At 36.6% G+C, this 270813-nt stretch overlaps 1 pseudogene; it reads left to right on the forward strand.

The window, feature by feature from the left end:
- The first annotated feature begins 99649 nt into the window (after nt 1-99649).
- On the forward strand, nt 99650-227291 carry LOC122240518 (annotated as a pseudogene).
- The last annotated feature ends 43522 nt before the right edge of the window (nt 227292-270813 follow it).

Genomic DNA, 270813 nt, shown 5'->3' on the forward strand with positions numbered 1-270813 from the left:
GGATCCCCCTTAGGATCTCTTGTAGGGCTGGTTTCGTGGTGACAAATTGCTTCAGTTTTTGTTTGTTTGGGAAGACCTTTATCTCTCCTTCTATTCTAAATGACAGACTTGCTGGATAAAGGATTCTCGGCTGCATATTTTTTCTGTTTAGCACACTGTAGATATCGTGCCAAGCCTTTCTGGCCTGCCAAGTTTCAAAGGAGAGATCAGTCACGAGTCTTATAGGTCTCCCTTTATATGTGAGGGCACGTTTATCCCTTGCTGCTTTCAGAATTTTCTCTTTATCCTTGTATTTTGCCAGTTTCACTATGATATGTCGTGCAGAAGATCGATTCAAGTTACGTCTGAAGGGAGTTCTCTGTGCCTCTTGGATTTCAATGCCTTTTTCCTTCCCCAGTTCAGGGAAGTTCTCAGCTATAATTTCTTCAAGTACCCCTTCAGCACCCTTCCCTCTCTCTTCCTCCTCTGGGATACCAATTATGCGTATATTATTTTTTTTTAGTGTATCACTTAGTTCTCTAATTTTCCCCTCATACTCCTGGATTTTTTTATCTCTCTTTCTTTCAGCTTCCTCTTTCTCCATAACTTTATCTTCTAGTTCACCTATTCTCTCCTCTGCCTCTTCAAGCCGAGCCATCGTGGATTCCATTTTGTTTTGCAATTCGTTTAAAGCGTTTTTCAACTCCTCGTGACTGTTCCTTAGTCCCTCGATCTTTGTGGCAAGAGATTCTCTGCTGTCCTGTATACTGTTTTCAAGCCCAGCGATTAATTTTATGACTATTATTCTAAATTCACTTTCTGTTATATTATTTAAATCCTTTTTGATCAGTTCATTAGCTGTTGTTATTTCCTGGAGATTCTTCTGAGGGGAATTCTTCCGTTTGGTCATTTTGGAGAGTCCCTGGCGTGGTGAGGACCTGCAGGGCACTTCCCCTGTGCTGTGGTGTATAACTGGAGTTAGTGGGCGGGGCCGCAGTCCGACCCGATGTCTGCCCCCAGCCCACCGCTGGGGCCACAGTCAGACTGGTGTGTGCCTTCTCTTCCCCTCTCCTAGGGGCGGGATTCACTGTGGGGTGGCGTGGCCCGTCTGGGCTACTTGCACACTGCCAGGCTTGTGTTGCTGGGGATCTGGCGTATTAGCTGGGGTGGGTAGGCAAGGTGCACGGGGGCTGGAGGGGCAGGCTTAGCTCGCTTCTCCTTAGGTGATCCACTTCAGGAGGGGCCCTGTGGCAGCGGGAGGGAGTCAGATCCGCTGCCGGAGGTTTGGCTCCGCAGAAGCACAGAGTTGGGTGTTTGCGCGGAGCGAGCAAGTTCCCTGGCAGGAACTGGTTCCCTTTGGGATTTTGGCTGGGGGATGGGCGGGGGAGATGGCGCTGGCGCCTTTGTTCCCCGCCAAGCTGAGCTCTGCCGTCCGGGGGCTCAGCAGCTCTCCCTCCCTTTGTCCTCCAGCCTTCCCGCTTTCCGCGCAGAGCTGTTAACTTATGACCTCCCAGACGCTAAGTCGCGCTTGCTGTCGGAACACAGTGTGTCCGGCCCCTCCGCTTTTGCCAGCCCGACTCGGGGGCTCTGCTTGGCCGGCGAGCCGCCCCTCCGCCCCGGCTCCCTCCCGCCAGTCCGTGGAGCGCGCACCGCCTCGCCGCCCTTCCTACCCTCTTCCGTGGGCCTCTGGTCTGCGCTTGACTCCGGAGACTCCCTTCTGCTAATCCTCTGGCGGTTTTCTGGGTTCTTTAGGCAGGTGTAGGTGGAATCTAAGTGATCGGCAGGACGCGCTGTGAGCCCCGCGTCCTCCTACGCCGCCATCTTCCGGAACCTCTCCTATAGATAGGAATATTTTAATGTGCAAATGGAAACAGAGAGGGAGGGAAGCTAATAGAGCCCGTAGGGGACAGAATTCCTTTGCATGTTTACAGACAAAAATCATTTTGCCTTGCCATCAGTTACCTACAGTTTACAGAGTTATAAAATAGCCCCCATAAAATCGGAAGTAGATAGCCTAGATGAGTATGTTCTATGTAACACATAGCTTTCCATTGAAGCACATTTTTTTTTCTATAAGCTAAAGTCTTAGAGTAGACTACAGTTCCTGTCTTTCCTATCTATGGTAGAGTAAAAATGGCCATTATTTTCAACTCTTTCCATCCAGAGATGGAGTCTATTTCTTGACTTCTTTAATCTGACCTGTCCTTGTCCTTTTTTTGAATTAAATGTGGCAGGAGTGACATGACTCAAGTTCTATAAATCCCTAAGAGGCCTAACAGGTTTTACTCTTGCTGTTCTGGAAAGCTGCCTCTATGTGAGTAAGCCTGAGCTAGCCTTCTAGAGAGGCCCCATGGACTAAACAAAACTGCCAACCCACAGAATCTTGAACTAATAAGTCACTTTTAAGCCACCAAGTTTTGGAGTGTTTTGTTACAAAGCAAATGTTAACTGATAAACCATTTCAATAAATAGCACCTCAATTTTTCCACCTCTTTATGTCTTAAACCTTACACCTACTCTTACTATTCTTTTTATTTTTTTTTAAGTTTTTATTTAAATTCCAGTCAGTTAACTTACAGTGTGATGTTAGTTTCAGGTATACAATTTAGTCATTCAACACTTACATACAACACCTGGTCCTCATCATAAGTGCCCTCCTTAATCCCTATTACCTATTTAGCCCATTCCCCACACCTGCCCTGCAATAACCATCAGTTTGTTCTCTATAGTTAAGAGTCTGTTTCTTGGTTTTGTTCTCTCTTTTCCCCTATGATCATTTGTTTTGTTTTTCTAAATTTCACTTGAGTGAAATCATATGGTATTTGTTTTTTTCTGACTGATTTATTTCACTTAGCATAATAATCTCTAGCGCCATCGATGATTTTGCAAATGGCAAGATTTCATTTTTTATGGCTGGGTAATATCCCATTGTGTGTGTGTGTGTGTGTGTGTGTGTGTGTGTGTGTGTGTAAATATCACATCTTCTTTATTCATCAGTCTATGGACACTTGGGCTCTTTCCATAATTTGGCTATTGTTGATAATGCTGCCATAAACATAGGGGTAACATGTATCTCTTTGAAATAGTATTTTTGTATTATTTGGGTAAATACCTAGTAGTGCAATTGCTGGATCATAGGGTAGTTCTACTTTTAACTTTTTGAAGAAACTCTGTACTGTTTTCCAGACTGGAAAGTGTCATGCAAAAGAATGAAACTTACTATTCTCCTTTTATCTGACATCTGACCTATTAGCAAATGCTCTCAACTCTTGCTTCAAAACATATCCACAGCCTAATCAGTTCTCACTACATTGGCTTGTTCTAAGAGTTAAAAATTAACATGAAGGCCCTTATGAATTAGAAAAAAAATCTGGTCCATTTACTTTAATTATACATGTTTTCATTATATTTATAATACAACATTGTACCAGATTCTTTTGTTTAAATGTCTATTTTCCCCAAAGACTATGAACATTTTGCAGACAGCAACCACATCTTCATCATTCAACCACACTGCATTTTTTTTTATTAGCAATATTATGCTGGGTGCATAGTAGGCTTTCAAGGAATCTCTACTAAATGAATGAATGGATTAATACAAATGATGAAAGATAATCAATAGCCATGAAAAGTTTTATTAAGACTTTATGCATTTTGGGGAGCACCTAGGTGGCTCAGTCGGTTAAGTGTCTGACTTTGGCTCAGAGCATGATCTCCTCGTTCGTTCAAGCCCTGCACTGAGCTCTAAGAGCTCAGACCCTGGAGCCTGCTGCGGATTCTGTATCTCCCTCTCTCTCTACCCCTCCCCTACTTACTTTTTTCTCTTTCAAAAATAAGTAACATTAAAAAAAAAAAGACTTTATTCATTTTTCTCAAAATTGATTTTTCTAAACTAATAGTGTTAGCCTATCCTTTAGAAAGACTTTGCATAGCATTAGGAATAGTCTCATTCACTTTTGTAGCTTTTGGCAGTTTTTTGAGTGTTTACTTTTTATACAGACTCTACATTCCTTGAAGGATTCACCTTTGTATCTCCTATGTCACTGAGCATAGTAACTCCCATAGAGTAGGTGGTAAAATGTATTTCTTTACTATCACTGAATTTAACTCTGAGCTCAGTGAGGACAGCCTCATAAGAGGACAAAGTATTTTCCAATACTTGAATGCCATATTGAAAATAGGAAAGACATTTCAGCCAAATACATGTACCTACACATGTGCAACAAAAACAAGCAAATAAAATCCAAAACTAACAAAAATTTTGTTTTATTTTTTTTAAGTTTATTTATTTAACAGCTGGGAGCCTGCTTGGGGTTCTTTCTCTCCCTTTCTCTCTGCTCCCCCTTCTCAAAATGATTAAATTAACTTAAAAAAATAAAGACTTGGTATTCATAGGTCTTGCAAAATGATCATCACAATAAATCTAGTTAATGTCCATCACCACAGATTTGCAATTTTTTTCCTTATAAGAACTTTTAAGGTCTACTCTTTTATTAACTTTCAAATATACAGTACAATATTACTAACTGTGGTCTCCATGTTGTATATTATATCCCCAGAACTTATCTATTTATTTATTTTATAACTGGAAATTTGTACCTTTTGAATCTCTTCACGCATTTTGCCCACCCCACCCCGCCTCTGGCAACCACCAGTCTGTTCTCTGTGTCTATGTTTGGTTTTAATTTATTTTATTTTATGTATAATTTTATTTTACAGGTTCCACATGTAATTGAGATAATATAGTATTTGTCTTTCTCAGTCTGACTTATTTCACTTAGTGTAATACCCTTAAGGTCTATCCATATTGTTGCAAATGGAAAGACTTTTTTTCTTTTTTATGTCCAAATAATATTCCACTGTGTGTGTGTGTGTGTGTGTGTGTGTGTGTGTGTATCACATTTTCTTTATCTATTTATTTATCCATCAATGGACACTTAAGATGCTTCCATGTATTGTGTATTATAAATTATATTGCAACTAACATGGAGATACAGATATCTTTTTCAGTTAGTATTTTTATTTCCTTTGGATAAATACTTAGAAGTGAAATTGATGGATTGTATGGTAGTTCTATTTTTAATTTTTTGAGGAACCTCCATACTGTTATTCACAGTAGCTACACCAATTTACATTCCCACCACGATGCACAAAGATTTCCCTTTCCGTACATCTTTGCCAACCCTGGTTATTTCTTGTCTTTTTGATAATAGCCATTCTGACGGGTGTGAGGTGATAGTACATTATGATTTTGATGTGCATTTCCCTGATTAGTAATGTTGAGCACATTTTCATATACCTGTTGGCTGTCTGTATGTCTTCTTTGGAAAATTGTCTATTCAGTTCCTCTAACAATGTTTATTTATTTTTTAATTAATTAATTTAAAAGAATGTTTTATCTTATTTTTGAGAAAGTGCAAGTGGGGGAAGGGCAGGTGGGAGGTGGGACAAAGGGTCTGAAGTGTACTCTGTGCTGACAGAAGAGAGCTCATTGTGGGGCTCAAAGACATGAACCCTGAGATCATGTCCTGAGCCAAAGTTGGACGCTTAACTGATTGAGCCACCCAGGTGCCCGCTTCTGCCCATTTTAAATCAGTTTTGTTGTCGCTATTGCTATTGAGCTGTATGAGTTTTTTACATATTTTGGATATTAACCCCCTATCAGATACATGATTTGCAAATAATTTCTCCCATTCAGTAGTTTGCCTTTTCTTTTGTTGGTGCAGAAACTTTTTGGTTTGCTGTGCAGAAACTTTTTGGTTTGATGTAGTCCCACTTGTTTATTTTTACTTTTGTTGTCTTTGCTTTTCATATCCAATCCAAGCAATAGCTCCCAAGATTGATGTCATGGGTTTACTGCCTATGTTTTCCTCAGGAAGTCTTATGGTTTCAAGTCTTTTCAAGTTTTTTAATCTATTCTGAGTTAATTATTATGTATGTTGTAAGATAGTGTTCTAATTTCATTCCTTTGTATGTGGTTGTCCAGTTTTCCCAACACAATTTATTGAAGAGATTGTCCTTTTCTCACTGTATATTCTTGGTTCCTTTGTCATCAATTAGTTGACCATATATGTGTGGGTTTATTTCTTGGCTCTCTACTCTGTTCCATTGATCTATGTATCTGTTTTTATGCCAATACCACCCTGTATCACTGGGAGCCTGCAGAGGCTTTCCAAGGGCTATGCTAACACAGAATTTAAAGATAATCAATATTCTGATTCTCAACTTACAAAAGGATTCTTTGCTGAAATTAATGAAAAAGCCCATGAGTTCTTTTATGATAGAGTGCAAGTTTTCTCCTTTCTCCTCCCCATTCACAAACTTTTTTCTCCTACCTTGCAAAAGACATGCCTCTCACATGTCCTGAATTAACAGATTGATTGTCCCATGGTATAAAATCCAACTAAGGAACAAGGGACTATTAGACTTTTTGGGGTTGATGTTGAGAAAGTATATAACTCTGGTGATTAGATAATATGTAGATCCTTTGCAAGATGTGGCAGTTTCTAATTCTTTGCTTTATCTAGCCCACATCCCCCCTCCCATTAAACAAATAAGCAAAGAATAAATGGAAATCCCACTCTAATTGTTAACTGATCAATGTGTATGATTTTTGTCATCTAACCCATATAAAGTTCAAAGCTTTGACATTGCTCTTACAAAAAAATTCTTCCATTCCCAACCACTTTTCAAAATTATAACTTTTTAAGATGTACAATGTAATAATTTGTGCTTGTTACCAAAATATCAATATTAATTTGGAAAGCAATGGTGGTTTTGCTATTTCTTTAAACTATAGTACATGCAGTATTCAAGAAATGAGATTGAGGGGCGCCTGGGTGGCTCAGTCGGTTAAGCGTCTGACTTCAGCTCAGTCATGATCTCACAGTTTGTGAGTTCAAGCCCCATGTCGGGCTCTGTGCTGACAGCTCAGAGCCTGGAACCTGCTTCGGATTCTGTGTCTCCCTCTCTCTCTGCCCCTCCCCCAGTTGTGCTCTGTCTCTGTCTATCAAAAATAAATAAAATGGAAAAAAAAGAATAAAAAAAGAAATGAGATTGAGAAAAATCAGTTTTCCTTGTAGCAATCAGGGAACTCAAGACTCATCATGTGGAAATATTTTGTTTTAGGAAATTAATGGGAAGGGAAGAAGGACGATTGATAGGGTAATCGAATTTAGCCAATTTTCTTGGTAAACCAATTATATACAGAATGCTACATAGAAAACTGATAGCTAATTAAAAAGTATCTAAATGACAATTTAAAAATTTTTTTAATGAAAAATTACTCCTTATGAGATGGTTATAATAAAATGTGTGATCTTTTGGAAATCTAAAGGACATGGCCTTGATAGATTATCTTTTGTATAAGAGGAAAGGAAATGTTGGCCCTAAGTAGTCCATATAAGATGAATGGAAAACTATTAGCTTTCATCACTGAAACATTCTATTTTACTATATCTTGTTGGTATCAAAGGCATTTGCAACCCTTGGTTATTTGTGTCAATGATGGTGTGGGAAGTGATTTTCAGTGGAATGGTCATGGTTGCCAAACTTGAGATTTTAGAAAAATTGTAAGTGTATGATATTTATTTCAACATTCTCAAAATTCCTTTTGACTGCCTCTCCACAGGTAAAACAAGGCAATTACCTCTCACCCCTCAAGCTCCCCTTTCCTCCATGCAATTAATACTGAGGTAAGGGATCTGATTATTTAAAATTCATCAGGCTATCTTAACTTATCCTCCAAAGAAAGGTGTTTAAGCTTGGGGGCAATGGATACTACTAGTGAGTTTACAAAACTTCATGATCTTTCTCTATCAATTTTGTGAAAGCAGGTCAATAGCTTTCATTAAATACCATGATACAAAATATTTTAAGGATCACTGATCTAAATCGTTGCATTTGTGTATTTCTTCTTTATAATCGGCTTTATTGAGCTATAATTTACATGTAAAAATTCACCCATTCTATGGGTATAGTTCAATGAGAGTTAATAAGTGTGATGACCACCAAAATAAGGTAGGGAACATATACGTTACCCCAAAAAGTTTCTTCATGCCCTTTTACAGTCAGTGTCCTCTCCCAACATCTGTCCCTGGCAACCAATGATCTGCTTTCTGGCACTATGCTTTTGCCTTTTCTAGATGGTGGTATAAACAGAAACATATTGACTGCAATCTTTTGTATCTGGTTTCTTTCACTCCATGTTTTGGCAATTTGATTTATCTATGTTGTTGCATGTATCAATTGGAGTTTGTTTCTTACTTTTGCTAAGTGAGTAGTATTCTATTTCATGGATATTTACCTGCTTTGGATTCAGGTTGTTTCCAGTTTATAGCTATTATGAGTAAAGCTTCTGTGAACATTTGTATGCAGGTCTTTGCAAGTATATGTGTTTCCACAATTATGAAGCGAGATTGTAAGTGTATGCTTAGCTTTACAAGAAACTTTCAAATGGCTTTTCTGTGTCTTTTTTTTTTTTTTTTTCATTTTAAATGAGGAGTTTCCTAGACTAAGAGAATCTTTTTTAAGAAAATGTGATAGAAAAATCTGAGGTAAGGGGATCTTTACCTCATCACTTCCAGTGAACAAACTTCCTCTGTAAGGTCAGGATCTAAGTGAACAGGCATGTGTGGACAAAAGGGAAAGAAACTGGTGCCCTACCAAGACAGGCTGCCAATACAATTTTGAAGGATTGCCAACAAGCATCTCTGGAGATAAAATTAGTGGGATTCCACATATAGAAGACTAGCCAGAAAGCAATAGAAGGGAGTTATATAAAAGTTGCTTATATAAGTTATATAAGAACATTGGGAAGAAATGTGAATTTATAATTCAAGAGAATATAATTTTATTGTAAAATGTAATTTTTCTGTTAATAGTCAAATAGAAATATTCATGCCTTAATCTGAAATTTGGCAAAAGAAACTGAAGAAAACAGCATTGGAAATTTTAACAAACAACTCACCTATTAGATAAAAGATATTTTTAATGAGATAATTATACACTTAGTTGGTCTCTTAAATACTGCTAGTGCATACTAGGTTTTGAGGGAGACTTTTGTCATAAAGTGTGTTCTCTGAGAAGCTGCTGTTTTTATTTTTACGAATGTTTGAAATGAACCTTTTAACTGCTTCAACATGAACCATCTTCAATCACTTTATTCAATGTTTTAAAAAGTGGTTAAGAAAAAAGCATACAGGGGTACCTGGGTAGCTCAGTTAGTTGAGTGTCCAACTTCAGCTCAGGTCATGAGCTCGCAGTTTGTGAGTTCAAGTCCCGCATTGGGCTTGCTATAGTCAGCGCAGAGCCCACATCAGATCCTCTGTCCCCCTCTCTCTGCCCCGCCCCCACTTGTGCTCTCTCAAAAATAAATAAAACATTAAAAAAAAAAAAGAAAGAAGCATATATAAAGGGATCTTTTTCTGGATCCTTGAAATAGCAAAGTGTAGGAAACTCTCTTCGATCTGTACAGTAATTATTTCTCTGTATAAATTTTCTACTTCCTGGCTTATCTTTACCACTAAGGAGTACTAATGAGAGGCTAGCAATCTCTAGAAAAATATGTTCATGATCTAGTTAGGCACATTCATGGGGTTTTCCCCAGGTGGATTTGCCCCTAATTTTATTTTATTTTTAAATTTTTTTTAACGTTTATTTATTTTTGAGACAGAGAGCGGCAAAGCATGAACGGGGGAGGGTCAGAGAGAGGGAGACACAGAATCTGAAACAGGCTCCAGGCTCTGAGCTGTCAGCACAGAGACCGACGCGGGGCTCGAACTCACGGACCGCGAGATCATGACCCGAGCCAAAGTCAGCCGCTCAACAGACTGAGCCACCCAGGCGCCCCTTATTTTATTTTTTGAAACTCCAAGTATCTTTATTTTATGCCTCACGAATCTGATGGAAGCAGTCAGATGGCAGTTGTCAGGAGGAAAATGTTTTTGCCTAAGCCAGCCGCTGCTATAGTCCACCTCAGTGCAAGACCTATTCCTAGAGACTCTGGAGGCCTATTTAAAGTTACTTTCACTTTTCTTTGAGTCTGTCCTGACACCCTCAAGTTGAGTTAATATATGGATCATGGCCTCCGTATAAGAATGAGTTGTGCCTGTAAGAGTCTTCACCTCCTTCAACCATTTAATATTTACACTTCAATTCTCATCTTAAGTCCATGCAACTATTATATATACATAAGTAAATCTTATAGGAAGATGTATATATACATTTACATACATATGCATGTAAAACCTTTCCAAAATACTGTGCTCCTGAGGGTTGCAAGCTACCTCAGGAGTAGGGGTAGTTGTAATGTGAATGTAAATAAAGTTATGTTAGCATCAGCTGGTCTCCTATGTTCCTCAGTTCCACAGGAATAAATATCTAAAGTTGGTAGCTATGTGGAGCTTAGAAATATATGAGTATGGCTGTTGGAAAAAAATCTACAACAGATATATTTCAAGACCACTCTTCTAGGCCTCATGCTGTTCCCCTGCACAAATTTGCTACTGCACAAAAGCTAAAACTTTTGACTCCTTTAAGTTTAAACCCAAGGTCAGGAAACCTAGCTGGTTCTTGATCCCCTCTCTTGTCTTGAGTGAAAAGGATGTCATCAAGATACTGTTCAGTGATATGGTTCCTCTGATTTCTGGATAAAATGTCTAGTCAAGTGTTACTCAAGTTCTTACATACACACTATGTTTTCCTTCTTTCTCATCCCTCCCTTACTTTCTGTAGATTATAATTGAAAAACAAGACTTCCCTTCCTTTAACTACCATATTGTCTTTTTTTAATGTTAATTTATTTTTGAGAGAGAGAGGGAGAGCATGAGCTGGGGAGGGGCACAGACAGACACACAGAATCCGAAGCAGGCTCTAGGCTCTGAGCTATCAGCACAGCGCCCAGCATGGAGCTCCAACTCAGGAACCCTGATATTATGACCTGGGCCAAAGTCAGAGGCTTAACCAATTGAGCCACCCACGTGCCCCTAATATTGTCTTATAATGAATACACTTTTCCAAACTACACCTGTCTCCCTGAAGATTCTGATCTCTCCTTTTTTCTTTCTTCCATTCTCCTTGAGCATTGCTGGTCTAATGTAAGATTAGCCAGCAAAACCATCATTCTGGAAAAAGTTCTTCCCTGCAGTTGTGGAAGAAATAATTAAATGAATGTAAGCACAGTTAATGTATGTACTTAAGTCTTCTAAACAGGTCACCTGAAATGATGTCACATTTCATTTCATCATAATAGGAGATAGCAAAATGGAGGCTCTGTTGATGTTTGTTAAGAGATTTCCTTTGTTAGCTGTATAACTAAGATTTTCTTTAAATAAAGGAGGTCACAGAGGGACAGTGGGTTATAAACTATGTGCATTTCTTGGACCACATAATGATTTACCGATTGAATTATATGTAGAGATTTTTATTGGAACTGTGGTTTAACACTCCTTTTAAAGTCTTTTATCACTGGGATATATCAGTGAAACAAATGTGCTAAAACACTTTCAGAGTTTAATCATTTACCTAGGTAATGGGGTAGGGGTAAATGGGAGCAGTGGGGAGGGCTGGGGTATTAATGAATGGTACGTCATGTAGAAAGGAGGATTGACTGATAATATCCTTACTATTTTGATTAGCAGGCTGACATATATAGTTGTGCAAGTTTTACACCGCATCATGCTAGGGGATGCCATTCACATTTATAGTCATTATGGATATCTGTATTTATAATGTCAATTTTCTAACAGATGTTAGTACATTGTCTTGCAAAGATGTTTGGGTTAGTAGAAAGATTGCCTGAATATTATTAGAGAATCCTGCTACCACTACACTTACCTTAGGTAACTTGGGCAAAATACAATATTCCTGAAACTCAGATTCCTCATTTGTAAAATGGCTAAAAAACACATGTAAATGTAAGAATTGTTGTGAGTATATGAGAATATATAGAGAAAGTGACCAGCCCAGAAGCTATAAATGGAAAGTATTATTTGATATAAATAATGCTAATGATTTGTTTTAAGCTAGTGAACTGATACATTTTATGCTGACCTTACAAAGAATTTTAGAAAATATCTGAGTTTGTGATTTGCATATGACTACTAATTGAAATCTAATGAAATACACGAATAGTAGTTTTTAAAATAAATTTTCCGATGTGAATTTTTCTTTCCATTGTGAGATAATGACTTTCAAAAGGTAATTATTAGATAGATCCATGTCTGAGTTTCAGATATGTTCTTCTATACTCAGCTAATTAAAAATGCTATAATGTTGTAATAGTTATATGGTGTGTTTGTGGTATTAGGAAGGATACTTTCATATCACTATTGAACATCTTCAGTATATAGAGCATTTATATAATCTATAGAAATTAATTTTCTCTAAACTGAACAAGTTTTATTACTGATACCAATTGCCTATAAAAAAATTATTTGATTGGCTGGGCAGAAAAGGAAACAGTGTCTTCAGTTATCCCAGCCCCACCCAGTCCCATTGCCTTTGCATATCAGATGACACTACCCCCACCCCCACCCCCATCCCAGGCCACATTTGATTGGGCCAAAGTGAAATGTGACAATGCTGAGACAACCAGATTCACTCTCTTGGTAAATTAAACTCAAAGCCCCAGAGACTGAGTTAGGTAGCAATGGACATTCCATCTATAAGTTAAAGAATTAGGGGCAGGAAACTAAACACACTTGAAAAAGAACTGCATTGTAGAAGATGGTCTAGCTGAGAAGTAGAGAAGTTGTATGAAGGGTGGAAAACTGCGTTAAGAGTTTTTCATTTTTATCAAAATGTAAATATGTCTGCTTTTGGCTACTCTGAGATACCCTTGAATCTGTCTTCTAAATTCCTCTTTAATTTGAGCTGGTCTGAGTGGATTTCTATTACTTTCAACTGAAAGATCCTTAAGACTCTTGTCTTGTTGCAAGAAGGATTTCAGATGGTGTGATAGGGTTATGCCTTTTGTGAGCCACTATGCTTCCAATGAAACACACACACACACACACACATCTTTTCAGATCAATTGCAAGAGGTTCATTGGGGGTGAGAACCACTCTCCTCCTTTTATTGCTTCTTAAAGACACTGATTTCTTTTTTTGGTTGAAGACTCAGTTAAAATTTTTCTGGTGGTTTCCAGATCTTTATACTGTGAACATTGGAAGACTGTTAACAATTTTTAGCCATTTTAAATATTTGGTTGTGATTTCCACTGAATAAGGGACTGGAGAATAAGGTGCTGGTGCCATTTGTCTTAAATTACTAGAATAGGTCTTTTATGGCAATCTTTATAAGGTTCATGATAAAGCTTCATAACTTTGCTGAGTAAGAATACTAAAGTAAAGGATACCTATTTTATTTCCTAGGACCTGAAAATTTAGAACTAATGATTCTCTTCTCTGGCTTACATTACACTTTGTGGAATTCAGTATAATTTTTTCTTTTTTTAAATTTTTCTTAATGTTTATTTATTTGTGAGAGAGAGAGACAGAGACAGAGTGTGAGCAGGGGAGGGGCAGAGATGAGAGAGGGAGACACAGAATCTGAAACAGGCTCCAGGCTCCAAGCTGTCAGCACATAGCCTGACGCGGGGCTCGAACTCACGGACTATGAGATCATGACCTGAGCCGAAGTCGGACGCTTAACTGACTAAGCCACCCAGGTACCCACAAGTTTTTCTTTAATAATTAATGAAGCAATTGGTCAGTAATTTAACACATATCATTCCATCCCCATATGGAACTTACATTACTATTCTCATGGAAAATTTTCTAAGGTTAAAAATTTGATTTTAGGAACAATAAAATGAGGGGGCCTCTTTTTATAACAAACTTTTAGACAATGGAGGAAGACTATAGCCTGGAAATAGAACAGATCTTACCAATTCTTGAAACTCAAATAGAAAACTACAGGCTGTCATTATAAATAGTGTAAGATGGTGCTTTTATTGTATACTGCCTTTGCTCAAAACCATACACTATAAAGGCCATATGCTGGGTGATCTTTTGATTATCCCATCTGTTAGTATTCATTTGTCCCCTGCCAAAGGAATTACAGATTGTGCATGGGGCAGTCATTCAATCTATCACTAAATGCAGTCACTTCTGGGCAAGAGAGCAGCTCTTGAACATCTACACATAAATTTGCTGAAGCAAGAAGCTGGGATTCTCCAACTGAGATAGCCAAATAGTTGGTTCTTGTGGTTTAACATATACTAATGTGCTAAACTTCGTCTCTACAAAATAGACTCATTTTGTTGGGGTCATTTTCCAATTATTTTCTGGTCAGCCTTATGGTAATGGGATTTTACAGATTTCCAGGACATCAAGTCAAATTTTGTAAGTTCTATTTTAAGACTTAGGGGGCACCTGGGTGGCTTGGTCGGTTAAGAGTCCGACTTCGGCTCAGGTCATGATCTCATAGTCCGTGAGTTCGAGCCCCGCGTCGGGCTCTGTGCTGACAGCTTGGAGCCTGGAGCCTGTTTCAGATTCTGTGTCTCCCTCTCTCTCTGCCCCTCCCCTGTTCATGCTCTGTCTCTCTCTGTCTCAAAAATAAATAAACGTTAAAAAAATAAAAAAAAAAAAAGACTTAGAATTTTCTTGCCTTCACAAAAAGGAAAACGGAAATTTGAAGACAAAGAAAGCCAAGTTTTCCTGTTACAAAGATTACTGAAAGATGAATAAATGTATAAAATGTTTTTGGGAGGTAAAAATATAACGGATTCAACATCGTGAAGACAGAGACAAGCATGGTACAATTAATGGGGAGGGATTCTGTGTATTTCATTAAAACAATAGAATACAATTTGGTATGTGAGAAAAGTGATTTTAAACCTGTAGTCACATAATGTCATTGGATTACTTAAAAGTATTACAGTAATCTGGATTTGTTAATTCGCCCTGCAGGCTATTCCTAAATTAGTCACTTGAGAATTGAACATTGGAATTATGGAGGGATTTCAATTAAAGGCAGTGTCATGTTTTCTAAATGCAGAGTAACTCACACTTCTATAACATGGGACTTTGACACCCAAAAGTCCTGGCTGAATCTTCAGTAAAGATCAGGAAAAAGGTTAGCTATAGTGAACATAATACTTATGTATGTACAAATGGTGCTTCCTTAACTGGTTGGTCTCAGTTTGTCTACTCAAGTAGTTAAATCAACACCCTAAATTCTTGCTGTCTTGTTCAAACCTGTAATTTGTGCAGAAAAACATTGTATAGAGTATAAACTAAAGCAGAAATTTATATCATATATAGTTTCAGCTAGCAGAAGTAAATTATCCAGGCATTACTCCAGTTCAGTAGTCCAAACCAACAGGCAGAAAAAGCAGTAATTGTCAAGGTGAAAAAAAAAAAAAGATAAGTTTTTGATTTATTCAAGGTCATTGAGTTAAGTCGGTAGTTAAGGTTGTTCTTTTATCTCTGCCTCTGCTTCTCCAAGAGTTCTATTCTGATCAATCATCACCATAAAGCCACCCTACTGTGGACCTCACCCTATAGTTGAGCAATCTTTTTCCTCTCCATAATTATAGGACATTGTAATTTGCTACTAGATGTATTAACAGGACAATTTAGTTTTTCTAGATGTACAGGTGAATTTAATTAAATACAATAGAAGTGCCTCCTTAATGATAATCTCTAGAGTGGAAAATATTTTGAATTACAATAAAAATTTTAGATTTATAAAAGTTGGTAAGGATAAGGGGAAGATAATATAATCTGATTTTTAAAAATGAGACAAATAAGGAAAATAAAAAAAGCGAGCACGCAAGCAAAAAAGCAACCACAAAGCCATGCAAAAGAGTGAAAACAAATCGATCTTGCTGGCTAAATATTAATAGGTATCATAAACCCAGTGACAATTTTTTTGATAATGTATCAGCTCAAGCCCAATAAAAGTAGTTGATCATGTCAGGCTTCTGCTTTTTTTTTTTTTTTTTTTTCCTTTTTATCCTTTTATTTAATGTCATTCATTCATTGTGATGGTGTTACCTGTACTTGAAAAAATTTATGGCTAAATAAACTAACTGCTGTTAACAATGATTTTGTCATGTGAAGCCCGAGGACTGTAAATAAATATCAAAAGAGGCAATTGTTCTTTAGATGACGTCTGTTTATAAGAGGTAAGAATTATGCAATGCAATTCAAATAGAAAATGTTTTATTATCATCATTCCATGTTACCTGAGTTACATATGTGAGTAGTATAAAGTTAGATATTTGGGGAGAAACAGTTCACACTGAGTCTTTGAGTATGATGCATTCTGAATTTGGAATAAAACTAAAACATAATTGTTAACCTGTTTCCAAAGAACTTGATCCATGTTTGTAGTTAAAAAGTCAACACATATATAATGTTAATATATATAATAGTATGCTAAATAATATATATATTATATATACTTGTAATCAAAGAATTATATACAAAAATTTATGATCACTTTTAGCTTGAATATTTATAACATTGCTAAAATTTTTAATGACATATTTGCTTATTTTTTGATTGTTAGTCTTGTGAGAAAGTTGACCTATATAATATTTTTTAACTTGAATATATATCATTCAATATAACATTTCCAGAAACTTTTGTTAAAGAAATAATATATATTTTTAATTTTCAATATGGTGTGAAAAACAGGGGCTAGTAGGCAATTAAGTTTGTAGTAGAAATGGAGAAATGGAGAAACTAATTTATTTTTAGAGGATCATAAGAACAAGCATAAGTAGCCACTGTATTTAAAACTATTCATTTCATTGGTGATTATGACATTTTGTTTTTCCCTTAATTCATTCATAAACTCACATATTCATATGCTTCTTTGTTGAGTATATATTTTATGTTCTAACTTTTCTAAGTCATTTAAAATTTTTCTAATTATAGTAATGTCTTTATTATCAATTAATAGAATATTTCAAATGAATTAATTTTCCAGGCAGTTAAAGAGGCAGCAAATTATAAGCATTTTAACCATTTAAGTCATCATTATTTCTAAAATATATTGCACAGTTCCTTCCTAAAATGATAATCTGATAACATTTAACTTTTATCATGTGGATCAATATAATCATGAACATGTAATGAAATATTTTTGTTGTCCTTTTACTTTTGGATTTTCATTTAACTTTTCAGTTTCATGTCATAACCACATAGATATTCCATTAAGGGCAGGGGTTAGTAATAGTAAGTGAGTGGCAAATGTTTATGAGTGATATATTATGGGCTGAATTTTATCCCCCTTCCAAATTTTTATGTTGAAAATGTATATGTCTTATTTATAGTAACTCAAAATGTAATATATTTGGAAATAGTGTCTTTAAAGAGGTAGCTTAGAATGAGGTAAATTAAAGAGGTAAGTTAAAATGAGGTCATTAGCATGGGCCCTAGTCTAATGTGACCAGTGTTCTTATAAGAGAAATTTGGACATAGATACATACAGAAGGAAGATGGTGTGGAGGTGCAGAGAGAAGGTGGTCATCTATAAGCCGAGGGGAATGGCCTTAGATGAAACCAATAGTGCTTATGCCCTGAGCTCAGACTTTTAGCCAATGAGAAAATAGATTTCTGGTTTTTTAACCACCCAGTCTGCAGTACTTTATTATGGCATCCCTAGGAAACTAATACATGATAATGCCATGGTGCCCTATGGGAGAATGAAATGTGGCAGCACAAGACTATGTTTTTGTTATTCTTACATTTGTTTTTTTTTTTTAGTCTTCTGCCTTCTCAGTAGTTCTCAAGGTATCAGCTGCAATCTATTTCTAAAAAATGCTTGAATAGTAACGTGTTCACTTGATGCAGTAATTAAAGCTTTCAAAACCATTGTGGTTGTTTTAATTTCTGAATTTTAAGTTGTCTTTTGAGCTTTCTGTTGTGGAAAGATCATGGTAACTGGAGTTGGAGGACCAAGGGTTCTATTTTAAGCCTTTTTGCTGTATTAGTCTTATGACTTTGTCAAATATTACTTTTCCCTCTGTCAAAGGAGAGTGGTGATAATACTTTATCAGGTACCTGTGAGATTAAAATGAAATACTATACGTGGAAATCGTACTTTATAAATGGATCCGTGTTCCCACAAACACTAGTTACCATAACCAGGTACTGGACAAGTATCTATTGGCAAGTAGGGATTTGTTGTACCAGCTAATTTATCATTTGTCAGTAATAAGTTATTTAAAACACTGGTGACCTCATGTTAAGTGAAGACTATATGTAGTCATTTTTTTGTTTTTTTGGATGACATAATTTGGCAAATGGAAGTTCTACATTCATATTATGAAAAATATGGCTGGTAGTTTCTTACAGAGTTTATTTAAAGACTAAGGAGATCAGATTTTGTCTTTCCTCTAATAATTTCAACTTATATTTTCCAGAGGTCAATATCATCACAAGTCCTTAAGTTCAAGTGGAATTTTTGTCGTTGACAGTGCTTAGTTTAGATTTTATTTATTTTCTTGGCATATTAGTATTAGCTGTGCCTCAAATATGAGTCTGTTGCCCAGAATATCTTTTTTCCTTCTTAGTTATACTTTATGCAGCAATTTAAAAATTAAGGAAATTATCTTTTAATTATATGACCAGTTGTACCCAGAGCTAGGTGCCCTTGTTTTCAAATGCACTGATGTATATTACACCTAATGTTAGTCAGTTACACAATGGCAGCAGCCCAGTGGTGATTAGTACAACTACTTTATCTGTTGGATTTGTCTGGGTACTTCATTATTCAATGCCTCCTTGTAAGGTCCAATCTGGTGCTTTCAAAAGAGGTACAATCTTTACTATTAAATTAGTTTCTGCTCTAGTCACTCTGCTACTCATCACCTCTCTTTTTCCATTTGAGTTTCATATACATGCCCCACCTAATTTTAGAACTTCATATGTTTAAAGAAGACTTAATGAACACAGACTTAATGAGGGGAGACACTAGCCCTTTTAAAAGGCCAAAACTTTTGAAATGATATTAATCTATACGGAAACCAAAGCCCTCTGCTTGTAAAATTTGAGAGGATAATTTCATAGCAAAAGCATCCTTTATGTTGGTTTTACTTTGGTGATACTCACATTTGGGGTTCTGATGCCTGTTTTAGAATCTGAAATATGAGGAATAGGAAGTATCTTGGTTTTTGCGGTTTTTTTTAAAATAATAAAATGTATATAACATAAAATTCACCATTTTAACCATATCCCTCCTACCAGTAAGTGCTGTTTTTATCCTCAAATGTCCTGTACTATTAAGGAAACCACCTTTATCTAAATGACAAATAAAATCTATATTCTAATCCAGTTAAGTCCCAGGCCAGTGCTTCCATAATGGCCAATTTTCCTTGCCTTGTGCTCAGATGAGACCTGCAGGATCATACGGAGGCTCTCAGCTGCAATCACTATATTCAGAATTCAGCCAATAAATTGCTTCATGCTCCAAACAGATGTTTCCCTTTTAGGTTAATGCACAGCTTCTGGACCACTTTTCCTTCCCTAGAGGAATATCAGCACGGCCATAAACTAGAAAGCTGCTTTTAAGTGTCCAAGAACCTATCCAGGAGTGGTGACAAAAGTAACAGGATGTGAATGTGGAGAAGCAGTGATAAATTTCTTCATGAGATGCCCCCCTCATTTTCATTTTCCACTCCCATCCCCCACTTTCTATGTCTGAGATCCCTTGAGGTATTATAGAATTGCCTATTTTAATTTTTATCCTAAAAAAGTTTTATCAGCTGGTTTATGTAACATGTTTTCAGTACAATTAAGGTTTGAGACAAGGGCAAGGACACTCTCCAAACTGCTATGTGTAGCAAACATGCACTGAAAGCATCCCCTCCTAAACTGTGCTGGAATTAGAGACATTTCGGGTTATTAAAATGAGAGAAATAACCCCAATCTTAAAAATTTAGTAAGACTTTTCATGACAGAGAAAGAGGCACTTTTTAAGAGGTTATCATTCTCTGAAAAAGAAAAAGAAAAAATGACTTGCTCCTTCATTGAAAGAGTGAAATTCCAAAAAAATTTTATTCCTTCATTTGTGGTATTTCACTTTCCGTGAAGGATTAGACTATTCCTTCTTTGTGTAGAGAGTAAGTTACAACGTAAACAAATGTGAGTTCCTTTTAATGGATGGTGGCATTATTTTTTTATGGAAGGTGCGAGTATAGTTTATAGGCACAATTTTTCCCTCCCAGAGTGATATTGCCATAGATATGCCTCAAAAATTAATGTCTCTACCTCTCTATTCAGTAGAGTGGAATGAAAGCTTCATATGCTGGTGTGAATGGGGGAGGGTAGCAGGAGAACTGTGGGAAGTGTGAAGGCATTTTACAATTTGTCAAAGTATGACTTTGAGTACATTATTAAAAACTTTTAAAAAGCATGATTTACATCTCTGTTAGAAAACTTCCCCCGGATTGAAAAATCAAAGAAGCTTTATAAGAAGAGAATTTTAATAATTGCTTTGGTAAAAATGTAATATTTTGGACTTTTCCTTTTGCTTAGTGATCAAAGTACTTTACACTTGTTTTTCAGCCAATCGAAGAAAAGTTTCCAGGCTTTTTATTCAATTTGTGTTAAATTTTCTTACTGCCACCTAAATTCAAGACTCTGGATTTATTTTCAGATACTTAATACACCTGATGACTGAAAACCCGGTTTAAGTTGTTAGTGGACAAAAATGAATAGAATTCAGGAGTTGAGTAATTTAGAATTTATTTCTTTTCTTTTTAAATTATTTTTTCTTTAACCACACACACAAAAAGATTTATACAGAGATCTATATAGAATCTGGCACAATCAGTGTTGTAGATCTGAATTGGCAGGGTAGAGTGAGGTTTCTAAAACTGAAATATTTTTGCTTAAGCAGCAGTCTTAAAAGGATACTTACTGGGGCGCCTGGGTGGCTCAGTCGGTTGGGCGTCCGACTTCGGCTCAGGTCACGATCTCACGGTCCGTGAGTTCGAGCCCCGCGTCGGGCTCTGGGCTGATGGCTCAGAGCCTGGAGCCTGCTTCCGATTCTGTGTCTCCCTCTCTCTCTGCCCCTCCCCCGTTCATGCTGTGTCTCTCTCTGTCTCAAAAATAAATAAAACGTTAAAAAAAAATTAAAAAAATAATAATAAAAAAAAAGGATACTTGTATGATTAAAGTCATACAATTCTAGGTGTATTAGACTTGCCTTAATCTTACTTTTTCTAAAATGCTACTACCTCTTTTTAAATCTACTAATGGATATAAACTAGAGAGAAAATTTACTCAAATTTGAAGTCATAGTCTAGAGATGTCAGACAAAACAGATGGATTACTGGAGCCAGCTGGATGGTTGAGAAATCTTTCCATTAATCATTCAGCCCATCAACCAATTAATTATTTAGTCTATTAATATACACATTGAGCAAATATTTGTATTGCCTCCTATATGCCAGGTATGATGCTGAGTGTGTAAAGTGAGCAAGTATTATTGTTGCTTTCAACTAGTGTGTGTATGGCCCCATAGTAAATAAGCCATTTACATTCTCTCCTTGAAGTTTCATAACTATATTATAAAGAAAGGATTATCGTGCATTTTGCAAATGAGGATCCTGAGGTTTGCCCAAAGAGCCCAGCTAATAGACAGCCAAGCCATGATTACATGACACTCTCTCTGACTCTTAACCTGTGTTAAAATTTCTGAACCAGATTAGACTTTAAAAATCACCTTCTTGGGGTGCCTGGGTGGCTCATTCAGTTGAATGTGTGACGTGGGCTCAGGTCATGATCTCATGGTGATCCGTGGGTTTGAGCCCGGCGTCAGGCTCTGTGGTGACAGCTCAGAACCTGGAGCCTGCTTCAGATTCTGTGTCTGCCTCTCTCTCTCTGCCCTTCCCCTGCTCGTGCTCTGTCTCTGTCTTTCTCTCTCAAAAGTAAACATTAAAAAAACTTTTTTCTTTAATCACCTTTTTTAACTTCCAAACTCAGTTTGTTTATATCTGTTTTGACTCATTTTCTAAATGAGTGAATTACTAAGCCTTTGTTAGGTGTCATTGGAAAGGCAGCATAATGTAAAGGTTAACACCATGGGCTCTGTACTTGGCTTTTGGATCCAATTCCTGCTCCTCTATCAAGGAGCTGGGCAAAGTTTGAACTGTTTGTCTCATTCCTGTTTGGTAAAATGCGAGCGTTAATAATGCCTACTTCTGTCAAATGGGGATAATAATTGAACACGGAGTCAATAAGTTCAATAATAGTTGAGAATGCACACATTGGAGTTAGACTGCGAGGGTTTTTATTCTAAACTCTATCACCAGTTAGCTGGGCAACTTTGCACAAGTCACTCTAAAATTTTCTTTTTATGTTTATTTATTTTTGAGAGAGAGAGATAGAGTGCAAGTGTGGGCAGGAGCAAAGAGAGAGGGAGACACAGAATCTGAAGCAGGTTCCAGGCTCTGAGCTGTCAGCACAGAGCCCCACACGGGGCTCGAACTCACAAACCGCAAGATCATGACCTGAGCCAAATTCGGCCACATAACCAACTGAGCCACCCAGGCGCCCCTTGCACAAGTCACTTTAATCTCTGAGTATTAATGGGCTGATGTATTGCTAGGAATATATAGTGCTATGTGTGTTAGTTGTTATATATTCACATAAAATTTTAAAGAAATTTGTTCTTCAACTTTCTTTTAATCTTGACATATAATATCCATTTTCCAGGTCAGGACATAGAGATTAAGCTCTTTTTTAGTCTCCTAGTTTCCTATATCAGTGCTGTTATTTCTATTATAATACTACCATTTTGATTGATTTGTAACCCCCTCTTACATAAACAGTTACAATAGCCTGGTTTCCCTGACTCGAGTTTTTCTTCCCCTCAATTCATTCAGCATACTACTGTCAAATTATTCTTCTCAAACACTACTTTCATCATTTATAAACTAAACAGAACTACTCAGATGAGTCATGCTTTTCCATATCACATACTTGCCTTTTATTTTACCTCTCTGAATTTCTTTCTCCCTAATTCTGTTTGGCTGTATCATATTTCTGTTTTGGAGATTACATTTGTCTAATGCCACCTTCTTGAACAAGCAGTCTGATACTGCCAGCAATTTCTTCTCTCATTTCTCACATCATTGTATCTCTATCTCGCTAATGGTAGAGATAAAACTCTCATTGTTGCATTATTCTCATGCAATAGCTGGGAGTCAGGAGAGTTTTAAATGGGCTAGAGTTAACAAGAACTGTAACAATAAGAACCGGCTTTGTTTAGCAAAACATCTTGAAAAGTGATTTTTTTTTTGCCTTTGTATGTGTTCAGATTTTATTTGTTTCAAGTTTTTATTTAAATTCTATTTAGTCAATATATAGTGTAACATTAGTTTCAGGAGTAGAATTTAGTGATTCGTCACTTACATACAACACCCAGTGCTCATCAGAAGTGCCCTGCTTAAGGCCCATCACCTCTTTAACCCATGCCCCATCTACCTCCCTTCCAGCAACCCTCAGTTTGTTCTGTATAGTTAAAAGGCTGTTTTATGCTTTGCCTCTCTCTCTTTTTTTAAGAAAGGTCTCAGAACATGTCAGGGATTAGATCAAGAGGTAACTAAATTAGAATTTATACGTATGTATAGGGATTTGTGGGAATTTAGAGCAAATGTGCTGGGAGGTGAGGGTGGGGAAGGGAAGTTATAAGAGAGAAAAGTGCTTAGCAATATAATGAATTTCTGGAGCCCTAGTGGAAGACATGAGGATGGATTTGAGGGAGGAGAGAAGATAGTTACTGAAAGACTTTAAAACAAAATCAATATACAAAAATCCATTGCATTTCTATACACTAACAATGACATATCGAAAAGAGAATTGAGAAAACAATCCCACTTACATTTGTATCAAAAAGAATAAAATACCTAGGAGTAAATTTAACCCAGGATGTAAAAGACTTGTATACTGAAAACTATAAGACATTAATGAAAGTAGCTGAAGTCACATATAAATCATGAATTGGAAGACTATTGTTAAAATGTCTTTGCTACCCAAAGCAATCTACAGATTCAGTGCAATCCCTGTCAAATTCTATTTTTCACAGAAATAGAGCAATCTAAAATTTGTGTGGAGACACAAAAGACCCTTAATAGCCAAAGCAATCTTGAGAAAGAAGAACAAAACTGGAGGCATCATACCTCCTGATTTCAAACTATATTGCAAAGCTATATTAATCAAAAACAGTTTGGTATTGGCATAAATAGTCATACAGATCAATGGAACAGATATAAAAACCAGAAATAAACCCATGCATATGCGGTCAGTTAATTAATGACAAAAGAGCCAACCCTATACTATGGGGAAAGGGCAGTATCTTCAATAAATGGTGTTGGGAAAACTGGACAGCCACATGCAAAAGAATGAAATTGGACCATTTTCTTACACCGTACTCAAAATTGATTAGTGACTTAGATGTAAGACCTGACATGATAAAACTCTTAAAAGGAAATATAGTGGTAAGTTCCTTGACTTTGGTTTTGGCGATGTGTTGTTTTTGAATTTGGCAACAAAAGTGAAAATTAACAAGTGATATTATAACAAAGTAAAAAGGTTCTGGACAACAAAGGAATTTTCATCAACAAAATGAAAAGGCCATGTACTGAATGGAGAAAATGTTTGCAAATCATTATATATGAAATAAGGTTAATATCCAAAATATATGAAGAACTCATACTACTCCATAGCAAACAAAACAAAACCAATCCAATTTAAAAATTGGTAGACACTTTTGAATAGACACATTTCTGGACGGATACTTTCCCAAAGAAGACATACAGATGGCTAACAGGTACATGAAAAAGTGCTCAACATCACTAATCATTGGGGAACTCAAAACCACAATGATATATCACTTCACACCTGTCGAATGGCTATTATCAAAACTCAAGAAATAACAAGGATTGGTGAAGATGTGGAGAGAAGGGAACGCTTGTTCACTGTTGGTGGGAATATAACTGGAGCAGCCACTATGAAAAATGTATGGAGTTTCCTCAAAAAATAAGAAATAGAAGTACCATCTGATCTAGCAATTCCACTTCTGGGTATATTATCTGAAGGAAACAAAAACATTAACTTGAAAAGATAGCTGCATCCCCATGATCACTGCAGTATTATTTACAATAACCAACATATGGAAACAACTAAAATGTCCATCATGGATGAATAGTTAAAAGATGGTGTGTGTGTGTGTGTGTGTGTGTAATACATACACATAATGGAATATTATTCAGTTATAAAAAAGAATGAAATCTTGTCATCTGTGACATTATGGATGGAACTTGAAGGCATAATGCCAAGTGAGGTAAATCAGAAAAAGAAAAATGCTGCATGGTATCACTTATATGTGGAATCTAAAAAAACCACAGAAAATAAAAGCAAAAACCAAGTTCATAGGTACAGAGAACAGATTGGTGGTTTCCAGAGGTGGGGGGGGGGGGTAGGCAAGGCAAAATGGGTTAAAGGTGTCAAAAGGGACAAACTTCTAGTTGTAAAATAAGTCATGGGGATATAATGTACAGTCTGGTGACTATAATTAATAATATTGTATTGCATGTTTGAAAGTTGCTAGGAGTGTGGATCTTAAAAGTCATCAACAGAAAAAAAAATTTTGGTAACTATGTATGGTGATTGGTGTTATCTAGATTGATTGTGATCATTTCAAAATGTATACAAATATTATGTTATACATTTGAAACTAGTAAATGTTATGTATCAGTTATACCTTGATTTAAAAAAAAAGTAAAAGCAAAAATGAAAAAACAAAACAAAAAACACAACTTTTAAGACCAGGCTATGTGATTTTCAATTACACTGGTGTGCTATAGTGTAATTCTCACTAGTATACCTTAAATATTTGGGAAATAACCTATTCCTCAATGTAACAATTAAGGTCCTGGAAAGAAAGAGATGGGTACTCAAACTTGGTAAAAGGAGTTCAAAAACATATATATTAAGAGGCGTGGACAAGGTTTAGGAAAACCAAGAAGTGTTAGTGCAGTTGCCTATGACTAAAGCCATAAAGAGAAGAAATAAATGCCAGAGAGAACCCAGAGAGAGTAGCTCTAGTCGGCCAGTCACTTGATAGGAGTTGTGGAAGAGAAATGGAGTCAACATACAGCGAACCACCAGGAAGAGAACTGGAGAAATAAACTGCTTTACCTCACTTCACCCTCATGCTTTGATCTTGTTGGCTAAACAAGGTCTTCCCTCAGCTGATGTTCCATCAACTAAACCCAACCCGAAGTCAGTGGGCATAGCAGACCATGGAGCAAAACATACATTGCAGCCTCCCAGGTTGAGGGGCAAAATAGTAAGCTAGAGTGTTTTGGAGGTGCAAACAGAAAATATCCAGCACATACAAGTTGTGTGAGCTTAAAGAAAAGGAAGCACGTTCCGTGTTGGGTTCAATACATGGTAGACAAAAGAGAACAGTGTCAGAGTCAAGACAGGATATTGAGAATTTGGCTAATGCTAGAATTAGAAGTAACTAGGCACAACGTCAATCACCCATCAAGAGAGGCTCACCAAATATTCTCAATTTTGATGAGGATTTTATTCAATTTTATTGAATCTAAAAGGCAGAGTGACTCAGCTAAAATATGTTCTACATGCTTATTTGCACACATATCCTGCCTTCTCTACTTGACTATAAATCTCCCTGAAGATAAGGAACACTTATTGTCCATCTTTGTTTCATCCCACAGCCCCTGAGACAGTTTTTATATAGTATGTGTTCCATAATTATATGGTAAATTGATTAACAAATAAATGCAATTCTCATGCTCAGAAAGCTCCCATGGCGTGCTGAAATTCTTTCAATGCCCCTAATAATACTGTCCCACCTACCTTTTCAGATACTCGATTGTTTACTTTTTACTTGAACATGCCTTGATTTTTTTATACCTCTCTGTCTTTGCTCGTTTGGTTTCCACCTGCTGACTCCAAACAACATACATGCCTTTAGGCTCTGCACAATTTTAATTTCAGAGGTAAATCCACCACTGACCTCAGTAGCTGTTTCTGAATGCTCCTAATATTTGATACCTTTCCACTGGTCTTGTGGAATTAGAAATATTTCAAACTCTTATCTTTGATTTGTCAGTTGAAGTAATTGAAACTCAGATGGGCTAAAGTGATTCACTTACTTAAGGTCTCTAGCTGACTTACCTTAACTCTCTTTTCCCTTTGTCACACTGCTTCTTAGTGCTCTGTGTTTGTGCCTTGTTTTCCTGAGTCATATTCCTTAAGTACTTAGACAGTTTCTTATACATCTTTGCCCAAGACACAAAAGGCCTATCTCAGGCATGTGGTATTTACACCAGTATTTTCTGACTGGCTAATCAGTTAATTAAAAGTTTTTAGAACAGACACCAATGAATAGTGTAAGTTACCTGGGAAGTCTCTAAAAATGTTTTTTTATGTGACAGTAGGGATCCCACTCACCTATCCCCAACCTGTTGGGATTGGTTTTAAATTGCTGATTGATCAGATGTATTATTCACTAATCCAGGTCCTCAGATTAAAAAAAAAACAAGATAAAGGATTAACAAATATTGAGGTATGTTTGTGTGGCAAGTGGATAGAAGGTAGTGATTTTTTTTCTAGGTAACTGAATCAGGAAGACAGAGTGTAGCAAAATTCTCTTGGCAGATTTGGATAGTGTATTTCTCCCAGTTTGATAATTTCCAATCATGTATAACTAGATCCCTAAGTAGTTCAAATCTTTAAGATTTCTCCCAAACTAATGAACTGCATGTGTTTACCCAAGATAAGGCTGTATGGCCTAACTTAAATATCAAATTTCTGCTAAGTCAGTGTGGTATTAATTATGCACACATGTATCTTTGATTGACAAAATGGAGAGATACATGATTACAGAAAGCATCCAGTCTGTAGCAGTGGTTAAAAAAATAAGGTGTGTGTGGTGTGTGTATTTGACTGATGGAAAGTTTGGGAAACACTTGTGATGAAGTTTGTAGGATATTTAAACCAAAGAAGACCTTAGAATAATTTGATCCAGTTCTTTGTTTTATCAAACTGAAAAGGAGACTGATTTCTTGCCTTAATTTATACAGAGGTAATGCTAGATTTAGTGTCTAAGTCTAATTTTAGGTATATCCTTTGTATTACCTATTCCACTCTAGAAGTTATTTAAAATTTTTTTTTAAATGTTTGTTTATTTTTGAGAGAAAGAGAGAGAGAGAAGCGGAGAGAGAGAGGGAGACACACAATCTGAAGCAAGCTCCAGGCTTTGAGCTGTCAGCGCAGAGCCTGACACAGGGCTCAAACTCATGAACTGTGAGATCATGACCTGGGTTGAAGTTGGAGGCTCAACCAACTGAGCCACTCAGGTGCCCCTAGAAGTTATTTTTTTTAATGTTTATTCATTTACTTCAAGAGAGAGAGTATGTGTGTGCATGTGTGTGCATGAGCGGGTGTGAGACAGAGAGAGAGAGAGAGGGAGAGAAAGAATCCCAAGCAGGCTCCACACTTAGTGCAGAGCCATCCATACTCAGGGCTTGATCTCACGACCATGAGATCACAACCTGAGCCGATATCAAGAGTCGGATGCTTAACCAACTGAGTCACCCAGGCACCCCCACTCTAGAAGTAATTTTAATGTTAAGTGTTGGCATCTAAAATTTCAAGTCTCTGAAGGGCCATGTTGTACGAGTAAGCTAGGCAGTAAGACTTGGATCTATTCCAGCTTGATCTGGTGTCACATTAACACTCCATGGTTGGTAAGACCAGTATTTCTAGGTTCTTGCTACTTGGCACACAGTGTAGGTAAACTTTTATAGTGATGTACAGATGGAAGCAAATATCATTGAGCTGGCCATAGTCCCGCAAACCCAGTTTAATTAACTATGCTTATCTGTTTAGAGAGACAATACCCACCTCCCCTGAGTTGTTGCTGGTTTTTAAAACTATGATAGTCCTTCTTATTCCCCAGTGTATTTCTATCTGAAACTATAATTATAATCATGACCAGCACAGCTTACATTTTTTTTGTTTGGATTTCCAGTACATTTTAATAATATATAGGACTGTAATTTATATCAAATAGTTTACAAAATTCTGTTCTGTCAATAGATATTTGAGCACCTAAGTTTAATATTAAATTCTTGATATCTTCCATAATTTTATATACAAGAAAAACACTGAATAAACCACAGCTAATATTTGCTAGTGAACATGGTTGGAAAATTGCTAGAAAAGGTTGGAAAAAAAAGAGTCCTTTATCATGTTATGTAATTCATAGTCAAAAAAAACAACATGTTCTTCCCGAGATGAAAACCTCCTGTTAGTTTTCATCACATATACCTGATTTCAGCTCAAATGTAATACACATTGAGTAAGACCAGAGCCTATTTTTTTTTCTTCATTTAGATTTATGCTTCTATTTCTACAGTTCATATTCGAAGAAGAAGAAAAAAAAAACAACAGGAAATAAAAGTAGTCTGAGTCCTAAACAGTCTGAAAGGAAATGGCAAAGCCACACAATTCCATATTTCATGGTTTAGACAAAAGAAAACATTTGGTTTTTTAATAATATCTTCTTAAGAATATTTACACAGTCGATTTAACATTATATCAGTTTATGCCCTTTGTATGTTTTAGATAACATTGTTGAATTTCCTTTGACTTAACACGAGGTGAACTTACCAGTGTGGTGAGCCTGTGCAGGCAGGCACTCCCTCCTCTATCCCAACAAAAGCCATTTATTAAGCAGCTGTTATTAGTTTACAAAAGGTTTTTCAACACTGTATGCTTTGACTTCACCTCTCGGTTAGTTTTGAGGGAAACCACATTCTTTAGATTCTCCTCTCTTAACTCTCATTATGCCAACAAAGTACATTTAGAGCATGTTGTTTTGGAAACTTAGACAAAACTATAATATAAACATAATTTGTAATATTTCTGGCTACCTACAAAGCTTATTTTGATATCAGACACAGAAAATCTATAAATCTGAAAATAAAGGCACTTTGTGCAAAGTCATGTTCTTTAGGCTGCTTTCTATAAATCTCAGCAAAAGGAAAACCCCAAACAACTTTCGTGACCTGAATCTAAGTCTGCCAGTTTTCCCATTCCAAGGGGGTAAATGACCACCTTTTCAACAATCAGATATTCTTTGGGTCAGATAAACTATTGCAGAGAAGCAAGAGATCACCTGTCCCACTTGTGGACCAGTGCCAGAAGGTGTCTGTCCTTAGGGCCTAAATGGTCACAAATCAAATCCATTTGTATCTTGCCTTTTTGGCACCCAGCACTCTCAGCACAGAATGAAAGTGTATTTTGTGAGTCAAGACAAGTTGGGGAAAACAAATGAGTGTGTACCTAATACCTGATATCCTATTATTTTCAGTCACAGATCATATGGACTTAAGTTAGTTTTATTCAAAATATTTCAAAGCTAGTTAAATTTCTTTTAATGTTTATTTTTGAGAGAGAGAGGGAACGAGTCAGGGAAGGGCAGAGAGAGAGGGGGACAGATGATCCCAAGCGGGCTCTGCGCTGACAGCAGCAGGCCCAACGGGGGGCTAGAACTCACCAACCGTGACATCATGACCGAGCAGAAGTCAGACGCTCAACTGACTGAGCCACTGGGGCGCCCCTATTTTTAATGTTAGTTACACTTAGATTGGAAAGTTATTCTCAAGTTTCCTCTCACAGTAAAAATACATCTTGCAGAACGTCTGTGGTGCATGTGTAATTTTGAAGAATGTATATACAACATATAGTCATGAATTTATGAATGATTATATATTAAGCGATTATTTGGAAAGCAATTATTTCAAATAAGGATTGTGTTTCCTCATAGGAGAGAATACTTAGGTTGTCATAGCAGACTTCCAAACCGCATTGAACTCAGACTAGGACTGCATAGTGATTGAGTATGGTAAATTACCTGCACTTACTCTAGGAGAAAACAGATTCTGGGTTACAAACAACTGAGGTATAAGGACTATGCTGGCGGAAGAAATGGGACCTCCTGTTTCTGTATTCCTTTCACCAGACTCCTCAAAGGTACTGAACTTATTGGGGCTCCAGGCTTAGTAGGGAAGGGACAGACGTCTGCATCATCAGATGTCTGTGATCATGGTCGGGTGAAAAGTTTGGTGTTTTTTGGGGGTGCCTGGGTGGCTCAGTTTGTTGAGCGTCTGGCTTTGGCTCAGGTCATGATCTCACGGCTCACGAGTTCGAGTCCCGTGTTGGGCTCTGTGCTGACAGCTCAGAGCCTGGAGCCTGCTTCAGTTTCTGTGTCTCCCTCTGTCTTTGACCTCCCCTGTTCTCTCTCTCTCTCTCTCAAAAATAAACATTAAAAAATAAAGTTTGGTCTTTTTTAAGAGAAAATTATTTCCAGGCCAAAGTAACTGCCAAACTGTGATGAAGTGGGGTTTCCTTGCCAAAATGCTTACTAGTCAATCGATAACATTATAGATGTGTGTGCTCATACCCAGGAAACAGTATGGAAAAATTTAAACTATTATCACGAAATCTCTTTTTATTTAAGTCTTTTATTTTCATGCTTGTAGTATAGTACACAGAACATAAGGCATGAAGTAGTTACAGGAAAACCCAACCAAATACCGAATTAACACCACCAGGAGGGCAATTAATGGGTAATGGGTAATACAAAGAGTATCATGTAGTTTCTGACTCAGTCTCTTGGGGGTTTCCTCTCTACCCAAACTGGTCCCCAATCAGGAGGTTTCTCCTCTCACTGAAGGGAATAGAATACATATCTTTGGAACAGGGATGGTCAGCAGAATGAATGCATGGAGAACACAAAGAACATGTGAATGTTGTTTTCAGGAAACATAAGATACCTACATTAGAGAGCAGGGCTCTACCACTGAGCTAACTAAAGAGAAGTCACCTGAAGATAATGAATAATGATGTAAAAAAGCACAGACATTTTGTAAAGCATTTAAGGATGCTGGTAAATAAAGCATCCTTTGTAGTTCATATATAGAAATTTATATATAAAGTTAACTTTAAGTGAGTATATAACCAGGTAGGGGTTTCTCTCATAGTAATAAGGGTCCTGAAAGAAGAATATGTTGTTCCAGTAGATACCAACAAGGGAAAATAATTACATAGGACACACAGAAAAAATAACCAGGCAAGGACAGCAGAAAAAAGATCTCTAAAATTTACCCAGAGAACATTCCCTTAATCACTCTGGCTAAAGGCTTTCACTGGTTCCTTACATGGGGATGACTGGAAAAGGTATGCCAGAGCCCCCCTGGGGATTGCAGTGTGTTATTTGTGTTGAAGTTAATAAATTTCAGGCCTTTTCCTACGTTCTCACTAACCCTTTCTTCATAAATCCTAGAAATATGGACGCCTAATGAAATTGATATCTGAACTAGTCTGTCTCTTTGCGTCTATTATGGTTAGGATTTTGAGACACAGAGTAGGAAAAATCTGGTGTGTGGAGCTCAAATAGAATTTTGCTCTAGCGAAATTTGGTTTTGACAGTCTATATTACACAGTGCATTTGTTTGCTACCTTCAAGGCTATGTTATTGACTCTTGCTGATTTTCCTATTATTGTAATAACCAGATCCACTTGCGGACTTAAAATTAACATAGCTTTTATTGTAAATCTCAAGTTGTGATTATTTCCACCCCTTTTCTACCCAGCTTTCCATAACTGCTCTTACTCACATAATTTAGCAATATCCTCAACTTACCTTATTTATCTGGCCATTGTAGGAGGGAAGCCTGTTTAGGTCTGAGTCATACAAACTTGCTGACTACACAGCTGGACGGCTCCAGATATCGTTGACTATATGAAACTAAAGAGGTATGAACTGGTAGAGACCTTAGGAAAAAGTCAGACTGACAAAGACAAATACCATATGATTTCAATGATATGTGGAATCTAAAAAACAAAACCAATGAATAAACAAACAAAAAGCAGAATCAGACCTGTAAGGACAGAGAACAAGCTGATGGTTGCCAGAGGGAAGGGGTGGGGCATGGACAAAATGGATGAAGGGGAGTGGGAGATACGGACTTCTGGTTATGGAATGAATAAGTCACAAGAATAAAAGGCATAGCATAGGGAATATAGTCAATGATATTTAATAGTGTGGTTTGGTGGCAGATGCTTAGCTACACTTGTAGTGAAAATAGCACAACATATAGAGAAGTTAGATAGTTGTGTCGTATACCTGAAACGAATGGAACATTGGTGTGTCAACTGTACCTAAATTGAAAAAAATGTTTAAAAAGCTAGTCTCGTTTCCCATCAAATTAAGGGATCCTTCTGTAGGATTTGAACTTTTTCTCTATGATACTGATGCTCCAGTGTGAGACTGCTGGCTTTATTAGGAAAGGATCTTCATAGGTCCATCTAAGGTATTTTCTGTACATTCTCACAGTGGTCCTTATTTAGAGCCTTGGGAACTCAGAATAAACTTTTTCACAAGATAGGCCTTCAAATATTTGCAGATAACCATCTGGTTTATTCTTGTCTTCTGAGACTAAACACCAAGAACTCACAAATTTTGGGTCTATAGATATTCTTCAGTCTATTTCACCTGTTTGAAATAAAGTTCATTTTGTCAATGTGGTTCATCAGTACTGTTCTCCACAAGTAGTCAGACTTTGGATGTTACAGTAAGGCGATCCTTCCCACCTCCAACAATACCTAGATTCAGACTCTATCAGTTAGTATAACCTAACAGCATTTTGTGTTCTTGTGGTCAAATGAACATCAATTGTGGTCAACTGAACTGTTCAATATTCTTTTGGAGCAAATATTTTCAAACCTGAACTGCCATATCCTGGAATACATAATTAAAAAGTTAAATGCATCATTTTACATTACACATGATAAATTGCATCTCTTGGGTTAATCACAGCATTCCATTAATTGGAGATCCTACCGAATCCAGATGCAATGTGTTTGCTATCCCTTCCAGTGAGTTGTCATTTACAAGCTTGATGAACCTGCCTCCATGCTTTTCTTCAAGGCACTGGTCAATAGCACATGGGTTTGACTTCTCTAGGTGATTAATGTATTAGTGTGCACCCATTGGCTTAGTTACTGCAAGAAATATATGTGTTATTGATATTTCTTCATTTCTTTTTTTTTTTTAACGTTTATTTATTTTTGAGACAGAGAGAGACAGAGCATGAACGGGGGAGGGTCAGAGAGAGAGAGGGAGACACAGAATCTGAAACAGGCTCCAGGTTCTGAGCTGTCAGCACAGAGCCCGACGCAGGGCTTGAACTCATGAACCGCGAGATCATGATCTGAGCCGAAGTCGGACGCTTAATCGACTGAGCCACCCAGGTGCCCCAATATTTCTTCATTTCAAAATGGATAAGAGAGTTTCTATCAAACACCTTCTTTAATTCAAATTACAGTATATCCATATTTCCCTATCCTCTAATAATCTTGTTTAAAAAGTTAATGAGGTTATTTTATCATGACTTTTCCTTTGGATACATGCTGGCATCACAATTTTTTTTTTTTTTTAAGATCTAAAATTGCAAACATCTACATCAAACTTACTATAGTTTGTGGAATTCATCCCTTCTGCTCTAAGAAGACCAGAAAAAGAATTTGTGGCATTCCTTCCGTTCTTCAACTTTCAAAGATCCCAGACATTGGTTCTATAATCACACCTATACATTCTTTCAGTTTGCTGGGAAGGAATTCATGTGGGCCCAGAGAATGGAATGGAATGGAATGGAATGGAATGGAATGGAATGGAATGGAATTTATTGATTGATTGATTGATTGATTTAATAAGTTTTATTTATTTATTTATTTTGGGGGAGAGAGAGAGAAAATGGGTTGGGGAGGGGCAGAGGGAGAGAATCCCAAGCAGGCTCTGTGTTGTAAGTGCAGAACCCCATTGCGGGGCTTGAGCCCAGGAACCATGAGATCATACCTGAGCTGAAATCAAGAGTTGGAGGCTTCAACCGTGACTGAGCCACCCAGGCACCCTGGAATTTATTTAAATTAGGTATTCTTTGGCTGTCATTTCCCGGCTTTAAGTTCATTGTAAAACATACCTGCTCACCACTTTCTGGATTAAAGTGTACTTGATACAGAAAGTAGTAACAAAATAGAAGATGTGTGGAAACTTTTCTCTCATTTATTAACCTATCTTCTTTACATAGTTCATCTGTTTCTTTCTTGATCATTATCTTGCTATACATATAAAATTACCCATATTTTTATGCTTTTTTTCATGATTTAAGTTTTTCTGGGTCTTTATAACTTTTCAGAAACAGTTTGGTAGGCCTGACATACTTTTGTATTCATCATTGCTTATAGGTCTTCCTCTATAGCTTATATTTTTATACATCTCACCAGATAATTGTCTTTCTCATTTTAAATATTGAAAATTAGGTCGATAGATTGTGCTGCATTCATGTTTAATTTTTTGGCAATTAAAACACACATTTTTTTTTTATCATTTATTTTTTGTTCTCAGCTTTTGAGCCTATCATACATGTAAGCCTGTGCATGATATTTCATTTGGATCTTTTCCTTGTTACTTCTCCTAGTAGTGTTCTCAATTCTAAGGTAACACAGGCACGGATGCCTAAGGATTCTATCATTTTCTCAGATGTAACTCTTTTTTTTGTTTTGTTTTGTTTTTGTTAGAGGTTAGCTCACTTTGCTTCTCAAACATCAGCACCAGTTGGGTGGTACTGCCTAAACAGAAGTCTGGGTCCCAGCTCTGTGGTGCCCCTTTCCTTGGGTGTCTAGGGAAACACCACCAGTCAAACAGCAGCCCCTCAAGTGGTCTGCATCCCAGCTTTTCAGACCCCCTCGTCCAGGCTTCTAAATTGTAATCATCTCTTCCTTTTGTTTCCTCATTTGGGGAGTGGTAGCTGTCTCCTGCAGTTTCTGCTTCCATAATACCTTGCCTTAGTTTATATTAAATTCTCTCTGTTAAAATAACTGGAGGACGTCTATTTCTTGACTTATATCCCTGAGAAATACGGGCACCATTGACACAATCTCCAATTCACTCCCCATTTCTTTCTCCCTTGTTCTAAGTCACAACATTCAAAGGACAGTAGAAATGAACACACCTTTTATCTCCCATAGGCATTCAGCTTTGTATATAAAATATTCTGCCTTACTCTTAGATGCATTCTCACGTATATAAATGACAGTGAAAAGCATCACTGAAGTCAATATGTTTTACAATGTTTATTAAAGTCCACTGATGCAATTTCTGCTTTCTTCCCCCCTCAAGCTCAGTCTTGCTTTCACCAAACTGGCTTTTGTTCTGTGGCCTCTTTGAATTCGTTTTCTTCTGACTTTTTTTTCCTGCATTATTTCTGTATTTATGTCAAAAGAAATTTATTTTTAAGATACTTCAAGAAAAAGGTGTATTTTTGTAACTTGGCTCCGAATTGCCAAGCAGGTATAGCAGTGTGCACTTTTACTGAATATGATTGAACGTAAATTCAGGAGAAACCAAGTATACTACCATCGACAGGTTACTCACATGGCATGCACACCTGCTAAGTCTCTGAACAGTCTACTTCATGATGTTTTTCTGACTACTCACCCTTATGAAACTACCTCTACATGTGTCATAATCTATGTTTGTTCACAGAATGAGAGTAAAAATGATAATCCTAGGCTAAGACAGTGGTTCTCAAATATTTTTGCTTCAAGAATACTTTATACGTCTAAAATTTTTTGACAACCTCAAAAACTTTTGTTTATGCAAATTATATCTATCAATATTTACTGAGTTAGAAATTTGTATTAAGAATTTTTAAAAGGGGTCCCTGGGTGGCTCAGTTGATCGGGTGTCTGACTCTTGATTTTGGCTCAGGTCATGATCTCACAGTTCTTGGGATCAAGCCTCCCCATCAGGCTCTGAGCTGACAGCATGGAGCCTGCTTGGAATTCTCTCTCTCTCTCTCTCTGCCCCTCCCCTGCTTAGAAATCAATCTCTCTCTCTCTCTCTCTCAAAATAAAGAAATAAACATTTAAAAAAAGAATCTAAAATATTGTAGTTTATTTTAAAATAATAAAATAACATCAGTGAAGCAATTTTATGAGAAATAATTATATGCTATTTATGATTTTTGCAAATCTCATTAATGCCTGGCTCAACAGGAGACAGCTGATTCTCTCATATCTGTTTTGCATTCAATCTTTTATAATATGCTGTTTTGCTTGAAGTCTGGCAAATGCAGCCTCACATAGATATCTAATTTGAAAAGGGAAGAATATTTTTTCCAGTTCTTTCTTTCTTTCTTTCTTTCTTTCTTTCTTTCTTTCTTTGTTACCCCCCCTCCTTTTTTAAATATAAATTTTAGTTAGTTAACATACAGTGCAATATTGGTTTCAGGAGTAGAATTCAGTGATTTATCACTTATATACAACACCCAGTGCTCATCACAACAAGTGCATTCGTTAGTACCATCACCCATCTAACCCATCTCCCAACCACCTCCCTCTGTCAACATATCATTAGAATCTCTTATGGTTTGTTTCCCTCTCTTCTCTTTTATCCGCCCACTTCCCATATGTTCATCTGTTTTGTTTCTTAAATTCTACACATGAGTGAAACCATATGAGTTTGTCTTTCTCTTATGGACTTATTTAGCTTAGCATAATACATTCTAGCTCTATCCACATCATTGCAAATGGAAATATTTCAGTCTTTTTGATGGCTGAGTAGTATTCCATTGTATATATGTACCTCATCTTCTTTATTCATTCATCAGTCTATGGACATTTGGGCTCTCTCCACAGTTTGGCTATTGATGATAATGCTGCTATAAACATTGGGGTGCATGTACCCCTTTGAATCTGTATTATTGTATCCTTTGGCTAAATGCCTAATAGTGCAATTGTTGGATCATAGAGTAGTTCTATTTTTAGTTTCTTGAGGACCCTCCATACTGTTCTCCAGAGTGGCTGCACCAGTTTCCATTCCCAATGACAGTGCAAGAGGGTTCCTGGAAAGGGAAGAGTATTTTAATAACATTTTTAGATAATTGTGAGTATTCTTCTTTTTTTTTCTTCAACGTTTTTTTTTTTTTTATTTATTTATTTTTGGGACAGAGAGAGACAGAGCATGAACGGGGGAGGGGCAGAGAGAGAGGGAGACACAGAATTGGAAACAGGCTCCAGGCTCCGAGCCATCAGCCCAGAGCCTGACGCAGGGCTCGAACTCACGGACCGCGAGATCGTGACCTGGCTGAAGTCGGACGCCCAACCGACTGCACCACCCAGGCGCCCCGAGTATTCTTCTTTGACATTACACCAAAACTTGACAAGTGGTAGTTTCTTAAAGTTCAGTTGCAATATGGGATCTGAAAGCATATTAACAAACTTTATGTACTCTATACATTGTAATCAATTGGTCTCTCTTGAACTTTTACCCGTGATTGATTTTGTAAAATGATATAGTAGTCATTTGGAAACTCTTGATTCACTGAGTCAATGCAGTGCTTCTAAATGTTGACACATTTCATTATACGATAAAAAATTACTTTAATTAAAATAACAATGAGCTCATTTGAAAACTTAAGTATTGAGAAGCACCAAACTCATGATGGCAAACAGAAGTTTTTGAAAATCTAATTATTCTGCTCAAAAATTTACTTTTTTATTATTTACTTTTTATTAAATCAGAAAAGTCTGTTTTCCTGGAAATGATTGGCTCACTTTCTTTGATTTTGAAGAAATTATCAGCCAAATGGCTAAATTGCATAATGGTAGCTTGTCTGCCAATCATTCTTTCAAGTAAAAGTAGTGCTCCATGGAAAAAAGGTGGCTAGATCTGTTTGCAACTCAGAAAAATTGCACATGCGCTATTGACTTGGAAACAATCATTGCGCTCCATTATGTGGCAGAAGTGGTTTATGTATACTGCCTATTACATCACATAAAATACAAAATGTGTCAAGATTTAAGGAAATTAACATGGCTTTTATTGTTTCATAAAGGAAATTCTTAACTGAAACCATTTTTTTTTTTAAATTGCAAGTATGTAGAGATGGTGTTTAGTGCAGAGGTACCCGCTGTTTTACCTGCCTTTGCTTTTGTGTCGTCAGTGCAAATGTCAACAAAGCGAGAGAGGCAAGTAACACTTTGTTGTAATTATAAATGTAGTTCTGACCCCATGGATTCCCGAAAAGACCCCCCAGGGGTCTGCAGAAGATACTCTAAGGACCACCATACCAAACAATATGTTGATTCCATTCACCACTCAGAAACTCTCAAAGATAAAATAGTAATTCATGCCATTGGTTTAAAACACACACACTTTTTTTTTCTATTCCCAATAGTTAGTTTAGCCAATTTGAAATTATCCATTTTTAGTAATAGTGACATTTATTTAATACTACATTTCATGGCTAAAATGGCAATAAACAACCAAAAATAGCATAGGAGAATGTAGCACACATATTTGTTATGGTCTCATCAAAAGAAAGCCTTAGTTCTAGAAAAATCATTTTCTATATCACATATTGTATATGCATACTTTGCACTGGAAATTAGAGAGCTTTTTTCCCCTCCTTTACATACATTTATGTTTGCCTCTTTACCACTTTTATGACATTTTATTACTAAAGATTTTTTGAATCTCATTAAAATCATGAATGCATATCAGTAAATGGTAGTCCTTTTGAGTCTAAACAAAAATGTACAAATTGCACTTCATTATACTTATGGTAGGTGGGAGACTCAAGTACAGTCAGAATCTATGTTTTTCTCAAAGAAATTCTCTTCACAAAAGGTAGTAAAGACTGAGCTTCTGTTTTGAACTTGCAAATTGTCCTTTCTTGACCCAGATATAAACTATCTTAAATTTCATGCTTCTAAAGGAAAGTGTGCCAACTTACTCTCTCCCTTTCTTTACTCTTACTCCTACATATATAAATCTAATGTGTGCATGCTTTCCAGAAGTTTCTATACATTTCTCAGAATAGTAGTGACCAACCATGGACTAGACTACTGAAAAGACGGGGAATGTTAGTATAGTAGTTGTAATTCCTACAGTGCTGAGCGATAGCACCACATCGGAGAAGGGAATCTTCCCAGAATCAGTTTTATTTTAGATGAGAACAATCTTAGTAAATCTGATAAGTTAACAAAAATAAAACTCTCGTTACGTCAGATAAAGTGGAAGGAAAACAGGCTCTTTCAACTTCCTCTTATTTTAAGGAAAAGTCACAGGGGAATCATTTGGCTTTACAACTTTGACATACTTAGATGGATTTTCAGTACTTCTCATATTTTCATCTGAAAATTTTAAATCATTGTGAAGGAGTTACAGTGACCATTCACAGCATATGTGGAGAAAAACCTGCTTAGAAGTATGTAAAACACTAACAATTGATATCATGTTTATATTTTAGAATATCTTTAGTTATTTGAGAATCTCATTAGAAACCACGTGTTGGGATATAAAGCTCTTTTGGCAGATTTCACCATGTAGAGCTGGTTACCCTTTGTTTCTTTGGCTGACCCCAGCAATATGCAGCATTGTCTAAAGCTGCCAGTGCACAACCAAGCTGTGGGCTGATGGAAAACGTCAGCCAAGAGATTCACCTAGAATCCAGCTAACAGGGCTGGGCGTCCCCTTTCACCCAAAGGCATCAGGAGACCATTAGTTCTTCTTTTTTTTTAATGTATGTTTATTTTTGAGAAAGAGGTGGGGGTGTGAAAGAGCACAAGCAGGGAAGGGACAGAGAGAGAGGGGGACAGGGAGAGAGGGGTACAGAAGATCTATACTGACAACAGGGAGCCTGATGGAGGACTAGAACTCACAAGGCCTGAGATCAAGACCTGAGCCGAAGTCCGACCCTTAACCGACTGAGCCACCCAGGCGCCCCAGGAGGCCATTAGTTGTAGGGGCAAAACTGCCAAGTCTGACAGACCATGTAGAGAATGACTGTAGCCGACAAACCATAGGCAGCCTTTATCTTTCCAAGTGATGGGAGACTCTATTCACTTTTGTCTTTTTGGAGATAATAAAAAAATAGTGTTTGAAATCGTCAAAAGCATGATAAGATACACAAGTAATACGGTGTTAACTTTTGAATAGAAGAGGTTAGATAAACAGCTTCACAAAGAAGAGTCTCTTCTCAAGAGCTACCTTCCTAAAAATTTCATCGGACGCTAGTCTCTTGCTTTTACTACCTTTACATAAATCATGTTTGCATCCTGTCTTTCCTCACATAGGAAGGCATTCCTTCCCTTTCAGAGAGGAAAATAAAGAAAAATGTTTCCTTGCAAAATTCTTTTGCTCACTTTGTTTGTGTTGAGATGGCAACCAGCCCAGCTGTCAGCAGAGGCTGCTTGGTGCTTCAGAAATGTGTATCAGCAGAATACATTCCATCCTGTGTGCCGGAGTAAGAAGCCAGCTGAGTGATCACTGGTTTGGTGAGGACAGAGGAGTCTCCCTCAGCGATTCCTTTTCTTTTCTTTTTTTTTTTTTTTTAACGTTTTTTATTTATTTTTGAGACAGAGAGAGACAGAGAGAGACAGAGCATGAACGGGGGAGGGGCAGAGAGAGAGGGAGACACAGAATCGGAAGCAGGCTCCAGGCTCTGAGCCATCAGCCCAGAGCCCGACGCGCGGCTCGAACTCACGGATCGCGAGATCGTGACCTGAGCTGAAGTCGGCCGCTTAACTGACCAAGCCACCCAGGCGCCCCCAGCGATTCCTTTTCTATCTCTGCCCATCTACCCTTTCCTTCCTGCCTTCCTTCCTTGATCTTTTCTTTCACCTTTCTAGGGTTTGTGCCACTGAACTTGGAACTAACCAGTGATTACTATATGAACTGTGATGTTCCAGTGCAACTCCTAATCTGCAAGGAAGATTTAGAACCTGCTCATTCTTGTCCCAGGAGCAGTAGTTTTCAAACACTGGTGTGGTGTGTGGACCATCTGAGATATTGTAGATCCTGGGTGAGGCAGGGGATCTTTATGTGTATAAATATAAGGTAATTTCAACTAAAGTGATCCTGAGACTAATTCTGAGAAAAATGTTAAAAAACTACTTCCACTCTCTTTTTGGGGCATCATCTAACCTTGGGATAGAGTAAAGAGAAGTTGGAAAAGCCATCTGAAGAATTTGATTCAGCATCCATCTTTCTTGGCAACCATATCTCTAGACCAGGAGTTCCCAATCCTGGCTCTACCATAGAATCACTTGGGGAGGTTTAAAAAATAATGCAAATAAATACTCAGACTGACCTCCCAAGATTCTAATTTACAAGGCATTGGTTTTTAAAAAACAAAAACAAAAACAAAACTCCTCAAAGGACTTTAATATCAGATCTAGAGTAAAGATTCTTGAAGTGTGGTCCCCAGAATCAGCATCACTTGAGAATATGTTGGGAAAATTCTTAGACTCCCCACAGACCTACTGGATCAGGAATTCCAGGGATTGGAACCAGTAATCAGTTGTTAAAGGAGACCTCCAGGTGATTCTAATGCATGCTAAAGTTTGGGAACCACTGCTCTAGACTAAACTTCAAATGTGAACATGTAAATACTGTTCCAGTGATTGATAAATCAGCTATGTTGTCCTTCTCCTCCAGAGTAGTATTTTTTTTGCACACACCACTCAGTGAAGAATCCAAAGTCATTCCTAACACGAAGGTTTATTTGCTTAAAAAACATTTAATAAATTACAGTGAGACAAAAGAACTGAAAACCCCTGAGAGATGTAGAGTCTAGTTAATTAACCCTGCTGCTCATTGGCATATCACTTAGAAGATCAATGTTTTTCTAAAATAAACGTAAGAAAGTCAAAGATGAATCAACTGCTGAAAGGCAGAAGATGAACCCAGATTTACATTATTTCTCCTTTCCTCCCCCAATATGACATGGAAAGGTTTGGAAATATGGAATTCAATAGAGTAAGCAGCCTCTTAAACATAGTGGATTCCTTTTGACTTCAAGCTTTAAAGTTTAATAGATGAGGTAGTGGCATTTTGGGGGCATCTATGTAATTAGGTATTTTTTATGTAAGATTCTCAGAGCTTTACAAGTATCAAATTATTTATTCTGTGCCACAACATTGGAGGTAGGTATGACTTTAATACAAAGAAGGAAAGCAAAGTGGGAAAGATGGAATAATTTGCCCAAGATGACACAGCTATAACGTGCCCGAGCTTGTTCTTTTCACTACACCATGTAGGGGGAAAAATCACAGCTGCTGGTTTGTTTTTTAATGTCTTGAAACTTTATTTTGTTCAAAACCACTTTTTCTTCATGACCTCAATTTTTCTTCCTCATCTCCTAGTGTCTCTTTTTTGCATTTGTTTGTAATTCTTTTGTTGTTTCTTGGGGGAAACATTTTGTATCACTTCTATTTATGCCTTGCAATGTGATTTTTCTCTTTTTAATCAGTTGGGAAAAAATAACTGAAAAAAAATCTGCTCTTTCAATCACAGGATGTTTTGAGTCCTTTGCTTTAACTAAGTTAAGATATTCGAATAAGTAAAGAGAGGTGAACATAATTCACTTTCAAATTTTCCAAGGCAACATTAGCAGCTTCCTCTGCTGCTTCTGAGAAAGATGAAGTTGGCTATTTGAAGGAAATCCCCACCAAATTTAATCCCTTTCCCAGGATTTGTTTTTCATATTATTTATCACATTGATAGGTTTCTACATATTATGGGTTTGGCAAAGACTTCTGTGGAAGGGCCAGAAAACTAATCTCTTGATACTTGTGTGTCAAAAAAAGCCCAGAAATTCAAGCTGTCAGGTGTCAGAAGTCTGCACCTTATAAATTCTTCACCTGGCTTTGTAAACCTAGTGGCTTTGAATAAACATTCAATTTTCTCACTTATGATTAACAGTGTGGTGGTTTCTTGCACCATAGCCTACATTTTTCAGAAAAAGGAAGATTGAGAGCAAAAGGAGAGTGAGAGAAGAGTGGTGTTTTTTAATCCTAAACTGAGTACATAATAATTATGTAAAATATTGAAAGACTAAAATGAACTGGATAAATCTATAAGTGATAGGACTTATTTATGCTTCTTTCATGCAGGATTGAGGATGGAGAAATTTATTTGGAGTTCTGATTACAGTTAGCAAGAGTTGATTGATCTAAGGACCTATATTTTCAACCTCTTTCACTCTTTATCACTCTTTATCCCTTTAGGTTTTAATTTCTTTTTACCTCCGGAAACACTTAAGTTTCTACAGGGCACTGTAGTGCTTGGGACTAAGTCAGTGGACAGACTAAGTTTGTCCACCTTTTGGACAGATCCTCAGGAATTCACTACCCTCTGTCCTGGGTTCAATCCCATGGTGTTTGTGACAAGTCATGTCTACATCTTGGTAAAATTGAAAGAGCACACAATTCTGGAAGGTATATTGGCTTGTGTGTAAATCTTGACAGAGAACAACTTTCTGTATGACTTCAGAAAATAACTTAGTTCTTCAAACATTTTTCATTTGTGAAAATAAAATACAAATATCTATTTTATAAGGTTGTTATGACTAGTTTATGATTAATAACAACAGTGGCAGCAAAAACAAGAACAGAGCATCATAATAGCCAAATCCCGTTCTGAAATGGTGATCATGGTATTAGCTCAATGAATATGAAGAGGAAGTTTTCCTCTTTAACTTCCTGAACTGCCAGCAAAAGAATAGTTTAGATATTTTGAAGCCACTAAAAAGCATAAAGTTGAACAAAAATCAAAATGACTGCGCTAATGCTGCAGTGAAGCTTGATTTTTAAGTAATCTTTTTCCTCTTTCACAAACCTCTTCTCCTCCCTTCTGAGCCTTTTGTGTTGGAACCAGCACCACCCTGAAGACATGACTGAAGGAGGCTGGTAGCCAGACCCAATCCTGGTGGAAACAAGCTAGATCCTGTAGTTCCCTAGAAAACACCTCAGCCCTTTCACCCAGGGAGTTTTGAAGGTTTTTTTGAAGGCCCTAGCCTGCTGCAGCCTTCTTTGCCCTGCAAAGCAATAAAGCTATTGTTCCTCTTTATCCCCAACTCTGTCTTCGTGTTATATTTTGGCTCCGAGCCATAGAGTTCGGTTTTTGACAACATTTTGCCCATGCCAGAGAAAGTTTTCTAAATGATCCACTATTAAAGAACATTCTCTGAACATCTGAGCTGGGTAAGGTTAACATTTTCCTCCGAATATGTGTTTTTGCAACCTCTATTAATTTCTAACGGAGTTATGCAAATTTCTCAAAGGACCGATCTGGCCTTAAATCATGAAAATGTGGGGATCTGTACCCTTTTAAGTATGTTTTGGTTTGACATTGGCTGTGCTTTGGGCTAGATCCTTGCTTCTCAAGGCAATGTGTGACTACATGCCTAACCTCAGTGAATGCAAATTGCCAAAGGCCTGCACATTGCTAGGAATTCTAATTGAGTATTATAATATGTAAAATTTTCTTGGTACTATCAACATTTCATCAGTAGTTGAAAAATCTGGTTTTTATCAATTCAGAAACACAGCTTATCTGTAGACAGCCAGAAAGTGAGCAGAATATCTCCAGAAAAACAAAACAAAACAAAAAAACATTATACTTTCAGATTAATTCTCTCTTGGAAAACAAAAATAACAGGAGTTAGTAATTTATGGCCGAGGAATGCAAACACAAGAGAATCAGACTTTTGGGGGGAGAAGTAAAAGAATATTTAATTTATTTGCTCTTTACCTTATTGTAAAATGGCACTTGATAAAGTTGTGTCTGGGACAGGCTTCTACAAGACATGCTTTACATTCAAAGTGATTTTAAAAAAAAGGGTAAAAATGGGTTTTGTGTGTGTGTGTGTGTGTGTGTGTGTGTGTGTGTGTGTGTGTGTTCTTTTCAGTAGTTTTTCTCCTATTGTTTTGAAGCATTGAATGCTAGATATTACCACACATCTGCAAGTGCAGAGTATAGAAGATTAGCTTACTTAGATCAGCCAAAAAGTCGGCAATGCACCCTGATGACCCACATCTGTTCTCTTCTTTGAGCCAATTCCACATAATGTGAATGAGTCAGAGAAAAACATGCTGGTTCAGTCAACAGCAGCTCTTTTTCTTCATTTTAGCAATGACTGGGACTTAGAGCTGGAAATGGCTTAAAAATATGTATCTAGTCCTTTCCCTGCCTGAAGGCAAGCATATGGTAGAGAGTATTTTCATCATGAACCATCTCCTACAAAAGAAATTTTACAACTTCCTTGAACACTTTCAAGTGTCTAGCATACACACGTTGTAATGTATCCATTCTCTCTCTTTTTTTAAAATAATTTATTGTCAAATTGGTTTCCATACAATACCCAGTGCTCATCCCAACAGGTGCCTTCCTCAATGCCCATCACCCACTTTCCCCTCTCCCCCACCCCCCATCAACCCTCAGTTTGTTCTCAGTATTTAAGACTCTCTTACGGTTTGCCTCCTTCTCTCTAACTTCCCGCCCCCCCTTCTCCTCCCCCATGATATTCTGTTAAATTTCTCAGGATCCACATATGAGTGAAAACATATGGTATCTGTCTTTCTATGCCTGACTTATTTCACTTAGCATAACACTCTCCAATTCCATCCACGTTGCTACAAATGGCCATATTTCATTCTTTCTCATTGCCAAGTAGTATTCCATTGTATATATAAACCACATCTTCTATATCCATTCATCAGTCGATAGACATTTAGGATCTTTCCATAATTTGGCTATTGTTGAAAGTGCTGCTATAAACATTGGGGTACAAGTGCCCCTATGCATCAGCACTCCTGCATCCCTTAGGTAAATTCCTAGCAGTATCCATTCTCTTTTTTGCCACTTTATAGTGCAACTGCTGAAACCTGCACTTCTTTAACTGCACCCCACTCCCAGTGGGAAGGGATGGTGACTCTTCCTTCCAAGTGCTTTAACACAGTCACTGGCTAGGGGATCTCAGAGAGCGTGTCATTAAAAAAAAAAAATCATGGCAGTGTATTTGTGTTATAAAGGCTATGGGTCATATTAACAGTTATTTATCTCTTTATAAAAACATTTAGTGTCCTCCTTATGTGCCCTTGTACTGTTTTATGTCCTCCTCATGTGCTCTTATATTCCTAGGAGTGTGTGCAAAAAAGAAGTACACGGTGGAAAGTAACAGATACTGCTTTGCATTTTTCTTGCTCCTTGGAACTAATGGAGCACTTCGCTAGAGTCTGCCCTCCTTGATGTGACATAATCCCACAGTGTAGGAGTTTTGTAGCCTAGGGAGGGAATGCCTCCAACACCTTTCCTAAGGGCAGAAGTACAACCCTAAAGTCATTTGCTTGCTTTCCTGAACAAGACTCTCTTTTATTCGAAGGCTTTAAATTATTTAGTGAAAGAAAAAAAAAAAAAAGATGAGCAACTATGGCTATAATACGAGCATATAGAGGGAGACGAGTTTCTCATGCTGCAACATAGTTTCTGAATTTTACAATAAACTCACATTAACAAACCCACTCAACATGACAAATGTGAAAATAATGTACTTGTTGGGGGTGAGAAGGTATGGTCTCAGTCACTTTTTCTTGTGTTTTTTGTTTGTTGCATTCAACGTGTTCCTTACCCACCTTGAGTCAATTATGGGAAGGACTAATGGAAAGTAAAGAATGCATTGAAAATGAGGCCAGTATACCAAGAAAAGTGTTTGCTCAGATCAGATTCCATTCTCATGAGCAAATATGCTGAAGCCTTCATTTCTTTGGCATTGAGTCTAAAATCACATTATGTCATGAAAATAAAGTAACTTATATATGTTTAAAGATAGCCAGCTTCTGTTTTATTTGTTGTAACTTCTAGATACAATTCTTGGTAAAGTTCTATAAGTGAATTAGGCTTTTGAAGTTTTCAAGGGACAGATTTAATTCAGTCTGGAGCTAAACATGAATTTATTGGCTCATATGACCAAAAATTCCAGGAGGTAGGTGTGATTTTAGGTGTGGCAGATTTGACATTTGTTTTACAACAGCGTCCTCCAGGATCTCTCCCTTTTCTCTCTTGACTTTGCCTTCTTCTGCATGGGCTCTACTCTAAGGAAGAATCTTTCCAGAAGTTAGAAAAAGGGAAACATCCCTCCAGTGTCACAGTGCCAAAGGAAGGAGACCTTTTGTTTGTTGACCTTCCTCTAAGTAGTCCTGTGATTGTGGCTTTATTGTCCTGCTTTGAGTCACATAACCATCCCTGAATATTTCAGTGGTTATGGAATATATCTGAATGAGCCCAGCTCCCCTTGTCCCAATCAGCTCAAGATGGTGATGATAGTTGGTAGCCTGTGTGGAATGAGGAATCTGCCAGGTGAGAAGATTCCTGGACTAAGAGACCTCCAAGACTTTTATCCTTTCATCTGTGAGAAGGGTTAACTTAACCACAGAGCTCAGGAACCACTTCTACTAGAATGTAAGACTAAAAAACCTCCCCAACAAACCATTACATTGATCTTATGTGTGGTTCCAGTCCCCAAATTCTTGTTGCATTCTACTTAGGCCATCTCTCTTTCTCGGTGCCTATGCCAAAGCTATCGAACTTCTCTTTATCTGTAGCTACACTGCAGGACCTATGTATTTTCCATGTACTGTATGTAGGAGTCTTCCACATGCAAGCACCTAGCTCTGGAGTACTATATGAGATCAGCATCAAACAGGTAGTTAATTACCCATAGGTCAAAATACCCATAGAGTAAAAAAAAAAAAAAAAAAAACTCTAACCAGAAGAAAGAAAACTGGGAGGAAAAGGAAAGATCTCTATGTCAGTACATGTTAATAATACTATTTGAAACTATTATCAAAGCCAATGTATTTTATTATTTTTTTAAAGTGTAGTTGACAGGTAATATTATATTAGTTTCAGATGCATGACATAGTGATTCGACAATCATATATGTTGCACAATGCTCATCATGATAAATGTAGTTACCATCTTTCACCATCCAAAGTTATTACAATAGTATTGATTATATTCCTTATGCTGTACTTTTCACCCCTGTGACTTAGTTATTGTATAACTGGAAGTTTATACCTCTTAATCCCCTTCACCTATGATTCCTCCAACCACCAGTGTATGAGTCTGTTTTTGTTTTTGTTTTTGTTTTTGTTTGTCTATTTTGTTTTTTAGATTCCACACAGAAGTGAAATGATATGGTATTTTTTTCTGTCTGACTTATTTCACTTAGCATGATACTCTCTGGGTCCATCCATGTTGTCAATGTCAAGATTTCATTCTTTATTATGGTTGAGTAGTATTCCATTGTAAATATACACTACATCTTTATCCATTCATCTATTCATGGACACTTGGGTTGCTTCCACATCTTGGCTATTGTAAATAATGCTGCAGTAGACATAGGAGTGCATATATCTTTTCAAATTAGTGTTTTCATTTTCCTTGGGTAAATACTCAGAAGTGGAATTACTGAATTATATGGTATTTCTATTTTTACTTTTAAAAATGTTTATTTATTTAGTTTTGAGAGAGAAGTAGAGGGAGAGAGTGCATTCATGAGCAGGGGGAGGGCAGAGACAGAGGGAGAGAGAGAAACCGGACCAGGCTCTATGCTGTCAGCCCAGAGCCCGATGTGGGGCTCGGTCTCACAGTGAGATCATGACATGAGCTGAAATCAAGAGTCAGACACTTAACCAGCTGAGCCACCCAGGTGCCCCTCTATTTTTAATTTTTTGTGGAGCCTCCACACTCTTTTCCATAATAGCTGCACCAATTTACATTCCCATTAACAGTGCACAAGATTTCCCTTTTCTCCACCTCCTTGCCAATACTTTTAATTTCTTGTCTTTTTTAAAAAATATTATTCAAATATAACTGACATACAATATGTTTGTTTCAGGTATACAGCGTAGTGATTTGACAATTCTGTACATTACACAGTGCCCATCATGATTGACTGTAGTTACTATCTGTCATCATATAATGTTATTACAGTATTATTGACTATATTCCCTCTGATGTATTTTCATCCCCATGACTTATTTATTTTACAACTGGAAATTTGTACTTTGTAATCTCCTTCATCTATTTCACCCAACTCCCTTTTGCTTCCCTTCTGGCAACCACCAGTTTATTCTCTGTGTTTATGAGTCTATATCTGTTTTTTGTTTATTAGTTTTTCAGATTCCACATATAAGTGAAATCATATGGTATTTGTCTTTTTCTGTTGGACTTACATCACTTAGCTTAATACCTTCTAGGCCTATCCATAAAGCTGCAAATGGCAAGATCTCATTCTTTTATATACATGAGGGTTCCCTTTTCTTCATATCCTTGCCAATGCTTATTTTTTGTCTTTTTGATGTTAGTTATTCTAACTGATGTGAGGTGACATCTCATTGTGGTTTTGATTTGCATTTCCCTGGTGATTAGTGATGGTGGTGAGCATCTTTTAATATGTCTATTGGCCGTCTGTATGTCGTCTTTGGAAAAATGTCTATTTAGGTCCTCTGCCCACTTTTTAATCATTTTTTTTTTTTTTTTTTTTTGCTTTTCTGGTGTGAGTTGTATGAAGTCTTTATATATGTTGCATGTTAACCCCTTGTCTGATATATCATTTGCAAATATCTTCTCCCATTCAGTAGGTTGACTTTTCATTTTGTTGATGGTTTCCTTTACTGTGCAAAAGCTTTTTAGTTTGATATAGTCCCAATTGTTTATTTTTGGTTTTGTTTTGCTTACTTGAGGAGATAGATCCAGAAAAATATTGCTAAGGCCAATGTCCAAGAGATTACTGGTTATGTCTTTTAGGAGTTTTATGGTTTCGGATCTTACATTTAGATGTTTAATCCATTTTGAGTTTATTTTGGTGTATGGTGTAAATAATCTGGTTTTATTCTCTTGCATGTAGTTCTCCAGTTTTCCCAATACCATTTGTTGCATATTTTTCCTATTGTATATTTCTGCTTTCTTTGTCATAGATTAATTGACCATATAAGTGTGGATTTATTTCTGGTCTCTATTCAGTTCCATTGATTTATGTTTCTGTTTTTGTGACAGTAACATATTGCTGTTCTGATTACTATAGTTTTGTAGTATAGTTTGAAATCTGGGATTGTGATATGTCTAGCTTTGTTCTTGTCTCTCAATATTACTTTGACTATGTGGAGTCTTTTGTGGTTCCATACAAATTTTAGGGTTATTTGTTCTAGTTCTGTGAAAAATACTACTAGTATTTTGATAAGTATTGCATTAAATCTGTAAATTGCTTTGGGTAGTATAGACATTTTAACAATACTAATTCTTCCAGTTCATGAGCATGTACATCTTTTTATTTCAACTTGTGATAATTTTTTAAAATTTTATGTTAAATGGCAAAAGTGGAAGTTTTCTCTATATAAAGATATTTGTGACTAGAGAATCTTTTTGTTATAATGGATATAGTTCTTTGTAAAAATATTCATTTAGCTGGAGGTTAATCTTTATAGGTTTGAATCTACTTTTGCCCATTTGACCTATGTTTATTGTTTCTATTGTGTGTTAGGCAGCGTTTTCTAGAGAAACACAATGAATATATATAGAAAGAATTTTAAGGAACTGACTTACACAATTATGGAAATTGACAAGTCCATAAATTGCAGAGTGGACTAGCAGGCTAGAGACCCAGAGAAGAACTGATATTGCAACTTAAGTCCAAAGGCTGTCTGTTGCAGAATTCCTTCTTGTCCCTGGGAGAGGTCAGTCATTTGTTCTATTTAGGTCATCAGCTGATTGGATGAGGCCCACCTACTTTGCAGAGGACAATCCACTTTACTCAAAGTTCATCAATCTAAATGTTAATCTTATCCAAAAACAGCCTTATAGAAACATTGAGAATAATGTGCAATCAAAAATCTGGGAACTGTGGACCAAATTGACACATAAAACTAGTTATCACATAATGTAAAGTATTGTGCTATAGCAAATCAGGTTTTATGAATTTTTGGTTATGTTAATGATCCAATGATTTGCATATTGTTTGGAATTTTGTGTTAGATTTTGTGACTATGAAATCTTCCTCTTCATACTTCCCTACATGAGAAGTACATGGCATGTATTTGCTGTACAGCTGAATGAATTCAAATTAGTATTGTTATAAGAATTTGTTGAAAATATTAGTAGATGGTCTTTTGATATTTTTAAGAGAAAACCTGAGGTCTTCTAAAACAAACACTTAGAGTATGTTTTAAGAGCAAAGATTGTATAGTTTAGTAATTTTTTCCCTAAAGTCAAAAATATTAAAGACATTGAAAATGAGCAGGAAAAAATGTTTCATGTTTCTAAGGATTAGAAGACTGTAAGAAAGGGAAAAGGTAAGCTTTGTGGTTCCCATGATGGTTTGATAATGGGCAGCTAAGCCAATTCATTCATCAAGTACAGGACATAATGCCCCTTTACACACTCATTCACATCACTCCCACTTCCTGCATATTTTCAGCAGGAAAATTTGCTATCTGAATCAATAGTTGCTGTTCTCACTATATTTCCTTCCAGAATTCCGGAACCAAAACAATTTGGCCCTTCACAAATTGGAATCAGTCCCAGGTTTGTTTGTATGTATGTATATATTTATGTGTATGTATAGCTATACATGTATAAATGTGTTTATTGTTTTCTTTAAAAGTGTCTATTCAATTTGTGAACCCTCACTAAAGAGAAGTGGAATGTGTAAAGCATTCAGACACATATAAGCCTGGTTGAGGTTTAGTGTTGTGAGAGGTAACGCACATTTGTTCTTACCCACTGCAAGTACCAAAATTTTGACTGTGGTAATTTGCTTGTCCAGATATCTATTTACAGCAATGCTTGGAGAGGCCTTGTAATCTTTACTTTAGGGAGATAATGAAAATCTTAGCTTAAAATGACTGCACACATGCATTGGAATGGAAATGACATTTATTTTACTGAGGTGTGAACCTAAGCATGATGATACACAACACGGAAATGGTTCAGATAGATTCTCATTCTGTCCTAATTTTAGAACAGGGTGAAATATCCTTGACTTGTGTGGCTAAGAGAAATATTTTGGTTGTCATCCACATGCAGTTTGCACCCCCACATACTCCTTGTTTTTACATTGCCCTTTCTAACTTCAAACTCATGCTGTTCTGGATTAAGATGATGGAGTCAACTTGTGCCTCTCAGCCTGCCTTCTGCCTCTCACAGACTACCGCGAGAATCACTGTCAATTTCCTTACTAAGAAGGTTCATTTCTCTATTACTCTTGACAGTTTCTGTTCTTAATTGCATGTGAACCTTGGGCTGCCTCTTCTTTGACAGGCTCCATACAACATTGTCTCTCATTTCTGTGATTTATGGATGGCACTACCTTCTGATTAGCTGTGATACTGTATTCTGACTCCAATTCTCTGACACCCCAATTGAATTCTAATTCAATTCTAACACTAACTTCCTAGAGTTGGTACTGACCCCACAAGTTGAAGTTCTTCACAAGACTGCCTCCACTTCAGAGGCCAGTCACAAGTTTGGGGGTCTCCAAGCCACCCTCACTTCTGCCTGGTTGGCCAAAAACTTTAGGGCTTCCCAGAACCTCCTCAGGTTTGATAATTTGTTAGAACAACTCACAGAACTCACTGAATGTGCTATATTTACAATTGCGGTTTCATTAGAAAGGTTACAGGTCAGAAACAGCCAGATGAAGAGAGGCATAGGGCAAAGCCAGGTGGTGGGGTAGAATGCAGATCTTCCATGCTCTCTTCGCGTGGAAACTGGATACACCCCTCTCCTAGCACATAAATGTGTTCACCAATCAGGAGTCTCCACTGAGTCCCCATGCCTAAAGTTTTTATTGGTGTTTCATTACATAAGCATAAATAATTGGGTGAATCATTGTTCATGTGATTGGACTCAATTTCCACCTTTTCTCCTCTTCCCACAAGTTGAGTTGGCCCAAAGTTCTAACCCTTTAATCACACAGTTGGTCTTTCTGGTAATCAGTCTCCATCTTGAAGGTATGCAGAGCCTACAGGAGTTACCTCATTAGCATAACAAAAGCACTCCTTATCACTCAGGAAATTCCAAGGATTCTTAGAGCTCTGTGTCAGATAAGAGGGACAAAGACCAGATCTAGATATACATATAGATACAGATTTTATCATACAACAAATAGATTCTTCCCATTTCTGGTCTCTATTTGTGACATGATTAGGAAAAGTTAAATTGGCTCACTTTTGGTGGGAAAATCCTGCCTGGCTTCCAGGCTAAAAATGGTTCTCCCATTAGGTAGAAACATAGATGACATGACATTTCTACTGAAATAGCTAAATATTCTTCCCTAATAAATAGGTCAGGGACTTAACGTTTAACCCTTTCACAACCTACTGTCACATGTGATATAAAAGTACTTTTTGAAATTAAGTATTTATGTGGAGCCTTGGCTGGCTCAGTCAGTAGAGCATATGATTCTAGATATCATCATCATGAGTTCAAGCCCCATGTTGGGTGTGGAGCCTACTTAAAATAAAAGATAAAAATAAATAAATAAAATTAAGTGTTTATGTTTCCCTTTGTGATTTTCATATTTCCAAAAACTAACTAAAGGTAAAACCTTAACCAATATTTATTGAACCTCTGTGATGTACCAGACACTGTGGATGCACATTAAAATGAAAAAGACCAAGTTCCTTTTCTCTCTAGAAGCTCTAAAATATAAGTGCAAGAGCTGAATAATCATATATGTCAGTAATAACATATTCTCTTCTAGGCAGAGCTACTCTTGTTAAGAGTCATACTAAAACCCTTCATTGAAACTTGGGAGTTGGAACAGAGCACACATACACACAAATCACCAATGCAAGCTACATTATAAAGGATTTTGCAAGGTAAAACATGACTGGCTAAAATAACTATATCGATGAAGTGTTCTGAGAGTAGCGGAATGAAAAATCATAGGAAGCCAAAGTCCCTGTGAAAGCTACATCTGGTAAGGCAATAGAGTAGGAGAATGGAAAGCCTGTGTGATGAAGAGTGAGAGAAACCAAAGTAGGGAGCAGAATCTATTATTTGAGACACTATCGCTTGTTCCCTGTTTTAGCTGGAGCATAAGGTAGCTGTAGATGAGCAATAATTTATGGAGCTGTTTTCTGTTTGGCAAAGAGGGGAATAGAAAGTTTTTAAGATGATGTCTTGTAGGATGAACTGGGACAGATGAGCCCTTCTGGCTGGAGAACAATTTCAAAAGCATTTGGAACTGTTTTGGCAGATGACAAAGATTCCAACCAGGAGTAACAGCAGGAATGGGGAAAATGGTACAGGAACATATAGTTAACTTTGAAAAGGGCATAGATACAGGACTTGGCAAGTGGAAATGGAGAATAATTTTGGTGAAAATACCAGAAGCTTGAGGAAAATGTAAAATCACAATTGGCTGAAATCAGACAATACCATCTTCAGGCAAAATGGAGTCTATTAAAATGTGAGAAGCTCTTTTTTTGTAACAATATTTTCAGGTTTACACATTACTTGGAGAAAATTGCAGGGATTGGTTCGTTGTTCACCTGTGCGTGTAGGTTTGTGAGAATATATAATGGCTTGAGAATATATTGTAACAGTAATCTCCTGCATTAATTAATGTATTAATATAATTAATATCAAAGTACTCAGATATCAGTGTTATACACGGAAACAAAGATGTGACAGTTGTGGTGTAAAAGAAGGATGTCTTTTATACCCAGTACTCTGTGGAGTGCTTAGAGCATTAAAACCACATCTGGACAATACTTGCCTTATAAAACCAATTAGGTATGTAAACACTGACTGTAATGGCATTTTAACAGCTGAAAAGCATATTTTAAAATAAAACAGGAAGGCCATTCTTGTTTTAAGGTCAACATTTTCAAGATGAACATTTATTTCAACATTACATTGAAACTACCCAAGCTGAAATCTTTTGCACATTGCTCTAGAGCTGGCTACTGTGTCACACTCCTATACAGAGGCTGTCTACAGGAAGCCATTGGCTCAAACACTCTGGTCAAACACGTTTTTCAAGGCATTAGCTAATTTTTTTCAAAAGCAAAAATGTTCTGTGGGTAGACCCATTCATTGATGCACTAAACAAACCACAGTCTGTGTATTCTTTCCCTTGAAATCTGAATAAATTGAACAGTCTGGTTTATTTATGGTTAATGATTAGAGGCTTTAGATTGATTACCAGGTTTTCATACCATTAATTCCCTTCACAAAGAGCTCTGCTGGTTGATTTACCACATCCACCCATCAGTGCCACCAGTCGTCAGCCAGCCAACTAGCACGGGACTTAGGTGAGGAACACACAACTGGCTCCTTAGACATTTCTGATTATTTTCATCCTCAGGGGCATTTTCAAAGATGACAGAAACTAACGTTCCTTCTACCATTTCTTTCTAGAAGAGTTTGAGATTGTCACTTGCATATAGTCTGTGTTTGATGGCTAAAAAACACTTTCCTGATTTTTAGACTTTGGATTTTTTTTAACTGCTTATTTAGAGTTGACTGTTTATACAAACTGGTTTGATATTTCTGAGTGACTTGACAATGAGATAAGCACAAAGTCAATTTCTGTCTGAGTTCTTTCTTATTGGCTTCTGCATACACACGTCATGGCCATGCTCCTCTAGAACCCCCTTCTTCATCTGTGAATCCAAAACTTCCTTTGTAAATCTCCACTAGTCTCCCTGGAAATCTTCAGTGTGTGGAATAAGAGACTGAAGTTTTGTATTTTTGTGATTTTATTTTATTTTATTTTTACTATTTATTTATTTTTGAAAGAGAGAGAGAGAGAGAGAGAGAGAGAGAGAGTAAGCAGTGGGGGTGGGCAGAGAGAGGAGACAGAATCCCAAGCAGTCTCCACACTGTCAGCACAGAGCCTGATGCAGGGCTTGAACCCACGAACCATGAGATCCTGACCTGGGCTGAAACCAACAGTTGGACACTTAACCAACTGAGCCATCCAGGCACCCCTGTGATGGTTTGATAAGAAAGCAGAGAAGATACATTTTAGGAAATATAAAATTTGATTCATATACATATGAATATGGTATGATATGATATAAAATGATATGATAGATATATGAGTATCTATATAGGTAGTTATAGGTATATATAAAATGCAAAATTGTTGAGTACCATTCTTTGATGTATTAGGAACAATGCTGGCAGTGGTTTGGAGTCAGGAGACCCTGAGGCCTGGCTCTGCATCTATGTGATTTTTAAGTGTCTATACCTAATATTTGGTTCTTGATTCTTTTTAAATAGATAAATTTATATCTTTGACCTAATGCTTAAGTGTTATCATTCTAAATTACATAGATTTGAAAGCAAGGTAAAGATCAAGAGTTAAACATTTTTTCTGTGGTGATCTGTTTAAAGTTATCATATATAAAGTGTCTCCTCAAACAGATGGGACCTCCCAAATGTGGGGCCACCTGATCAGGTGAAAGCCAGGTGGCATGCGTGGTGAAAGAATTCACCCAAGGCAGAACAAAGGAGTTAGAAGGTTACTGAATACAGCACAGGAACAACAGGCAGGACAGCAAAGCAGAGACTGTCTTCCATGAGGCCATGGGTGAGGGCTGTATTTAAAGCAGGAAGGAAGGTGAGGAGGAATGGGGACTCATGGAATTTTCCCTTTTTTGGTAATTGTGCCTGGTTGAAAGTAGCCCATTGTTTAGTTAGATGTATGGATATTTTGAGGTGGGTTGCCAAATGGGCCTGTTTGTATTCAGCTGGTCCCTGTGGGCCCTTTCCACATTCCATTTCTCAAGCCTGTTACCGAAAAACAGACTCTACAATACACACTTAATAGAAGTAACCCTGGCAAACACAGTTTCTAGCATGTAGTTTCTTTTCTTTTCCTTGAAGCCCATTAGAAGTTGCATGGCTGAAGAGAAAGTTTGGAAACCATAGAAGTGTCACCTCTCCCCTCCACCGCCGACAGGGTTAATTTGGTTTTTTGAAGTGAAAAATAATATTGTTCACTTAAGCACAAATCTTTTTCTCATTCTAGCTCATCCTTTATTCCAGTTTGTAATCACTGTCACCTTGAGGACTGATATACCCTGAAAATTCAACAAAATGAGTAGTAATCAATAGTTAAATAAGCAAAGAAGGAATAAAGAAGATGGAACAAGAGCGAAGGGATGAATCTTATTGTCGTTGAGGCTGAGGACTGAGTTGGGTTCTGAGAGACTCCCTGTCTCCGACTGCAGTGTTAAAAGGACCTGAACAAAGTCTGCTTACATCTCTTGCTGTGAACCAGCAGAATTTTTGAATAGGTTTCTCCACATATAAAAATCCATTGTAAAAATATGGAAAATAATGGAGTGGAAATACAGACACTGAACTTTGGGCCTGAATGTCTCTTACAGATGTGTTTGGACCCTGAATATGGAATTCTCATGGAATTTTGAGATTCATCACATTGCAGTGTGACTCCCCCCCCCATCTTCTTCCTCCCCCTCCCCCAATGTTGGTGATTGAAGATCCTCTCTTATGTGGCATGAGTAATTGCTTTTTGTATTCAAACCTTGAGCCAGAGGCGGTATATAAAGTAGATAAATTGGAATGGTGTCTTAAACATTCTTATTGTTCAGGTGGTGGTGGTTTGAAAAGTGATGCAGACTTCGGTAGTAACTCCCTCTTTGAGGACACTATTAACTTATTTTACTATACATATTTCTTTCTATATGTAATTTCTAAATTTTCTTGTCCCTTTTAACTAGCATTTGAAGACTGAGGAGAAATCTCTACTTGAAGTTCTAAGAACTGATGCAACTTTGATACTTTGAGAATTTATTTTCGAAATGTTGACCTAAGTAACGCTGTAGCTGTTTTAGTTCTTCGTTTATATTTTAAAAATAATTTTCTTATTACCGAATCAATATGTTTCTAAAGAAATCAGAAACTACCAGTAAGCCAGAGGGAGATACAATCACCATAATTTTACCATCCATGATAAACACTGTAAATAGGTTAGTTTATCTCTCCAGGTGGTTTTACGTATACTTATTTATGTATATATACACTTATTTTCACAAAAATGGGATCATACTGTACATTCAGCATTGTAAACTACTTAAACACATCAGAAGTATCCTTTTTTTGTTTAAGTTTATTTTATTTATTTTTAAAGAGACAAAGATAGTGTGAGTGGGGGAGGGGCAGAGAGAGATGGAGAGAGAGAATCCCAACCAGGCTCCACACTGCCAGCACAGAGCCTGAAGTGGGGCTTGAACTCATGAAGCTGAGATCGAGAGTCAGACACTTAACCGTCTGAGCCACCCAGGGGCCTTTCAAAAGTTATCTTTTTGTCAGTACAAGTTTTCTATTATCTTAAATGGTTGCATTGTATGATGTACCATCGTTTATTTAACTAGTCTTCTAGATGTAGCATATATAGGCTGTTTTCAGTTTTTCATTAATACAAAAATATTTTTGATGAGCAGTTAAATCTTTATTCACATCTTATTAAAGTCCTTCATAACATGGATTTAAATCCATATAGCTCATTTTGTAAACCATTTTGTGTGTGATTCGTCTGCGTTTATCTAGAATTTGTAACTACCTCTCTTGTATTTACACACTTATGTTTCTTTCTTTGTATAAATATGATTAAAATTGTCAGCTAATGTAAGGAAGTTGCCCCCCCCCACCTCCATCTCTGCTCCATCCATCTGTTGAGAAAAACAGACAACACCAGGAATTTAGCCTAAACAAAAGAAAAAACTGGAGATGTTCTAGAGTCTATACACATTTAGCTTGATGCTGTATACCATGGGTTGACGAACTATGGCCCGTGGTACTATAAATAAAGTTTTTTATGAGCAAAATTTTATCAGAACACAGCCACACTCATTTGTTTCCATATTTATCTGGCTGTTTTCTTAATATAGTGGCAAGATTGAGTGGTTACATTCATGTTCTACTTAGATATAGGCCATGAAGAAAAAAGCTTCTGCTCAAAAAGCTTACATATTTACTCTCTGGCATTCTACAGAGAAAAGCTTTCTGGCCCCTACCCTAAACCATGGATTCCCAAAATCATTTCAGTATGTCATTGACCCAGTCCATCAATAGCACCATACACGTTTTTTCATTGGTGCTCTGAAGTTTTGTTTTATGGTGTTTTGTTTAATCAGCCCATTGTTTAATACAAAATTGGAATTGAAGTAACTTTATTAGAGGAAAGTTACCAGTCCCATGCTTAAACAGTAGCTTTACCTAATTGTTACCCTTCAAGCATTATTAGAGCTTAGGAGCCTTCCTTAGTCATCTGAAATACTAATAAACTGAGGAGTGGAGGTCTAAGTAGGCACACTGTCTTTTTTGTGCCATCTATCAAAATTTCTTGTGGCAAAGGGAATATATGAGAGCCTTAAGGAATTCAGGTAACCCTGAACTAGAAAGCTGCAGTATAAATAGAGCTGCTGCTGTGTTTTTCTGCATGTAACATTCCATTCATTGTGAAACTTGAGGCAAGGAGCTCTGTCCAGAATACTTTAGAATCAAAGTTTAGAGTGATTGCATTCAATTAACATGTAACTGTGAATCATACAGAAATATTTAGTCATACTTTATTCTATTTACTATGATTATTTTTTATTATGATACTATGATCAATAAGTGATGGACAAAATGAAGAGATTTATTTGTACTTGGGATACTAGTGAAGATGGGATGGTGCTGACAATTGTGGTGGAGACAGACCATGACTGACCACATACCTGGACTTTTTAAGGTAGGTCTGTGGATTATTTAGGGCTTAGCTTATCTCTATATTTGGGCGGAAGGTAAGTGTTACATAATCACCAAAGCAATTTATGAACTGTAGAAATGATCCCTGAAAGTATCCTCTTAACATCAAAGGAATTTAAAAGGGTGTGATAGATTTAATGGAGAGCATTAGGAATAAAACAATAGCCTTTACTCAAATGTTACCAACTTAGACCTCTCCTGACCATCTACATATTATCTTCCCCTTATTCTCTATCTCCCTTCTCTGCTTAATTTTTTCTTCATGGCCTATATCTAAGTAGAACATGGCAAACATTTTATTTACTTTTTCTCTTTATTATTTATATTCCATTCTTCAGCTCCCACTAGACTATGCTCCACTGAGGACAGGTACTTTGGTCTCAGTTTTTGTACACTTTGTTCACTGCCGTTTCTCCAGTGCCTGCATGTAGTGGGTACTCAATAAATATTTGTTAAATGAGTGAAAAAAAAAAAGAGTGGAGGGATGAAAGAGAAGATGCCTGGTTGAGGTTAATTTCAACACCTACCATGTCCTTGGAATATAAGTATTTAGTATGAATTGCTACCCTTGCTCACAGGATCCAGTTATTGTGGCATTACACTTTTTTTTTTGGCACTAATGTAATGAAAATGGTACTGATAATAGTGACAAATCCTTCCTTATTTCAGAAAATTTTTGTGCTGGTATAAAAAAAAAACTAGTTTGTATAACTCTCTTCAAAAAAATATGGCAAACTTTTTGCAAAAAGAAAAGTATGTATCTATAAAATCTCAGAGAGGACATTTCTAATGTAAGCAGACATTAAAATGTTTGCTTAAACAAGGTCTATCAAAATGACCTACAAAGCAAAACTTAACTTTGCAAGTAGTTTGATGTAATGTGCTTCTCTCTTTCTGGTGAGGTAGAGACTTAAGCAAGCTAATACATATAGCCTGAAAGTGAACATCACCTGGGTGATGAAATTTTTTTTTTCCTGAAATTTTCTTTGTCTTTTTGGTCAGAGAGAGAGGGAGAGAGAGAATATGCCAAGCAGACTCCAGCCTAGCAGTGCAGAGCCAGATGAGGGGCCTACCTCATGAACCATAAGATCATAACCTGAGCTGAAACCAAGAGTCAGATGCTTAACTGACTGAGACACCCAGGGCATCCTTGGTTATCCTTTTTTATGTCAAGAAATTTTACTCTACCCCAAGGTCAATGTGTTAGTTTCCTATTTGCTGCCATAAAATCACCACAAACTTAGTGGCTTAAAACAATAGGAATTATTACCTTAAAGATCTATAGGTCAGAAGTCTGACACAGGTCTCACTGGTCTAAAATCAAGATGTTGGTAGGGTTCCATTGCTTTCTGGAGACTAGAAGTGAAAAGCGTTTCTATGTCTTTTCCAGCTACAGGAGGCTTTCCCCATTCCTTGACTTGTGGCCCCATTCTTCTGTCTTCAAAGACAACAATGGTAGGTTGAGTCCTTTTCACATCCCATCACTCTGATCTGCTGCCCTCTTCCACTTTTAAGGACTTCTGTTACTATAGTGAACTCACCTAGATATTCCAGAACAATAATCTCCTTATTTAAGGTCAGCTGGTTAGCAATTTGTTTACCTTTGCCAGGTAACCTATTAATAGGTTCCAGGGTTCTTCTGAAGGCCACTATTCTGCTTGTAAATGTATTTTAAAAATATTATCTTCTAACATGTCTTTCTTGCAATACCCATTTTTCATCCATCGGCATGTATTTACTGAGTATCTACCATATATATGGGGCAAAATATCAGGTTATGTGGACAGCTGGGAATAAATAACACATTACACACTCCAATTCTAGTGGGGAGAAACAGGCAAAATGGCATTTGGTTTATTGCATAATAAACACTTGATAGGTGTTTCATCCACTCTTGTTGGTCATGGAAGATTTGGTGGAGGAGAAGGATGTGTCTAATCTAATATTTGAAAGGCAAAGGGTTTTAATGAATTTAATGAGTGAAGAAAGGAAAGGGGGTTTGAAACAGAAGGAACAGCACATGTACATGCTTAGAGGTGGGAGAGAGTAGGAGATGTTGGCTGCATTATAGGTGGTTTGCTATGGCTGGAAGGAAAACTGAGGTAGGATAGTGTTGGAGATGCTTGATTTGCACCTGGATAGTTAGGTAGGGGCCAGATGTTAGAGACTCTTGAAAAGGTGGTTGGAGAAATTTAAAGTACAATACATAAAGACACCTGAGAATTTTAAAAGGAGTGTTAGCAAGAACATTTTCTGCAAAAAGGGACTCATTAAGATATGAGAAATTCAAAGATTCTGCCTTAGCAGTCAAAAGCATCTTATTGTGTTATGAGTGTTTAGGGGTGCAGTCTGAATGATAGGAACAGAGTGATGCCAGACTATTTGAGAGCTGAAAGCAAGTCACTTACACTTAAGCCAAATATAGTTATTGTGCTTAATGACCTGCTAGAGCTCCAAGTTCTAGTAGTAATAAAGGAGTCATAAGTGGCCTTTTCCCATTGCTTATTTACACAGAACTAACACTTTAGAGATTCATAAAGTCCATTTTAGAAAAGAAGAAATTGTTTTCTGGCTATATTTTCCTTCAAGTTTATCAAGTCAAATTCTTTTCTAAGGGGAACTTGAATATAATAAGCAAAACCTCAGATTGATAGGATGCTTTAACAAAAAAAAAGCTATTAGTTGGGGGGCACCTGGGTGGCTCAGTTGGTTAAGTGTCCTACCTCAGCTCAAGTCATGATCTCACAGTCTGTGAGTTTGAGCCCCGCATCAGGCTCTCTGCTGGCAGTTCAGAGCCTACTTTGGATCCTCTGTCTCTCTCTCTGTCTCTCTACCCCTACCCCACTGGCACACAAGCAGTCTCTTTCTCTCTCTCTCTCTCTCTCAAAAAAAAGCTATTAGCTGGAAAAACAAATAATTTATGGGTCTACTTCCATCCTACTAAATTTAATAAATTCTTGAATAACTTTCTACTTTTTCTTTAAGTTGCTCTAGTGACTTTTCATACAATGAACTGATCTGCTGTTTGGTCATGGAAGAGATTATTTTGCAGAGTATCCGAGAACTTTGTTTCTCTAGCTTCATAAATTCATTTTAGTCAACAGGATTTATTGAGCATTTAAATTTTTATTGTTTCTGCTGATTATTTTTCATTTGCATAATAAAACATGAACTATGAGCCTGGCTCTCACAGCTCAATTAAGGAATCAGGTATAAACTAGAGGAACAGATAGGGGTCAGAAGGGCATCGGGAATCATCAATACCTTCATTTAAGACGCGGACAGCCAGAGAGGAACTACCACAAGCAAGCATTCATTACCAGTCATCTACCATCCATGCTTTGTGATTTACCTATTATATTCATTTATCTCCACTCTTCCTGCCTCTTATTAGGTAATAAGATAATTTCAAGTTTTGCTTTTTTAATCTTTTTTAATCTGCCAAGTTGCTTTCCAATTGTACTTGTGTAGTTAGGAAAAACTTTTTAAATGTTTATTTATTTTTGACAGAGAGACAGAGAGAGACAGAGCATGAGCGGGGGAGGGGCAGAGAGAGAGGGAGACAGAATCTGAAGCAGGCTCCAGGCTCTGAGCTGTCAGCACAGAACCCTACGCGGGGCTCGAGCTCACAGACCGTGAGATCATGACCTGAGCCGAAGTCAGACGCTCAACTGACTGAGCCACCCAGGTGCCCCTTTAAAAAAATTTTTTTTAATGTTTATTTATTTTTGACAGAGAGAGAGAGAGACAGAGAGGAAAAACCTTTTAAATGATTTTTAAATCAAATCGTGTTCAAAAGTTAGTCTTATTGTTTTCTTTATACGTGAAAAACTCCAATTCTGTATATATTTCAAGTTTCAAAATAAAGAGTTCTGTGTTATTACATCTTATGTAACTTATATAGAATACATAAGACTAGCTCAAAGCAGTTTTTCTTATATAAAGTGAATATTTAAATTACTGTGTCGTTTTCAGACAGCTTAATTCCACTAATCACAGTCATAGACTAATTTAATCCATTTGCTCAGTTACAGAAGAATGTATGCACATGTAAAATGATGTCACAATTTGCTTTAAATTGCATCATTTATTATTCTACACAATTACATTATTTAGAAGCCTGTGAGCCCAAAACTACCATTTAAAAATATAGTTTTTAAAAGTTTCAGTGTTTAACAATGTTTTAAGGTACATTTTTTCTTTATTATATTGAACAAAGCCTTTCTAAAGTAGGATAGTCAGGAGACCTTTATGTTTACTGAATTTCTTTTCCTTGATATCTCAATACATGAAATTTATAGACCTTTCAAAACAGAAAATAATTGGAAGTATAGTTAAAATTCATGGCTTTTACTTAGCAGGATAATTAATGTTACATCCTCTGTCATGGAATTTATGTGATAACATTGATAACACTAAGCTATACTTCTGCAATAAGAATTTTTGTTATGTTATCAAATGACAGTTTGCTTATTGAAGAAAGAGGAAAACCAAGAAAACTGACCCCCTAGTATTTGTTCCTTTCTGGGATATTGTGGTGGTCAGCTGAACCTTGAGGAAAAAAAAAAAAAAAAGAATTCTTTGCGACCGCTCTGTCCCATTTACTTCGAGTATAGAGTGTGGGAAGAGGGAGTCTGTCTAGATGTTATCTGTGTATGCAGAAAATACAAAAATGTAAAACATTTTAATCACTATATCTAATTGTAATAGAAAATAAATCACTGAAAGCAACGTGAGAAGTATTTCAAAGCCAATCTAAAGAATGGTAACAAGAAAACAGGAAACTGGCTGGAACAGGATTTAGTAATAATTCAAGATGTGATTTAGGACCCGTAGGTGCCAGCACTTTCCCTGCATGCGATTTCAGACCATTTAGTGAGGGTTTCTGGGCTCTAGTATTATCTACAGAATGTTAACAGTATAGGCTAATTTCTCTGACTCAGTGGAGGCTCTGCACCTCCTCACAGCTGATTCATAAGCAGTATGTTTTAGTGGAGACAAGTTGATTCTACTTGTCATACTTACTCACCTGGCTAGGAAGCACTACAATCAGATCACATACTTCTTTGACCATATAGGAAAAATGGAATTTTTACAGTTCTAAGAGCCTCTTCATATTTTCATGCTCTGAGAGATTTTCTTTATATCCTTAAAACTTTAATTATTAATTGAATAATTCTTCATCCAGAGTGTTTCTTTCCCAAGTCATTATTCAAATAAATGTGATATTTAAATTTGCTTATAATTATAATTAGCCATGCTTACTCTGATAGCAGCCATGATTGTAACTACTATAATGTAGAAAGTCTGGATGGCTAAGAACCAACTATCCAGAAAGATGGGAATTAGCCATGAAAAGAGCATGATTTCAAGGTAAGACCCAATGTCCTTTTTCATGATGGCTTTGCAAATCAGTTCTTACTTTATTTGGTCATGTAAAAAGAAATGAAATTTAAAAATTCTATGACAACACACAGTAAGAGTCCTTGAATAAGACCTTAGCCACATATCCACTGCGAACTGGTCCATCACATTTGCCTGGTAAAATTTATAAAGAATTGTCTGTAAGGTATGTAGATTATGAGAAGCCTGGTTGGCTCAGTCAGTTAAGTGACTGACTCTTGACTGGCTCAGGTCATGATCTCACACTTTCGTGAGATGGAGCCCAGCCTTGGGCTTTGTGCAGACAGGGCAGACCCTGCTTGGGATTCTCCCTCCCTCTCTCTCTGCCCCTCATGTGCTTGTGCCTGCATGTGTGCACTCCTTCCCTCTCTCTCAAAAAAGAATGAACATTAACAAAAAAGTATGTAGATTATAACATTAGTATCCACTGGTTTTAGTTATAAAAGCATATCAGGATACTAAGATAACTTGAATCTTATGTTTTCAACCTGTTTAATGTACCTGGCAATTAATTTAAAATCTTTTTTTAAGAACATTTTATTATTTTTTAATGTTTATATATATATATATATATATATATATATATATATTTTTTTTTTTTTTTTTTTTTTTTTTTTTTTTTTTGAGAGAGAGAGAGAGAGAACAAGCAGGTGGGGCAGAGAGAGATGGAGACAGAATCTGAAGCAGGCTCCAGGCTCCAAGCTGTCAGCACAGAGCAGGGCTTGAACTCCTGAACTGTGAGATCATGATCTGAGCTGAAGTCGGACCAGTTAACTGACTGAGTCACCCAGGCGCCCCTAATTTCAAATCTTTGTTGGGTACTTACTACAATTCTTACCATATAGCCTTGAACTGTATAAAGCATAATCTCCTTCCTTAGTAAGTTTAGAACACTTTTGGAGAGAGAAAAAATTAAATAACATTGCAAAACATTGTGAAAATAGCAAAGCATTTTGTTTAGTAGGTATCTTCTGTCTTTCCTTATTTATTAAGAATGTTCTTCAGTTTCAGGCCTTCATCCCTGAGAATGGCACAGGAGTTCCCTGGGCATATTTTTAAGTGTATGATTCTTGATGGTTGTTATTCCTTATGACAATTGATATCGTTTTGCCTTCCTTTGGAATATGAAATTTATTACCATAAAAGTCATATCAAATATTTGAGCTCAATTCTGTTTTGTATTCAACTCATGGAATAGCAAGATTTAGAAAGTATATGTCAGATCTCCCTAAGAAGATTTGAAATCAAATTCATAGGCATCAGTATAATAGAACAACTAATATTATCCACATTTTAACAACAGCTTAATTTAAAAAATCATATATTATAATACTGTTTGGGGAAGCTTAATAGGCTGTCTTTCCTTAGGTTATTCATAACCAAATTGTAAATGAAAAATTTGAGACCTCTTTGATCTTCTATTTACTAACTAGAGTAGATTCTTCTAGAATCTAAGTATTTTATAGATAATTATATATAACTTTTCTCATAGTGGTGTGGATTTTAAAATTGTGTCCTTGGAACAACCTCAGGGAATAATGACAAGGAAATTCACTTTCACCAATAAGTCGTTATACACTCTACATTGTAAAATCATCAATGGCATCATTTAGTGACTCTCTTTGTAGCAGATTGGCCTTTTCACTTGAGTCAGAGGACTGTCAGATCGGTTTTGCAGTGGTCCTTTGAAACCAGCAAACTGGTAACCAGAACTAGTATGTTTTTCCAGGTCTGTTGGCAACTGTCAGAAGTCCTCTCAAATGTCTCTAATGGCTGCAAGTCTAAAACATTAAAACGTTTCACTTATTCTTACATAAATATCTGAGGATATTTTTCCTCCCCAGAATATAGAGGAAGTTACAATTTGGTTTAATTTTCAAATAGAATTTCAGGTGATTTATCCATCTTCTAATTAAAAAAAAAAAGAACAGTCTTCCCTTATTTCCAGATTTCTGTGTCAAGGTATATCATATTAGGTTGACCTCATGTGAAGGCATAATTATGTAAGCTTTTCTTTTAGTGTGAAAAAATTCTGTTTAGGAGACCTGCCATAATATTTGTGTTGACATTATTACTTTTAGCAAGTAGAGATTAACAAAGAAATCATACAATTTCTAGGAACAGAGTTTGAGTCTGACAATTATGAGCACTTTTTTTTTTTTAACTACTGTGAGTTCCAATTGCAGGGACATTCCCTAGATGGTAATGTCCCTTGCTTTCACGGTAACACTATTGAGTTCTCTGTGATAATGTGATGGTGATATAAACTCACAAAAAAAGGAATTCCTTTAAGGTACCTCTTTTTTATGGTGACTAAATAAAGATGGCACAATTAAAATGTTAACTGGAGTTCTGAGAAAGATTGTTGTAGAATATACAGGCTTTTGTGCTTTCCTCTTCTTAATTACATTTGACTCCCCCATATAACAAATCCAGAGGAAATACAGAGAAGACAGGGATCTGTAAGAAAAAAAAAATCTCAAAATCTAATCATGTTCTTACTTCCCAGAAGCACCAACAAATGGCAACAAGACTTAAAGGGGTTGCATATTTGTTGTAAATTAGAGGTTACTTTTGCATGTAGTTCAGGGGAAAAAAAATGTGTGAGAGAAAATGAGACTGTCTTCCTAGTTCCTATTAAAGTCAGAGCACTGAATCTAAACAAACCAAAGTAAAAATTTAAAAATTTTTACCCAGGAGGTACCTGGGTGACTCAGTTGGTTAAGTGTCAGACTTGGTTTCAGCTCAGGTCATGATCTCACAGTTCCCTGTTCTGGCAGTGCAGAGCCTGCTTGGGATTCTCTCACCTTCTCTCGCTGCCCCTCCCCCACTTGCTCTGTCACTCTCAAAATAAAATGAAAATAAACTTAAAAAAAAAAAAATATTGTTCAGAACCTATTTGGCTTCGGTCTTCAAAATCTTTCCCCTCTTCCTCCCTCTCTTCTTTCCTTCCTTCCCCCATCCTTCTTTTCTTCCTTCCTCTCCTTTCATGAAACATTCTTCAGGGGCCCATCAAATGCCAGAGAGCAGTATACAAGGACATGAGGACCCAGTCCCTGTCCTCAAGGAGCTTATGTTGGAACTGAACTACAAATACATAAGATGACAATACACAGTGTTGAAAGCTCACATGGGATTGGAGAGACAGAAAGGTGTGGAGAGGATTGGGCAGGAGAGAGTGAGACTGTAGTCTAGACAGTAGGAATAAATTTACACTTAACTTTTAAGCAGATGAGTTTTCAGAAAGCCCTCGTCTACACTAGTTTTCTCATTTTTGAAAAGTAACTGTTTACTCCAAAGAATTTTAGGTATGCCGGAAATCACACGTAATTCTGTGTTTTCAAGATCAAACTAAACTGCCTGCTTGGTTGCAATTATTTTATGCACTTGTGTTAAAAATGTCAGGAGGCACTCATTCCCAGCTGGCATTTCACAAGACTGCAAAAGCTCCTTTTCCAGGGACAAACTATCTTGGTCAGGAAAACTTACAGCTATTGGTTCTGTTCCCTGGGTGAATTGATTAGCACCCTGTTGCTTTTATATAACTTGAAAGATGGATCCAATTTCAGCCGCGTAAAACTATAATTACATTGTCACGACTTGCATGTTATATTATCTCAAATAGTGAAGGCCTGGGGAAGAAAAAACCTAGTTCCATTCAGTGTTCTACAGAAAATGCCAGCTTAATATCAGTGTGACTGCAGAATATATAAGATTCTGGAACAGACTGGTTAAGATTAAGCAGCAATTTCTGTACTTTGATTAGACACAATGAAGGGTGACAAATTTAATAAAAATGTTAACTCTATGGACATGGGCATAATGATGTGAAAAAAATTAAAAACAAAAGCCCAATATGTCCAGGGTCCTTAGGATTTAAAAAGTTGCTGAAACTTGTTGCATAATTATCTAATTTCCTGACTCTATCCCACCAGGTTACTCCAGTGGTGGTAGTTTTGGAGATTGGACAATAGGCAGGGAGATTGAGGAAATAAGGGAATGTAAGTTCTGTCACTGAATCATCCTGTGTTACTTTCTTGTTAGTTATTTAAATTGCCTAAGTCTTCCTCTGATATCTATCTTCTTTCGTTATCTTCTATTTCCTTTCTAGAAACTAACATGTTGTTTATTGTTTATTGTAAATGCCTAAAACCCATAAATCATTCCATGGCTATTTAGACATCTGGGTAGTCTGAACAGACACTAAGCTGTGCTCCTACAACACTGAATTTCCCCTTCTGTCTCATTTATGTGATTCCGTTATAATTATTCTTTCTGCTAAGGCTAGGTGACATGTGTCTTTCCTTGCTCACTCATGCATCCCAGAGTCTAAAAGAACACTTGGCAATAATGAATTTCTGTTTAGTGAACAAATAATGAGTGAGTGATTAAATATGTTACCAATACACACACACAAAGTCCTAAGAATAAATACAACTTTTAAATGCCTGTTAATTCATTATAATGTTGTCGGAGAAATTGTTTAATATCATTTTTTTTTTTAAATCTAGTGGCTTATACATAGAATCTCATAGTTTCTCTTTTATGAAATTTACATTGAATAGATTATACTTTTTCCCTCCAAGGAACATTGTGATTAAAGAGTATAGCAGATTTGATTTTTTAAAATATCCTATCCCTGTGTTTTGCTTAACAGCATGACATTAACATTTCTCCAATGAGAGGTGAGTTCTGTGTTCCCACCACTGAATATGGATTGGCTAGCCTCAGTGACTCACTTCTAAGGGATAGCAGCACTAGAAGTAACTGAATGACTTCTGCAAGACTAGATCATTAAAGGTGAAACCACTTCCACCTGGCTCTCTCTTCTCTATAAGATACTTGATCTTGGAACTTGGCCACCATGCTGTGAGAAAGCCCAGACTATGTGGCCAGGCCATGAGAAAGTGTTCTGGTCAACACTTTCAGCAAAGGTCTCAGCTCACAGCCAAATATCCACTACCAGACATGTGACCAAAGGTGTCCACAGATGATTTTAGCCCCTTGGAGCCTTCCAACTGAGATCTCAGATGTCACAGGGCAGAGAAAAGCCATCTTGCCCTAGCCTGTTTGAATTCCATGACCATATTAAATTATTGTTTTTTGCCACCACGTTTTGGGGTAATTTCTTTTCTTTTTAAGTTTTTTATTTATTTATTTATTTATTTATTTATTTATTTATTTGAGAGAGAGCAGGAGCAGGGGAGGAGTATAGAGAGAGAATCCCAAGCAGACTCCATGCTCAGCGCAGAGCCTGACCCTGACGTGAGGCTTGATCCCAAGACTGTGAGATCATGACCTGAGCCAAAATCAAGAGTCAGAAGCCTAACTGACTGAGCCACCCAGGTGCCCCTGAAGTAATTTCTTGATGCAGACATAGTAATGGAATGAAGACTTAGCTTTTATTTATTTTTTTCCTTGTTGAGATGATTTATTGAGATATAATTCACATATTCTAAAACTCACCATCTTAAAATGTACATTTCAGTGATTTTAGTATATTCAAAAAGTTGTACAGCCATCACCAATAATATCTAATTCCTGAACATTTCCATCACTGTAGAAGAAACTCCATACTTGTTAGCAGCAGTTTTTCCCTTTTCTCCTTCCACACTAGCCTGTGGCAACCATTCATCTACTTTTTATCTCTATGGCTTTGCCTATTCTGGAAATTTCACATAAATGGAGTCATACAATATGTGGCCTTTTGTGTCTGGTTTCTTTCACTTTGCACAATGTTTTCAAAGTTCATCCATGTCATATCATGTATCAGCACTTCATTCCTTTGAATAATATTCTGTTATATGAATATACCACATTTGTTTATCCGTTCATCAGTTAATGGACATTTGGGTTGTTTCTATTTTTTGGCTGTTGGGAATAATGCTGCCATGAATATACATGTACAGGAAGTTTTTCTTTGAAAATATGTTTTCAGTTCTCTTGGGTATATAATAGGAATGGTAACTTTCTGTTTAAATTTTTGAGGAGCTGTCAAGTTTTTTCCACAATGGTTGTACTAATTTATGTTCCCATCAGCAATGTATACATTTCTCCACATCTTCACCAATACTTGTTATTTTCTAATACTATTATTATTATTATTATTATTATTATTATTTGTTGTTGTTGTTGTTATTCAAGTGTGTGTGACAGGGTATCTCATTGTGATTTGGGTTTGCATTTCTCTAATTACTTAATGATCTTCAGCATCTTTTCTGGTACTTCTTAGTTATTTGTCCATCTTCATAGGAGAAATGTCTTTTTATTTTTATTTTATTTTATTTTATTTTATTTTATTTTATTTTATTTTATTTTATTTTATTATTTATTTATTTATTTAATGTTTTATTTATTTTTAAGACAGAGAGACAGAGCATGAGTGGGAAGGGGTAGAGAGGGAGATACAGAATCTGAAGCAGGCTCCAGGCTCTGAGCTGTGAGCACAGAGCCCAATGAGGGGCTCGAACTCACAAACTGTGAGATTATGACCTGAGCTGAAGTTGGACGCTTAACCAACTGAGCCACCCAGGTGCCCCTTATTTTATTTTATTTTATTTTATTTTATTTTATTTTATTTTAGAGAGAGATAGAGAGCACATGCAAGTGGGGGAGAGGGGCAGAAAGGGAGGGAGACAGAATCTAAAGCAGGCTCCATGTTCAGCTCAGAGCCTGACACGGGGCTTGATCCCAGGACCTTGGAATCATGACCTGAGCCAAAATCAAGAATCAGATGCTCAACTGACTAAGCCATGCAGATGCCCTGAGAAATGTCTTTTTAAATCCTTTGCCCATTTTTAAATTGGGTTGTCTTTTTATTGTTGAGTTGTGTAAGTATTTATATATTCTGGATATTAAATCCTTATTCAGATTTGCAATAATTTCTTATTGGATTATCTTTTCACCTTTTGATAGTGAAGTCCTTTAATAGTGGTAGTCCTTTTATGCACAAAACTTATTAATTTTTGTAAAGTCTGATGTATCTGTTTTTTCTTTGTTCTTTGGGTGTCATATCTAAGAAACCATTCTCTAATCCAGTATCATAAAGCATTTCTGCAATGCTTTTTTCTAAAAGTTTTATTTCTTACATTTACATCTTTAATCCATTTTGTGTCAATTTTTGTATATAGTGTGAGTTTAGGGTGTCAAAATTCATTCTTTTGCCTGTGGCTATCCAGTGGTCTCAACAACATATGTTGAAAATACTATACTTTCTCCCATTAAATTATCTTGGCATCCTTATTGAAAATCTATTGACTATAGATGTTAAGGGTTTATTTCTGGACTCTCCATTCTATTTTATTGATCTATAGTCTATCTTTATGCCAGTACCACACTGTATTGATTACTGTAGCTTTATAGTAAGTTTTGATATTGTAAAGTGTGAATTCTCCAGTTTTGTTCTTTCTTAAGATTGTTTTGACTATATTGAGACCCTTGCATTTCCTTATAAATTTTAGGATCAGCTTGGCAATTTTTGCAAAAACAGAATTTTTATAAGAATTGCCTTGAATCTGTTGGTCAATTTAGAAAGTATTTACATCATAACAACATCATCTTCCAATCTATATGCATGGAGTATATTTCTATTTATTCAGGTCTTCTGAAATTTTTTTCAACAATATTTTATAGCTCTTACTCTTACTGTACAAATCTTGCACTTTATTGGTTAATTTATTCCTAGGTATTTTGTTATTTTTGAGGCTTGCAATTGAGATGGATTTATTAATTTCATTTTTGGATAATTTCTATCATATATAGAAATGCAACAAATGTTTATATACTGATCTATAACCTACAAACTTGGTGAACCTGATGATTAACTCCAACATTTTCTTTTGTAAATTCCTTAGAATTTTCTGTATATAAGACGATGTCATCTGCAAATAGAACTTTTACTTCTTTCATTTTAATCTGGAGGTATTTTATTTTATTTTCTTGTCTAATTGCCCAACCTAGAACTTCCAGCACGATGTTGAATAAAAATGATGAAAACAGACACCTCATCTTGTGTTGGATTTTAGGGAGGGAAGGCCTTCAGTTTTTCATCATTAAATGTAATATTAGATGTGGATTTTTCACATATGGCCTTGGTCAAATTGAGGTTCCTTTCTATTCCTAGTTTATTGAGGGCTTATATCATGAAAGAGTGTGGGATTTTGTCTAATACTTTTTCTGTGTCTATTGAGATGATGTGGGTTTTTTTTTCTTTCATTCTATTAATATGGTATATTACAGTAACTGATTTTCCTATGTTGAACCAACCTTGTATTCCTGGAATAAATCCCACTGAGTCATGTGTTTTGTTGAGGCTTTTGTATTTACATTCATAACTTATATCGGTCTCTAGTTTTCTTATAATGTCTTTGTGTGGTTTTGTATTGGGATGATAATGGCCTCACAGCATGACTTGGGAACTGTTTCCTCCTATTTGGGGGAATGTTTGAGAAAGGTTAGAAAGTAACATTTGACTCTAGCTGCCTTAAAGGGTTATTAGAAAAAACAAAAACAAAGTGATATATAAGCTGTGTGTATTAGTCTCTTATGGCTACCATAACAAATGGCTACCAACTGGGTGGCTTAAAACAACAAAAATGCATTGTCTCACATTTCTGGAGATGAGAAGCCTTAAATCGAGCTCTTGGTGGGGCTGCACTCCCTCTGGAGGACTCTAGGGGAGAATCCATTACTTGCCTGTTCTAGTGTCTGAGGCCTGTTGGCATTCCTGATTTGGAGCTGTATCACTCTACTGTTTACCTCTGTGGTCACATTGTGTTCTCTTCTGTTTGTCTCAAATCTCCTTCTGCCTTTCTCTTATAAGGACATTTGTCATTGGATTTTGCAATCACCTGAATATTCCAGGATGATATCCTCAAGAACCTTAATTTAATTAAATCTACAAAGGCTCTTTTTACATAACATTAACAGGTTCCAAGAATTAGGACATGGACATATATTTTGGGAGGACCATTCAGTTCACTACACTATGTGAGAGTATTTTGTGAACTGTAAAATGGTATCTATCTATATTATACATATATATTGTTATAACATATAATGTGAAGGTTCAAATATGTGAACTTTCTGTTAAAGGAAGATTTCAAAGTAATTAGTATGGATAGTATTGTAAATGTTTCTAAAATGATTCTATTTCTTTTTTAATTTTTTGTGCCCCTTTCTACTTCCCCTCTCATGTGTTTAGTCCCTCATGATATAGTTGGGAAATCAATCTAATGTTTCACTCCTTATTTTCTTCTTATTCAAATCTAATTTTTAATATTTATTTATTTATTTTTGTAATTCAAGAGCAATACAGTCTAGGTATTAAAAAAAAAAAGTGAAGCATTACAGAAGTGTATACAGTAAAAAGCAAAAGTACATCCTTTCACCAGAATGCACATTCCCTTACCCCACTCTGCCCATGATGCCAACTTAGATCTAATGTGTTTAGATTAGATCTTAGATCTAGTGTGTTTCTGGAGGAAACCAGTCTGGTGGATATTCTTCCAGACCTTCACAACTTTGATGACTCTCTATGCCCTTCATTTAAAGGATTATACAGTGTTCCAGAGCATGGATAAACCTATGTTTAAACATTTTATTACAGTAGGCACTTAAATCATATACAATTTAATAAGATTAATCATCCTCAATATAGATTTGGTCAATGTTTTTATTTTTTCTTCTGTGATTGACAGAAGATTGTATGCTTTGTCCAATGTTCTACAGAGTTGCTACGTTTTTCTTATTGATGTCTAGGGATTCTTTGAATTAGGGATATAACTTTCTCTATAAAGAAATACAGTCTAAGTTTAAATTCTAATTCTGTTACTATTTCTGCATGCTGCTTTCCAATTAAATTTGAAAATAAAATAAAAATGTATAAGGGCTTTCAACTTACTATAATTATGACCCCTTTAATTAACTACATGCGACTATGTATGTGTATCATTTGTCACCATGATAGATGAAATAACTGAAGAGTCAAGTATTTAAAAATATCTGGATACCTTGATAATTTACATCATCTAGAAAAATATAGAGGTAGTTCCATGAAGTAATTAATAGCACAGTCTTTGGTAGCAGATGAACTTGAGTATTCTCCTGAGCCCTGTAGTCTTGAGCAAGTTATTGTATCTCTTTAAAATTTTTTACTTTATTGCCTATAAAATGGGTGTAATTACCTATTTCAAGAGGTGGTTATGAAGATTATATGAGGTGACCGTGAATAGAATTTTGCACAGTACACAGCACACAGAATGCATGTAATAAATGGTAGCTACCATAATATTATTATTGGTAAATGATTTTACACATAGTAAAATCTGCATACTTGGCCATAATTTTCAGTTTTCAAAGAGCACAGTTCATAGTTGTCTTTCTCTTCATCTAATTTCAGTAGAAGAGATTGACATGTCTGGAAATTAAAACTTCAAGTTCAGATCAGCTCTATCCCGTGACTGTGGCTTCCTTAAGTTGTATTTGCACCTGAACTGATGAGCCCCTGAAAGAAATACTCTTGTTACTAAGAGTACCAAATTACTAAATTGGTACCAAATCCCACCCTGGTCTTCTGGTTCTGGTGGTCAGACCAAAGCTGTGATCTAGTACCCAACTGGCTAGGTAACAATCCCCTGAGCACTACCACAGATAGTCTAGAAGATTTCACTTCCGTACATCAAAGGAAGGGCTTGGGAATCTGTTTTTTTAAAAAGCTCCCTGATTCTGATAGGTAGTTGCTTTTGATAACCACTGTGGTAGAGCAGGCTAAAACTCTCTCCTCCTAGTCTATACTCTTTTCACCTTCCTATTGCAGTACCTGACTGCTAAACTTTATAACGATTAGTGGAGGTGACCCCAGGAGAGAAAAATACTGCCATGGGAGAGAAAAAATAATGCCTGAAGGGAGACCAAGAGAGCACTTGTCCCTATGTGTTGCAGGATTTTTTTTTTTCACTTCAATACCCGGGTTTAATTGTCTCACCACTTCAAAGAATGAGACACAAAATGAGCACCAGGCAAAAGTTTATTAGAATATAAGATTAGAAAGGAAGAGTAGTAGGAAGGCTCTCTTTACAGAGAGGAGACATTCAAAAGTGAATGCCAGAGAACTATAGGCAGGGGTCCTTGTTTTATAAGGTTCTGGTCACGCCCACACCTTCCTCACTTCCCCCTTGTTCTTTCTCAGGTTCTACCCTCATGGGCTGGATAACTCTGGGTGCTGGGTTGTCCATTTCTGATTGTTTCATTTCCATGGTATGAGGGATGGTCTATGGCCATATTTAGGTCTTTCTTCAAATTCCTGAGGGAAACCTGAGGGGGAGTAAGTGGCCTCTGTCACATTCTTAAGAGGAACCTTAAGCCTGAGGGGGTTTGCTGTGGTCAGACACTCCCAGCATTGTTCCAAAATATGTGTTTTTCTCCGCCCAGGGACCTCAGTCCTAATCCTTCCCTCTCTGCCTATTTTATCCTATCTGCCTAATTTCCTATTATACATGTACTTTTTATTCTCTTCTCATTAGGATTTGATCCCCTAACAAACTGTGTCCATTAAGTCCTTTCTCATCTCCAAAAATGAAATAACTGTTTTTTTTCTTTGGCAGTGGTATGTGTTCAGAATACGAAAGGGAGAAGTGCTTCAAACTCCTTATGGGTTTTGATGAGAAAATTAGGGACTACCTGGTTTAGCAATCTATATAGCCTGGGATCCAATTTCAGCAAAATGAAACAAAAATTAAAGTAGATGAATAAAGTCTTCCTCATTCATCCCTCCCCGTGCACAGAGAAAACAGCCCCCACTCTGCATAGTCCCTTCTCTCTGGGCCTGTGAAATCTTAGAAGCTTATCTAAGGCTGACTGATTCTTAGGCTGCTGCCAGGGATTTAGCATTTGGAACCATGATAGGAACCACACCTATGACCACTGTGGGACAAATTGTTGGCAGGAGAATGACACTGGAATTTGTGGCTGATTAATCAGATAAAGCATTTGAGATAATATAGAGCTTCCTCTGGAGCCACACTGATGTAAGGACTTTACATATATTAACTCTTTTAATGCTCAGGATAGCATAGAAAGTAGATAACTGCTTGTCAGGAAATCTGTGAAAGCCATTGTCATTGTCTTTAAGAGAAGAGAGGTATATGAAAAGAATACACAAGTTCATTAAGATCAAATATTTTTAAAACATAATGCATATAATGAAACACATTTGAATGTTTTCTCATTAGCTTTACAAAATGTACTTAAGTACCTGAGGAGGTTTATCAGTCAGATAAATGAAGCACTTAAAAAAAGAAGTAGAATGCAATTAATTGATAGATACAGATGTGAGGGAGGAAAAATAATTTTCCTTCTACCCTCCTAGGTTCTTGGCAGAGACCCTTTAATAAAAGACAGATTAACAGGAGAAACACAAGGAAAAATGTTATAGTATGTATGTCTCCTGTTTACATGGGAGATACCCCAGAAAAGTAATTAATTACTTGAAATGACCCAAGCCCCAACCTTAGATATCATCTTCAGTTGAAGACCAAAGATGTTGGAGGTGGGTGGGTGGAGGAGGCCAGTTACGGGAGGTTAATCAGAAAAACACAATAAACAACCATAAGGTTGTTATGCAGATTTAAGCCTTAATGCCTTCTGCATTGGTAAGAGTTTTTGGAGAATCATTCTTCTTTTGAGGTATGAAGAGGAAGATGCCATTACAAATGGAGATTTCCCTTTTAAATGTAAATGTCTCTTATCAACACTGTGTATGTAATGTTGTTTCCAAAAAACAACCAGCTTAAAATAATCCAAATGCCAAAGAGGCATACTTTAGGGTGCCGGATTCTGCTCCTCTTCACAGACTTGAAGATGTTTAGTTAATTATGTTTTAATGGAGACCAAACATTGTTTAAAGGCCCCTTAAAATTGTTAAAATTTGCTAAATTGCGAATTGAATGTTCTGTGTAAAAATGTAGTCACAGCTTTAATTAATTAAGCAACTGCATTTAAAACCAAAGGAAAACCTCTGAATAAATTTGACATCTTATAAGCTACATTCTTGGGCATCCAAAAACTCACATTTAACAAAAACAAAAGTGAGAAAGACATAAAACTGTGATGAAGGATTAAAGCTCCTAACCTCTTTCCCTTAAGGAAATGTTGTAGGAAGAATATGTGTTATGCAATCAGTGAGGAAAAGCGAATAGATGTCACTTACTCATGTGGTGTGTTACAACAGCCCCCCTGCCTTCCACTGAGGCCCTTCCAGACCCAGCTTGAAATGACAGAGTCCCTACTGTTGCTTCTCCAGAACCTAGAGACCTTTTTACCTGGCTGTGTTTTTTGTTATTGGTCTATGGTGGGACTCAAGTCCATCCATTTTTCTCCCCAGCCTAAAAATGCTCCTTAGTATTTGGTACTCCAAATCTTACACCAAATGTGCTTAAAACTCACAAATGTGTAATCAAATGTTGTGGTGAAGGTGGCTTATGCAGTTTTTGAAATTTTAGTGCAAAGTTATAAAACGCTTAAGTAACAGAAGTAGGTGTGGTCACAAAGATCTCATTTCCCTTATTTAAAAAAATGCATGCACATAAGACTAATTTTTAAAACATAAACTGAATATTATCATTTTTTTACTCATTTGGCCCTCATGGAAGAAATGATGCTTGTGACTACTAACATGGAGGCTACGGTGTTTGCAAAACATCTTTCACATTTTATATAGGCCAGGTTATGTATTAAATTGCAATTTTTTGTAGGAAACATGGTTAAATATAGGCAATTTAAAATGGTTCAATCTACTAATTAAGTAACCTCATGCTTACCAGTGTCTCTAAACAGAAATGTAGTCAAAACTGTTATAATTAGGTTTTAAACGGGATTGGTAGCTCTAGGTTACCTTTAGAGAACATTCTGAGATGCCCAAGGTTTATTGTTACACTTGGCAGATTAAAATGGCAAGATGACATCTTTTGGAAGCATAAATGGCCCAGGAAATTAAATTTAAAGAATTACTCTTCCATTTATTCATTGTAAACTTGTAAGTCTGTCTCTGTATTAATTAGGGCTACATTTAACTGTGAGTGTCAGAAAATCCAAATTAACAGTGGCTTAAACAAAATAGAACTTTATCTCATTCACATAAAACGAGGTACAGGGATAACAGTGTGGGGCTTGTAGAATGGCTCCACCATCATCAGGAACTATGGCTTCTTTTACATCGTTGTTCTGCCACCCTCTATAGATGGCTACCAACTCATGGGCGCAGGAGGCTCCTTGAACTCCAGTCATCAGACTTTTATTACAGACAGCAGAATGGAAAGGAGGGAAGAAAGGCGTGCCCACTCACTTTACAGAAGATGGCCATCATATTTGTTTACATCCCACTGGCCAGCATTAAGTCATATGCTACACTGTGCTTTAAGCTGGGAAATGTAATCTCATTCTGGGCAGTCATATAGTCATAGAGGTAAAATGAAAAGTTTCATTAAGGGTGAACATACTATATTGGGGGTATAACAGGCTTTTACTCTGGGTTCATAGATACATTTCATGGAAATTGTCAGTCTCCTACAGTTGGTCAAATTTTGTAGAGAAAAAGATATACAGCTTTTGTCAGATTCCTAAAGTTCTCTGTCATGCAAAAATGTTTAAGAATCAGTGTCTCATATATAAATTTAAATCTCTATTCAGTTTTAAATAAATAAGATACAAGTAATGTCTATTTCTCATTATACCTAATGAATTTTGTTACTGTCAATAATATACCTAAGCTCCTATTAGGTACATAAGTATCCTATGAAAGATATAAAACAGAATTTAAAAAAAAATTAAGCTGGGAAGTGAACAAATATATTTAAACCCCAGAAGAATATGTAAAGATAAGTGAATCGCTTGTTTCTTGCTTATCAACTATTATAAGAGAGTATGTCTGCTTTTTGTCTCTTACAATTTATAATCTAAGTTGGATTTTAACTCAATGTATTTAGCAATCAAAGAAAAGCAAATTAAAAGGGCAAAGCGGTATTTATTTAAGTCAAGAAAATAAATTAAAACAATAACAACTCTAATATTTCATGGCAGAATATAATTGATGTCATTTTGGAAGACAGTTTGAGAATATGAATAACATAGACAAATACTTTAAGATCCTTTGTCTCATGGAATTAAAACAACAACAACAACAAAAAACTAAAAATATATAGATATTTATTGCATTTTTGGCAGCATTTTTAAAAGTTTATTTATATATTTTGAGAGACAGAGAGACAGAGAGAGAGAGGGAGAGAGAGAGAGAATAAGTTGGGGAGGGGCAGAGAGAAGGAGAGCCTGAATCCCAAGCAGATTCTGCACCATCAATGCAGAGCCCAACGCAGGGCTCAAACTCGCAAACTTGGTGTCATGACCTGAGCTGAGATCAAAAGTCAGATGCTTACTGACTACGCCATGCCTTGCAGCATTTTTTAATTAGCAGTTTCAGATGGGGAAGTATGCAAATATCCAACTATAGGAGAATAGTTATGCAAATCATAATCTATCAGCAAAGGAAACACATGAAACTCTTCAAAGTGATAATTATGACACTTTTGTAAATAGCATTGAAAATTATCATGTTATACTAAATTAAAAAGACACAATAGAGAATTGTATACAGATACCTAAGAGTTGACCTTTGAATAACATGAGAGTTAGGGGCGCTGACACCCCGTGCAGTCAAAAATCCATGTATAACTTTTGACTTTCCAAAAACTTAACTACTAAGAGCCTACTGTTGACTGGAAGCCCTACAGATAACATAAACTGTTGATTAATATATATTTTGTATATTATATGTATTATATACTGTATTCTTACAGTAAAGTAAGCTAGAGAAAAGAAAATTTTATAAAAAACCACAAGGAAGAGAAAATACATTTATAATACTGTTCTGTAAAAAATCTGCCTGGAAATAGAGCTGCAGAGTTCAAGCCCATGTTGTGCCAGGGTCAACTGTATAAACAGTAGCTGTGCCATAATATACAAAAGCAAAGATTGCATTGATTTTTTTTTCTTCCTACATTTTAATTTACTGCAGTGGAGTATCTTTAAACCTGATTGGATTGGATACATATATACTTCCAAATCACTAATGGAGGATCACTAAAGCATGAGATATACTTTCAAGGAATCTTACATAGTTTCATGTAATATCTGTTCAACTGCTAAAAAATACATAAAAGGGAGTGTTGGGGCATTCAGAAGACTAGTTGAGCCAGGTTGAAATAATGCCATTAGGCAAATGAACTTCAGCATTCTGATCTGTTGCAGAAGTTTTAATCCTGTGATATTTTAGGCTGGTGCTCTGGAATTCATCCATGCATAGAATTATCTGTACTCTGACCCTCTCTATCCTTCCCATAATGATATTACTCAAATCAAAAAGTCCATAATGAGTACGTTTAGTCTTATTATTTTTTTTAAGGCTTTCAATTTAAATTTCTTAAACAAGAGAAAAAAAACACGAGAAAAAAATTTTTTTTCCCGGGTGTATAGTAACAGTAGCCCTTCCTATGTTTGCCTATCATTCCTACACTCACTTTTCCCCCCATTTTTTTAATCATGGTAAAATACATATAAACAGACAATTTGTCATCTTAACCATTTTTAAGTGTACAGACCAGTGGTACCAAGTACCTTCATTTGTATGTACACTTCAAAAAATTGTACTAGAAAGATTTTCTATGACCTTAATGCTTTGATAATTTACTCAGCAACTAGTTTAAACTACAGAAGGGTGTCAAAGAGTTTGGAACTATAAGTTCCCAAATATTACAATGGTATTTATCTCCTCTTATGTTGAAAATTCGCAAACTTTTTGGAGAGGTTTCTCTGATTCCTTATTGAAACTACTAGGCCAGTCCTCGAAAGGCAGTCATTCTGCTTTTACTGATTCTAGAAGAGCAAAGGTGGAAGTGTATCTTTTTCAGTCATGTCATTTAATAACATGCCTACAATGTGCCAAACATTGTGTTAAGAGCTTTTGTACACATAACAAGGGTCCTCTGATGTAGGTGGCATCGTTTACATCTTACAGATGAGGAAACCGAATCTCTGAGATTTGAAGAGCCTTGGTAAGGCATGGCAGAACTAGATTACAATCCAAATCTTTGGTCTCCACGTCCACTGCTAGTCAGCCCAGTACAGCTGTCATCCCACATGCTTGCAGCATCTCTAACAAACCCACACAGGCCGACTCCCAAAATGGCACACAAAGGAGAATGTTCCAGATACAACTATTTATCTTTTCTTCACCACTTTTAACTTGTTGGCATTTGTCACTTAAAAGACATCAACTGTAAGGTTCAAGGTGGTTATATCTTAATTATTATATTTTAGAGATAATTCCTTTCCAGATCACACTGTTGACTATAGTAGGTTTTTTTCCTTGTTTGATTGTGTGTCTGCTCAACCGAAGAGTAAGCATATAGTAAATAGGTATAAGTGTAGCACAGAGAGAATAGGTATCTATATCCATATTTATATATCCATACTGATACAGTCTAGATACATACAGTGAGAGTATGTAGAGTATATAGAGGTATATAGTGCTGATACAAGGGCCTGGGTGTCCACAATTAGACTGCAGTTCCTCAGGTTCTAAAAAGACCAGTCTCATAGGGCTATAAGGATTCTTTAGGATCTTACATTAGTTGAAGAAAGACCGGCCTTCTCTTTCTTTTTTTATTTTTAATGTTTATTTATTTTTGAGAGACAGAGAGAGAGAGAGAGAGAGAGAGAGAGAGAGAGAGACAGAGCATGAGTGGGGGAAGGGCAGAGAGAGAGGGAGACACAGAATCTGAAGCAGGCTTCAGGCTCTGAGCTGTCAGCACAGAGCCCAACACGGGGCTTGAACTCACAAATCGTGAGATCATGACCTGAGCCAAAGTCAGACACTTAACTGACTGAGCCACCAGACACTCTGAAAGATTGGAGTTTTCAATAGTTCTCTATATGTGTATAGAAATACACACACACACACACACACACACACACACACACAGAGAGAGAGAGAGAGAGAGAGAGAGAGAGAGAGAGAGAGAAAGAGAGAGAGAGAGAGAGAGAGCTTTGTTATCAGGGACTCTTAGCATATAGATCATTCAGAATAAAAATCTAGTTAGCTAAAGGTTGGGTCTTTCTAAAAACAGCCTTTCTTTCTTCCTTTCCTTTCCTTTCCTTTCCTTTCCTTTCCTTTCCTTTCCTTTCCTTTCCTTTCCTGTTTTTTTCTTTTGTTTCTTTTCTTCCTTCCTTCCTCCCTTCCTCCCTCCTTCCCTTCCTTCCTTTCTCTCTCCTTCCTTCCCTTCCTCCCTCCTTCTTTTCTTTTCTCTTTTCTTTTCTTTTCTTTTCTTTTCTTTTCTTTTCTTTTCTTCTGTTTTGAACAAAGCTTAAAATATGCCACATATTTCCTTGTGTTTTTTTTTTTAACGTTTATTTATTTTTGAGACAGAGACAGAGCTTGAATGGGGGAGGGGCAGAGAGAGAGGGAGACACAGAATCTGAAGCAGGCTCCAGGCTCTGGGCCATCAGCCCAGAGCCCGATGCGGGGCTCCAACTCACGGACCGCAAGATCGTGACCTGAGTCAAAGTCGGACGCTTAACCGACTGAGCCACCCAGGAGCCCCCCCTTGTGTTTTTTTTAAGCTAACATTTTTCAGAGATTATTATATGTCTGCCACTGAGCTGAACACACCTCCTGCTCTTTCATTTAATTCTCACTCACAACCCATGAGGTAGGTACTATCACCATCATTTTACAAAAGAACCTGAGGCTTAAAGAAGTCAAAAAACTTGGTCAGGTTCTCATAACTAGTAGGGAGTAGTGAAGCCAGGATTGAAATCCAGGTCCTCTGACCACCTTACCCCAAACTTTTTCAATCTCCTCACTGTATGTCCCTCAGAATAATTTAAATTTTTGTGATGACTCTGCCTTCTAAAATTAAATATTGAATTCACCTGCATCATGCCAGAGTAAGACCATCTGGACCCAAGAATACAGTCCTACAATAACATAGATAACATATGCATTGTAGTATTGTAGTATTGAGCCACTGAATAAAGTTACAAAGGGTCACCATGTACATCTATATTCAGTGGTCCAAGACTACAGTGTTTTGAGGGTTCATGACACTTAATTTTCTTCTCTTTTCTGTCCTCTTTCACTGAGTAGGTAGCCTTTTGTGGTCAAAAGCATGTGGTTTACAGAGGTAGTATATTGAGTTCCAGCTCTGCTCTGACAGACACTAGCAGTGTGATCTCCTTTTCATCTGTAAAATGGGTGTGGCATTGTCTACTCTGGAGAAGATAAAAGGAGACAAAGTAGCTAAGGGTCTAACACGGTGACTGGCGGGCAGTAAGTTCTCAACCAATGGCACACTATTATTACAGCATATCACTGCTGTCAGGTGGCTAACCATAATTTCTCACTGCTATCAGTGTTCCTGTTATATCTGGCTCTTTCACTAATTTGTAGGGTCTAATCTGTTTGGGCTTTGAAAGCAGTTCCTGTATTGGTAACATAGCAAAATGGACTTGTGCAAGATATTGGCACTGACATGAGGGTGCAGAGTCAAGCCAGGAACAAAGCCGGGGTGGAAATGCTGAGAAAACATGGACAACATTCCAAAGCACAGTCCACGTAATTGAAACAGAATCAGAGACGTGACTGGGGCCAGATACTAGGGTAGCCCAAGAGATACCAATGGGAGAGCCAAAGTCCATGGCTCAGTCTGGGGTCACAAGCTGACAGGAGCTGAGCAGAAGATAAAGCACAGGGGCTCAGAGAAGACAGGCCTGGCTTGGAATGTGTTCATGCTCCTTTCGAAGGCCTGGGGCTTTTCCCCATGGATCCTTAGATCTTTTTATAGGCGTACCTCCCCAAGACGAAATCTCTTAATTAGATTATAAGCTTTTTTTGTTTTAAAGTTAAGGGGCATGGACTCTGAATAAGGATTTAGGGAATATTTCTTTAAATGACAAGCAGGAATTTCAACATGCACATTTTGTTTGACTGACTCAGATCTCTTTTATTTACCAGTAGAATTTTGACTAAGTAATAGATTAATGAATTTTCTTGACTGCGTAGGGTTGCCAGGTCAAGTATAGGATGCCCAGATACATTTTAATTTCAGATACACAATGAATAGTTTTTTAGAATAAGTATGTCCCAAATATTGCATGGAATATACTTATGCTAAGAAATTATTCACTATTCATGTAGAATTAAAATTGAATTGGGATCTTGTTTGTTTTTGCTCATTCTGGAAACCATGGGTACAACTGACTATAGTACCATGAATGGTAATTAATAATTATTTAGAAGTTCCAGAATCAGTCATATTTTTACTGTACACTATTTGACCTCTTACAACAACTGATAAATTTGATGCAACTGTTGTTCTCCAAACTCTTGATCATCAGAGGAGAAGTGGGTGGGGGGATGGGTGAAATAGGTGATGGGGATTAAGGGATGCACTTGTTGTGATGAGCACCGGGGGTTGTATAGAAGTGTTGAATCACTATATTGTACACCTGAAACTAATATTGCACAGTATGTTATCTGGAATTTAAATAAAACTTTAAAAAATCTATTGTTCTCATATTATCAGTCTTGAAAGATTAATTTCTAACAGTTTGCAAATGGCAGAGATAGAAATCAAACTTATATCTGTATGACCTGAGCCTTAAATAACACATATACCTTTTTATTAATTTAAATCCACACACATAGTCTGAGTCTGTGGCTGAGAAGGCAAATACATGTATACTGGCTTTCCGTGATGTTTAGATATTTGGATTCTGGCTACCATCATTGTTAGTTAGCCCTATGATATATTCATAAAATGCAGCCATTTCCTCTGTGTTTTCTTCGATCAAAAAGGAAAACTCATTTTTGACTTTTCAAGCTCAGACAGGTATGTTACGGGGCTTTCTCAGCAGGTGCTAGTTTTCCTGCACAGTTTGAGATTGTGTTCAGGTGACTCAAGTCTTCTGACCACTCTGTGCTGATGGTCCTGTAATACCTTGTAACAGCAATTTCACTTTCTTAATCCTTTTTGTTACTTCCCTGGCCTTCAAAATACTGCTGGCCAAGTATAAATTTAATGTGGGCAGATTGGTCACTTTCTAGGAATTAATTGTTGGCGATGCTCCCTTGCCGTTAAATATTAAGTATTACAAGTAGGTAAAGCTAATAAAACAACTTAAGAAAATGGATGTCATGTTATCACACCCACTGATAGATGTCTAAAGCTATGTTGGTGCCCCAAACTTCCATGTGTTTTTGGATTTGGGGATTTTTACCTAATTACCACAAGTAACCTTATTTAAATAGTTACTTAATCATTGGAAACTGAACTGCTACAATCTTCATTGATTTTTGGAGAGTGTATTATCAAGAACCAGAATTAAAAACTATAATTTATATACCCCTGTCACTTCTCCTGTTGTTATTGACTTCTATTGGCAAAACAGTCTAGAGGCATTTGCTATTAACATGACTAAAGCAATTGCATAAAAGGCTTTCAAATAATGTCCAGCAAATATACTGTTTATTGCATTTGACATTAAGGATTTATGGCAATTCCAGAGCTCATTTTCATTAAATAAGATATCATTATCCCAGGAGATACCATTGAGAAATATTAATTTTGAAATACTTTTTAAAATGTGTTATCTAATTCCTCTAAAAACAAAAACAATGGAAAAACTTACTTGACTAAAAAAAAGTCTATGCTTTTTGTCTGTATAATACATTTATACTCATTCAAGCCCATTCTTACTAAAGTCAATCAGTATTCCAGTTATCATTTTATTGCTATTTGCCTATCTTTAAATAGACCACAAAAGAAAAATCAGGGCTCTAGTGTCATATTTAAAAATATATACAACTAAAACATGTTATTTTCAACTAATTAAGTCTTATATAGAAACATTCAAATGATTCACTGGATTATTCACTTTTTTATCTGGAGGTTTGGGTTTTATGACTGTAAAGGCAAGCTTGAATTTACTGAGATAAACTTTGGCAAGATGCACCTGTCTCTCATATGACATCAAAGTGGTCAAAGGGAAATGAGTGTACTGGTTCCTTTGATGCAAACATCGGACTGAATCTGAAACAGTGATTGTGAAATCTTCAAAATGAGCCATCAAAGTATAGAATCTGGGGTTTCATGATAAAAGAAAAATAATTTCTCAAATTCTTCAAGTAAACAAAAGTATCTGGAAACTTGTAGTCATGTTTATCAGGAGGTTGGAAGTACGTGTAGGCTTATTATGATTGCTTCAAACACTGTAGAACACTTTACAGGCTTCTCAGAGGGCATCACTTACATTCTTTTTAAGGTGCATTTTTAAACTCACAAGACAATGGTGTTTGTACACTGAAGCACGTAACATGTAGTTTCATCAGGTTAACTTGACACAATCCACTACAAAGCAACACTTTTTAATGATCAGTGTTTAAAGAGTTTAAAGAAAAACATTTACTAACCGGTGACAGCATCAGAAAATTGAGGGTTTCAATTTCTTCAACAAAAAGGAACACTAGTTAGAAGTCAGTGATAGAATCAGAGTCTTATTACTGTATTCTGAGAGCTTACTACCTTTTCTAACTTCCCTGCTTTCTATTTTAAACAATATCATTCTAAAATTTCATATTGAGGGAATGTATCTCCTGCCATGATCTTATTTTTTTTCAATGCAATATTTTTTTCAAGTTTTTATTTAAATTCCAGTTAGCATACAGTGTAACATTAGTTTCAGGGAATGCAATTTTTAAAAATTTTTTTAAAAATATTTATTTTTGAGAGAGAGAGATAAAGTGCAAGCAGGGGAGGGGCAGAGAGAGAGGGAGACACAGATTCTGAAGCAGGCTTCAGGCTCTGAGCTGTCAGCACAGAGCCTGATATGGGACTGGAACTCATAAACTGTGAGATCATGACCTGAGCTGAGGTTGGAAGTCTAACCTACTGAGACACCCAGGCACCCCAGGGAATGCAATTTTTGTTTTTAATGACGGGGTTTTAACATACAAAGCATGTTTTATTTCACACTTAATGAATCAACACTCAAGAACTGAGAAGAGGGTAAATATACATACTTAATCCTAAATATTTTTATTGTCTGCTTTCATGCAGTTAGAGTAAATTTTCTCTAAACCAGCCATTAGAAAATCTTAAAAAAAATCTCTTATTAGGGAAAATTTTAAATATACGTAAAAGGAGATAATTGTATAATGAACCCAATATACTCTTTGTCCAGCTTGACCACGTGGCAATATGTTACTGATCATTTCTTCTGTCAACTATTCATCTTCTCTCCATGTCCATTTGTTGGATCCCTGATATTATATTGTTTCTTCTGTAAATATTTAATTTCCTTAATAATTCTATTATCACTCTATAAAAATAGTATTAATTTGCTGGGATTGTCAAATGTCTAGTTCACATTTATTTTTCCTTTTTTCCCCTAATTTATTTGAAATAGGACCAATAAAACCTATATACTGTGGTGTGTTAATATGTCTATGTGTTAATATTAAGTTTTCTTAGTGTAATTTCTAGCATAATGATGGTCATGGATATATTTTCTTATATAGTGATCTTTGCCTTACTCTTACGGTAGTTAAAGTAAAATACAATTTTTAATTGATATTTTATCCCTGTAATACCAAGTAAAACAATAAGTAGAACAATCAGTTTTGTGATATCTGAGCCTAAGGATCATTTGCTTAAAAAATTCTGGTTTATTTATTTATTTATTTCCTTTTCATTCAAATATTTTCTTATGGTGTATATGTAGGAAAAAACGGTAAATAGAAATTTAAATATTTACATATTTAAAGTTTTGACATTGGTAGATATCTTTAAAAATATAACTTACAGGTTAAAATACTCAAAACCATAATCTATTGCTGTTGATTCTTTATATGCCATAATAATTACACATTTTCTCCTACTTTTATCAGGATCTTTAATTTGGTTCATAGCTTATCTTGATTATGAATTAAGATTCTTTCTCTGAACCATGGAGACTGAAAATAAAGCTGTCAGAAGATATTCATGTATGTCATTTAGGCATAATTTATATAATTAATTGTAATTGGGACTGCAGTTGTTAGAATCAGTTAAAACAAAATAACCCACTAATTGTTTTATTTACTTTTATTTAAAAAATCATCATTTATCCTTGGTTTTGTTCTAGATACTCATTTGATTTTAAAATGTCTTTTGATTGAGTAGTTTCTACTCACAAGGAATGAGTTGGAATCTTTTTTTCTCCTTGAATTACTTATACCCTGGATACAAGTATAAATTTGAAGATGGGATTTAAAAGGTGAATGATTTATACGATCTGAAGAGAAACCAGAACATTGAAGATGGGATTTTAGAGTACCCTTTACTATTTTTAATTAAAACAAAAATTTTTTAATGTTCCTTTATCTTTGAGAGAGAGAGAGAGAATCAGAATCGGAAGCAGGCTCTCAGCTGTCAGCACAGAGCCCAACCCAGGGCTCCAACTCATGAACTGTGAGATCATGACCTGAGCTGAAGTCGGAGGTTTAACTGACTGAGTCACCTAGGTGCCCCAAGAGTACCCTTTGTTAATGATGCCTTCTTATTTGCTAATGAGCATGAAAAGTGCGAATTTCAAGTAGATAATATTACTGCCATTATTGCTGAAAGGGGAACCTAATTTATTTAAACCAATAGAGATTTTGTTTGTTATATAAAGTGTTAAAGGATGCAAACTATTTTTCTCTTTTCTGAACAAACATGGTCTCTTAAATAATCCTGATTCTCCAAATAAATACATATATTTGCCTTTGTAAAGGAAATGGAATTGCAACATAATATCTTCTGTTGAATTTTCTAATATGTTTGGCAATTGAAGTTGCTTTCATAAATGTATTTTCTGTTAAAATTCTGAATAGGAAATAATAGAGAAAATAGTGATTCATGCCATCATTATGCCTTCTTTGTCTCTAAACAAAATTCCTGTGGGCAGTGGTAGGCCTTTAGGAACTCAGCTAATACTTATAAGGCATGTAATATGTTCTAGAAATATTTATAAGTATCTAATATACATTAATCTTATCCTTATAATGACAGGAAGTTACGATACTTATAACCTCCGTCTTACCAATGAGGAAACTGAGAGATACAAAGTTTGAGTGACTTACAGAGAGTCACAAAACTAGTTTGCACCAAGGCAGTCTGGCTCCAGCGATTTACTTTTTTAGACACCATACTGGATAACAAACAGAAAGCCTATCAGTGGTTGCCTGCGATTGGGAAGAGGAATGAGTGCTATACGGAAGGAAGGAGTCAGTTATTTATATAGTGGAAATATCGTGGACCTTAATTTGTGGTGGTAGCAACATGAGTGTATAGATCAAAACCCATCACACTGTCCATGTAAAATGGATACATTTACCGTATGTAAATTATACCTCAATAAAGTTAGTTTGTAAAAAATCATCAAGACTCACTTTATGGTCCACTATATAGTAAATATTGGCAATTTTTGAGTGTGTTGTTTTCTATATGACCTAATTGATATGTAGAGAAAATACTCCTCTTAAAAGTTCCAAGCATATACATCCCCTCGAAATGCAAGAGAATAGGTTAGCACAATTTACCATGCAGTAGATCATAAAGTGGGTCTGTCACTAAACATTAGTTTCAGGTCTTCTATATCCATACTGATTTTCTCTGCTTGTTTTATGACAACAAGGAGAGCTAAACCAAACAGATCATGATTTTGTTTGCCCTTTTCATTCTGTTTCTTTTGTCCATATATTTTTGCCATTTCTCATTCAATCCATATAGATGTTTTAGCATTATTATATTTGCCACTGGAGTGATCTCTTTATCATTAATAGTCCCTCATGGTTTCTAGTCATGCTTTTTGACTTAAGTCTAAAAATTTATATGCCCACACCATCTTTTCCTAGTTGGTATTTGCATGGCATATCTTTTTCTGGCCTTTTGCTTCAACCTTTCAGGGTCCTATATATATATTTTTAAAGTTTTTATTTATTTTGAGAGAGAGAGAGAGAGAACATGTGCACATGAGTGGTGGAGGGATAGAGAGAGAGGAAGAGAGAGAATCTGTGCTGACAGCACAGACCCCAATGCGGGGCTCTATCTCACAACCCTGAAATCATGAGCTGAGCTGAAATCAAGAGTCAAATGCTTAACTGACTAAGCCACCCAGACCCCTCAGTATCCTATTGTGGATTCTTATCACGTCGGGGCCACCAATTGTGGGTTCGGCTTTTGGCTTTATCCAGCAAAACTGAGGACAGCAGAAAGGATAACTCAAGACTCAACAAGTCAAGAGAGGTAAGGAGGCTAAGGGAAGTCTACCCAAGGTGATCTCAAGCTCCCATATTTATTAAGCATACATTATAGGGGAAACATTGTGCAATATGTCCCTTGGTAATTGCCAGTAAGGGCTCTAGAAAGCCTTGCAAAAACAAACAAACAAACAAACAAACAAACAAACAAACAAACAACAAAAAAAACAAGGCATTCCCAAGAATACAAAAGAGCAGATGCTGAAAGCTGGGTGGAGAACAAGATAAGATATTCCTTTGATAACATGATCTAAGGAATTCTTGAGCACAGAACAGACCCAGCCCCTATATACACATTAACTAGATACTGGTTTACTGTGTTTAGCAGGACCAGAAAGCAGTGTAATGTGTTCCCTAATATCTTCTAACCCAGGACATAGCTATTTGATTTCCCACATCCTATATTTTATAAGAACATGCACTTATATTTGTTTTTGCTTTTGTTTTATTTTTCATATTCTGGGAATATTCATTAATTTTTATTTAATCACTGATATATTTGAGTTTACATTTACCATCTTCCTATTATTTTTTTTTTAAATTAGTTCCATCAGTCTTAAGTTCTTTTTTCCTTTCTTTTCTCTTCTTCTTTTTCATTGATCAGTTTCTTTATTATTCTATCTCTACCTCTTGTTAGTTTTATACTACATTACTATCATTTTACTGTTTACTTTAGGATTACAATATGCATACTTCAATACAGTCCATTTATAAAATATAACTTTTACCATTCCCCAGTCATGCTAGGAATTTAAACCATTTAAATTCCATTTTACCTTTTCTATTTTTTATATATTATTGTTATAATTTTGATTCTACATATACATTTGAATCTAAAATAAATTACTATTTTGCTCAGTCAGTATTAATTTATATTTACTTGCTCTTTCCATTGTTCTTTATTCTTCACTCTGAGGTCATTTTGACTCCTCTGGGGTCATTTTTCTTTTGCTAAGGAAATCCCTTCAGTATTTCTAATAGTTAAGGTCTCTGGCAATACATTTTCTAACATTTTGCTTTTCTGCAAAAGTCTTTATTTTGCCTTCATTTTCCATTGATTTCCCCCCAACTGTTGATAGCATTCTAGGTGGGCAGGGTATTTACTCTGGATACTTTAAAGATGTCATACTGTTGCTTTCTGGCTTTCATCATTTCTGTTAAAAATTCACTTGTTGGTCTCATTGTTTGTCTTTTTAATGATGCACTTCCCCCATGCTTCCCCACTCCCCTACATCTCTGGGTACTTTTAAAACTTCCCTTTGTTTTGGGTTTTCAGCAATTTGATTATGATGTGTCTAGGTTTCATCCTGCTCGTATTTATCTTAGAAGTGAGCAAAGGGCTTCAGAGATCTGTGGCTTGATGACTTTCATCAACCATGTTCTCTTAAAATACTGTTTTTCCTTGGTTCTTTCTTCTCTTTTCTTCCAGAACTCCAATAGCATGTCTGACATGTAAACTATTTTTCTTTCTTTTTTTTTTTTAAATTTTTTTTTTAATGTTTATTTATTTTTGAGACAGAGAGAGACAGAGCATGAACGGGGGAGGGTCAGAGAGAGGGAGACACAGAATCTGAAACAGGCTCCAGGCTCTGAGCTGTCAGCACAGAGCCTGACGCGGGGCTTGAACTCACGGACCGCAAGATCATGACCTGAGCCGAAGTCGGCCGCTTAACTGACTGAGCCACCCAGGCGCCCCTAAACTATTTTTCTTATATACACTTGTGGACTTTTAGTGTTTTTACCCTCTGTGGTTTGGTATGAAAATTTTTGTTGATCTGTATTTCAGTTGACCAATTCACTATTTTTCTCTAATCGGCCACATATCTCATTTATAATTTTAATTGTTGTATTTTACATTTCTAGAAATTTCATTTGACTTTCTTTTCAAGATTTAGACTCTGGTGAAATTTTTCGCATTTTCATCTATTTTCTTCATCTTTCTTTCTACTTTCTTGAATATGTTAGTCATGATATTGTAATGTCCTTATTTGATAATTCCAATATCTGGATAACCTGTGAATGTCTTTTTATTGATTATTTTTTTCTTGTGGTGTTAAGTTTTGTAATCCTGTTTTTTGGTATGCTTGGTATTTTTAAATTTAATGTCTGACATTATATATGAAAAACTGAAGAGCTTTCTTCATATCATCTTCCTCAAAGAGTGAGAGGAGTGGGGGCTGATCCCTTTAGTCCACTCAGAAATTAAATTCCAGGCTGGATTGCACCTTTTCTAAGGCTTCTTTCTAGAGTCTCTCTCACTCTTGTTCCAAGAGTGTAGTTTCCAAGGAATTCCTATTTAGGACTCAGGATGCTCACCTGTGCCCCTATCTTCTGGTCTGCCCAGAACTTGAATGCCTGTCTTCTAGTACAACTGTTAGACAGCCAAATCCTCTCTCTGCTTTTCAAAGACATTCTTCTTGGCTTCTTGGATTCTCTCCCCCCTCCCCACCCCCCCATAGCTGCAGAAATCAATGTCATGAGGGGAAATCCAGCAGGAGTGTGGATGTTGTTCTCTGTCCCTACTTTCTGGATGGAATCCTAGCTCCTCAAGTCTCTAATTTGTGCTTCTCCAGCTTCATGGGATGGTCAAAACTTCTGGTGGGGTTTCTACCTCTTAGCAAGGACATCTACTTGGCCTTTTTCCTGACCCCAGCCACTTGTTACATGCTCAGAACTGGCAAATGCACCAAGAAAAAAACAAAACAAACAAACAGACAAAAAAGCCCCACTGCATCATGTCCATTTTCCTCCAGAACTATTTCTGTCCTCTTAGCACCCTGTGCTTTCATGCCCTGGTTACCTATGGCAGCAATCTGATGCCCAGTCTTATTCTTTTGTTCAGCTTTCTATATGTCTTCAGCAGAGGCTTTGTCTCTTTCAAGATGCTCCATAATGTCCCATTATGAATCTTCATATCCCAGGTAAAACAACAGCAAAACCACAAATAGCAATTCAACCCTTTTAAGGAGTGATATATGAGAATAGTAATAGTAGGAGGTTTATAACTCACTTCACACAAGAGGTAAATGGGAGAAATAAATGAGATAATGGTGAATCTAAATAACAGAATTAATTAAGTAGAACTAATAGATGTACATTTGACTCTATTTAGTAATTACAGAAAATGTTACTCTCTTCAAGTCTCTATGGGTTGTTTCCCAAAATTGTCTAGAAGAGAACAAGGAGAATATCAGTAAATCTTAAAAAGGAATAACATTATAGACAATATTCTCAGATTATATTGCAGTAAAAGTAGAAATTTATAACAGAGATTGAAATAAGAAAATCACAATCTGAAGTTCTAAAATTTTTTTTAACTCTAAGAGGAAATCTAGGCCTAAATTTCATAGCTGGAAAGTAAAAGTAAGACTTTAGATCCAAAAACCTGTGGTATGTGAAAAGCTGTGGCTAGAAAAAAAATATGATAGCCAAAATCTTTAATTTTCTTTGAAAGAAGAAAAATTGTTAGCTATTCATATTAATATTTTTAAAAACAGCAAAAATTTAACTTAAAAGAAGGAAGACTTATTTTTTTCCTCTTCCCTTCCCCCATGGTCTTCTGTTAAGTTTCTCAAATTCCACACATGAGTGAAAACATATGATATCTGTCTTTCTTTGACTGACTTATTTTGCTTAGCATAATACCCTTCACTTCTATCCATGTTGTTGCAAATGGCAAGATTTCATTCTTTCTCGTTGCTGAGTAGTGTTCCATTGTGTGTGTGTGTGTATATATCTATATCTGTGTGTATATATATATATATACCACATCTTCTTTATCCATTCATCAGTCGATGGACATTTGGACTCTTTCCATAATTTGGCTATTGTTGATTGTGTGAAGATCATGGGGGAAGGGAAGGAAAAAAATAATTACAGAGAGGGACACAAACCAAAAGAGACTGTTGAATACAGAGAACAAACTAAGGGTTGATGGGGGTGTGGGGATGTGGGGGAGGGGAAAATGGGTGATGGGCACTGAGAAAGGCACTTATTGGGATGAGCAGTGGGTGTTGTTATGTAAGTGATGAATCATGGGACTCTATTTCCAAAACCAAGAGCACACTGTATACACTGTATGTTAGCTAATTGAAAATTATATTTAAAAAAATAAATAAAACATCCTCCTGCTAAATAAATAAATAAATAAATAAATAAATAAATAAATAATAAAGGGAGAAATAAGAAAGGTCAAAAATTAAATGTAATAAAAGAAAAACATTAGAAAGAATAAATACATTTTATAACTGATTCTTTGAGAAACAATAACAATAAAATAGAAAGCCTATTAGGCTAACTCTCAAAGAGAGCTGGAGAAGGCACAAAAACACAAAACTAGAAATGAAGAGGACATAAGAATAATGTAAATTATAAGAATGGCCAGTATTTTGCTGGAAAAAACTATATTCTCATATTTCTGTATTTCTTATACTATTTTCCACATACTATTTTCTGATGCATCAGTAAATCTACCTGTTCAACCTTCTAAATACAACCCAAATCTGACCACTTTTCCTCACCTTTCCCGGTACCTCTTTTCAGCCTCCACCATCTCACCTCTACCATTTTCCTACACAGTCTGCATTTAACACCTTGCTTATTAATTCTTTCTCCACAGAGAGAGAGAGAGAGAGATCTTTTTAAAATAATAGTTAAATCATGCCATTTTCACTCACAGATTTCAACTTTGGGTTCTCATGTCTCCCAGAATAAAATGCAAAACCCGGGGCGCCTGGGTGGCTCAGTCGGTTGAGTGTCCGACTTCGGCTCAGGTCGTGATCTCACGGTTTGTGAGTTCGAGCCCCGCGTCAGGCTCTGTGCTGACAGGTCAGAGCCTGGAGCCCACTTCTGCTTCTGTGTCTCCCTCTCTCTCCACCCCTAACCCACTCGCATTCTGTCTCTGTCAAAAATAAATAAACATTAAAAAAAAAATTAAAAAAAAAATAAATAAAATGCAAAACCCATAAAATGCTATATGGTCCTTCTTGCTATGGCTCTTACCTACTTACTGCCTTCAGCCCCTGGTCTCTTGAGCATATTTCTCACTCAGGTCCTTTCCATTTACTATTCCTTTTTCCCTCCTCACACCAGATATTGAAATAACTCACTCTCCTTTCATTCAGGCTAGAATTTACTGACTGCCCAATTTAAAATAACTACTTTATACCCCTATAATTTTCTATTCTCTTATCTAATTTATTTCCTCTTAGTATTTATAATCACCTAACATATTGTATATTAAATTATTATCCTGTTCTTCTTCTTAGAACATAAGTTCCAGAAGACTAAGGTATTTGTCTGTTTTGATTACTGCTTTTTGTTTAGTGTTCTCATTAATACTTGGCACATATTAGTGCTTGATAACTATTTATTGAATACATTGATGAATGGTCTGATTAATAACTAGAAAGCTTCTGGAAAATCCATTGAAAACCTCTTGCAAACAGTAAGAGAATTTGGCAAGGCAAATGGTTCAAAGTTAATATAACAATAAGAAAAAAGACAAAATAGCTAAAAATAAGTTAACTATTAATGTGTAGGATTCTACTGATGGACATAAAGACTTAAAAGAATAGAGAAAAATACCTTACTCTGTGATAAAAAGCATCAATATTGTGAAAAGGTTCACTTCCCTTGATACGTGGAATTAAAATACCAGTAGGTATATTTTGGGGTAAATGGACAAAGGTTTTTTTTTCTTTCCTTTTTTTTTTTTTTTTTTAACTGACGAGCAATCAGTTGACAATAATTAGAAACATTCTGGAAAGAAAAAGAGTAGTGAGCTAGACCATGTTTTATCAGATATTAAACTTGAAGTTCAGTTATCATAACCTAAAGGAAATGAGACTGGTGAAATGGAGAATTGTGGATTAGCTTTAAGAAGCAAGGTATGGATCTAGATTCATGTAGAGATTTAGTAGATGATGATGGTAGCATTTCGGATCAGTGAGGAAAAGTCAATAAAGGAGGAAACACTTGCCTAACAATTTAAAGTTTAAAAGGACAGTAAGTTTGTGACCTACCTCATTCTTGTATCAAATAAATTTCAGATGGGTCCAAGATTTAAATGAAATTCAGAAATCAGCAAATACACAGTCATCTCTGTGTATCATGAAATAACCAGGGAAGGAAAAGATGGAAGATACATTGACTATTTACAAATTTTAAACTTTTGTATTTCAAAAATCACCATAAACAAAGTCAAAGAAAAATGAAAAAAATGGGAAAATTATGTGCAACACATATAGCAAACAAAAAGCTAATTTTTCTTATTTTTACACAGAAATGGAAAAAAATTAATAATCTCACATAAAATGGGCAAAGTGACTCAATGGATATTTCATCCAAAAAGAAAAGAGAGAAAAAAGTACTAACATGCAGCAAACACATGAAAAGACCCTTTTCATTCTTGACTTTAAAATGCTAATTAAGAAGATAGTGTGATGTACATTTGCATGTTACATAAAATGACCTAACTTTTTAGAGACTAGCTTAGAAAAATCACTCAAAATTAAAGACACATATTATTTGACCCAGGGAATTCCCTTCTAAGAGTTTGCAAAGATAAATGTACCAAGATTTCGATTGCAGGGCCATATGCAAGAACAAACAAAGAGAAGCAATTTAAATATCTACCAATACAAGCCTGATTAATAAATACTAGTATATTTGACACATGCTACAACATGGCTGAAACTTGAAAACATAAAGCTAAGTGAAAGGTTGCATATTGTATGATTCCATTTATAGGAGATATCCAGAACAGGCAAGTCTTTAGAGACAGAAAGTAGATTAGTGATTGACAAAAGCTGATGTAGGGTAGAGGAACTGAGAGATGATGGCTAAGAGTATGAGGTTTCTTTTGGGGGTAGGAAAAATGTTCTAAAATTGTGATGATGGATGCCCAACTCTATAAACATACTAAAAAACCACCGAGTTTTCTACTTTAAATGAATGAATTATATGAGCTGTGAATTCTATCTTAATAAAACTTGATAAAAATCATACCACCAAAATTTTTTTTTAAAAAAAGTAAGTAACAGTATATTGATGCAATGGAATATCATGCCGTCAATAAAAGGCATGGGAAATGTATTGTTGAGGGAAAATGACAAAGATAGATTGTTAATAAAAAGAAAAGCATCTGTTAGCTTTCTTTCCAGCGTGCTGTGAGTGATGGGCATCCCTTGGGACAACTGGGCAAGACCAGGGGCAAAAGAAAGCCTTTCCACAAGGAGCAGAAGTTTGAGCTGGGACACACTCTGTTGCACTAAGATTGGCCTCTGCTGTATACACACAGGCTGACTTTGGGGAGGCAACAGTAATTACCGTGCCTGGAGGCTGGATCTGGGGACTCTCTCCTGGAGCTCCAAGTATTCTATGTACAAAGCAAGGATCATTGATGTTGTCTGCAAATGCATCTATCAACTGCTTCACCAAGATTCTGTGAAGAACTATATGATGATGACAGCACACCTCCCAACCATGGATGAATCCCACTATGTACTGTCCCTGGATCGGGAGGAGGCCCAGCTGACTCCTGAGGAGGAAGAGATTAAAAAAAAAAGATCAAAGAAAATGAAGAAGAAATATGAGGAAAGGTCAAAGAATGCCCAAATCAGCATCTTCTGGAGGAGGAGTTCCAGCAGGGCAAGCTTCTTGTGTGTATCACAAGAAAAGCAGGCCAGTGTGGCAGGGCAGATGGCCTTGTGCTAGAGGGCAGGGAACTGGAGTTCTGTCTATCTGAGGAAAATCAAGGCCTGGAAAGGCAAACGAATCCTCTGTCCTCCCATCTTCATTCATGTAATGAAGATGCTTATTTTTAGAAAAGAAAAAAAAGGGAGGGGGGAAGTGCATGTGGCTGAATAATTTGTATATAGGAGTGCATTTTTTTCTTTTTCTTGGTAACAAGAATAAGCAAACCTAAGCTTATTCATGCATAGATAATTTCTGGAAACAAACACAAGAAGTTATTAGCAATGTTTGCTTCTGGAGACAGGACTGACATTCAATGATGGAGGAATATATTCTTTTTACTCTGTATTCCTCTGTACCTTTTGTGTTTTTTTTTTTATGAACACTTTGATTAAATTTTTCAAATTATCTTAAAATTATGTGACAATGCTAACGTTCAAGTTTGCTCTAATATTAATTGATCATTTGTTTCCTTCATCATTATTCATTCTTTAGGAAGAAATTTCACCTAATTAGGAAATTTCACCTTTTAGGAAGAAAGTGCACCTCCTGTGTGTGAAAGAAGCCTGATTTAAAGATTAAAAGTTAGATGATGTAAATGGAGAGATATATTTCAAATTGTAGACTAAAGACTTTAACGTAAGACCTGAAACTGTGTGAAACTCCTAGAAGAAAACAGGAGAAAAAGCTCCGTGACATAGGTCTTGACAATGATTTTTTTGGATGTGATACCTAAAGCACAAGCAACAAAATGGAAAATAAACAAGTAGGACTACATGAAATTAAAAAGCACCTGCCCTGCAAAAGAAATCATCAACAAAGTGCAAAGACAGCCTAAGGGATGGGACAAATATTTGCAAACTGTACATCTGAGAAGGGGTTAATATCCAAAATATATAAAGAACTCATACAGCTCAATGGGAAAAATCAAATAACCAATTCAAAAATGGGCAAAAGGTCTGGATAGACATTTCTCCAAAGAAAATATATGAAAGGCTAACAGGTCCCAGGACAGATGTTCAACATCACTGGTCATTAGGGAAATGCAATCAAAACCACAATGAGATATCACCTCATGTCTGTTAGATTGGTCATTATGAAAAAGACAAGAAATAAACTGGCAAAGATGTGGAGAAAAGGAAAACCTTTGCACTGTTGATGGGATTGTAAACTGGTACAGCCACTATGAAAAACAGAATGGAAGATCCTCAAAAAATTAAAAATAGGATGATCATATGATCTGGTTATTCTGCTTCTGGGTATATATGTCCAGAGGAATGAAACACTAACTTGAAAAGATATCTGTACATCTGTGTTTATAGCAGCATTATTTACAATAACTAAGACATGGAAACAACCTAAGTGTCCACTAATGGATGAATGGATAAAAAAGCTGTGGTATGTGTATACACCCACCCCCCCCCACACACAAAATTAAATATTATTTAGCCATAAAAAATGACAAAAACATCTGCCATTTGCAGCAACATGGATAGACATTGAGGACATTACGCTAAATGAAATAGGTCAGAAAGAGAAAGGCAAATATCGTATCATTTCATTTACCTGTGAAATCTAAAAATAAACAAATACAAAAAGCCAAACTCATAGAAAAAAGATCAGATTTGTGTTTATCAGAGGCAGGGAGTAAGGGGAAGGAGAATCGGAGGAAGGTGGTCAAAAGATGTAAACTTCTAGTTATCAGGTAAATAAGTACTAGGGATGGAATGTATAGCATGATGACTATGGTTAACATCTATATGGTATATGTATATGAAGGTTATAAAGAGTAAATTCTGAGTTATCACAAGGAAAATTTTTGCCTTTTTTTTTTTTGCTTTCTCTCTTTTCTTATTTTTTAATTTATTGTATTTTTAAGTAAACTCTATACCAATTGTGGGGCTTGAACCCAAGATACTGAGATCAAGAGTCGCATGCTCCACCAACTGAGCCAGCCAGGTGCCCCCCTTTAACTTATATTATTTTTAAGTAAATGCTTTCTCTTTTTATAAATGCTAACTAAATTATTGTAGTAATCATTTCACAATGTGTATAAATCAAACCATCAGGCTATACACCTTAAACGTACACAGTGATGTATGTTAATTATATCTCAATACAACTGGAACAAATTAAAATTAAAACATTGTGATGGGGAGAGAATGAGATCTGTTGCTCTTGTTCAAGTTTACACATATTGCTAGATGGTTTCAAAAGACTGGGTGTTCCCTAGGGCTTGTCCATTATTGTTATGCATGAAAGCAAGTCCTGAGTGCTGAGCATTAGCAAACTAAGATCTTTCATGGACTCAAGGTCCAGTAAAGATAGCTCTTGTTTTTATTGGAGTCAATAGCTGTGAGAGAAGGTTTTTCCCTTAATCGTTTGTTCTTTCATTCAACCAATATATATTGAGTGCTTGCTTTTACAATGTACTGGACCAGGCACTGGGTATATAGTGGTGACTAATAATAATCATACTTACATTTATTGAGCCATTAACCAGAGCATGGTTCTAAACATGTTACAGAGATGATCTCATTTTCCTCACAAGAATGCTGGGAGATGGATACTACTATTACACTTTTTAACAGAAGAGGAAATTACAGTTTAGAGAGGTTGAGTAGGTTACTCAAGATTACATAGCTAATAATAAGCAATGACCTTAGGGTTTGAACCTACGGAATCTGATTACAGAACATTTACTTCTTTTTTTCTTTTTTAATGTTTTTATTTATTTATTTTGAGAGAGAGAGAGAGAGAGAGAGAGAGCAGAGAGAGCAGAGAGCATGGAAGAACAGGGGGAGCTGCAGAGAGAGAGGGATAGACAGAATCCCAAACAGGCTCTGTGCTGTCAGTGTGGAGCCCTACATGGGGCTGGATCTCATGACCATGAGATCGTGACCTCAGTCGAAATCAAGAGTTGGACGTTATAAAAAACGTTGAAAAAAAAAATTTAAAAAAAAAAGGGGCGCCTGGGTGGCGCAGTCGGTTAAGCGTCCGACTTCAGCCAGGTCACGATCTCACGGTCTGTGAGTTCGAGCCCCGCGTCAGGCTCTGGGCTGATGGCTCGGAGCCTGGAGCCTGTTTCCGATTCTGTGTCTCCCTCTCTCTCTGCCCCTCCCCCGTTCATGCTCTGTCTCTCTCTGTCTCAAAAATAAATAAAAAACGTTGAAAAAAAAATTAAAAAAAAAAAAAAAAAAAAAGAGTTGGACGCTTAAGTGATTGAGCCACCTAGGCACTCCAGAACATTTACTTCTAAACATTATATACTGCTTTTAAAAGCACCATTAATTTCATTGTGGGAGAAGGGAAACTTGCCATTCTCTCACTCCCGCATGATAGAAAGGAATAGTTATCAATATTACTAGCAAGGAAGAACAAGACAGACATTTTTCCTGCACTCACTCAATTATTCAACAGAGTTGTTTTTTTTTTTAATTAAGTACTGGGGCACCTGGGTGGCTCATTCAGATAAGCATCAGTCTTCAGCTCAGGTCATGATCTTACAGTTCAGAGGTTTGAGCCACATGTCGGGCTCTGTGCTGACAGCTCAGGGCCTTGGGGCCAACTTCAGATTCTGTGTCTCCCTCTCTCACTGCCTCTCCCCTGCTCCTACTCTGTCTCTCTTTCAAAAAGAAATAAAACATTAAAAAAAAAAATCTACTGTATGCCTAGTACTGCTCTAAGTCCTGTGGCTATAACAGTGAAAAAGACTGGTAAGATCTCTGCCCACAAGGTATTTACATTCTAGTAGATGAGAAAGTCTAAACAAGTAAAATGCAAAAAATAACCACAAATTGAGGTGAGAGAGAAATTGATTACAAGAGTAGAGTAAAATAGAAGTGAGCTATTTGCGATTAAGGGTCAGAGAGAAACTCTCTGAGTAAGGCGACAGTGGCCAAGATGGTAACATGCACTCAAAACCATTTACTTTGCCTTCTGGGCACAGAGCTAAACAGCATTTCCCAGGCTCTTTTACAAATTGATGGAGCCAGTGGAATCTGGGCAAAATTGGCAGACTCCTCTTTGAGGCCAAGTGCTAAACCTCTGCTGTGATGCTCCACACATTCTTCCTTTGTCTTCTTGCTGGGCACAGACAGTCCAGTGAAGGACTCTGAGGCCTTAGAAAGTGATAAAGCCACCTACTGAGGAGGGACCCTGAATCCTCATTAGGAAGGCTGGCTGTAGGAACCTGACATGAGCTGATTAGACTGTGTCATGACTGAGGGATAAACCCTTTTTTTTTTTTTTTTTTTTTTTTAACAAGCCACTGAGATTTGGGGGTTGTTATGGCAATTAGCACATCCTGATACATTAAGCGCTATTGAAGCTAAATCTTGAGAGAAGAGAATGATGTAGTGTGGGAAAGAGTGTTGCAGAGAAAGGAAATAGCATGTGCAAAGGGTCTGAGGCATGTGCAAAGGGAAGGAACTGCTGTGGACAACAATCTGAAAGATGCCAGTATGCCTGCAGCCTCAGTGAGTGAGGGTGTTGAAGTGGGGAAGCGACACCTGCAGCCCAAGAAGGCAGGTCTTTGCAGACCTTGATGTGAGGGCTTGATTCTCAATGCAATGAAAAGCCATAAATGTGTTTCAACCAAGGGGGTGGCATGATTCATGTGATAAAAATAACCTGAGTTGTTAGTGTAGAGCAAATTAGAACACACAAGACTACATTTAGGACCAGGACAAGGTTACATAATTTGTGGGGCCCAGTGCAGAATGAAAATGTGAGGCCCCTGATAAAAAATTATTTAAAATTTCAACACTGCAACAGCAGAGCATTAAACAAAATACAGGGATGACTCCCAGGTCATCGCAGCGGGAACGGGGGGCATTGGGTGTTTTCTCCAAGTGACGGGAAACCGGAAGAAGCACGGGTTATCCCAATGAAGTGATCATGTGGAAATGGCAACGGTGGATGGTAACTACCTACACCACTTAGGAGAAAAGAACAACCTTCACCTGAAAGGGCTGCAGGGGGAGCTGAGCCTGTGATGAGATGCAGATTTTAATTAAAGCGAGGGGATGCACAGGCTTTCGTTAAAGGGATTCAGGATATAGGTTTGTTTACTAATCAAAGTATGGGAACTTCAGAGGGCACAGTGTGGTGGCAGAGAGTGTGGCTGACCGAAGTGGCTAATGAAGGATGATACTCAGTTCCAGTCCTTCCTTCCTTCACTATCAGTGATGTGCATGGTGATGAGAATAGCAAAGAATATGTCCTATCAGATTACTCTCAGTTCTGTTCCTAATTAGAGCCCAATAAAGTGGCTTATAATAACTAAAGCAGAGGAAGCACTTTATTTAGGGGGTCAGATTATTGCCAGAATCCTAGATGATGAGCTTACTTAAGGCAACATGGGATCTCCCATAGTGTCTGAGTCTTTCATATCATCAGCCTTTCTCAGTGCTTTGGTGGTAAGTGTCTCCTAGACCTCCGAGGAGTCTGTGGTTTATCCAAAATCTACTTTCAAATCTACTCTTAAAATGATTCCAAGCAGCCCAAGTTATTAATTTATAATCTAAAAGAAACAAAACAAAATAAACTAGATTAAGATTATTTTTTTGAGCTAGCATACACCTTTGCTAATAAACTAACTCACAGTAAGGAGATAAACACATACCAACCCAAAGCAAAATTAAATATACAGATAAAATGCTGGTAAAATGCTGTTTTGCATAGATTTAAATATTGTAATTTGCTGGGTTTGTGAGGCAGGCGGACGCAGTTCATTCTGAAGTAGCTTTTGGGTCTTTTCACATGATTTGGCTATTCTTAGATTTCTGAGTCATTCTGTCCTCCATGCTAGTCGTTTTCAATTCCATATTCTCTATTCATGAGGGAGATACAACATTAACCAGTCCAAATTTGGCTATGTGGCTTAATACTCTGAACAAACAGGCTATATATTCATTCCTATTCTTAGCAATACCTTGGGACAAGTTGAATGTAAATAAAATATTTGGGCAATGCACTCTCACACTGTAGAATTTCTGGTAAGAGGTGCCAGGAAACCTTGGCATGCACATTATTGCATAATTGTTTTGATTCAATTTGGTTGTCCTCTTAATGACTAAAATCCCAAAGCAGTAGGAATACTTAGGAAAGAACAGAAATGTGGATAACATGGGATGAGCCAAAAGACCCTGCCAATGTTTTATCCAACAGAAGCATCATATCCTAAACACTAATGCAAGAGATACATTGATATCTGGAAATGAAATTCCTTTGACAAATGGAAGATAGTAATAAATTCTTTATCCAAGGTGTCATCATGGGAGCTAGGAAGTGTGGGTATAAATAGACTGTAAGGGGACTGGGAATTGAAATTTGAAATTCCATCTACATGGGTTTGTGAATACAGCAGAGGAAGAGGGAGAGAGTCCACCAGATAAATTAAGGATTCCCAATGTTTTACTGTATTTTTTATGCCCACCTGATGAAAGTGTCAGCTAGGTTGTTGCTCCTTGAGGATAAAAAACCATAGCTCTGGGGCGCCTGGGTGGCGCAGTCGGTTAAGCGTCCAACTTCAGCCAGGTCACGATCTCGCGGTCTGTGAGTTCGAGCCCCGCGTCAGGCTCTGGGCTGATGGCTCGGAGCCTGGAGCCTGTTTCCGATTCTGTGTCTCCCTCTCTCTCTGCCCCTCCCCCGTTCATGCTCTGTCTCTCTCTGTCCCAAAAATAAATAAAAAACGTTGAAAAAAAAATTTAAAAAAAACCAAAAAAAACCATAGCTCTTCATCCTCATATCTCCATTGCCCCAAATAAGGCCTGGGACATAATGGACACTTGATGACTATTTGTTGAACTATAAGAAACTTCAGTGGCAGGGTAAAGCAGGCCCACACTTATTCTTCCACCATATTGTTCTAGGGGAGCCACTGTGTGTTAGAACCACCTCCTTACCCTCCAACTAGCTTTTAGCCCATAGTCTCATCAACCACTCTGAAAATTTCAGTGGAAGCAAAGTATTGACTCTGTCCTAATTTTTACCTCATCCTCCATTTTCCCCCATTTTTCCATCAGGAAGGTTTAGGGAACCATATATGCCTCAACTGCAGTAGAATCCCAGCTCTGAGTAGGTGACCTCCCAGGTGGAGAAGTATTAGCTCTGATGTGACTTGTCTGGTGAGGGCTATCAATCTAACTTAGGCCCCAGACCATCTTCTTTGTCTTCAAAAATTACAACCAACTTGACATAATTCTTGGCTCCCTCATTGAACAGTAGATATTAAAGACCAAAAGACAGAATGTGTATGTAGTTTTGTGTCACTTTGTACCAATATATGGTACTCCTAAGAAGTTAGATATTATAAGTCACATGCAGATTCATATTCCATGCTTTTATGTGTGTTTGAGATCAATTTCTTTAGTACTCAATTCCACTGTTTCCTAAAAGGAATCCAGAAGAAAGAAGTACCATACACATCATAGGAAAGAATTCCAGGAAAAAAAGGAATGGTCTACAGAGGCTTAGGCCACAAAAGTTTAACTAAAATAAATTCAGAAGAGTATCCATTGGAGCTAGTAATTAGGTCAATGACATTCTTAGTAGAAGCAAGTTCAATATGCTGCTCAGAACAGAAGCCAGTATTCTGAGGGTTGTGAGGTAAAGAAGTAGAAGCTGAAGGAGCTTGACCAAAAGAAGGAAGGAGAGAGAAGGATTAAGTCTATAGAAGAATTTAGGATAAGTAATGAAAATGTTTTTAAATAGGGCAGACCTGAATGTGTTTAAAAGCTGTAAGAGAAGATTCAGTTTTGGCTAACTCCATATGTGGATAAATAGAGGCCAGCTAAGGCCAGGCCATGAAGTGGGTACAAGAACCAGGAAGCAGTCAGCTGGGTAAGGGATGGACAGGGCTGGCCTCTGGGCTGCAGAACAAAGGGAAAGAGTCCTCTGAGAGGAGAGATAAAATCAAAGGCAGGCCAACTTTTCAACTTTAATGAATCTAAAGGGAGACTCCTGATTTAAGGCAGTAAGATAAAAACAGAGTAAATAAAGCTGTCGTGAAAGTCATTGAAGCAAACTGTAGGAAGTAGATCCTGGAGAAATTGCCTATGCATTGGGAACATAGCCACCACTCTTGTAGAGCTCTGGTTGCCCTGCAGAGAAGGAAAAATTTAGGGTGCCGACCTGGCTGGGTAAATAAAGATGTCAAAGATACTGGAGAAAGAGTTTGTAACAGATAGAACAAGGTCCCTGAGGTCATGAAGTGTGTTGGCATCCTGACCATAGGTTGAGTAATTAACTTCATTAACATGCAAACCATACATGAGTTTCTGAGCCAAGAGGGAGAGTCAGCTTGAAGGCATTTTTTATGGGCTTAGGTACCTGGGATCTAGAGCGGAAATTTCACTTGTGTTTAGACTCTGAGGGAAAAATACATATGCGTATTAAAAAGTTTGCATATTGTGTTTTTACAATCCCCAGTATTCTTAAACATTCCAAAAACTATGGCCAAAGAGACGTCATAAAATATTTGTGTTTAAATAACCTTTAGTAGTTTTTACATGGTTATTATTCTTTCCATTTGAAAGGATATTTCTTAACCTAGTTTTCTCTGTACCAGTCCTCCAAAGTACTCCTCTTAATTTCCATTTAATGAAAATCTCTACATTTATGGGTTTGTATTTTCTTTGGATTTAAGTTAATCCTTCAAGAGGAGCGTTAACTCTCTCAAGCTACTGGAACTCTGCTTTCTGGAACTGTTAACATTTACTACTGGGGAGTGACTATGGCACCAGGGAGGAGTTGGCTCAGTACATTTTTTCAACCAAATTACTAACATAGTAATTTTTGAATCAGGATATTGGAACTAAAAATCTAGATTTAGAAAATTATTCACTATTTAAAGACAAAATAACTATGTTCATGATTTATATTTTGTTATTTCCAAGTGTTTCTCTGAGAAGTCCTTGTGCTTTATTGTGTCTGTTTATAGTCCCTCATTCTATGAAATCCAGTATTATTTGACATTAAAAATCTAGGATAATGATGAAACTATCTGGTTTGTTGAAATTTAATATCTAGATTCAAAAGAAAATAAACTGGAGAGGGAGGACAAAACTCACACTGAGGATTATTTCTTTTTCATGTCTTTCTTTTTGGATTAAAAATATTTTTAAAAAAGAAGGAACTTTTGGGGCGCCTGGGTGGCGCAGTCGGTTGAGCGTCCGACTTCAGCCAGGTCACGATCTCGCGGTCCGTGAGTTCGAGCCCCGCGTCAGGCTCTGGGCTGATGGCTCGGAGCCTGGAGCCTGTTTCCGATTCTGTGTCTCCCTCTCTCTCTGCCCCTCCCCCGTTCATGCTCTGTCTCTCTCTCTGTCCCAAAAATAAATAAAAAACGTTGAAAAAAAAAAAAAATTAAAAAAAAAAAAAAAAAAAAAGAAGGAACTTTTTCTTAAACAGCATCAATTGCAATGAATACCTGGTTATTAGATGCTCATGTACCTCAATTATTAATTTTTGGGAATTATTAGTTTACTAAGTGAAGCTCATAATCCAAAAGAGCTAATCAGACCTTGAAATCAGGTCTCCAAAATCATAAATGTTGAGTCTCAGTTTTTATTGGAAACTTCTAGGTGTCTTCCATATTTACCAATGCTGTTCTACTTCTTGTCTCTCTTGAATTGGATAGCAGATTTTCCCTTACTTTGTAATCTTTGACATACACATGTATATAAAATAAGTTATTTATTTATTTTATTCTTTTTCCAACAATATTTTTATTATTTTGCCTTAAATTTTCAATTAAAGGTCTGGAAGAGGTAAATAATTAATAATTTGGATTTTTTAAAAAAAATTCTGCTCTTTGGATAAATCTGAGATCTTGACATCTGCTAATTACATTGATAACTTGGAAAGTGAGTGGAGAATTCTTATTTATTCATGCACATAATGAATGATATTGGATGTATGTTTCCTTCTGGCTCAACACTTCAAGGTCGTGCACTGATCCCCACATATGTTGTATCAATGTCGAGATATCACACTGTCTTATAATAATAACAATAAAAGAATAATTTATAAGGACATTTTAGAACTTATCAGCAGGCTATAAAATCTATTTGATTGAACAACTTTGTAAACTATGGTTATTGTGCCACTGAATTAATCAAAGCACCAAAAAAATTATAGATCAAGAACTGCTGAGCCTGATTCTCTATATCCAGCCAGAATGGAGCTAAGAATATGCTTTCATGGATGTGAACTATGCAAGAACTCTCCCTCTCCCTCTCCCTCTCTCATATCCTCTTTTCCATTTGTCTCCAAGCAGAAAATTATCCAGTAGGTACCAGTAATAGTGTTCAGAGAAAGATTTATGCCTATTGACTTCAAAAGGATTGGAGGTAAAACCTTGCTCTGGAGGGGAGAAAAAGCTGAATGTGTAAAGGGTACGAACTCTGTCTGGGAGGACTTATTGGCTCAATCAAGAAATTAAAGTGACCTATTTGGTATCTACTATACATTTAACTGTGTGAAGTGTGGCAGTGTAAATACGAATCATAAGCTAATTTACTGACACATGCTGCAATTTATTTGGAGAGATGAATGTGATAGGATGATGTACAAATAATTAATATATTTCCCATTCTTCCTCCACCCTCATTTGTATACTTTGGGGCCGCAATGCAACCCCATTTTATCTAGGTAGGCATTGTCCAAAAGGAGATTCTCACTCATTAGCTGTAAATGGGAAAAAATTGGGAGAAGAAGTGATTGGACAGAAGCAGCTGCCCACCCTAGTAGCATATGAACTATGATTGGTAAACTATGCAGGCAGGGAGGGTTGGAGGGGATGAAAGAGAGAAACAGAGGTCTTAGAAAATATTGAAAAGGGGACTATGATAGAATCTTGCTATACTTAAGAATGTAAGGCTGAGAATAGAGAGGTTGAATGCCTCTGTCTAGTGGAATGCTGGAAAGTAGCAGTGTCACAGATGTGTCCTTGCCATATAAATACCAATAATTAGTAAAGAGGGCTGTTTGGAGAATCTCAATGGCAGAACAGGCTAAGATAGCTGGGATAAGCTAGGCATTTCTGCTACTATCACTGGGGCTTAGTTTTGCAGCAGTCAGCTTATGGCTTGATGGGGGATGAGAGGGTGTCTAAGGTAGCCTCCCTCACATGTCTGGAGACCTAGTGTTGACTATTGCCCATGATCAATGATCTGTGAGATCTCTCATGTTTCAGTAGTTGCTTCCAGGCCTCCTCCAATGGCAAGGAAATTTTCCAAGAGTGTGAAGGAAAAGACTAAAGCCTTCTTGAAAATTAGGTTCTGGAACTCCTACAACAGCACTTTTCTTACATTTCATTAGAGCAAGTCAAAAGGTGAGAGCTTAGCTTCAAAGAGTGGAAAAATAGATTCCACTATTTAATGGGAGGAACTGCAAAGTATTTGTGGTCATATTCAATCTACCACAGTCTGCCCTCTGGCTATGCAAAATCTGCTCATCCCTCCAAAAAAGCCTCATCTCTTGGAGTGCTGAGACCTTGTGGTAAGCAATGCTTTGAGCATATGCCACACGTGGCTATTGAACAATTGAAATGTGTCTATTGCAAATTGAGATGTGCTGATATTTAAAATACACATAGGATTTCAAAGACTTAGTAGGAAGAATATAAAATATCTCTGTAATACTTTTTTTATAGTGATTCTATTTTTCCCAGCTTTCAAGGGTATAATAGACATATAACACTGTGTAAGTTCAAGGTATACAACATGGTAATTCCATATAGGTATATACTGTGAAATGATTACCATACTAAGATTACTTAACACATCCATCACCTCACGTAGTTACCCTTTGTGTATGTGTGTGTGTGTGTGTGTGTGTGTGTGTGTGTGTGTGTGTTTCAGAGCTTCTAAGATCTACTCTTTCAGCAACTTTCAATTATACAATATAGTAGTGTTAACTATAGTCACCATGCTGTTCATTATATACCCAGAACATATTCATCTTGTAACTGGAAGTTTGTACCCTGTGTCCACCTTGGCCCATTTCTCTATACCACCGCACCCCCCGCTAAGGCCACCCCTGCCAATCTGTTGTTTCTGAGTTTAGTGTTTTATTTCCACAATGAGGTGAGATCATACGGTATTGTCTTTGACATTTCATTTACATTAATGACCTCAAGGTTCATTTATATTGTCAGAAATGCCAGAATTTCCTTCTTTTTTATAGTTGAGTAATATTAACCTTGGATTGCGACTAACTTGTTCTGTGAGTGTTCTACAAGATGAGCAAACATTTCTAATAAGTTTTAACTTGATAAATGAGTGATGTCTTGCAATATAAGTAGTATGTGACACTGAATGTCACAACTGAGCCAAGGTTCCTCTCTCTCTCTCTGTCTCTCTGTCTCTCTCTCTGTCTCTCTCTCTCACTGCAGGATTGTGGGTGATAATCTCCCATGCTTGACTACTTGGTCTCAGGCCATGGTGTTTGGCAGAAATCAGAAAATCTGATTTCTGAAAATCAGAAATGTTTTTCAGATTTCTGGCACTAGTGTATTTTTTTGTCACATCAAAGCACCTATGGATAGTCCTCTGCTTTTTCATGCAAGAGTAAGCTTACGAATGTTTTGATGCAATCTAGGTCAGGCTGCCTGCAGATATAGAACCTTTCCTCTGCTGCCTCATTGCCAGTTACACAGTGTATGACAAGAGATTATTAATACTATACTGTAGTCAACGCCTGTGTGAGCGTATATAATGGTCCCCATGCAGAAAAAATTGAAAAGGAGGTAAGAAGATGATGATTACAGTGGAAGTTAAGAGGGAGATCATTGGAAATATGAATGAAGTATGCAAGTGGCTGAAAGTGCAAGATTTTATAAGAAGTCTATGTTTGCATCTTGTCTGCAGAGAAGGAAGAGAAAAAGGTGAAGGAATCCCTCACTTCAAATGAGATTAGGGAGATGTGTCAAATGTGGGAAACTGCAAAATTCTGTAGAAAAGCACCCTCCAAATAAGGCTGTAGCAGAGCGAGCAATGAATCTGTTTAACGACGATGCAATGTCACATTTCTGCAAAATCCTCAAAAGGAGGCGTGTCATTGGATAGTTTTCTTGCTAAAGTTACATGAAATAAAAAGAATCCATTGAGCCAATGGATAGCAGTGATTCCGTTAGTGATAGTGAAAGTTGTCCTACACAATAACCCTCTTCCCTTGTCTCCCTCACACCAGCCACAAAGGTTTTCCAAGGTAATTGCAGGTTAATTTGTTTATTTTTCTTTATATTTTGTATTTTCTTTATTATTTTGTATTATAGTACTGTAATCATTTTTATATGAATATTTTTGGGTCGTGGAACGAATCATCTGAGTTTCCATTATTTCTTCTGGGGAAATTTGCTTTGATATACAAATGTTTTGGATTAAAAGCATGTTTGTGGAATGAATTATGCTCTCAAACCAAGGTTTTACTGTATACACACACACACACACACACACACACACACATTTTCTTTATTCATCTGTTGATGGACACTTAGGTCATTTCTATGTCTTGGCTATTGTAAAAATTCTTTAATGAACATGGGGTACAGATATCTTTTCAAAATAGCATTTTCATTTCCTTCAGATATATACCCAGAAGTGGGATTGCTATATCATATAGTAATTCTGTTTTTAGTTTTTTGAGGAACCTCCATTCTGTTTTCCATAGTGACTGTACCAATTTATATTTCCACCAATGGCACACTTTTCTCCACATCCTTGCCAGCACTTGTTACGTCTTATCTTTTGATACTAGCCATTCTAACAGGTGTGAGGTGGTATCTCATGGTTTTGATTTGCATTTCTGTGATAATTAATGTTAAGTATATTTTCATGTGCCTGTTGGCCATTTGAATATCTTCTTTGGAAAAATGTCTTTTCAAACCCTTTGCCCACTTTTATATTTATATTTATATTTATATTTATATTTATATTTATATTTATATTATTTATATTTATATTTATTTATTTTTTATTGGTTTCAGGAGTAGAATTTAGTGATTCATCACTTACATATAACATCCAGTGCCCTCCTTAGTGCCCATCACCCATTTAGCCCATCCTGCCACCCACCTCCCCTCCAGCAACCCTCAGTTTGTTCTCTGTATTTAAGAGTCTCTTATGGTTTGCCTCCCTCTCTGTTTTTATCTTATTTTTCCTTCCCATCCCTTATGTACATCTGTTTTGTTTCTTAAATTCCACATATAAGTGAAATCATGATATTTGTCTTTCTCTGACTGACTTATTTCACTTGCATAATACACTCTAGCTCCAGCCACATCATTGCAAATCCTTTGCCTGCTTTTAAATCAGTTATTTGTTTCTATATTTTTGCAATTGAGTTGAATTCTTTATATATTTTGGATATTAACTCCTTATCAGATATATGGTTTATGAATATTTTCTCCCATATCTTAGGTTGCCTTTTCCATTTTGTTGATGATTTCTTTTGCCTTGTAGAAGCTTTTTAGTTTAGTTTAGTTTAGTCTCACTTGTTTATTTTTGCTTTTGTGGCTTGTGCTTTTGGTGTCATGTCCTAAACATTATTGCCAAGGACAATGCCAAGGAACTTTCCTCTATGTTTTCTCCTAGGAGTTTTATGATTTCAGGTCTTATATTTAAGTTTTTATTCCATTTCAAGTTAATTTTTATGAGCAGTGTAAGATAGGAGTTCAGTTTCATTCGTTTGCATGTGAATATCTAGTTTATTGAGTATCTTTTCTCCATTGGGTATTCTTGGCTCTCTTGTCAAATATTAGTTAACTGTATATGCATGCAGTTTTCTGGGCTTTTGATTCTACAGTGGTCTATGTGTCTATTTTTATGCTGATAACATACTTTTTTGATTTACTATAGCTTTGTAATATAGTTTGAAATCAGGAAATGTGATGTTTCCAGCATCATTCCTCTTTCTCGGGATTGCTTTGGCTATTCTGAGTTGCATGTGGTTCCATATGAATTTTAGGATTGTGTTTTCTTCCTCTGCAAAAAAAAAAAGTCCATTGGAAACTTAATAGGGATTGCATTGAATCTATAAATAGCTTTGGTTAGCATGGACATTTTAATAGTATCAATTCTTCCGATCTATGAACATGACTTATATTTTCTATTTATTTGTATCTTCTTTAATTTCTTTCATCAACGTTTTATAGTTTTCAGTGTAGATTTTTCACCTCCCTACTTATATTTACTCCTAAATATTTTATTGTTTTGATGTTATTGTAAATGGATTTTTTTCTTTATATCTTTTTCAGTAATTCATTGTTACTGTATAGAAACACAACTGATTTGAGGCCCAGTTGTGCATGGGTGGCCCAGTTGGTTAAGTGTCTGACTCTTGATCTCAGCTCAGGTCTTGATCTTAGGGTTGTGAGTTCAAGCCCTGCATTGCGTTCTGTGCTGGGCATGAAGCCTAGAAAGAAAGAAGGAAAGAAGAAAGAAAGAAAGAAAGAAAGAAAGAAAGAAAGAAAGAAAGAAAGAAAGAAAGAAAGAAGGAGGGAGGAAGGAAGGAAGGAAGGAAGGAAGGAAGGAAGGAAGGAAGGAAGACACGACTGATTTTTGATTTTGAGTCCTCCAGTATTACTGGGTTTATTAGTTCCTACAGTTTTTTGGTGTAGTCTTTATAATTCTATATGTAAATTATATATATATGGAGAGAGAGAGAGAAGATAATGTCATATGAAATAAAAATACTTTACTTTTTTCTTTCAATTTTGGTACCACTTATTTCTTTGTTTTGCCTAATTGCTCTGGTTAGGTCTTCCAGTATTATGGTGAATACAAGTATTGAGAGTAGGCACCTTTGTCTTATTCTTGAAAGTTTCAACCTTTCATCATTGAGTATGATGTTAGCTGTGGGCTTATCATATAGGAACTTTTGTTAAGGTACATTCGTTCTACACCCAATCTGTTAAGGTATTTGTTATGAATAGATGTTGAATTTTGCCAAATTCATTTCCCACATTTATTAAGATAATTATATGATTTTTATTGTTCATTCTGTTAGTGTGATGTATCACATTTATTGATTTGCACATGTTAAATCATCCTTCCATCCCAGGTATGAATCCCACTTGATCATGGCATATGATCTTTTTAATGTGCTTTTGAATGTGGTTTGATAGTTTGAGTTTTGGTTTTTTTTTTTTTTTTTTTTTTTGAGAATTTTTGCATTAGTATTCACTAGGGATATTGGTTTATAGTTTTCTTATAGTGTTCTTATCTGGCTTTGGTATCAGCGTAGTGCTGACTTCATAAAATGAATTTGGGAGTGCTCCCTCTTCAACTGTTTGGAAGAATTTGAGAAGAATTAGCATTGATTCTTTAAATGTTTAGCAAAATTCACCAGTGAAACCATCTGATCCTTTGACTTTTTTTATTACTGGGTGGGGAGGTTGCTTACTTTTCCAATTATTTTATACATTATTGATCTGTTTACATTTTCAGTTTCTTTCTGATTCATCAATAGGTTTTATGTTTCTAGAAATTTGTCCATTTCTTCTAGTTTGTGCCATTTGTTGTTGTGTGCAGTTGTTCATAGTAGCCTCCTATGAGTCATTGTATTTCTGTGCTTTCAGTTTCAACATCTCCCCTTACATTTATAACTTTATTTTATAAATTATTAATAAAATATAATTTCATGTGAGTTCTCTCTCCCTTTTTCTTGACTCTCTTTTTCTTTTTCTCTCCTCTTTCTAGCTAAAGTGTTGTCTATTTGATTTCTCTTTTCAAAGACCCAACTCTTAGTTTTGTTAGCCTCTTTTATTGTGTTCCTGTCCTCTATTTCATTTATTTCTGTTCTAATTTTATTATTTTCTGCCTTCTGCTAATTTTGGGCTTAGTTTGTTTTTCTTTCTCTAGTGTCCTGTGGTATAAAGTTAGGTTGTTTATTTGAGATCTTTTCTTTTTTTCTTCATGTGTGCATGTGTTAATTGGTATAAAGTCTTTCACTTTGACAATTTAATCATAATGTGTCTTGGTATAGCCCTTTTGGGGTTCAACTTATTTGGAATCCTTTGGGCCTCATGAATCTGGACGTTCCTCTCTCTCCCCAAGTTTGGAAAGTTTTCTGCCATTATTGCTTTAAATACACTTTCTGTCCCTTTCTCTTTCTTTTCTCCTTCTGGAATTCCCATAATGGATATATTGCTTTTAAAGTGGTATCCCAAAAGAGTATCAGAGACTTTCTTCACACTTTTATTCTTTTTGCTTCTCTCTGGATAATTTAAAATGACCTATTTCCTGGTTAATTATTTGTTTGTTCTTCTGTTTGGTTGATTCTGCTGTTGAAGCTGTCTATTGAATTCTTTCATTCAGCATTTATATTCTTCAGCCTTAAGATTTCTGTTTTTTGTTTGATTTGTGGCTCCTGTTTCTTTGTTGAACTTCTCATATTATTTGTGCATTGTCCTTCTTGATTTTGTTTAGTTGTGTGTGTTTTCACTGAACTTCTTTTAGAGGACTGTTCTGAAGTCTTAGACATTTTATAGATCTTTGTTTTTTTAGGGTCTATTATTGGAGCTTTATTACTTTTCTTTGGTGATATCATGTTTACCTGATGCTTTGTGATCCTTAATTTCTTGCCTTGGTATCTGCTTATTTGAGTAACTTGTCTCTGCTTCCAGACTTTACTGGTTCACTTTGGTGGGGAAAGGCCTTCACCAGTGAGCTCAGCTTGGAGTATTGAATAGGTCAGCTGGTACTATCCTTGGGCAGGCAGGGCTTGCTATTAGGGTCTTTATTTGGATAAGGCTACTGGCCATGTTCTGAGGTTGGGGTGGGAGTGCAACAGGCTGGACTCTATGTTTAAGCAATGCCACTGAGTGGGATCCCTCACTGGGCAGGGCTGCTGGCTATACTCTGTAGTCAGGTGGAGCTGCCAGCAGGATTCCTCAATCACTTCTGATCATGTGAGGTCACAGCCTGTGTTCCCTAACATACTAGTGTCCCTGGTTGGACTCCACAATTGGGCAGGTCTATGGGGTGGGCTTAACAATTGCTCCTGGTCATGTGGGTTTTCATGCTATGTTCCCCAACCAGCTGGTGCTATTGGCTAGACTCCGTGTTCAGGCAGGGCCTCAGGCAGAGCTTCACAATTGGATGAAGCCTCAGGTTGTGCCCTGTGATCAGGCAGGGCTCTAAGTTGTGTCCTGAAGTTGGGCAGGGGCACAAATTGAACTTTTTCCCCAGGTAAGCCACTAGCAAGTCTCCACTGTATGGCAAGGTTCTTAGGTTCTTAGGTTCTTAGGTCAAGTGGGGGCTCCAGATGTGTCCCACAGTTGGATGGGGATAGAGACTGTGCTCTGTGGTTAGGTAGAGTTGTTTTCCATGTTCCTTATCAGTGGGGCTGCAGGCTATGCTATGCAATTGGGCAAGGTCACCGGCTGAGCTCCCTGCATTGGTGAGCCTACTGGCTATGTTCAGCAATCGGTCAGGGTCACACATTGGGTTCTGCAGCTTGCCAGGGTCATTGTTTAGGCTCCTTGGTTATGCAAGGCCAGAGACTATACCTAGCAGTTGGATAGGGCTACTGCCTTGGGTCCCCACCCAAGCATGGCTGAATATGGCTCCATGGTTGCCTGGGTTCTTTGGTTGAGCTTCCTGGTCAGGCAGGACTGAAGGCAGTGGGGTATGCCTTCTAATTTGCTTCCTTGCCCAGGCTGGGTCATAGAATGGGCTCTACTGCCCATACAGCTCATTGGCTGGGGACTCAAATTAGGCAGAACAGCCAACTGAGCTCCCTGACAGCATGGGGCAAAGCCCCTAGCTAGGATCAGCTCAGGCTCCACTGTAAGCAAAAATGTGTTCCACCATGATCTGAGTGTTGGTTGCTGTAAGCTCTGGCCAACTTTTCTGTGTCTGTCTGATCCCCAGTTGTCAAGTCCCACAAACTCTCCCAGTGATCCCCTTGAGGCAAGATTCAAGTGGGCCTCACAGGATGTGTCCGAGAATGCTGGGGGGCTTTGATGTCCACCTTGCACTCTTTTTACTCACTAGATAAATTGAAGGCCAGGGCATCCTCTCAGTAAGGCACTGTGCTGGCCTTGGGGAGGGGTGATGTGGTCCATGGTGAGTACTTTATTTTTTATTTTTTATGTTTTCTCAGAGTGGGTACTTTGTCTCACCTCCTAATTCTGGGATTTTCACAGTGGTATCTTGTTTATGGATAGTTGCTAGTTGTTCTTGTGAAGGGGACTGAAGTCGGGAACAACCTATGTTGCCATCTTATTGATATCACTCCCTGATTCTATGTTGAAATGATAATATTTTGAAAAATTGCTTAAATAAAATATTTTATTAAGATTAACTTCACTTGTTTTTACTTGTTTTAAAGTCTTTTTTTTCCTTTTTATTTTTTAAATGTGGCCACTAGAGAAATTTAAATAACATATGTGTTGAACATTTTATTTTTATTGGACAGCACAAATTTAGAGCAGTAGTTGGCAAACCTATTCTGTAAAACGGCCAGATGAATGTTTTAGGCTTTGTGGGCTATAGGATCTCTGTTGCAACTACTCAACTCTCTCTGCAGTGTAAAGCAGGCAGAAATAAGATAAAAATAAAAGTGCATGGCTTTGTTCCAAAACAGCCTTGTTTATAAAAACTAGTGTCAGGCTGGATTTGGCCTGCAGGCTAAATTTTGTGATACCCTGTTTAGATCATTAACATTTAATGTAATTATTGGTATGGTTGGATTTCAGTGTACCTTTTATTTTGGTATGTGTTTGTTCTTTCAGGGTTTTGTTCCTTTTCTCCTTTTTTTTTTGCCTTTTCTTGGATTATTTGAATTTTTTGTTTAATATTCCATTTTAATTTATATCTTGGGTTTTTGGTTATAATTTTATGTTATTTTTTAGTGGTTGTTATAAAGATTACAATACACATATTTAAACTTTCAAACACAGCTAGAGTTAAAAAAACTTATCTTAGATCATTTGATGCTGTCCCATAAGTACTTGAGGTTCTGTTATTTTTTTTAATCTTTTTTTTCCCTCTCTGTTCTTCATTTGGATAATTTTTATTGGTATGTTTGCAAGTTCACTGACTTCTTTGTAAACTTCATTCTGCTCTTGAAGCCATCCATCGGAATTTTTATTTCAAGTATTTTATTTTTAAGTTCCTAAATTTTCACTTTTCCCCTTTTTTATAGGGTGTATTTCTTTGTTGTGATTTTCTATCTTTTCCTGCATTTTGTATTTTCCTATACTACATTGGACATAGTTATTAGAGCTGCTTTTCCTTGTTAATGGGTCTTTGTATGTCAAGTAATTTGGATATTATCTGGAACATTGTGAATATGATATGTGCATATTCTAGGTGCTGTCATACTCCTCTGGAGAATGTTGCTTTTCTTTTAGCGGGCAATCTTCCCAAGTAGTTGCACACTGTCAGCTTTGGCTCATCTTTTGTGACAAGCGTTTTCAACTCTGTTCAGTTTTCTAAGGCTTCACTTGGGTCTGTGTGCAGATGTGGTTCAAAATATAGGGTAAGATTTGTGGGGATTTATATACAGTATTAGGAGAAACCCTTCTGTGGCTCTGTCTCTTCTATTCTCCTGACTGCTGGGGCTTCTTTTTAGGAGCTCCTTTTTGCAAAAAGAGATGTTGGGGTTTCTTTTCAAAAAAAATTTTGTTTTAATGTTTATTTATTTTTGAGAGAGAGAGAGAAGGGGGTAAAGAGAGAGAGAGGGGGGAGAGAGAGAGCGCGAGCGGGGGAGGGGCAGAGGGAGATGGAGACACAGAATCTGAAGCAGGCTCCAGGCTCCAGGTTCTGAGCTGTCTGCCCAGAGCCTGATGCAGGGCTCGAATCCATGAATGGCAAGATCATGACTGGAGCTGAAGTCAGACACTTAACCAACTGAGCCACACAAGTACCCCAAGATGTTGGGGTTTCTGAGTTTTAGGTGTCTGCACTGTGCTACTCTCCAACAGGGGCCCAACCTTAGAGCAAAGAAATAAGACAAAAATTAAGTGAAATTTACCCCAGTGTGGATTGCCTCTCCAAGTATTGACTCCCCTGCCTTTATGTTTGAGAGTCCTCAGGTAAGTTTTTAAAATTATAGGAGTCCTTAAATAGTTTATTTTTTTCCAGAGTTTTTAGTCGTAATCAGTAAAAGGGATGGGCTGTAAGACACTTGCACTGCCATCATAGAACCTACATCACCTTTCTTACGATTGTTTGGTTTTCTTCCCTTTTGTTTTATCAATCTTTATGTATTTCCATGTCATAGATGTCCTTTTGCTAAAAACAAACTGTTGTTTAGATTTACTTGGAAAGTTTTGTCACTTAGCTATAGAACTAAGTCTGTTTACCTTTAATGTAATTATGTGTTTGAATTTACATCTACCATTTTACTTTCTACTTTTTACTCTTCTAAACTGTTCTTGATTCTTTACTTTCTCTCTTCTTTTAGATTGATTGATTTTTATATTTCCATTTCCCTCCTAATTCAGAAATTATTTATTCAGTTTCTATTCATTTAACATTACACATGAAATTATAAGAGTATATTTAAATATTAAATCTACTATTAACTGGTACTTTTACTATCCTTTTGGACAATACAAATAATTTTAAGTCCCCATTTTTATTGGTTTATGAAATTCATATACCTTTATTTTGTTTATACCTTTTCTTTTTCTCTGTAATCTTTTATGCATCCTGATTTTTCATCAGAAATAATTTTTGTTGTGAATGAAGAACATTGATTGGGATTTTCTATGGGTTGCAAACTCCATTTTTTCTTGTCTTATAACTTCCCTTATTTCTTTTTTTTAAAATTTTTTAATGTTTATTATTTTTGAGAGAGACAGAGTGCACATGGGGGAGGTCAGAGAAGAAGAGAAACACAGTCCAAAGCAGGCTCCAGGTTCTGTGCTATCAGCACAGAGCCCAACATAGGGCTTAAACCCATGAATCATGAGTTCATGACCTGAGCCAAAGTTGAACCCTCAACCAACTGAGCCACCCAGGCGCCCTGTCCCTTCTTTTTTATCTTTAAAGTATCCTTTTCCTAAGTATACAATTCAAGGTTGGAAATTATTTTCTTCATCTCATTAACAATGTCATTGTAGCTTCCTCTGTTGCCATTGAGAAGTCAGCTGTGAGTCTTTCTGTGGCCTTTTTGAAAGCAGTCTATCTTTATATCTTCTGACTCCATTTAATATCTTCTTCTTATTTTGATTTTTAAATTCCACATGAAGGCATGTAAATATAGATTTATCTTTAATTATTGTTTGGCATTCACTGAGTTTTTTGAATGTGTGGATTTATATCTTTAATATTTCATGTGTAATTTGATTTACTATTTAATGAAATAAATAGTATTTCATAGCTAATTGCTATTTCCAATCCACAAAATTTCATGTTATGTTTTTCAGTTAATGAATTATTATTCAGTTTTTTCTCATATCTGCCATGTCACAGTTTATACTTTCTATTCCCCTACAAAAAAAACTATTAATTTTGTTGACTTTTGCAGGAATTTTAAATACAATTATTTTATCATTTGAGGTTGATGATTCCAATAAGTCATATTTTTTGTTTTGCTTCTTTTTTGGGTGGTGTCTAAATGTTTATTTTGTCTGTTGGCTTTCATTCATGGTCTTATCTTTCCTTGTGTTCCTGATTTTATTTGACTTTGTGATATTATATTAAAATTGTTTTACTAATCATAAGGAAATGCAGTTCAAAACCACAAGGAGGCCTCCCCCTCTTACTTGTTAGAATCGTCACTATCAAGAAGATAAGCAATAGCAAGTGTTGGTGAAGATGTGGATAAAAAGGGAACATTTGTGCGCCATTGGTTGGAATGTAAATTGTTTCAACCACTATGGAAAACTGGAGGTTGCTCAACAATTTAAAACTAAAAATACCATATGAACCAGCAATCCTACTACTGGATATTTATCTGAAGAAAATGGAAACACTAATTTAAAAAGATATATGCACCCCCATGTTTATTGTGGCATTATTTGCAAAAGCTAAAACACAGAAATAACAAATGTACATTGATGGGTGAATGGATAAAGAAGCTGGTATTTTCATAACAATGGAACATTATTCAGCTATAAAATAATGAAATCTGGCCATTTGCAACAACATGGATAGAACTTGAGGACTTTATGCCAAATGAAATAAATCAGATAGAATAAGATAAATACTATATGATCTCATATACGGAGTTTAAAAAAAAAAAAGAAAAAAATGAACTGATAGATACAGAGGACAGATTTGTGGTTGCCTGAGGTGGGTGTGAGGGAATGAGTAAAGGGGGTCAAAATATACAAATTTCCAATTATAAAATGGGTAAATCATGGGATGTATAGTAATGTACAGTATAGTGATGACACTTAATACTCCACTGCATATTTGAAAGTAGCTAGGTGAGTGGATTTTGAAAGTTCTTATCACAAGAAAAAAAATTATAAAAAAACATTATTTGGAAAATATTTCTTATGTCTTTTATATATCATCTTTCATAGAGGATTTTCTGTTGCTTTTTCTAGGTATATGGGGTTCTGCCAGTCCAGAACCACTTTAAATGAAGTTTGAGATTTCAGCATCCCTACAGATGGTGCAATGTTGAGCCACATGTTCAAAAGAGGGCTTGCTAACCTCCAGCTTATCTTCTAGGTATGGCTCTTTGTAGTAGGTTAATTATTTAAAAAAAATTATTAATGTTTATTGTGAGAGAGAGAGAGAGAGAGACAGACAGACAGAGCATGAACAGGGGGAGGTGCTGAGAGAAAGGGAGACACAGAATCAGAAGCAGACTCCAGGCTCTGAGCTGTCAGTGCAGAGCCCAACAGCAGGCTTGAACCCATGAACCGTGAGATCATGACCTGAGCCAAAGTCAGAAGCTTAACCAACTGAGCCACCCAGGTGCCCCTGCAGTGGGTAAATTATTAATGTTTCTTCTCCTAAAAAGTTCCTGATTTTGAGTTCGATTTCTCCAGTCCCACAAGACCACCGAAAGCACTGCTTAGCCTTTCAACTACTCCTGCAGGAATGGTCTATAATACTCTTAGGGTAAGTATGCTTTGAGTACCTTAGCTTATATGTCTGACTACTTGTTTTCTACCGTATCTTGCTCCAACAAATTCTGGAGTATCTTGTGACCAATTTAATATCTTTGAGAAGAATCTTGTCTGTAGTCTTATGTTTATCATCCATACTCGGGTTTATGTATCACTTCATTTGGCTACGTTTTTTCTTCATCTTCAAGTTAAGAATTACATTAATAACTCTAAAACATGTGACAAAACTGAGAGTGCTAAGGAAATATGGTGATAGTGGTATCAGTATCCAAGTTCACAAGACTTTTTTAATTACAAAGCTTCACAAACATCTTAATCATGCACATCTGTTTCCCATAAGAATCATGAGATTTCCTCCTAGGAATTATTGAACATGTCAATCATAATTTAGAATTTATGCAAAAAAACCCAAAAAACCAAAAAAAACAACACTGAGATACTGAAATGTGAAGTTGCTTAAGGAAAGCAGTGAGTAAATATTTGCACTACACGATCACATATAGTTATCAGTACCTACATTTGGGATTTTAGGCATTCTTGTGAGCTCTTCGTGAAAGTTTTTAGATCATTGCATGGTATAGTTTTAGACATTTGAATGAATTCTCATTTTGTTTTGTTTTTAAATGTTTATTTATGTTGAGAAAGAGGTAGAGAGCAAATAGGGGAGAGGCAGAGAGAGAGAGGAGCAGGCTCCACGCTGTCAGCACAGAGCCTGATGCAGGGCCTGAACTCGCAAACTGCGAGATCATGACTTGAGCTGAAACCAAGAGTCAGACACTTAATTGACTGAGCACCCAGAGCTCCTGAGTTCTCTTTTTGAATTAAATGTATTCTTCCATTCAAAAAGAGCTCAAATGTAAGATTTTATCCTATATTTTAAAGAAATTTTAAATTTTTGTCATAGTAGCTACAGATGAAGTAATGGAATTTTGAGAGAAATGTCTACTATCTACTTCTACTGGGCAAAATACTGTGGTGCTACCTGGACAAAGAAAACCAGGAGGCTGCTTACCATAATAACAAGTCAGGATCAAGGTAAGAGATTAAACCTACCACTGTTTTTGAATATCACATATGATAAACTCCAAAGGTGCTGTCTCTTTTAGCAATGCCTTAGCACAAGATTGTCTCACATGGAAGTATATTGTAAATGTTACACGATTCCCAATATAGCACCAGGCTGCAGTCCTGGAAAAGCTTCTATTTATATCTCTTAGAAACAGCTTTTATCAGGAAGTGTTTTGCCCTCCTGACCAGCCCTCTCATAACCTTCCCGAGAGCGCCTTCTCTGAAGTGACACAGGGACCTAGGGTTTACTTTGTTAAAATAAAATGCATGATAGAATGATTAAAAAATATAGAGAGAGGACATAAGGATAAGATGGTATGATTGTCAGCCGTCATAGAATCCTAAACTGAGAAATCTGAACCAAGATACCACATTCATTTAAAATAAATCTTATACGGGGGTGCCTAGGTGGCTCAGTTGGTTGAGTGTCTGACTTGGGTTCGGGTCATGATCTCGCAGTTTGTGAGTTCGAGCCCTGTGTCGGGCTCTGTGCTGACAGCTTAGACCCTGGGGCCTGTTTCTGATTCTGTGTCTCCCTCTCTTTCTGCGCCTCCCCGTTCACGCTCTGTCTCTCTCTCTCAAAAATAAATAAACATTAATTTTCTTTTTTTTAATAAATCTTACACTGCAGTGGGCTCTTGAGAGTATTTAGTCTTGAGTTTTTCTTGCTTGGTGTTGGTCAGCTCCTTTAAATTTTGCCTATTGATTCTCTTAAATGAAACTAAGTCAGCCGCTTATAAGGATACTTTTGTTCCAAATAAGGCATGTATTGACTTAACCCCAGTAAGAAAAGGAAAAAACAAAACAAAACACACCACACTGCACTTTTATGACATTTAGTTGGCCCTATTGGGCTTAAATAGAATAAGAGCTATCAGTCAAAACCTGCTGGTTCCTGATAACCATAATTTTACAAGGGGCGTAAGCAGAACTTATTTAAGAGATGCAGTCGCACCAGTATTTGTTCCTGACTTTTTTTCTTTGTACTGGTCTGTGTTTTCCTTTCTTTGAGAATGAATGGTTTAAGAATCACGAGTCTCTTTGATCTGGGGATGACTTAAATGGGGTGTGATGGAGTATCTAAAATCTTGGAATTTTTGTTTCATCAAAAATGTTTGAGATGAAGCATTTAAAATATATTAAAAGGCAAACATGAAACACAGAATAGAAATATCCCTGCAGGTTTTTATTAACTCAGCATGATTAAACACTAAGCAAGGAAAAAGATACCAAGGGAATGAAGAGTTAAATTCTGACTCTAGTTGGAATTGAATGTGCACGTGCTAGAGATTTCCAGGGAAACATGTGTGCCTTATGCGTGAAAAACAGTTGGGAAGAGGGGCTCAATAAGAGAAACCACTTGGGAAGAAAGGTTACATGATGTATGAGCTAGTGAAATTTCAGCATGTAGAAAGTGCATAGCCATTCTTAATAATCAAGTAAAATTAGCCTCAGGCCAAAGTAAACTCTCTAAGGTCTAGAGAGAGTGGATCAGTGTGACACCTTTATTTTTTACTCCCTGTTCATCATTCTGCCTTAGTTATCTAATTTGACTGTAACCATAGTATTTAACATTGAATTAAGAACTTTCCATGTTTCTGGCATGCTTTAATGTATCAACTCTTTAAATCTTCTTAACAAACCTATGAAGCAGAAAACTATTTTACAGATGAGGAAACTAAAACATATGAGAGGTGAGGTTCTTTGAGCAAGATCAAAGGGCTGTAAGTGGTAACCTAGCTACAGTGTCTGTTCCTTCACCACTTACATCAGACTCCTGGCTACATACCTTACTTAGCCCAGCGACTGTGAGACAATGTAGGGTCACTTGTAACATTTGTATAATTGCTCAGAATCTCTGGGACACTTAAGATTCAGAGACCGTTTTGGCCTTAGTGAGCTGAATCTCACATGCCTTTATGTTTTCTGACATAAAAAAATAACAAAGACTCCCTTCATGTTCCATTTTAAGGGAAAAAAAAAACATTTTGTAGACAACTATAAAACATTTTATATACTGCTATGTTCCTGGTACTATTTGAAACATTTGACATTTACTCCTTGGAGGTATTTGATGTTAGTAATATTATTTCTATGTTAATAAAATTCAGTGCAGACCTGGTATTTAAACCTAGTTTGTTTTTTATTTCAAAGCAAGCATTCTCTTGCAAATTGTTACAAAGAAAAGTTAAGGTTATTTTGGTTATAAATGACAGGATGTTTTTAATTTTGAATACCTCTAGGAGAAGCTATTCAAATAAATCTATATCTGGAGGTGGAATCTGACTACTGGCCAGTCTGAGGAAATTCCCAGCTGATAGGCTGATGAGCCACTTATGTAAAGATGGAAGAACTATCATGAGATTCTTATAGGAATACTATTCCCATATCTTCCTCTATCCTAAGAAAAAACCCAAGAGGGTAGACCAGCCTGCATTTAAACTCAAAAGGTAAGGAACTTCTGCCTTCTGGTATTGGTGGCATTTCTGATAATATTATTCTCTTGGTGAAAGGAATCTCATAGGAGACCATAGTGGCAATCTTAATTTTGCTCAGCAATGTACAATAATACACACAGAAGCACTAAGATAGCAAGAAAAGAATACCTCAGGTGGTTTTCAGAGAATAACTCAGGTGGTTTTCAGAAGAAGATTATTTGAAAACAGAAGTCAATGCACTTGACCTCTAAGCATGCTGTTCTCTGGAAATTGGTTGGACAGAAATGAGGAACAACTCTGTGATGAAAGAGAGTGGTATGAATTGCATCGGGTTGATTTAGTGGCAGCCGCTCAACTCTTACACAAATGGAGCAAAAATGGAAGTAAAAATAGAGTTGCTAGAGCCCTGAAGGCAAAACTGATTATGAGGCAAAACTGTTGGCTTCTTCATATCCTATTTGTTGCCAAGCTCATAGTTAGAGACTTTCTGGATGGGCGACTGGCCCTATCTATCAACAGATTCCTAGCATTATGTTGAGATCACAGGCCAAGTTGTGATAGAGCCACTGTGTTCTTGCCTTCTCAGCAGATAAAAAGGTGCAAAGGCAGTAGGGAAATCTTAGAACTAATTGTATTTTGTCTCTTCAATATAAGTGGCATCATCAGAAGACAAGGACAGTAGCAGTTACCATACAGTACCGTCTACCTCATGAAGTTCCCCAAGGTCCCTAGGTGTGCCGTGTGGTAGGCATTTTAGTGTGTGTGAAAATGTTGATTGTTGAAACGTTTCATAATGGTGTGACTAGTTGTAAACAAATTGATGTTTTTCTACACTTCCCGTTAACTGTAATCAATAAAATCCAAACCAACAAGGTCCATTTTTATCCTATTCTCTGCCAGCTTGGTTAGGACAGAGCCAGGGGCCTAGAAGAAACTTTAATGTATAGGTTAAAAGGCTATAAATCAGTAACAACATGACCTTCTGCAGACTGCTACATTGGAATGATTGTTTATATTCCAAGTTACCTTTCATTGAACAGGCATATTGATTAGGTACCATGAAGCAGTAATTGTGCTGGGATTATTAATAAATGATTAAGACTCACGATCTTTCAGGAAGTTGTGTTCTAGTGGAACAGATAAAAACAAGTAACTTGGACACAAGTTCTAAGGCAGCACAGAGTTGGTGAACTCAGTCCAGGCTGGATATCAGGGAAGGAAAAGACATCTGAACATGTCTTGAAGAATGCTAGGCTGACAGTGAAGGGGAAAATGGTATTCAAGGTACAAGGAAGAGGTGAGAAAATGTACAAAGTTTGAAAGAGCCTGATGTATACAGGGAATCTTAAGCAGTTTGGTATTTCTTTATTACAAAATGCAAAAGCAGAAACAGGTGAAAATATTGTAGTCAGAGAGAGATGTGAAGAATATGCATTGGACGACAGTTTTGCCACACTAAAAAGTTTAAATTTCAGTTTTTCGAAGTCATAAGAAACCATTAAAGGCTTTTAAATACTGTGGCCAACATTTCAAGGTTTGTGATTTCAATTTGTGGGCCTCTCTAGTTGCCTTGGAGAATGTATTTGAGAGGACGAGACTCTGACTAAGCAAGAAATAGAAAAACAAAGCAGCTCAGAACTCTAAATGGTATATAGGCTAATATGACACAGAACTCCCCATACCAAGTGGCTCATCTTAAGATGATAGCTAGCATTCCATCTTTTATGTGTTTGAGGTTTGAGTATTGCCCAAAGATTACTGTCAGCTTCCTGAATTACTCATGAATCCTATCTGCTTTTCATTAGTTGGCACATATAAATGGCCAACGATAAGGTGCTAGAACTTAGCCAGTCTGCTGACAGAAATGGTGGCCACACCAAACTGTTATTTGGTCCCCATTCATGTGAGTATCTATGTCTCTGCTCACATTGCTTTCTCTACCTGAGTGTTCTTTCTCCATTGTCTGTTTACTAAACTACACTAACATTCCACATCTAAACCTTTTGTGACATTCCTTCCCTTAAGCTTTCATCTTCCTCCCTCAACAATTCTCTTCCTTGTGCCACGTGTCTACCTGTAAGTATTAATTTAAGTTGTAATGTTACCTCTTAATGATTCCTCGTTAAGGGTCAGGCACAATGCAAAATACTTTTCACAGACATCTGATCTTATAATAACACTACAATTTACCCCAGATAACAGATGGAAGGATTGAGAATTTCACAGACATAATGTAACTTGCTCAAGATCTGGTTAGAAAGTGGTTAGAAAGTGAAGACCAAGGTTTGAATCTTGGTATGTCGACCTTTGACATTTATATGGTTTCATTAATGCCAAACTGTTCTATTTCTCTCTCATCTTCTATAATGCAAGAAATTTCATCTGCCCTCATGATGCCTGGCAAGTAAATAGTGGGTGTTCAAAAACTAATGTTTAAATGAATGAATATTTAGAACAATACCACAGTGCCAGATAAGTTCTTCAGTACCTAGAATTCTCATAAATGAAATGGGGCAACATAGTGTCAAATCAGCTCTTTTAAGAATATACTGAAGCGTAGTAATGTCTTCTAAGTCCATTAGTGTTGTTACAAATGGCAAGATTTCTTTCTTTTGTAAGGCTAACTAATACATTATTGTATGTATGTTATCACATTTTCTTTATCCATTTATCTGTCAGTGGACATTTGGGTTGTTTTCATATCTTGGCTATTGTGAATAATGCTACAATCAATATGGAAGTGCAGATATCTCTTTGAGATCACAATTTAAATTCTTTTGAATATTTGCTCAGAAGTAGAATTGCTGTATCAGATGGTAGTTCAATTTTTACGTTTTTTTTTTTTAAATAATGTTTATTTATTTTTAAGAGAGAGAAAGACAGAGCACATATAGGAGAGGGGCAGAGAGAGAAGGAGACACAGAATCCGAGGCAGGCTCCAGGCTCTGAGTTGTTAGCACAGAGCCTGACGTGGGGCTTGAACTTGTGAATCACGAGATCATGACTTGAGCTGAAGTTGGATGCTTAACCAACTGAACCACCCAGGCACTCCTCTATTTTTAATTGAGGATTCTCCATACTGTTTTCTGCAGTGGCTGCAACATTTTGCATTTCAACCAATAGTATACAGGGTTATAATTTAACATGCTAAGAGAAATAAGTCAGAGCAGGACAAACACTACATGATTGCATAACATGAGATGTTTAAAATAGTCAAACTTATAGAACCAAAATGTTAAACGGTGGTTGCTAGGATATGGGGGGGAGAGGAAAATGGGCAGTTCTTACTCAAAGAGTATAAAGTTATAGTTATGCAAGATAAGTAAGTTCTAGAGGTCAGCTGTTCAATATAGTGCCCAAAGTTAATGATACAGTATTTTGTACTTAAAAATTTGTTAACAGTACCCTCATGTTCAGATATCATGTTGAATGTTGTTACTACACAAAAACAAAACAAAACAAAACAATAAAGCAAAACAAAAACAAAGGGACACAAGGTGATAGACATGTTTATTACCTTGATTGTAGTGATGGGTATATGGTTATGTTTACACTCATAAAATTGCCTATATTAAATATGTAAATATGTATGCAGTTTTAAAAATATATCAATTATACCTCAATAAAGCTGTAAAAAATACACTAAAGCAAATATTATTTAAATTTGATTTAACACTTTGGTTAAAAATTGTTTTAAAAAATTTGACTTAGGTATATAATTTCATGAAAGCAGTAAACAGTATAATGACATACGATATAGATCTTTTTAAGGACAGGGCTATCTGAAAGATGATAAGTTTATCACAAGCACTCAAGAATATGAAAATGTTGGATAAAGTGCAGTATTAAAACACCAACTATGGTATTAGTGTAGTGAAAATTAATTATGCTGAAGAATGTTAAAAATTAACTCATATCTTTGCATGAATTAATATATAAATACTGCTTTTCAGATATCAATTTACTATGTGCTCATTCAAGTGCCTACTATATAACAATTGCAAGTATGATTGAGTCTTCTACATGGTAGTCTATTATATGACAAATATAAATATAATTCTGCTTAGTAAATGACAGAGCCTCCCATATAAACAATTGAACATATGATTGTGCCTAAGAATTGCAAATGACCACTTACAAAGCTGAATGTGATAGATTTCTTGCCATTAAAGAAATCAAAACTTTGTAAAAGATGTCAATCTTGTAAACAGGGGAACTAAATTTGGCATTAGTGTCATACCCCATCCTGAGGCCACATAAAACAGGGGAATGAGATTATCTTTATTTAAGCCAATAATATGGGGTGAGATTCATGGTAGGAGGTCAATAATGTCCCCATAGGAGAGACTCAGAAAAGGCTTCACAGAGGAAGCAGTATTTGACCTGAAGAGATTGAAGGGAGCAAAGCACATTCAGATAATTGAAGAAGTTGAACACAGTTGCAGAAACATAAAAACCTTTAATGTATTGAGGGAAGAATGAGTGGTTTAACATGACTGCAGAGTAAAGTATAGGGTGTGGTATGTCAGGAAGGGCTAGAGGGAGATAGGCAGGGATTGGATCACAGAGAACAACATAGGACATACTAATGGATTTGAACTTGATTTGGTTAGATGTCACTCAAAAATTTTATGATGGTAGTAATGGTGGTGGTGTGTGCAAAGTTAGTTTTTCCTTGTAGAAAATGTGTCTGTGACATGGAGATTTGATAGTGGAGGGTAGGGGAGAGAAGGAAGAAAACTTTAACTGGAAAAAGATAAGGAATTTATCTAAGACAGGAGAAATAGAAATGGAAATGAAAGTTCAGGTACCAGGAATGTTAAAAAAAGTAAACCCTACTGATCTTAAGGACTAATTATAAAAGGTGTCTGAGGAAGAGGAAGCAGTCTTAGATGGCTTCTGGATTTCTGACCTGGGGGCCTTGGTAGATTCGGTTGCTATTCACTCATGAATGAAATACAGGAAAAGAAGCAGGTTGTGGGTGGAGGTTAGGAACAAGGCATTGATATAATTCTGCCTAGTGTGAAAAGTGCAAGCTTTTTAGTTATATCTGAGCCTACTTCTAAATTGTTGTTTGCTGTGGGACCTTGGGCAAATTGTTGAAGACATCAAGTCAAATTGAGACAGATATCAATTGAGCTTCTTGAGGAATAGATCCCGTAACAAATGGTGTATGTATGTGGTACCCAAGTTCATAGAGAAAGGGAGTAAAGTGGTGGTTGCCAGGCGTTGGGAGGAGGAGGGAATGGGCAATAGGTGTTTCATGGGTACAGAGTTTCAGTTCAGAAAGATGAAAAGTTTTAGAGATGCATAGCAGTGATGGTTGTACAATGGGAATGTACTTAATGCCACTGAACTGTGCACCTACAAATGGCTAAACAGGTACAATTTGCATTATTTCTATTTTATTACAATAAAAAAAGCAGAGGGGGAAAAAAGGAATAGATCTTGTAATCAAGTTACCTAATAAAACACTGAATAACTGAAGAAGATTTAAGGTTAATAAGATTCTTTTAGTGAGCCTTAAACACTAGTTAGTATATGTCCACAATCTAAATGCACAAGCTATCTCTGCAGACTAATATTTAGAGAAATCCAATTCTACCGTGTCAATCTTATGAAACCTTAATGAATTAGCTGTTTGGCACATTATATAAAATCACTACTATCTATGTTAATATTATTAGATTGGTGTAATATAGCATGTCTAAATAAACATGTAATCTCCAAGAGAATAGTAAACAAATGAAGTGTGATTTGAAAAGATATTTCAATTGTAGTGCAGTGTAAAACTGTAAATATCACCCCTTGCCCTGAAGTGAAATTTGGGCAGACCACCACCACCACCACCACCACCACCAAAAACCCAGATACCTGCAGGGAACAACACACACACACACACACACACACACACACACACACACACAAAACCCTAGAAAATTACATTCTTAAAATTATTGCCCCCTCTTCTAGTAGATCATAGTAGAATAATTGAAAAGAAATAAGACTATCGTTTAAAGTATTTATACAAAAATCATTACAAAGTCAACATTTAAAATAGCAAAATGTACGAATTTGTCCTGAAAGCGTAGTTGATTAGGAGAGAGCAGGTAGTGGAGTTCTCATTAAGTACATTGTGGCTAGAAAAATAGAGCTTTACGGGAGACTAGATTCATTTTAATTGGAACAGGCCCCTGTGGAAAACGAAGTACGTCACTAGAGTTGTTCTCTACATTATCCGTGGCTTTGAGGCTAGACTACTCAATGAAGCAATTGTTTACTTATTTCATTAATTCTTCTGAAAAATAAGCTTACTCTGTATTCTCTGGAAACAGAAACTGTAAAAATTGCGTTTTCAAGGGGAAGTGAATGCATATGCTCTGAATTAATTTGTCTGGAAGTCTGGAAAACATTACTGAATGTGGTGAACATTTATCAATTTCAACAACAACAACGAAAAAAAGCACAAGATTTGCAGTGAATGAGACAAAGTCTCTTAGAGAGGGATTAGATTTCAGCACCTCTTTGTCACCGTTAGATTGCCACAAACAGAATAATCCATTCGGCACATAGTAGGACTTCACATATTCATTGAATGATGCAATATTTTGGAAAACAAGTAAAATATTACATTAAAATAAGCTAAACAGGTGGTATTTAACTATTTTTTTTTTACTCCACAGGAGTCTTTTCTTTGGCTGTCGTCCCATTTCTTCAGTCATGATTTTTATGTAGCCATTAGTCATTATTTGATCTCATATTTCAGAACTTACAGCATACCTGATATAATATATTAGAAAGATACCTTGCATTTATAATCATGAATTTTTGTCAGAAATGTATGATTAACTTATGAAATACCAAAAGTGACATGTCCTTTTCCTGTTGTTTCAATGTCAAGCTTTTTTCCTTGCTCCAAATTCTACGAACTATAAATTTGGTGTGGTGTATGTATATATGAATGGAATGTGTGTGTGTGTGTGTGTGTGTGTGTGTGTGTGTGTTTTCTAGGTTAAACAAGTTCATGTAATTCTCTATATTGAAAGATTCCTCTGGGCTCTTAAAGAAGGAACATTCTAAGTAATCATTTTCCAAGAGGCAAAAAATAAGGTTTTTGTCTCTCCTATACATAGTTGATAGATTATGTTTCATTGAATAATTTTAACTACAATGACTGTACTGCTGGAGTTAGAACTTTAAAATATTTTATCATCCCCACACTGAATGTTCTCAGTATTAAAAATGAAACTTAATGAGATCATGTATAAGTTTCTAGCATGGTAACTATATAGCAGGCATTCTCATTGTTTCTGATAGAACAGCCTTATTCCCCATGACTCGTGTATTCCTACTTCACTCATTCATTCCGGTTTATATTCCTTTCAGGCTACATTATTCTTTCCTGTCAAAAGCCTAGGCAAAATAAAAGCAAACGGTGACCTAATTTCATCTGAGCATGATTCTTATATCAGAAAGCATGAGAGACATTTAAATGAGGAATGGAAAAAATTCAACCTTGATCTGACAGTTGTTTGATGAAATAGGAAAGTGAATTTAAAAGTTCAGGGGGCCTTGAAATAGTAATCATGTATTATTGTTCCCAGCTTCTCAAAATTTTATTTCTCAGAACCAGGAGTTAATGATAAACTTATCAAAGCAGGTGGTCCTTGTTCTGTAGTCTGTTGATTTTACAAAATAAGTAGATGAAACTTAAACCCCAGAATGTCCCCAGTATTTCAGTTCTGCAACCATTAAGATGCTCTCCAACCCTGAGATTCTGTGACTTCATGGTGGAAATCTGAAATTGATCTGGGAGAGGAGATATAGTTATGTCTTATATATGATATATCAAGGTAACAGTAACTTGTTGTTTGACAAGGGGACATATTTGACCATGATTATGTCTATAGGTTAGACATAACCTGTGACAACCAAGGTTATCCTGGGATTCCAGTATATCTGTCTTGGAATTAAAAAGTAATGTGACTGGTAGATATATACATTTGCAGTTCTTATAGATATACATCATAGACCCTCTTCAGTACAACTTGAGGAGGAAAAGTAACTTAACTAATAGTTAGGGAATAGTTTGGAAAATATTGAATAGTTTGGGAAATTATTTGTGAATAATTTGATTATTTTAATAATTATTGTGAATAATTTGTGGAGTGAAAGAGGCAAGATGAAACTGCAATATTCCCTTACCCCACCCTCATGATACTGCAGTATAATGAGAAATGCATATGTGGTCTTTCCCTCTGGTTCCTGGTACAGAGCTCCTAAAACCCTAGGAATTCCCGGAGTCAAAATTATGGAGTGTCTTTGTTATTCATAACAAACCCCTTTCAACCACACCTAAGTATGCTAGTGAGGTGACCCTGGGTGGGCTTCTAGATAGTTTCAGGATGAGGGAAAGTTGGCGGAGGAAGTGACCATGTGATTGGTGGCTTGGAACATTCAATTCCTCCTCACACAACCTCCAGGAGAGGAGAGGGCCTGGAGATTGAGCTAATCACCAATGGCTAATGGTGATGTAATCAGTCATGATTAAACCATTAAACCATAAACTGGTTTAATCAGTCCAGTTTATGGTAGTGGAATTTCCATAAACAGCCTAAACAGTGGGGTTCAGAGAGCTCTGGTCTGGTGAAGACATCGTGGTGCTGAGAAGGTGGAGTGTTCAGAAAAGGCCGGAAGCTCTGTGTTCTTTCCCCCAAGCTTGCCTGGACATCTCTTCTGTTTGGCTGTTCCTGAGTTGTATCCTTTCTAATAATCTGGTAATAGTAAGTAAACTGTTTTCCTGAGTTCTGTGAGCTGTCATAGCAAGTTATCTAACACAGGGAGGGGATTGTGGGAACCCCTGATTTATCGCTGGCCAGTCAGAAGGTTTAGAGGCCTGGTCTTGTGACTGGTGTCTGAAGTGGGAGTTAGTCTTGGGATTGAATCCCGTGGTGCCTGCACTAACTCTGGGTTGTAAGTGTCAGAATCCAATTATATGACACCTGGTTCAGAGAGCTGGAGAATTGGTTGGTGTGGGATCCCCTCCCCCCACATATTTCATGTCAGAAGTGTTGTGTGTAGCTCCCCTCCACCACTGCACACACTTCACTAATAACCAAGTTCTGCCAATACTTCCTAGACATTTCACAAACCTGGCTTTTCTTTCTCTTTTCCATCCCCACAGTCACTGTCCTGGTTCAGTTCGTTACCACCTCTGCACAGTCAATATAAATTCACACATCTCGTAAGTTATCTCTTTTTCCTAGAACACTTCTTTCCTCCAAATTAACCTTATCCTGTGTCTGGTTAATCCTTTGGATCCTATACATCTCAGTTCAGGAGATTCCTGTGAGTCTTAGTGTCATTTTTTTTTTTTTTTTTTTTTCTGGAAGGACTGCCTATGTCCCTGGGAAGGTCAGAAGCCCTTCTGTTCTCAACATTATGAGTACAGCCCCCTCACTGTACTGACAACGTTGCTTTTTTGAGAAGTGGAAAGCCTATCTTCGTTGTCTCTACATTCTCAGAACATAACAGAGTACCTGCTCTATAATAGTTGCTCCATAAAATATTTCTTGAGGGCCTGAAGCTTGCTCTAAATGCCCCCTCAATAGCATCGGTAGAGTCAGCTGTGTTTCCACATATACTTCTTACCTTTGCTCAAGACATGAGCTACTCAAGAAAATGTCTTCCCTTCAGGTTTCATTCGCATTCAGTTCTACACATCTTTCTAAAATATGTATCTTACCATATCATTTCTCTCCTTTCTTTATCTTCCTATAATTCCCAAGGAAAGTTCAGGGTGAACCAAATATTCTGGTTTACCCTTTAATATGTTTGGATTTGCGCTTTGTCTATTTTGCTCAACACCCTTCACTTTTCTATGTATATCTTTGGCACAGATTTATAGAACTACTGGTATTCTTCATAATTGTCATGCGTTTCAAGTTTTTACGACTGCACACACACTTTCTCTTTTGCCTTAAACACCTTCCTCCTAATGCCTTCTCCTTTCTTCTAAATCCTGTCCCTCTGTTAAAGCGTCAGCTCTCTTGGGAAAGACTTCTCTGACCCACCTCCGTCCACGTCATGTGCCCACATCTGAGTCACTGTTCTCATTACACTGCATGTTTCCTCCATGATGTACCCATCACAATTCACTATCACTGTCAATTTATGCCTCTCTTTCCTCTAGGTGAGTACAAACTCCTTGAGGGAAGGACCTCTGTCTTCTTGCACCTGCATTTTCAGCATTGAGTGCAGTATTTGACACATAGTATGAGATCAATTGCAAAGGAAAGAAGGAGAAGGGAGAAAAATAAAGAGAAGCAAAGAGAAGAAAGGGCAGTGGGCATATACTAATTTCCAGATATTTAAAACCATTCCAAATAGCAACTTCTTTAAACATAAGGGTCCCGGTAGCTGAATGATTGCTGTCCTCTCTGTTTCTACAGTACCTTAGAAAACAAACCTTAGTTTCACAATCATAATTTATTTGATCATCGCAAATGAATAGATTTTGGTAATATTGCCATTTTTAAAGCTGTAGAAAAAGAACCTCAAGAAATTCATGAAACTAGGAAGTAAAAAAATCAGGATGTGAATCAGTCTGATCAACACAAATCTGGATATTCTGATACCATACCCAGGAATGGCTACACAATTTGTGGAAAATAAAAGTGCAAAATAAAAATGTGGGGCATCTTGCTCAGAATTACTGAGAATTTAAGGCAATGAAAGTAGAGCATTAAACCAAGCTCAGACCTCTTCTAAGGTGGGGTGTGTGCAACTATACAGGTTGTACGGCCGTGAAGCTGGCCTTTACCGTACAGTCCCATAATTCTATGGGGCTCTCATTTGAGTGCTAGGAATGGGATTGGCAGCACATTGATCAAAGGCAAACTCTGTCTTGTCAAACTAAGGAGAGCGAGAATTAGCATTAAGCACCAAGCACTGGGGGTAAGTGTTTTGGGTGTCATCTCATTAATCCTCACAATAGCCTTGTATCTTCTAAGATGACTTTATCCCCACATCTTCATCAGCCAGCTCAGTCCTATGCCTTTTGAAGCATCAACTCTTCTGGGAAAGACTTCTTTGACCCCATTCCTCTACATGGTATGAATCATTGCCTTCCTACATGGTCTAAGTATACTCTTTACTGGTTCCAGTGTGTCACCTGTGTTGATTTTATTTTCTTACCTGATACAAAAACAAACTGAGACTGAGTCATAGCTAGGAAATAAATGTTGTTGAGAAGATTTAGGTTTACAGCTCCTTTCATTGCTAGCTCAGCATTCCGTTATGCTATTTTCACCTCTTTGAGGCCACTTAACCACCAAAAGTGTTCAGCATTGGCCGCCTTTGTCATCACTTTGCTTTTATGCCCACAAAAGTAGTATACTGAGGTTGAGGAAGGAGGTGATACCTGGTTTTCTTGGTGAAAGATAACATACCGGAACGTATATAGGTCTTACCTAGGCTTTGTGACTTGTTGAAGGTATGACTCAGTGTATATGAGGGTAAGTATGCACCTTTGTCTCTCCAAAGCTGGGATTAAAAAAATAAGCCAAGAAGAATCATTTCTCTAAGAATAATACCTAACAAGCTATCACTTGTTTTATCTCTATCTGAAAAAGAGAGGCTAAATCTCTTTGCATTCCAGGAAGCTTGAAGACAATATTAGCATTTCTTACAGGATTTGGTTTCCTAAAATGCTAAATGATCTTAGTGTCATGTTGGAACTGCTCCATTGGCAAAATAAACATTTTACCGTGATGTAATATAAAATTTTTAAGAGCTTGACTTTGCAATTTAAATTTTAAAATATATTTTAAAATGTAATGTATATGCCTCTACCTTTAAATATGAGAATTAACATATAGAACCACAAAGTAGAGCTTAATGTTCTGCATATAACAGAAGACACATGGAAGCCAAAAATCAGCTTCTTGAAGTACAGTAACTGCTGAGATATGACCAAGATGAACATTTTCCTATGGTACACTTGGCTTAATTAATTGAAGATGAGGTCATTGATTTTTAGAAGGTGTTTAAAAAGTGCGGTTAGAGATTGACATTTTCTAAGGCAAATTCATGAATCTTTGATGATCCTCAAACAGGATAAGGAAGTACTGGTACAAAGGAGTCTTCTGTCCATCATATAAGCCCATGTGAAGTTAAATCAGTGAGGTTGTTGTTTTGTAACTGGATGTTAATTCTCCACAAATAGTAGTAAAGCTCATAGTAATACAGAACCTAATGTGGAATTAATTTAACAATTTTTTTAGAAAGTAACTTATTTGTAGACATTCTTCCAGGATTTGGGGAGGAAACTGTAAAGAAGTGCAGGAGATCCTCTTGGGCACATCCCAGAAAATCTCACTAATTGTTAAATAGCCTCTCTATTGATTTCTGAGCACTTCCCCCCACTGTGGCTGGGGGAGGAATAGATGTACCCAAACTATTAAGTAAAGTGTGCAGCTGAGACTGACAGATCTAAAATGGACAGATTCACTCTGTCTGCCAACCTCAGCTTAGCAAGGGCTTTAGTCCAGATAACATCATTTTTTAACATTGTTTGATGGGCTTCCTTTCAGATATGTAGAAGTATTGCCTATCCCTTTAGCTCAATCACTCAGCTTTTCGTTTAAAAAAAATTTACATTTATTTGTTTTTGAAAGAGAGAGAGTGAGTAAGTGGGGCAGGGGCACAGAGAGAGGGAAACACAGAATCTGAAACAGGCTCCAGGCTCTGAGTTGTCAGCACAGAGCTTGATGTGGGACTCAAACCCACCAATCTTGAAATCATGACCTGAGCCGAAGTCAGACGCTTAAGACTGAGCCACTCAGGAGCCCTCCCCGCCCCCCGCCTTTTTTTTTTTTTTTTTTTTTTTTTTTTTTGTTTACTGTTGGGAAGGAGGTGATACAATGAAAGTTCAAATACGCTTTCTTTTCTAGCTTTTCAAGTATATGACATTTATTCTAGTTGGCCCAAAAATTCATCAAACCTGGAGAAGATTAAGACATGTTATTGCAAGAAGAATGATGTAATAGCTTCTGACATGGAAAATAAGATTTTTCAAATTCCTTAAGTTTCCTTTCAGTGTATCAAGAACACTGGTGGATGAAGAAAAGGAAGAAGTTAAAATTCAGCCAGAAATGTGTGTTCTTTTTTTTTTTTTTTTTTTTTTTTTTTTTTTTTTTTTATCGTGGCCTGCTGCTCAAAGACAAAACCAGTAAATAAATGAGAGCAAATGAGACCAGTATTGGACTTTTGTGCCCACTTCTCATTTGAGACTCTGAGCCCTATAAGCTAGCTACCCCTTTAAGCTACTTATGAAGTAAATATTATTCTTCTCATTTTAAAAATTGATGGGGCGCCTGGGTGGCTCTGTTGGCTGAGCGTCTGACTTCAGCTCAGGTAACGATCTCACAGTTCGTGGGTTTGAGCCCCGCGTCAGGCTCTGTGCTGACAGCTCAGAGCCTGGAGCCTGTTTTGGATTCTGTGTCTCCCTCTCTCTCTGACCCTCCCCCGTTCATGCTCTATCTCTCTGTCTCAAAAATAAATAAACGTTAAAAAATTTAAAAAAAAAATGAGGCAAGTGGAGAGGAACAAGTTGCTCAAGGTTATTCAGATGGCATAGAACCTGGATTTGAACTCAGGACAGTCTGACTAACCACTCTTAACCATAATACCCTATATACTGCCTTTCTGTACTGCATTGTGAACAGAGCTATGGGGGGAAAAGTTAATTAAAGTGGTGAAGACTGAAATAAAGTCAGCAAAATTTTAATATTTTGCAGTTATAGAATAAATGAATTTCTAATTATATTGTTATTGTATATGATATGTCACTTGCCATGCTAGTGTCGTAGTCTTTTAAAATCTCCTAAGATTTTGAGTTGAAATGGAAATTTAATAAGTAGCTTGAACTTCTATGTTGGCTTGTTTAAAAAAAGTACAGCCTCTTTAAATTGTGTTTTTGTTCAGTTGCATCCAAACTAAAAGTATATCTTTTTATTTGAATGTCTTCAGCAATTTTGTTATTATTGATAATTATGAAAAATAATATAATTTCTGTTCTTGACTTATGAAGGATCATAAACTTCTATAATAGATTTGCAATTTCCTCAGAGTTTCAGAAAATAAATTAAACGCAACAATAAAGATGCTCTTTGAAGCTCTTTTTAATAGGGTGCTTTGTTAATATTCCAGTCATTCCCTTAGAGATGGTGGAAATATTTAATAATTGTTTTGGGAACCAGACTTTTGTATAAAAGAATATTTTGGGTCTTCATGTTATTTAATCCCATCATCCAACAGAATATAAACTACCTCCTGTCTAGATGTTATTTCCACTTTTGGCTCTTTATTCACATGTTTTAAAGGATTATTTCATAGCAGTTTATTTGAACTAAATGAGACATTTCTGACATCAACTTTTAAAACGTGATGGTTTTGTTCTCTTTATTTAGTGTTTGTAGATTTGCTGTCTCTAGAGCAAGGCTTGCTTTTGCTTGTAAACCTATAGTGTTACCAATTAAGTGATGTGGCAATTCCAGTAATGTTAACTATCCTGAATTAAAATGCTCTCGGACAGTAAAGCAGCAGTTGAAAATCATTGGAATTTGAAAAAAGTGTCATATGATCAACATATGACACATGCTGCATGATTTTTAATGTACAAGGTCTTAGCTGGAAAATGAAGGTGAGCCTGCTACATAATTTCATGCATGACATAGCATCAAGTGGAAGGGAAGAAGAAGACTGGAGCAAATGGGAATCCTGGTTTCCCAGAATAGTGAGGGAACCAAACGTGACTGAGAAAAGTGATAAATAAATGGTCTAAAAATCGTTGGAGTTATCAACCAGCCACCTGGTTGATTAGATTATATTAGATTAGAATGAGAGACAAAGAAATATTTCAATGTCTGATTTATAAGTAGTTTCCTACAAAAGGGAAAACCTTCAATGCTAAGTGAAAAAAAAAAATAAGAATATCATCAAACATAGTAAATGAGATCAGTTTCTTCTCAGCTTACTCAATAACACATTATGAGAAAACTGTGCAGGGAAAATGTAGGTGGGACCCAATGAAAATGTCAAAATCTATCCTGATTGAAAAGAAACTCCTACATTTCATCAAAGTAGGAAAGATAACTGGGAACAACTTACGTAAGTGTGTCAAAACTTCTCTGCAACAAGTTGCAATAAAATGTGTGGCCTAGCCTGCAACAAAATCAAAATTGTGGGAATTTTAATGAAGTACCTGTGGAATTGAAAGAAGAAAACATAATGCATTTATCATCATGCCTGTTTGAATTTACAAGTGATATTGTTTGGTGAATACGTAAAAAAGTTGTGAAAAGTTCTCAATTCTATCATGTCTTTATATGATACCACTCACGAACGTGCAGAAAGGTGAACACTTCTTCAAAATGGGTCACCAGAACAAAGATATTAGACATGAGCTATGAAAGTTGCAAAACAGAGCTTGACATATATTTCATCTTACATATTGGTGTAATGAAGATGCATCTGGAGATGAATGAATCCTCAGATAAGCAGATGACTGGTGAATCGAGTGTTTGGCTGACAGATTCCAAATTTAAAATTATAATTTCCTTAAAACGTTTTTTTTTTTTAATATCCTGTGCTGTTCTTAGAATTCTTTCTCATGAACAATAAATTAAATTATATTTACAGACCCTTTTTCTTTGCTTTCAAAAAATAAGCATTATTCCTTTTTGTTCTTTTTTTTTTTTTTTTGTCAGAGAGAGATAATAAATATTTTAAATCCATTTGGGAAGAAGTGAAAACATATATCACAAACTAACCTCTGAAGCTTTCAAAGTACCCACGCCCTCTCTTCAAAAGAGACACAATGTCAACGCATAATGAATTTTTCTTATTTCATGGAACGAACTCTCATATAAAGCAACATGAGGATGTTCACTGAGAGAAAATTTTGTCTGTTTTGTTCACTCTACTCCCTGCACCTGGAACAGGACCTAGCACATGGTGCCCAATAAATATTTTATGTAGAACTGATTGAATAAATGAATAAATAAGCGAATGAATAATTATAGGCATATATAACTCTAGAATTCTAATTCGCTGAAATTCTGCAAATCCTAACTTCATCCATGACTGTATCAACATAATCAGTATGGGCATTTGATGTATTTAATGTGGTATTCATAATGACGCTCACTCAAACCTGGCAATGTTTTGAGTTGGCCAATTGCTACAGCAAGGCACGTGATTTATTTCCATTCCATCTCATCCTTAAAATTACTTTAAAATTACTGTGAAAATAGAAAAATAATACTAGTTGCTGGCATTGATGGATATCAGGAAATAATTGATAATCAAATTGATGGAGTCAGAAGGGCTTAGTGGCCCTGGGAAAAGATTTGCCACATCAACAGAGAGAAAGTGATGCTTCACTAATGACACCCCTAAGAGCTTATTACTGCAATTTTATATGTTCTCATTATTCACATTTTGGATTTTAGCCCCTCACTTGTAACAAACACTGCTTTGGTTATAATTCAATGTGATGTCTGTTTAATTGCTAACAATAGCATTAGGGAAGTTAACATTTTATTAAAAGCTTCTACTTTTGGGGCACCTGGGTGGCTCAGTCTGTTGAGTGCCCGACTCTTGATTTTGGCTCAGGTCATGATCCCAAGGTCATGGGACCAAGCCCTTTCCTGGGCTCTGTGCTGAACATGGAGCCTGCTTACAATAGTGTCTCTCTCTCTCTCTCCCTATGCCCCTGTCCCCCACTTGCACACTCCCTCTGTCTCTAAAATAAAAAAAAAAATCTCCTACTATTATTAAAACTAACGACCCAGTTGAAAGATTGCTCTCAAATTTCCCATATAGCATTCATTTTGTTTTATTTAAAGTCCTTACCTAGAGTACCCACCACTACCAATTCCTGGGAATCACATCCATTTCATAGACCTATCTGAATTATAAGTATTAGCATTCAGCCCATTAGGCATCTTGAGAGTAGGAATATAGTCCATGTTTTTAACTGATTAGGGAGTTAAAGTTATATAATAGGACTGAACGGCCAGTTTCTAAAAAGCAGCTCTCCAGTTGACCTCAAAGGAAACCCAAGAGGATGAAATTGTTTCCCCTAGGTTTACCAGTGGATGCTTTGCCAATTGTCCTCACTTCCAATAGTTTATAATGCCTCTGTTCATTTTATAGTATTGCACTTCCATTCTTGTATTTTGTGTTCTTCCTTCAAGCCCTTTAGTCTGGCTGCTTTACTTTTATCCCTCGGTTTTGGAACTTCTATGTTTTAAGTGGTATTTGTTGACATTCAGTTCCGGCTCCCTGTATGTCATTTTGGGGTTTGGAGTATTCGTTTCCTTACTTGGTTTCATCTCCCATGTGTGCATATGACTCTACATACATGTGTCTAGGATTCATGAGCCCCTTCTCCTAGTGTGGCAAGCATCACACCCTGGACAGGAGGGGTTAACATGTCACACCCTCTCTGGTCACAGTTCTAAAATGCACATCTTCTCATGTCATGCTCTTTCTTACAATCCTTTAATACCTCCCTGGGATGATGCTGACATTCCTTAACAGTTCCTGTGAGACTTTCCATGATACGGTCCAGGCTCACCTCTCCAAGGCCACATTTCATCATTTAATCTCTGGCAATATTGAAATGTTCTCAGTTCTCCAAATGTGTTCTGTTCTCTCTCCTTTCACATGCTTCTTCCTGTGCTAACAACACATACCTCCCTAATGCCATTTACCCTCAGGACTCAGGTTATGTACCCTGTCCCTTGGAAGACCTTCACTACCACCTTGCAGATTATACATAGTCAAGCCACCTGCTCCCTGGCCCCTTGTACTATCAGAGAACTGATCCCCTAGATTTTGATTACCTATTTACTTTACTCCCTACTGACTTTAAAGTTCTTGAACACAAGACCTGTGACTTGTTCACTATTTTATGTGTAGAAAAATACTGAGCGCAAATTAACCAGGCAATATTCTTTCATAAACAGAAAGGTAGGTGTTTTGTCTTATTCAGCATTGTATTCTAAAGATTCAAAATCATGAATGTTTTCTTCCTGATTCCTCTAGATTTCTATGAGTTTTTCCAAGTATTTGAATTTAAGCTTATGTAATAAAAAACAATTCATTTTTTACTGTTTTAAATTATGATTTAAAAATTTTAAATTACCTTTGAGCATTGCCTTGGCTAGTTCCTGTAAATTTTGGCTATAATTTAGTCATCATCATTAATTCCTGAATAGTTTATAATTATAGATTTATAGTTTTGGTCTAATATTTAAAAGACTTCTTTTAATGTTTATTTTTGAGAGAGAGAGAGAGACAGAGTGCAAGTGGGGAAGGGCAGAGAGAAAAGGGAAACAGAGAATCTGAAGCAGGCTCCAGGCTCTGAGCTGTTAGCACAGAGCCCGACGTGGGACTTGAACCCATGAACTGTGAGATCATGACCTGAGCCGAAGTCGGATGCTTAACTGATTGAGCCACCCAGCTGCCCCTTTAAACGACTCTTTGAATTGTTAAATGATTGGGATCCTTCTTTAATATTTCTTTTATAAATATCTAGTTTCACTCTTTTGCAAAGTAAATATAGATAGCAATTTTTGGACACTTGGAATTTATGTAGGTTTTTTTGGCAAAACATATCTTTGCTATATATAGATATGTTTTAAGGGTCATGTATACTAGTTAACTGTTTAAAGCCTTACAAAATCTGAAATATATACAATTCTGAATTTATTAGTCTTCATTATATATATTTTATATAATAGATTAAGGGCTAAGAAATGTGTATTTAGTTGTGCCTATGCCTTATTATCATTAAATGCCGAGAAATTTTCTTTATGTATTTTGACACATTTTACAAGTTTTATTTTTTATTTTAAAGATCTTCTTTCATCCATGTTAAAAAAATCTACCTTCTATTCTACTTTGTTCACACTAATAAGATTATTTGTCTCATTTTTCTTAATAATGCCTAACTCACTGCCACCCACTGTTTTATGTGTTACCTTTCCTTGCTGGTTTGCTTAAGTTCTGTCTTTTTAAGCAAAGCTCATTTGATTTTGGAGTGCTGTGAAATGTCCCTTCTGTCTCTCCTCAAGCCAAATGAGAGGGGATTCAAGGAAGCTCCTTAAAGAGGTTGCCTTGTGTGCTGGGGTTTGGGGCACAGTTTGTTGCCCCAAGAGCTACAAGACTCACTGCCTTAGGAAAAACTTGCATTGCCAGAGGTCTGTGGAAAGAAGAATTCATGAATGCTTTCTGGCAACTCCTGAGGGCGACATAGAAGAGAGAGACATACCTGCAGCCCCCTTTCAGGGGTGATAAGCTCTTGAGAAAATGTAATGGGCCTCAGAAAATCAAGCTGAAGTCCTGAATGTCCAGGCAAAGGAGACTTCACTTGTGTTATGAATGCAATAATGGGAGACCCTGTGCCCAGTGACAGTTCCATAGAAATTACAAAGATGCTCCATGAGAAAGAATCAGCCTTAAATCCCTGCCAAGCCCAGAGGAAAACAATGCCAGATTACACTGGTGCCTGTCAAATAAGAACTTTCTTGAAATTTACAGCTCTCTAACACCTCTGTGAAATCTAGAAGATCAGGATCCAGGCTGTCGACAAGGAGGAGAAACAGTGAAATAAAGGAGGTAACTGGAGCCCTCCCCACACTGCAGGCTTACAACCCATTCCTTAACCTGAGCAGGGAGGGAGGAAGTTGTTGTTGTTGTTTTTAATAACAACTATTGTGGGTCTTGTTTAGCAGCCATATATATTACTGACATATAGTTGACACACAATGTTACATTAGTTTCAGGTGTACAACATGGTAATTGGACAAGATTATGCCTTATGCTATGTTCACCACAGATGTAGCTACCGTCTGTCTCCATACAAGGACCGCTATTACAATACCATTGACTATATTCCCTATGTTGTACCTTTCATGGCTGTGACTTACTCATTCCATAATTGGAAGCTTTTATCTCTCACTCCCCTTCACCCATTTTCCCCATCTCTTCACCCCTCCTCTCTGGCAACCATCAGTTAGTTCTCTGTATTTATGGGTCTATTTCTGCTTTTTGTTTGTCTATTCATTTGTTTTTTAGATTCCACATGTAAATGAAATGATATAATATTTGTCTTTCTCTGACTTATTTCACTTAGCAGAATACCCTCTAGGTCCATCTATGTTGTTACAAATGGCAAGATCTCATTCTTTTTCACGGATGATTAATATTCCTCTGCGTGTGTGTGTGTGTGTATGGTACATATCCAGTGTATACCACATTTTCTCTATTCATCTATCTATGGGCACTTGGGTTTCTTCCATATCTTGGCTATTGTAAATACTGCTGCAATAGTCATAGAGCTGCATATACCTTTTTGAATTAGTATTTTCGGGTTTTTGTTTTGTTTTGTTTTTTTTTTTTGTTAAATATCCAGCAGTGGAATCACTGAGTCATATGGTATTTCTATTTTTAATTTTTAAGGAACTTTCATACTGTTTTCCACAGTGGCTGCACCAATTTACATTCCTACCAACAGTGCACAAGTTTCTTTTTTCTCTATATCCTTGCAAAAACTTGGGGAATGGAGGAAGTTTTAAATGCAGTTGGGAGTCTTGACCATTACTTGGGAATGATCATTTAAATACTAAAATTAAATGTTTTATGACTAAAAGTGACCAGAGGACTTTTTGTTTTCTGAGAATGATCAGAAAAGCCTTGGGATCTGCTTAGACTTCATTGAAGGGGCACAGGATTAGTCTCACAGAACAGATTTGAAGCATCTGAGCAGTGAGGGAAGAGAACAGAATTTTCTGTTTAATTCTAAGGAAACTGTTTCAGTGACAGTATACTTTTCCCTCTGTGTGTTTTCCTGGATCAGTGGTTCTTACATGTTGATGCAAATCAGAACACCTGGAGAACTCAGAAAGAACACTGCAGAGTAGGCTCATTGAAGAGAATAAGCCTGAGCCTTTGAGTTATACCAACTTCCCAGGTGATTCTGATTCCATCTAAGGCTTGAGAACCACTGCCTTGTCGGTGGAAAAATGGATGAGGCTGTGTCATGAGCTGCTTGCTAAATGCAAATTAAATCAGAATCCCTTCTGGAAGTTATCTGTAACTGGACTCAGTCCTGTTTTTCAAATTGCTTATTCTTCCTGTCTGTGTTTCAACCTTATTCCTTTGTCTCATTTATTTACATCCTAAAGAACTAATGTCCTCACCACTCCATAACCATTCTACCTTATCTTGTATCTAATTACCATAATTAGGGTGCTTCATATTCTATTTTAATTTTATGCATCATCAGGCTGTGTGCTGAAGGCCCAGGAAAGGACTTTGGCCTTGATACAGTGAGGTCTTAATTAAGGAAGATTCTTCCCCCATTTCTCTAGATTTATTATTTTGGCCTAACATCCTTTTATGTTAACATAATTTAGTTTACAAATCTACATATTGGACAATTAAGCTTTTTATTTTAATTTTCCCCTTTAGTTAATCATCAGTATTTAAAAAAAATCCATTTGCTGTGTTGATGAATGTATCAATGACTTGTATATTAGTTTCCTCTGGTTGCTGTAACAAATTACCACACATTCAGTGGCATAAAATATATTTTCTCACAATTCCGGAAGCCAGAAGTCCAAAATCAGTTTCACTAGGCAAATCAGGTGCTGGCATGGCTGCACTGAGCCCTCCAGAGGCTCTCGGGGAAAAATCTGTTCCTTGCTTCCTTCAGCTTCTGTGGCTGCTAGCATTCCTTCATTTGTGGCCGCATCACCAGCATCTTCAGATCTCTCTGTCTGCTGCATCTTCACACTGTTTTCTCTCTTCTACGTGTGTCCGTCTCATAATTCCTTCTGTTTCTCTTGTATAAGGAGACATGTGATTCCATTTAGGGCCAACCAGGTTAACAAGGATAAGCTCTTCATCTTAAGGGCCTTAACTTGACCACCTATTTTGCCATATAAGGTAATAATCACAGGTTCTGGGGATAAGGAAGTGAGTATTTTGGGGGGGGACCCAGTTTTTCAGCCTACCACAAATTATATTGCTGTGACATTATGACCTCTGTGTAATATTTCACTGTGTAAATACACCAGTTTATTTATATTGATGGGTCCCTGGGTAGTTTTCAACTCTCTGCTATTTTAACTGGTACTGTTAGAAGATTCTTGCCCATGTCTCCTGTTGTACGGATGCATGAGCTTTTGTAGCATGTATGCCTAGGACTAAAAATTCTGGTCATGGAGTGTGTGAATGTTCAAGTTTTGGAGGCAAGGTCAAACTGTTTTCCACAATGGTTTCACTACCTTTACAATGGTAATATATAAGAAATCTTGGGAGTCTACAACCTCCCTGATACTTGGCATTTTTGCATTTCTAAAGTTGTGCAAATTTAATGGCGGTAAAATGGTATCTCATTATGGTCTTAATTTCCCTGCACTAATCATTAATAATATTTAATATATTTATTTTTTAAATTTATTTATTTTGAGAGAGAAAGAGAGAGAAGAAGGGAGGAGGGCGGGATAAAGAGAGAGAAGGAGAAAGAGAATCCCAAACAGGCTCCTCACCAGCAGCACAGAGCCCGATATGGGGTTCCAACTCACAAACTGCAAGATCATGACCTGAGCCAAAACCAAGAGTCAGATGCTTAACCGACTGAGCCACCCAAGTGCCCCTATTACCATATATTTATTGTCAATATGCATTTTACCTACAGTTAAATGTGTCTTTTTATCCATATACTTTCTGCTTTCCTTATTGATTTTTAAGGAGTTTTAAAAGATATATTCTTTTTTTTATTTTTTATTTATTAAAAAAAATTTTTTTTAACGTTTATTTTTGAGACAGAGAGAGACAGAGCATGAACAGGGGAGGGGCAGAGAGAGAGGGAGACACAGAATCTGAAACAGGCTCCAGGCTCTGAGCTGTCAGCACAGACCCTGATGCGGGGCTTGAACTCACGGACCGTGAGATCATGACCTGAGCCGAAGTCAGATCCTTAACCGACCGAGCCACCCAGGTGCCCCAAAAGATATATTCTTTATAGCAGTCTTCTGTTGTTGCAAATGTGCAAATGTTTTCCTTCATCATAACCCTTCCCCATCCCCACCTGTTTCCTTAAGGTGTTTTGTATGAACAAAATTTCTTTTGATACAGTACTGTTTATTTTTTGTTTTTGTTTTTGGTTTTTGTAAATTAAGAAATCTTTACGTAGTAAAGACTTAAAGGTAAGACCTTACCATTAAGGTCTTAAAAATATTCATCTATATTTTCTTCTAGATGTTTTATATTTCCATTTTTGCATTTAAAATCCCTATTTCACTTAGAATTGTTTTATTATTAAATATTATTATTATATGCAGTAGGGATCAAATTTGGCCTTTTTCTGTAATAGATAACTTTTTTCCCAACTCCAGTTATTAAACAGTTCCTTTTTTCCCACCTCTGCATATATCAAATTTCCACCCTGAAGTAGCCCTATTTTGGGAGTTCTTTATCTACTCTGCTGGTCACTTGGTCTCTATTACTATGGCAGCCATTGTCTTAATTATCCTGGTGTCATCATAAGCTCCAATTGTTTAAATTTCCTTAAGTAATATCTTAGGTTAAAAAATGATCTCTACGGATGAAATATATTTTGCATGTGGTATTATCCGTTGTAAACATTTTTTTTTGAAAATATACATTTTTGAAAGGAGTGGAATTAGTTAATTCTGAAACCAGACATTTATTAAATATTCTAGTATGGAGGAAATAAAAATGTCTTCTTAGTATTGGTATATTTGGGATTTTATTTGTAGAGTCAGCATATTATAAACTAAAGAACCACAAGTTTTAAATTCAAGGTTAGTGTTCACCAAAGATACTTATGGGTTGCTACTTGTTTTTCCAAGTATAAAATGGGCCTGATGCAGCTTACACCTCAAAGTGAGTTTTTTGGTGATAAAAATGACAGATTTCACATTTTCTAATTAAGTGAGGCTTAGTCTTTGCATGTGCTTGAGATTTTAGTCTATTTTAGACAATCAAGTTTCAGCACATTGGAAACATGCACTTTAACTTAGGGGGTACATTCAAAGTAGTTTCAGATAAGTTGATTTGCTTGGAGAAGATTGAGGGGGCAAGTCACTGTAACTTGCTGACTGCACTTTCATAGATCTGGTGTCACCTGAGGGGAGGCTAACTGGCTTGAGGATGCACACTGAAGTATGATTCCAGGTCCTCTAGTCTGCCCTATATTCTAGAGCAGCTTAAAAAACATACACAGATTTTTTTATACTTAATGGGCACCAACTCTGAGCTAAAACTAATTGCTGGGAACCGGCCCCACTGAGTCCACTGTTGAGGGAGAATTTTTGAGAGGTCAGTTGCTAAGCATAATCCTGATATGAAACATCATACCCTAAGTCCCTTCTCTGGATTTTCTCAGTTCTTCCATAAAAAGTTGAAGTAGATATCATTAACAACCAACTGGATCGTCATAGCAACATCTTGATCAATACAGTCAGCGCCGGGCGCCTGGGTGGCTCAGTCGGTTAAGCGTCTGACTTTGGCTCAGGTCATGATCTCACGGTTTGTGAGTTCGAACCCCATGTCGGGCTCTGTGCTGACAGCTCAGAGCCTGGAGCCTGCTTCAGTTTCTGTGTCTCCCTCTGTCTCTGATCCTCTCCATTCAGGCTCTGTCTCTCTCTGTCTCAAAAATAAATAAACATTAAAAAAAAATTTTTAAAATGCAGTAAGCACCATTTGGTAGGAATCACCAAATAGTAGCACCACTGCAACTCCCACTGTCAGAATGAGTTCCATCCTCTTTGCCTATTTTACTCAATACAAGTTCAGAGTCTAACATGGAAGCGTCTGTTTGGAGATGCCAATACCCTAAGTGCTGGGAGTGGGAGACAAATACAGGAGTGGGGTTTGCTCTTTTCAGCTTCTATAGTGGGAGATAGTTCAACAAAGGCATATGATGGGGAATTCTCCAGATATACAAAGGTATTTCAGATTCTAGGCAGCCAAAGAAACACAAGTGTAATTTGCCCAAAGTCACCGAGCTAAGTGAAAGAGTCCAATTGCAAATCTTTCTACTCTAAGACTCGTGGTAGATACTGTGTATGATTAGGTAAAAAGTGATAATATTTTGGATTTATAGCATATCTCAGCAAGTAAACAAACCCTGAACCACTTTGACACTTGTTTGCACTTAAAAAATTTAGTAGTTTGAATAATTTATTACTTTATGTAACAGATGACCAACCTGAGAGAAAGAGACACTAAATGGCTTCCCCATGCAAATAGTCGATAGTAGATTTACCATTATTTGTTTTTCCTGACTCTGTTTCAGCCTACTACTGTCCATTACCTGCCCTTGGAAAAGAAAAGGATATGGCTACAAATGAAACACTTTGCAGCTGAGTGATGTGTTTTCCTCCCCCAGGCTTTTTGTATGATGCAGGAGGTTAGTAACAGGAAAACTGAAATTTAGGAGATACAGAAAATAATGGATTTGGTCTGACTGGACTATGAGAGGATTAGAGCTGAGTTAAATTATCATAGCTTTAAATAATGCAAAGTCCAGCTTAAATGGAAAGGTACTCTCAAAACTTCTTGGCATATTTCCACTTTAATAATCCAACACCATCTGTGAAAACAAAATGAGTATTATAGGTCTCCACTAAATGGATTATATGTTTCTTAGCAGACACCTGTTCAGAGCACTTAGGTATTAGGTGACTCAGGGATCTAAAACACATCCATATCTATTGATTGAGCCTAGATATCGAATCTAAATGTCGGGAAATACAGTGGCAGTTTTAGAGAAAAAATATCATGGAAAAATATTATATATCCAGTTTAAGCTCTTTGAATTTGAGATTATCAAAGGCATAGTCTTATTCATTTGCACAGAATAGCTAATTTATGAATTGTGTTCACTGTGCAGACACACTGTCAAACATTGGCTACTACTAGGACAGTGCAGTTGTGTGGTCATATATTATGGGCTATAAGTTGGGGAGTTGGGGAGGCCTGTCCATCCACTGGACTGACAACCTAGGGTTTCTCTATAATGTTAGGTGTGTCTGGCCAATCTGGCTGAATGTGGTGGTCCTGGATTTGTCACTAAAATTTGGGTCGGTTTAGTCCAGAGTTTTCTTTCCTTTATCTTGTGTTCTTCAGGACCTGGTAAAAAAGCTATAATAAAGATAAGTATAGACTTGAATTTTGTTACAATTTAATTTGTGCTGTAGAAATACACTGAACTTTGAAAAGCAAACACAGTGATTCAAGAAAAAGCAAAAATTAAATAGGAGGGGATACACATTGCAAGTAAATGTAGCCCACACTCCAATAATACTTTAGAATTAAAAGAAATCAGAATCACCCAGGACTCTGATATATAGGAGAATGAATGCTTTTCAAACTTGAGTTTTTGTGCATGTATGCACAAGGACCTAGGAACAGTTCGATATCTTTTGAAAAATAATATGTTTCGTGATAAAACTCAGTCTGAAATAAGAAATAACATAACTCATTATGTTTTTTGAATGTGGGGGCTAAAGTATGCATATTCCAGTGGATATTGCTGTGGAGAAATGCATGAGGATAAATAAAAGCAGGCTTAGACAGATACAGTTATTATTCTGTTCTTCAGGACTGGAGGAAAGGAAACGGGTAAGGTAGGACGGCCCAAAAAAAAAAAAAAAAAGGTAGATAGAAGTTTGTCCTAGAAGTTTCTTTTCCACCTACTTTACTGGGAGTCCTGCTACCCAATACATAGACTTATAAAAAATGGGAAAAATGACTTTAAGCTAACCTGATGATGTTGTATAGTAAATGCATCCTCCATTTAGGTAATACATTTGTGACTTGGAGTGATGTTGTGGAACATATTTGGGGTAGACACATCAGCACACTTAGGCTTAATTAAAAAAAAAAAGTAGGAGAAAGTAGAAATTGCTCTTGGTCCTGGAAGATAATTGTTTTTTTATTAATCAAATCTCATTCATAGGTTAGCAAAGAGAAGAGATAATAGAAGTAAGTCTTTAAAACAGAAGGATGTTTGAAAATGGCTATTTTAAGATTTTTTACTCTAGGACAGTGTGTCCTGACCTTTAGTGCTTATAAGCATCACCAGAAGTAGCAGAAAAAAATAAAAAATGTAGATTTATATGCTCCATCAGCAGAAATTCTGATTTGGTGGGTCTAGGGGAGCTCAGGTATTTTAATTCTTAAAAAGCTTCTAAGAGGTTCTGAAGCAGACGGTCTTGAGAGAATGTGATGACCCCAGGTCCACAATGAACAGTATTCCTGTTCAGTTCATCAGGAGCAAGGCTCTTACCTGTGTGTAATACAGCTCCAGAGTCTAAAATTTAAGACAGAGAATTGTAAGTGAAGAACTGGAAAGGAATTGCAAGGAGCTGAATAAAAATATTTGTTTGTATTGTGAGAGCTGATAGGAGGACTTTTTTTTTGAATTGAAAAAAAATGAAGTACAACAAGGTAAAGCTTATGTTCTTTATTTCTAGCAGATTGGTTTTAAGGGATTGTTTATATTTTGTCTCCCTTAATCATATCATTAGCAGTAACGGTTGGTTACGGGATTTTAGAGGTTTTTTTTTTTTGTTTGTTTTGTTTTGTTTTTGTCAATTACAAGTGTTAGAATACACAGAAATAGATAAAACTCTGAGTAATGTAAACAAACAGCCACCCAAACAGGCGGTATTTGAATATGTCATTGTAATAGAATATATAAATGTGAAGATATTTCTGTATCTGCATTTACAAGACATATCTATTTCTACTATAGATTCCCTGAGGAAAATGTTTAATATATATATATATATATATATATATATATTTTTACTATTTGCTTATAGTTCATAAAACAAAAGTGTTGCTTCTTAGGAGGTTGAAAACAGTAACTAAATATAAAATTACCACATAGCTTTCTGGATACTAATCATCAAAGAAGAGTTCTGGAGCTAGTACTCGTCTATGGACTGGAATTTATTGACTTAATTATAACATTGCTAAGTATGAAAAAAAATCAATGCACCAAAAAAAAAATACATAGAAAACACTTATACTGGGACTTTTTCATTATGGGTAAGAAAACAGGACAAGAGTTTTGAAGAATGTTATTATATATACCACTAAAATTGTTTCCAATGGAAATTCAAAGGAATAGAATGGTGTGATCATGAAATAAAAAAATGTTAAAGAATAAAGCAGAACATGGCCTAACATAATATGCTGCAGGGGGGAATGTAATGTGTGTTGAAAGACAAACAAAATAAATATAAGAAATTAGGCCAATTAAAGACAAGAAAGACTTATGACAATAACCTTCTGAGTTTCCCCAGAGAGGTTAAGAATGCTCTCTGAAGACGGGAACCCATGAGGCAAATGGGCCCAGATGATTCTAAGGAAGAAGAAAAAGGGAAACAATGATCATGAAATTACAGATCTGGGAGGGATTTGAAAGATTAGTCACATGCCGTCTGCAGCAGTCCTTCAAGTTGATGGCCCTACTGCCAAAAACATCACATAGAATGGCCTCTCTAGTCTCCATTCATGATTCATAGAATACACCTTTAATAGTCTCCCTTGACTCATTTTTTATATCTAGTAACCTGTCCTACCCTATGTCCTGCTCTTAAACTTCTTTTTTTACTAATCTATTTTTACCTCTGTCTTATACTCTGAACTTGACAGTTATATTAAGGCTTTGGCTGTGACCATACTCTGCTCTCCACATTCAACCAGTCATTGTTGGTACTCTCATATCCTGACACATCCTCAGATCTTCACCGCCACCCCTCCGCCCACCCCACTTTGCTCTCTTTTGCCCTGCGACCAAGACTTACTTAAATCCAACCTCTTAATTGGAAAGCTAAATAAATGAAGTTCTACAGAAGTTATGTAGCTTACGAAAGACATTCGGATAATCAGTAGACATAATCCTGGTCTGTTTACAACCATCCCAGTTTTATTTCTACCTAGAGTTCTCTTTTTAGTACTAGTATCAATGGGTAGATACGTACATTTTAACTCAGGTCCTCCTCCTAGTAATTTTTTTCTTCAGCTCACTCAGCAGCAGGTTGTCCAGAAAGGGATGCTGACACAAGTTCCTGTGCTCTACTCATCATTGTTGTAGCGTGATTCCTTAGACACCCGGCACGCCTTGACCCTCAAGGTGTTGCGTGACTTGCTGTACACAGCACGGTCCACAGTCCAGCAGCAGCAACACTGCCTGGAGTTCGTGAGAAGTGCAGAATCCCAGACCTGCTCCACCCACTAGCATCAGAATCCACATGTAATCTTTATACTGATGAGAGGAAGGGAGAGTGAAGCTACAGAAGCAAAACTCCTTGTTTTGAATTTTGTTAGCAATTATGTTGGGACAGTCATTTACCCTCTACTCTTTTTACTTTAAAAAATATTTCATTACTATTTTTAATGACTAGTTTTTTTAAGAGCAGTTTTAGATTCACAGCAAAATCAAGAGGACAGTACAGAGCTTCTCCACATCACCCTCTGTCCCCACACATGCACAGCCTTCTCTTTTATCAACAACATCCCTCATCAGAGGGGTACGTTTGCTGCAATTGATGAACCTCCACTGACACATCATGATCACCCAAAGTCCATTGTTTTATATTAAGATTCACTCTTGCTGCTGTACATTCCGTGGGTTTGGACAAATGTATAATGACATGTACCCATCATTATAGGATCATTCTGAGCATTTTCATTTCCCTAAAAATCTTCTGTGCTCTGCATATTCATCCTTCCCTTTTTCCCCATCCCTGACAATCACTAATCTTTTTAATGTCTCCATTTTCAGTATGGCATATAGTTGGAGTCATGCATAGGTAGCTTTTTCATATTGACTTCTTTCACTTAATCACATCTGCTTAAGGTTCCTCCATGTCTTTTCATAGCTTTATTGCTCATTTATTTTTGGTGCTGAATAATATTCCATTGTCTGATGTACCACAGATGTTAACCTACCGAAGAATAAGTTGGTTACTTCCAAGTTTTGGCAATTATCAATAAAGCTAATACAAACATCTATGTGCAGGTGTTTGTGTGGATATGAATTTTCAACACCTTTGGGTAAATATCAAGGAGCTTGATTGCTGGATTATATAGTAAGAATATGTTCCCTTTGGAAGAAATCACCAAACTGTCTTCCAAAGTAGCTATACTATTTTGCATTCTCACCAGCAATCAATGAGAGTTCCTGTTATTCCACATAATCACCAGCATTTCATGATGTTGGTGTTCCAAATCCTGGCCATTTTAATAGGTAAATAGTGGTATCTCATTATTGTTTTATTTTCATTTTCTTGATGACATATGGAATATCTTTTCATGTGTTTATTTGCTGTCTGTATATCTTTAGTATCTTCTTTGGTAAGATGTCTGCCAAGGTCTTTGGCCCATATTTTAATCAGATTGTTTCTTTTCTTAGTGCTGAGTTTGAGTTCTTTGTATATTTTGCACAGTAGTCCTTTATCAGCTGTGTTTTTAGTAAATATTTTCTTCTAGTGTGTGGTTTGTTTTCTCATTCTCTCTCTGTTGTCTTTCATAGAACAGAAGCTTTTAATTTTAATGAAGACCAATTTATCAATTCTTTCCTTCATGGATTGTGCCTTTGATATTGTATCTAACAAGTCATTGCCATACCCAAGTTCATCTAGATTTTCTCCTATGTTATCTTCTAGGTGTTTCATAATTTTGCATTTTACATTTACTATCAACATTTTTTAAAGATTTCTTTTATCACTTGCAATACCTAAAAACATGTTGGCCTTTCTTGCTTGTGATAACAAGGGCTGCTTGAGTGAAATTTTTGTTCATTCCTTCTCTTATTTAGGATCTTCTTGCTGTGATTCATACCACAGCAGGATCTAAAGGCATTCTGACTCATTTAAGAGAGAAGTTTAGAATGTGTCAAATAGGTTGCATTTTTTAAAGCCCCATGATGCTATAGTGTGTAAACATGCTTTGTATAAACAGTCCACAAAGCCTGGTATTCCTGCTTTGTTCAGCAGTAGCTAGGCTTTTAAAACTGTGGGATACACAATCCTAGAGCCTGAAACTTAAGAAGAAGTTGGTAACTTGGAAGAATTTGCAAGGAACTGAATAAACATGGCACCTACATTATGTGGACTGACAGAAATTGTCCATTTCAGCGTTCTTCTACACCATATCTCACATTTTATAAGGATGATATGGGTTCACATTTAGCCATCATCTTATAAAGTGGAGTTGTCTTACAAATGAGCTGTGTCTATTTGGGCATTTGAGAAAACATGAAGAGCTGAGAAAGTGTGACGATTCCTGACTCAGGCCATGTTACCTTGATATGCATGTTTTGGATAGAAAGTTATGGCTTCTAATGTCTGCTTGAGGGAACTTGGGTGTCTGGGGTAATAGAAACAAAGTGGAAAGCATGGATGGAGTACCTTTGATATTTACATCCAAGGTTTTGAAATTCTGGGCAAACTATCAAAATGCAATTCTATACATAATCCCAAAGAAAGCATAAACAGAGTATTTCCTTTTTATTACCGTTTCCCTTTGTTTTCCCCAAACTATAAATGCTAATATTTTTCTAGCTTCAAAGTTTATAAAATTAAATGTCCTAGATACTCCCAGTATAACTAACCTCTAATGGAATCCTAGAAGCCTAATTTAAATCCTCAGGAATCTATTTTAGGTTCTAGTAATATAAAATATAAAGTTCCCAATAAACTTCAGAGATTGACATTTTGTGTACTGGAGGTATAAGAATCATTGCCTTTTATGCACAGGTTCAGTTTTCACTTGCTTTAGCTCATCTCTGGAATTTTGGAAAGAATGGTTTCACAAAAAACACTTCTTGACTTAGAAGGTTTGACTAATGGAGGGGAAACAGCCATGGGCAGGATGAATGGGGGGAAAACTTCCTGGAAATTAGAGAAATGAGAGAAGCCAAGGGAGAAATCATCCTGTATTCTTTGGCCATTACTGCTATATTTGTTCTACTTTTGCAGTTTATAACTGTAGAAATGTCATGAGCATAAATATGAGAAAGTGTCACTCAAAGTGGCAACTTCAGCCACATGTGCTTAAGTTATTTCAGCAGGACCATGCACTCAAAATCAACCTTGAGTGAACAAATTAACCAAAAATTTGAACATAAAGGTATGTCCATAAAGAGTTTTTGGCCAGCTGCAAATAGGTGATGTGGACCCAAGATCACAGGCGTGTCATGAGGGATAACTATAAAGCATGTTTTATCAAGGCGGTGACTACCTGATTCATCCAGAAATAGACATTTTCAAGCTCACACCTTGATTTTTCACTGCACGTTTATTATTTTCCGAACCCAATTCTTTACTGACACTAAATTCCAGTTCTGAAAATATTATGTTACAGTGGCAGTCCTGAAGGTAGGTTCTAGATAAACATAATGCCACACTACTTCTCTGCATTTCTCTTTTTCTTTTCTGTGCTTCATCATCTTAACCTGTTGATAGTGTCCAAACTGAGGTCTCAGTTGTACAGCGGGGAGTGTTAGCAGTAGGAAAAAGGGGAAGAGACATTGTCAAGATTTAGAGAAGTACCAAGGATCAATAATAGAATGACAAGATTTTAAGGACAGCAGACAGTAGCAAACTGTCAGCATTTGGTTAATATTTCCACATTCAGTTGTGATAGGGTGATAAAGAGTCCAGAGAGGGACGAACAACCAGGAAATTAACAGGCATGATCATGATGATGATGATAATACTATGGCACATTTATTTGATGCTGCGAATTTACTGGCTACTTTCACACAGAGGGAATTAACAATGTCTCACAGTTTATCTGGACCTAGGGAAGTGTGTTTATGGAGTATAGTGTCTGGTCTTAATTGTACTAAACTTTTTTCAAATTGACAAATGGTTCTAATGGATTTCTGCAAAAAAAGACAGACAAACAAAAAATCCATAGACTGAAAAATTTGTAATGCAAGAGCAAGCAGAGAAGACAATGGAAGAACTGCCATTTCTACCCCTAGTCACATTATAAAGTAAAATAAGGATCACTAATCACAGCAATATATTTATATCATATTGCTCTCACTGAAGTTTTTGTACATAAAAAATGAAATAATATGAATTTATGTCATTTTATTTCCTCTTTAGGTTTAGAATTAATTCCTTAGAGGGAAGCCTGACAGATAGGGGATGAGATAAAGCATCTCACATTGGGATGGTCCACATTGGGATGTGGCAGTCTTGGAGGCAGATTTCAGGAATCAGTGTCCTTGGTCCAGCAAGTGGGGTAAGTGGCGGAAGTGGCCAGTGAAGAGCAAGAAGGCAGGACACATGGCATTTCTCATATGGGGTGAGCCGAGGTGTTAGGCAATGGTCCTCGGCTGTGCATGTTGTGGGTCAGTGCTTCATAGAGGGTCAGCAGTGGATTGTATGAGAAGTTTGGGTTTCTATTTGTTGGGTGAGATGAATTGCTTACTTTGTTTTCCCCTTCCCTAGTCTTTGGAAGGTGGAAGGAAGGTATACTAGATTGACTCGTGTTAACCCTTTCAACCAAAAGGTATGTGCAAATCATAACCCCTAGTACCTGCAAATGTGACATGATTCAGAAATAGGGTCTTTGCAGATGTAATTGAGTTAAGATGAGGTCATACTGGATTAGGGTGAGCTCTAATCAAATGAGTGGTGTCCTTAAAGAATAGGAAAATTTAGGCTTTTTTTTTCAGCTTTACTGTGATATAATTGACATATAACATTTTGTAACTTTAAGGTGTACAAGTGTTGATTTGATACACATATATTTCAAAACTATTTCCACCACAGTGTTAGCTCACACCTCCATCATGTAACATAATTCTCTTTTTTGTGGAGGAGTGGTAAGGACATTTAAGATCTACTTTCTTGGCAACTTTCAAGGACATAATAAAGCATTATTAGCTATAATCACCACGCTGTCATCAAATCCTTAAAACTTATTCATCTTACACCTGGAAGTATGTATCCTATAACCAACATCTCCCCATTTCCCACACCCCCCAGCTCCTAGTAACTACCATGCTATTCTCGCGTTCTGGGAGTTCGGCTTTTTTAGAGTCCACACATAAGTGATATCATACAGCATTTGCTTTCTGTCTGACTTATTTTGCTTAGCATAATGTCATTAAGGTCCACCTATGTTGTCCCAAATGGCAAGATTTCAAGAGGAAAATTTGGAAACAAAAATAGACAGGTGAGGGAGAGAGCCACAGAATGTGGAGACAGAGATTGGAGTGATACATCTATGACCCAAGGAAGGTCAAGGGTTGCCAGAAGAGTACTCCCCAGAAGCTGGGAGAGAGGGGTGTAACATTCTCTCTCAGGGCATCCAGAAGTAGCCAGCCCTGCTCACAAACCTAGATTTCAGGTTCTAGCCTCCACAACCATGAGAGAATGAATTTCTGTTGTTTTAGGCCACTTACTTTGCGCTAATTTGTTATGGCAGCCCTAGGAAATTAGTGCAGAACAGTGGAGATTAGCTCTCTATTTTGGGAGGAAGTTAATTGATTTGCCCATTACACATCATTATTAAAAGGCAGAATCAAGGCTAGCTATATGAATGTGGGCACATAACTGGGCTTCAATTTCATCTGGAAAAATAATGTGAGAACCTAAAGGCAATTTAAAGTTTCTTTAAACTTTTTAAAGTAAAAAAAATATATGTGCTTACATGTGCTCCTCTCCACCTTTCTTCCCTCCTTAATAATGAAGCAATTATTATACACTACTGTGTTTGGTGCAGGAGTTAAAACAACGTCATTAAATTCATACATTCTAGAGCAGTGGTTCTCAATTCCTAGTGCACATCAGAATCAGCTGGAGGACTTAAGAAAGCCAGAATGCCGGGTCCCAATCGCAGGAGTTTCTATTTCAGTAGGTCTGGGAATTTGCATTTGTAGCAAGATCCGAGGTGATGCTGATGTTGCTGGTCTGCTAACCACACTTTGAAAAATGCTGCTGTAGTGCATGTTTCCTAAGCATCTTCCCAATTGTGATTTTGACCTAGGACACAGTGATGTTGTTGTATGATAATATAGTTTTACCTGGTAGTAAGACAGGGCTTTAACTGTTGCAGCTGCAGAATGTTGGTGAATTGGGTGGGAGAAGCTGAGGCTGTTAGTTTCTGATGGCTTCTATTATCCTAGTAAAATAGGGGGCCATCAGCTGAGAGTGAGGTGGGCAGGGGGAAGTGTGGGATATTTGAAAGTAGAGCAATAGCTGTGAAACTGTTATCAGGGAGAGGGGGACCCTCAACTAATGAGAAAATGTGGTAAGTTTTCTGGGCTTTTGTGAAGGCTCGTGGTTAGTGGTTCAAAGTGAGATGGGTTAGCAATCTGGCTGGTTTGTAGTCAACCATATGAGCCTCTCATGTGTAAACATGAAGTATACAGGGATTGAGCCTCAATAGATTCGGGGTTTGGTCCAGTAATGCAATGGATGATGGATGTCAACGAGTTGACATTATACACAAGGACATGAAGATAGTGACAATGAGATGCAAGGTCTGAGTAGGCAGTGAAAAGGTTTCCAAGATAATGGATTTTATTCAAGGTTGGGATGAACAATTCTTGGAATTGGGATCTGGGAAATATAGGAGTTGGTGGTTACTTAGATTGAGATTTTGTAGATGGCTGAGTAGTATCAATAAATGAATCATTTAGTACCATTAATAATCTCAGACTGGCTACATGAGTAAGTGTTTGATTTTTTCACTTATCAAGAAGTCCCAGGTAGACAATCCAAGGCTGGTGCAATTGTGCATTGTTGCCTTTAGGACTCAGCTTTTGTATGTGCGTGTCTCTCTCTCTCATATAGTAATAGATGCAGTTTGGTTACATATTTATTTTATTTATTTTTAAGATCTTGGGGTCTGTGTTCATGAGAGTGGTTGAACAACACCTATCCCATTTCTTTTAATATCCTTCTAAGGTTTTGATTTAATATTTAATAATATGTTGACCTCATCAAAGAAATTGAAAAGTTTTTTTTATTTTTTTTGTTTTGTTTTGTTTTTTCTTTCCTATTATCTGGAAGGCTTTATGGGAGATTGGTATAATTTTTTCCTTAAGTGGATGGGAGAATTCACTGGTGAAGCCATTGGAGTCTGAAGTTTGCTTTGTGTAAACTTTCTTAATTAAAGATTCAAAATTTTAAATAGATAAGAAACCATTCAGATTTTGTATCTGTATCTGTTCTTGTGCTAATTTCAGTAAACTTTTTCTAAAAACATATTTATTTATAAAATTGATTGTCATGAATGTTCATAGAGTATCTTAGTAGAAGTTGTAGTTCCTGGACCAGCAGCCTTTGTATCTATCACCTGGAACATTGTTAGAAATGCCTATGCTTACTGAATCAGAAGTTCTAGAGTGGGGACCCAGCAGCCTGTGGTTTAAGAAGTCCACCAGGTGATTCAGATGCATGCTGATGCCAGGTGATTCGGATGCATGCTGATGTTTGAGAGCAACTGCTTTAAGTTAAGCTCCAGCAGCGTCCTACAACTTTGGGATGTTGTTTTCTGTTACCAGTATTTTCTAAGTTTCTTCTTTTAATTTTAATTTTTCACTGGGATTTCTTCTCTGACATAAGTGTTATTTTGGTGAGTTTTGCTTAATTTTTAAATATTTGGGTTTTGTTTTGCCTAGGTTTCTAATTTAATTTCACTATGGTCAGAAGATGTGTCTTATATGACGTTAGCCTTTTGAAATTTGTCTTAACTTGGCCTAGTATACATCTGGTTTGGTAACATTTTCACATGAACTAGAAAAGAATGTATATTCTATCATTGTGTATAGTGTTCTATATATGTTAATTAGGTCATTTGTTAAGCATGTCCAAATCCTTTTTTTTTTTTTTTTTTTTTTAAGAGAGAGCAAGCATGAGAGAGGGTGGGGGGTGGGCAGGTAGGGGTAGAGGGAGAGAGAGAATCTCAAGCAGACTCCATGCTGAGCATGGAGCCTGAAGTGGGGCTCCACCCCACAACTCTGGGATCATGACCTGAGCCAAAATCAAGAGCTGGACTTCCAACTGACTGAGCCACCCTGGCTCCATGCATGTTCAAATCTTATATGTGCTTACCATCTGCTTGTTTTATCTTTCTCTGAGGTAGTTATGTTAAAATCTCCCATTATGATTATGGGTATGTCTTTCTGATTTTAATTCTGTTAAATTTACTTTTAAACTATACTATTCAATGCATAAAAATTTAGAATTGTTTTATCTTCCTGGTTGGCTGACAAATTTTATCATTGAAATGGCCCTCTTTATCTTGAAGCATTCATTTGCCTTACTTTCTACTTCACCTGATGTTAATGTAGCAAAGGCAGTTTCATTGTACAGTGTTTGAGTAGTTTATCTTTTATAAATTCTGTTTCTTTTAAATTCAATGTGTCATTATAATTAAAGTGTGTCTCTTGAAAGCAGAATGTAATTAGGTTTTGGTTTTTTTCAGGTTTGAAAATTGTTTCTTTTAATTGAAGCATTTATTTCATGTTCATAAATCTATGATTTTATATTTGTTTTCTGTTAACTCCACCTGCCCTATGTAACTTTCTTTCCCCCCTTTTGTCTATTATGGATTGCTTGTTTTTTTTTTCTAATTCTATTCCTTCTGTTCTATTAGCTTATTAGTTTTGCATTTTTTAAAACTCTACTTTTAGTGGTTAACCTATTGCAGCATTAATTCTTGACTCACTAGAATCTTCCTTATATTGACACTCAAGCAATTTCAGAAAATGCAAGGACTTTAAGTACTATAATTCCACTTACCCATTCAAAAATATTTGCATTATTCTTGTAATTTAATTCTACCCACATTTTATGCTCTATAAAGCATTCATATTTTATATAGTATTTATTTAGATATGCTGTATATTTTTTTAAATTTTTAAAAATCTTTTTTATTTTTGAGAGAGAGAGTATGAGCAAGGGAGTAGCAGAGAGAGAGGGAGACACAGAATCTGAAGCAGGCTCCAGGCTCTGAGCTGTCAGCACAGAGCCCAACCTGGGGCTTGAACTCACAAACTGCAAGATCATTACCTGAGCCAAAGTCACATACTCAACTGACTGAGCCACCTGGGCACCCCTAGATATACTGTATATTAACTCTTTCTATTAATATCTAGCTTTCTATCTATCTATCTATCTATCTATGCCTTTCATAAGCATCCCCCTTAGTATTTTCCACAGAGCAGTTCTGAAGTGGACAAATTCTACAATTTTTCTTTATCTACAAATTTTAAAGATTTAAAAGATCAGTTTTTTTTAGAGATAGTTTTGCTGGATATAAATTTCTTGGTTGGCAATTAATATCTTCAATCATTTGAGATACGTTATACATTTCTCTTTTGGTTTCCATTGTTTCTATCTTTTTTTGAGATCTAATTGACACATGATGCTATATTAGTTTCAAGTGTGCAACATAATGATTTGGTTTTGTATATATTGCAAAATGACCACCACAATAAGTCTACTTAACATATATTGCCACATAGAGTTATACATGTTTTCTTTCTTGGGATGAGAACTTTTAAGATCTACTCTGTTAGCAACTTTCAAATATACAATACAGTATTATTAACTATAGTCACTATGCTGTACATTACATCATAGGATTTATTTATTTTATGGTTAGAAGTTTGTACTTTCTAACCACCTTCACTCATTTCATCCCTCGTCCCATCCCTTCCTTTGGTAACCACCAATCTGTTCTCTGTATCTATGTTTGCTTTTGTTTTTGCTTTTAGTTTCCACATATAATTGAGATCATGTGGTATTTGTCTTTCTCTGACTTATTTCACTTAGCATTATGCCCTCAAGGTCCATCTATGTTTTTGCAGTTGGCAAGATTTCATTTTTTATGCCTGAACAATATCTCATTGTGTGTGTGTGTGTGTGTGTGTGTGTGTACATATACATTCATATACACATACACCACAATTCCTTTATACATTCATTGATCAATGGACATTTACATTGTTTCCATATCTTGGCTATTGTAAATAATGCTGTAATGTATGTGGTTGTGCATATATATTGTTTTGAGTTCTTGTTTTTGTTTCCTTTGGATAAATACCAGAAGTGGAATTGCTAGATCATATGGCAGTTTAATTTTTAACTTTCTGAGGAACCTCCATTCTGTTTTTTTTTAAGGTTATTTATTTATTTTGAGAGAGAGCACAAGCAAGGGAGAAGCAGAGAGAGGGAGAGAGAGAGAATCCCAAGCAGGCTCCACACTGTCGGTGTAGAGCCCAAGGTGGGGCTCAATCTCATGAACCATGAGATCATGACCTGACCCAAAATCCAGAGTCGGATGCTTAACCGACTGAGCCAGGCGCTCCCTTCCATACTGTTTTTTATAGTGGCTTCACCAACTTACATTCCTACCAACAGTACACAAGGGTTCCCTTTTTCCACATTTTCATGCACACTTATTTTTTTGTCTTTTTGATAATAGCCATTTTAACAGTTGTGAGATGATATTTCATTGTGGTTTTGATTTGCATCTCCCTGATGATTAGTGATGTTGAGCACATTTTCACATACCTGTTAGCCATTTGTTTGTCTTCCTTGGAAAAATGTCTCCCTATCTTTTAATCAGATTGTGTTTTTCTGTTGTTTCTTTAGAGAAATTAGCTTTCATTCTTTTTGTTGCTTCTTTGAAGGTGGTATGTTTAATTTCACTGATTTTAAGATTTTTCTTTTTGCACTTGGTTTTGGGTAATTTTTTACAATGTGTCTCAATGTGGTTTTCTTTCTATTTATTATACTTAAGAATATAGTATTTCTTACATTGGTGGCTTCTATTTTTCCAGAGATATTGACTCCTCAATTTTTTTCTTCCAGTCTTTTTTCCCCCCTGTCTTATCCTGAAAGACTTAGTCATTTTCTATGCTTCACTCCATCACTCTCAGTAAATTGGCTTTGAGCCTTAGATCCTTATACTTCCCAACTTATGGCTTCTAGTTGGTGGCTGTACCTCTAGGCCACATGTCTGTTCTAAGAAAGAAGAAGCTCAAGTGAAAGCAGCAGTACATTTATTTATATTTCATGTGACTACCATGTAGGATCCTGAAGAAAAGTGTTTAGCTTTTGCCTTCTATACTGTAGATTCAGGCTAGAGAGGGTTGGAAATAATCCTGGTTAGCTAACCATCAGTGTCTGCTACAGCAGTTATTGGTGATAACAATATCTAGGTTTTGATGATGAAAGTGGATGACAGAGGTGAGATAGCAGATAAGGTCACTGAAGGTAAGAAAGTCAAGGAACTAAAAAGCTAGGGTCTAAATTGGACATTGTAGATGGATACTGAAATCATTAAGAATCAGTAGTTGGGAAAAAAAAAAAAAAAAAAACCAACAACACAGTGATTTGGAGTCAATTCCTTCAATACTTATGATGGTAGATGACCTGAGAAAGAAGAGTAAGGGATGACATTAGAGAAATAAGACACCTACCATATATTTCTACTTGAAGACACTGCTTCTCATGCAGCTCTCCTCAGTGGAGACCCCCTCACCCCCCAATCCAAATGGTGTTGAAACAGCATAGATTCACTTTTTCTTTTTAACTGCATCTTGTGTCTCCTTCTTACCCTAAAAGTCATTATCTTTTTTTTTTTTTTTAATTTTTTTTTAACGTTTATTTATTTTTGGGACAGAGAGAGACAGAGCATGAACGGGGGAGGGGCAGAGAGAGAGGGAGACACAGAATCGGAAGCAGGCTCCAGCCTCTGAGCCATCAGCCCAGAGCCCGACGCGGGGCTCGAACTCACGAACCGTGAGATCGTGACCTGAGCCGAAGTCGGACGCTCAACTGACTGAGCCACCCAGGCGCCCCGAAGTCATTATCTTTAAATCCATCAACTAAACCACATTCTATCTCACCCTGTTGGAGACACCTGGAGAACTCCTAAGTCACTCTTCCTCATTTTATCAAGGCCTAAATTTCAGGCACAAGGGCACTGTCTCCAACATTGCTTTCTCATCTTTCATAATGATATCAATATCTATATAGATAATCCTTCAAATATACTGGCTCCTCAATTCCAAAATCTTCTTTCCCCTAATGATCTTATCCCACAGTTTGCCTCCATCCTCTGCTATACTCTTTATGACTAGAATGGAGATATCATCAGCACCAACAATGTAAACCTCCATAATCTCAATTCCTAGTGTTCTGTTTTCTGACCACAACATTCTATCATTCTAATTTACTTCCACAATTACTTAAACTGTAAAAATTACTCTGCTCCAGCTCAATCTGCCACCATCTTACTGTCCCTTACTTTCCTCAAGTTCTCATTTTTCTCATCCAGTATGAATTCAGTTGTCATTCTCTATAATAAATAATTCCCTTATTTTTCTGTGCCTTTGTGGTGCTTACCAGGCATCATCCTCTGCTCTCTGCTTGGTCAGCATGTGTCCAGGTGAATGCAGCTGGGAAAAATACAAAACCATGTTGACTGCTCTCACTTTAAATTCATGACTTCAGAGCCCCATGTATATTTAGAGCTGCCCACAATCTTAAAACATTTCTCTAAATCATTCATTGCTTACTATGCTAGATTTCTATTTCCTATCTTTCTCTGCTCAGATTTGTAGGTAGTACTTCCTCTCCCACCTCACTTTTAGCTGATGACCTTGCTTTCTATTTCACTGAGAAAATAGAAGCCATTAGAAGCGAGCCTCTACTCGTAGAACCACATTTACCAATATGGGCCTGTGCATATTACTCCTTTTCTCCTGTTAACTATGAAAGGATTGTCAGTGCACCTATCAGAGGCTGAAATTTCTACCTGAGCACTAGACCTCCCCCCGCCTTGCTCAAGGACTTTATTACAGCAACTTTTCCCTCTTTATTTATGAGCATTACATTCAGCATAAAATATGCCAAACTTAAAAAAAAAATTAAAAAAAAAGTTTCTTGACATCACATCCCTTCTGTCAGTGAACTTTTACTGCACAGCAAATTACCGAAGATATAGTGACTTAAAACCACATTCTCCCTTGAACTTCCCCCACTCCAGATTTGCCTACCACTCCGTAGATGCATCTTTTGCTACAATCATCAATGACCTCCATGCAAGTAAATCTCTTGATAGATTTTGAGTCCTTTTCTTATTTAACCCTTCACAGTTGATTACACTTTCATTTTTGAACTGTCTTCATTTAATAGACAAGAGATCACATTCTACAGATTTTCTTCCTATCACTGAACACTCCTAAATTTTCTTTTGATGGGGACTCTTCCTCAATTTCCAGTTATGGCAGTGACCCAGGATTCAGCTCTTCGACATTTTTCCTATGCACACCATTTTTGTGATATTGTTCTGTTCGATTGCTTAATCTATATTCTGTAGACTCCCACGTTTATATTTCTGGCCTGGGTTTTTGCCCAAATTCTAGAATCTTTTTCAAAGTGTTTACTTTCATATGTCTGATAGGCACTACAAATGTAACATGTATAAAACAAAATTTCTGATTTTCTTCCAAACCTACTCCTCCAGAGTAATCCCCTTCTGTTAGCTAATCCTATTGGACCTCCTTTCACAAATACTCAGAATCCACCTTTTATTAACAACTAAATTCATGCCGCCATCATCTGTTTCCTAGATTATTACAATATTCTCCCAGTAGGTTTCTGCACTTACGCTCTTTTGGTTTATTCCCAACAAATCAGAGTCGTGCTTTTAAAAACTAAGTTATATCTCACTAACAATCTAGTCAAAACCCAACAAATATTTGTGAAGTGAATGAATGAATAGCAGGAAGGTTGAGTTGAGTGGATTTCTAAATTTATTGGACATTTGGATTGGCACTTGTTAGAATTGCAAATCCATATCCATGCCTAATTACAAAAAAATTTTTTGCAAAAGTTTTTTGGTGTTATTAACTCTTTTTTAAAAAAATTTTAAATGTTTATTTATATTTGAAAGAAAAGGAGACAGAGCGTGAGCTGGGGAGGGGCAGAAAGAGGGAGACACAGAATCCGAAGCAGGCTCCAGGCTCTGAGCTCTCAGCACAGAGCCCAATGAGGGGCTTGAACTCACAGACCATGAGATCATGACCTGAGCTGAAGTTGGATGCTCAGCCAACTGAGACACCCAGGTGCCCCTAGTCTTATTAACTCTTTATCTTTAACAAACATTACAAGTATATTTCCCAAACTATGGTTTGTCTATTGACTTTTTAATGATTTTTTAAAAAATGTATAGTGTTAAAAATATATTAATCAAATATGTCTATCTTTTTTTTTTTTTTTGCTTCAGAGTTTCTAATCTTGATTTTAAAGTGCCATCCAACTCCTAGATTATGCATACAAATTTTCTCCTATTTTAGGTTTTGTGTTATTTTTTATTTCATTTGGAATTTTTCTTATATATGGTGTAAGGTAAGGAAAAGTGTAAAGATAGCCAACTGTGGGACACCTGGGTGTCTCAGTTGGTTAAGCATCCAGCTTTGGCTCAGGTCATGATTTCATGGTTCATGAGTTTGAGCCCAGCATTGGGCTTCACTGGAAGTGTGGAATCTGTTTGGAATTCTCTCTCCCCTGTCTCTCTGCCCCTCCCCAACTTGCGCGTGCCCTCTCTCTCTCTTTCTCAAAATAAATGAATAAACTTAAAAAAATAAAGATAGCCAACTATGCCATCACCATTTATTATATAAATTTTTTTTTCACATCTAAGTTTTCATGTTCATTTCTGATTGTATTGGCTTTGTTTTTAACTGGTATGGCAAGTTACTCTTCAGTAGTCTTAGAGTTGATTTTTTTGTTTGTTTGTTTCTTTTAAAATTTATTCTTTATAGGGGTGCCAGGGTGGCTCAGTCGGTTAAGTGTCCAACTTCAGCTCAGGTCATGATCTTGAGGTTCACGAGTTCAAGTCCCACATCAGTCTCTGTTCTGATGGCTCAGAGCCTGGAGCCTGCTTCAGATTCTGTGTCTCCCTCTTCTCTGCCCCTCCCCTGCTCATGCTCTGTCTGTCTCTCTCTCAAAAATAAACAAACATTAAAAATAAAATAAAATTTATTCTTTATAGAAACCTTAAGATAATTTTATCTAAATTTTTTCCCATCCCCTTCCAAAATAAGTCAGTTGGGATTGAAATTAGAAGGACATTACATTTTTATATTAATTTTGGGACAATTGATATTTTCTTTCCAAGAACATCTTTTCTTTCATTCTGGTCACATTTCATGACCTACAATGAGAGTTATATTTTTGTTATGGCACTATTATATTGGAATATTTTTTACTATTTGTGTTATTTTAGATAGCTATTGCTAATATGAAAAAAAACTGTTGTATATACCTTGTATCCAAACACTTTACCAAATTCTTTCATTCAAAATACACAATTTTTTAGATTTTTAAATATGCAATCATATCATCAGCAAAATAGATCATTGTATCTCATTAGTCTAATATTTATATTAATTACATTATGCTGATTATCACATTTATAGAAACTCCCTAAAGGTTTAGATAATGATGATAATAGCAAGCATATCTGTTTTTTTTTTTTCTTTCCTGCATCTGATGAATATGGTATCTTAGTGTATCTTTTTTTAGACTGATGGTTGATTTATTTTTCACTTGGTTTTTCTCCTATTTAATTCCTTCTATTTATATTTAGTTTATAATATTTTAGTAAGAACTGCTGCTTATCTTAAGTTTTAGCATATGTTAACATGATTATATTATTTTTCTACTTTAATTTTAATGTGATTATATTGATAACCTTCTTGATATTAAACTATTCTTTAATCCTCAAAATCACATCATTTTATAATAGGATATTTTTTCCCACAATGCAGAATTCTATCATCTAATATTTTGCTTAGGATTTCTGCTTCTATTTTTATTAACAAGCTTGGTTTATAGTGTTCTTTTTCCCTCTTCCTTTTTTTTTTTTTAATGTTTATTTACTTTTTGAGAGAGAAAGAGAAACAGAACGTGAGCAGGGGAGGAGCAGAGAGAGAGAGACACACACAGAATCCAAAGCAGGCTCCAGGCTCTGCACTATCAGTACAGAGCCTGATGCAGGGCTCCAACCCACGAACCGTGAGATCATGACCTGAGCTGAAGCCAGATGCTTAACCGACTGAGCCACCCAGGCGCCTTCATTTTCCTTTATTTCTTCTTTTTCTTCTTCTTCTTTTTTTTTGGTTATCTACTTATAAAAAGAATTGAGGATTTTTACCTCTTTTTCTATGGTCTGAATATTTTGTTGTAATATATGCTTAAGTAATGACTACATTTGTCCCCTTAAACTATGTCAATTTATTGAGTGATTTAGTTCTTCACTGGTGGACCTCCTATTGTTTAACGAACAGCTTCAGAAGGACAACAGAGAAAATCGTTAAAGAACAGAGACTTTACCTGAGTCAGGTGGCCTCAGAATCTCAGAATCTCGGTCATTTCTTTCAAGCCAACATGAGTAACAGATTTCAACCTCCCTGGCCTAATTCTTAAAAATATGTTGTATCCTTTGGCCTTGCTGTCAATTGCCCATTTCCTATGCTTATGTAAAAACACTCAAACTTTTGCAGAATTTACAATATTGCTCAATTCTCCCCTTTTCAGAATAATTTAATATTAAACGGGGTTTAGGCAATTAAATTATCTTTCATTGTTAACTTTAATTTTAAAAATACTATTAATCATACTTATATAAGGGTCACGGAGGCTTTTAAGAAATAAATTTCTCTTTTTCCACCGAAATGGTACTCAGAATTCTCATAAAGTTAAAAATGGAACTACTCTATGACCTAGCAATTGCACTATTAGGTATTTACCCAAAGGATACAAAAATACTGATTCAAAGGGGCACATGCACCTCAATTTTATAGCAATGCTATCAACAATACCAAATTATGGAAAGAGCCCAAATTTTTATCTACTGTTGAATGGATAAAAATGTGGGGTGTGTGTGTGTGTGTATGTATGTGTGTGCACACAATGAATATTACTCAGTCATCAAAAATGAAATCTTGCCATTTGCAATGACATGGATGGAACTATAATACATTATGCGAAGTGAAATAGTCATCAAAACTCTTATCAGAAAGTTTCTGGTTATTAATTCAAAAGGATATTCTTATCCTACTTGAAATGTCTTCACTATTAGACACTCTGAACCACTCTCTCCTCCAGAATGCTTTCCTTTTTGTCTGAGTTTCCTGTCCCTCTTATTTCTCTGTACTGTGAAGTGCCAGATATTCAGCCTTTCCATGGCACTTAACTGTTTGTGTTCTTTACTTTTATTCTAAGCAATCTCCTCTCCAAATATTCTTCATATTAAGTTATCCACATTCATATCTCCATTCATTAGCTCTATGCTTCTGCTAAGTCCCAATGGGTATCTCTGGCTTAGAGAAGCAAACCTATGTGTCAACCTGCATATTGAACATTAGGACTTAGTTTACAGGAACCACAAACTCAATATGTACAAAACAGAATTCATCTTATTTTTAAACTACCTCAGTGGATTACACAACCATCTAGCTATTTGCTGAAGCCAGAAACCTAAATGTCAACCGTGTTACTACCTTTTCTGTCAATTACACTGGACTGTCAAATCATTCACTTGTTTCCCACTACCACTGCAATTACCTTACTTCATGCCACCATGATCTTTCACCTGACAGAAGGCAATACACTCCTACCTATTCTCCATGCCTCCAATCAATTTTCCTCCTGAACAGAGGGACCCTTCTAAAATTTAAAACTGGTCCTGCAACTTCCCTGCTAATGTTGTCCCCCCCAACCTTTGGATAAAGTCCAGAGTCCTTAATGTGACTTAATTACCCTTTCTGGCCAACTCCTTCCTAACTATGCAGTCCCATTTCTCGTCATTCCTCCCAACTTCACCACCACTCAATATATTGTCTTTGCTTCAATCACACCTACTTTTTTACTTTGTCTTAGCTATGCTTCCCTGGTTTCTATCTCTTTTGCCTCTCAATTCCTTTACCCCTGTTCCTCTTACTCTTTTCATCTGTAACTGTCTTCGGTATTCCAAAACCACTCGATTTAATTAACAACTCTATATAATCAATACAAACTATCATAATTAATTAGAGTCAATAGGGTCATTACCAGTCCTTACTCCCAAACTCAACTCCCAGCTCGTTTTGTATGTTCCAGATGAGCAAAATGGCCAGCTGATGAAAAAGCCTTCTCTTGGTAATCATAAGTCCCTTTGAAAAGCAGATATAGTTTAGCGTTTTTGTCTTGGTTAACTTAAATTGTCTAGCAGTGTGCCTTATACATGGTTACACAATAAATAGTCATTTCTCTCTTCCTTTTTTTTTTTTTTTTTTTTTTTTTAAGGACAAACACCTCTAGGTTCTCCTAACTATTCTTTCTCCAGCATGACTTGAAGCTGATATGTTGGGCTGTTTTGTGCATTTGTTCCAATTACTCATTGTCTCTCTTAAAATGTCATGTCTAGGACTAAACTCAGAGCTCCAGATGTGATGTGACCAGTAAGATTACTGTAACCTCTATATAAATACTAAAAATCTCTTAAGGAAGCCTAAGATTATCTCATTTTGTATCTTCAGCGATCACATTTTACTATTGCCATATATTAATGAATCTACCCTGTTCTTTTTCACCTGAAGTGCTATTGTGGTGACTTTTCTACACAGTGGTTAAAAATAGTATCTATGGGGTCAGTTTTTATGAGTTCAAATTTGGGCTTTTCCAATTCCAAGATGTTTGATTTTCAACAAGTTATTTAATAGCTGTAGTTGTATCATTTGAAAAATGGGAATACTTGTAGTACCAACAGTCTAGAGACATGAACAGTAGTCTTATAGATACAGATGGAGATCTAGAAGAACACATGAAAAACCTTAGCATGGTTCTGGGATGTATTAAGCTCTAAATAAATATTAGCAACAGCAGCATTATTATTATTACCATCATCATGTTTTCAACTCATTGCTTGTGCAATTTTTTTTTCTTAAAACTACAATCTTGCATGTGCACATTCTGAATTTCATTGTCTAGTAGCTATCAAGACATTTCTGAAAATGTGGTCAAGTTTTTGCTTAAGGTCATGTTAAAGTTCTAACATCAACAGTTTTTCATAGTAAGAGAGGAAACTATTTTCTCTTTTACAGTTACTATTATCAGTGAAATGTTTCAGATCTTTCTAAAATATTGGTGTAGGTAAGAGAATTAAGCTGATAATCAATGCTAACAATTATTCCAGTGCTCACATTTTATCAAGCATTTGAAATTAAGGTTTGTCATTTATTTTATATTGGTGATAGTTCTGCTAAGTATCAGCCAGAGTAGACTTGCTGTGTTAAAATAAATACTTATCTTTACACCTGGAATGTAAGCTCTCCATTATGCTACTAGTCAGAAAATGTAACTTATTTAAGTAATTGGATGTTTAAAATGATTTAGCATCAGCCTGTTTTCTTCCCTATGTAACACTTAATTATATAGTCTGTATAATAAAGGAATACCTTCAAGGTGGAAAAAGAAAATGATATAAATTTTGGAGTTTATGTTTTTGTTAATATATTCATGTCCCAACCAAAGAAGGAAAAGTGAAGCAGGAGGATTCTACTTGATGATTTGTTTAAAAAGGGAAGGAAAGAAGTGCCCAGGATGAGACTGGCATGTCAAACAATTTCTAAGAGCAATGCTTTTGTTTGCCCAATAGTGTGTATGTAGGCGAGGATATTTTTAAATGCATACTTTGAACAATAACAATCCTCAGGAAATATCTTCAAACTCATTCCCAACATAACTTTTCTGTCTTTGTTAATATACTATTTGCTTAAAATTACTCCTTTTCTTTTCTGGCTACCATCTACTTCCCAGCTTCACCTTGATTTCTTCAATGCCTTGGGAAAATACTAATACAATTTAAATCCTTATTCTTCATGACTCTAATCATAAGACCAGTTTATTCCCTCTTTCTTACAGATGAAATCATACATTTTGCTGATGTTTTGACCTATTCTTATAAACTCTGCTGTCGTAGAGTAGGAACCCTCCTGGCAAATTATCCCTTTAGGAGTCGAAGTATATTTTATTGAATCAATTATGCTGACAAATCACATAATTGAACTTTTCAGTTTTTATGGATGAACATTTTTACTTGGAATCACTCTGTTGCTCACAATGTTCATGACTGAAGCAAGACTTGATCTCATCATTAATATTATATGGAGAGAAGAACATACTTCAGGAATTTTAAAAATGATATTTCAATACAGGTTCTTTGACTCATTATTTAATATTATACACACATTCAAAGTAAAAATTGACAAAAGAAAATTGGTTGGAAAGATTTAAAGTAAACACAAAAAGTGAGGGATTGCCTGTGAGAAATATGGATAGGAATATACCTTAACTAAAGTCTAGGAATAATCTTTACGTCCCAACTGCTTTTTAAGCTTACTGGTAACATCTTCTATTATTAAGAATTACTTATTTTACAATGGTATTAGAAAACTCCAAATGTGGATTGAGATGCCAAAGGATGCTGCCAGCATAAAACAGAGATGTGAACTGATAAAACAATATCGCCAAAGAAAGAAGGGAAATTAAATTAGACATGTTAGACAATTAAATTAGACAGTTAAATTTTACATTTTTGCAACGTAAACTAGACAAATACAAAGTTAACTAGCTAAGAGGGCGATAATCAGTTTTTTGTTGCTATTGTTTCATTTTTATGGCTGTTTTAGAACAGTCGCAATTGTGGGTCCTTGATATCCACCTCTAGTACAATTTTATGTGATAGAAATCTATAACAAAAGAGGCCGTATCAAAACCAAGGGGATGACTTTTTCAAAAGAAGGTAAACATTTCAAAGAATCAAGTAATTTAGAGAAAATACTCAAAGTGGGTCTGTGATTTTTTTTTTTTTTTTTTAACTTTCCACTCAAATTTTGTCTGGAGAGTTAGGCATTATCTGTATTTTTTAACTTTTTCAATAGGACCTGCCACAGACCACATAACTGAATCTGGAAAGAGACTTAAAAGAGGATATAATTCAAGTCCTTTTTTAAGTGAGAAGAGAGCACTAGAGAGATTAACGACTTACCCAAAATCACACAGCAGTTATTTGCAGATAAGTTTTGTTTTGTTATTTTATTTTTTTTATTTTATTTTATTTTATTTTATTTTATTTTATTTTATTTTATTTTATCTTATTTTATTTTATTATTTTGACAGAGAGCGAGAGAGAGAAAGAGATCACAAGCAGGGGAGGGGCAAAGAGAAGGAGAGAGAGAGAATCCCAAGCAGGCTCCATGATGTCAGCTCAGAGACCTATGTGGGGCTTGATCCCACAAACCATGAGATCATGACCTGAGCCAAAATCAGGAGTCAGATGCTTAACTGACTGAGCCACCCAGGTGTCTGAATATCCAGTGCAATGCTCTCTCTGCATTCCCTGGTAGGAATTGCATGTTACTAGGTTTTGTTTTGTATTATCTAGATTGTATTCAACAAAATTCTGAAACTTAGCAGCCATCCAATAAATTCTTATTGGATGTTTAAATGAAAAATGGGCCCGAGGTAGCATAGGCCAATACTCCATTTTGTTGTCATAGCTTTCATTAAGCAAATCCTGTGATTATTCCTGGTATCCGTTACACACTATAAATAAAACGTGTATAACAAATATAATGTTTTTTAACCTTTCCCATCCAAATTGATATTGAACGTTCCTGTGCTTGTTCAACAATTCTGGTGCAGGCTTTAAAAAAAAATTCTAAGTTAGGGGCACTTGGGTGGCTCAGTTGGGTAAGTGTCTGACTCCAGCTCAGGAGCTTGTGAGCTTGAGCCCCACGTTGGCCTCTGTGCTGACAGCTTGGAGCCTGGAGCCTGCTTTGGATTCTATGTCTCCCTCTCTCTCTGCCCCTCCCTGCCCCTCACTTTCTCTCTCTCTCTCTCTTTCTCTCTCTCTCTCTCTCTCAAAAATAAATAAAAATTTTTTAAAAATTAAAAATTTTTTAAGTTATATTTTGGAGTTAGAGGCTTCAGCCAAGGACAGAAAATTGAAATAATAGTAATGTATACAGCTCAAGGATATGTAATTCTGGGAGTTTAGAAGTAAATCATAGCTCCTGTTCTCAGGAGCTCTGCAAACAAAGATACCAAAGAAATGGCAGATTGCCTCTCAATCCAGGGAGGAACAAGTAACAATGACCCATTGATTGCTTATTTATGAAAATTATTTCCTTCCTGGTATGTAGTTGGAAGATCAACTCAGCCATATGACTGGCACATGAGATTGAAATCAAGGTGGGATGCTAGGTCACGGTAGAGCAAGGGTTTTAAAAAGCAAAGTAGAATAAAAGCAATATGTAGGCAAGTTGTTGGTGTTGCAGAAGAATATGAGCTCTAAAATGTAAGAAGGTCTAAACACGAAATACCTCTTTGCTTACCAACTTGGATAATTCATCCTGAGGAGCCTCATAGGCTTCCTGTATAACCCGAAGTGAAGACATTTGCCCTGTAGGGTTACTGTGAGAAACAAGTAGGATATTGGGGAGGCACTCGCCTTTATACACATTCTCTGTGTCTGGGCTGTTTGTCTCAGAAACATTTTTAATGTTTTCAATGTTTGTGTGTGTGTCCATTACTACATTGGACAGTTTGACCCCAAGTTGCTGACAAATGACATTCTAGAGGAACTGCAAAAATATCGAGAAAGCTTAACCTTCTAGATGTTAAAATAAAACTTGTGCAGTGGTTCTATTTACCTTCAGTGGAAATTGTTGAAGAAGAAAAAATCATCAGGGAGTTAGAAAAAATTAAACTACTGCACTTTGAAATGACGAAGTAAAGAAGGCAGCTTGGAAAAAGTCATGTCCAGAGACAGGTCAGTACTTGAAGAGAAAAAGACCACATTTGCCGTGTAGCATACTGGACAGACTAGTGGACTGTGTCCGAAGTAGTAGAGCACAACGAGGCATCCAGTATAGTTATCTCCCTCCTTCTCTCTCTTTCTCCCTCCCTTCTCCCCCATTCTCCCCCTCCCCTTTGTCTCCCCCCTCTCCTCCCCCTCTTTTCTCTCACCTTCATTTCTTCTTCCTCCAGTTTCCCTGCCACCCCCCTTACTCACTCACCTACAGATGTGATAAAGTCTCTGCCTCATTTAACAAAGGATACCACTATTGAGCTAAAACCAGTGGCCTCAGAGAGCAGACACAAAGGCAGCATGCCTTGATAGAGCTTCTTGCGGCCTGCCTGGATCTTTAATGTGGGAATGCAGTGGAAAGGAAGATTCCTTGAGTAAAGCATGGTCTCATTAATCTGGGAAGATTAATTTACAGCTGTGCCATGTTTCTTTTTCACTTGAGGCTTAGGGTATTCTTCAAGACAGCATGTAGACTTAATATTTTTTTAAAGGACATGTTTGTAGGCAATGAGAGCCTACAGGTTCTCAAGTGAACCCCAGCATCCATGTTTTTATCCTATAAACAGCAAAATTAGTGTTCAGTCATCCCTAGTTGGTTTCTCTCATTATGTCCAGATACATTCTACATGATCCATTCCCCACAGTGATAATCTAACTCTGATATTTGGAGTATCTTTTATGGAATGGATAAGTTCCATAATGGATTAGGTCTCAGGACCAGAATTTTTAATCCACTTCAGACTTTTAGAGTCAATAACCATTTACACAAGTGCTTTTAAAAAGGTTTCCCTGCCTATGAAAACAAAGTCACCTTGGGCTTATCACTTGCTGGAATAAAATACTTGAGTATACAAATAACCTAATTTGTATTGGTCAACATACAATGTGTTAATATATATATATATATATAATATGTTAATATATATATATATATATATTATTCTTTTAGCAAACTTTGCACTGCATTCTCCTTTTTAATATCATCCTTTGTTTTCCTTTATGATGATTAAATAATCACTAATTGGATTCCACCAGCCATCTCTTCATGCTGGCTTTTTTTTTTTTTTTTTTTTTTTTTTGGTCCTTTTGTTTTTTCCCATAAGTCTCTTAAATTTTCTTTCCTCCCTCTCTCCCTTTTCCCTTTCTTTCTCCTCTTTCTTCCTTATTTAACATGCTTCAAAAATAAAAAAATGTAAAAGTTATTTAATGAAAATTTGCCTTCCCATGAATCCTTTATTTGCTCAGTAAATATTTTACCTCTCCCATGCCTAAGGTAATCACTATTACTAATTTTCTGTTTATCCTTTCAAAGAATTTGTAAGTATAAGCCAATAAAATTGTAGATTTTGTCCCCTCTTTTAAAAATACAAGTGGTAGCACACTTTCATTTAACAACAGATTATTTTCAATCTTATGCTATTAAAAAAGTTGCAAAGAATAACCACATAAATGCATCATTTTCCACACATGCAATTATACCTTAGGATAAATTCCTAGAAGTAATTTTGATATTATGAAAATGCTTTCCAAAGGGCTCTACCAGTTTATATTCCCATCAACAACAGATGAAAGTCTCTATTTCCCCAAATTCTTACCAATCACATGTGTCCTGAACTTTTGGGTTTTCACTAGTCTGAAAGGAGTGGGGAGCACAATGTTTCCCAGTGCTGTTTATATTTGTATTTCTCTAATATGAATAAGGTTTTATTTTAAATGTTATTTAAATTTTTAAAATTTATTTTAATTTTTAAAATACTTAAAAACCGTTTGTACTTGCTTTCTTGTGAGTGTTTCTTTTCATATTATTTACCTATTTTTTTTTCTATTGGGTTATTGCTGATTTTCTTACCAATTGATAGCTCTTTATATGCCAAAGACATTAACTCTTTGTGACATAAATTTGGACTATATACTTTTTAGAATGTCATTTGATTTCTTGACTATGCTTATGATATTTGTTTTATTTTTTTGCCATGCAATAGATTTAATTTTTATGTAGTCCAATGTATCCATTTTCTCTTACAGTTCCTAAATATTGTATTATAATTAGGAGGATTTTTTTCCCAGTCTTATCTTATAAAAATAATTCTTCCATGTTTTCTTTTATAGTTTTGTATCTCATATTAAGATATTTAATCCATTTAGAATTTTTTTTTCCTGGTATCTAGTATACATTATGTGGAATTTATCCAACTTTATTTTTCTATTTGGCTCCTCAGGTAAACCTATTCCTTGGTATTACTACAAAGCCCATATTATGGAGACTTCCACTCTTGGGAAGAAGAGATAGATGTATTTTTTTCCATTCCTCTCCCTAAGGACAGCTAGAAACTCTGGGCGTTGTATGTAAAACACATATGAGAAGACTCTGAAAACTGAAAAGAAAACCACTAAGGATCTTGAGACCCAAAGAATAACTCAGTGGTGAGTTCCTTGGGTTTTATTTTGAGCTTATATAACCCAGACTTGGAACTGAAAAATCAGGAAACTGAAAAATGTCAATAGGCACAGACAAAAAAATAACCCCGACAAAATCCAACTCTTTGTAGCCAAATGACCAGGAAAGGGCAGCCTAGCAAGACACAAAATGTTTAGACAATAATCTCTCTACTCTAGCCAAAAACCACAGAAAAAATGTGGCCTTACCTTCACCTATACCACCAAAGTCTGAGGCTCCCCCACCTACCCCTTCCCCATGACCCATGGTATCAGGGAAGGGTCAATAGAGAATCAGGAATCTCATTCCCACCCAGCATTGAAGAATCTACCAGTCATCTGTGGTGTGGCATTACTACAAAAGTAGTAATGAGGCACTTCTACCCCTCCCGTCTAGAGTGGTATCAACAGAACTTACTGCAACCCAAGACTTTCACTAACACCTCCGATAACAATGTCCCCCAACCTCGCCCTTCAGGTGTCAGCAGAGACTGAATGAGAACCTGGTTTTTACCTGTACCTGCTGAGGTGACTCCTCCTTTTCCCCTGCCAGAGTTCTGTCAGAGGAAGCTAACTAAAAATGGAAGGTTTAAATAAGATCTAGAGTCTCATAACATAAGTCTCCTAAATGTCCAGGTTTCAATAGAAAGTTACTTGCCATATGAAAAACTAGGAAAATCTCAACTCAGATGAAAAAGACCATCAGTAGATGCCAACACTGAGATGACAGAGATGTTAGAATTACCTGACAAATATTTTAGAGTAGCCATCATAAAAATGTTTCACCAAGTAATTATGAACATGCTTAAAACAAATTAAAAAATAGAAAATCTCAGCAAAGAAATAGAACATTACAACAAAGAAATAGGAGCTATAAAGAAAAGCTAAATGGAAATTTTAGAATTGAAAAAAAATGTAAAGGTAAGAACTCAGTGGATAGGCTCAATAGCAAAAAGGAGTGGGGAAGAAAGAATATGCAAAGTTGAATATAGAACAACAGAAATTACTCTGAACAATAGAAAGATAATAGATGGGGTAAAAATTAACAGAGCCTCTGGGGACCTCTGAAGCTATTGTAAAAAGAGATCTAACATTTATGTTATCAGAGTCCTGGAATGAGAGGGGGGAAAAAGGGAAGGCTGAAAAATACTTTAGAAATAATAGCTGAAAACGTCCAAAATTTGTCAAAAGACGTAAGCCTACAGAATCAGAAAGCTATGTGAAATCCAAATAGGATAAACACAAAGAAGTCCACAGCAAGATGCATAAATCAAACTTGTGGAAACTGAAGGTATAGAAAAAAAGTCTTGAAAATAGCAAATAATACTTCACCTATAGGGGGGAAATAATTTCAATGAGGGTAAATTTCTTATCAGAAACCATGAAAGCTGGAGGGGGTGGCACAATGTTTTCCCCAGAATTCCATATCCAGCAAATATATAATGCAAAGTATTTAATATATTTAAGAAAAATTTTATCAGGGCACCTGGATGGCTCAGTCAGTTAAGCTTCTGAATTCAGCTTGGCTCATGATCTCACAGTTTGTGAGTTCAAGCCCTACCCCGGGCTCTCTGCTGACAGCACAGATCTGCTTCAGATCCTTTGGCCCCCTCTCTCTCTGCCTCTCCCTCTTACTCTCTGTCTCTGTCTCTCTCTCAAAAGTAAATAAACATTTATTAAAAAAACATTTTATCATATTAAGGTGAGTCCATTTAATCTTGCATTTTAAAGGATTGTTTCCAAGATAAACTTTTAATTATCAAACTATATAATACACTTTAATGCAGTGGTTCTCAAACTTTTTCTTAGGAACTGTTTACAGTTTTAAAATTCATTGAGGACCCCAAAAGGTATGTTTATGTGAGCTCTACCTATCAATATTTCCTATATGAGAAATTAGAGCTGAGATATTTTAAAAATATTTATTGTATTTCAGAATAATGGTAATAACCCCATTACATGTTAACATAAATATCATATATTTAAAAGTATAATTATCTTCAAAACAAAATTTGCTTATGAGAAGGTTGCATTGTTTTGCAAATCATTTCAATATCTGGCTTAATAGAACACAGCTGGAGTCTCACATGCTTCTGCATTCAATCTGTTAGGGTATATTGTTTTGGTTGAAGTGCATGTGGAAAATCTGGTTTCACACAGATATATAGTTGGAGAGCACTGAGTATTTTAATAGATTTTTGAGAAACTTGTCAATATCCTTCTTTGACATTTTATCAAAGTTCAGCAAACACATCCTAGTTTTTAAAATAGTAGCCACAATGTGGATTCTTAAACCATATCAATGGAGTCTTGGTATTCTGTTGCATTAAAATCTGTTTTGCTCTTCAAATGGATCTTTCATCTGTATCACTTTTGTAAAATCATGCATTGGTCATTTGGAAAATACGGGTTCAGGGACTTATACAGGCCTTCCAAATATTGACCCATTTTATCAAATAGTATAAGAGACACTTTTCTCAGCATCATTGCAGTTCTCATCCCCAAAACTCTTTTAACTATCAGAAAGCTGTCAAGCTTAGAGTAGCAGATAGAATTTTTCCAGGATTCTAATTTTTTGCTTTTCGGTGGTTTTTCCTTGAACTAATATGCTTACTTTGTTCATTTTCAAAAACATGTCTGCTAAATACCAAAATCAGATTAGACATAGATTGTCAATTATTTTTTCATGTGAAAATGGTTTCATGAAAAAAAAAAAAAAACAGCTGGTTCCACTCACAGCTGAAACAATTTCACAAGCGCTTTCACTGAAACAATCATCACTCTTTGGTGTAGAACAGGAGTGTTCTTTGACCTTCTATTTTGTCATGTTTTTGTCAGTTTTTTTTAAACATATCATCTAGGGCTGAGGTATAATAAATTAAGATTTTTTTTTTTTTACCACTTCAACAAGGACATACTTAAGTAAAGCCGGAAATTTGTCTGTTTTTGCAAGTGTCTGACACAAGAAAGCAATGGCTGCTATTACAGTTAGGTGTTACTGCACTGATTTCTAAAATGGAAACAATTTTGCCCATTATTATTTGGCAGCACCAATGTAAATGTCTACGCAGTGAAATGAGCATATAATATTTTAGTAGTATTATGAAAGTATATTTGATCACCTGAACCTTCTCAAAGTGTTACCAGGGCCCTTAGATGTCCACAGATGACACTCTGAGAACAACTGGTTCAATGTTTAGCCAGTTTCTATTAGTTGTCTCCTGTAAGCAAGGGTACATTTAACATATTTTAACTTTTCTCTCTCTTTCTCCATCAACTGACATTGGTCAATAGTGCTATCTTTCTTCATATTTACTTTTGTACTGTTAAGTATGCTTAAACCTCTATTAATTGATCTGCCAGCATTAAATGATATCCTTTGACTCCAGAGATTACAGATGAGGTAATGAGCAAACCTACTTTACCTTCAACCTCCCCTCTCTTTCCTGGCAAATTTTTATTGGTTCCATCATTTCTGCATTTTCAGAGTACAGTTACCTTTTGTTTTGTCACTGCAGTCCCTACACCTGTCTTAGCCTTTGTGATCATTGCCAATTTCTCAGCCACAGTTTCTCTATTTGTCTGACTGCCTGAAGTATTTCTCAAGAAGTGCTTACAGAAACGTTTCCCAAGTTTTTGTAGGCATCTTTTGAAAGATAATTTGGCTATATATTAAAACCTTTGTGTAAGCCTTCTTTTCTTGAGTGTGTGCATCTTGTACTCAAGATAGTTGTTACCCTGTAGCCTTCTGCTGTTAAATATTATGCAAGAGAAACGTTAGGCCAGCCTGCTTTTCCCTTTACAAGTGACATAGTGTCCTTGTCTGGCTTCCATAAGGATCCTTTGTTCATTTTTGAGGTGTAGTATCTTTGAAAGAATATCTTTGTGTTGATCATTCTGTTCAACTTTTCCTGGTACTCAGGATGTTCTTCCATTACCTACGTTAACATCTTTACTTAATGAAGTTTTTATTATAAATTAAATTTTTTTCCTGATCCATTACTTTGTATGTCCTTGAATCTCAGTTGTATACAGATCTTCCTCCACTTAGGAGGGGTTATATCCTGAAAACCCCATTGTAGGTTGAAAATATCGGGGTGTTGAAATGCATTTAATACACTTAACCAACTTAAATGTGCTCACAACCTTTGTATTAATGAGCCGATAGTTGGGCAAAATCATCCAACACAAAGCCTATTGAGTAATAGTGTGTTAAATATCTCATACAATATATTGAATACAGTGCTGACCGTGAAAAGGGAAATGATTATCAGGTACCGGAAGGCTGTTAAGTGTTGGGATTCTTTACCCTTGCGATCATGTGGTGGCCCAGGAGCTGTGGCTAGATGCTACTGCCCAACATCACAAGAGAGGAGGGGGCCACAGGCTAACCTGGGAGAAGATCCAAATTCAAGGTTCAAAGTTTAGTTTCTATTGAATGCGCATTGCTTTCACACCATTGTAAAGTGAAAAAATCTTAAATGGAACCATCATAAGTCAGGGAATGTCTATATTGGAACTCCTTTACTTTTATCTTCTTATGCTATCATTTCTCTCCAAAACTTTTACAGTTTTTTATTTCTTCTTTTTAAACTTGCAATCTCTATTTGCTATGTCCCATGCTGTGTTTTTCATGAAGAACTTACAGGAAACTATGCACTTTATTTTCAGGTAAACTGTGTGTTGTTATACAGATCTTTCTTTTTCTTAAGTCAAGCTCAACAAAAGCATAAAACTACGTATGCTTCTTGGAACAAGAAGTCAGTGCTCAGTAGTGTCGGATATCCCAGAAAACTTAGTTCCTACCTGATGTTGAAAGATCTCATCTCCAGGAATGTAGAGCAAATCTGGAAGTTTATCTTTCTCTGCCCCCAATATTGATAGTAACAGTGTTAGTGATAGTGGGGATATGTTTGAAGCCACGATTCTGGTAGGTCTCTCAGGTTTGCAAATGTAACTCTCATTTGTGTATGAAATTCAAAGATCTAGTTCTATTACCATAGATCCAAACTCTGGTCTCCAATCCAGCTTTCCTATAATAAAGCTAGTGTTTGGATCTGTTGGACTCACATTTCTCAGTTGTTTCAGACTCTATGTGGATTTGAGGGGCAAGGTAAGATTGATATGTCTGGCCTTCAAAACTTCTACCCCCTCTAATTTCTTCCACTCAAGCCTTTGTTCTGTCAGGTGTAAAGGGGATTTAAAATACATCTATATATATCTCCCATCCCAATACCTAGCACATGATATTTGCTTAACAAATAATGACAGCTCCCTCTTCCTCCATCCAAATATATACTATACTTTCTCTAAAAGAAAAGAGATAGGTCCTTTAGATCAGCTGTGGTTTCAGAAGTTGACTTGTAGAACTTTTTACACAGATATTTGCTGAATATTATATTCAGACACTATGCTTGATTTTTAGAATTCAGAAAGAGAAGATATTGTCCTTTCCCTCAAAAAGCTCAAGGTGAGGGTATGTGAGTAAAACATGACTAAGAAATTACTATGCAGTGTAATAAGTGTTTTCACTAAAGTATATCCAGAAGGCTAGGAAAAAGAAGAGCATCTAACAGCCTGGAAGAAGTGAAGAAGGTTTCTCAGAAAAGGTAACATTTCAGCTACAGAAGGAAAATATTATAGAATGATATGAGGGTGTCAAACCGCTCAAATAACTGTAAGTAATTCAATATGAGAGGAGAGGAGGTTGGGCATAAAGAGAGATGATGCTGGAAAAGTAGGCAAAAGTAGTTACCACGGGGTCTACTATGATGCGATTAAGCCATTTGGACTCCATGCTGAAGGCACAGGGGAGTCAGTAAGGATTTTAAACAGTTAAAAAAAAATGGTTGCAACATGACACAGTGGACTAAAGTGGGGGAAAAAACAGAAGCTGGGACATTAGAAGTCTATTAAGGAGTCTGATGAAAAATATTGGACTAAAGCAGTGGGAATGAAGAAGTAGAAATGAGTTTATTAATTATTAAGGAAGAATAATTGACCAAATTTAGTGATTATTTAAATGAGCAGGATGAAGGAAGGAGAGAGATTCAAAAATACATCTAGGTTTCTGACATAGATGGCTCACTTGATGATGAGGGAAAGGTTTTTGGTGAAAGATAAGATTTTAGTGTTGGACGTGATGCGTTTTACATTGTTAATAAGCTTTTTACTTAAAATAGACTTAATTTTACAGATTATATATATACACACATATATATAGTGTATTATAGGTTTAAATTTATGAAAAAATTATAAAGATAGTACAGAGAGTTCCAATATACACATCTAGTTTTATTAATATCATTCAGTAATCTGGTACATTTGTCACAAATAATAAACTAATAATAAACTATTATTAAGTACATATGTTTTTAGATTTCCTTAGTTTTTACTTAATGTCCTTTTCCTGTTTAGGAATTCTATCCAGGATACCACATTACATTTCGTCATTATTTCTTTTTAGGCAACTCCCGGCTGTGACAGTTTCTCAGACTTTTCTTGTTTTTGATGACCTTGAGAGTTTTGAAAAGTGCTGGTCAGGTATTTTGTAGAACATCTCTCTCCTAGGGTTTGTCTAATATCCTTTTTCTCATGATTTTATTTTTTTTCCTCATGATTCTCTCATGTGATTTTTTTCTATGCACATATTGCACATTCCAGTCTTTTCTACTTTATTCAAGTCCCTACTCATGTCCCATTTATTCAAGCTGATATCTTCCTAATTTTCTAGAAATAACTACTATAATGCCTTGCATGGCTCTGTGTTTATTCACATTGTTACCTTCTTCGATCTTTTTCCAGAATTGAATCACTTCTACTTCCTCTGATTTCTATCCCTTCAAATATGTCTCAGTAATTTTAATTTTCTCTTTTTTCTCTTGATTCTTCTCATTGACCTATAAACATGTTGTGGAAGTGTTTCATCTGAAAAGAATATTTCTTTCCATAATCTTTCTTTCCTCTGTTAACACTATGTTTTCCCTTCGTCTTGAAAAGATGATCTGAATTTCCTAATGCCCCTAAAAGAGAGAGAATTCTGACAACAGTGTGCAGATGGGATGAGTTATTGACAATAGTTGCCCTGGTTTTCTGTCACGCATTATTAAGTCTCTGGCAATCTGGCTTTCATTCCTGTAACATTGTTGAAACTGGACTCTTGATCGTTTTCATTAATCTCCTAATTTGCAAATATAATGATGAGAAGATAATCTTGTTTTGCTATTGTATGCTTATTTTTCATATCCTTACAGGTTCATGTCTGGACATAGAGTGTAATCACATATGGCAATGATAGAATACTGTGTGCCTAGCAGGGTAGAGAATTAAATACTGCTGCACTTGACTTTTTTGTGATAGTCATTTTAACATGCCTTCTTCTCAGAACAGGAGACCATGGGCCTAAGGGCACATGTTATGGTTCTCCAGAGAAATAGAACCAGTATGAGCTATATGATATATACTATATAATATATATATATTTTACATATATATATATATATATATATATATATATATATATGATTTATTATGAGCAAATTTATCACATGATTTTGGAGGCTGACAAGTTCTGTGATCTGCCTTCTACAAGCTAGAAACCCAGGACAGCTGATGGTGTAAGTTCCAGTTCAAGTACAGAAGACCAATATCCTACCTCAAAAACAGTCAGAACAAATTACTTTTTACTCTTTTATTCTACAAACAAATTGGATGAAGCCCACCCACATTCAGAAGGGCAATCTGACTGAGTCTACCAAATAAAATGTTAATCTCATCCAAGAACACTAGCACAGTCACAGACACACCCAGAATAATGTTTAACCAGATTATCTGGCCATCCCGTTCCCTAGTCAAATTGACGCTTCAAATTGACCATCACAGGGTAAGACAGACCTAAGCTTTGTCACTCACTACTCTTGACTTCAGCAAGCTTTCCTTAGCTTCAGTTTTCTCATCTGTAAAATGTTCATAGCATGCTTTCCCAGAGTGGCTGTGGATATTAAATAAGTGCGTAGAAACTCTTTTTTCACAGAGTGGGCACTGAGCAGAACTTGCTTCCCTTTTTATCTCTTGTTCTTACCTCTCCCTTTAAAAAGGATTTGTTTCCCATGATGTGTCTTATCATATTTTGTCCACTGTACTTTTTAAGTAAACAGTGAGTGACCAGTGAAGGGGATTCTACCATTTCCCCTGAGATAATGTTTCACAGATTAAGAGATCTCACTGCCATGGAATGTTTCCTGATCTTTGCCCAAAAGTAAATAGCCTCACCAGTACCATATATAGAAAATTATGATGAGCATGGTTTGTGACTTGATACTTCTCCATCAACCCTGGAAAAAGAAAAGTTAGGTTTCATTTTAAATCAGTGTCTTGGATCATAACAGTCCAATTTTTTTTTTACTAGTTATTTTATTTTCTTAATTAGCATCATGAGAATCAGCTTGTGTTTCCCTAGGTGAATTTTAACTTCACATGTGAATTTTTAATCATTCTAAGTAAAGTTTTAAAATGCCTCTTTCTTCTGATCTTTGTAGTGCCCTCTAGAGTATGTCATATATTATTAACCCTTTATTTATGATCTTCAGTAAAGCTCTACATTATGAACATGATTCTAAGGACTAACAGAAGCCATTTCATAATTTTATGGTGTAAAGTTAGTAAGGTTTTGGTAGGAAATGTTATATTTTGACTACCATTTCTTGTTCAGTATGCACTGAATATGTATTAGGTTGATTATCCCCATTAATCTAACTTACACTTTAAACAATCTGACTTTATGGAAGTGTTCTTTCATATATATATATATATATATATATATATATATATATATATTTTTTTTTTTTTTTTTTTTTTTTTTTTTTTTTTGAGAGAGAGAGAAAGAGAGAATGAGTGGAGCAGAGGGGGGGAGGATGGGAGAGAGAATTTTAAGCATGCTTCATGTCCCACACGGAGCCCAATATGGGTTCAACGCTGGGCTCGATCCCACAACCCTGGGATCATGACCTGAGCTGAAATCAAGAATCAGAAGGTCAACCAACTGAGCCACCCAGACACCCCTGTCCTTTCACTTTAAATAAGGGAAGCTCAGCAGACAGCTCTCTGCTATGTCAGTTTTTATGTAGTTTCACCATATTTCCTTTTCCTTATGTCGTAAGATAAAATCTGTCATGAACTTACAAGTAATCAGGCAAAGTGAAATGAGGTAATTATTTTGTGACTTTGATCAATGGAAATAAACACCCTGGATAACTCAAGCCCCATTTCCCACTTTTTCTTTAATAACATTTACTGAAAAGTCACAGCAGATTTTTAGGTAATTGTCTCAATCTTCTTCCCTGGGCCTGAGTAAACACAGCTAATGGGTCTGTTTTACATAATGAAATGTTATGGAAAATTCAAAACATAAGCCTGGCAGGGACTTTCAGAGGTCATCTGGAGCATCTCACTTCCTCTAGGCAGGCTTCTTGTAAATCTCTCTTTAAAAGAAAATGTCTGTGTCTAGGTTAAGATTTGCAGATGACACAAGACTGAGTGATCTAGTAAATATGATTATGATTTAAAACAATATCCAAAAAATGGGGATGCTTTGAAATTAACAAAAAGAAATTCTTATTTATGTAAAATTTCAATTGCATAGGTAGAAGTTGTAAAACAGGAGTGGGGAGAAATAACAAGATATAGTCAAGAAAGATGGTGACTGGATCAAATGTTATACAGTGGCCATGTTCAGCATATTAACAGATGTGCTGGGTCCTACTTGACCTGAGGCAGTGCTTGTGCTCCCAATCTGGCAGAGAAGTGGATGATCATCTACTGCTTTAGAGACTGACAGTCCACTGGGGAGAACAAAGCTGCCATCTCATATACTTAGCTGATATGTTGAAATGACATTAACAGGCAAGCAGGTCTTTTTTTTACATTCTCTCTTCACACATAAAAGATTCTCTCAGCTGCAGAGAAGCAGAAGAGTTCAGGGAGAAAAAAAATAAGTTAGGACTAGAAGCATCATGCAGACCTAGGAGTGAGAGGTTCCCTGTGAAGTCCAGAGGGTAGATAAAATATTGGTGCTTTGATTATCCCCTTGGAAGCTGAGTATAGTTGAGATGGTATTATATTGTTCTTCGTGCTATCTTAACTGTAAGTCAAGCATCATCCTCCCCACACCCCCATGTAACATTTGGGAAGGAATTGGGAGATTGTCTAAATCTATCCTTAATTGCTATTCTGAATTATGTGTTCCATTCACCTCACTCCCACTCTTGTGGGACCAGACCACTATTGATTTTATTCTTGATCTTTTCCTAAAGTAATGGGGCCCCTAGTTACAGCTATTTCTATGTTGCTACCTTCATGAGGTCATCTACACAACAGGAGTGATCGTGGGGTAATCTTCTCTTTTTTAAAAAAAATTAATATTTATTTATTTTTGAGAGAGAGAGAGACAGAGCATGAGTAGGGGAGGGGCAGAGAGAGAGGGAGACAGAATCAGAAGCAGGTTTCAGGCATCGAACTGTCAGCACAGAGCCCCATGCGGGGCTCAAACTCACAAACCATGAGAACATGATCCGAGGTGAAGTCGGACACTTAACCGACTGAGCCACCCAGGTGCCTCTTCTTCTCTTCTCTTAATGGTCCTGCCATCTACTTCTTTTTATAACACCATTAAGCAAAGTTGTATGGTTATATCAGACTTGGCTGAATGGATGAGTTAAACAAAAGAGGATGTTTTAGATTTCATTTTTGCATTTCCACAGATTTGCTTTGACACATTGTCCCCAGGTTCTAGTCACTTGCTCTGTAGAGAGCTCCAACTACTTTCCTATTTGGCTCATCTACTAATGGTGCCATCTGTGTCATCCTCTCTGGGTGAAGGTTGAATTCCGGTACAGTTGCCATCATGCTTATCAAGGTAGGAGAGCCATAGTGGCTTTCGCACCTGAGTCTAACCTAATTGGACCCAAAGAGACCCTGCCTCTTCACACCACTTTCCAATTCAGATAAAGCACATCAATGCTGGGAATGGGATCTGATTTCCCAGATTGGCCAGGTACACAGGCGGAGTCAAGATCTGCTTGAGTTTTGACTTCTGTAAGGTTTTCAATTTCAAGCTCTGGAACAATGAAAATACTGTCTAATACTAGAGAAATATATGGAAAGTACTGTGCCAGGGTTGGTAGAATAATGACTCCGAGGCATGATTACAGCCTGCTGTTAAAATGGATTAGGGATGTTATATCCTCAGCCAAAGATGCCTCTTGGTTATTACCCATGGGGACAGTTCTACAAAGTGTGTTTTATCTGCCATCAGGGCTCCTCACTGTCAGCCAGGTGATGAACAATCGGCTCCCAAGTCCCATTTCATCGATTGCTTGTTGGACCATTGCTAATACTAATGATTACAGGTTGGGTTTCTGGAAGCAGAACTGAGTGGAGTTCAAAAGGCAAGTTGTTTATTAGGAATTAACACCTGTGAAGGGAAGGGGGAGGAAGTCAAGTCTGGCAAAGGAAAGAAGTTAAATTGCAAGGGAGAGTTCACACCATCTTACCAACTCTGCAGGGAAAACTTAGTACAGTCCACCAGAGTATACCATATTTGGGCTAAAATGGCTGGCCTTTTAGTCTTACCTCGCTCAGTTAGCAGCCTGCCTCCAAGAAAAGTGTGACTTTAGACAAGGGGATACTCTTCAGTTTTGGCCAGCCAGGAAGGAGCTGACAGCTATAGATGGTGGGTCACCACACTGCCTTCAGCTGATCAGTAAGCTCTTTTTTGAGGGGGATCCAGTGATGCATGCATGTTTCTGTTACAGTTGCTGGGCAGAGAAACGTTTCTGTTGAGAAAAGGAAGAGAAGGTAATGTTTGGTGAAGATAGGAATTTTTTTTTTTCACAAATTTAATTGAAGAGGATAAAATTAAGAATCTAGGAAAAGTAATGGAGTGGAAATTTGGGTCAGGAAAAAGGAAGTCTAGAAGGCAATGGGTATTAGAACATAGGAGAAGATAGATAGGGATTTACAGTTTGGAAAGTAATGAGGAAAATAGGAATAAGAAATATTGTCAACCCCCCACCCCGTTTCTAAGCCATCTGGTCTTACTGATTTTAGTTGCGGTGTTAAAGAGTGGTTTGTAGTTGACTGTGGAGTAGTACCTTCTAGTTCCTCCTGATGGTGGGGCGGGGCGGGGGGTTGTGGAGGGAGGTAAAAAGTAAATGGTAGCAGTAAGCAGCTGTGAATGAGCCAATGATTCCTGGTCTTGCATGATATTTAAACTCAGGGCTGGGTGCTAATGTTTCTGTGTCCATATTTTAATCCTCTTAGCTGACTTGGAAAGATTTGAGTCTGAGACTTCACAGAGCCTGTCAGAGCTGATGGGATAATGTAGAAAAAGGTTTGCTATTCTCATGTACAAGATAGGCCAGTTCTCTAGAGCCTTAATTTTAACACAGAGCTTAACATCTTTTAGGTCAGCAACTAATTCATCAGAATTAAGAGGAATAAACAGGTGCAATCTTCTTTGTAGTTAAATTAATAAAACTGTTACCATGTACTGTAAGCAGAAAACTGAGACCACTGGGATATTTGCCATGAAGCTTATAGCTTGAAAAGGGGTTTTCCTTGCTGCGTTCGATTCTTAGGGTACCGAATATCATACATACATATGTATATACTTCTTTTCTTTTCTTTTCTTTTCTTTTCTTTTCTTTTCTTTTCTTTTCTTTTCTTTTCTCTTCTCTTCTCTTCTCTTCTCTTCTCTTCTCTTCTCTTTTTCTTTTCTTTTCTTTTCTTTTCTTTTCTTTTCTTTTCTTTTCTTTTCTTTTCGATTTTTATGAAAGAGAGACAGAATGCGAGTGAGGGAGGGGCAGAGAGAGAGGGGGACACAGAATCTGAAGCTGGCTCCAGGCTATGAGATGTCAGCACAGAGCCCCACACGGGGCTTAAACCCACGAACCATGAGATAATGACCTGAGCTGAAACCAAGAGTTGGACACTTAACCAACTGAGCCACCCAGGTGCCCCTATGCTTCTCAGAAAATAGTATAGTGTTTTATAAATTTCCATTTTTAGTTAATATATATTTTATATATTCTTGTATTAATAAATATGTCTAAATTATCACTAATTTTTATTAACGTTTTTTATTTATTTTCGAGAGAGAGAGAGCGAGTGAGCATGAGTGGGGGAGGAGCAGAGAGAGAGGGGGACAAAGAATCTGAAGCAGGCTCCAGGCTCTGAGCTGTCAGCACAGAGCCTGAACCCAGGAACCATGAGATCATGACCTGAGCCGAAGTCCAATGCTTTACTGACTGAGCTACCCAGGCTCTCCTAAATTATCACTTTTAATGACTACTTGTATTCTACTTACTATATGTTTTTGTCATAATTTAACAGATCCTCTGCTTTGGGGCACTTATTATATATTTTTATTCTATATTTTTTTTTTTTTAAGAAAAAGGGTTTTAGTGAAGCTTCTGGTCCTTTTATGCCTATAGACTTACTCAATTATATCTTTATATTAAATTCCTAGAAGTAGAGTAGTGAGTCAGAGAATCTATATTTTAAGTTTTAAGTTACTAAATTGTTCTCCAGGAAAGCAATGTAAATTTACATCTAAGTTAAAAACACATAAGGATATTCTATACCCTCACCAGTATTGTAGTTAGTCATTTATCTCTGTTAATCTCACAGTTGAAAATTATATTCCCTTTTAAAATGAAGTTGACTATTTTGCTAGGTGTTTATTACAGATTTGTTTTCTTTTCCCTTCCTCCCTTCTTCCCTCCCACCCCACCCCCTTTATCTTCTTTCTTTCCTTCTCTCTTTCTTCTTTCTTTCTTTCTTTCTTTCTTTCTTTCTTTCTTTCTTTCTTTCTTTCTTTCTTTCTTTCTTTCTTCTCTGTTTTTGTAAAATTGCCCTCTCATGTTCTTACCCATTTCTGTATATGCATTTTGGTCCTTTTTAAGAAATATATTTTTATATATCAATATCTAGTCTTTGTCCTAGTTGATGTGTGTTACCTTTCTTTTTTGCAATTTTTTTTCATGTACAAAAATATAAATGTTTAAAAATTTTTTTAATTTGAATTTTTCAAATTCAAGTTTATTTTCCTTTCTTAGTTCCACCTGTAGCCTCATGGCTTACCACATGCTCACATGAGTAACCAGATAAATTTATTTCTAGTACTTTTATATTCACTTTTCATAGGTAAAACTTTTAATACATTTGAAATTTATTATAGTGCCAGATGTCAAGATACCTGAACATACTTATTTCCAATTAGAGGAGTGTTTGACCCAGTAACATTTTTTAAAGAATTTATCCTTTCTCATTGATACATAGTTGGTATGACTCTGGCTTTGAATACTCTTACATTAATCTGGGTCTATATTACATCCTTAGAATCCTACTGCTTTAATTATTGTAACTATATGATAATTCATACCTTAGAGGAAGAATGGTTATTAATATACTTTTGTCTTTCATATTGTTTTTTATTAATTTTGCAGAAGTTTTTCAATTTTTAAAAATTTTAAACTAGCTTAAGCAAAAGGCTTAAACTCTTAGAATCCAAGAAAGTTTTGGCAGCTTTGCTTTAAGAAAAATAAGGGAGCAAGGCAGTTCTCTTCTAACAAGGGAAACTAGAGAGAAATGCCTTTCCTTCCCACTATGGCTCTGCCTCCCTTGACACATCAGGATTCTGTCGCCATTGTTATTCTCATGGTGAGAAGCACAGCTGCTGGCAGCCCAGGACTTTTGTGTTAGGGCCTCAGCCACCAGATTGAAACTAATCTCAATTTTTGGCTTTGGGTTAGTGGAATTTTCTGACAAGAGACACATTAGCTCAGCTTGGGTTAGGCAGCCACCATTTTACATGGTTCATTCTGGAAAGTGCCTTGACTATTATACTCTTGGCAGGAGATTTTGTAATAATTTCTGTAATGCAGTAGTAGCTTTGCGAATTATAAATAAATTGTTTTGAAGGTATCGTCAGAATTGTTTTTGGTGAACTATTTTGACACAGGAAATGCAAAATGAGAATGTTTTTGTCTTCTCATGTTTCAATGGTATAGGGAACATTGCTATTGAGTTTGCTGTTTGAAAAGTGGATCTGCATGAATGGTTTAAATGTTTGAAATGCATGCTTAGTATTCATTATAAAAGAATGTTTCTGAACTGTGTAGATTTGGTTTAAAACCCAGCAGCTTTTTATGACTGTGGGCAGCCATGGCTTGGCCACATCAGTCAGGCATCCAGATTCTACCTGTAGTAGACAAAACACTCCTTACACGTAAAACTGAAAGATAGAAGGAGGAAATAAAGAAGTGGTCCTTTTAATAACTTCATTTATTATTATTACCATGTGATATAATCAAGAAAATCCAGTTTTGTTTAAATTAAGTCAAAGGTGTGCTTTCATCAGGATTCCATTTTTACTATCCATTCCATGATTCCTTTACCTTCAGCAAGTCCTTTTATGTAGCCATCATAGCCTTAACTTATGGTCTATTTTATTTTATCCTTTTTTCTTAAATTGTTGATCACACTGCCTAACCTGTCAGCTTCATTAGAGCATGGACTTTCTTATTTCTCTTTAAGTACTTAGAAGCTAAGTACTGTGTTTAAATATAAGTTGGTACTCCATAAGTGTGTTTTATAAATATGAAATAAAGAGAGAGTAGAAATACCAGAAATTAGGGTGGAATAGAAACTAGGTAACTTATTTTTATATGCCCAAATATTTTACATAATTAAACTTCATGTTAACTTTACTTAGGCCTTAACTGTTTTCTTTTCTGTAGTTCTACCCATTACTCATATTCTAGGCATCTTGTAGATAGTATAACTCATATTTTCTTTTTCTATTCAACTAAGCCATTTGATTCTCCTTGAGGTAGTTTTAGTGAATTGGAACACTAAACATTGTTCATGAATTAATAGATGTTATATACAGGAAATTATTTCATAGTGTAAGAAGAGTTCACTAAGACAAAATATATAATATTGCTAACTTGACTACAAATCGAATGAGTAAACAAACTTAGGCATCTAAAAGCCTTTAGCCGTCTTATATACTCTGCAAAAACAAATGTCCTCAAGATCAACACTCTATGAATTTGAAATTTAGGTCCAGCTCCTAGAGTGAAAATAGATCATCAAAAACATACCTGTATTTATTTATCTCTTTAATAGTTTGATTGAAGTATCATTGATATACAACAAACTGCACACGGGTATGATTTGGTAAGTTTTGACATGTGTATACATCTGTGAAACCATCTGTCACCTCTAAAGTTTCCTCATGCCCCTTTATAATCCTTCCTTTCTGTCCTTCCCATGTCCTTTTCCCAGGCAGCCACTTACTTGCTTTCTGTCACCGTTGGCTAGTTTTCATTTTACACAGTTTTATATAAATAGTATCTTGCAGCATGCATACTCTTTTATTTGGTCTGGCCTCTTTCACTCAGAATTATTATTTTGAGATTCACCATTGCTTTCCATGTATCATTTGTCCCTTTTTTCTTATATCTGGGTTTTATTTCATTGTATGGGTATGCCATCATTTGTTTATCCATTTGCTTCTTTATGGCCATTTGGGTCACTGCCAGTTTTTACCTATTACAAATTAAGTTGCTATAAACATTCACATGCAAGTCATTGTATGAAGGTGTACTTTCTTTTCTCTTGACTGAATACCTAGGTTTGGAATGACTGGATCATATGGTGCATGTTTATGAACTTTTTAAGAAACTGCTAAACTGTTTTCCAAAGTGGTGGTGCCATTTCACATTCCCACCACTGGTGTGTAAGCTCTAGTTCCTTCACATTCTCACCAACACTTGTTATGGTCGGTTTGTTAATTATTTTCCTCATGATTAATGATGTTGGGCATCTTTTCAGGTGCTTTTATGCCATCTATATTAGTTTCCTATTGCTGCTGTAATATATTATCATGAACTTGTTGGCTTGAAACAGAAGGTTATTCTCTCACAGTTATGGAGGCTAGATGTCTGAAATCAGTTTTACTTAGACAAAACCAAGGTATTAGCCAAAATCCTGTTCCTTGGCCTTTGCAGCATCTAGAACTGTACTCCTTGAATTCTTTGGCTCATGGCCCCTTCCTCTCTTCCATCTTCAAAGCCAGTGGTGTAACATCTTCTCTCTCTGACTCTGCTTCCCTCTGCTTTCATCACATGGCCTTCTTCTCTTCTATGGTCAAAACTTCCTCTGCCTTCCTCTTATAAAGAAAATGTGATTGCATTTAGGGTCCATCCAGGTAGTCCAGGACAATCTCATCTCAAAATCCTTAGTTTCCTTAATTTACTTACATCTACAAAGTCTTTTTTTCTTTTTTTTAACTAGAGATTAGCACATGGATAAATTTTGGGAAGCCATGATTCACCTGCCATATCATTCATTATTTCTTTTTTGGTGAAGTATATGTTCAATCTTTGGCCTCTTTTTTTTTTTTTTTTTTTTTTCTCTTTTAATTCAGGTGTTGTTGTTGTTGTTGTTTTAGAGAAGGAGAGACAGAGTGTGAGCAAGGGAAGAACAGAGAGAGAGAGGGAGACACAGAATCCAAAGCAGGCTCCAGTTTCTGAGCTGTCAGCACAGAATCCCATGTGGGGCTCAAAGCCACTAAGTGCAAGGTCATGACCTGAGCTGAAGTCACACACTTAACTGACTGAGCCACCCAGGCACCTCTAATTCAGTTTTGAGAGTCTTTTATACAGGTCCTTTATGAATGCTTTGCGTATATTTTTCTCCAGTGTGGCTTATCTGTTTGTTATCCTAACAGTATCTTTTGAAAAACGGAAGTTCCGAATTTTGAGTCCAGTGTATCATTTTTTTCTTGTATGGATCATGCTTTTGATGTTCTAAGAAATCTTTGACAACCCAAGGTCACAAAGGTCTTCTCTTACGTTTTTTCCTAGAAACTTTACAGTTTTAGATTTTACATTCAAGTCTATGATTCATTTTGAGTAATTTTCTCACATGGTACTAGATATGAATGTAACTTCATTTTCTTGCATGTGGATTTCCAAACGTCTGAGCACCTTTTGTTGAAAAGCCTATTCTTTCTGCCTTGAATTGCCTTTGCATCTTTGTCAAAAACCATTTGTTTATGTGCGTGTGGGCCTATTTTTGGACAGTTTATTCTGCTCCATTGATATATTTATCTATTTTGATGCCAATGCCACACTGTCTTACATTACCATAGCTTTATAACATGTTTTGAAATCAGGTCGTATAAGCCCTCCAATTTTGTTGTTTTTGAAGCTTTTTGACTATTTATGTTCTTTGTATATCCACGTGAATTTTAAATGTCAAGTCCTAGCCAAAAATAAAAACAAAAGGAAAATCCTGTTGTGATTTTGATAGGATTTTGTGGAATGCTAGATCAATTTGAGCAAAAGTGACAGGCTTCCTGTCAAGGCTTCATGTCAAGCGTCCTGATCCATGAACTAGGCATATCTTTCTAATTATTTAAGGCTTCTTTGCTTTCCCTCAGCTTTTTTTTTTAAATTTTCCTAATTCAGGCATTTATTCCTCTATATTCTTTTAAAAACTTTAATTTTTTTTTTTTTTTTTTACTTTTGAGACAGAGACAGTGTGTGAATGGGGGAGGGGCAGAGAGAGAGAGAAAGGGAGACACAGAATCTGAAGCAGACTCCAGGCTGCTGTCAGCACAGAGTCTGATGTGTAGCTCCAACTTATGAACTGCAAGATCATGACCTGAGCTGAAGTCAGGTGCCTAACCGGCTGAGCCACCAAGGCACCCTTATTCCTCTGTATTCTTTATCTGTACCATATACCATTAAAGAAAATAAGGTCATGACACCAATATCAAAACCTTAAACTTTCTTCCATATTTCTCTGAAAATATATTTTATTTGCTTAATATGTAAACTCCATCTTTTTGGAGATATTTCTATTGTTTCAAAAGTAGTTTTGTCAGTATGTCCTTGTCCAAATAGAGTAAATATTTTCTTATCCTTGATTTCCACAGCATTTTACAGTTTCTTATGAGAATCTCAACACACTTAATCTATATTTATAATTTATCTTTACATCACATAATTAAGTGATGAAGTTCAAGAATCTGGCAGTTCAAGAATCTGGTAGTTACAGGATTTACCAACTTCAGGTTCATAGCTAGTTGTCAACAAAGACGTGTAGAAGTCAGATAACTATCTTTGAATTATAGGACCCCTGATTATATTCTGGTAAAAAAGCTTTGATTTTTTTTTTCTTTGTTTTAAGGGCTGTGAAATAGGGCTTTAAACAATTTTCCACGTACAAATCGTGATTATTTTAGAAGATATAACAAAATGTCCAGCTATTGTATCAATATTTAAAGCATAATTTTTCAAAAGGCACAGAGGCTAAACATACGTGCCTTTGTTGTCCAAACCCCGGAGTACTTAAACCAGGGGGCTCTATTTGCATTCCATCACTATATCAAGTGGAGTGCATTTCTGTATCTGTTCTGCAGTTCTAGCAGCAGAAAGTAAAACTCCATCTTCTCACAGATTCTCAGAAGTTATCACACAAAAAGCATGTAAGAATTACCATGTTGCTTATCAAAGGGCAAAGCCCATGGTTACAGCCCTGTTGACTGGTAGGTGGTGTGGAAGAGATCGATATGAGCTGTGTAATCATCCCTCCAGCTTTATTACAACGTTGGTTTTTTCCAAAGACATAATATACATGGGTACTAATGGCTAATTAGTTTAAATTAGTTCAGTAGTATGCATTTTGACTGATTTCAACAAATATTTGTAACATATAGCTCTTTCAGAGGGACACTTTTAACAAGCAAGCAGAGTTGAATATTTCAACATGCCTCCAGTTTCTAACATGATGTCAGGAGGCATTTGATAAGATTAACTCCTTTTCACCAGAAATGCCTTCTATTTGATAAATTTCAAGGTAAATACCATCTTAGCTTGCCATGTCTTCTGATCTTTCCAATGATGTTGATTTCATTTTTAATGCAGAAAATGACTGTCACTGTGAGTTGACTCAGCTTTTTGTGGTTGAAGGTTATTACTATTTTTATACCACTCCATGTGCCAGTAAAATGTTTCTCACTTCATTATCATGCCCAGGCCTTTATGGTATCGCTTAATACAGGATGAAAATATTTGTCCATTTTGTGTTTGGATGTTGGTGAGCATGGATGATTGTGGGGATTCAAGTGGAGTCGTGAAAAGGGTTTTTACTGAGGAATAACAAAAATCTTTCAGAGCTATGGGTACATGATTTTTAATAGGTGCATTTATTTGATTACCAGCAGCCACTTGTAGGGAGTTCCAGTTGCTCCCCATTAACGGACATAAAAAAATAGTTATTAAGCTGAGATTTCTCAGATTTTCTGAGCAAGAGTGACTTCTATTTAAGTATGAATTCAAATTTATAAAGTATTTTAAAAATGCTGAATGATATTTTCAGCATTCGGCTTATTTTGGAGTTCAGGAGTGACTACCTCGGGTGACTTGTTATGCTGCTTTTTACCGACTTAGAAATACACGGGTGTTTTAAATACACGGCAGAAGACTGACCTCAGGGGAACCTAGATGGCCTATTATTAAAGAGACTTAGTTTTTGATAATTAGACACTGCATTTGTTTACATGTATACTCAGAGTGCCTCTGAGAAACTAAATTCCCACATTTTTAGCTCCCTACAAACAGTGATAGACTTGTTCTAACCAGCTTTACCTGAGTTTATTTCTAAGTGGCTTTTAGGGCAAATGACTTGAATCACCATGTTGTTCAGGTTGATATTATATGATGATTTAACCCTCAGAACTCTTGTGCTGTGTACTTTGGCTTTACTCCAAGTCACCATGAGATACGCATAGGGCACGCTTTGTCTTCGCTGAAATCACGAAAACACTGCAATTTCAGAATATGTGGTACCTGTTCCAAGATCATAAAGTGGCCTATCTATTGCCTTCACTCGTGAGCCCATAAAGTACTCCCCATGGTTCCTTTAAAACTAAATTGGGAAGGTGTCCTGTTGCTGGATGTTCATTTCTGTGAATATTTCACATTAATGTGTGGATTCATGTGCTGTCATTACGTTTGTTTTAGAGGTGGATTTTGACAGGAAGCTAGCAAGGTTTCAATGTGAAATTTAGCTACAATTTCACATAGATAATTCTTCCTGTCTCTACTTTTTCTTTGAGCATGTAAAATTGAACACACGATTACTTATTTGTACTCAAAGTTACTAAGTAGAGTTTCAAGCCAGGAGCTTCCAGTGGAAGGCAGCGTCTTGTGTTAGTGTTTGATGCAAAATGCATGAAAAGTAAATTTAAGATTAACTGTGTTTGGGGGGCACCTGGGTGGCTCAGTCGGTTGAGTGTCCGACTTTGGCTCAGGTCATGATCTCACAGCTCATGGGTTCCAGTCCCAAGTCAGGCTCTGTGCTGACAGCTTGGAGCCTGGAGCCTGCTTCAGACTGTCTCCCTCTCTCTGCCCCTCCCCCGCTCATGCTCTGTCTCTCTTTCTCTCCCAAAAATAAATAAACATTAAAAAAATTAAAAAAAAAAAAAGATTAACTGTGTTTGGAAGCACTTTTAAAAGAAAACTCACAGCTATGTTGTACAACCATTGGTGTTAAGTCAAAGGACTTGTTCTGGTGGAGGAGATAGATCTGAGAGATAAGAACATGTAAAGTCTCAGTGGTAAATCAGTTTGGCATGAATAAGGCTTCAACGTGTTTAAATCCACTTCCACTTTCAGTCTACAGAATACCAAATAGTCTGTTTAATGAATTATTTCATGATATTCCTCCAATGTTTGAGTGGTGAGAAAACTAGTGAATGAGAAACATTACTTTTGAAATTAAGAAAATTGAGTTGAGTATATATTAGCAATTTGAACCAAAAAAAGCTAAATATTTGTCTTTTTTTTTTTAAGTTTTAAGAGTTTAAGCAAACATTGATTTGAATGGGGCAGGGACAAACTGGAAGTGATTAGAACTGCTCCCAAGATAAGTATTTCTAATTTTCTATTTTGAATCATTTATACATAATCAATATTTTAAGTTATAATATCTGATGTATTGTGGATGCTATATTTTAAAACTATTCTAAAATCATTTGGGCATATATAGCTATTTGTGTGCATGTATACACACACATATATAGTATATAACATATATATATTTTGGTCATTTTGAAAATTGATTCAGAAAACTTAAGTTTTAACTATGTGTTTTGATGAATACTATAGGTCCATAAATAATAATTTATGTATTTATATATGTGTTTATATGTAATATATATGCTTTGTCTCAGAGGGTTTCCTTTTAAAGGTATATAGAAATATATAAAACTAACATAAATTTGCTTCTAAGGAGCATCATGGTTTTAAAATTTAAATAAATGTTAAAAATAATATAACAAACTATCATTGGACTTATTGAATATGTATTAGGTTCACTTTTAAGTGAGACAACAGTGAACTTATATGGCTTCCTCATGATCTCTCATCCAAAAAAAAAAAAAAAGAATAAAAGAGGGAATAAGCATTTTGCACAGTGCTCTGGTTTTCATTCCCCAAATATCTGGGTGACCTTCTGGTGTTGTAGGGTTCAGTATCTGAGTAGGGGGCTCTACTTCCTTGTGAAACCATCCAAAAGAATTGACCTTATCCTTTATCTCTCTGGTCTCTGAGATTCTGAGCCTTGCATCAATGGTTGAATTAAATTCTTCAGTTCAGAAGAATAGACTCAGTCTTCCCAGGCATCCCTCAACAATCTTGGGCAGTCATCAACCAAGACAGTAGCATCACACATGCTAAAAGAGAAAAGATTTTCTAGAAAAAAATAAAGAAAGAATTCAGTAGTGTCTATAGATGCAGGAACAAAATATACATTGAAGAAATAGTAAAATAGTATCGACTTTAAGACAGGAAGTATTTTTTATGTTTCCATTTGTTTCTCATTAAGAACCACCTCAACTTATTGGTGCATAGGTAACAAAAATAACAAAAATAACTCATTTATTCTTATGTATGTATGTATGTATGTATGTATGTATTTATTTATTTATTTATGCACACAGAGTAAAAACGCAGACTTTTGGGATTTTATTCCCCAGCCATTATCAATGGGTTTTTAAGCTAGCTAAAGGAAAGGCAATTCCTGGGAGAATTAAAATCTTGTAAGTGAAGATTCAAGACCAAATTAATTCATGGGTATATATACTTTACTATGTTGCAACAAAGACTCTTGGTGGCGAAAGCAATTTTGATATAGACCAGTCTTCTCTCCTTTATTCGATTAGAAATTTTTCTCTGTAGGGATTTGAATCTCAAAGGCCTGAAACAAAAGTGAAAGTCAACTTAATTCTTTGTGTTTCTGTCTTTTCTTTCTTCCTCCTTTTCATCCCAACCACCAAAGATTTATGTTCTGTGCACTGGGCTAGGTACCAGGGAATAAGAGATAAATAAGACACAGTCCCTGCTGATAAGGGCTTTATCATCTAGTGGGAAAGATAAAAATAAATAAATACAAGAAATAAAGTATTGTAGGCTTTTTGATAAAAGGATGTACCTCTGGGGAAAGGGAAAGAAGCAGTTAGTTACTTGTAGGGGGATCTGACAAGGCTTCGTGGATAAAATGATGGTTGCGATGATGATTACGACCTTGTAGTCACCAGTGGACAAAGTGAGAAGAGTATTTCAGATAAAAGCAGCACACAAGAAAAGTAAAGAGACTTGAAGTGGTAGGTACGTGCAGAATGGTTTGAATAGTTTTGGTATGGCTGGAATAGAAGATGTGCATGTGAGAATAAGAAAAAGAAAGGCACCAAAAAGGTGAACGAAGAGTGTTGAACAGCTCTGTCATTTTAGAAGTCTGGAGTTTGTACTACAGAAAAGAGAGACCTGTAGGAGAACTTGTTGTTTTGTTTTGCTTTAGTAATATCATTGTTGCAGCCATGTGGAAGGTGGTTTGTACAGAGGCCCATGCAGACGGAAGTGGGGAAGGAGAGAGACTGTTTTCACAATCCAGGCTGATGCAGATCTAGAGAGCAGAGCAGTTACAACAGCAATAAAGATAGAGCACAGCACACAAAAGGAAGGTAATTCAAGGGGCTGCCAAGGATTGTTTTTCCTATCTCCACCAAGATTAGAAGGCAAGTGGCCAAAGCGCTCTATGTCCTTATAATAATTGGTTGTGTAGCATTGATCACTTAATTATGTAAAAGATAAGAAAAGAGTTTCTCTGTAGTTCCTGTGTATGGCAGAATGTCTTTAGGCAGCATTTCTTTTCTTTTCTTCTCTTCCCTTCCCTTCTCTTCTCTGTGTCTCTCTCTGTCTCTCTCTCTCTGTCTCTCTCTCTGTCTCTCTCTCTCTCTCTCTCTGTCACTTGGTCTTGTTGCTGTTTGTATCTAACAAAGTTTATGCTGGGAAAGGGAGTTTGGGCCACTTTGGGAAAAAGAAATTGATTTCTTTGTACATTTATTCACTCAACAAACACTTAGTACTGCACTGTGTCCCTGGGGATATGAAAAGAAAATGGCGCAATCCATGGCCTGGACTTGGAGATTTCATAGCACAATGGGGAGAGTATATAGTAACCACTACACTATCCTAATCTCCACAGTGGAGGCATGTATGAACTGCAGAGGAACACAGAAGAAAGTAAATGCTTGAGGTCACACTTGGAAAATGAATAATTTGCCATGGGGAAAGGGAGTCAGGCAGAATGAATATTTTATATTCAAAATTTCAGACAAATAAGGGGAACCTGGTATGTTGAAGAATAAATGGTTCAGAATAACCCCAGGAAAAATGGTGAGAGATAAAACCATTTAAAGTAGGCAGGAACTGGGATATAGAGGGACGTTCAAGATAAAATATTCAAGAATTTTGACATGGTCCAAATTGCATGGGCAGAGAAAAGAGAAGGGACTAACATTAGGTAAGCAGGTACTTAACTCTGTGATGAATGCTTCAGGGGTAGTATTTCAGCATGATGCAGTGGGAAGAGCACAGTTTTGGAACTGAACAAGTTGGAGTTTAGATCCTAGATCTTTTTTATTAATTTTTAGAGTTGGGTCAATTAATTTATTCAAACATCTATCATCTTCATAATGTTTTATGCCTAACTTGCATGGTTGTTACAAAGAACCGATGTTAGCTGCAAAGTGTATGACACGATAGGTGTAGTCCTATCCTTAGTACGAATAAACACTATTAGAGCTGAAATTCAAAGCTCTGCATAATTCCAAAGAATGCACATGACACAGCCCTTAGCCAGTCAGAATCTTGCAGAGCCTTGGACTGCTTCACTTAACCGTTGGTATGTGACTCATTCTGAGTCCGCTGAAGTTAACCCTAAAAATTACATGGAGATCTGGTCAAACAAGCCTTCTTTTTCTGCAGATTTAGAGCACTGAGAAGGTGAATCTAGAGATCACTGTTTGCCACCATGAAGCATGAACTAACTGGCCAAGAAATCATGCTAAAATAGAAGGAGGCAGAGTCAGGAAAGTGACAGTAAGTCCTAGTTCAGCTGTACCTAAAGTTAGCTCTCCCTATGTACTTTTTTGGTAAAGGAGCTAAATAACAATAATAACCACAATAATAAAAGTAACTTCCCTTTTGGTTTAGCCTGAATCGAAATAAGTTTTCAGTCACTTTTATCCAAGAATACTGACTAATAAGGTTGGAATTAGTAATATAGATGCACACTTCGGCACAGCAATAATGTAGGGATAGAGCGTTTGTAATCAATAAAGGAAAGAACTAAATATTACGAGGGAGAGACAGTTGGTGTAGACTGCTCGTTCCAGAAGCTGAACTAAAAAAAAAAAATCTTAAAGGAGAAAGCACAGTAGCTAGAGTAGAGACAGTTAAGGAAGTATTTATTCCCAAGATGAGAGAGACTTGAGCATGTTTCTAGCCTGCAAGAATGAGGCCAGTGAAAAGGAAAAGGTTGACAGTACTGAGAAGAGAGGGGATAATTAATGGAGGAAAGTCCAGACAGAGGCAGGAAGTGATGAATATTTCTGTTGCCATGAAATCTCTAATAAGGTCTAGTGTCTGCTCAGATGGTTGATCAATTTGACTAAAAGTTCTAATTTTTTTTTAAAGAATTGTTTTAACTTCTACATGTCTAGTTATATTTTTTACGTTTCCTCCAATCCCTCCTATTTTCCCCAATCCATATGAAGTCGTATAATACCCCAGTTTCCCATCAAACAAAACAAAAAACGCAGAAGCAAAACTAAATTAAAACCCCCCATTCAAACTAGTGGAGATTTCCACAGCCAAAGAATATCCAGGATAACTGAAGGCATCTCAACAGAGTCATTTTGCAAGTTTTTAGGTTTCCTCCACTTTTTTTGTCCGTAATTTTCACAATCTGATGCACAAAAACAATGGGAAAGATGATTACGTCAAATGTATGAAAGAAGTGGCAGAAATCCAATGGGAAAGACATGCCCTCCACATTTGGCAGGAGATGTGCAGAGAGGCAGTGGCTTTGTAAAGTGATGAGTCACACTTGAACAGAGGCTCTGGAAGGAATTAGTTCAAGAGAAGGCTGGAGAGCTCCCTGAAATGTATGAGTGCCTCCGGCCATTAGCAATATGTGTGTGATCATAGCGAGACAAAGGAAACCCTGAGGTCTTCAGCCCATTTTTTTTCTGGAACCAGCAGAGGAAAATATCCCTAGCTTTTCCTGTCTCTGTGCTGTGTAGAAAATCACAGCCCTTTTCTATTCTAGTGAGAAAACAGTTCATAAGCACTTTTTAGAAAACTTTATCTTGACCCAAAGTATGTAATACAGATTTTAAATATGGTAACTAGATGACTCTGAAGGGAAGATTGATCTGCTCAAAGGTCACTGGGCCACACGACTAATGAGCTTAAGACAGACTGGGCAAGAGATGGATGAGAGAGAAGAAAACTGTTTGTTTAACTCTGACTCAATCAACAAAAAGCAAGCAAGCATCAGGCTGGCAGCAAATGACTAGCATATGGACAAAGCCTCAAACAACCAGGCAAAGAACAAAGCCGAATTTACATAAAGACGTACCTATTGAACAATATGGTAAATATCAACTGCCACGTATCAGGGATCAAAAGTTCCTGATTCGAGTGCTAGCAAACTGCTCAGTATTTAATGTCTTAAGCAGGGATGGATTACCTTTCTGCAATAATTTTGAAAATAACTATAAATATTTATAGACATAAATGACAGCTATTTTCCTAATCCTGTTTGTTGTACCACGTCATAGTAATCCTAGAACTTTGAAGGGCAGAAGTAAAATTTCAGTTTTATAACAATCACATTTTGAGCTTGTGACATGGAATAATATGACTCATTGTTATACTTCTGTATGTTCAAATATGACCAGAGAATAAAAAGAGGTTAGGCTTTCATAGGCTGAATTATCCGAGTGAGACCTAAATCCCCACAAATTGGTTTTGAAATGAAGTGCCATGAAACCAATAAAATGTTCCCGTAGATTAATGCAACTGATTGATCAATTGGTTCATAAAGTGGAGCACTTTGTTTCTAAAGCATTAAACGATAGATCACGGAACAGAGTGTTGGTTCCAGGCCTTCTAAAATGGATACAGAACTGCTGGTGTAGAGGCAATTGGCAATATTGTTAGAAGACAGCCTCAGAGTGTGCTAAAACATCAGCTAATTTCTAGCTGTTATATTATAAAGTTTTATTTATTTATTTATTTATTTATTTATTTTTTGCTTTTTATTTACTTATTTTTTTTTCATTTCAAAAGACCAAAAGTACTTGACATGAGTGGGGAGAGAGAACCCTCCCAGTTCTGGGAACTTTGAGTGAAGGCACTAAGTCTGTACAGCCCAATTGTGATAAAATGACTTAAACATTTCATTATTCCAGTTTCATTTGCTTGGGAGAGTATCCTTGACCCTAGATTAATGTAGAATTGAAATTTCCACAAACTGTAAACCTCTCACCATGTAACTAGAATGATGTCAGTAGAGCAGGTGATCTGAGGCCTTCGGTGACCTCTGAGGGGATGTCCTCTAACAGCAGTGGTGAGGGGGCTTGTTTGGCTTTGACTTTTAAAAATTGCCGGAGAAGACTATTCTTTGTCTCTTGCCATTTGAAAAGAACTGGAAGCTGTAGGTATGTGAGAGCTGATTGTCTCCAGTCCCCCTCTGCATGAAAATTCTTGGCGCTCTGCCTGGTTTACTTTACAGTTAGTATTACCTCATTATTCTTATTTTCTCCTGGTGTCCTGCCTTGAAGAGCTTTTCCCGAATGTGATTTTTCTGTCTCTCCCTTCAGAGTTGACCATGCAAAAATCAAATAAAGACAGTCAAAGCACTGCCCTCAAGGGTGTGATTATAGTGACTTTTGCCTAGGCATCACAGTCCATTATTAATGTAATTCTTCTGAGGAGGCCTTGTGAAAGAGTCCAGTCTGATATAGTTTCCCCATTCTATGATTGAGAAGCTGAGGTATATTTTAAAAATGGAGGAAAGTAGCAATTACAGTGGTCAGGCAACAAAATATTGCAGTAAATAAAAAGTTGAGAACAGCATCTATACTGTGCCCAATTCTGTGCTAGGTGCTAAAGTATGTCCGTTCAAATCCTCAAATTAACTTTCTAAATTAAATGGCATTTTGTTTCTATTTGCTGCTAAGTCCCAGGGCTAGAATTTGACCCCAAGTTCATCTTCTTCCAAAGCTCAGTCTTTGTCACATCACACAGTACTCTTTCCCAATTGAAATAGTACTTTTATAGCATATTTCAGTGATGATTTACACTGAGTAGTACATTTTACTAACTATCCTCACAAAAATCTTTTGTACTTAATAGGGATAACTAACTTTGTCTTACAGATGAAGAAACTGAGGCAAATTCAGAAGAAACTGAGGCCAGGGGAGACCCTCCTTCTTCCTACAAAACTTAATCACATTATAGGAAATAGGATTAAGGTCTTCTGTGTTGCAATGCTATGGCAGCTACATTAGATCACATCATCTATTTGGGGGTATTTATTTTGGGATAGACCCAAAGCAGTTAAGAATAATGATATATGTATCAGGATTTCCACAAATAACCACAAAATTTTACATGATTTTACTCAGGCTGTAGGTAAGAGGTGCTATCATCACACAGTGTGGAGAAAAATGGAATGATAAGTTCCCTGACAGCAAGAACAGTATATCCCCAACAATCAGCACAGTTCCTGGCAAATAGTGCATATTCAATAAATAGTTGCTGAGTGAATGGAGAATAACTTAATAACATTGACAAATTAAGAGAGAGCTTGTTTGGGTGCCTGGGTAGTTCAGCCAGTTAAGCATCTGACTCTTGATTTCGGCTCAGGTCATGATCTCATGGTTGTGAGATTGTGCCCTTCGTCGGGCTCTATGCTGAGCATGGGACATGTTTGGGATTCTTTCTCTCCCCCCCCCCTCTCTCTCCCTCTCCCCCCCACCCAACTTGTGCCCAAGCTCTCTCTCTGTCAAAATAAATAAACATTTGAAAAAGAGAAAGAGGGAGCACTTGCTAGTGAGAAAAACATTAAAAAATGAATGGACAGCATTGGTGTGTGGGTGGAACTATAAAGCTGCAACTTTTCAGCTTGTCAGCAGGGCCCACTGACAAAAAAAAAAAAAAGTATACTTCTTCTCAAAAGGCTTCACTGGGAAAATGTGGTCTGAGGAATGTTGATTAATTTGACTGTGTATATATCACAACAAATTCATCTATACATGGAAAATTCCACTAAACTTACCAATGGGGTATCTCTTTTTGGATGCACTCAGAATGGCTTTATACTTCCAAGAATTTGTTAGTTCTTTTGATCAATAACTAAAAAAAAAGTTGAGTGCCTACTGTGTCATGATCCTCAATAGTGAGGATAGCAGTACACAAAATGGAGAAAAATTCTTCCTCATAGATCTTATATTCTAGTGTAGGAAGAGACAATAAACAAAAAGTTTAAATATATACTCTGTCAAATGAGGATAACAGCAATGAATAGAAATAAAACAGGATATGGAGTGCTAGTTGTGTGTGTGTGTGTGTGTGTGTGTGTGAGAGAGAGAGAGAGAGAGAGAGAGAGAGAGAGACAGACAGACAGACAGCCTGTGCAATTTAAAATACAGTGATATAGGAGACCTCACGCATAAGATGATATCTAATGAAAGATATGAAGGAGTAAAAGAGGTATAGATACTTAGGAAGGTGAGAAAGACATTATTGAAAATGGGCTAGTAAGTACAAAATCCCAAAGGCTGGAATGTGCCTGTACTGTTAGAAGGAAGAAGGCTGGTGTCAGTAAAGTCGGAGAGGAAAGTGGGTATTACATAGTGCCTTAGAGATGATTGTGAAGGCTCAAAATCTTCTCTGCACAGGAAACCATTAGTGGGCTTTGAGCACAACAACATGATTTAATATATACTGTACAAGGATTACTCTGACCACTTACTGTACTATGAATTGACCAGGGGCAAGGATGGAAGCTATTGAAGTGATCCAGGGGAGAGATGATGATGATTTGCTGAGATATTAACAGCAAAGTGGTAAGAAGTGGCCATAATCTGGATATGGATTTGAAGGCAGAATTGCTAAGGTTTGTCAAGGAACTGGGTATGGGGTAGAAGAGAAAGAGATCTGTCCAAGATAACACAGAGGTTTTTGTCCTTAGCACCAGGAAGGTGTTGCCATTTACTAAGACAGGAAAGACTGTAGGGTGAGGAAGTTCCAGAGATGGGGAATTCAGTTTGCAGTTGGGTGTGTGAGGCTGGAGCTCAGAGGAGATGTCCAGGCATGATACAGAGATTAAAGAATCATCAACTTATAGATGGTATTTAAAGACCTGAGACTGAATGAGCTCATCTGAGGATATACTATTGATCGATAAGAAAAGGAGTCCAAAGACTAAGTCATTTCATGATTGAGCACAAATAAAAGACTGAGCCTCCACTCCCATGTGTATTGCAACATTATTCACAATAGCCAAGATATGGAAGCAATCTAAGTCTCCATCAGTGGATGAATGGTAAAGAAGATATGTCGTATGTATCATATATATCACGTTATATATATATCACATCATACACATGATAGAATATCATTCAGCCACAAGAAGGAGGTCCTGCCATTTACAACATGGATAGGTTCTCAGAGAAAGACAAATACTGCAAACTATCATTTATGTAGAATCTTAAAATGAAAACAAACAAAAACCCCCAAAGTCCTAAAAACAGAGTAGAAAAGCAGGGAGTGGGAGCTAAGGGAAATAGAAGAGGGGGATAAGGACGTGGAAAGAGCACCCAGTGATGTAGGAGAAAAAGCAGGAGAATTTGATATCTGAGAGCCATGTAACAAAAGTGTTCTAAGGAGGATCCATCAATGGTGCCAAATTTTGCTTGAAAATCATGGAAGATGAGAATAGAGGACTCATCAAGAGTTTTAACAATGGGAGAGTATTCATGACCTCAGCAAGAGCTGTTTCAATGGAGAGATGAGTCCCAAAAGACTGGATTGGATTGGATTGGATTAAATAGATAATGAAGGAGAGGAATTGAGGCAAAGATAAATATACAGTTTTACATTTCAGTACGTGCAGAGAATTGTGAAGGGCAGAGATGACTGGAATAAGAGAGGATTGGGTTGCATACTCTGATGGCATGAAAATCTACTCTCAGTGAGTTTAGGAAAGAGAGAGGGAGGAAAGATAGGAAATGTCAACATGAAGAGCACTCAGCAGCCTTCATACCTAGAGATAGTAGGATGTGGGAGAGAAACTATCCATCATACTTGGGGGCTGAGTGGGAATCTGTGCCATAAGGAAAGAAGCATTTTTCAGTTGGAGTAAAAAAAAAAAGGTAAAGAAAAAAAAAAAAAAGGTAAAGGGAACCTTCAGTGACATATTTGAAGACATGGGGTATTGAATGGCCCTTGAGTCCAGAGGGCTTAGTGTAATTGTTTTACAAATTGGAGAATGGCAGGAGGTGATGAGGTTAGGTTAGGAGATATGGGTTTGGAATCTCAGAGATGGAAACAAGGGCTTATTGTGACTGATAAAAATAATGATAATAGATATAAATTTAATAAAATTAAATTTGATAGTCTTAAAGCAAATTATAGAGATATAGTTGTGAGTATTGTAGATGAGGGAAAAGGAGATGGGAGTATTGTCCAAAGTGTGAGGAACACAGGGTGCTTTGTTACATGATATCTGTAAATGCCAAATATTTCCTTGTCTTTCTGGGTAGTGTATTTTTAGACTTTTCCCGGACTCTGAGCTTATACTATGTTGTAATAGTCACTAAACAAATATCTGTTGAAAAAAAGAGTATAAGAATGAATACATGTTTCCATAAGATGATAAAATGCTGAATGAGACTTCATTTTACATGGGATGGAGTAACTTGTGTGAGACCAGGACTGCTATTTAGAACAACTAGAAAAGCCAGGTAAAATGATGATCTGTTTGACATCACAGGCTGTCGAGGAAATAGACACCAGCAGCACTGAGTTGGGAGGCTGAGATTTGGAGTGTACCCATCATGTGGCTGATTCTCTCCTCAAGACAATTCCTAGATTCTGGGGTTGTGTGGGTTAAAGACAGCAAAACTGACTGGTGTTCGATGTCTAGTAGTTCTTAAAATGTCTGGTGATTCCCTCAGTTTGGGACATACAGTCACCTGAGTGAATAACCATAGGTCGCTTTGGGAAAGGAATAAGGACTAAGTATATACCACAGCATATACTTCCGTGGTGTTAAAGGGTCCTTCCTCCTAGGGCTCCCCAGGTTCCAAACAGGAAAATTAGCTCAGTTCTGATAACCAAGCAAAGAACTGTGATATTTTCTTGGGGCAGTTTCCCTCATCTTCTTACCCCTCTATTCTTGCTCTTTTGTTGCCGCTGTTATTTATTATTGATTTTGAGCAGAATCTTGGCAGGCCCCCACCTCTCTTTCTCATGGGAACCCCAGATTCCATTAATCATTTACACTGTTCCCTGTGGGTCAGGCCTACTGGGCTCCTCCTCGGCTCACTCTCTGACCTTTCTGGTATTATAATCATTGCAGGCTCATCTTAATGCCTTTCCTGTTCTCTAGGACCTGGGTCCCTTCAGTCTGGGCTGATTTGGTTGCTCTCTGATGCTACCATTTGGCTTTTGTTTGTATTTTATTAAGCTTTTTGAGTTATTCTAGATGGCAAACTTAGTCTGATAGCAGCAACTTAGTCATAGATGAGTTACAGAATATTTAAACACTACGAATTAATAAATACCCTTTGCCCCTGGGAGACCCACTACTCTACCTCTTAGCACTCAAGTCCACCCACACAGAAACAAATTAACATTTTATTCCTAAAGAGAAAATGCATTCCCTACAACATTTTTCTCACCATTGTCTCATGTCCCTGCTATACTGCGCTTTTTTTTATCCTATAATAAGATACCCTTTGGCAGTTTTGAAATATGGTCATTCAGATTTCTGTGTTTGAGGCAAGGTATCAAGTGTAGTATTTTAAAACATTAATAAAACTAAATGTATGTTTGTATGTTGGGAAGGAAGCTGGCAGGAGGATTCTGGAGACCAATGGTTCCTTAGCTACGGTCTTCCTAGGAAAACCTGGGGTAAACTAACATTTTAATTGAAATTGTGATTTTCATTACATCAAATGTATTGTTTGTCTTACTCCTTTTCTTGGATGAAAAATGGCATGCATTATATTAGCAAATATATCAGAAAAGCATCAAAGAGATAGGGTATACTTGAAATCTTTTTGACTGCATGATTTATAAAGCAAGCTATTCTATTTATACAGTTAACATCACATTGCACTTCTGAAAATCCGAACTCAGTTTTCAGAGTTAAAAATCATTTGCTGTGAATATGTGTTTTAGATACTTAAATAGTTGTTTGAGTTCTGTATTACATGCATATGCTTTTTTTTTTTTTTTTTTTTTTTTAAATTTTTTTTTAACGTTTATTTATTTTTGAGACAGAGAGAGACAGAGCATGAATGAGGGAGGGGCAGAGAGAGAGGGAGACACAGGATCGGAAGCAGGCTCCAGGCTCTGAGCCATCAGCTCAGAGCCCGACGCGGGGCTCAAACTCACAGACCGCGAGATCGTGACCTGAGCTGAAGTCGGACGCCCAACCGACTGAGCCACCCAGGCGCCCCGCATGCATATGCTTTTTAAAGCTTATCTTTTTTGGCAATTTATCAATTTTTATTGTTATTGATTGATTGATATTTTATTGCTATATAATTGCTATCCTTTTTAATTTCCCATAGGAAAGTATATATTAAGCATTATAATTTTCAGGATAACAATGAGAAATTACTTAACATATGTCAAATTTCTCTTAAAACTATGAATTCCTAATAGCAATAGCTATCACTTATAATGAGCTTTTAATCCTCACAGCAATTCTGTCCTACAGATCTTGTTCTCATTTCTCAGATGTAGAAATTAAAAGTCAGAGTTTAATACCAGCTTAAGGTTACATGAATATCAGTGGAAGAGTCAGGAGTTAAAACCATTTCGTAATGTACACACAGAGCAGCTCCTGGTTATTCAATCAAGCACTAATCTAGATCCTTCTAGAATCTAGAATTCTGTGAAGGAATTTTGCAGATGTGATTAAAGCTGCTAATCAGTTAAGTTGATCCCATGGGAGATTATCTTGTATAGACTTGAATCAATACATTGGAAATCCTTTCAGACATGCTCAAGTCTTCTCTGAGTGGAGAGCTTCCTACCTGTGGTCATCATAGGCTTTTGCTCCTGCCCCTGGGGTTCCAGCTGGCTCACAACATTCTTTTCCTGATGGCTTTCCCAACAGGCCTCCCACTTGCGTAGCCAGTACCCACAATTACATAAACAAAAAGGCATATATTTGCTTATAGATATAATCTCCCACGGGTTTGCATCTCTGGATGAACCTTGACTAATACTCTTGCCTTCACTGCAAATCTCATGCTTGAGTCTGAACTTTGTGCAAATTCAGAATGGAACAGTGGGGAGGGAACAGTGAATTTAAGAACAGGGTGGAGAGAGTGAAGAGCTTTATTTTTGTATCTTTACATTGTGATGTTGAAACAGTTTTTACAAAGAATTCTTTTCCTGTCATTTGAGTGACTCATGTTCAACAACTTTTGACATCATTTCTAAAATTATATGGTATTAAGTAAATATAACTAGTGGCCATTAGTATCTGATTAGTAACACTAGGAGTTATGACATATCAACATTTTTCAGTGTAAACCTTGAATTTGAATCCAGAAGTTCTGGATTATAGGGAAAAAGTTTTGCTGCTATTACATGTGTACATGAGAATTCTCCACAGATTTGTGTAAACAGTACTTTTCTGCAGAGCATTCCCTTATAACCTACTCAATAGTCTCCAAACAAAACAGATTTCTCTTTTAATGAATGAATACTAGAATACAAAATACCTTAAAAAAATACTTTTATGGACTGAATGTTTGTGTCTGCCCCAAATTTATACATTGAAGCACTAACCCCCAGTGTGTTTGTATAAGGAGATGGAGCCTTTAAAGGAAGTAATTAGGTCTTCATTCTTTTTTTTTTTTTCTTCAGTTTATTTATTTTGAGAGAGACAGACAGACAGACAGACAGATAGACAGACAGAAGGAGCTCGCATGCATGTATGCAAGTGGTGACCTGAGCTAAAATCAAGAGCCCAGAGGCTTAACCGACTAAACCACCCAGGTGCCCCAGGGCTTCACTCTTAATGATCTCATTTAATCTTAGTCCAGTGGGATTGGTTTTCTTATAAGAGAGAGTGCTCTCTCTTTCTCTACCAGTGGACAAGGAAGAGGTCATGTGAGCCCACAGTGAGATGGTGGCCACCTGTAAGCCAAGAGGAAGGGCCTCAGAATAAAACCTACCTTGCTGGCACCTTGATCTTGGACTTTCCAGCCTCCACAACTGTGAGAAATAAATGTCTGTTGTTTAAGCTACCCAGTTTGTGGTATCTTGATGGCACCACAGGCAGATTAAGAAAAATACTAAACCTAAAAGATAACATTTTAGGGGCACCTGGATGGCTCAGACTGACTTCAGCTCAGATCATGATCTCACAGTTCATGAGTTCGAGCCTCGTGTTGGGCTCTGTACCAACAACTCAGAGCCTGGAGCCTGCTTTGGATTCTGCGCCTCCCTCTCTCTGCCCCTCTGCCTCTTGTTCTCTATCTCTGTCTCTCTCTCTCTCTCTTTCTTTCTTTCAAAAATAAATTTAAACATTAAAAAGAAATATTTTAAAAAGGTAACATTTTACTAAAAATTAGTTAAGTATATACAATTTATTTATTAACTATCTCAAAAAGCATATACTACAAAAAGTTTCTTAAACTTTTTATTATCTTAGGCCTATAATTTTAAGCTAAATTAAATAGCAGACATGCAGACAATGTAGTAAGCATAATAAATTCTAGAGGAAAAAAAAATAATAGGTTTTGGGGCACCTGCATGGCTCAGTCTGTTAAGCATACAGCTCTTTATCTTGTCCCTGGTCATGATCTCTCAGTTCGTGGGATCAAGCCCTGCATCCAAAATACAATTAAAAAAATTTTTTTTTAATGTTTATTTATTTTTGGAAGGGAGAGACAGAGCATGAGTGGGGAAGGGGCACAGAGAGAGAGACACACACAGAATCGGAAGGAGGCTCTAGGCTGCAAGCTGTCAGCACAGAGCCCAACACGAGTGTCGAACTCACAGACTGCGAGATCATGACCTGAGCCGAAGTCGGACCCTCAACCGACTGAGCCACTCAGGTGCCCCCAAAATACAATTTTAAAACAGTTAAACATTTTTTCAAAGTGATTAACCATCATAGCTATAAAGGTATAAGATAAAAGTCTTACTAAGTTTAGGTATATGAAATTAGAGTGTAATCAAATAACAGTTGAACCATTTAAATGCCAATTTAAAGTTTAAAAAATAGGGGTGCCTGGGTGGCTTAGTTGGTTAAACATCTGACTTGATTTCAGCTCAGGTGATGATCTCACATTTCCTGGGATCAAGTCCTGTGTTGGGCTCTGCACGGACAACGCACAGGCTGCTTGGGATTCTATCTCTCCTTCTCTCTTCTCTTTGCCCCTTCCCCACTTACTCTGTCTCTCTCTCATAAATAAATAAATAAACATTTAAAAAAAAACTTTAAAAAATAATTTTACGTATCTAAAGTGATGTTCATAAATTATATTTGTTAAAAACTAATAATGGTTATAACAGGGATTATAATGATAATATCCAGATCTTATATTCAATTAATTGTATAAGATCTATGACTATTAATTCTTCTAATTATCTTTAGGGCATCAAAAATACAGCAATCTTTGAAAGAGTTTGGGGTAAAATCTCATTTTTTAGTGAACTACATAAGTTGAGGGAATTATATATCTAGAGAACATTTGAATCTCAGCATTACAAAATAAATCATGTTTATAACCATTAAATGTGAAGCCAGGCCAATTACCAAACTAAAGTCCTAGAGACAAAGTGAAATAATTTCCTTTACTTATAGTTTGTGAATAGGTTAAAATTTAATATATTAGAATACTCCATAAGAATTCACATAGGCTTGTATATAGATTATTTGTTTATTAAATAACCTACATATAATATATATTTAACATAAAACATATATATTTTTTCTTAATCATCATCCCCTATTTAACCCATCCCCCCAACCCCTTCCCTCAGGTAACCATCAGTTTGTTCTCTATAATTAAGAGCCTGTTTCTTAATTTGTCGCTCTCTCCCTTATTTTTCCCCTTTGCTTGTTTGTTTCTTAAATTCCACGTGAGTGAAATCATATGATATTTGTCTTTCTCTGATTTACTTCGCTAAGTATTATACTCTCTAGCTCCACCCATGTCATTGCAAATGGCAAGATTTCATTCTTTGTGGGTGAATAATATCCCATTTATATATATATATATAAATATATTAATAATTATATTATATTATATATAATATAATATATATTATATTATATATTGTATAAATATATAAATATTATATTATAAATATATTAATAATAAATATATTAATAATATCCCATATATATATATATATATATTCTTCTTTGTCCATTCATCAGTTGATTGACATTTGGGCTGATTGCAGAATTTGGCTATTGTAGACAATGCAGCTATAAACATTGGGGTGCATGTATCCCTTTGAACTAGGATTTTTGTATTCTTTGGATAAATACCTTGTAGTGCAGTTGCTTGATCATAAGGTAGTTCTATTTTTAACTTTCTGAGGAGCCTCCATACTGTTTTCCCAGAGTGGCTGCACCAGGTTGCATTCTCACCAAGAATGCAAGACGGTTCCCCCTTTTCCACATCCTTGCCAATACCTGTTGTTTTTTGTGCTGTTGATTTTAGCCATTCTGACAGGTGTGAGGTGATATCTCATTGTAGTTTTGACTTGCATTTCCCTGATGATGAATAATGTTGAGCATGTTTTCATGTGTCTGTTGGCCATCTGTGTGTCTTCTTTAGAAAAATGTCTATTCATGTCTTCTGCCCATTTTTAATTGGATTATTTCTCTTTTGAGTGTTGAGTTTTTACAAGTTCTTTATATATTTTGGATACTAACCCTCTATCAGTTACGTCATTTGCAAATATCTTCCCACATTCCACAGGTTGCCTTTTAGTTTTGTTGTTTCCTTTACTGTGCAGAAGTTTTTTATTTTGATGTAATCCTGATAGTTTATTTTTGCTTTTGTTTCCTTGCCTCAGGAGATGGGTCTAGAAAGAAGTTGCTATGGCCTAAGTCATAGCCTGTGTTCTATGCTAGGGTTTTGATGGTTTACTGTCTCACATTTAGGTCTTACATCCATTTTGACTTTATTTTTGTGTATGGTGTAAGAAAGTGGTCCAGTTTCATTCTTCTGCATGTTGCCATCCAGTTTTCCCACCACCATTTGTTGATGAGACTGCCTTTTTCCCATTGCATATTCTTTCCTGCTTTGTTGAAGACTAGTTGACCATACAGTTGTGGGTCAATTTCTGGGTTTTCTGTTCTGTTCCATTGATCTGTGTGTCTGTTTTTGTGCCAGTACCATACTGTTTTGATTATAATAACTTTGTAATATCACTTGAAGTCCAGAATTGTGATGTCTCCAGCTTTGTTTTTCTTTTTCAAGGTTGCTTTGGCTATTTGGAGTCTTTTGTGGTTCCATACAAATTTTAGGATTGTTTGTTCTGTGAAAAATGCTGGTGGTGTTTTGACAGAGATTGCATTAAATGTGTAGATTGCTTTGAGTAGTATAGATATTTTAACAATATTTGTTCTTCCAATCCATGAGCATGGAATGTCTTTCCATTTCTTTGTGTCATCTTTGTGTCATTGCTTTCATCAGTGTTTTATAGTTTGCAGAGTATGTTCTTTGATCTCTTTGGTTAGGTTTGTTTCTAGGTATCTTATTATTTTGGGTTTAATTTTAAATGGGATTGTTTTCTTAATTTCTCTTTCTGCTGCTTCATTATTGTTGCATAGACATGCAACAGATTTCTGTACATTGATTTTGTATCCTGTGACTACTGAATTTGTTTATCAATTCTAGCAGGGTTTTTTTGGTGGAGTCTTTCTTCCTTTCGTTTTTTCATTCTTTCTTGCCTTTTTATTTTTGAGAGAGAGAGTGTGTGTGAGCAGGGGAGAGGGATGGGGGGAGAGGGAGACAGAGAGAGAGACAGGAGAGAGGGAGAGAAAATCCACACGGGGCTCAATCATGACCTGAGTAGAAATCAAGAGGTGGATACTCAACCAACTAAGCCACCCAGGTGCCCCTCAGGTTTTCTAGATAGAATATTATGTGTTCTGCAAATAATTAAAGTTTTACTTCTTACTTACCAATTTGGATGCTTTTTATTTTATTTTATTTTTATTTTATTTTTATTGTGTGTGTGTGTGTGTGTGTGTGTGTGTGGTCTGATTGCTGTGGCTAGGACTTCTAATACTGTGTTGAATAAAAGTTGTGAGAGTGGACATTCTGTCTTGTTCCTGACCTTCAGGGAAAAACTCCTAGTTTTTCCCCATTAGATGATTTATCTGTGGGTTTTTCATATATGGCCTTTATGTTTCCTCTAAACCTACTTTCCTGAGGGTTTTTATCATGAATGGATGTCAAATGTTCTTTCTGTGTCTATTGAAACGATTGAATGATTCTTATCCTTTCTCTTATGATGTGATGTATCATATTGATCTGCAATATTGAAACCACCCTTGCAACCCAGGAATAAATCCCACTTGATCCTGGTGAGTGATTTTTTTAATGTATCATTGAATTCATTTTGCTAGTATTTTGTCAAATGCAAAATAATATTAAATATATATTAATATATTTAAATGTAAATACATATTTATATTTAACATATAAACATATAATACATATTTATATAATATATATAAAAAGCCATATTTATGCATTATTGTATCAACCCTTCAGTTTTTTCAAAATATATTTTTTAAAGGTTAAATACATGACTTTCATATGAAAATGAGCACATCAAAAATTTATTTAATACATAAATGAGCAAACAAGAGGGGTCATGTTGTTTCCAAAAAATGTTTAGAAAAACAGAAGTAATGGGGCGCCTGGGTGGCTTGGTCGGTTAAGCGTCCGACTTTGCCTCAGGTCATGATCTCACGGTCCGTGAGTTCGAGCCCCGCGTCGGGCTCTGTGCTGACAGCTCAGAGCCTGGAGCCTGTTTCAGATTCTGTCTCCCTCTCTCTCTGCCCCTCCCCTGTTCATGCTCTGTCTCTCTCTGTCTCAAAAAAAAAAAAAAAGTTAAAAAAAGAAAAGAAAAACAGAAGTAATTATAATGAGTAAAAGAATGGTGAGAGAGGACTATGAAATTCTACACAAAGCTGAATTATGTCTTATGTGAAGAAAAAAAAAGTAACCTTGGGTTTCAGACCAATTTACATATTTTCAGGGCAAAATTCATTAAAATGGCTTCCAGTATTGCACAAATTAACATTTACCCTTATGGTGTAGGAAAATATCCTAATGATAGTAGGTAACAAATCCAAAGTTCCAAAATCAGAAAATCCTTGGGTGCACCTGTTAGTGCTTCAGTATGACAATCTCTCCTTGTGATCCTGATCCTAAATAAACTCTAGAGATTGTTGATTAAAAACACAAAAAGTTGGTCACAATGTTTTGGCCAGTTACAGAGATTTAGCAAACAATATCCATAGTTTCCTAACAGCATGCTCCGCAAGTTTTGGTTTGCTTTGGTTGAGTTTTAAATACCTCTTACGTGTTGTTCTATTCTGTGGGAGAAAAAAAAAATTATCTTCATTAGGTTACACCTTCAGTACCTCTGTATGTGTATGGATTCTATTTCCTCAACGTTCACAAAATCTGCTAAAGTGTTCTGACCAGTGATGAATTAATAGATCTATTACACTGTCTATGAGGCTGTGGTCTTGAACTCCACAGAAGGTATAAGACCTATGTCCTGGAGGCAATGGACTTTGATTTCAGACCCAAATTATAACCTTTGTTCCGTAGTGGGCTTTTAGTTCCAATTACATTGGATTTATTCTCCAGTAAGCCAGCACAAGTGATATCTACAATGATATCCTAATTAAATATATATATATTCCTATGAACCTATGAAAATAATTATGTTGCCATTAAAATGAAAGATTTAATCAAATATTTGTTTCTGAAGTATGAGAACCAGTCTTAATGGAAATTTCATTTCAGTCTGTAAAAGCATAGTCTAAAAAACCTAAGCATTAGAGCTAGAAGAAGGCAAAGAGGATTTTTCATATACCCATCAAAAATATCAATATTCCAGGTCCACCTGAGTGGCTCAGTCAGTTAAACATCTCACTCTTGGTCTCAGCTCAGGTCATGATCTCATGGTTCATGAGTTTGAGCCCTACAGCGCAGAGCCTGCTTGGGATTCTGTCTCTCTTCTCTTTAACCCTCCCCTGGTCGCATGCTTTGTCTCTCTTTCTCAAAATAAAGAAATAAACTTAAAAAAAAATCAATATCCCAAACAGAACACATATAACCACACAAATAGATTCCTTCAGCCATTCATTCAGTTCTATGTGTGTAATTAATTATTAAAGAAGGGTAATATTCTCTTTTGAGATACATGCACAACTATATCATGAGGATTTGATCAGTTTTTCCCCTGAGGGTTGAGTAGGTGTAAGGTGATCGAACTTTCTTTTTTAATAGAGAGAGAGACACCTGCCTCTCCACCTCCCCTCCTTAGGGTGTCTCCTTGAAACATTATTGACTTGATAAAAAGCTGAACCTTTCAATCTGGCAATGCAAAGTCTTAGTCCTTCTGATTACTGGAACTGCAAACACCTTCAGAATTAGCTCAGGATTGTCTGTTAGATTATCAGGAGGTGATCTCACAGGTGTATTCTTTTATCTCCCAAGAAGATTTGAGAAGTTTTAATTGTTCTTTTTCCACTTAAGTGTATAAATATTTGTGAAATTGTATCCAACCTTGTAGACACTTTGAGGCTACCTTTACATGCATGTAAATTTGAAATGGTTACTGACTAGGAAATTTTGTTTTCTCCCTTTCTCTTCAATACTGGTATGGAGGGGATTTATTGGTTTCCTGACAGTTTTCAGGAATTGTGACATTACTTATGAGGTATAAGATGTTACTTGCTAACAAGTTAGCCTACCATAGTTTCATGGATGCCAGTAGAACCCACAACACTAGGGTCAGAGACAAGGGACTGTTTATTACTCACAGCGAAGCAAGCAGAATGATCATCATGTTCACATCAGTTGACCTTGCCTACCACTTTGTAGAGGCACCAGGTAGATGCTGTGCTCACACCTGAAGAACATGGAATTTAGGAAACCCAAATCTCTTTTAATAGGCTCCAAGGAAATGAAATGAAATTTACCTGAGGGCAGCCCTAACTTTATTATACTGGCTTCTAAACAAACAGCTGTGGAGAAAAACACTATCTTCCAAGCCTGTTTGCTATTAAGATATCCTTAGAAAGATAACCCAGAACAAGGGTAGCCAGGGTTTATGCTTGTAAGACATACAGAAATGAAAGAGATCCTTGGTGACTTGTCTTCTAAAAATGTGAGAAAATATTCTTCACAGTGAGGGCATTGTAAATTTCTAGAACCTTCCTTCAGGGTGAACATTCTCTAAAATATATTTATATTAAAGCAAGTTATTCACACAAAAATAAATTTGGTAACCAATATTTCAGTATCCTAACTTAGAAATCATCTTGGAATGGATTGCTTGGGTAGACCTCTGAGTAAAAAAAATGTTAAAAGATTTTGGGGGAACTAATCTAGCTTTTCTAATTAGCAAACCACTGTACAATGCTTAGGAAGCTCAGATTAACTAGTCCCTTCAAGAGAAAACAAATCCAAATATTCTAAAAGTAGTTTTTATAGTTTTACTGTATACTGATAGAGTCAGGGAGCTTATGGATTTTTTTTTTTTAATCTAGAATTGCTACATTGGTCTGATTTGTTCAAAATTCACCTTATTTCCATTAATTTAATTACTGATAGAAAAAAATGCCTCAAAGCTAACAGTTTTGGTGAGAAAGTTTCTTTCCCCCGTCTCAAAAAGCACATTTAAAAAATCAGAAGTTTTGTGTCTTTATATTCTGGGAATATTAGAATTATGTCCATGATGACTAGTTTTCTACATGAGAACAGCCCTTATTTATTTTTAGAGACTTTCTAACATATTAATACCCGCTGGAGTATAAAAAAATATGTCACTCACACAATGAGAAGTAAAGGCTTTTCTCAGTTATAGATTCAGATACACAGACTTCACAGCTTTCCTTCACAACTCAGGTCAAAATACAACACAACACACACAGATCACTGGTTCAGATCCCAAATACTGCTCTTTTTTTCAATGAGCATGAGATATTTTCTTAATTGATTTGAACTCACAAATAAATTAACAAAAAAGACCAGTAACTGAGATAATCTGTTATCAGAGAACAAATCTGTGTCTCTACCCATTACAGATCATTAAATGGTGAGATCATGAAAACAGATTTTCATTTTTTGCTGTCCTATGCAAACCAGAAGCAAAACCTAACTTAGTTAAGAAATAGAAAATAAAACCATATAATAAGAAATTAAAATCGTAAAGAAATGAGTCAGTAAAGTTAATTGCTGCTTTATATTCTTTCTAAGAGGCAAGAAAATATGTACTTTGCTTCAAATACGAGGTGCATTTCTTTGGAAACTCAGTCTAATTGGTTTGGGAAGATAGGTCCATTTGGACATCTTGGTGAAACCTCTAAAACTCTCATGGTTTTTTAGAAGTTCAAACTATTACTCATATACAAGGGACACATCAAAGACTTATTAATAGTGCCCAAACTTGAGAAGAACTTTGGTTAATATATATATATATTTGTATATATATATATATATATTATATACAGATGGTAAAATAGCCTGCATATATGATATGTATATATGTATACATATATATATCATATATATATATATGTGTGTGTATATGTGTGTGTGTATACACACACACACACACACACACATATATATATATATATCATCAATCACACATATAGGAGTACTCATGATGACTAAATGAAAGAATGATGGAATAAAATATTGAAATTACATGCAAAACTGGTGTAATGGTTAATTTTATCAACTTGACTGGGCCAAGAGATACCCAGATATTTGGTTAAACGTTGCTCCTGCATACATCTGTGAGGGTATGTGTAGGTGTCTGCTGGCACCTCAGCAGAGGAAGATTTTAATAATCAAGTGCATAGAAGGACTTGTTCTGTGGATACCTGTCGGCCTCTTTCCTCAGCTACCCTGCCATTGTCCAATGGGCTCATAAACAAAGTGGCCATGGTGGCAGGAATGGAGGTTATCATGGGGTCCGCGCCATGGATCTCTACCATCACATATTGTGGAAGGAGCAGTGTTTTATTCTTGCTAGAAGAGACGCTTACCCTGGATATGGATCTGACTGCCCTGTGGGCAGTGCTTCTGCCAAAACTACCATCCATGTACTTACAGTATGTGTTATGTACAGTTGGATGTTCTACAAAATATCGCTTCTGATCAAGAAATTCACTTCACAGCCCAGGAAGCGTGGCAATGGGCTCATGCTCATGGAAGTCCTTGGTCTTAGCATATTCCCTACTATCCTGAAGCCACTGGCTTGATAGAACAGTGGACTGGCCTGTTGAAGACTCCACTGCAGTGCCAGATAGGTGGCAATACCTTGCAGGGCTGAGATGAGGTTCTCTGGGAAGTATATATACTCCAAATCAGCGCCCAGTATATGGTGCTGTTTCTCCCATTGACAAGAATCGAGGGGTTGAAATGAGAGTGGCACCGTTATTAACCCTAGTGACCCACTAATAAAACATTTGCTTCCTGTTCTTGCAACCTTATGCTCTACTGGCCTAGAAGTCTTGATTCCAAAGGTAGAAATACTTCTACCAAGAGGCATAACAATGATTCCATTGAACTGGAAATTAAGACTACCACACAGCCACCTTAGACTCCTCATACCTCTGAATCAACAAGCAAAGAAGAGAGGTACTGTGACAGCTGGAATGATTGATCCTGAGTACCAAAGGTAAATTGGATTACTATTCCACAGTGAATGTAAGGAAGAATGTCTGGAATACAGGAGCTCTATTAGGGCATCTCTGAGTATTGCCATGCCTTGTAATTAAGGTCAATGGAAAACTACAGTAACGCAATCCAGGCAGCATTGCTGGTGGCCCAGACCCTACAGGAATGAAAGTTATAAATACCAGCTATGACAATGTGACCAATTAAAGAAATTAGGAATGTTATTGTCATGAATATTCCTCCTGGTTTTGTTATAAATACATTTTTATATGTGTGTATACATGTATATGCATGCATATGTACAGAGATATTTTCCATATATATTTTCTATTTTCCCTGCTCTTATTTTCTTATCCTATAATGTAAGATGTATTGACTTTATATCATAGTATTTATTCTTAATTTTATATCATAATATGTAAGTTGTGGGATAATGAGGACAAGAGTAAACATCACTCAAAGACTTAACCTTCTCCTTTGGGGAAGAGATGAATGCATTTCTGGTTGTATACAGTGTAGTTGTATGATCTTAGATGGAATCTGGCCTTCTTGTCTTTATTTGAAGATTAAATGTGATTCAGGGACATGAGTATGGAGACCAAGATGGTTGATTTTAAGCGTCAACTTGACTGGGCCCCTGGGGGGCCCAGATATCTGGTTAAACATTATTTTTGAGTGTGTCTTTAAGGGTGTTTCTGGATGAGACTAACATTTGAATCAATTGACTTGGTAAAGGTGATGGCTCCTCCCCAGTGTGAGTGGGTCTCACACAATCAGTTGAAGACCTGCATAAAAGGCTAAGCAAGGAACAATTCTGTCTCTCTGCCTATGTCTGTGAGCTGGGACATTGGTCTTCTCCTGCCTCTGAACTTAGGCTTAGACTAGCACTTACACCAACAGCCCTATTAGGTCTCAGGCTCTTGACTGACTAAAACTGTACCATTGTCTCTCCTGGGTCTCCAGCTTGCTGACTGCAGATCTTATATTTTTCAGCCTCTGTGTGTGTGTGTGTGTGTGTGTGTGTGTATGTGTATGTATCTCCATTCTCTTGGTTCTTTCTCTGAAGAACCCAAATACAACTGATTAATGGCACACAAGTGAAAAATAAACAGGAAGCTAAAACTTTTGAGTTGTAACATTCACTATGGAGAGGAATAATGGTTCTCAACATGAGAAATTCATTTTCAAATTCATTGCTAATTTTTATTAGCCAAGAATTATTTGCATTGTTATCAGATTTCTACAAGTTAGTTTACAATCTTAACAGAGTTGTAAAATAGCGTAATTAAGAGCAAATAGCAAAACAAAACAAGATAGATACTTCTAGGTAATTAGATAAACTTTTAATATGAAAACTAATTTATTATTCAGTTTGACCCAAACTGTCCATGAAGGGGCAAAATGCCTACTATAAGACAATTCCTTTTATTATTATTATTTTTTTAATGTTTTATTTATTTTTGAGACAGAGAAAGACAGAGCATGAGTAGGGAAGGGGCAGAGAGAGAAGGAGACACAGAATCCAAAGCAAGCTCCAGGCTCTGAGCTGTCAGCACAGAGCCCGATGCAGGGCTCGAACTCACAAACCTTGAGATCACGACCTGAGCCGAAGTCGGAAGCTCAACCGACTGAGCCACCCATCCGGCCCCATAAGACAATTCCTTTTTAATATTCAAGTGTTATTATCAATGTACACTTTAGGCTGGGTATTTCTGAAAGTTTCATGAGATTGTTATGCATGTCAACAGTGAACAGCTTCTCTACATTATAGCTTAGATTCTGAAAAATTATGTGAAAATATCTCAAAGGTGTACAATCAATTAGATTTTCCTATGTCATCTCTCCCCAATTCCCTACTGTACCAAAATCTTGGGTACTTTAAATTTTACAATGGTATTCATTTATATTGTAAGATGCTCCCTGTCTGTAAGAGTTGGAAATTCAACATTTAAATCCACACTGAAGGGTCTCCAGTTCAATGAATACCACTATTTACATTCATAAAAATTTAGATAATTTTTTGTTGTTGAACTTTTTGGCCAAGATATTAAATTCCACTAGACCAAGAGTGGGGACATATTATTTTGTTTTTAAATGAATTTTTTTAAATGTAAAATTTTAGAAGGGTTTTTTTTCTGAAAATAAGATGAATTATAGATTTAGACATGAATTTCAAAAAATCATAGTAAATAGTCTAATTTTCTAAGAAGAGCAACACAAATACATTTTTGCTCAAATTCTGGAGAAAAAAGCGTGTCTTCCTGATCAAATGCGGAGAGTACTTTTGTTGCCCTTACTTGTGAGTTACTGACACCATTCAGAGGGACTCCTTTCAGCCCACAGTCTATAATCCTGCTCCCCACTGCCCGCCTTCCTCCCACTGGATTCTTACAGTGCAGAATCTCAGTCTTTGCTGCAGGTAGAATCACCTAGAGAGCCTTGATTGACTGATGCTTAGTATACACCCCACACAAATCAGAATCACTGAGGATAGGGCCCTCATATCAATATTTATCAAGACTTCTCCTGATGATTCAAATATACAGCCAATGTATGGCCATACTGATATAGCGGATGGATATTCTGGCTGCTAGCTTGTTTGTTCCTGACATTTCCTCCCAAAGTTTTCAAATACTTAAAAAAAAGTTACTGTGACTTCTTTAAAATAGGAAGCTCATATACCCATGAAATTCTTATTGTACCATTTTCTTAAGAATAGACATGTTCTGGGGTGCCTGCGTGGTTCAGTTGGTTGAGCGTCCAACTCTTGATTTTGTGTCAGGTCATGATCTCAGGATTCGTAAGTTTGAGCCCCACATCAGTCTCTGTGCTGACAGTGTTGAGCCTGCTTGGGCTTTTCTCTCCCTTTCTCTTTGCCAAACCCCTCCCCCCACTCTCTCTCAAAATAAATAAGTAAACTTAAAAAAAAACCTACTTGGGGCCCCTGGGTGGCTCACTCAGTGAAGCATCTGACTTCAGCTCAGGTCATGATCTTACGGTTCATGAGTTTGAACCCCACGTCAGACTCTGTGCTGACAGCATAGACCCTGGAGCCTGCTTTGGATTCTGTGTCTCCCTGTCTCTCTACCCCCCCTCACTTATGGTCTCTCTCTATTTCTCAAAAATAAATAAACATTAAAAAATAATAAAAAGAACCTAGCTTTAAAAAAAGAATAGACATGTTCTTCTGATAATATTTGAAAATATATACCCAAAACATATCTTTATAGAATATGAATTTGTCCCATGTGATCAGAAAGTATATTGTTGATCCAGATATACAATATACCAGATTCCTATATGCTCATGTCAGTGACTTTAATGTATGTGTGGGTGTGAGTGTGTGCAAATTGATCAATATTATTTCAAAGCTGAAAGTAGTTTCTCTCACACATGAATGATGTATTTTCTTTTCAGGGGGAGATAGTTTTGTTGCTATTAACTGGGCTTTAAGGTATGCAAAGGTAAAACCAATATCCTGTTCTGGAATCTGGGTGGGGTGAAGACAATAAAGTCCTATACTTCCAAAAATAAATATTATAAATGATTATTTTTATTCTGGGAAGAGTTGCTCAAAATCCCTTTTTGGGAACATCTGAGAATGGTTGTCTGGATTGCGTGGTAGGAAGATACAGGGAGGGAAATGTGGTGGTCCTTGTAATGATAGTTGAGCGGAAGCTCGCTCAGTTGAGAACTAAGAGTAACCCTGGCATAGCCTGGCCTAAGAACTCTGAGAGATTCTTTATGTTTAATTCAATTTCATGTGTGCATGTATGTGTGTGTGTGTGTGTGTGTGCGTGTGTGTGTGTTTCACGGCATTCCTCTTTTTTTTCTACCCAAACCTTTAGTAGAATCTTGTTAAATCATGTTGGCTGATCATTTCTGTGGGGTGTTGGGGACTGTTCTGGGCTCAGAATGAAGTACCAAAGCGGACAGCAGCAACTGCCTAAGGGGAAAGTTTCCAGACTGGGAGAGGAGATCCAGAGCAGAAAGGAGACAGTCTGCCACAATGAACAGAGTGCTGGGTAGCAGTGATAACTGGAATAATTCCGGAACCTGTAAACATTCCTCAGTGATTCTAGAAATAAAAATACCCGGGAGTGGGGAGGGAGAAAATATTCCAAGACCAGATACTCAGTTATTAAGGACGATGCTATTTATGGTTAAAGCATTTATTTATGCTTTTACATATTTATATTATGCTTTATATTATGCATATATTGCATATATTATGCAAAATATATATATTTATGTATATATATGCATTTATATTATGCTTTAAAACCTGGGTTGTAATGGGGGGGGAAGTCAACTGCCCATAAATTACTTTAACCACCTTGGAAATAGCTTTATAAATATATAATAAATAAATGATGTGCATAATGCATGAGCCAGCAATACAACTCCAAGCCTTATACCTTAGACCTGTGGTTCTTAAATGTTAGTGTGCGACAGAATTGTGTGTAGGGCTTCTTCTAACAGACTGCTAGGCTCTATCCCTAGAATTTCTAGTTCTCTTACAGTAGCACCCAAGAATTTGCATTCCGCAGAAGTAACTGGGTGAAGCTGGTGTTGCTGCTCTAGGAACATGCTTTAAGTATCACTGCCCTAAAACCCCTGCCACAGTGCAGAAGGAAGTGTGTAAGAGAATGTCTCAACATTGTGGTTAAGAATTGGAAACATCTTAAAGGTTCTTTACTAAAGAATGGCCAAATACATTGTTTTATTCCTATAGTGGCATTTTCTATAGCTGTTAAAATGAATTAGACATGCCTAGCAAATGGATAAGTCTCATGAAACATACTGGTGGGGACCAAAATCAATAGGGCCCATTGTTTGGTGATGGTGAGAAAGTGGATACAGCAATGGCACGTTACAACACAAACACAGGAGAAAAGACACAGGGCATTCAGGAAAAACAGTGAGTTTTAGAAGAAATGTTACCATATGATACTGTATTAAATATTAAAATTGAAATATTAAAACATTAATAAATAATACTATATCATTTATGAATGCATATCAAAAGTATGAGAACATGGTCTGAGAATTATAAACACGAAGTTCAGGATAGTACTTAGGGCAGAAGCAGTATGTGGCATAATTCAGTATAATTAAGGAGACCAATACTGAGTGAAATTGTGGTAACAAAGGGTAGATACATTTTAATTCTCATAAATATTGACAAATGGTCCCCACAGAGGTTGTACTAGTTTACTCAAGTTTTATATCTTATACTGGGTGATAAGTATGATCATGCATTATATTGTTTCTTCTAATTTCATTGAATGTCTGAGATAGTTCATATATAAAAATTAATAAGGAATATGTGACTGTGCCCCTTGTTGATGCTTGACTCCTTAAAATGTCCTAAAGGAGATAAGGGGAAGATGAAGAAAAGTCACATGGCCTGTACCCTTATGTTAAATGCTGATTTCATCGTAACTTTGTTGCAAATTGTGAAATTATGGAACTGTTCTGAAAATTCCTCTTTCTCTCTAAATTTAGGCCACAGATTACAGATTTTTAACCCAAAGTATAAATGGTTCCAATATGGGTTCTATACTGTACCCAATTTTATTTAAAAGACTGCATAAAGAAAGGTCACATAAAAATCTGGTTTTCTAGTTTTTCTAAAAATATCAGAAGGTCTGGCAACACAGGGCTAACATTCCCACGTGGTAACAACTGCCTGGAGCGAGCACCAGCTGCCCCTCTTCACGCTCTCCATGGAGCTCACCTGGTCCACATGACTCATTGAAGTTACCACTCTAACCCCTACAAGCATTTGAGCTAACAGTCCCTGCTCTATCGAACATTGTCTGGGGGAAGTAAGATTTGTGTTTTGGAGCTCCACATGTGTGTGGTTATGACTCAATCATAATCAGGGAGGGGAGGTGGGTAAAATTCTGTGATCCACACAGGTGAGGTACACCCATAAGACGATGAACCTTGGAGTGTCCGTTCCTTCAACTTAACTGTGACATGAAAAAAATCTAGACCAGACTTCTCTGCTGGAATTAGAACTTTAAAATCGCCACAACTCTCCCACTAAGGCTTTTGTTTCTCTCCCTACAACTTATCCCTAACCCCAACTCCCACGAGTGCCCTCTCCAGTATTCAAGACCGATGGTGTCCAATAGAATTATACATAGCATTATATGAAGACACATTTATATTGTTAATAACCACATTAAAATAAGTAAAAAGAAACAGGTAAAATTAATTTTAATGATATCACTTATTCCAATGTATCCAAAATACAGTAAAACCTTGGATTGTGAGTAACTTGTTCTGTGAGTGTCCTGCAAGATAAGCAAATATTTCTAATCATTTTTAACTTGATAAGTGAGTGATGTCTTACAATATGAGTAGTACATGATGCCAAATGTCACATGATCTGAGCCAATGGTTCTCTCTCTCTGTCTCTCTGTGGGATTGTGGGTGATCATCTCCCATGTTTGGATGCTTGCTTGGTCTCAGGCCACAGTGTTTGGCAGAAAACACTGATTTTTCAGACCTTTGGAAGGTGCCTCACAACTGGCACTAGTGTACTTTTTGTCACTTCAAAGTGCCTATGGACAGTCCTTTGCTTTTCCATACAAGAGTTAGCTTATGAAATGCTTTGCTTCCTTCTAGGTCAGGCTGCCTGCAGATAAAGACCCTTTCCTCTGCTGCCTTATTGCCAGTTACATTAAACACAGTATACAAGGGGGCGCCTGGGTGGCGCAGTCGGTTAAGCGTCCGACTTCGGCCAGGTCACGATCTCACGGTCTGTGAGTTCGAGCCCCGCGTCGGGCTCTGGGCTGATGGCTCGGAGCCTGGAGCCTGTTTCCGATTCTGTGTCTCCCTCTCTCTCTGCCCCTCCCCCGTTCATGCTCTGTCTCTCTCTGTCCCAAAAATAAATAAAAAACGTTGAAAAAAAAAATTAAAAAAAAAAAAACACAGTATACAAGAGTTCATTAATACTGTATTGTAGTCAACATCTGTGCGAGCATATACAATGGCCCCCATGCAGAAAAAGGTTGAAAAGAAAGGAGGTAAGAAGGAGATGATTATGGTGGAAGTTAAGAAGGAAATCATTGAGAAGTATGAATGAGGTATGTGAGTGGCCGAAATTGTGATTTTATAAGAAGTCTATGTCTGCATCTTGTCTGCAGAGGAGAAGAAAAGGGTGAAGGAATCCCTCACTTCAAATGAGATTAGGGAGATGTGTCAAATGTGGGAAATGGCAAAATTCTGTAGAAAAGCACCACCAGAATAAGGCGGTAGCAGTGCGAGCAATGAATCTGTTTAACGACAATGCGATGTCACATTTCTGCAAAATCCTCAAAAGGAGGCGTGTCATTGGACACTTTCCTCATTAAAGTTACATGAAATGAAAAAGAATTCATTGAGCCGATAGCAGTGATTCCATTAGTGACACTGAAAGTCGTCCTACACAATAACCCTCCTCTCTCTCATCTCTCTCACACCAGCCACGAAAGTTTTCAAAGGGAAGTGCAGGCTAATGTCTTTATTTTTCTTTATATTTTGTATTTTGTATTCTATTTTGTATTATATTACAGTATTGTAATCATTTTTACATGAATATTTTTGGGTTGTGGAACGAATCATCTGAGTTTCCATTATTTCTTTTGGGGAAATTCGCTTTGATATACAAGTGCTTTGGGTTACAAGCATGTTTCTGGAATGAATTATGCTCGCAAAACCAAGGTTTTACTGTTATCGTTTCAGTATGTTATCAATGTATAAATGATTAATACGTGTGTGTGTGTGTGTGTGTGTGTGTGTGTGCACGCGCGCTGCGTCTTTGATATTTGGTAGGTATTTTTCACTTAATGCACTTCCCAGCTGAGATTAGCAACATTTAAAGTGCTCAATACCCACACAGGCTAGTGGGTGTAGTGTCAGTGTAGTTCTATATGCAGTTGTTTGCACTTGGTGACATAATCTGTCGTTAGGAGATTTGAATCAAGAGGTTGTTTTACAAATCCTATGAAGTAGGATGTATTCATCAAGACGTTTCCTGTGAAGTCGGTGATACCTCAGTCTTTTGCATTGAAATATATTCATAAAGCATACATCTTTAGGTTTATTTGTCACAATTGTAATGAAATTATCTCACCTTTTGAGAAGTTCCATATACATAGATAGCTTTATGTTGTGCTGTGGTAGAGGGTAGAGAGAAACAGCACAGGAAATTATGGACAAGCCCTTGCTCATACTTCAGCTACAGTTTGTAGGAATGGAGCAACATTGCCTTCTGAAGGTTGCACTGGACCGTGAATGACTGGGAGGAACTCACACTTTTGGAGCAGCTTCCAGGTCAAGCCTGGGAACTCAAGAGGGATTACACATAAACTGGCTTTTTTTCTCTGTATGTACTAGAAGACGTTGAACCTTGGACTGGTAAAAGGACTATAAACAATAGAAATCTTTCTAGAAGGCAAGATAGAGCAAGCAATAAAGAAAAGGAATTGAGAAAAGTCCCTAAGAAAGATGTGACTATCTCCACTTTGGGCTTTGCTTTGTTTTTGTGTTTGTTTTGTTTGGCCTTTAGTTTAGGGCTGGAGGAACAAATTTCATAACACCTAGTAAAATGGCTTTGGGGAGCAAGTTTTTCCCTCTGACAATGTTTAATAGCCAAAAGGAGCACTTTTCCGACTCAGTAGGTAACTTCTCTAATTTGCACTGGGAGTTTTGAGAAGTTGTTGGTTAAGGTTGAATAGAAGCATGACTTCAGCTGGACCATAAAAATGGTTGGGACTTGAACAGACAGAGGAGGAGACAGGGCATTCCTGGAGCAGGATGGCATACACAGCAGAATAGGCAGGTGGAAGAAATGAAACCCTCCAAATTAAAGTTTGCCACAGTGACAAAGAAGGCAAGGTAATAAGAGAATTATTCAGGGAGGTCAACAAGACACACAGGGAAGACCTTTATCTGCCCTTAGTCTGCCCTCAGGACATTACAAAAGGTCTGAATGAGGCATAGGGACTTATATAATAAAGCGACTTGAGTTTTATTTGGAACCATTATAATTTCGCCTCACTTCTTTCTCTTCTACTGACAGCATCCTATACTTCCTATGCTCATTCCACCAGAGTCTTCACTACCTTCAATTTTGATTCTTACGAAAATTTTTGCAGGTTTTCTTTTTCCCTTTTCTTTCTTTCTTTCTTTCTTTCTTTCTTTCTTTCTTTCTTTCTGTCTTTCTTTCTTTCTTTCTTTTTTTCTTTCTTTCTTTCTTTTTTTCTTTTTTTCTTCAGCTTGCTGATAAATGTCAGGAGAAGGGAATTATGTGGGGCCAGAACCACAACCATTCATTTCCCAGCACACTTGAGCGTTCATATGGCTGAATGCTAGGATTGTTCTCCTAGCAAACTGACACGTGGTCAGTTTACAGCTCCATGTTTTTGCTTGAGCTTTTCCACTAACCTAAAATACCTTCTTTTCTGTTCTGACCCTAACAAAATTCCACTCAATTTCAAGGCCTAATTCAAGTCTAAATCATTTACTTGGGATAGTCAATATACATCAATTATCAACACATGGATTACTACTCATTTTTCCCATACTTATTAGATGCCCTGTCTAATTTTGTATTATTTTATGTGTTCTCATTCTATAAACTGCTTCCTATAATTATATAATAAATTTCTTATAATCAGAGACCATTCTTTATTTTTCTCTTCAAATATTCATTACATCCTAGTTGTACAGATTGATTCTTTGAATCAGTACTTAAGTTGTAGTTATTGAGCACTGATTATGTTCATTATGTTATAGCATAGTGAATAAGATCTTTTACAACTTAGTCCTCAGTCTATTTTTCAGGTCTACTGATTTGCAGCTGTGTATCTACCTTTCCTGATTTTCAACTTTGTATCTAGCTTTAAACCCTAGACTTGCTGAACTTTTCATCCAGTGTGTATTTTAGGTTATTATTGCCACGTTTCTGCATTTACTATTCCCCAATCCCATGCTCTATCCACACATGTATATTAAGCCAGCATCTGTTCCCAAATAGTGCTTTATGCCTCTTCTCATAGCACAATGGCAAGGTGGTCTTGCATTCCACCAGATTGTATCCATACCTGTATAGGCAAAGAACAGCAATCTGGTAGCTAGGGGAGGGTATTGTATCCATCCAGGTATTATCAACAGAATAGTCAGAGTACTAGAATTGGAGTGGGTGAGTGGGGAGTCCCATATGTTTGAAATCTGGGGATAGAGAAGCTTTCGAGAAAAATAGGGGTGGTCAATAGGGATAAGAGCTCAAAAAGTGTCAAAAGAGAGAGAGAGAGAGAGAGAGAGAGAGAGAGAGAGAGAGAGAATGAATGGAGGAAAGACCTTTGAGTCTGACACAGAAGAGACTATTGAAGTAATTCTCGGGATGGAGTCTTATAGAAACAGAGGTAGGTACGTGGGAAATAGTAAAGTTTTGGTGCTGAAGAATTGAATATAGCTCAGATATTAGAAAATTTTGACAGTGAAAGAAAGGGAAACATATAATGGTAAGCAAATATGTCAGCATGGGCAAGGGGAAAAATATTTCCAAGATGGGGAGACTAATTTGTTGATTTTGACACCTACATAAACTTTCACTAACAGTCCTAGGGTGATTATTTTTTCCAAGCTTTTTAAACAAGGAAAAATATGATTATATTGGAATAAGTTATATAAGAAAGATAACACAAATATTGTCATTTCCTGCTACGCCACCCTTTTCTCCTGATATAGCACAACACAGTACAGTCTAAATGACTACCATTCCACACACAATTCTGTTAATGCAGTGTTACCTGATAAAATATTTCTTGTTTGCTTCAATGGTTTTCATTAAATTTAGTTCGTCATTCAATACTTACATCCCACTACCTCTATGAAATCATAACGACAGTTACAATTCTTGGGGAATTCACCAACATTGTCATACCATTTGTTTATGTTTCTTAGAGGACAAATAACGTTGTCATTTTTATCATTGTTTTTAATGGGCTTTATTTATTAAAAAAATTTTTTTAATGTTTATTTATTTTTGAGAGACAGAGAGAGACAGCATGAGTGAGAGAGGGCAGAGAGAGCGGGAGACCCAGAATATGAAGCAGGCTCAAGGCTCCAAGCTGTCAGCAAAGAGCCCAACAAGGGGCTTGAACCCACAGGCTGTGAGATCATGACCTGAGCCGAAGTTGGACTCGCAACCGACTGAGCCACCCAGGCGCCCCTAATGGGCTTTATTTTTTACAGCATTTTTAGATTTATAGAAAAATTGAAGAGAAAATGCAAAGGTTTCTAAATGCTTTACCTCTGCTGCTCTCAGGAGGAAAGTATTTCCCCTATTGTTAACCTCTTGTACTGGTGTGATACATTTATTACAATAATGTACTAATATTGATACTTTATTGCTACTAATGTCTATAGTTTACATTAGGGTTCACTTTTTGTGTTGGACAGTTCTATGGGTATTGCCAGATGCATAATATCATGTATTTACTGTTACAGTATCATAGAGAGAGTTCGACTTCCCTAAAGAGTCCCGGTGCCACCCATTTATCCATTCCTCTCCCCTATCTTCCTGGTAACTTTCTTTCCTGCTAACTAACTCTTGCCTTTTTCAAAATGTCATATAGTTGGAATCATACATCATATAGCTTTTTGAGATTGACTTCTTTCACTTAGCAAAATGCATTTAAGATTCCTTTTTTTGTATCTTAACAGCTCATTTCTTTTTATCCCTAAATAATATCCTATTGTATGGCCACACCAATATTCATTCAGCTATTGAAGGATATCTTGGTTGCTTCCAAGTTTGGGAAATTATTAATAAAGTTACTATAAATACTCATGTGCAGGTTGTTAGGTAGACAGAAGCTTTCCACTCGTGTGGGTAAATACCTAGGAGTGTGATTGCTGGATTATGTAGTGAGAGAATGTTTGGTTTACTAAGAAGCTGCCAACATGTTTTCCAGAATGGCTGTATCATTTTGCATGCCCACCAGCAGTGAATAAGAGTTCCTGTTACTCCACATCCTTGCCAGCATTTGGTGTTGTCAGCGTTTTGGATTTTAGCCATTCTAATATGCGTGCAATGGTCTCACATCATTTTAATTTGCAATTCCCTAATGGCATATAATATTGAGCATCTTTCATATGTTTATTGCCATCTGTATGTCTTCTTTGGTGAAATGTCTGTTCGGATCTTTTGCCCACTTTTTAATTGGGCTATTTTCTTATTATTGAGTCATAAGAGTTCTTTATATATGTCCATAGAAGTCTGTATCAAATATGTGTTTTGCTTTATATCAAATATTTAATATCAAATATTTTCTCTCAGTTTATTTAGTTAAATATTACAACTGAGTATAATATACTGTAAGGTGAGATTTTATCTCAGCGATTTCTTGGTTTAAATTTAATTGGCTGGCAAACCCAATAATAGCCACATCACACTTCAGCTCTGGCTGCTGTCACAATGTTCTCAATGAAATATAGAACAGTTGAGAGCCCAGTTTTCAATGTTGGCCAATGGCTCAAGTATTCAAGAATGAATTTTAACACGTAAGAAAATTATTTTCCCAAGTGTGTGCAAGCATTCAAATGAGAGCTTATCATTCTAACTTTAAAGGGGACTAATATTTAACCTGCGTATAAACTTTCTTACCATATAGTTTATAAGATTATTATAATTTTTCAGAGAAACCAAAAGAAATCTTCCAGCTTATCTTTTTTTGTGGTTTCAATGGTTTCTGACAAAATAACTAAAACTATATTAACACTAACATAATCCTCTTTTTAAAGTTTTATTTATTTTTAGAAAGAGAGACAGAGAAAGAGAGCACGATATGGGGGGGGGGTGGGCAGAGAGAGAGAAAGAGAGAGAGAGAATCCTAAGCAGGCTCCACACCGCAGCACAGAGCCAGTGCAGGGCTCCACACAGGGCTCAATCTCGTGAACCATGCAATCATGACCTGAGCCGAAACTAAGAGTTGAACATTTAACTGACTGAGCCACCCAGGTGCCCCTAATGTAACCCTTTTAATTTTTTTTTTAACGTTTGTTTATTTTTGAGAGAGAGGGAGAGAGAGACAGACAGACAGACAGTGTGAACAGGGGAGGGGCACAGAGAGAGGGAGACACAAAAACCAAAGCAGGCTCCAGGCTCTGAGGTGTCAGCATAGAGCCTGATGTGGGGCTCAAACCCACAAACCAGGAGATCATGACCTGAGCTGAAGTCTAGTGCTTAACCAACTGGAGCCACCCAGGCGCCCCTGTAGCCCTTTTAAACAACCAAACTATGAGCAGATTTTTGTGGTGCACAGAAAATGACAGTAATTGGAATAAAATTCCAGAAAGTAAAGGCAAAGAAAAACACAATAAAGTCCCAACAGAGAGGAATGGAAAATATTTTGCAAAGTATCAGCCATCTAAACTTCACTAATGGGAGTCCAGTCCAGGAAGGTGAAGTCACCATCCTGAACAGCTTGGATAGAACTGACATAAAAAGTTACACATTTAGTCATTAGTGTATTAATCCCCTTTCCCATTTGTAAAATGTAAGCTACATATATTTTTATCTACCTTTACAGTGTATAATAATTTTTATTGTACAATATTTTACTGTACATAACACTATACTTTCTGTTTTACTTTGAAAACATTTTCATTTTTATTATTTGGTTTTCATTATAATAATAATTATTCATTATTCTGAATAAATATAAATTTATTCATTATTATTATTCATTTTTATTCACCATAACCAGTGGTGAAACAGGTAAAGTAGTAATGATTTCTAATGGTGTATTTCATCTGGTAGATACCTCCAGAAGTTCCATGAATCTCAAGTTCAACATGATTATTTTTTTTCCTATCTTCCAAATCTGTTACTTTTTACAGTCCCTGACTCCATTAATGACAGTGACATTAAAATGTATTGTTTCCCAAGCTAGAATCTTTAAAGTTATCCTCACCTTCTAACCATCTTGCAGTGTCTCTTTCCCAACCCCCATTCATCCTGTACACTACCATCTAGAATGTAAATCTGATACTAATCCTGAGCCTCAAATTTTGGACAATGCTCAGTCACCTAACATGACGAAATGTAAATTCCTTTGAATACAATATAAAGCCTTTCATTAGCTGACTGATAAATTTTCCCAACCTCATTTTCCTCTACACCCCAAAATGGACTCAACACTGGTTACATTAAACTCCCAGTTTCCAAACACAATGTGTTTCTTTGATTTTATTTATGCCTGCTATTCTCCTGCCCCTTTCTTTCCAATTCAGATGTTTTCTTTTCTGTGAAGTTTTAAGAATTTTTGTAACATAATTCATCTTTTACTCCTCTGTGTTCCTACACCATCTTATTCCATCGTACTTTAATTACTTGTGTGTCTTTTCCATGTAAACCATGAATTCCTTGAGGATGAGAATGAAGCCATTTAATTTTGTATCTCTCTCACCTTGCATAGTACCTGGCTCAAAGTTTGTAGTGGTCAAAGATTGAACAAATGAAAGGCTGAATGAACAAATGAATTATTGACTTGCTAAAACTTCATTTCCAATGCCCTCCACCCCCCCCCCAAAAAAAATAAACTGCCTAAATAGACACCTAGAATGAGTTACTTTTTTTCCTGAATATTCCATGTTTAGGTATTTTTAAAACATTCATATTATTGAATGGAAGTTACTTTGTTGTTTCACTGGTAGCAAAGATGCTTGAGATCTTTATTTTTAATCTTTATTGATTTTTGAGAGAGAGAGACAGAGACAGAGACAGAGAGAGCGTGCGTGAGCAGGAGGGGTAGAGATGGAGACACAGAATCTGAAGCAGGCTCCAGGTTCTGAGCTGTCAGCACAGAGACGGACACGGGGCTCAAACCCACGAACCGTGAAATCTTGACCTGAGCCAAAGTCGGATGCTTAACTAACTGAGCCACCAAGGAGCCCCAAAGATGTTTGAGATCTAACCCCCACCTTCAGTGAGGAACAGAGACTGTGGTAGTCAGATCTAGAAATAACTGCGACTCAGGTAGAATGGAGTTGGTACTGTGTGAGGTTTATAGTTCTGGGTGTTAAAAGGAGGACAAACTTTCAGCTTTATCAAAGTACGTGGCATTTGCTTCAATTATTAAACTATCAGTATACTTTAGACAAGCAGAAATGCAAAGAAAAAGCATTATATAAAGAAAGCAGCAGAAACAAAGACCCAGAGCAGTGCTGTTTGGCTGGACTGGGAATGGTTTGGTAAGTTGGTATGGCCAGATGAGGAAGGACCTAAAACATCAGGATAAGAAGTATGAGATTTGTTTCATAAATTACTGGCAGCTTTTGGATTAGAGAAGGAACATACTAGCCATGGAAAGAACACAATATCAAGGTATTAAACACCCTTCTTTGCAACATTTTGCTCCATACATGTATTAGGTATATGTTGCTTTTGCCAGTTAGTCTCTATTCTTACAGCAACAGAATGTTAAGTCCACCCTCTACCTTCTATCAGAGCTCCAGGGATGGAGTATTTGACCTGGGTTGAGCCTAGACAATTAGGGCATTTTGTTTTTTTGCCCCTGGCTACAGCTATTGGTTCTGGGGAGAACCGTGTCCTAACTCAGGGAAACCAGGCAATTAAACTCCATCCTGGACATAGCTTTAAATAGGCCAGACAGCAGGAAACATGTTGGTTGAAATCAGTTTGGGCTAGGTTTTCTGAAATTGAAATAACTTTTGCATATCTGTGTGTTTCCCTGCTCCTCCAGATTATTGCATGGCATTCGATTTTATGGCTGAGGCAATTCAGAGGTTTCTTTCCATCCATCCATCCCAATAATGAACTCAAAACAACCACAGTTCAAGGCTTAGGCACGGGCGACAGTGGAATTAAGTTGAACCTATTTTATGAATAATAGTGACTAACAGATAATTAATGATTGATGAAAAGAGAGTTGATTTAAATAACTTGTGGTATGTGAGAAACATTTGTAAACTGTGAAGTGTAATACAAAAGTTAACTGTTAATACTCAATACCATTTTTACATTGGCCTAATATTTATTGCTTCATTTGTTGCCTCTTGGAGTTCAGAGAGTCTCTTTGTACTCCTCCTGAGCACCTTTGGTTCTCTCCACGGTCTCTACACTGACTTTCCTTGTTTGTCCATCTGTAGCTTAGGGGGAAAAACAGAAAAAAAAGAATCAGGTAAGCCCCAATTCTTTAGAGAATCAGAGTTAATTCATCTTGTCTTGGAGCCCTTACAAAAACACCAACCTAACAACGGAGGTCTTTATTGCTGGGTGTTTTACTGATGATTTATCCTCTTAGACCTTGGTTTTCTATTTGACTGGCAATTGAAAACTGCCACAATTTCCACCTTTGCCTAACAGTGCCCGATATTTCAAAAGTGATTTCACCAACAAATGAAACAACTCCTAAGCTGACTAAGAAAATTAGATTTAGATTTTAATTTACACTTCACAAAAACACACTTGCTGAGTGATACCAACAGCAAACGTAGAAGGTACATAACAGAAAGGAAATTGTCTCAAAACAAGGATATTGGCCGCTTATATAAATATTCCTTTTGGATTAGTCAAAACTCAGAGCTTCCATTCTTTGATGTTTGAAATCAGCCAGATTTTTAAAATATATTTTTCAACTTGGGAAATGTTTTTTTTTATTACACAGTTGAAATATTTTCTTTAAGCACAACTTGTCACATCTATTATTTAAGCTTTTTAAAATTAGCACTTCCTTTCTCTGATGGAATATTCCATTTCCTCGTTTCTTGTCATTTCATTTATTTAAATAAAAAATTCCTTCCCCTAAGTAAGTCCCCTGAAACCCTTTATAATGCCTTTTTTTTTTTTTTTACGACTTTATATAATCTGCCTTGTATAGTGTTTACTTGTGTTCCTATTATATACCCTTCGCTCAAGTACTAAGTTCTTTAAGAACAACTCCTGGTTTCTTCATTGCATAGTACGGTATGCTTCCCTCCTGTCACTGTTTACATATACTTATTCTCCACACACGTGGAACAGAAAGGAAGTGAATTACCAATTTACTTTATAATGGACTCCTCTAGCAACTATTTATGTATTTCGTTTCTGGGTAATTCATATTGCCCTCTTTGTCTTATCAGAACACAAACTTCTCCAGGGCAGTGATCTTTGTTTGATTAACTGGTATATTCTGAGCATCTAGAATGGTCCCTGGAACATAGTTTCCTCGATGAAGATTTATTGAAGAAATGAATGTATGAATGAATAAATGATAGTGAATGATACCACAGGGTGTTTTAAAAGCTAAAGTTGCTATACTCTTTTAATAAACAAAGAACAATGCAAGTTTTACTTTGTAGTTTTATAACCACAAAACTACCATTCAGAATGAAAGTTGTCTGTAAAACTTACAAGAGGACACAGCCCATAGCACCTAGGAAAACAGAAAGCTTTATTTTTAAGCAGCTTTTGTGTTGAGTTTGTTCACAATATGCCATCTTTGACATTTCCCCGGTGACATTTTTTGTCCCATTCTTTCTTCTTTATCTTCATGATCACATCTGTTCTCTGTGATTTTTCTTAACATTTGTCTTAGGTCTTTGAAATCAGAGGGTGAAAATGGACTATCCCCACCTCCCAGGCTTTCTACTCAGGGAGTTGTTGCCTGAAGAAGGTGTGCTATATCTATGTTAGAAGGGAAAAAGAAAGTAAGGAATAGTGAAAGTGGGGCACCTGGGTGGCTCAGTGGTTAAGTGTCCAACTTTGGCTCAGGTCATGATCTGGCAGTTTGTGAGTTCAAGTCCCACACTGGGCTCTATGTTGGCAGCTGAGAGCCTGGAGCCTGCTTCAGATTCTGTGTCTCCCTCTCTCTTTCTGCCCCTCTACCACTAGCGCTCCTCTGTCTCTCTCTCTCTCTGTCTCAAAAATAAATAATAAGCCTGAAAAAAAAAAAAAAGAATAATAAAAGCAAGTGAATGGTTCTTGCTTAAACTCAGCCCAAATGAAAAAAAAAAAAAAAAAAAAAGCACAGTTGACAGAAAAAAAACCGTCTTTCATTATAGCACACCAGGGCTAGCTCTCCATAATGAGAGAGGAACTTTCAATTTATGAGGGTGCTTTTTAATTTTTTTTTTAATGTTTATTTCTGAGAGACAGAGACAGAGACAGAGCGTGAGTGCGGGAGGGGCAGAGAGAGAGACACACACACAGAATCCAAAGCAGCCTCCAGCCTGTCAGCACAGAGCCGGATGTGGGGCTTGAACCCACAAACTGCAAGATCATGACCTGAACTGAAGTCAGACGCTTAACCAACTGAGCCACCCAGGTGCCCCTATGAGGGTACTTTTTAAAGCATGGTGTTTATTTCTCGAAATCCTTTTCCTCAAATCAACTGATTAGACTCCTTTTATTTGGTAAAACGAAATTAGTTCCCATAATTAAAGGTATTGGTATATTGGAAATTTGAGAAAGAATTAAATATGTACAAAGCAAACTTAGGCTTGTTTTAGCTATCTGAAAGGGGAAAAATAAATGTCCCTATTTGATAACAGGTTTTGGCTAAATTAACTTCCTAGGTCATGTGGTAGAAACCATTCATTAGAGTTATCTAAGGCATTCAGCAGACTCTTCTATAACTTTTCAAAATTCAGTGGGCATAAGAATTGTTTAGAGGTCTTGTTAAAATGTAAATTCTAATTTAGCAAGTCTTGGGTGAGGCCTGGGATTCTATAGTTGTAACAAACTTCTGGGTAATTTCAGTGATGCTGTTGGTCAAAGACCACACTTTGAGTTCTTAAGGCTTTTGACTTCTTTTTTTTTTTTTTTTTTAACAGTGATTTAATTTGCAATCCCTAATTGTTTTAATTAGTAAAAAAATTTTTACTATATTTTAACTTTATAAAAAAAAAACCTTCATTTCTTTACTGTGCTCCATAACTAAAACACATTTCTGCTGATTAAATTTTAGATATTTATTCTTTGAGGATTTTTTTTTTGCCTGCTAAATTGAAATGAAAAAAAAAGATATAATATTCCACAGTTAGATTAGTTGAAAAGAAAGATAAACTCTCTTACCTTCTTGTACCACAGATGCTTCAAGTAAAGACGGGAAAATTTAAGTGAAACAGTCCGTTGCTGGCCTCCATGAGTAGACTTCCTCTTCCTGTCCTATCTCCTAACTTAATGCAATTTAAATGACACATGTTATATATAACACACTCGGTCATATGTTTTCCTAAATGTATACAGGGTTAAAAAATCTCCTCTCATTTTTCCCAAATTTTCACCAATGTATTCTACTTTCCCTAAAGTAAAAAATTGGAACGAGGTTCAGTTTTTAGCTTCCAGTGACTAGCTAATGAGGTAAAAATGTCCATGTTCAGCAATGGTGATTAGAAATGTTTTTCTACTTGGCATTCAGTTTTCAAGAACATTTTAACTATGACCATACTGTTAATGAATGTTTGGGAACACCTTTGGGGAATTTTCTTTCTAAAGTACTACATTCTACTATTTCAGGTCAATGGTAGGGGTAAAAGATGGGATTTAGAGATAGGAGCACAGTTTAGCATTCTAAATTGCTTTAGTGTAAAGACTGCTGAAAGCATATAGCTTTGAAGAAATCTGTACATAAAGTCATAGAAAACTACTTTGTCATTAGGTTTGTGCTGATTTTTGTACATTGAGGAGAAAATATTGTGATGTGTTGACATAGTTGCCAAGAGTGACCAGGCATTTGTTAACAAAAATGGTGTTTCATAAACAGAAAAAGTGAGACAAAGCATAAAGACAGACTTAACTATAGAGAATAAATTGATGGTTACAGAGGGGAGGGAGGTCGGGGGGGATGGATGTAATAGGTGATGAGGATGAAGGAGGGCATTTATCCTGATGAGTGCTGGGTGATGTATGGAATTACTGAATCACTATAGTGTACACCAGAAACTAATATAACTGATATAACTAATATAACTACATGTTAATTATACTGGAATTTTTTAATGGTGTTTTATTTATTGTATTTTTTTAAACCTACCTAAACTAGATGAGTCTGGCTTTCCTGCAAAATGTTTCCTTTGCTGGCAAAGGGTACTTGTGACACTCATTATATGACTTCCTATTTAGAATCTTTCAGTGGCTCCCCATGGCATTCAATCCAAAGCTCTCTTTAGTGTAGCACATTGTAGCCTGTATTGTCCTAACCCCTGCCCACCTCTCTAGGCCCATCTCTCGCTCTTCTCAGTACATCTAGCTGTAATCAGCTAAGTGTTCACTGTTTAGTGGAGGCATCACATGAACCAGATTTTCTTTTCTCCAGTCACCCTCCTCAACCACACTATGTCAAACTTCCCCAACCCACTGGATAGGACATTACAAAATACAAATTTACTCACTTCCTTACTACTCTTGATTGTTAAAATCTCTCCACTGTAGAAGTTACAGCTTCTGTATCTTACATCTCTTTTACTTCCCTCCTACAAGGCTGGTCACTTTCGTGGTTTAGGGAGGATGATTTACTCTTACTGCTCATTCTCTCACCTTAAAATGGAAAGGGGAAGTGATAGGTATGCCTCTGAGACACTTCCTTTCTCTCCCGTTTCCTGGCTCCAGCTCCTCCCCAGTATCCTGGGGAAGGTAGGGGAAAGATAAACCGGTGTCTCTTCCTTATGGACATTTCCATAGTTTCATGTTAATCATTGCTGCTTCCCTGGCAGTGACAGGTCATGGGAGGGAGCGGGTGTGGGCCCTGTTGTTGAAATCCAAATGGTTAAGGCTATCAGCAACCCTCCTGGGAGTCATTTAATTTGACAATTTCCAGCTGTGGGGCAGCCAGCTCCACCTGGGCCTCTTCTACACACTTTTTGGTGGTGTTGGTAATACCAACCTCGCACTGCTCAGGTGCCCCTGCCCGCCATTTTGTTCTGTTGGTCTCGGGCTGGACAGCTGGCCCAAGCCATCTTCCACAGTTCTCATTTGTCTACAGCAGCACACATTCTTATCATGCCAATGGGCAGCTCAAAGGCTGTTTCATGCTTCCCGTGCCCCCCCAACCCCAAGGCCTTAACATCTTTCTCCAATTCTCTCTCCCTCGTGTTCAAGAAGGCACAGGTGGGAAAATCAGTAAGTGTCTGACCTACACTCATGTCCAAGCAGGCAGTGAGATGCCAGTCTCTCTCGCCAAGCAGCCCTGAGCAATAAGGATATGAAAAATGACCGAGTATAAATTATCATGTTTTATGGCTACCTTTTTAAACTACAATTGTGGTTGATGGGAAAGTATGTTCATAAAATCAGGAATGCAAAGTGATAAATCAGAACTAGCACAGGTTTTGAAATCCAGAGCCCTAGAATCAAACAAGATCTACTAGTTATTATCTGGATAAACATTGCCACTACCTTTCTGAGCAGAGGTTAATAATAATTTTACCTGAAAGAGATCCTTTCAAGGGTTAAGTGAAATAATGTATGTGAGGCCTTTTAAAAGCCATAGCAGATTATGGAAATAAAGCATTTACTATTTCTGATATTTCAATATCACTAAAAACCTGGAAGTGTTTTATCTTTACTTTGTAATGTTGGATGTTTTTGTTGAGCATAATTCTCACTGTATATAATGGTAAATACTCTGGAGAAAAATTACTAAATGATCTTGATTAATGGCAGTGGAAAGATATAGTTCAGTCTTGTTCCTGAAATAATGCTGTTCTTTTTCTAATCAAAATGATGAATGTTTTTTTCTTGTTTTCATCAGTCATGCTCATAAGGCCCACTTATTTAGAGATTTGGCCTAACAGCTTACCTCAATTTAAAGATGAGCTAATGTATTGTATTTTCCCCTCCTGCTGTTGGGAATAACAGACACCATCTCTCTGAATAACTTTTGAATACTCATGACTGATAAGTAAGCCCTAAAGTTGATTGATTGATTACCAAACATACTAAATTAGTCCTCAAAGTAACTTCTAATTTGGTGAGAAACTGCAATTTTAAGTGTTCTAGGTGAAAATTCAGAACAAGTCTATTTTAAAGGTGTTCTCTGTAAGTAAGAATGCAAAATTGGGTTTGAAATAATTAAATCTGAGAAATATTTATGACTTTCCTCCCTTCATATAGCCTCCTGTGATATTCCTTTCATCTAAAGAAGCAGAATGGGATTTAAGTCCTTTGAAAATTATTTTTTATAATGCTGAATCTTAAATTTGTCTTTCAACTAGGTTGACAATCAAAGTTGTTTTAATAAGATGAGTCAAATAAATAGGATTTAAATTTTCCTACCCTAGAAAGAGCCACTTGACCTTCCCTATACTGTAATCTATGTACTTAAAAATGCTTTTCTTTTCTTTTTATGAGTACTATGGTCATATCCATAGATGTATATAAAAAACAAAGAGAAAGCAAATCATTATTTTACATTTTCAGGAAAGCAAATCATTATTTTACATTTTCGGTAGGAGGTCTTTTTTTTTTTTTTTAAGATATTTCTGACTATAATTATTAAGTTTACCTGACTAAATATGAGAAAGTGAGATGAAAAGATACAGAGGAAAGAATTAGAGAAAACTCTAGTAAATGTATATAATTCTAGAAGGAATATTTTGAATAAGGCATGCCTTCATAATACAATGGAAGGTTGACAGCTGAGCTAGAATAAACCCAATTGTAATACCAAGAATGATTCAGATTTCTTTTAAGTATACCTAATGTTATCCTGGAAGGGAACAGCTGTCTATTATCCAATATATTAATTTATTTTTACCTTTTTAAATTGAAATTGCAAATTTAAGAATAGTCTGTGTGTGTGTGTGTGTGTGTGTGTGTGTGTGTGTGTGTGTGTTTAACATAGATCTGGAATTTATTAAAACAACACAATTCAAAGTAGGCTCTTTTGAAACATTATTCATAGACTATTTATTACATAAAATATCCCAAGATGAAACTGACTTTTCCTGGCTATTTACAAAGTGGTCAAAGAGGGGTGAAGTCATATTTTAAGTGAGATATTTAGATGTTTTTTTACCATTATTTTGACAAATTTGAAAAAAAAATTGCCACAGTTACTGTCTTGGTCACACAACTGAGAAACTTCCTTTTTTTTTTTTTTTTAATTTTTTAATGGCTTTTTTTTTTTTTTTTTTTTTTGAGAGAGAGAGAGAGAGAGAGAGTGCAAGCAGGAGAGGGGCAGAGAAAGAGGGAGACACAGAATCCAAAGCAGGCTCCAGGCTCTGAGCTGTCAGCACAGAGCCTGATGTGGGGCTGGAATTCAGGAACCCTGAGATCATGACATGAGCCAAAGTCGAACGCTTAACTGCTTAACTGACTGAGCCACCCAGGCGCCCCGAGAAACTTCCTCTGTAATAATGGTGCACATGGAGTAAGGAAACAACAAAAGCTAGCGGAAAAGACCCTGTTCTTTCCCCTTTCTCATTTCTCAATAACCATGGGATACAATAATATAGCTGATTAAACTGTTCTTAAAATTGGGAAGTCCTGGCTCGATACATGTCTTTAAAAATATCTAATCATCTCCTTTTCATCATCCACACATAATGTCATTTATTCTCCTGTCCTTTCTATTTTTTCTTTTAGAAGTTGGAAAGCAAAAGAACCAAGACTAGTTTGAGCAATCCAAGCTACCTCCAACTCCCTTGATCAGCATATGTCTCCTTACCACCGTGCCCTCTTTTCTGCATTGAGACTACAGTATCCCTACCACTGGCCTTAAATCCCTCTTTCCCCCAAACACCCACTCCCCCCTCTATCTCTCATTTTGTTTAGTGGCAATCCTCCCATATTAGAAACCTCCCTGTTACCCTTCACACCATCTTACTCATTTTCATATTTAACTTAGTGGCTTCTTGTCCTTCCAAGCAGTTCAGTTCTTCACTGACATCGGTCTTAGGATAGACCTTAGCATTTTTATTTGCTCTCTTAAAGAAAATCCAGGAGTATAACATCATACAGCAGTGAGATAGAGTACATAACATTTTCTGGGAAGCGTGGGAGAAAAGAGAGGGGCTCTTTCACTATGCAACAAAAGTTATTTAAAAATCTTATTATATATCTTTACCTTTCTCAAAATTAGGCATCACATGTTTTCACTTGCTTCCCCTCACCCCCCTTAATCTTCTGCCGTTCCCCATGAGAGGAAATGTCCATGTGGCCATAGCTGTCACTACTTAGCCTCGGTCCACAATAAGTGACATGCAAAGGACTGAGACCTGACCTAGCTATAGTCTGAATAAGCCAAGCCCAGCCAACCTGCAGACCCCTGAACAAAAAAATCAACCACAGACCTACAAGCTAGAAATAAATGTTTGTGGTAATAGGATCCTGAAATACTGGGCTGTTTTTGGCATCATCTGACTAGTACAATACTATGGACTTAAAAATTGGTCTGAATGTGAACAAGTATCAGAGAAAGAAGGAAACAGAGAGAAGGAAAAGAAAGATAAAACTTTCCAATGTTCTAAGCATTTTACATATTTTATCTCCTTTTTATTCTCACTCATTCTATGATACATTTATTTTTATCTCCAACTTACAAATGAAGAGACAAAAGGATATAACCAATCTCAGCAGCAACTACTTCTTAGAAATGTGTTAGGGGCACCTGGGTGGCTCAGTTGGTTAAGCATCCCACTTCAGCTTGGGTCATGATCTCACAGTTTGTGAGATTAAGCCACACATCGGGCTCTGTACTGACAGCTCAGAGCCTGGAGCCTGCTTCAGAGTCTGTATCTCCCTCTCTCTCTGCCCTTCCCCAACTCACACTCTGTCACTCTCAAAAATAAATAAACATTAAAATTTTTTTTAAAAGAAATGTGTTAGATATATGTATGTCCATGAACACTGATGGACTTTCTTATTTTATTTATGTGCTCATATATATATTTTTTCAATTAGAATGTATTGGTTTTAAAATACTGACTTCTAAGTTTTAAGAATGGAAATGGGGAACCTCAGGCTGTGTGGAGTTGAGTGACTTTCCTAAGATGACATGCACAGTAAGTAGCAGAGCCAGGCCCTAATTCCACATGATCTCCAGCTATTTGTGCACGTTAAATTCAGTTCCTCCTTTATATCATTGCTGTAAACTGGACAGAGAGATGGGTGAGCAACCATCAATCACTTTCCTGTCCCTCGCATGACTGACCCCTTTCCCCGTGTCCTATCTCCATCCCCTGTTCTCATAGAAAATCTAATTTTGCAACCAAAGATGCACTCCCCTTTACCCCCATCTGTTAAGGTGGAGAACAGCAATATCACTCACGCTTCACATATATCAGAGTTTGCTACGATCCCAGGGGCAGATGTGCTCTGAGATGTTAACTGCCCCAGCATCTGGGCTGCAGATGACCCTGCAAGAAGGTGCTGTCTGTACATTGGAAGATTCCAAAGTTGAATAAACATGGTTTAGGGAGCTTTGTTCCAGTCATTCATATGCTATTAAGGACCTTGACCCTGTTTTGTTAGCAGTTCTGCCATGGCATTTATATTCCACATCTTGCTTGTTAACATCTAAGAATAGAATTAGGGTATTAGCAAGACTGAGAGTGTTTTCTTCTTCCACTTCCCAAGAATATATAGGGTGTGAAGATGATGAGCAGAATGTATTTTCTCATAATATCCTCCTCTGGTAAACAAACCTAGAGATTAAAACCATTCTTTCAGGCTTTCATCTCCTAACTTCAGAAAGAATTTCTGACATCCCCACCATTAAAGCAGCAAATATAGGCTTATCCTAATACACGAATTAAATCAGAAGCATCTGCCGAAGGAAAAGGACAGCATCTGTTAGAATATGTCACATCATCCAACATGAAATATTTGATTCCTCCTTCCAATGACAGAAGAACTAGACCCTAAAACATCACACATCTGGTAACAATCTCCCACAGGCTTTCAGTGACCAAAGATACAGTGACACTAATGAAGACACCATCTATGTGCTCCTGCTACAAGACCGCATAGTGCGTGAAAACTAACTTACTGGGTTTATGATACTCAGAGCACTATAAGTGGGAACTAGGACTTTTGAAATTTAAATGATAAATATATTCCAGGGAAGGGCTTTTGGCTATCCCAAAGGGTTTTAGCCACCTTACAAGGCTTTGGTGATTAATTATTTTAATATGGTGGTGATTGCAATCTTGGCTTGAGAGGTGCACTAAAAGAACATTTCCAAATATTTATACACATTGAGCCAAAGTTTTAGTAAAAAAAATAAAAGTGTAACTTTCCACTTGGGAGTATGACTACACAGGCAAATTTATTTGCAACATCTTTTTGTGCATATACTCATTCAACAGCAATCTTAACAAATGATACCAAATAACTAAAGAATTCATATTTCATTTTGGAATTCAGAACCAAAATAGATTGCCTCCTTGCTTTTGCAATATATAATCAATCTTTGTAATGAAAAGAAATGTTTTACAAAGGAAAACAGTACAATTGCATCTTACGGCGTGTTTCTCCTTGTCTAATAGAGCCACGTGCAGATGATTTTACTCCCTACTAGCTCTAGTGTGTTGCTAAGTTCTGCTAACCTACAGAAGGAATGAGACTGCATGAGAATTGGTGTAAATCTCATTTGGTGTGACTTGCATTAGTAGCTGATTATGTGATGTGTTGATAATGAAGTTGAATGACTTAATGCAGATTTACCCTATATGCCAGTCTATGGTTCGTATACGTTCCCAGTAGTATTGACAAGGTGTTAAATGTGTTATGGCAACGAAAGTAAAAGTATGTAGTTTGACACAAATCACAAACATTGCTTTTAGTGCAATCATTTTGAAGGATAATACATGATTTGGGTCATATTTCTCTTGGCATTATCACAAGACAAGAAGCACAGATGTATAGTGTTCTATAGATAAAAGAAACAAAATTTCCCAGTGATAGAAACTGGGAAAGCTACTTATGGTGGAGAATTTTAAGAAAGAAGTTTTCTGTCTCTGAGGAGTGTGCATTAATTGCTAATTACCAGAGAATAAATAAATTTTCAAACATACTATTTACTGTCTATCTAAGCCTCGTATTTTACATAGGTATGTGTTATAAGAATTTGTGTTATCTTTTTATTCTTTTGTTTGTAGTGACCAAATGAATAACATCTTTTGTATGTGTGTAGAGCTAATTTATATAACTAATTTCATAATTTAAATTGTCATAATTTCAATGCCTTAGAAACATGTTGACTCTCCATTTACATTTTTTTACTAATAGTTCACATTATTGAAATGCCTATTCTTAGGAACTATGTGTATATTTAATTCATAAGATTTAATGGAATATTCTCCAAAGCTAATATTTTTTAAATTACCTATTAATTTTAATATCTATTGAAGAGAAGTTTGGGGGAGAGAATACGTGGAAGGGTATATTCAAAATCTTCAATTACTTAAAGGCATTTCAAGTTGATTTGCACTTAGACCTGCCCTGCGCGTATCCCATGAAGTAGGTCCAGGGCCAAATATAGTTAGACAAAATAAGTAGGTAATGGCATATTTAAAGGGGAAAAAAACTGTAAGAGAGTGCGTAGAAGATGGAACAGTTTGCTTCTAAAAGTGAAATTTTCCACAAAAGGAACTAGTATAGCAGCTAAGCAGTCACTCAACAGACATGTTTCAGAAAAACCAATGGTTTTCCCCCTTGTGGGGCTTTTGGGGTGAAGGATGATGATTTGTCAGGGCATAGGAAGTTAGCAGCCTCAAAGAGACTCCAAAATTTAGGCTCACTGCATTCTTCTGAAGTTGAAGTCGACCTTATACTTAATGCCTTCTGAGAAGTGATCCCCGGTATTAAATTATTTAGAAATGTCATTGATTATGACCTCCCAGAAGGCTCAGCTAAGAGTATAAATCACCTTAAAACATCAGTGTGGAATGGAATTCAGATAAAACAAGTTGTCCTCTATCTGCAACTATTAAAATTAATGAGCTCATGGAATGACTGAAACTTTTGATAATTGATAGGGAATATTGAAACAAAAGGGAGATGCACGAGGACAGATATAACCGGCTTCATTCAACACGGTGTAAAGAAGAGAAAGGATAGCTCAAGTGTTGTTATGTTTCTAGCTCCTTTAAGGGTAAGAACGTATTTATATCTAAGCTCAAGCACAGGACTGCAGATTGTACAAACTGACCTCTGAGTAGGCAGATTTAAAAAGGCCTTCTCTATGAATAGATGAATTAGAATAAGGTGCCCCACTCAGGGGTGACCGTCCTACTGGGAGAGGCTTGGAGAACAGAGCACAGGACAAATTTCAGGCCCTAACCATCCCTTGTCCCAGCGGCTTTGGCTGTTATACAAATTGCACATCAATATATGGTAGCCTGTGTTGAGTTCATTAATGAGCAAATGAATGAATAAGGAGAAAAAATATGGGGCATCCCATTGTTTTATTGTTTCTAAAAAGAAATGATACTAGGATAAGATTTAGTCTGCTAATGACCCCCGGAAGACTAGAGAGATCATGTTTCCCTGATTCAATGACCATCAGAAAACTTTTTGATCAGTTATTTGGTTTTCACTTACCAGGATCCTGGGAGCCCTGTAAAGCAAACGTAAGTGTACTAATTGTTATAGAGTGATACTCAGTAGATACAGGAATCAATATCTTTTTCTCTTTTCTGTGGATTTCAGGAGGACATTGCATCTCCCATGACCACCATATCATCTTGTCCCTTGCAGTATTCTGTAAAATGTATTAAATAAATGTAGAAAATAATTTTATCAGGCATTTAAAAATTTGGTTAATGCCGAAGACTAAACACTTTTAAGTGGCCATCTCCCTCTCTCTCTCTTCCTCTCCCCTGCTCATGCTCTCTTTCTCTCAAAAGAATAAACATTAAAAAAAATTAAAAAAAAAAACTTTTAAGTGGCCAAAAACAGAGTTAAAGTATGTGTAAAACTCATCTCTGATCTGGAACACCTGTGACAAGTGATTGCTACCTTGTGAGGCTCCACCTGAAAACATCAGCTGATCAATCCTTCACAACTACAAGCAAGTTCATTTTATCAGGAAGGCTCACCTAGCAAAACAATGCAAGAGGAATTCATGAAAAGGAAGGCAAAGGTGCCTGAGTGGACAGTGTGATTGACACAAAAACCATTACTCAAAATCATAACCTGTTAAGTTTCTAATCTCTCAGTGCCTAACGGCAGAAGGACATAGTAAAAACAAAAGTATAACAGCTGAAAGTGTAGCCATCTGAAAATGAGTAAGATATTGAAAAAATATTTTATTAGAAATCAGGGATAATAATTCGAAAGGCATCAGGGCCATTTCATATATAAGCAACAAGCCTAAAATGTCTCAGTGGCCTATGGAGAGCATCCCTGCCTTGCTGGAGAACTCTACCATCATTCTGATCTTAATGATGCTGCACGAAAATATTACATTCTGTTCCCTTGGTTCAAAAAAGCAGAAAGTCTGTAATTTATAAAAAAAATGGTTAAAATATAAAGTAACCAAATGTTTCTCATTGTTAGAGTAATGTTTTCTTACTGCTGTAGGATATGTGTATATTTCAGCAGTCAGTTGTAGAAATCACTTCAGTGAGGGAAGAAATAGGTAATAAAGCTGCCACACGATGAGAAAAGAGGATGCCACCCAAAGGAGAATGCCCCTGTTAATAACCCTTTTAGAGGTCAGGGCTAAGATTAAAATGCTGTGACCTTCTGTTCTAATCCCAGAGCCTGTTCTAATAGGTTAACATCTGTGTCATGCCAGTCACTGAACATGTTGAACGTCATCCCTTCTGCAGAGGCTGATTCCTCTTGTTCAGTGTCTCTTTGGCAGCTGACTCCCATTTCTGTACCAACAATACCTCCATCCTAGACTTAGCTCAAGCTTCCCAGCAGCTCTCCACACCTGGCCCAGAGGTAACAAGGGCACAAATAACACCCTGTGAGGCACGTTGCACTAAACAGAAAGGCTTTCCGTTCTGTGGAAACTGGATAGCTAATTAGTCTCACTTGGCCTGAGATTCCTCATTTATTAAAATAGCTTTATTGAGAGGCGCTTGAATGGCTCAGTTGGTTGAGAGTCTGACTCTCGATTTCAGCTCAGGTCATGATCCCAGGATTGTTGGATCCAGCCCTGTGTTGGGCTCCACGCTAAGCATGGAGCCTGTTTAAGATTCTCTCTCTCTCTTCCTCTGCCCCTCTACCCTGCTCTCTCTTTCTCTCTCTCTCTAAAAAAAACCTTTATTGAAATATAATTCACATGCCATATGTATTAGGTTTCTCCAGGAAAAGAGAAACAATAGGATATGTGTGTGTATAGAAAGAGGGAGAGAGATTTGTTTCAAGGAGTTGGCTCCTGTGATTGTGGATGTTTGGCAAGTCCAAAATCTGCAGGGTAGGCTAACAAGCTGGAGACCCAGGGAAGAGTTGCAGTGCAAGCCCAAAGGCAGTCTGCTGCCAAAATTCCTTCTTGATTGGGGAGGTTCGTTGTTTTTTCTTAAGGAGTTCAACTGATTGTATGAGATCCACCCACTCTATGAAGTTAACCTTCTTTACTCAAAAGGTACTGATTTAAATGTTAATTTCATCTGAAAAATACTTTCACAGAAACATCTAGAATAATAGTTGACCAAATATCTGGGAACCATGCCTAGCCAAGTTGATACATAAGATTAACCATTACAGGAGCACCTGGGTGGCTCAGTCGGTTAAGCATCTGACTTCGGCTCATGTCATGATCTCACAGTTCGTGGGTTCGAGCCCCGTGTCAGGATCTGTGCTGACAGCTCAGAGCCTGGAGCCTGTTTCAGATTCTGTGTCTCCCTTTCTCTCTGCCCCTCCCCTGTTCATGCTCTGTCTCTGTTTCAAAAATAAACATTAAAAAAATAAATAAATAAAATAAAAGATTAACCATTATATCCTAAAATTCACCCATTTGTGTATAATTCAATAGTTTTTAGTATAGTTACAGATATGTACAACCATCATTATAGTCAATTTTATAGCATTTTCATCACCCTCAGAAAGAAACTTCATGCCCTTTAGATAACACTCACCTACCCCCCCCATTTTCCTCAGCCCCAAACAACTGCTAATCTACTTTGTGTCTCTATGGATTTGACTCTTCTGGGCATTTCATGTGAACAAAATAAAAATGTCTGACCTTTTGTGACTGGCTTCTTTCATTTGCATTTTTATTTATTTATGTAACATAATGTTTTCGAGATTCATCCAAGTTGTAGCCAGTACCACTACCTCATTTCCTCCTATAGCTGAATAATATTCCATTGAGAGACCATGTTTATGCATCGATTCCCTTGATGGACATTTGGGTTATTAGCATTTTTTGACTGTCATGAATAATGCTGCCATAAACAAGTTTTCGAATGTTTTTACTTCTTTTGAACATACATCTGAGAGAATTGCTCATCATAGGGTAACTCCACTTCCCAGAGTGGCTACCCCATTTTACATTCTCATGAGCGGTGTATAAAGCTCTTGGCTTCTCCATGTCCTTGCTAACACTTGCTATGGTATGATTCTTTGATTCTAGCCATTTTAGTAGATGTGAAGTAGTATGTCTTGTGGTTTTGATTTGCCTTTCCCTGGTGACTAATGATGCTGAGTATCTTTTCATCTTTTCATTGGTTGTTTGTGTATCTTTCTTGGAGAAGTGCCTATTCAGATCCTTTGTTCATTTTTCAGTTGAGTTATTTACCTTCTCACTATTGAATTATAAGAGTTCTTTATATATTCTGTATACAAGTCCCTTATGAAATATGTGATTTGCAAATACTTTCTGCCATTCCACAGGTTGTGTTTTCACTTTCTTGATAGTGTCCTTTGAAGCACAAAAGTTTTAAATTTTGATGAAGTAAGAATTATCTATTTTTTCTGTTGCTGGTCACTTTTTTGGTATTATATCTAGGAATCTTTTGCCAAATTTTAATAATATTAAACTTTCCAACTCATGAATATGGGATATTTTTTCCCACTTATTTAGATATTCTTTAATTTTTCAACTATTTTTTTTCATTTTCAGAGTATAATTGCATCTGTTTCTTCTGTTTAATTCGATCTAAGTATTTTACTCCCTATGATGCTACTATAAATGGAATTGTTTTCTTAATTTGATTTTCAGATTGTTGCAGATGAAGAAAGTCCCATTGGGAAGAGATTAGGAGCTATCTGTTTGATGGCCTACTTCTGTCCCAGGCAAAATCTCTGAGCCAGGGCTCTGAATCTGGGGGTGGGAACAATGGCACAGTTCTCTCTCACTGATGTGCTTTAGTTGCTGAGTGATAGGTGGAGTCACTAGTCTGAGGACATCTCAGCTTGCCACCTCTGGCATCGAACCACCACCTCATGGGCCCCAAGCAAAGGTGACAGTATTCTCAGTGACACTGAACTCAAAGTAGAAGCCCCGTTCCAAAAGCAGGGGCTAGGCTAAAGAAGGAGATTCTCACTGCATCACAACACTCACATGGAGCTTAACCTCAGGGGCAAGTAGCTGGGTGCAGCGGGAGAAATGCTGACATCCTGGTCCTCCCAGGAAGAAAGCCCTCCAACTGAAGGCTGTAGGGAGAAGGATCCCTGTGCTCTCGGCTGCACCAACCAAGTGGAGTCTTTGCCTTGCTGAGCTGGAAGGGAGGAGAGCAAGAGTGGTCTTGGTTATTCTGTAGATTTTCTTGAATAAATGTTGATTCATTTGTTATATTCTTTTTTTTTTTTAATTTTTTTTTAACGTTAATTTATTTTTGAGACAGAGAGAGACAGAGCATGAATGGGGGAGGGGCAGAGAGAGGGGGAGACACAGAACCGGAAGCAGGCTCCAGGCTCTGAGCCCTCAGCCCAGAGCCGGATGCGGGGCACAGACTGTGAGATCGTGACCTGAGCTGAAGTCGGCCGCTTAACCGACTGAGCCACCCAGGCGCCCCTGTTATATTCTTTAGGACCATATCCGGAGGCTTCAAATTGTTGTAGTTTATGTAATTTTAGTTGGGGAGTACTCTGCAAAGCTCTTCATGCTATCGTGCTAGAGTTTGCTCATTTTTAACATGATGTGCTTGAACAGTACCTGGTCCAGAGTAAGCTATCAAGTAGCTTAATGATGATCACTGTTAATGATGATCACTATCATGGTTTTATTGATTGCCACCATAATTACCATTGGTAGGGAAGTGGTGGATTAAAACACAGACCCTGAAGCCAGCATGCTAGCAGTGTTTTCTTTTTTAACTTAATTTAATTTAATTTAAAGTTAATACCTTGACTTATGTGTATCCAGATGATTCTTCTCACCAAACTTTTCTCCTTTGACTCAAGTAAATAGTATCTTGAGCCATAGTCATATTTGTTAACAAATCAATTTAAATTATATTTTTTTGTGTGTGTATGTGTGTGTAGAGAGAAAGAGAGGGAGACTGACACTGAGACCTTTAACCCCCCTACCCCAGCCCCTTAAATGTCTATATATGATAATAGCAAATATTTTGGAACATTTCTGTGTCTTAGCTTTGTACATTAGTTGATTGATTTCTTATTATACCCTATGTAGTAGGTACTCCTGCAAAGCCCATATTTTTAACCCCTATGCTATATCCCATTCCTATAAGATTACGTGCTTATTTCTGTATTTACATTTATGCATAGAGAGATTTTCCCCAGCGTGTGAATAGAGGTTACCTCTAGGTGGTGGGATTTTCATGATTTTCACTTTCCTCTTCCCATTTTTGAAGTTTGCCTCTTTTTTTTTTTTTAAACAATGACCATCTACCTTGACTAGAAAGAGCAAAATAAAAATCCTAGTGTGGGGTGCCTGGGTGGCTCAGTTCGTTGGGCATTCAACTTCGGCTCGGATCATCATATCCCAGTTAATGATTTCAAGCCCTATGTTGGGCTCTGTGCTGACAGCTCAGAGCCTAGATCGTGCTTCAGATTCTGTGTCTCCCTCTCTCTCTGCTCCTCCCCCACTCATGCTCTGTCTCCCTGTCTCTCTCTCTCAGAAATAAACATTAATTTTTTTTTTTTTTTTTTTTTTAATCCTAGTGCAACTCTGCAGGTAAGAGCAAAGCTGCGTTAAGCTCTTTATAATAGGGTGATTAACTTGACAGGGTAATTGACTTGAACCTTTGTATTATCCCGTATGAACCTGGCTCTGACCTGCATTGCATGTTTTGTTATGTAGAAACTAGCAATCAATCAAAACACGTTCTGTTAATTAATTAATCTTGTGCAAAATATACTGGGGGGAATTCTGTGCTATGCACTTGTTTCTCTGATTTTTCAAGCCGGGTCAAAGCTTTGGCTCTGAGTTTATAAGCATCTATCACATTTCACCTTGCACTTAATACCTAACATTCAAACTTAATTTCTGGAAGGAAGTATTCACCCTTCTTAGGGGAATAAGAGTATAAGTTATAAGAGTACCACTTATATTTGTAAACTTCAGTCTAATTCCTTAAATAAAAAATGCTTCTTAACACTTCCCTTGTAAGTTGGGTGACCCTGGAGTAATAGTATTTGCATTAATTTTCTTTGTCCTGAGTGACGAACATTCAAGTAGCCTTGTTTTACAGTACTATCATTTACATTTTTATTGATTATTTTAATTAACACTTATTATATTCTATATAGAGAACACACTGATGCTTACCAGAAGAGAGGTGGGTGGGTGATGGGTGAAGTAGGTGAAGGAGTTAAGAGTACACGTATCACTATGAGCACTGAGAAACGTATAGAATTGTTGAATCACTATAATCATACACTTGAAACTAATATAACACTTATGTTAAATCTACTGGAAACTTACTGGAAAAATCTTATTCTCAAAAAAATGAAAAAATAGAGAAATTATTCATGTCGTTTGTATAGACCACAAAAATATATTGGTCTTTTTTCCTCTTTTTCAAGTTACTAAAAAGAGAACTAAAATATAATTTTGCTCTAGGAGAGTGAGACAAAATGTCATATACTTTCAAGTAATCTCCAAATGTGAAATAAGGTAAAACGCAAAAAAAAAATCTATTTTATAATAGCTGAACTAAAGCTACTTAAGAATGTAATGGTAATGACAATTTTAAATACAAGCACACCAGTGAGTATTTCAGACACTAGTAATTATTCCTCATTTCTTATTCCCTCTTTGTTAGCCATTCTTCTTTGTGCTAATGTAAAATAGAATTTGAACGTATTTAATTTATGTCAAAGTAGATGCCCATGATCCCTTCCTAAATGTAAACGTGAAGTCGTGTAAGTGTTCATATAATATTAGAATGCTGGCTCCAAGGAAAATGTTTAGATTCAGCCTAAACTGGAAAATGGAATTAATAATTTATCAGCTGCCTGTTTTAAATGTTTGAGTGATAAGGACTCTGAAATACAAAGCGGGGTATAAATCCTAAAATTATGTGCAAGCCATCAGGCCTTGGTAACATGACCCAGATGCATGATACAGTACTGAAGATTTTAATCAGCCAAAAATGAAAATATTTCTAAGAGAAAAATACTAAATGAAATTACATGATTTTTGTCCATATATTTCAGAATTGATAGTCATGACACTTTAAAAAAAATTATATTCAGAGAGAGCCTGAGCAGGGGGAGAAGCAGATTTGGGGGGGGGAGGGGAGAGAAAGAATTCCAAGCAGGCTCCACACTGTCAGCACAGAGCCCAACGCAGGGCTTGAACCCAAGAAGTAGGAGATCATGACCTGAGCCAAAAGCTAGAGTCAAATGATAGTCCTAGCTTTTTATTTAACTTCTTTCCCCTCAGATTTATCGCCAATTAAATTATCTAAACCCACAGAGCCATAAAATTGTAGAACTAGGCTTTTAACCAAAAACTGTTTATATAAAAATGAAAATGTTGAAAACAACCTAACCGTTCAATGCCAAAGGCTTGGCTAAATAATAAAAGATAAAAATCATATGATGAAATATTATCTCACTATTAAAGGCATTCTATAGACACAGAGATAGTGAAAAACAGGTTTTAAATTATATTTGGTAAAATTATATTTTTATTTTTAAAAACAGCCATATATATGCACCAAAAATACATAAAAGGATATTTTCAATATTGTAACCATAGCTTATTTTGGTAATTATATTTATTTTTTATTGTCTTTGCATATATATATTTTTTTAATTTCTGGGGTTTTTCCCCACAATTGAATTCAATTGCTAGGGCTGCTATAACAAAATGTCATGTACCAGTTAGCTTAAACAACAGAAATTTATTTCCTCACAGTTCTGGAGGTCAAAAGCCTGAGATCAAGATACAGTTGGTTTATTTTAAGGCCTCTCTCCTTGGCTTATAGGCGGTTGTTTTCTCCCTATTGTCTTTATATGGTCTTCCCTCTGAGTGTGTCTATGTCCAAATTTTCTCTTCTTGTAAGAATACCAGTCATATTGGATTAGTGCTCTCTGAAACTATCTCATTTTAACTTAATTACCTCTTAAAGACAGTCACCAAATACTGTATAGTCACATTCTGAGGTACTAGGGTTGGAACTTTAACATATGAATTTGCCCCCAGTGGGGGAGACCTTGAAATATATATATATTTATATAATGTAATGTAATATAATATAATATATATAATATATAATATAATATAATATAATATATATAATATAAATATATATAATATTATATATTTATATAATATAATATAATATATATCATATATATATTATATAAAATATAATATATATATAAATATATATATATATATATATATATATACATACATTTGGGAGGAGGGGGACACAATTCTGCCCATAACAATAATGTTCATATATGACTTTTAAGGAGAAATATAAGAACTTCATGTTGACAAGATAAAAAGGGAAAATAATTAACTCTTTCAATATTCCTACACTAAATTAGTTAATTGGTCTTTTGTTTATAAGTCAGTCTATTTGGGATTTGGTTATTATGAGTCTGTCCTTCCAACTCCTGATCAACTCTCTGTAACTATTAACGCTTTGGCCAAGATTTTGTGTAGTGATGACACCATCAGGTACTGTCTAATTGTGAGGCACCCCCTGAGGCAGCTGGCTAGTCCATTTTGAATTTTTGAGCTGTGACAGCTTCCTTAGCCTCTTCTTTCAGCCTCTTGTTTCCTTAGCCTCTTGTTTCAGTTTTCTTGATATATAAAAAGATTTTAAGAAATATTAAGGAAACAACAATTAGAATCTTAAACTTACAAAAAACCAATAGTCATGTTTTCCAGACCACATCAAGTAAAAGGAAAAATGAAATCAAAGAAAATTTTTCTGAAGCCAGTCCAGAAACATTGTTTCTTTTCCTTGGTTTCTCTTAATACTGTGCTGTACGGACACCACTAACAATGGAGCCCTGAGAAAAAGATGGGAAAATTTTTATAATCAGAGGAGTTGAGAAACTTCTGGACCATAAATCTCTCCTCTGGAAGATATTGCCTACTTTTGGTTTAGTTAAGAAAAAAGGTGGGAGTTTTTCTAAGGAGGAAACTTGAAGGAACATCAGTGAAAACAAAGAACACTAATGACATGGAAACTCCAAAGGAAAAGGTCAGATTTACTACCTATAATCAAAGAACCGTGGACCACATTTATTTGCATATGCTCTGATATATCTTTGAAATAAAGGTCTAATATAGACTGCCAAAGAGTATATATTTATACAAATTCATAAAATTCATTTTTATTATATATCTTTCAAAAGGGTATAGTATTTTGAGAAAAGTAAGTGGGAAAATATTTTTATAATACTCCATCAAAGTCTTTGTGTTTCCTTTTTTAATGCCTCATGATAATTCATGTAGTATTTCCAGGTCTTATTTTCCAATAGAGTTGTCTAAATTGTAAGGGAAGAGATTTTAGGGGTTAGGAAAAGTAAATATACCAGACCAAACCATGGCTTCTCATTAACTTCATCTATGCTTGTAAAATATTTTTTTTAATTCTCGGGAACAAAAAAGTTTATAAAAATATATACACATTAGCAACTGGTTTTATATCCATGCAGATGTAAGTTTGTAAGTTTTATAATATCAACTGAATTCAAATGAACTTGAGATAACTAAAGAATACTTGACAACTGAAAAACATCATTAAAGTGTGAATTCAATACTTCAAGTCCTCAAATTAGAAAATATTCAATCCTAAAATCTTGAATATTAATTTGCCTTAATAGAGAAATATCCACCTATGACAAAGTCACTGAATGTAAACGTAAAAAGAGAGCAGATGTATCTAGAAAAAAATAATATCATTTCTTCTTTAATATTTGAAATGCTGCAGATCTTTTTTTTTGGGGGGAGGGATTTTTAAAAGCAAATCTCATAATGTGCTTTTTTTTTTCCCCTCATAGACACAATGCAAGCATTTTGTTCATTGCTTTATAGTGAGTACAGCTCTCGTTTAAATGTTCCTCTCTCCCTGTTAATACATTCAATTGTTTGAATGGCTGGAAAAGAAAATACTAAAAAACAGTGACTGTCTCCATCTGACCTCCCCAGTGCCTCAGAAAGCAATTGTCATCCAAAACAGGACTTAATCTTTGGGAGTAAATTTCATTTGAAAAACTTGTAGGTTTCCTCAAAGCCACCTCACAAAATAGTTGCTGGGTGGCAACATAGATTCTTTCCTAATTTAAAAAGAAACTGGATAACTTTGGTACTTCTGATGTCTCAGAAATATTACTTGGCAAGGACTATGATAAGAAACAAATCACTTCAAGTTCACTGCAGCCCTTATGATGACCCCAGTTAGTTGTGTAGACTAGACCTTGTAGGATTAGAAAGCACCTCTCAGTAAAGAACTGGGAAATTTGCAAATGAATAAGAAAGTAGGCCCCCTGGCAGGATCAAAATGCTTTTCCTCATCTGGTGTGAAATTCTTTCCACGGTTGCAGCTGATTATTAGACCACAATAGAATTCTAATTTATTGCGTATTTCTGGACTATTATGAGATAATTCTAGAATGTGCTGTGGTGGTTGAAACTGAGAGTAGCTGAGTGAGGCAACAGGGTGGCCTTAAGAATTAGTAAAATAAAGAAAAGGGGTGGGGCGGAGGATGGGGGAGAGCCTGGGGAAAACATGGGTTGTCCAGATGCTAACTATTGCATATGAATATAGCATTGGGGAAAGTCAGGAAAGCTGAGAAAGTGAGAGGGTGAATAAGAAAACAGGCTCTGAATTCTTCTGGAAAGGAAGTTATTACATTAAGCTCTATCTTTTATTCTTTGGAAAGGCCAGCAATAGAAGTACTTTTAGCCAAGGATAAAATGAGAGGCCCTTTCAATTTCCTTTTGGTGTCTGTTATATCAATGTCTAGGACATTTTTTAAACATTCCATAGAGGCACAGTACTTTACTGGGGAAGGATTTTATGATTTTAAATGTAAAGAAGACAAGATTCTGCTCCAATTTACTCTGACAACCACATCTTTGGTGATTTAAAAAAAATTTAATGTTTTATTTATTTTTAAGGCAGAGAGAGACAGAGCATGAGTGACAGAGGGGCACAGAGAGGAGACACGGAATCTGAAGCAGGCTCTAGGCTCTGAGCTGTCAGCACAGAGCCTGATGCTGGGCTGGAACCCACGAACCATGAGATCATGACCTGAGCCAAAGTGGTATGCTTAACTAACTGAGCCACCCAGGCGCCCCCATATCTTTGGTGATTTATGTATTTATGGCTTCCTAGCATTTGGATGTGCATTTAGGTGAGCTAATCAGCATCTATTTCTTGAACTGTATTTACTTATCTTAAACTTCATACAAGTAGAATATAGGTTCCACAAGAGCTAAAAGTTTTGTCTAGTTTGTTCTTTACTCTTTACCCAGCACTTAGAACAGTGCCTGCCCCAGAGTAGCTGCTGCTGATCCTATTTGTTGAGTGAATACACACATAATTCCTACATTCAGTGAGATCATAATTCCTACATTCAGTATAAATGGAATGTTTCTAAAGTTGTTCAACCCATTATTATTGTGCATTCACTCTACCAACTCCACTGGTTATTTCAACTGATGTCAACCTGTAAATGGCTTAACACCTAATAGAGGAGACAAACTGCGCGCAAAGCACAATTCGGTATCAGTGGAAGGAATGGTCCGATCTACAGCCATGATACTGCAGTGCTCTGAAAGCCAAGACAAATGTAAATGCCAAGAAATATTGGGTTGTCTGCAGAACAAATACTGCAGAAAGGTAAAAGGAGATGGGGAAGAGGTGAAACATGTAGCTTTTAGGAGATTGCAACATACATGGTGATGAAGAGCCTTTTCTCTGGGATCAAGCTGTTTATGAAGTTTAAATCTCAGCTCACTACTCAGTAACCCTGTGCCTTCTCTGTGTCATCTTGCAGATGAAGTCATAATAATACTACCTAAGCCATAGAGAACTTTTAAGGATCAAATGAGCTAAAATATTTGTAGGACGTTTAGAACAGTGCCTGCCATGTCATATACTATTACGTGTGAGAAGTGTCAACGATCATTACCAAAGCTGCCGGGAAAGAACCCAGGTGTTAAGAGTTTAGAAGAGGATAGTGAAACTTCTCTGTGCTAACCCTTGACCTCCAAAAGAATGACTTCCACACAGCTCCTTGGGTTATGCAAGTCTAAGGGAAGCAATATATACAATCCTTAATCACTACAGCCTGCTTTGTTAGTCAGCTTCTGGCAAGATGTTTAATGATACCCTCCTCCTGGAATTCATGCCTGTATGGAATCCTCTGCCCTGAGTCTGGACTGGACCTAGTAACTGTCTTTTTGCAAATAGAATATGACATAGTAGTAAGATGTCACTTCTGTGATTCGTTTTCAGAAGACTATGACTTCCATCTTGCAAGCTGTCTGTTGTCCTGAAACTCTCCCTTGCCCTCTTGTTCTCTCACTTGTTCTATGAACCAAGATGCCATGTTGTAAGATGCTCTGTGGAGAGGCCCATGTGGCAAGAAGCTGAAGGAGGCCTCCAGCAACAATGTGTAAGGACCTAAGGCTTCAGCTATAGCCTAGAAAAAACTGAATTTTACCAACAACCAGGTGAGTGAGCTGGGACTCAAATACTTCCAGCAAAGACTTACGATAACTGCAGCCTCATGAGAGACCCACAATCAGTGGACCCAGCTAAGCCCTGCCTGGATTTCTGACTTACAGAAACTGGGAGATAATACATATTGCTATTTGAATCCATTATATTTAGGAGTCATTTGTTACACAGCAATAGTTTGCTGATATACAAGTATAAGAAATACATTTTATATTGTGACTTAGCATGCATGTGCACACATAGAGACACCTGTACATACACTTATATAGCTAGAGCAAGAGTTTCTTAAAACAAGATTTATCTTAACTATGTATAATATGCTCAAATATTTTCTATTCTATTAATTTTTTAAAATGACAATACAGACAGTAAGTTGATTTAATGGCTCACAAATTGGTTGTAACAAAGAGTTTAGAAACATTGGTTAAGAATGTTGTCCCTGAGGTTCCTCAAAATGTTAAAAATAGAACCACCTGATGATGCGGTAATTGTGCTACTGGGCACTTACCCAAAGAATACAAGAACACGAATTCAAAAGGATACATCCACCACTATGTTTATAGTAACATTATTTACAATAGTCAAGATATGAAAGCAGCCCAAGTGTCCATCAACTGATGAATGGAGAAAGAAGAGGTGGTATGTACACACACACACACACACACACACACACACTGGAATATTATTCAGCCATAAAAAAAGAATGAAATCTTGCCATTTGCAAAAACAAGAATGGAGCTAGAAAGTATAATGACTTAGAAAGCTAAGTCAGAGAAAGACAAATAAGGGTCAGAGAAATAAGTCAGAGAAAGACTAATACCATATTATTTCATTCATATGTGGAACTTAAGAAACAAAACAAACAAGCAAAGAGAAAAAATAGAGAGACAAACCAAGAAACAGACTCTTAGCTATAGAGAACAAACTGATGGTCACCAGAGGGGAGGTGGGTGAAATAGGTGATAGGGATTAAGGAGGGCACTTGTCATGATGAGCACATGGTGATGTATGGAAGTGCTGAATCACTATATTGTACACCTGAAACTAATAGAACACTGTATGTTAAGTAACTGGAATTAAAAACTCAAAAAAAAAACAACAACAACAAATAGATTTATACTTAGTCGGGGAGATAAACTGATACACATGCCACTACTAAAGGGTTGACAAACTGTAATATAATGTAATATATACTCAGAACATTCTTTAATAACCTGTATAAATCAACTTGACTTATAAAGTTCTACATATCAAATATATAGACATTAAAATAGTTGAAAAAAAAAAGAATATTGTCCCTGGAATGAAACTTTCAAGGTTTATAATTCAGCTCTACCACTTAGTATTTGGGTAATTCTGGCAAAGTTGCACAGCCTGACTATGCATCAGTCTCCTAATCTATAAAATGAGAAAAGTAACATAATACAGGGTGGTCTTGAAGATTGGATCAGGCAATGTGTGCAAAGCATTTGTTACAGAACTTCACAAAGAAAAAAGCTTATTATTCTTAGCTAATACTTTTTTATTGTAATGAAGCTTTCCTAGATCTTTCCTTATTCCTGGGACAGAATTTGTAATTCTATTCACTCCTACGGCTTGTTGAAAACAATTACTAGAGCATCTTTTACATTCTATTATTATTATTTATTTTTCTGTCATTTTATCTCCCATACCCACTTCATTCCTACTAAGTTATGAGCTCTTTAAGAGCAGATTGTATTTCTAATTATTCTTTGCTCTAATATTTGCACAATTCTTGACACAAAATAAGCATTCAGTAGCTATCAAATTGTAAATGAATTAACAATGAATGAATAAATGCTCACCATCACAAGATGACCCATTCAGTTTTCCAATATCTATAATTATTAACAAGCTGTACCTTACAGCAAGTTAAAATATGCATTCTGTAAACTCATTTTCCTATTAAAATTGGCTCTTTATAAGTCTATTTCCTTTCTCATTACAG

This window comes from Panthera tigris, chromosome B4 (genome assembly GCF_018350195.1).
Source record: "Panthera tigris isolate Pti1 chromosome B4, P.tigris_Pti1_mat1.1, whole genome shotgun sequence".
Classification (NCBI taxonomy): domain Eukaryota; kingdom Metazoa; phylum Chordata; class Mammalia; order Carnivora; family Felidae; genus Panthera; species Panthera tigris.